At 51.0% G+C, this 269,557-nt stretch overlaps 5 protein-coding genes and 2 long non-coding RNA genes across 15 annotated transcripts; 3 read left to right on the top strand and 4 right to left on the bottom strand.

Moving 5' to 3' along the window:
* Positions 1 to 11,841: 11,841 nt before the first annotated feature.
* Positions 11,842 to 14,607, bottom strand: LOC122208493. 2 transcript variants are annotated; one of them, XR_006197255.1, is made up of 4 exons: positions 14,499 to 14,607; positions 13,725 to 14,118; positions 11,977 to 12,040; positions 11,842 to 11,878 (listed from the first exon to the last, which is right to left on the bottom strand). It is a non-coding gene; the product is annotated as an uncharacterized LOC122208493 (long non-coding RNA). The 2 variants fall into 2 exon arrangements; XR_006197256.1 differs by having other exon boundaries at positions 13,936 to 14,118.
* Positions 14,608 to 32,305: 17,698 nt separating this feature from the next.
* AP2S1 (adaptor related protein complex 2 subunit sigma 1) lies at positions 32,306 to 43,165 on the bottom strand. Its single transcript, XM_042918583.1, has 5 exons — positions 43,035 to 43,165; positions 39,287 to 39,436; positions 33,279 to 33,392; positions 32,848 to 32,907; positions 32,306 to 32,668 (listed from the first exon to the last, which is right to left on the bottom strand). The coding sequence occupies exons 1-5, from the start codon at positions 43,035 to 43,037 to the stop codon at positions 32,567 to 32,569; spliced, it is 429 nt and encodes a 142-aa protein (XP_042774517.1). The 5' UTR covers positions 43,038 to 43,165; the 3' UTR covers positions 32,306 to 32,566.
* An 11,632-nt stretch (positions 43,166 to 54,797) lies between these two features.
* On the top strand, positions 54,798 to 175,547 carry ARHGAP35 (Rho GTPase activating protein 35). Of its 2 annotated transcripts, XM_042920497.1 has the most exons (7): positions 54,803 to 54,929; positions 99,633 to 103,509; positions 115,217 to 115,361; positions 165,436 to 165,513; positions 167,126 to 167,257; positions 174,203 to 174,308; positions 175,090 to 175,547. In XM_042920497.1, exons 2-7 carry the CDS (start codon positions 99,826 to 99,828, stop codon positions 175,445 to 175,447), a joined length of 4,503 nt encoding a protein of 1,500 aa, XP_042776431.1. In that variant the 5' UTR covers positions 54,803 to 54,929; positions 99,633 to 99,825; the 3' UTR covers positions 175,448 to 175,547. The 2 variants fall into 2 exon arrangements, 1 of the variants encoding a protein (XP_042776431.1); XR_006197390.1 differs by lacking the exons at positions 165,436 to 165,513; positions 167,126 to 167,257; positions 174,203 to 174,308; positions 175,090 to 175,547 and adding an exon at positions 104,384 to 104,664 and having other exon boundaries at positions 54,798 to 54,929; positions 115,217 to 115,300.
* Positions 175,548 to 191,276: 15,729 nt separating this feature from the next.
* NPAS1 (neuronal PAS domain protein 1) lies at positions 191,277 to 205,413 on the top strand. The gene is made up of 11 exons (XM_042920186.1): positions 191,277 to 191,398; positions 191,828 to 192,063; positions 198,402 to 198,475; positions 198,729 to 198,818; positions 200,728 to 200,902; positions 202,291 to 202,406; positions 202,575 to 202,732; positions 203,182 to 203,288; positions 203,609 to 203,756; positions 204,415 to 204,509; positions 204,840 to 205,413. The coding sequence occupies exons 1-11, from the start codon at positions 191,277 to 191,279 to the stop codon at positions 205,301 to 205,303; spliced, it is 1,785 nt and encodes a 594-aa protein (XP_042776120.1). The 3' UTR covers positions 205,304 to 205,413.
* A 130-nt stretch (positions 205,414 to 205,543) lies between these two features.
* On the bottom strand, positions 205,544 to 208,121 carry TMEM160 (transmembrane protein 160). The gene is made up of 3 exons (XM_042920185.1): positions 207,896 to 208,121; positions 206,528 to 206,620; positions 205,544 to 205,885 (listed from the first exon to the last, which is right to left on the bottom strand). The coding sequence occupies exons 1-3, from the start codon at positions 208,101 to 208,103 to the stop codon at positions 205,620 to 205,622; spliced, it is 567 nt and encodes a 188-aa protein (XP_042776119.1). The 5' UTR covers positions 208,104 to 208,121; the 3' UTR covers positions 205,544 to 205,619.
* A 16,573-nt stretch (positions 208,122 to 224,694) lies between these two features.
* Positions 224,695 to 266,962, bottom strand: ZC3H4 (zinc finger CCCH-type containing 4). Of its 7 annotated transcripts, none has more exons than XM_042920925.1 (15): positions 266,881 to 266,962; positions 265,602 to 265,767; positions 248,257 to 248,476; positions 247,838 to 247,948; positions 244,228 to 244,450; positions 241,913 to 242,064; positions 241,151 to 241,247; positions 240,899 to 241,038; positions 240,229 to 240,336; positions 238,784 to 238,895; positions 238,139 to 238,248; positions 231,533 to 231,897; positions 230,992 to 231,335; positions 227,825 to 228,076; positions 224,695 to 226,633 (listed from the first exon to the last, which is right to left on the bottom strand). In XM_042920925.1, the coding sequence occupies exons 2-15, from the start codon at positions 265,760 to 265,762 to the stop codon at positions 225,114 to 225,116; spliced, it is 3,915 nt and encodes a 1,304-aa protein (XP_042776859.1). In that variant the 5' UTR covers positions 265,763 to 265,767; positions 266,881 to 266,962; the 3' UTR covers positions 224,695 to 225,113. The 7 variants fall into 7 exon arrangements, with proteins under 7 accessions (XP_042776859.1, XP_042776862.1, XP_042776865.1 ...); XM_042920928.1 differs by lacking the exon at positions 266,881 to 266,962 and adding an exon at positions 265,891 to 266,752; XM_042920931.1 differs by lacking the exon at positions 266,881 to 266,962 and adding an exon at positions 264,085 to 264,146 and having other exon boundaries at positions 265,602 to 265,656.
* Positions 254,025 to 263,044, top strand: LOC122209178. The gene is made up of 3 exons (XR_006197481.1): positions 254,025 to 254,211; positions 258,551 to 258,640; positions 262,659 to 263,044. It is a non-coding gene; the product is annotated as an uncharacterized LOC122209178 (long non-coding RNA).
* Positions 266,963 to 269,557: the final 2,595 nt, after the last annotated feature.

Raw genomic sequence — 269,557 nt, 5'->3', positions numbered from 1 at the left:
AGAAAGTGCAAGTGGTCGGCAGGTGGCTCAACCCAGCTGCGACGGCTCCGCCCTGAGTCCAGTCTTTCGTCGCCTCTCGGAGCTCAAGTTCCTCGAATGTAAAATGCAGATTAGGAAAAGCTCATCCCACCCATGATTGGCGTTAAGATTTCAATTAGATGGAGTTATTTATTCAATAATGTTAACAAGGAAAACAAATAAAACGTTCCCGGGGCGCCCGGCGGGCTCAGTGGGTGGAGCCTGCCGGCGACTCTTGATCTCCGGGTTGTAGGTTCGATCCCTACGTTGGGTGTAGACATTACCTAAAAATAAAATCTTAAAACACGGTTTTAAAATAAACATTCCCAGGGGCGCCTGGGTGGCTCAGTCGGTTAAGCGTCCGACTTCGGCTCAGGTCACGATCTCGCGGTCCGTGAGTTCGAGCCCCGCGTCGGGCTCTGGGCTGATGGCTCAGAGCCTGGAGCCTGCTTCCGATTCTGTGTTTCCCTCTCTGTCTGCCCCTCCCCCGTTCATGCTCTGTCTGTCTCTGTCTCAAAAATAATAAAATAAACATTAAAAAAGTTTTTTTAAATAAAATAAAATAAAATAAATATTCCCAGTTCAGAGCCTGACGCTTATCAATAACGGCAGTTCCCATATTAGGGTGGTAATCCGCTCACCCCTGGGTATGCAATTCGTAATTCACTCGTTGAAAATTAGAATCCACTCTAATGTGCTAATGATTTCACAAACGCTTTCACCAAATATTTCCCCCCACATTTTATTATGAGAAATGTCAAACACACAAAAAAATTGTAAAGTGTCTTGCAGTGAACATCCATATCTACAATTATTTCATCAAATTTCTCCGTCGTGTGTATTATCTATATTATAGGCATAGATGTCAGTATCTCGTCTATATTATTTCTATCCACTTATCTCCCTATCCATTCATCCATTCACTTTTTAAACTTCATTTTGCTTAATTTTGTTGTTGTTGTTGTTGTTGTGTATTTATTTTAGAGCCCTAAAAAAAATATGGTCTGGGCTCCGACCAGCCCCGGGTGCTGCTGGTGAGTTCTCCCTCCTGGTCACCACCAGCCCTAGACCCAGACCCACTTGGGAAGGAGCTTTGAGAACCGTCTTTGCGAACACATCTGCGGGATCTCAGCCAGTGGGGCCAGGCTGAGCTGAGATCTGCCCAGGCTCTGAAGCACGTGCCACCCCAGGCACGTGTGGCCTTGCGGACCTCCTACCTGTGTTTCTCAGACACTCTGCGTTCCCAAATCTTCCCTCCTCCACTGCTTTAGAAAGCCCCCACCCCCTTCTCACTCTTAACAGGCCGAAGTTATTTTCATTTAACAAACTCCTGCTCAGCTCCTGGGCTTGGCTGTGCGCGAGAAAGTGTGGGCGCTAAAGCTACCGAGGCATGGGTTCGAATCCGGCCTCCGCCACTTGCCAGCAGGTGCAAAGCCCTGAGGCGGCAGGAAGAGAGGCTTCCGCCCCATTAGAGATGCTGTCAGACGTTATCTTGTCGCCACTAATCCTCGAGACCTCAAGCTCTGGTGTTTCTGATTTGGGAGCAGATGGAGGAATGGGGTTTGCTCTGGCCCAAACCCCCTACCTGGGCAGGGAATTTGATCGCGGGTGTCTCTGACCCCAGGCTGCGCCCTCAACCCCTATGGGACACTATGGCTACCCCTGCGCGTGGCTCCTCCCGTAAGCAGAGGCATTTCTGTCGAGGGACCATCATCTGTTCTGAGCACAATGTCAGGCTCTGTGATGGATGGTGCTAGGGCCCTGTCCTGCGGGGACTCACAGGACAAGTGGGGAGACCACTCATCCCCAGAAGGTGATGACAGAGAGAGCAGGGCTGGGATGGGCAGCCCAGAAGGGATGCTTGACGCAACGTGGGGCTCGGGGAAGGCTTCCCGGAGGAGGAGACATCCCGGCTGGGATAGCAAAGAGTTGGACCAAGCCCAGGGAGAGGGTATTCCGGGCAAAGGGACCAGAACCTGCAAAGCCCCAGACTGGAGAAGAGCTCAGAATGTTCCCAGGCGTGGCCCTGACTTAGTCACTCCACCCTCTGAATGGCCCCAGTGGCTTCCCTCGGGACAAAGTCCAAATTCTCCGGCTGGGCATCTGTCTGTCCAGCGATTCATTCCCTCAGTCAGTCAACAAACCACAGCCACAGAGCAGAACACAGAAGAGCCGTCAAATAAGGCAAGACAGATGGGGACCTGGGTGGAGGGCAGGCCTCAGAAATAAATCCGGTGTCCAGAAATATTGTTGAAGAGGAAAACACGAGGGGCGAGAGAAGGCGCAGAGGACCGGGCCCCGCGCCTTCTGTGGGGGAAAACAAGTATTTCCCCGCCTCTGTCTCGAATGCACTGACGGTCTCTTGCAGGGTGTCACAGAAGCTGCCTGGAGTGGCTGCTTTCAGAGCGAAAAGCGTGGCTTTGCGGTTCAGCATGAGCGCTGGGGCTCACCCAGCTGCCAAAAGGAGACAGCAGCAGCCGCGTCTGGCCTCAGAGATCACGGAGGGACCAACCAAGGTCACGTCTACCGAGTGCTCTGGTCGGTGGCCGGCCAACTGCAGCCCTCGTGGGATTCTAAGCTGGGATGACCTCTTGAGATCAACATTTTATCTAAGGCCAAAGTGGAAAAGGGCTTTTTCCATATCTTCCCTCGGACACAGACGCCCAGGCTGGTGCTCCCCACCCAAGAAGCGTTCGGGTGTCGGGGCAACTGGGCAAACAGAGCCTGAGAGGAAGCAGGTGGGACCTGGCAGTTGAGTTTCAGGTGCGGCGGCTGCAGATGGCCAGGCGGGGGGCGGGGGGGGGGGGGGGCGGCGGGGAGGCAGGGAAGCTTCTGGCAGCCTTCCTGGTGAGCGGGGCCCTGGGGATGGAGACGTGGCCCAGGCTGGTTGGGCAACATGGGCAAGGGCCAGCCTGCGCCCAGGCCCTGCTCTTGAATTTCAAGTGTGGGGGTGCCAGATGGGGAGGCAAGATGGTGGGGAGGAGTCTCCAGGACTCAGGGGACCCTGGAACTCAAAGTTGCCCCGAACGTTCGGGAAGTACGGGGTGGGTCTGGGCCAAGAGGGGAAGGTTTGAGGGTTTGGTCCAGGATTGGCCAGTGGAGCGTCCCCACCCCTTCCCCTCCTCAGGCTTGGAGAGAAAAGTATACCAACTAGTCCCAGCCAACCTTCCTTCCCCCCCCACCCCCAAGCCTCCCACCCAGACTGGAATTTCATCATTGGAAAAGAAAAGGCCTGGGACTCTGGGAAGGAGGTGAGAGGGGCCAGGAGGACGCTGGGCGGAGGGGTGTGGCATCTGCACCGCGCACGGAGCAGGGAGGGCCTTCCTGGCCTCAGTCTGCCGCCCGCGAAATGGGTATTGCTTGGCTCCGTGAGAGGGCGGGGTATCTGACAGCTGGAGGGACCGAGTTGACTTCCGGGGGGCATCCGCCACCTCCCTCAGACCTGTGATTGGGAGCCCCCAGAGGATGCGGCCTCTGCTCCTCCCTCAGATTTGCATTCATGTGTTCGGCAAACTTTTTCTGAGAAGTTCAGTCTGGGAAGTGAGGCCAGGGACAGTTTCCTGGACGAGGGGGCATCTGAGCTGAACTGTGAAGGACGTCAGAGCTGACCGGCCAAGGAAGGAGGGACAGGGGAAGGGCAGAGGACACAGCCCGGGCAGAAAGACCTGGAAGTGAGGAATTTATGAAACTAAGAAGAGTTCCATTAAAAAAACAAAGTCTTAAAAAAAAAAGACTTTAGTCAAAATCATTCATTTAATTCGGTTTTAAAGGCAGCGGGGTCCTGCTGCGGTCACAGGGGTGGCCAAGGGGGTTCCACTCTGTCCTCAGGGAGTCTTAGTAACCACATCATGTGCTTCCGTTGCATGTTGACAGACAGATTCCCGGCCCTGAGGCGAAACAGAAGGAAGTAAAATCCTACCACAACCCCAGAAGAAGAGAACGAGAATATCAGCGGCCGGTCCTCAAGATTCTAGAATTGCACTCCTTTGATGGGAGTGCTTAGGGGTTCTTAGCACAGTCTATACATCTGTATTTTCTTTCTTTCTTTCTTTCTTTTTTTTTTTTAATGTGTTATTTATTTTTGAGAGAGCGTGAGCAGGGGAGGGGCGGGGTGGGGGGTACAGAAGATCAGAAGAAGGCTCTGTGTTGAAAGCAGAGAGCCCCATGCAGGGCTCGAACTCGTGCAACGTGAAATCCTGACCTGAGCCGAAGTCGGCCGCTCAAGGGACCGAGCCACCCGGGCGCCCCTCCAGATCTGTATTTTCCAACCTCAGATGTTAACCTACTAGGCATAAAACAGTGAGTCTCAAGCAGTCAATCAGAGCATGTGTAAAAATAATTATGGTTTCCTGGTATTTTAACTTAACTGTGGGCACGCACCTGTTCACACACATACTGTGTTGCCGATAAAATATGAATTCTGTTGTGCATCAAGTGAGGTAAATTGGACACACTTTGAAAAAATTAAAAAAAAAATTTTTTTAACGTTTATTTATTTTTGAGACAGAGACAGAGCATGAACGGGGGAGGATCAGAGAGAGGGAGACACAGAATCCAAAGCAGGCTCCAGGCCCTGAGCTGTCAGCACAGAGCCCGACGGGGGGCTCGAACTCACGGACGGCGAGATCGTGACCTGAGCCGAAGTCGGCCGCTTAACTGACTGAGCCACCCAGGTGCCCCTGAAAAAATTTTTTAATGTTTTACTTATTTTTGAGAGAGAGAGAGAGACAGAGAGTGCAAGCAGGGGAGGGGCAGAGAGAGAGGGAGACACAGAATCCGAAGCAGGCTCCAGGCTCTGAGCTGTCGGCACGGAGCCCGACGCGGGGCTCGAACCCACGAACCGTGAGATCGTGACCTGAGCCGAAGTCGGACGCTCTACCGACGGAGCCACTCAGGCGCCCCAAATCGGAAACACTTTGAAAAACACTGGTCTGCGGCCCCCTACCCAATCGTCTCCCCATCTTTTTCTCACACAAACTTCTCTTTGCTTTTAGCCAAGATTTTCTCATGCCAACCCAGGGATCCCCTGTGTCCTCCAGACCCCCAGTCTGGGTCACGTGTCCCTCCAAGCTCCTCCAGTCCCTCGAGTCTCCCATCCCAGCCCTGCCCACTCTGGATGGTCACTGTCTGGGGATAGGTCTGTCCCCTCCATTGGGCTGGAGGGTGGGGGCGTCTTCACCGCCGAGTCCCCCACATTGCCCTGCACGGGGCCAGGGCGCACAGTAGGGCCTCTGGGAATGTGGTCTGACTCTTTCAGAAACGGGAAGGAAAGGAAGGAGGCAGGACACTTGGGTACACCGGAGCCAAAAGACTCGGGGCCTTCAGGCATCCAGGCCTGCCTGGGAAGCCGCAGCCTGGGGCCCTGAGACTCGCCCAGACCTTCCCTTCCTACCTTTCTAGTTATTTATTTAAGAGCCGGCTTGTCTGGGCTGCTCTGCCCCGCCCCCGCCCAGCTGCAGGCTGTCAGGTCTCTGCGGCTTGTGGTGCAACAGTAACTCTCGGGTTTCTGGGCCTTTAAGGCCAGAGAGAGGGTGCTGCCCTCCTTACTTCTCCCCACACCCAGTTAAGGTCCTGGGAGCTGGTTCCTGGGAGCTGCCCCCTACCACCACTCCCGGGCCTGCCCTGGGACCCCACCGCTGCCTCAGAGCTTGGGTGACCTGGATGGAAAGACATTGGATGCTTTCAGGGAGTCAGGATAGGATAATGGTCAAGGGTGTGGGGTCAAGGGTACGGGGCAGCGACAGGGGCCCTCCCACTTCTTAGCTGACCTTGGGCGAGGGATTCTACCTCTGAGCCTCATGTCCTCAGCTCTGAAGCAAGATGAAAGTCGTATTTACCCCCAGGGTGGCAGGAGAATTAAATAAAACCAGGTGGCTGCAAAAGATAGGCCTTGGCCATGTGATAAGAGGTCAGTATATGGCAGATTAGTCTATCAGTATATCAGATTATTAGCTTTTCCCTTTATTTATTTTTTTTAACGTTTATTTATTTTTGAGACACAGAGAGACACAGCACGAACGGGGGAGGGGCAGAGAGAGAGGGAGACACAGAAACGGAAGCAGGCTCCAGGCTCTGAGCCATCAGCCCAGAGCCCGACGCAGGGCTCGAACTCGCGGACCGCGAGATCGTGACCTGAGCCAAAGTCGGAAGCTTAACCGACTGAGCCACCCAGGCGCCCCTAGCTTTTCCCTTTAGAGATCCCTGGTCAGACGTTCGCCAAGCCATACCCGCCTGGGGGCGGGGGGCGTCTGAGGCGAATCCAAAGGAACATGGCCTTGGGACACCTGGGTGGCTCATTTGGTTGGGCGGCCCACTTCGGCTCAGGTCATGATCTCATGACCTTGGGGGTCATGAGATCTTGGGGGCTTGGGGGGTCGAGCCCCGCGTCAGGCTCTGTGCTGACCGCTCGGAGCCTGGAGGCTGCTTCCGATTCTGTGTCTCCCTCTCTCTCTGCCCTTCCCCCCGCTCTCAAAAATAAAATAAACATTAAAAAAAAAAACAAATTAAAAAAAAAGGAACATGGCCTCGTCAGGAGCTAATTCAAAGGGTAAATGATCACGCAGCCTGTTCACGGTGACTATGTGGGTGTCATCTCTGAAGGCAGCCTGCGTGAAGGACCAGGACGTTGTGAGTCTGGAGTTTTTGTCACCTCCAGCCCCCTGAGGCTAGGGCAGCCCCTGAGTATCAAGTGCTGTCCCCACCTGTGCGGCTGGCCAGCTGGGTCCCCGGAGAAACGTCCAAAGAGCTACCGCTTTACTTTCTGAGAAGAGTGTGAGGCCAGTGACCTGGCTTTGAGGGGGGTCAGGATTTGCACTTGAGCTTGAGGTGATGGGGCATCTGAATTCATCTGAGTTCTGATTAACAGGCTCTGGGCAAAGTCCCCCCCCCCCCCCCCGCCGGGGTTGTGGGGTGGGGAGGACTGTGAAAGATGTTGCCACCTTGACCTCAAGTAATGCTCAGTTACCATTTGAGGGCCTATTAGAGACCAGTGGGTCCGATCCCCTCGTGGTACAGACAAGGAAACCGAGTCACGAAGTCCCCCAGGGCATTACTGGCCAAGCCAGAGAAGCCGTCACCGGGGATGGAGATGGGGTATCAGGCCGGGAAGAGCGGAGGGCACGAACATCCAGAATAACCAGAGAAGTCCGAGAAGGACATCAAGATACCTTCCATCCGTTTTATTTTTTTACCCCAAGGCACCAAGTTAAAAAAAAGTACTTAAAAAAAAACAAAAACAAAAACAAAAACAAAAAACGTATTTAAAAAATAAATAAATAAGGGGCGCCTGGGTGGCTCAGCCGGTTGAGCGTCTGACTTCGGCTCGGGTCACGACCTCACGGTCCATGTGTTCGAGCCCCGCATCGGGGTCTGTGCTGATGGCTCAGAGCCTGGAGCCTGCTTCCGATTCTGTGTCTCCCTCTCTCTCTGCCCCTCCCCCTGCTCACACTCTGTCTCTGTCGCTCTCAAAAATAAAGAAACATAGAATTTTTAAAATAAATATACATTTAAAAAAAATTTTGGGGGGGGGGTGAAACCGACACAACATGAAAATCAACCGTTTTCAAGCAAACAATTCAGCGCCATTCAGCACAATGGCGTTGTGCAACCACCACCTCTGTCTAGTTCCAAATCATTTTTGTCACCTCCCCCAGCCCCTGCCGAGGAAACCCGTGCCCATTAAGCAGTGACTCCCCATCCCTGCCCCCGGGTGCCAACACCAGTGATCCGCGTTCTGTTTCCGTGGATTTGCCTCTTCTGGGGATCGTTCGCACAAACGGAACCGCACAGTAGGTGGTCGCGACGGTCTGAGTGTGCGTGTCACCCCCAAGTTTATATGTAGAAACCCTCACCCCCCGCAGGGGCGCCTGGCTCAGTGGGCTCAGGTCATGACGTCACGGTCTGCGAGTTCGAGCCCGCACTTTGGGCTCTGTGCTGACAGCGTGGAGCCTGCTTGGGATTCTCCGCGTCCCTCTCTCTCTGCACCTCCCTCCTTTCTCTCTCTCTCTCTCTCTCAAAAAAAAATTTAAAAAAATTAAAAAAAAAAAAGAGGCTCCCAAAAGCATCGTCGCCCCTTCTGCCACGCGAGGCGACGAGTCTGTTACCAGAACGGGGCCCCCACCTGCCCACGCCATGCCATCAGGCACCCCGATCTCCGACTTCCAGCCTCTAGAACAGCGAGCCATAAATTTCTATCGTTGACGAGCCATCCGGTCTGCGGCATTTTGGTAAAGCAGCCCGAGCAGACCATGACAGTGAATTTGACATTGGACTTCTTTCAATTAGCAGTCCGTAGTTTGATGTAATCATTACCAACCATTGAACCCTTACCAAATCCTGGGTGCTTCCGGGACGGCACATGTCTTAACCTGTTTGAGCCTCTCAACAAGCTGCCAAAATTACCCTTATTGTGACAGTCCCGTAAACAGAGGCACAGAGAGGCGGCCGGCCCCGCCCAGGGTTCACGCAGCCGGTGAGCGGCCGCACCGAGACCTTTTTCCTTCTCCTTTTACTTTATATTCTATCGGATTATTATTCTTAGCATCTTTGGCCTTCTTACTTTTCACGCCGTGGTAAAATATACATAACCTGAGGGGCGCCTGGGTGGCTTAGTCAGTTAAGCGTCCGACTTCGGCTCAGGTTACCGATCTCACAGCTTGGGGGTTCGAGCCCCGCGTCGGGCCCCGAGCTGACCGCCTAGAGCCTGCTTCGGATTCTGCGTCTCCCCTTCTGCCCCTCCCCTGCTCACGCTCGCTCTCTCTCTCTCTCAAAAAATAAGTACACATTAAAAAAAAATTTTTTTAATATACATAACATGATGTGGACTCTTTTTTTTTTAACGTTTATTTATTTTTGAGACAGAGAGACACAGCATGAACGGGGGAGGGTCAGAGAGAGGGAGGCACAGAATCTGAAACAGGCTCCAGGCTCTGAGCTGTCAGCACAGAGCCCGACGCGGGGCTCGAACTCACAGACCGCGAGATCATGACCTGAGCCGAAGTCAGACGCTCAACCGACTGAGCCACCCAGGCGCCCCTGGACTCTTTTAATCATTCGAAAGAGTACAATCCAGTGGCGTTGAACACACTCACGGTGTGGCCATCAGCACTACCCGGTTCCAACCCGGTTTTCATCACGCCAAAGAACAGGCAGGATCCGAACGCGGGATTTCTACCTCCAGAGCCGAGGCAGGTGCTCCCCCTCAGCCTCTCGCCCGAGGAATTTCGCAAGTGGGCAGGAACTCCTCCCGTCTTGGGAGTCAGGCCCGCAGAGCGATCGGTAGCTACGGATCGTTTCCCGGGCTCCGCCAGGATCTGGGTTCTAGCACCGGGGCGGGCACACCCCACACCGGGCTCCTCTCGCTGCCGGGAACCTTGTCACCGCCTCCAGCCCCTCGCCTCCTGTGACCACGAGGGGGGACCCCTAAAGGGTGCCAGCGCGGAAGAGAACAGAACTGACGGGTCGAGATGGGCCTCGTGGCATCGTTCGAGCCCCCTGAAGCCAGCTACGCCTGAAGCCAGCCAACTGGACGACTTTTCACTCCGATGGGCCGACCCGTTTCTGATTTTGCGGGAGACGGAGGCGATAAGGATCTCGGGCCCCTGACGTGGAAAGGGACCGAAGCGATCCCGTAAGAGTCGGTCGGCTCTAGGGCTCTGGGGGTAAACTCCCGGAGAAGGGGAAGGCGGCAGAAAACAAGAGCGGGTGGGAACACGGCCCATCTCGGGGGACAGACAGCAGGTTATCAAGGTGGCTTGGAATGTGCGATTTACAAGGGGTCGTGGTCATGAGGGAGCATAACGCAGGCTGAGCGCAAAATACAAGCTAGTAGTACCCCTCCCGCCCCCAGGTGGGATCCGCGTGGTATTCTTTGGACACCCCCAGGCTCCCCGAGAACAAACGAAAGGGGTTTCAGTGCTTGCCATGGTGACCTGGGAAACTAAGGCAAATGAAGAGTTAAATCGCCTTACTGCCTCCAGCCCATTGGCACATCCTTGAAACGGGCAGAACGACCTCCTTCTAGGAGCTCAGCTGCCTCGATGAGGACACTTTGCGGGGGGACAAAAGAGAATCTTAGCTTAATATTATCCTGACCCCCCCAGGATCCCGTGAGTCCACTTGAACGTAGCAAAATGCCTTTGGAAACTTCCTTTATGTCCACTGCCCCAGGATATGTGTTGGCAATCATACTCCCAGCTGACGGCCCCTGATAGCCATCTGAAGGGTCAGACGACTGAGGTTTTACTAAACGGTAATCAATGACATTTTCCTAACCCGGCGAGCCCCTCAAAGTCCTGGAAACCTTGCTTCCGAAATACCTGAGAGACTTCCTCTATCCCTGATCCCCTCCCAACCCGAGGGGATAGAATCAGTTACCTGTCACGACCCCAGAGTAGCTCTCCCCGCCCACGGGGTCCTGTCCCCGGGCTTTAATAAAATCCCCTGTTTGCACCAAAGACGTCTTCAAGAATTCTTTCTCGGCTGTCGGATCCGAACCCCACCATCACCCCCAAAACCCCATCATCGGTGGGGTCGTGATGCAACAACCTTCCTGTCACAAGACAGAGGGACAGGCCCCAACGCTGAAGGACCGGGGCCTTGGGAGAATCAGGCAGCCAGAGCCATCCAAGAGTTTAAGCCTCAGGGGCGCCTGGGTGACAGGTAACTGTCGGTTACGCGTCCGACTTTCGGCCCAGGTCATGATCTCACGGTTCGTGAGTTCGAGCCCCGCGTCGGGCCCTGTGCTGACGGCTCAGAGCCTGGAGCCCGCTTGGGATTCTGTGTCTCCCTCTCTCTCTGCCCCTCCTCTGCTCCTGCTTTCTCTCTCTGTCTCTCTCTCTCAAAAATAAATACACATTAAAAAAAAATAGCACACAACTTTACAGGAAAAAAAGAAAAAAGAGCCTAATCTCTCTGCATTACAACGGCGAGCTGGCAAATAGTTAACCACTGGCTCTTTGGGGGAGGAAACAGCCCTGATTTGCAGGTTACCGATTTCGAATATGACCTTGTCGAAAGCGGAGATCGGAAGAAATACACAGTAGCCCCGGTTAAGCGTCCAGCTCTGGATCTCAGCTCAGGCCTTGATCTCAGGCTCGTGAGTTCAAGCCCCGGGTGGGGCTCCAGGCTGGGCGCGAAGCCTACTTAAAACAAAACCACAGACACCAATGGCCCACACGTTAGGGAGTGTTTCTACCGTGCGGACAAGAAAGACATAAATAATCTCTGGAGCAGAGATTAGCCTCCTCGTTACGGAGCGACACATGTTGACCACCGATCGTCTTTGTGTTTAATGTAATTTATTTCATCGCGAGTGCACATCATTTCATTTCCGGCAACTGGCCGAGTTTAACGACAGGCTTGCAAAATTCCCGAAAGTTTGGCAATCAGCTCTCCCAGACGGTTACGAGCCAGCCCCAGCACACCAGGGAGACATCTCCCAGATGAGAAAGAGAAAGCCAACTTTCGGACAAGTCGCTACAAGGCCGTGTCTGGGCCTCAGTCTTCTCGCCGAAGAGTGAGCCCCGCTCTTCAGCTTCGCGGCTCCTTTCCGGATGTGGAACGCTTCAGGCTCCTACCTCAGGGCCTTTGCACGTGCTGTCCCCCCGCCGCTGTTTGCACCCCTGCCCCCAGATAACCACGGATATGGGAAACAAAGGCGGAAAGAAAGGTAGATGAGATCGCATTTCCTCATAACCCCACAGCCCACTGAGAGATAGCTACTTGAGATCGAGTACTGAAGTTTATTTTGAGAAAAAGCATACTCACACAAACACGCGTGAGGGGCACAGAGAGAGGAAGAGAATCCCCCGCGTGGCGGGGGGCGGGGGGGGCTCAATCTCAGGAACCGTGAGCTCCTGACCTGAGCAGAAACCAAGAGTCGAACCCTTAAGGACCAAGCCATCCAGGGACCCCAACTCCCAACATCCGACCCACTACGTAATGTTAACATGTACTTACTTTGTCGATCTACTGTCTTCCCCACTTGGAATGTCAACTCCCTTTTCCGCTGGAGCCCCAGGGCCTAGAACGGTACCTGGCATACAGTAGGCGCTCAATACGCAAGTGTTGAATAAGTGAATATATTCTTTTTTTTTTTTTTTTTAAGGATGCTCTACGACCAACGTGGGGCTCGAACTCACAACCCCGAGATCGAGAGTCACCGGCTCCAGCGACTGAGCCAGCCAGGCGCCCCTGAATGTACCCTTACGTTTAAAAAAAAAGGGGGGGGGGCAGGATCATGTGAATTACCTCCATAGCATTTCACCAGCTGTATTTACTTACATATGATCGACTATCTCTGGGAAAAAACCCAAGAAACTGGTGGCCCCAGGCCCCCCCCCCCCCCCCCCCCCCCCCCCCCCCCCCCCCCCCCCGACCCGGAGGGGCCCCAGGGGGGAAGGGAAGGCTTTCACTGCATCCCCCTCCTGTGCTTTTAGAGATCTGTGCCTTTAATTACCTATTAACATTTTTTTCAAGTGTTCTATAAAAAGTACTGCCTCGGGCTGCTGTGGGGAACAGGGATGGAGGAGGGTGAGCGCGGGCTGTGAGGAGGCTGGGGCAGTGACCCGAGAGCGGGGACTGGACAGGGCTGCCAAGCCCTCATCGCCTGTTCCAGAAGGTCCCGCCACGGAATGTTCTGCACGAAGCCCTTAGGGGCGCTGGGAGGCGAGGCTTGTCCCTCAGACCCGGCCCTCTTGGCCTGGCCTCTGCAAGCCAGCCGCAGGGCCTCCCCAAAAGGCACTTTGGCCACCTCCGTCCCCGCACCAAAGGATCCCGATAAGACCCACCGCCTCCAACTGTCCAGGGGATCAAAGCTGCGAATCCTTGGGGCGCCCGGGTGGCTCAGTCGGTGGAGCGTCCCACTTCGGCTCGGGTCACGATCTCGCGGTGTGGGGGTTCGAGCCCCGCATCAGGCTCTGTGCCGACAGCTCAGAGCCTGGAGCCTGCTTCGGAGTCTGTGTCTCCCTCTCTCTCTGCCCCTCCCCTGCTCATGCTCTGTCTCTCTCTCTCTCCCTCTCTCTCAAAAATAAATAAACCTTTAAAACAACAACAGCAACTCTGAATCCTTCATACCCCGTCTACAAGGGCAGGAGCACCGGACTGAGTTGCACCCCCAGAGGGAGAGGTCAGCTTCCTTCCTCCACAATGATCTGACAGGCGTCAACTCTTTGTCAGGCACCCGGCCAGGGATCAGGGAGCTGGGGGGTGAAGGGAGGCCTCGGCAGACAAAAAAAAGGAGTCCGTGGAAGTAGGAACAGGGTTTTTGTTGGTTTTTTGTTTTTTTTTTTTTAAGTTAAATCCTGCAAGAATAATTGGTCTGCGATCTGACTGAGAAGGTGCCCTCCTGGTGAGGAAGTGGGGAGGGAGAAGCAGGCGGAGGGAACAGCGAGCGCAATGGCCCAGAGGCCGGGAATGAGCCCAGAGAGTTCAGGAATCAGGAAGAAGGCCAGTGCGGCCGGATTGAAGGGAACAAAGGAAAAGTGTCATCAGATGCAGCTGAAAAGACAGGTCTCCGTGGGAGTCATCGACTCTGTCAGGAGCTTGGTAGCATCCCCTCCTCCGGGAAGCCCTCCTTGGCTGCATCAGGTGCCCCCATCCCGATCCTGTTCAACCCGGGCTTGTCACTCTCTAGTCATCGGCCTGTCTCCTGCAATGCCCGGGGTAGGACTGATCACCATGGGTCCCCAGCCCTGTCCAGCACATACCTGGGTACACAGCAGTTGCTCGGTAAATGACAAGGGTGCATGGAGCAAGCTGAGGGCACAGCACAGGCCAGCAGCAGCCCCTCCCCCAGGCGGAACACGTGTGATAGTCCCCGGACACCCCCGGGGCTCCCCACGAACAAAGGAAAGGGGTTTAAGTGCCTGCCGCGGAGATGGGGGAAACTAAGGCAAATGAAGAATTACGTCCCCTTACCGCCTCCAGCCCGTTGGCACGTCCTTGACACGGGCAGAGTGCCCTCCCCCCAGGGGCTCGGCTGCCTCGATGATGACACTTCGCTGGGGGCAAAAGGGAGCCTTGGCGGTCACCTCCAAAGGCTCAGCTTCCGGGTCAGGTGGGCGGGACTAATCCAGCTCTGCTTCCTGGCGGCTGGCCGGCCTAGGAGGGAAGCGAGATGACAGAAGCCATACGGGTAATGGCAAGGGAATTTTGATTATGCTGGTTTTTCCTTCTCATTGGCTTAACACGATCCTGACCCCCCCCCCCCCCCCCCCCCCCCAGGATCCCGTGAGTCCACTTGAACGTGGAAAAAGGCCTTTGGAAACTTCCTTTATGTCCACTCCCCCAAGATACTCCCAGTTTATGGCCCCTGATATCCATCTGAAGGGTCAGACGACTGAGGTTTTACTAAGCGGTAATCAATGGCGTTTTCCTAACATAGAGAGCCCCTCAAGGTCCTGGAAACCTTGCTTCCGAAATACCTGAGAGACTTCCTCTATCCCTGATCCCCTCCCAACCCGAGGGGATAGACGAGTTACCTGTCACGACCCCAGAGTAGCTCTCCCCGCCCACGGGGTCCTGTCCCCAGGCTTTAATAAAATCCCCTGTTTGCACCAACGACGTCTTCGGGAATCCTCTCTTGGCCATCAGCTCTGGACCCCGCGCCCCCCGCCTTCACCCGGAAACTTCATCAGTAAACGCCCCGGGAGGCTGACCTTGGCTGCCTCCCCGTCTCCCCTCAGCCTTGCCTCTTCCTGACCCAGGCCTGCATTCCTGAGCGCCCCATCCGGCTCCTGCCTTCCATCCCATCCTCAAAGGCTCCTCTGGGGAGGATTCCCAACAAGGCCAGGGGCCTCTGATGGGCTGCCGTCCAAGGTCAAGGCTCTGAAGTGGTCGGATCAAACACTTCTAGGGCTGCCCTTGGGCCGGGCCAGCGTGGGGAGGCTCAGAGGAGACAGAGATTCCCAGGCGTCGGTGTTCAGGGAAGGAGAATGAAAGGCAGGGTTGAAAGGCAGGGTTGAAAGGCGGGGTCCCACCCCAGTGACAGCACGCGATTTTCAGTTGCTGACTCATTTGGGGCCAGAGGCTGAGCGAATCTTTTTTTTTTTTTTTTTTTCTTCCTTTTCTTTTTCAGTTTATTTATTTTGAGAGAGGGAGAGAGAGAACCCCAGGCAGGCTCTGCACTGTCAGTGCAGAGCTCGATGTGGGGCTCGAACTCTCCAACCACGCGATCAGACCCGAGGGCAAGCTGGACGCTTAACCGAAGGAGCCCCCCCACCCCACCCCGCGCCAGGCGCCCCATGCTGGGCTAATCTTTAAAAATAATACAATATTGGGGCGCCTGGGTGGTTCAGTCGGTTGAGCGTCCGGGTTCGGCTCAGGTCATGATCTCGCGGTCTGTGGGTTCGAGCCCCGCATCGGGCTCTGTGCTGACAGCTCGGAGCCTGGAGCCCGTTTCGGATTCTGTGTCTCCCTCTCTCTCTCTGCCCCTCCCCCGCTCTCACTCTGTATCTATCTCTCTCTCTAGCTCTCAAAAATAAAGATGTAAATAAATAAGTAAATAAAGAAATAAATAAATACGATATATGGGGCGCCTGGGGGGCTCTGTCAGTTCAGCGTCTGACTTAGGCTCAGCCCATGATCTCGCGATTCGTGGGTTCGAGCCCCGTGTGGGGCTCTGGGCTGACCGCTCGGAGCCTGGAGCCCGCTTCCGATTCTGTGGCTCCCTCTCCCTCTCTGCCCCTCCCCTGCTCGTGCTCTGTCTCTGTCTCTCTCTCTCTCTCTCGAAAGTGAAAGCATTAAAAATAAGATTTAAAAAATAATTGGGGCGCCTGGGTGGCGCAGTCGGTTAAGCGTCCGACTTCAGCCAGGTCACGATCTCGCGGTCCGTGAGTTCGAGCCCCGCGTCAGGCTCTGAGCCCCGCGTCGGGCGCTGGGCTGATGGCTCGGAGCCTGGAGCCTGTTTCTGATTCTGTGTCTCCCTCTCTCTCTCTGCCCCTCCCCCGTTCATGCTCTGGCTCTCTCTGTCCCAAAAATAAATTAAAAACGTTGGAAAAAAAAAATTAAAAAAAAAAAATAATAATACAATCTATTCACGTCAATGGGTAAGATGTAGTCAGACTGTGTAACTCAGAAGGTTCGAAAGGCCTAAAGGGAAAAGTATTCCATTTTTAGGATTTTCAAAGGAGCGGGGGGAGTACCTTTCAGGTTGGGTGCCGGCAGCTCACAATCTTTTAAACGATATCTGCTGCCCACGCAGGTCCCCTTCCCGGAGGCAACTCTTATTACCAGTTTCACTCAAAATGTTGCTCAAAGGATATTCACTAGGCGCCTACTATGCGCCAGGCACTGTCCTAAGGGCTGAGGATATAATAGAGGGGGCTGGGGAGTCCGTATTTTTTAACGTTTACTTATTTATTAAAAAATGTTTTTTAATGTTTATTTATTTTTAAGAGAGAGAGAGAGAGAGAGACTGTGAGCGGGGCAGGGGCAGAGAGAGAGGGAGTCACAGAATCCGAAGCAGGCTCCAGGCTCCGAGCGGTCAGCACAGAGCCTGACGCGGGGCTCGAACTCACGACCGTGAGATCATGACCTGAGCTGAAGTTGGACGTTTACCTGACTGAACCCCCCAGGCGCCCCTATTTATTTATTTTTGATAGAGAGAGAGAGAGAGAGAGACAGAGGCAGAGTATCCCAAGTAGACTGCACTGCCGACAGAGAGCCCGATGCGGGGCTCGAACTCGTGAACCGTGAGATCGTGACCTGAGCCGAAATCAAGAGTCAGACGCTTCGCCAACTGAGCCACCCAAGCGCTCGGATCAGTATTTTTTTTTTTTTTTTTAATAGAAAGGTCAGAGAAGATCAAACCGTTTTGAGTGCTGGTGGGGGTGAGCTAGATTCCTAGATGCCAGAGGAGAAGCGGAGGAGAGAGAGGAGCCCGGCTGGAATGTTGTCCATATCTAGGCAAAACAGGAAGGGTCCCCAGGCTCAAGGGCGGCCACAGCGTTTGCCAAAGATAGACACAACAATCTCTCCCATCCCACACGCTCTTACAGTGCGACCTCGACGTGCCTCCCACTGTGGTTTTTTTTTTAAGCGTATGTGTTTCTTTTGAGAGAGACAGAGACAGCGTGAGTGGGGGAGGGGCAGGGAGACAAGAAGAGAGAGAGAGAATCCCAAGCAGGCTCTACACTGGCAGCGCGGGGCCGACATGGGGCTCGAACTCATGAACCTTGAGATCGCGACCTGAGCCCAAACCGGGAGACGGATGCTTAACCGGCTGAGCCACCCGGGCGCCGCGCCACACACCCCCCCCCCCACTCCCGCTGAGGGTGTTTTGTGTGAGGGTACGTTCCCTCGCCCTTGACACTGGGCAAAACTTCGCGTCTACGCAGACCAGTAAAGCGAGTGGAGGTGAGGCTTCCGAGGACCAGGTATCTCCCACTTGCTTTTAGGGCACCCGCTCCTGGAACCCGGCCACTTGGCTGTGCGGATGATCAAGGAGCCCACGCCGGGAGGTCCCATAAAGGTATGGCAGCCGTCAGCCCAGCTGAGGTCCTGGCCACCAGCTGCCGGCACCAACTCCCGGACGTCGCGAAGATTCCTCCAGCTATTTCCGGCTCCCAGCAGGGAGTTGCCTCCCAGGTCTGCCACTCTAGCCGGCCGAGGCCCCAGATATCGGGGCGCAGAGACAAGCTGTCCTCGCTGTGCCTCGCTCAAATTCCTGACCTACAGAATCCATGGATGTCATAGAGGGATTTTTTGTTACGCAGCAGTAGATAACTGATACACCGAGTAGTGGGAGGAGGCAAGAGGTAGATGGGTGGGGAGGAGTCTGGGAAGGTTTTCCTCTGGTGGGTTCTCTTCTCTCAGTGATGTAGAAAGCAACGTCCCCACTGAGAGTGGGCAGAAAGGGAGGAGACGTAGGCGTCTGAACCGTCTAGGAAACAACTCGAGTCCACCGACGAATGAGTGGATAACCCAAATGTCGTAGGTCCACACAAGGGAACATTATTCGCCCTCCATCCTTCCCCGCCTCCATCAGGCTGGTGTGAACGTCCTGGCGGAGGCTTTCGAGAACTCCAGAGCATTAACAATGCCGACGAGGGGAGCATCTGCCAAGTTCTTATTAGGCCACGCTCCAGAGTCATTTTCCAGCTTCTGATTGCGATGACGAAGCCCGATTACACGGAAATCACTGACGATCACGGAGCTGGGAAAATTGCTCTGAAGCTTCCAGACCCGTCCCATTAGTCTGATTTTATTTGCACTGACAAACCACAGCTGGTGTCTCGGACCAAGAGGAAGTAGGACAACAACGTATAGGAGGGAGAGTCCCGGCAGTCTTTCTCGAAGGGTGTAATACGTACGTAAAAATAAAATACCTCAGTGGGGGGAAAAAAATGAAAGGAAGTTCTGACGAGGTGGATGAACCTTGAAACATCGCACTGAGTGAAGGAACCCAGATGCCAGAGGATAAATATTGTATGGTTCCATCCATATGAACTATCCAGAAGAGACAAGTCTGTAGAGACCGAAACAGTGGGGATAGTTGCACAGCATTGTGAATGCGTTGAATGACACTGAAGTTTACCCTTTTATTTTACTTTTTTTTTATTGTTTGTAACGTTTATTTATTCTTGAGAGACAGAGCATGAGTGGGGGCGGGGGAGAGAGAGGGAGACACGGAATCCGAAGCAGGCTCCGGGCTCTGAGCCATCAGCACAGAGCCCGATGAGCCATCAGCACAGAGCCCGATGCGGGGCTCGAACCCACGAACCGCCAGATCGTGACCCGAGCCGAAGTCGGCCACTCAACTGACTGAGCCACCCGGGCGCCCCTATTTTATTTTTTGTAACTGTTTACTTATTTATTTTGAGAGAGAGCGCACATGAGAGAGCACAAGAAGGGAGAGGGGGAGAGAGAGAGAATCCCAAGCAGGCTCTCCCCTCAGCAAGGAGCCTGACATGGGGCACCATCCCACGACCCTAGGATCCTGACTTGAGACACAATCAGGAGTCAGATACTTGGCCAACTGAGCCACCCAAGCCCTGAATCTTACACTTTTCAATGGTTAAAATGATAAAGTTTGTGTTATGCATATTTTTTCCTTTTTTTTTTTTTTTTAGGTAAGGCCTACACCCAACATGGGGCTTGAACTCACGACCCCAAGATCAAGAGTCGATGCTCGCTCTACCGACTGAGTGACCCAGGTGCCCCTATGTTATGTATCTTTTACAATCTAAAAAAACTTAGGAGTGGGGCACCTGGGTGGCTCAGTCAGTTGAGCGTCCCCCTTCAGCTCAGGTCACGATCGCCCGGTTCGTGGGTTCGAGCCCCACGTCGGGCTCTGTGATGACGGCTCGGAGCCTGGAACCCGCTTCGGATCCTGCGTCTCCCTCTCTCTCTGCCCCTCCCCCGCTCACGCTCTGTCTCTCTCTCAAAAATAAACATTAAAAAAAAATTTTTTTTTTTTAAGTTGAAATGGTGGAGGAAGTGTGTGGTTGTCGGCTGTGACAGGTGTCCCCTCTGGTCACAGGACAGAGCGGGAGGTGAAGGGTGGGCTGACGGCAAGGTCTTTCGAGGACAAGAGGTCAAGTCGCTGAGGAGCCAGCACACTGGAACGGCCATCTCCGTGCATTTGGAATTGCGGGAGAATTAGGACAGGAAGGGGTGACAGAAGCCAGGGGACCACGGGCCAGGGAGCTGGGGGTCTGCCATTGATTGTGCCACAGGGGGTGGCACCTGCTGTCCGTGTCCATGGGAACAGCCAGGCTCACATTCTGGAGGGAGAGCGTCATCATCTGTAAGCCCTTTACCGGCCTGACTCCCTCCTCCAGGAAGCCTTCCAGGGTTGTTCCGAATCTCTCCTCCCCTGCCCAATCTGGCTTCTCCTACCTTGGATCCCTGCTCTTGGGAGAAGAGGGGGAGGAGGAAGCTGGGGGTGGGGGGTGGGGGAGTGGAAGTAAGGGCGTCTGAGGTCATCAGGAAAAACATCCATAATATGTAGACCCTCCACAAATATCTATTGAGGGCCCACTATGTGAGTGGGAAGATTACCCCGGATCATCTGGGGGCATCGAATGTCATCAAGGGTCCTAATAAGGGAAAGAGGAAGGCAGGAGAGGCAGAGAGAGAGAGAGAGAGAGAGAGAGAGAGAGAGATGTGATGACAGTGGCAGAGGTAGGAGTGAGGCAAAGAGGGCCAAGGGCCAAGGGATATGGGAAGCTTCTAGAAGTTTGGAAAAAGCAAGGAAACAGACACATCCCTAGGGTCTCCAGAAGGAACACAGCTTGATTCGAGCCCGATAAGACTCATTTCAGACCTCCGGAATCGTAAGATAACAAATTTGTCTTTTTTTTTTTTTTTTTGAATTTTTTTTTTTAATGTTTATTTTTGAGAGACAGAGCTCGAGCAGGGGAGGGGCAGAGAGAGAGGGAGACACAGAATCCGAAGCGGGTTCCAGGCTCTGAGCTGTCAGCACAGAGCCCGACGTGGGGCTCGAACTCACGGACCGAGAGATCGTGACCTGAGCCGAAGTCGGACGCTTAACCCACTGAGCCACCCAGGCGGCCCCAAAGTTTGGAATTTGAAATGGGGTGTTTAGGGAAGTCCTGGGCGACAAGATGACATTTGAGCAGACCCCTGGAATTGTGGGAAGGGCATTCTAGGAAGAGGAAAGATTCTGGCAGGGGGGATGGGGGGGGGGAAGCTCAGATCATGACCAGGTTTCAAGGAGCCAATGCACTTCACAGAGTAAGTGAGGGTAACAGCGGCAGCAAATGCAATGGGGACATTAGGCAGGGTGACAGACGGCGTGGAGCCTTGTGAGACCTTGGCTTTTGCTCTGAGACGGGAGCCACCAGGGGGTTTCGAGCAGAGAAGAGATGTGATCAACTTAGGTTTTTACACGGATTGCTGCGACATCTGGGGTGGGGGGGGGACAGACAGCCAGGGCAGAAGGGAGGAAGCCAAATCTCAGTCACAAGAACTTCTGTAGCGATTGAACTCTTACCGTGACTCGTGGCTGAGATTTATTCGGGGCTGACGATGTGCCCCGCGCGGCCCTAAAAGCAATTCGGGACGCGGGCTCGTGCAATGCCTCCCACCTCTTCGACCCTGCTTGACACATGGGCAAACCAAGGCTCGAAAAGATCAAGTGGCTTGGCCAAGTTCATTCCTGATGGTTCCATCTACTGATTTATTTTTTGTTTCAAGTGTATTTATTTACCTTGAGAGAGACAGAGCATGAGCGGGGGAGGGGCCGAGAAACACGGACGAAGGACTTGAGCAGATAATTTTCGGAGCAGGAAACTGAACCAGCCGATACATATCTCAGGGGCGCCTGGGGGGCTCAGTCTTAGGTGAAGCATCCGACTTTGTCTCAGGTCATGATCTCGCCGTCCGTGGGTTCGAGCCCCGCGTCGGGCTCGGTGCTGACGGCTCGGAGCCTGGAGCCTGCTTCTGATCCTGTGTCTCCCTCTCTCTCTGCCCCTCCCCTGAGCATGCCCTTTCTCTCTCTCAAAAATAAACATTAAATTTTTTTTTTAAAGGAAGTGTTTGTTGAAAGAATGAATAAATCTCCAAAATCACAGTGTGTGTGTATGGTCTAGTGATAACAAAGGCTGTTTTCAGGATTCCAGGACAGCGCGTTATTTTATTGTTGTTTATTTAACAATTTTTTTTTTAATTTTTAATGTTTATTTATTTTTGAGAGCAAGAGAGCTTGGGCAAGCGGGGGAGGGGCAGAGAGGGAGGGAGACACAGAATCCAAACCAGGCTCCAGGCCCTGAACTGTCAGCACAGAGCCCGACGCGGGGGCTCGAACCCACCAGCCGCGAGATCATGACCTGAGCCGAAGTCGGACGCTTAACCGACCGAGCCACCCAGGCGCCCCAGATTCACGTTGCAGTTTTAAAAAACAACGCAGAGAGGGCTCCTGGGCGGCTCAGTCAGTTAAGCGTCCGACTTTGGCTCAGGCCATGAGCTCCCTCCTGTGAGTTCGAGCCCCGCCTCGGGCTCTGTGCTGACAGCTTGGAGCCCTGCTTTGGATCCTGTGTCTCCCTCTCTCTCTGCCCCTCCCCCACTCACCCCCCCTCCCCCCGCGTGTCTCTCTCTCTCTCTCTCTCTCTCTCTCTCTCTCTCAAAAACAAATAAACATTAAGAAACTAAAAATAAAAACAACACAGAGAGGGGCGCCTGGCTGGCTCGGTCACTGGAGCATCGCACTGTTGATCTTGGCGTCAGGAGTTCAAGCCCCACATCAGGCAAAGAGATTACTTTTTTAAAAATTAAATTTTAAAATTTTTAAAAAATGCTAAAGAAATAAATCAAATACAGAGAGATCCTGTGTGCCTTTTACTGAGCTTTCTCCAATGGGAACATCTTATAAAAGTGGCGTACAGCTGAGGGGCACCTGGGGGGCTCAGTTAGTTAAGCATCTGACTTCGGCTCGGGTCTTGATCTCGCGGCTTGAGTTTGAGCCCCCTTTTCAGGCTCGCTGCTGCCAGCATTGCACCCGCTTGGGATCCTCTGTCCCCCTCTCCCTCTGCCCCCTCCCCGCCCCACTCACGTGTGCTCTCTCTCTCTCAAAAGTGAATAAATGTTAAAAAAAAAAAAAACAAAAACAACTATAGTACAGTTGATTCTCTTCATTCGCGGCAGTCATGCTATGTCAAGTTGCCGCAAATGCTGAGTTAGCGAATACTGAATCACGGTGGTTGGCGGGGGGGCGGGGGGGGCGGGGGGGGGGGGGGGGGGGGCGGAGCTGGGGGCGGGGGCTGCATACAGTTAGGCTCTGGCCAGCTTCTGCTTACAACATGTTCACGAAACCATTAATATGTAACTTTGTTTTCTGTGTGTTTCTGTTTGAAAACACCTTACATAACATCCCTTGTGGATTCCTTCGCCTTGAACTCAGGCCAACAGTTCTGTAACTCACACCTGAGGGAAGTTCTTCTAACGCACGTAAACATCGTCCACGTTTTCTCCGTGAGGCATATCCCAGCCTTCTTGCGCGTGGGGACTCTGGACAGCACGACTCTTGGGGGCTGTTTTAAACAGGAAAACCACTGACAGAAAGCACAAAAATGTATAAAATGTGGCACTTAAATAGACCGTGAAAAGGACGCTTGTTTACAGCGTGGGAGCTGCAAGGGGAAGGCAGACCTGTAGCCCCGTTCAACTTCAGAATGTGTGTTGGGCAACTCAAGTTTTTTATTTATTGACTTATTTTTTTTCCATTCTGTGCATGTCTGGGAATGACCCGGAAAGTGCCGCCAGTATTGACTTTGGGGGTTTCCGTATTTGCATTCGCAAGTATGGAATCTACAAATAACAAGGATCGACTGTCCGGTATCCCAAGCAGGATGTCCCGACACTGACCGGGTCGGAATACAGATCATTCCATCACAATGTCTCCCTCACCGACCCCGCATTGTCCTGGCGTGGCCACCCCCATTTTCCCTGCTCTGACCTCCTTCTGGACCCCTGGTGACCACTAATCTGTTCTCCAGTTCGTGGGTTCGAGCCCCGCATCGGGCTCTGTGCTGATGGCTCGGAGCCTGGAGCCTGCTTCGGATTCTGGGTCTCCCTCTCTCTCTGCCCCTCCCCTGCTCGTGCTCTGTCTCTCTCTCTTTCTCTTTCAAAAATAAATAAACATTAAAAAATTAAAAAAAAAAACACCACCATACCCCTTAGCCATCACTCCCCAATCTCTCCCTCCCTCCCAGCCCCGGGTAAACAACCAGTCTATTTTCTGTCTTTATAGATTTGCTGCTTCTGCAGATTTCACATAAATGGATCATATGTTGGTCTTCTGTGTCTGGGTTTTTTTTTTTTATTTAAAAACTTTTTTATGCTTGTTTATTTTTGAGAGAGAGAGACAGAGCCCGAGTGGGGGAGGGACAGAGAGACAGGGAGACACAGCATCGGAAGCAGGCTCCAGGCTCCGAGCTGTCAGCACAGAGCCCGACGCGAGGCTCGAACTCATGAACTGTGAGATCGGGACCTGAGCCGAGGGAGGCAGAGAATCTCAAGCAGGCTCCAGGCTCCGAGCTGTCCGTCCGGAGCGGGGCTCGATCTCACGAACCGTGAGATCATGACCTGAGTCAAAATCAAGAGTCAGACGCTTAACCGACTGAGCCCCCCCCCCCCGGGCACCCCTGTCATGTCGTGGTTTTCAATGTCTGAAGATTCGGCGACACCAAGGCTGCCTGGATACCAAGGGACGTGTGGCCGCTTGAGGTGACATCTGGGATTGGCTTCCAAATAAGTCCAGGGCCCTGGGTGGGGTATGAGAGCACAGGGTTAACCCGTCCGTTGAGGATGAAAAGCAAACGTTTGAAACAACAACAAATGGAATCAGGGTGTCGAGTTATCTCGCTCGGCCTCTCACACCGGCTCGCGGGCAGCCACAGGGGAAACGATGGCCCCGACCCCAGACAGGCTCGAATCCCGGGTCTACCGCTTCCCGGGTCTGTGCGCCAGCTAAGTGACTTGGCCCTCACCTGCCCAGCAGGGGACAATCAGACCCCGTCAGAGAACCTTCAAGTTGGGGGCCGAGCGCCGAGCCTTCCTTGCAGCAAGAACTCAACAGATAGGAACTGGGTGGCCTCCAGGAGGTGACTTTGCCTCTCTGGGCCTCAGTCTCCTCACCTGTGAAATGGGATAGTCCTCTCCCCTACCTTTTGGGGCTGGGGAGAGGACTCATTTGTTCGTTCACTCATTTAATATTTCTTGAGCGTTTTCTACGCATCATTATTGAGTGTGTTTTTAAGATTTTTTTTATTAAAAAAAATTTTATGTTCATTTTTGAGAGAGAGAGAGACAGGGAGAGACAGAGCAGGAGCAGGGGAGGGACAGAGAGTGAGCGAGAACACAGAACCCGAAGCAGGCTCCAGGCTCTGAGCTGTCAGCCCAGAGCCCGACGCGGGGCTCGAACTCACAGACCGCGAGATCGTGACCTGAGCCGAAGTCAGATGCTCAACCGACTGAGCCACCCAGGCGCCCCTAAGATTCTGTTTTCAAGGAATCTCTGTGCCCAACGTGGGGCTCCAACTCGTAACCCCGAGATCAAGAGTCGCGTGCTCTCCTGAGTGAGCCAGCCGGGTGCCCCAGGGATAACTATTTTCTGTGGTGAGGTCAGGAAGGCCAGGCAGGGGGAGGTGACATTAGAGTAGAGACCTGAACGAGGTGAGAGAAGGAGCCACACAAATATCTGGGGGAACTGTGTCCCAGGCAGAGAGAATAAGTGCAAAGGCCCTGAGGCAGGACTGTGTCTGATAAGCTCAAGGAACAGCAAAGGGGCAAAAGAGGGGACAGCAGCGTCGTTAGGTCCTTCTGAGTGAGGCAAGAGCCGCAGGAGGGATTCCTATGGGATTTTTTTTTCGTTGTTTTTCTTTTTTGCAAGAGAGAGAGGGAGGCAGAGAATCCAAAGCAGGCTCCACGCTGTCAGCACCAAGCCCGACGAGGGGCTTGAACTCATGAACCGTGAGATTGTGGCCTGAGCGAGTCGGATGCTCAATCAACTGAGCCACCCGGGGGCCCCGCAGAAGGGATTCAAAGAAGCAAGTGACATCGTGCACTTCCTGCGAAAGGGTTCTGCCGTCGCGTAAGGAACCTTCTGTCCCGGTTAAGGTGACCGCCATGGCTAAGGTGAGGGACGATGGCTCTGGGACCGGGGTGGTGGCTGTGGGGGGTCAGGCTTTGGATACATTCTGAAGCTCAAACCCACAGGACTTCCTGCTGGCGGGGATGTGGGCTGTGCGATGCAGAGGTGAGTCATGAGGCCCTTCAAAGTTTCCAGCCCACATGTCTGGAAGGATGTCTGTGCCGCCCGAGAAAGTAGGCGACTCAAGCCACTGAGCATGAGCTGCACACCGGAAGTGCCTGACATGCGCTAGGGCAATTAGAGAGGATGTGGTCCGCCAAGGGCGGGCGTCACAGGGGAAGGAAAGGCACGGCTGACCCTGGCCACCCTTGACAAGACTCAGGCAAGTGCTGGGCACAGAGCCACCCTTGTCTTCCACCTCCCGTTTCCCTCTGGCCTGGGCCGGCCTCTCCCTTGCCCAGGCCGGAAAGAAAGAATTTCTCCCGTCTTTACCTTGAATTCACTCTCAGCCAGGTTGATGAAGCTTCCACCCCCTTCCGCCAGGCCCGTCTTCACCCAGGGGGCTGATAACTACAGATAGGTTACATCGCAGATGTTTGGTATACGGTGTGAGGTAGAGATCTCCCATCTCATCACCAGCCTCCTTTCCTCATCTTCCAGAACTTCCGGGGCTGTTTTCCCCTCCCTCTTTTGCACAGTTATTCATTCAGTTTTGTCTTGTTCTTTTTTTTTTTTTTTTAACTTTTTAATGTGTATTTATTTTTGAGAGAGAGAGACAGAGTGCAAGCTGGGGAGGGGCAGAGAGAGAGGGAGACGCGGAATCCGAAGCAGGCTCCGGGCCCTGAGCTGTCAGCCCAGAGCCCGATGTGGGGCTCGAACCCACCGACCGCGGGATCACGACCTGAGCCGAAGTCGGATGCTTAACCCACTGAACCACCCAGGCGCCCCTGTCTTGTTCTTATTGATTAGTCAAGAGCTCTTTATATATTACGGACACGAATCCCTCTGTCAGGTATATGGATTGCAACTATCATCCACAACTTGTGGCATATCTTTTCATTTTGTTTACAGTGTCTTTTGATGTCCAGAGGCTTTACTTTCAATGCAGTCTTTTCTAGACAGCCCCATGTGGATAACCCACATCCTTCCTCCGTGATCTGAAAGGCGACCTTCTGTCTCTTATGAAATCTCCATGAATGTGTGGGTCTGTTTCTGAGCCGTCTGTTCTTTTTTTGGTAATCTGCTTGCCTAATCTTACACAAATACCATGGTCTCTTAGTGGCTGAGGCTAAATAATGATGATCTTGATTTCTGGTTAGGCAAGCCCTCGTATTCCTTCCTGCTCAAAAGATTCTTGCCTTTTCTTGTAGCTTTGTTTTCCCACATGGATTAGTTTCCCGGGGCTGTTTTAAGAAAGGCCCACAGACCGGGTGGCTTAAACGGCAGAAGTGTATTGTCCCGTGGCCCAGGAGGTCAGAAGTGTTGCAGGATTGGTTCCTTCTGAGGGCTGGGAGCAAGAATCCGTTCTAGGCCTTTCTCCTTGGCTTGTGGGTGTCCGTCTTCTTCCCGTGTCCTCACTTGTCTTTCTTCTGAGCCCGTCTGTCCCTGGGGCCAAATTTCCCCTTCTTAGAGGACACCAGTCCTGGGGCACCTGGGTGGCTCAGTCGCTTAAGCATTAGACTTCGCCTCAGGTCACGATCTTTCAGTTCGTGGGTTCGAGCCCCGTGTCGGGCTCTGTGCTGACAGCTCGGAGCCTGGAGCCTGCTTCGGATTCTGCGTCTCCCTCTCTCTCTCTGCCCCTATGCTGCTTGTGCTCTCTCTCTCTCAAAAATAAATACATAAACATTAAAAAAAAAAATCCCCATCTCCCTGATCTCACATCCCTCCCCAGCCACTGTTTTCTTTTAGAGCAACACTTCCTCCCAGGGGTTTCTAGGGGCTTTCGTCCTGTTCTTTCCTGGGCTCTCCAGAAGCCGCTCTGATTGGTCCAGGGATCGGGCTCCACCAGCCCTGCTCTGGTCCCCGCTGACCCCACTTTACCAAATCCAGTGGCCAATTCTCTGCCCTTCTCTGATGTGACCCCTCAGCAGCTTTTCTTTGTTTTTCACTTTCTTTCTTTTAAGAATTGAGGTACATTCACACATCCTAAAATTCACCTTTTTTTACAAAAAGTTTATTTATTTATTTTGAGAGAGAGAGAGAGAGAGAGAGAGAGAGAGAGAGAGAGAGAGCCTGCACAGGAGGGGCAGAGAGAGAAGGAGAGAGAATCCCAAGCAGGCTCTGCACGGCCAGGGCGGAGCCCGATGTGGGGCTCGAACTCACGGACCGCGAGATCATGACCCGAGCCGAAGTCGGCCGCCCAACCGACTGAGCCACCCAGGCGCCCCTCCATTAGGTATTCCTAAGCGAGCCATCCTGACAGGGCCATCGTGCAGTGATCTGAACGGCACGGAAGGCACAGGTACTCTCTCCTCCTGAGCCCCCCGGTCCCCTTGATCGGATGACGCTGCGCTGGGTGGCTTTCCTTCCTATGCACTGGCCTGTCAGCCTCTCTGTTACCCTCTGATCGCTCCTCTTCCTCTTTCTCCCTCCCCCGCCCCCCACCGTGGCGACCTCAGCGACCTCGTGGCCGGCCGTCCATACCTGCAGCGTTCTAGCAACTTCCAAACGTCCTCTCCTGAGCCGCAGACCCACCAAGCACCGCTCGCGTGGACACTCGAGCGCACCAACTAGACGTGTTCTTCCCGCTGGCTTCGCGCTCCTGGAAAAGGAGGCCCCCGCGACCCCCGACGCTCGGGGCTGAAAAATCGGGAGGGATCCTTGACTTCTCTCCCAGCTGACCTCACACTGTCAGCAAGTCCTCTCTCCGCCTTCAAAACGTGTCCGGAATCCGGTGTCGCCCCCCCCCCCCTTTACTTCGGTCGCGGTGCCCCCCCGCCCTGGCCCCTGCCAGCGGCCTCTGTCGCCCAGACTCTTCCAGTCACCTTGCTGGCCTCTCGGCTCCCTGAAATCCCAGCTAGCCGTTCTCCGTCCCCCCCCCGGCTCAGCATTCGCGAGCAGCGCGGGTGGTAGGACTCCGTTTCTATGAAACGTCCAGAACGGGCAGAGTCACAGAGACCGAAAGAAGGTTGGTGGGTGGGCAGGTCTGGGGGAAGGTGGTGGCTGGATTGCGGGGTGCCAGCAATTGAGGGCACGGGTGTCTTTTGGGGGGTGATGAGGATTTTCACACGTTGAAAGCGCCTGGGTGGCTCAGTGGGTTGAGCGTCCCATCTCGGCTCGGGTCGTGATCTCAGAGTTTGTGAGTTCGAGCCCCGCGTCGGGCTCTCTGCTGTCAGCCCAGACCCCGCTTCAGATCTCCTGTTTCTCCCCACCCCCCCGTCCCTCCTCTCAAAAATAAATAAAACATTAAAAATAATAATAAATTCAGTAATAACAGTGATCGTGGTGATGTAACTCACCCCTGCAAATACCCTGAAAGCTTCTGAAGTGTACGTTTTAAGTGGGGGAATTGCATGCAGTGCGAGGTCGAGCTCAACAAAGCCGTCACCACCTTCCCCCCAAGCCCTCCCAACCACCACCAACAAACAATCCTTCCTGTGGCTCTCATCTCAACCCAGTGTCCTCACCACAGCTGGTGCAACTCGCTGCAATCTGCCGTCCCCTTCCTGTCCCACAATGCTTCTATCTTCTGAACACATCACCTCCACTCTCCCCTCTGCCCACGCTGTTCCCGCCATGCTGGCTTCCTTGCATGTTCTGCCCCAGGGCCTTTGCACCTGCTGTTCCCGCTGCTTGGGACAGTCGTCCCCTGAAATCTCCCATGGTTCACTCCCTCCCCTCTCTCACTCTCAGCTCCAGCGTCACCTCCTCCGGAGAGGCTTTCCGGACCGTCATCTCGAACAGAAATGGCATCCGCCACGCTTCTCTGCCTCCTCTCCCTGTTTTATTTGCCTCCGCTGCACTCCTCACTTTGTGACATAGCGGATACGGACTTGCTTATGTATGCATCGCCCCATCACCTTCAGGTGACCTGTCCTGCTCGCTGTGGTATCCGCCCAGGGCTAAACAGTGACTGGCACGTAGTAGGTGCCCAAGAAACAGGTGTTGAATGCACAAATTAGGGAACGCTCCCTACATCCTTCCCTCTCTGAGCCTTAGAGTCCGCGTGTTCAAAGGCCTCCTGGTCACCTTTCCTGGATGACCCAAGGTATCTCAAACCCACTCTAGTGATGGATGGTCCCCCAGCCCACCTCCCCAGATATGCCACGTCCTGGAGCCTGTGAACATGACCTTATTCAGAAAAAGGGTCTTTGCCAATGTCATTATGTTAAAAGATCGTGAGATGAGATCATGTAAATTATCCCCTTTTTCGTATTTATTGAGAGAGAGAGAGAGAGAGAGAGAGAGAGAGAATGAGCAGGAGAGGGGCAAAGACAGAGGGAGAGAGAGAGAGAATCCCAAGCAGGCTCCGCACTGTCAGTGGAGCACAAATCCCGGAATCCTGGCAACTGCGAAATCAGGACCTGAGCCAGAATCGAGATGCCCAAGTGACTGAGCCACCCAGGCTCCCCAAGATCATATAGATAATATATGATATATTAGATATATTATATATAATATAATAGATATTATCATATAGGATAATTCCTGGAGGACCCTAAATCCGGTGACCAGTGTCCCTGTAAGAGAAAGGAAAGGAGAAGGTGCAGGCAAGGAGGGAAGAGCACGTGACGATGGAGGCCGAGACTGGAGGGACGTGGTCCCTGCCCAGGGGATGTCAGGAGCCACGGGAAACTGAAAGAGGCAAGGAAGGATCCCCCCACCCTGGGGTGTCGGGGGCGGTGGGGGGCGGGCGGGGAGAGCAGGGCCCTGCTGACACCTTGATTTCAGACTTCTGGCCCCCGGAACTGTGAGGGGCTTGATTTCTCCTTTTCCGCCACCTTGCTTTGTGGTTGTAGGTTACAGCAGCTGCAGGAAACTCACACGCTCGCCATGTCCCGAGAACCGAGAACCTCAGCATATTCCTCCCACCCGCTCTTTCCCCATCCCGGGGAGGGCCTCACCTCCCACCCCCTCGACAGCCGCAGACGCTCCACCCTCACCCCTCCTCCGGTGGTCAGTCGCCAATCCCCGGCGTTTGAAGCCACCGAGTTCTTGGAAAGTCGTTACGGCAGCAGCGAGAAACTAACACGCTGTTGTAACGATTGTGTCTACAAAGTCGCCTCTGCGGGCCGGCTGCTCATTGTCCGCTTCCGCAGACGTCTCTGGTGTCTGTGACAGGGCCCGGCCCGCAGCCGGCACTTCAGGTCTGTGCAGTGAGCGTTTGCTTCCTAATGTCACGCACCCCCTCAACTTTCTCAGGATTGACTTCACCCTCAAGCAAACCCTGCGAGATAAAGTCTATTAGCGACCGCCGGGGCGCCTGGGCGACAGCTGGCTGGGTGTGCATCCGACTCTTGGTTTGGGCTCCCGTCATGATCTCACGGTTCGAGCCCCGCATCGGGCTCCCTGCTGACGGTGTGGAGCCTGCTTGGGAGTCTCTCTCTCTGCCCCTCCCCTACTCACGCGGTCTCTCTCTCAAGTAAATAAATAAACTTAAAAGACAAAACAAGGGGCGCCTGGGTGGCTCAGTCGGTTGGGCGTCCGACTTCGGCTCGGGTCCTGACCTCGCGGTCCATGAGTTCGAGCCCCGCGTCGGGCTCTGGGCTGACAGCTCAGAGCCCAGGACCTGTTTCGGATTCTGTGTCTCCCTCTCTCTCTGAGCCTCCTCTGCTCATGCTCTGTCTCTCTCTGTCTCAAAAATAAATAAGTGTTAAAAAAAAAAATTTTTTTTTTTTAAAAAAAGAAAGAAAAACAAAACAAAACTCTTATCAACCAGGATGCCTGGGCGGCTCAGTTGGTCAGGCGTCAGACTTCGGCTCAGGTCATGATTTTGCGGTTCATGAGTTCGAGCCCCACACCTGGCTCTCTGCTCTCTGCTCTCAGCACAGAGCCCGCTTTGGATCCTCTGTCTCCCTCTCTCTCTGCCCCTTCCCCGCTCGCTCACTCTTTCTCAAAAATAAACATTAAAGAGGGGCGCCTGGGTGGCGCAGTCGGTTAAGCCTCCGACTTCAGCCAGGTCACGATCTCGCGGTCCGTGAGTTCGAGCCCCGCGTCGGGCTCTGGGCTGATGGCTCGGAGCCTGGAGCCTGTTTCCGATTCTGTGTCTCCCTCTCTCTCTGCCCCTCCCCCGTTCATGCTCTGTCTCTCTCTGTCCCAAAAATAAATAAAAAACATTGAAAAAAAAAATTTAAATAAAAAAATAAACATTAAAGAAAAAAAAAAAAAGAAAGATTCTGGAGCCACCTGCCAGGGCTCAGAACCAACCCAGCTTAGCCACACTAGCTATGTGACTGCGGGCAAGTCTTTCGACCTTCCCGAGCCTCAGTGATCTCACCTGGAAAGCGGGGATACTGACAGTCCCTTCGTCATGACCTCGTGAGGATTAGGGAAGGTGACGCCTGCTGCTGTTAGATGTTGGCAGGAGTATCACTATTTCAGTGGCAAGTGCTCAGTGTCTAAACCCCTCGCCCCTCCAGGTCGGGCGGGCGGGAATGCACCCGGTGCACCCGCCTCACTCAGGCCGACGGGTGTTAGTCGACCGACCGACCGACCGACCGACGACGGATGGCGGGGCGTCCCTCGGCGCCTGCGGCTTCTAGGGCGAACAGGCGAGGGCTCAGAGACACAGGCCGGGCGGGACCACGGGTTTATTGGGAGCTCCACGCGTGCACTCACAGCGTCACACGACAAGGGCACGGTTACCCGGAAGGCGCGAGGTGGCCTCCACCCACGGCTGGGCCCGGAGGCGGTGGGGTGCAGTCTCCTTCCTGGTGGCCCCGGGCCCAGCGGGGGCCTTCCTCCCGGGCGGCTGAGGGAGGGCACCGGGGTGGCCCGGGCCTGGCAAGGGGGCGAGCAGGGAGCCGGGGGACCGGGGCGGGTGGGGGGCCTGCGCCCTCACTCCAGGGACTGGAGCATCAGCAGCTGCTTCAGCACCTTCGTCTGGCTGGTCTCGCGGATCTCGCCGGCCAGGAACATCTCGTCCACGACCGTGTAAACCTGAGCGGAGGGAGGTCGATGGGGCGGGGTGGCGGGGGGGGAGACCCCGGTGTGAGGGAGGCCTCCCCACCCCCCAACAGGTGCTGGTCCGAACCCCTGATGACAGAGAGCCAGGAAACGGACAGGGGCAGAGGCACCGGGCGGCCCGCCCTCCTCCCTCCTCCCGACCGGAAGCCCACCTTGTAGAAATTGAACACCAGGTCCAGCTCACAGACGTTGTGGAAATACTCGTTTAAGACCTGGGGGAGGAGGCAGAGATGGTTAAGAGCCGGGCAGGGAGAGACACGCAGAGAAACTGAGGAAGGGGGAGGCAGGGAGGAGGAAAGACGCGGTGACAAAGACGGTCAGAGGCAGAAAGTCAGGGGCAGGGATGATCGGAGAGCGAACGACGGCAGACATGACAGACAGACAGGCAGAGGGAGAAAGAGGAAACTGTACGGGCAGGGAGGGGCAGAGGGAGGCCCCCCCCCCCCCCCCCACCCGGTGGAGGTGGTGAGGGTCTGGGCATCCCGAGGGGAGACCAGGGGTGGTTCTGGGGGGAGTCGGGCCGGGGGCCACAGCGCCCCTACCCGCTCCCCCGCCCCCCCCCACCCCCCGCCTGCCCCTGCACCTCCACGAAGTTGTGGATGGCCTCCAGGTAGGCGAGGTTGTTGTCATTGACATCCACGCAGATGCAGAAGTAGAGGCCAGCGTAGCGTCGGTAAATTATCTTGAAGTTCCGGAACTGCAGGGCAGAGAGCCTGTCAGCGCCCAGCTGTGCCCAGGACCCAACGTGCTGGGCAGAGCGGAGCCAAAAAATTCCGTCCGTTATCCCATGCACGGTCCCTGAGGCCCTGCTCTGCGTCTGGCCCTGTGCTGGGGACACAGTGGTGACGGAGACAGGCCCGGCCCTCCCCTCGCGGGGCTCCCAAACCCACAGAGGTTCATCCACGGTCATCCCCAGCCTGGGGATCCAGGAGGGCTTCCTGGAGGGGGCGTCTGCACTGAGGTCTGCACTGGGAAAGTAGATAAAGAGATAGATACAGGGGCACCTGGGGGGCTCAGTTAAGCATCCGACTTCGGCTCAGGTCATGATCTCGTGGTGCGTGGGTTTGAGCCCCGCATTGGGCTTTGCACGGACAGTACAGAGCCTTCCTGGGATTCTCCTTCTCCTCCTCTCTACCTCTCCCCCTTTGGCATGGTGTGCTCGCTCGCTCTCTCTCTCTCTCTCAAAGTAAATAAAATTTGTTTTAAAAAAAAAAAGAGAGAGGGGCGCCTGGGTGGCTTGGTCGGTTAAGCCTCCGACTTCGGCTCAGGTCATGATCTCGCGGTCCGTGAGTTCGAGCCCCGCGTCGGGCTCTGTGCTGACAGCTCAGAGCCTGGAGCCTGTTTCAGATTCTGTGTCTCCCTCTCTCTGACCCTCCCCTGTTCATGCTCTGTCTCTCTCTGTCTCAAAAATAAATAAAACATTAAAAAAATAAAAAAATAAAATAAAAAAAGAGAGAGAGATAGATATAGATACAAATAGGCATCAGGGTTTGCTAAGCACAAGGTCTTTGGCCAATATCTGAAAAATCCCAGCTCTGGGTCTGGTGTTAGAATGTTTTGTCGCCACCTGGTGGAAACTACAAAACATTAGTCCCTGATTTTTATGCCTCTTTTTTTCCTACCCCCTCCCCCCCAGGCTCATCCTTCTGTTAATTTCTATACTTTGAGTATGTCTCCTTTCCTTTTTTTTTTTTTTTTTTTAATTTTTTTTTTCAACGTTTTTCATTTATTTTTTGGGACAGAGAGAGACAGAGCATGAACGGGGGAGGGTCAGAGAGAGGGAGACACAGAATCGGAAACAGGCTCCAGGCTCCGAGCCATCAGCCCAGAGCCCGACGCGGGGCTCGAACTCACGGACCGCGAGATCGTGACCTGGCTGAAGTCGGACGCTTAACCGACTGCGCCACCCAGGCGCCCCTTTTTTTTTTAAGTTTATTTGTTTACAGAGAGAGAGAGAGAGAGAGAGAGTGCGAGAGCCGGGGAGGGGCAGGGAGCAAGGGAGAATCCCAAGCAGGCGTGGGGCTCAATCTCAGGACCCTGACATCATGACCTGAACAGAAATCAAGAGTCGGATGCTTCACCGCTTGAGCCACCCAGGCGCCCAGCATTCTTTTTTTTCTTAAAGCTCTCCGTCTCCCACTGTCACCCTCCCGGCTTGTTCCTATGCCTCAGTTTTAAATTTGAAGGCTTCTCGGGGAAGCTGGGTGGCTCACTCAGTTGAGCGTCGACTCTTGATTTCGGCTCGGGTCATGATCTCAGGGTCCTGGGATCGAGCCCCAAGTCAGGCTCTGCACTGAGCGCCTGCTCGGAATTCTCTCTCTCCCTCTCCCTCTGCCCCTCCCCACGGGCACCTTGTGTGCTCTCTCTCTCTCTCTCTCAGGGATCCGGCCCCACACCTTCATGCCTTCTCCTGCTATATACTCTCAGATGAGTCTCTTCCCGCAGACCGGGGCAGGCCCCCTCTGAACTGCCCCCACCACGGGGCCCCCATCCCCACCCTGACCACTCCAGGCGTCACTGTCTGGGGGCAGGTCTGTCTCCTCACTGGACTGAGCTGGGGCTGTCACCGCTGTGTCCCCAGCACCACCCTGCACGGGAAGAAGGCCAAGCCCTAATCCCTGAAATCCGTGAATAGGTGACCTTACATGGCAAAAGAGATTGTGCAGGTGTGCTAAGTATCTTGAGATGGGGAGATCCGGGATTATCCCGACGGGGCCCAGAGCAATTCCACAAGGACCCTTATAAGGGAAAGAAGACGACGGGAGAGTGTGGGTGGGAGAGAGAGTTCAAGAGGCTATGCTGCCGCCTTTGAAGCTGGAGAAGGGGCCCCCCCGGGCGGAGGAACGCAGGCCGCCTCCAGAAGTGGGGGAAAGGCAAGGAAACAGACTCTCCCCGGAGCCCGCAGAGGGAACTCAGCCCCTGCTGAGCCATTGTGGACGCCCGACCTCAAGAACTGTTGAGACAACGAATCTGTGTTGTTTGGAGCCACTAAGTTTAGTAATTTGTTACCACAGGGGCGCCTGGGTGGCTCAGTCGGTTAAGTGTCCCAACTCTTGATCTCGGCTCAGGTCATGATCTCACAGTCAGTGAGTTCGAGCCGCACATCGGGCTCGGCGCTGGTGGTGTGGAGCCTGCTTGGGATTCTGTCTCTCCTCCTCACCTACCCTCCCTCGTGTGCGTGCTCGCTCTCTCGCTCTCTCTCTCTCTCAAAATAAATAAATAAACTAGAAGAAAAAAGTGATTTGTTACCACAGCAGACGGAATCTAATATAGGTGCTAAGGAATAGGCATTCATGAACCAACGAGAGGAAGAAAGTTTGGGTGGCCTGGGCCTTCTCGTTGGGTACTCATTCTTAGGTTTTCCTCTCACAAGTCCCCTCCTCCAGGAAGCCTGCCCTGATCTCAGTCTCCTGAGAGAGACAGTATTTATTGTCTCCTACCCGTGATCCTTCCCACTTCGTTGGGGGAGGGACCAATTCTCTCTCTCTCCTGAGAGAGACAGTATTTATTGTCTCCTACCCGTGATCCTTCCCACTTCGTTGGGGGAGGGACCAATTCTCTCTCTCTTTTTTTTTTAATTTTTTTTTTTAACGTTTATTTATTTTTGAGACAGAGAGAGACAGAGCATGAACGGGGGAGGGGCAGAGAGAGGGAGACACAGAATCGGAAGCAGGCTCCAGGCTCCGAGCCGTCAGCCCAGAGCCCGACGCGGGGCTCGAACTCACGGACCGTGAGATCGTGACCTGAGCTGAAGTCGGACGCTTAACCGACTGAGCCACCCAGGCGCCCCACCAATTCTCTCTTATTCCCCACTGCATTCCCTCCCCTGGGAACCCCTCCCTGACCCTCAGGCTGAGTCAGGCGCCCTCCTCCCACCCAGCTGTTCCGTCCCAGCCCTGCCCTCTCTGGGTGGTCGCGGGAGAGAGTGGGAAATAAACGCACAAGGAAACAATTCATGAATGAATGAATGAATGGCCTGCATAGGGAGGAACCGAAGATCTGGGCGTCAGGGCCCCTTGTGACCTTCTCGCCTGCCCAGCTGGCCTCACTGACCTGCTCCTGGTCCCTCAGCACTCCGAGCAGGAGGCCCACTATGCTGGCAGCAGGGGACGGGGCATCCGCCCCCTCCTTCCGTCCTGCACCTGCTGCACTGGCTCTGGCCCCGTCGCCCCGCTCCCCGCAAGGCCCCCCATCCCGTCCTCCTCCTGGAAACCCTTTTCTCTAGGCTGCTGGGACCCCCGAATCTCCTGGCTTTCCTCTGCCTCCTCACCTCCCGCCTCTAGATATGGCCTCTCTTCTCTCCTTTGTTCCCCTCTGTCGATCGTCACCCCACCCCCAACCCCGCTAAGTCCCTCGGCCTTCCTTGCCCGCAGTCTGCAGAACCTTCCAGATCACCACATCCTGCCCAAACTCCGGTTCATCACTCCGTCCTGGATTCTCCGCTGGGGTGTGAACAGACACCTCACTCCTGGCCTTCACCCTCAACCTGCTCTTTCCTGAGCTGGCCCACCTCCCTCCTCTGCTCAAAAGCCTCCCGGAGCAGCCACCGCACTCATAAGAGCTCAAGTCTTAGGAGGCCCACGAGGCCCCAGGTGATCTGTCCCCGTTATCTCTTTGACCTCATCGGCCCTCCTCCCTGCCTTACAGCACCTCAGACCCGCTAGCCTTCTTGCTATCCCAGGAATGCCCCACTAGGTTCCTGCCTCAGGGCCTTTGCTCGCTACTCCTTACTCGCTACTCCCTGGGTTGGGAGGGCTCCCTCCCTCTCACATATCATCTCCTGCCACTTCTTCAGCCCCTTCAGGTCTTGGCTCCAATGCTACCGTTTCCAGACTTCCTCCTTAAATCCCTGACACCTGCATTCCGACCCCCCGCTGTACACACGCCAGCACTTCACCTCCCACAGATGACGCTTTGGCTCCCCGGCACCTATCACCACCCGCCAGGCTCTACCTTTGTCACCAGCCTCCCTCTGACCAGAACATCAGTGCCCTCAGGGCGGAGACTTGGATCTTTCAGTTCCCGCACCCAGAACAGTGCCCGGCGGGGGCGCCTGGGTGGCTCGGTTGGTTAAGCGTCCGACTTCGGCTCAGGTCATGATCTCACAGTTCGTGAGTTCGAGCCCCGCGTTGGGCTCTCTGGTGTCAGCGCAGAGCCCGCTTCAGCTCCTCTGTCTCCCCCTCTCTCAGCCTCTCCCCTGCTCTATCTCAAAAATAATAAACATAAACGTAATAATAATAATAGTAAGGAACAGTGCCCGGCATACAGTAGGCCCCCATTAAATGTGTTGAATTTACAGGACAATCAGCCTGGCTGATGCCGTGGGAATTAAAGACACAGCCTTCCTGATTTAAAGACACCAGGCTGGTTCAGGCAGTACAGCCAGGGTCATGAGTTCAAGCCCCCTGTTGGGTATGGAGATTACTTAAAATGAACGAACGAACGAACCTGAGACATAGCAAAAAACAGCCATACAAGATCCTTGGCTGGCTCTGAATAATCAGCTACGACAATCTGGGGGACATTGAACTATTGATTGGGTATTAGAGTAAATAAGGGATTATGATTACTTTCATCAGGTCGGCTAATGATATTGTGGTAACGTAAGGAAGCATCTTTATTTTCTGAGATAATTAGGAGGGAAAAGTCATCATCTCTGTAACTTAATTTCAAACACTACAGCAAGGGATAGGTCGCTACCTTAGTCTCTACTTGTGTGTGTTTTTCTAGAGTTTTATTTCATTTTTAAGATTTTATTTTTAAGCAATCTCTACACCCAATGTGGGGCTAAACTCACAACCCTGAGATCAAGAGTCACGTGCTCCACCGACTGAACCAGCCAGGTACCTGGGCGCCCTCATTTTTATAGTAATTTTTTAAAGTAAGTTTCTTTTTAATGTTTCTTTACCTTTGAGAGAGAGAGAGCGAGCGACCACGAATGGGGGACAGGCAGAGAGAGAGGGAGATACAGAATCTGAAGCAGGCTCCAGGCTCTGAGCTGTCAGCACAGAGCCCCACGCGGGGCTCGAACCCACGACCTCTGAGATCATGACCTGAGCCAAAGTCGGACGTTTAACCATCTGGGCCACCCCAGGCGCCCCTTTATAGGAAGTTTTAAAAAGGCACGAGGAAAAAAAAAAAAATCCTTCAGCCAAAAGAAAAAGAAAAGGTAGAGGAAAGGGTGAAATATTAATACAGATGAAATCTGGATAGTTGGTGTATGAATCTTCAATCAACTTCCTTCTCACTGTATTAATCTGTATGTTCGAAAATCTTCACAACGTGGGGACCCTGGCGCCTGGTAGAGCGTGTGACTCTTGGTCTCGGGGTTGTGGGTTCGAGCCCCACATTGGGTGTAGGGATGACTTAAAACTAAAATCTTAAAAAAAAAATTTTTTTTCCCCACAATGAAAAGGTCTTTGCAAAGAAGGAAGATCGCCAGCTCAAAGCGTGTTGAGGGAATGAACGCGGGAAGAAAAAGAGGGCCCGAGGGGTTCCTGCCGGTAGGCGTCGGGCAGGAGGCTGGGCAGGAAGGACGGGTGGAGGGAAGCAGGCGAGTGTGGTAGGCATGGGGGGGCAGGGGAGCATCACCTCCACAAAGTTGGTGTGTTTGGCATCTCGGACAGTGACCACGGCGTGCACCTCCTCGATCAGCTTCTGTTTCTCGTCGTCATCGAACTGCATGTACCATTTGGCCAGGCGCGTCTTGCCCGCCCGGTTCTGGATGAGGATGAAGCGGATCTGGGGACAGCAGGAGAAAGCGGAAGTGAGCGTGGCGGGGGAGAGCGGGCTGGTCCAGGTTGCCCCGCCCCAAAGCCCCGCCCCAAAGCCCCGCCCATCCCCACGGGCCACGCCTCCTGCCGCCTGCCCTCTGGGGTCTCAACTGCTCCCCAGAGCCCGGTGGTCCCAACACCCCAAGGGAGTGACTTTTCCCACTCCCTGGCCCTGAGGCCCAGGCTCCGCTATCTGTCTGTTTGACCTTGGACAAAGGATCCGCCCCCTCAGCCTCAGACTCCCCACCGGCAAAGTAAGTTTCCTAAGAAGATCCATCTTGTCAGTGTTCGGTGGGATAGAGGTTTATAAGCTTAATTCAGGAGCCGGCACAGAGCATGCGCTCGGGAAATGTTTTGAGTTTCAGACTTCTGTGGTCTGAATCCGGGAGACCCCACTCCTTTATTTTCTTTTTCCTTACCAATTTCTTAAATTTCACCCACTTAAAAGATATGTTTCTTTCTTTTGAGAGAGAGAGAGAGAGAGAGAGCGGCACACATGAGACAGAGCTCAGAGAGAAGGAGAGAGGGAATCCCAAGCAGGTTCTGCGCTGTCAGCGTGGGGCCTGACACTAGGCCGGATTTCACCAGCTAGAGATCATAGAGTCAGAACCTTAACCGACCGCGCCACCTAAAATTCACCCATTCAAGATGTATATCGTTCCAGTGGTTTTTAGTGCATTCATATGGTTGGGCAAAAATCACTAGGCTCTAATTCCAGAATATTTTCATCACCCCAGAAAGAAACCCCCACCCGTGTAGCAGACACTTCCCCTCACTCCGGCCGCTGGCAAACAAGAACCTTTCTATCTCTATAGATTTTCCTGTTCTGGACATTGCGTGTGAATAGAATCAGAAACTATGTGGCCCTTGGCTTGCCTTCTGTCCCTTGGCGATGTTTTCAAAGCGCACCCACGTGGAGGCGTGTGTCCAGGCTTCACTTCTTTTTTTTTCAAAAAAAAAAAATTTTTTTTTTACGGGGCGCCTGGGTGGCTTAGTCGGTTAAGCGTCCGACTTCGGCTCAGGTCACGATCTCGCAGTCCGTGAGTTCGAGCCCCGCGTCGGGCTCTGGGCTGATGGCTCAGAGCCTGGAGCCTGCTTCCGACTCTGTGTCTCCCTCTCTCTCTGCCCCTCCCCCATCCATGCTCTGTCTCTCTCTGTCTCAAAAATAAATAAACATTAAAAAAATTAAAAAAAAAAAAAAAAAGAACACAGACTCTAGAGCCTGAATGAATCCTGGCACTCCTGGCTGTGTGTCCATGGGCAAGTAACTTGGCCTCTCTGGGCCTCAGTTTCTCCTTCTGTATAATGGACATAATGAGAGCACCTCCCTCATAAGATAGTCGCAAGGGTTAAGAAATGTCAGGGGCCCACCACAGTGGCTGGAACATACTAAATGTTACACAAGTGTTAGTTCTTAGTGACATTATAATTCACCATCATTTGACTTTAAGAAAACCAAGGCCCGGGGCGCCTGGGTGGCTCAGTCGGTTATGGGTCCGACTATTGATTTCAGCTTGGGTCAGGATCCCGGGGTCGTGGAACAGAGCCCCATGTCGGGCTCCGCACTGAGCGTCGAGCCTGCTTGGGGTTCTCTCTCTGTTCCTCTCTCTCAGCCCCTCCCCTGCTCGCACTCTCTCTCTCAAAATAAATAAATAAACATTAAAAAAAATTTTTTTTTTAATGTTTATTTAAACACACAGAGTGACAGCGGGGAAGAGGCAGAGAGAGGGAAACACACAGAATCAGAAACAGGCTCCAGGCTCTGAGCCTTCAGCACACAGCCCGATGCAGTGCTTGAACCCACGGACTTTGAGATCATGACCTGAGCTGAAGTCGGATGCTTAACCGACTGAGCCTACCCAGGCGCCCCAAATAAAGAGTTAAAAAATAGTAAGAAAAGAAAAGAAAACCAAGGCCCAACTTCACCCAGCTAGGAAGCCTGCCTGTAGGCCCAGTTCTGTTTGAGACAGGCATGCGTATGCCCATTTATACATGAAGAAACTGAGGCTCAGAGAAAGAAGTCTCACAGCCACAAAGCACACCTGGGAGTCGAAAGGCTTTGCTCTGGACCCCTTTACCCTGGCTGACTCTCCGGGAGCCTCTATCCGTTCATGGGAGTCCACTCTCTTTCCTAAGCCTCACTCTCCAATAGTCCCCCTTCCCCCAACCAATCAAGACAGACAGGAACAGGATATTACACTCTCCTTCCAAGAACCCCATCTGCTGAGCCAGGGAAAACCACTTCCTAGCAGGCCAGGGGTCCTGGGTACAAAGGGAAAGGGCCTGGGCCTGGCTGGGGGGAGGCTCACTAGACAGCCACAACCTGTGGCCAGAGCCAGAGATATATAGGGTATATGGGGGAGGAGAGCTAACTAAAAGAACTGAGGGAGAGGACTGCCGCTCAACCCCAAATTCCCTTACACGCCTCTTCTGTATTAGAATCTCTCCACCTCTGGGAATCTGCCCTAAGAGGTCCCTTCCCTCCTGCACCCTCACCCCTCTGATGTTCCCTCTGGATGCCCCCCAACCTTCCCTGTCTCTGAACCCCCATCCCCTGGAGCTCTTCCGTTTTGATTTCCAATTTCTGGGTTTCGATCAATCCCCTCTTTCAGGCCTCAGAAGGCCTTTTACTGAGGACATCCCTTCTCTGATGCCAAAGCCTCCTCCCCTGTTCCAAAGGTCCGTGTTGCCTCCAAGGACCCTGTTGATGGGGGAGACTCCCTCGTTCTGACACCCACCTCCATTGATCTTGTTTTCCAGCTCCCTGCCCAAAGACCCATCCTGGGGGAGGGGAGCCAAATCCAATGCCCAGTCCTTGCTCCAAAAACTCCATTCACATCTCTCACATTTGCATGTCTATCCCTACCCAAGACCCCTCTTCTTGGAAAGACCTGTTCCATTGCCCCCCAACCGTTTCTAATACCCACTCCCTACCTCCAAGCCTTCTCCTGCTTTGCAACACACTTCCCCTGACCCCATTCCCTACAGCAGCCTACTTCCCGTCTCCAGCGCCCAGGCTCTTCCCCTTGAGACTCTCTCATTCTCTTTCTCCCTCTCTCTCGTCAGCAGTACTCCTCCCGTTTCAACAGCCCCTCTCTTCCTTCAGTGTCAGTTTCCGCCTTCTAAAGACCCCTTCTGAAGCAGTCCCAGAGGTTTCCATTCTTCTCCAATTATCCTGCCACACTCCCAGAGATCCCTCCTCTTGGGTCGCCCCCTCCCCACCTCCCATTCCTTCTCCCCACCTCCGAGGTCCCGCTTCACGAATCGCCTCCGCATTTCAACCCCCCGCCCCCGCCATCTCCAATGTCTCCCGCACAGCCCTCTCCCCTTGGCACTCGGTCGCCAATGTCCTCTAGCTTCGAGACCCCCGGTGAGCTTCCGCGCCGAGAATCACCACCCAGTTGCCCCCTTCCCGGGCCTCCAATCGGCCCCAATCCCGAGAGCCCGCGCCCGGCCCAAACCATCGCACCGCGGCAGGGGACGCTTGTCAGCACCCAAGAGAGCCTCAAGCACCTGCACGCGGACCCACCCTGCGCCCGTCCCCAAGGTGGGCGCGCCCCCGTTACCATGGCGACCCCCGTCCGGACCCCAGCGGCCCCGGTCCCGCGGCTACTTGGCAGCTCCGGCTCCCGCAGCAGTCCGGGGTCCCAGGGCTAGAGCGGACTTCCGGCAGAAGAACGCGCCCGCCTTCTCGCGCACAGCCCACTGGGAACTGTAGTCTGAAGAATGCCTTCCCTGGCCAGGCTGCAAGCCTGGGAAAAGGGCTGGTCCCCCTTCCCAACATGCTGCGCGACTGTCCTTTTCCCACCCCACGGTACAGACCCCGAATGCATGCTGGGAGTTGCGGGTGATGGTCCCTTCCGAGGACTACAATTGCGTGATAGCCCGCAACGGGGAGTTGCATTCTGGGAAATGTAGTTCTGGTAGTCCTCCCTCCATCCCTATCCTCCCAAGGCGAGAAGGGCATGCTGGAAATAGTAGTTTTAAGTAAGAAATTGATCTGTGGGTCTGGGGGCAGAAAAAAAAAAAAAAAAAAAAAGGAAGGAGAAGAAGGAGAAAAAACTGCGCTGTGGGAACTCGAAATGTGACTCTGACCGCGCTCACCCAGTTCTTTTTTTGAAATATATTGCGGTTCCCTGTGGGAGATTGACAGTGGTTTAAGAGAATGATTTTGAGAGGACTGTGTGCAAATTCAGCCATTGCATTTCCTAGCTGTGTGACTTTGGGACAACAACTTCACCTCTTAGCTCAATTTCTTCATGTGTAAACAAGGAGTAATCAAGAGGTCACCTCGGCGGGGTTGTTTTACATCTTCGATAAGTTTCCAAAGCGCTTATCACAGTGTTTGATACATAGTAAGTGCTCAATAAATACTAGTTGACATCACGAATGCTCATTGTTAACGTCCACAGGATAATAGGATCTTCTTACTTCCTATCCAGAGGTACAGTTGTCTCCTTTCAGTTATCTCAAATAGGCCAAATGTTTTCCTAACTCAGCAACTTTTCCTTTGTACTTTGCTATTGCCCATGGACCTTTCCGCATTCATCCTGAGGCTGGCTCCTTTTCTTCCTTTACCTTAAACACCACTTCCACAGACCTGTGTAGAAGACCCTGCCTGCCTACAAAGGTCCTCTTCTCCCGTCACCGAAATTCTCTAGGTTTGATTTTTTTTTTTTAAGTTTACTTATTTACTTTGACAGAAAGAGAGAGGGAAAAGGGGGAAGGGCAGAGAGAGAGAGAGAGAGAGAGAGAATCCCAAGCAGGTTCCACACTGTAGTGCATGGCCTGATGTGGGGCTCGAATGCACCAACTGCAAGATCATGACCACTGAGCCACCCAGGTGCCCCTAGGTTTGATTTTTTTTAATGTTTTTTTTTTAACGTTTATTTATTTTTGAGACAGAGAGAGACAGAGCATGAACGGGGGAGGGTCAGAGAGAGGGAGACACAGAATCTGAAACAGGCTCCAGGCTCTGAGCTGTCAGCACAGAGCCCGACGCGGGACTCGAACTCACGGACCGCGAGATCATGACCTGAGCCAAAGTCGGCCGCTTAACTGAGCCACCCAGGCGCCCCTGATTTTATTTTTTAACATTTATTCATTCTTGAGAGACAGAGCACAAGCAGGGGTGCATTAGAGAGAGAGGGAGACACAGAATCCGAAGCAGGCTCCAGGTTCTGAGCTATCAGCACAGAGCCCCACGTGGGGCTCAAACTCAGGAGCCGTGAGATCGTGACCTGAGCGGAAGCCAGACGCTTAACCGACTGAGACAGCCAGGCACCCCTAAGATTTTATTTTTAAGTAATCTCCAAACCCACCCTGTGGCTCGAACTCATAACCCCAAGGTCAAGCATCGCGTGTTCCACCAACTGAACCGGCCAGGTGCCCCTCTAGGTTTCTTTTTTGTTTTGTTTTGTTTTAATGTTTATTTATTTATTCCAGCGATAGAGAGAGGGAGAGAGCAGTGGAGGGGGACTGAGAAAGAGAGGGTGTGAGAGAGAATCCCAAGCAGTCTCCATGCTCTTCTCATGGAGCCCGACAAGGGACTCGATCCCATTAACCATGAGATCAGGACCTGAGCCAAAATCAAGAGTCTGACGCTCAACCAATTGAGCCACCCTGGTGCCCCAAGTCTCATTTCTTATAGTATCAGTGGAGAGACCCTCTGACTCCCTGAACTCAGGACTGACCTCCTAAGCTCAGCAAGCTCCCAGGAGCTTCCGCCTAACTGTCAAATTCATCTTTTGGAAATTAACTAATGAGTTGCTGGACTGGGGAAAGAAACATTTGTGGATGAGATGCCTGTGCGGATGAATCAGAAAGTGCTCAACAGTGACCTCAGTTTCATTGTAATGTTAACATTCCCCCCCCCTCCAATATTCGTCACAAGCCCTCATAAGAGGAGCCTGAGTACCGTGGTTCTGGGAGTCCCTGATCTGTCCCTCCCCTCCACCCTGCTCTGTCTCTCAAAAAGAAATAAAAATATTTAAAAAAACACATATCATAGAGCAATGTAAATTCAAAACATGGTATTAGCAGACGCAACAACACATTGGCACGAAAAGGTTAGGGATCATTTCTATCTGGTGCACTGCTGTATCTCTAGGAAGGTTGGGATTGAGACAAGGTAAGCAAGGTGCCCAGGATATAAAATTAAAGAGGCACTCTTGAGTGCCTGGGTGGCTCAGTCAGTTAAGCATCCGACTCTCCATTTCAGCGGAGGTAATGGTCTCTCGGGTTCTTGAGTTCGAGCCCCACGTGGGGCTCTGCACTGGCAGCCCGGAGCCTGCCTGGGATTCTCCGTCTCCCTCTCTCTCTGCCCCTCCCCTGTTCGCACTCTCTCTCAAAAATAAATAAATTAAATAAATAAATAAATAAAACCTTAAAAAAAAAAAAAAGGCACTCACTCTTAGGTGATGACCCTGCCCTTGCAAGAGTCTGAAAGTCAGCACCTACTTGAGGTTTGTTCCCTGGACACCTTGCTTGGCTCACCTTAGTCCCAGCCTTGACGTCTAGCGCTTAGCTCAGTGCCTGACATGAGTCCGGTGTTCCAAAAACATTTGCTGGATGAATGAGTGAGTGAATGAATGAATGAATGAACGAACAGTTATCAAGAAAAACACACTGTCCCCACTCTGACGACATTCACGGTCGGGCAGGGGAAAAAGGACATTGTATCCATGAATTTTAAAATTACCTAGGAGGGGCGCCTGGGTGGCTCAGTCGGTTAAGTGTCCAACTTCAGCCCGGGTCACGATCTCGTGGTCCGTGAGTTCAAGCCCCGCGTTGGACTCTGGGCTGATGGCTCAGAGCCTGGAGCCTGTTTCAGATTCTGTGTCTCCCTCTCTCTCTGACCCTCCCCTGTTCATGCTCTGTCTCTCTCTGTCTCAAAAATAATAAATAAACGTTAAAAAAATTTTTGTTTTTAAAAAATAAAATTACCTAGGAAACAGTAAATATTATTTTATCTCACACAGTTTCTGTGGGTCAGGAGTTCGGGAGTTCAGCTGGATGATTCTGGCCTGGGGTCCCTCGTGCGGTTTGCAGGGGAACAGATTCTGTCTCTGCCTTCAGGAATCTCATGCCTGAGTGGTTTGGAGTCTAAAGGTGATATTCCAGAGACACGGAAAGAAGGAGCAATCCTAACACTTCCACTCTCGTATGGATTTTGAAATGATCCTTCCCTTTGCAAGATCATGATGGTATGCTTGCCCTAGGGAAAAACTGGAAAGAGTCAAAATATGCATCGTGAGGGGAAAAGTCAGTTAGTTTATGTGCAGCTACATAACAAAATATGAGGCAGTAGTTAAGTTGACAGAGGGGCGCCTGGGTGGCTCAGTCGGTTGCGTATCAGACGCTTGAGTTCAGCTCGGGTCATGATCCCAGGGTCATGGGATTGAGCCCCACGTGGGGCTCTGCATGGAGTTGGAGTCTGCTTAAGATTCTCTCTCTCTCTCCCTCTCCCTCTCAAATTAAAAAAAAAGAAAAAAGAAAAAAAAAAAGGAATGAGAGAAACGTGTATGCATTGACACATTGTTGGAGACACAAAGGATGTTGTGGAGAGATATCTCCACAGTGTACCATTTGATCTTAAATTCATTGTGCCAGCTTTGTGTGTAGAAAATTTTCATATCTACAAAAAAAATTGTAAAGTTACAACAACGAACTCCAATGTTTACTCGCCTGGATCCATGATTAGCTGACATCGTGCCCCATTTACTCTATGTACGTATGTATTGGAGCGATTCAAAAAAAATTTTTTTAATGTTTATTTAGTTTTGAGAGACAGAGAGAGACAAAGCGTGAGCAGGGGAGGGGCAGGGAGAGAGAGACAGAGACACAGAGTCTGAAGCAGGCTCTAGGCTCTGTGCTGACAGGTTGACAGTTTGTTCTCTGTATTTTTTTAAATTTTTTTTAACGTTTTTATTTATTTTTGAGACAGAGAGAGACAGAGCATGAAGGGAGGAGGGGCAGAGAGAGAAGGAGACACAGAATTGGAAGCAGGCTCCAGGCTCTGAGCCATCAGCCCAGAGCCCAACGCGGGGCTCGAACTCACGGACCGCGAGATCGTGACCTGAGCTGAAGTCGGATGCTTAACCGACTGCGCCACCCAGGCGCCCCTGTTCTCCGTATTTAAGAGTCTCTGCTTTTATCTTATTTTCCCTTCCTTCCCCTATGTTCAGCTGTTGTGTTTCTTGAATTCCTTATTTTATTTTATTTTATTTTATTTTATTTTATTTTATAGAGAAAGAGAGTGAACGGGGTGGGGCAGGGGAAGAAGGAGGGAGAATCTTAAGCAGGCTTCTCCCTCAATGTGGAATCCAAGGCGGGGCTCGATCCCACCACCAAGAGATCATGACCTGAGCCCAAATCAAGAGTCAGAAGCTTAAATGACTGAGCCATCCAGGCACCCCAAGACATGAACAGTTTGAAGAGTCCACTTCAGTTATATTGCAAAATGTCCCTTAATTTGGGTTTGTCTGATGTTTCCTCATGATGAGATCCAGGTTTGACATTTTGGGGCAGAAATATGACAGGAATGATCCTGTTTCTTCTCAGAGTATCCCATAAGGGGCGCGTGATGCTAGTTTGTCTCATTTGAGTTTGATCATTTGGTGAGTTTGGTCACTGGGCTAAGGTAATGTCTGCCACCATTTTTTGTTTTTTTAATAGGCTCCACGCCCAGCATGGGGTTTGAACTCATGATCCTGAGATCATCTGAGCTGAGATCAAGAGTCAGACGCTTAACGCACTGAACCACCCAGGCGCCCCCACATTTTTCTTCTTAAAAGATATTGATATATCTGATACCAAACGCATAAGCAACACAAGAAGAAAAAAAAAAGCTGAGCATCAAAATTAAAAACTTTTGTGCACCAAAAGACCCTATCAAGACAGTGAAAAGACAACCCATAGAATGGAAGTAAATATTTGCAAAGCCCCTATCTGGTAAGAGACTGATATCCAGAGTCATGTCTCCAAAGAAGAGAGACAAATGGCAAATAAGCATAGGAAAATATGCTCAACATCACTAGTCTTCAGGGAAATGCAAATGGAAACCACAGCGAGATACCACCTCACAACCATTAGGATGGCCATTATCAAAAACAAAGGAAAACAACCACCACCAAAACAGTAATGACAAGGGTTGGCAAGGATGCGGGAAAACTGGAACCCTCGCACATTGCTGGTGAGAATGTAAAATCGTGCAGCCCCTGTGGGAAACAGTTTTGCAGGTCCACAAAAAAGTTATATGTAGAATTACTACGTGATACAGCAACTTTATGTCTAAGTAGATATTCCAAATAACTGAAAAGGGGATTCACATACCTGTGCATCAATGGTCCTAGCAACATAATTCACAATAGCCCAAAATCCAAATGTCCAGTAACAGGTGAATAGATAAACAAGATGTAATATATACACTGAAACATTATTCAACCTTAAAAAGGAATGAAATCCTGATACACGCCCCCAACCAACATGGAGGAAACTTGAAACCATCATGCTGGGTGAAATAAACCAGACACAAATGGACAAATGTATGGTTTCATTTACATGAGGTACCTAGAACAGGCAAATTTATAGAGACAGAAAGTAGTTCTCTCTCTTTCTTTTAGCAGGCTTCATGCCCAGCACAGAGCCAGCCCTTGATTTCGTGGCCCTGAGATTAAGACCTGAGCTGAGATCAAGAGTTGGACGCTTAACTGACAGAGCCACCCAAGCACCCCTGTTCCAGGTACTTTTCTAAGCGATTCACTTATGGAAACCTCAAAACAACCCCGTGCAGTAGGTATTAATATTATCAACTCCATTTTAAAGATGAGGAAATTGAGGTACAGAGAAGTTGAGTAACTTGCCCAATGTCACACAGCTAGTATAAATGGTGGGGTTGAGATTCTTGTACAGGCATTCCGGCTCCAGAGTCAATGCCTCAAGCCACTATACTATGCTGCGTTCATGTAACCATGTAGAGGGATCTGGGGGAAAAAACAAAACAAAACAAACACATTTCTGGAGAGGTAAGTGGGATGGGTTTAGATTCTCCATGGAGACTGAATTTTATCTAGAGGTTTTTAAAAAATATTTCTTTATTTTTAAGGGGGGGGGAGGAGGGGAGTGCAGAGAAAAGGAGACACAGAATACAAAGCAGGCTCTGGGCTCTGAGTCATCCACACAGAGCCTGAGGCAGGTCTTGAACTCATGAACCATGAGATCAGACTTGAGCTGAAGTCTGAAGTTCAACTAACTGAGCCAGCCAGGCAGGCGCCCCTAATCTAGAGTATTTTAATTTTTTTGCAAGGACAAGAAATTCATGTAGTATTGCATAATTTTAAATAATTAAAGAAAATAATATATAACAGTGGGCAATATAATATATATTATATAACATATAATATATATTATATAACATATTATGTAACATACAATATATATTATATAACATTTAATATATCTTATATAACATAATATACATTATATAACATATAATATATATTATGTAACATATTTTGCCCATTGTTATATATTATATATATTATATGTTATATAATATATGTTATATAACATATAATATATATAATATATAACTATGGGCAAAATATTTGAACAGCACTTCACCAAAGATGCTATTCAAATGGACTTTATACCTATGAAAAGACGCCCAACCTCATAAATCACTGAGGAAGACAAATTAAGACTAAAAAGGATACGATTGAACAATCATTAGAATGGCCAAAATTAAATTAAAAAGACGGAAAAGGTGGGACAGCTGAAATTCTTACACCTGACTCCTGGGATGGTACATTCACTTTGGGGAAGGTGAGTACATGCCCGCCCTGTAACCAGCAATTTCACTTGGGGACATACCTAGCAGGAATGAATACGTATGTTTACCAAAAGACGTATTCTAGACTGTCACAGCAGCACTAACCAGAATAGCCCCAAAGTGGAAATTACCTAGATGCTCACGACAATAGAATGGCTACATACATCGTATTTCATCCACATGGTGGAATACTACGCAGCATTGAGAATGAACGATCGATAAGTACACACAGTATCCTGGAGGAATCTCACAAGGTTGATTAAAAGGGGCCACTTGTTGCATAATTCCGTTTTTATAAAGTGTAGAAACGGGCGAAACTGATCTATGGCCGTAGAAATCAGGATAAAGATTTTCCTCGTGGGAGGGAGTGACTGGAAGGGGCCACCAGGAGGCTTCTGAGAGATTGGTCACATTCTGTTTACCTGGGTGAACGTTACAGGGGTGTGTTTTCATTTTTTAACGTTTATTTATTTTTGAGAGAGAAAGAGAGCAAGCGTGAGCAGGGGAGGGGCAGAGAGAGGGAGACAGAGGTTCCAAAGCAGGTTCCGCAGTGTGATGAGCCGAGACGCGGGACTCTAACCCACCTCGAAATCAGGACCTGAGCCGGAATCAGGAGTTGGCCTCTCAACGGACTGAGCCACCCATACGCCCCACAGGGGGTGTGTTCCCTGTGAATTACTCATGGAGCTGTATGTACCCTTGTGATTTGTGGACTTCTCCGTATCTATGTTATATTTCCATTTTTGAAGTCTGTAGAAATTGAGAGGTTCTTTCATTATCCATCCTTCCACGAACCATTAAGTGCGTGACCGCTTCGTTTCAACCGCTGGCCTGGAGACGGGATCCAGCAGTGAATCCGAGCGGGGATCCGAGCATCCCCGCCTCCCGTTCCTTCCTCGTGATTGGCTGCCCCGCCGACCAATGGCGGAAGAGTTCACCGCTCTCTGTCCTCCCGGCGGCATCAGCTGGCGGCAGCTTCCACTGTTCGGTTTGTAGGAGGCGCTGTGAGCTCACTGACTTCTTGGTCGAGCGCAGACCCGGTCCCCACCCTCTGTCTGATTTTTTTCAGACTCTGAGGAATGTACAGAGAATATACGCCAGCACATTCACCTCTTTGCAAAACTCTTTAGTGGGTTTTTCTGGCTGTGTATCTCTACGAGCGGGGTCCAGAACCCCAGGCTCCGCCTGCCTCGTACCTACTCCGGCTCTCTGGCTGGTCTGAGTTCCAGTCCTCGGAGCCCTTCTGGGAGATGCTTGGGAAATCTCGGCAGCGGCCCAGGCCAGCAGTTGGTACTTCTCTCTCTGTCAGCTAATTGTTTACTCGGTTGTTTATTTATCCTGGAGCGGAGGCTAGCAGGGCAGTGAGGGGGCGGCTGCCCCCAGGGAAGCCTGCTTCCTGTGGTTGGTTTGCTAACACCGGCCCTCTGGCAAACTGGAAAGAAGAATTGCAGAGCTGGGAAGACCCTCCTTGATAGTTCAATTGTTCATTCAAGGAAAACACTGCCTGAGACGCTGCCTTGTGCTTGGACCTGTGCTGGAGACATCGACAGTGACTGAGATAGCCCTGGCCCTGCCCTCAGGGGGTTCACAGTCTGATGGAAGACAAAGACCTGTTGCCAGGCAGGGACAACCCAGGGTGGTCAGGGATTGGATGAAGGGCCCAACGGGGCTGTGAGAACCTAGAGGAAGCACCAGACCAAGCCTGCGTCTTAGGGAGAGCCTCCTGGAAGAGGGGGTCATATGAGCTAGCATCTGAAAAAGGGGTAAGAGTTAGTCCTTAGACAGGACTGTGTCTTTTCGGCCATCCCCTTTGTTTAGCATGGGATTCATTCATTTATTTATTAACTAGTATTTATTGTGGGCCATTTGCCAGACTGCAGAACTAGCCCCTGCCTTCAAAGGGCTCACACATAAAATGGTGATGCCAATACAGAACTTCAAGCCCTGGTGTAGTGCTATAAAGAAGTAATAAGTTGTAGTCATCTGATCCCCATTATCTGGGTTTGAATCTCGAGTCTGCCAATTACTAGCTGTATAACCTTCCTGGGTCTTGGTTTAGTACAACTATGACACCTACGTAAAACCTTTTATTGTGAGTAACTTGTTCTGCAAGTGTTCCGCAAGACGAGCAAACATTTCTAATTTTAACTTGATAAACGAGCGATGTCTTGCAATACGAGTGAGTAGTATGTGATACTGAATGTCACATGATCACAACTGAGCCAGTGGTTCTTGAAATTTGCTCTGATACATGCTTTGGATTACAAACATGTTTCCTGAATGAATTATGCTTGCAAACCAAGGTTTTACTGTATAACCTACTCATATTGAGGATTAGGTGGGTTCATATGTTTAATATGCTTTAGAATATCACCTAGTATAGGGTACCTGAGTGGCTCAGTCAGTTAAGCGTCCAACTCTTGGTTTAGTCACAGGTCATGATCTCACAGTTCTGTGCTGATAGTGCAGAGCCTACTTGGGATTCTCTCTCTCTGCCCTTCCCTCGCTGGTGCCCTCTCTCTCTCTCTCGATAAATTAAAAAAATGTTTAACACAATGTCACCTAGCATAAAGTACCTGTTTTCATCAAAGGATGAGTCAGACCAAATCTGGGAGGCTGCTCTGAGGAAGTGATTTTAAGCTGAGAGTCGAAGCACAAAGGTAGAATTGACAGGCTCCAAAAGACAGAGAGAAGGACATCTAGGTCCAGAGTGAACCCAGTCTTCTCTATTCTGGGTGCTCACAGTCTTTCCAAGAATGGAACGACCTGGAACATTGCATTGGGAGTTAAAAAGACGTATGAAGTAATTTGAGGTGGGGGGATCCGGTGTTCCCTCAAGTGATCTCAAAATAATTTAGGAACCAAGGTTCGCGATGACAGCCTAAAGAAAACCTGGGCCACGCACTTGACTGGCTAAACAAACTCGGAAAAACAAAACAAAATGAAAGTAATGCACATCTAAAAATCAGATTATATGCATAAAAATGCCAAGTTAAAAAAAGTCAAGGGAAACGACTCTGATCGGTAATCAAAAAAACCTTTATTTAATGGGATGTTTTAAAACTTGAGTGCATGTAATTTTATCAACGTTTGCAAAGCAGTTTTTAGTACTTAACCGATACAGCTCATTTAATTCTCTCAGCAACCCCATGAGGGAGGTACGATTATTATTCCATTTTGTAGATGAAGAGACTGAAGAAAGAAACGCAAAAATGCAATAGGAAACAGCCTTTCTTCATACATTCCGTGAACACTGACTGGATGCCCAGAACGCTCATCTTCCACGACGCGTACTTCCGGAGGGATCCCAGAGGAACCCCTCCTCGGTTCAGAAGAACTCAAGGGTTACCGCAGTGCCCCCTTCCCATCACTACTGTTACCCTCCACGGGCCGGAACTGACATTTGATTTGCAGTCATTTGCACAACGCTGACTTGGAGGTCAGGGCTGTACGCAGGAGCGTACCCTCGTCCCTCTCCCGGGCATCGGTCGAACACAGAATCCCAAGCCAATTCGTATCCACCAGCGCGTTGCCTGCAGATTTTCATCACCGCGGAGGGAAAGAGCACGCGCTCCCCGGCCCTGCCCCTTCTTCCGGAACGACAAATTGCCCGGCATGGATTGGGGTGAGGCGGGCCACGCCTCCTCGTGTTCCCCAATCAACTCCCTCGCTGGGTGTCCTCTCTGCTCCTCAGCCCCTCCCCGCTGCCCCACGTTACGTCGCCCCCTCTCTCCTCCTCCGTTATTCCAGGGGCTGAGGCTTGCGCGGCAAACCCACCTCCCCTTGCCTCCCATTGGCTGGTCAGGTCCCGCGCGAGCGGGATCGCGCCCTTCGCCCCCGCCCCCAAAGCCGGGCCATGTCTCTCCCCTCCTGCTTTCTCCACGAGCCCCCGCAAGGAGGGGATCGGCTGCTTCTGGCGCGCGCAAGGCCGCGCGCGACTCCCGCGGGCCACTCCCTCCGTCTCGCGCTAGGCAGCCCCTCCCGCGCACGCGCACTTGCCCACCCCATTCCCTCAGCCCGGTCGCAGGCTGCCTGGTGCCGTCTCGCGTCGCAGCCACCGCAGTAGCGGCATTTCTTTGGGGCGCACGCGCACTATGGCCTCCGCGCCCGTTCCCAGCCAGAGGCCGCGGTAGTGGCACTGAGCCCCACGGGTGCGTAGACGCCCTCGCCTCATCTCCTGCCTGGCGCCGGTTATCCCCTTGCGGCGCGCGCCCAGGGGCCGTTATCCTCCTGCAACGGTCCGCGTGCCACGCACGCGCAGTTGGCGAGGGGCGCGCGCGGCGGGAGCGGCGGCCGCAGGAAGGAGGCGCCGCTGCCGCCATTGCGAGGGAGGGAGGGAGCGAGCGAGGCTGGTCCGCCCTCCCCCTGGTTCCCGCCCCTCCCCCCTTCCCCTCCCCGCCCCCCCGCCCCGAGGGAGAGCCGCGGCGCGGCGGGAGGAGGAGGTGGAGGAGGCGGAGGAGGGAGCCCGCGAGGGAGGGTCCGCCCGGCCCCCCGCCGCCGGAGCCGCCGCCGCCGCCGCCGCCGCCGCCTCAGCCGCCGCTGGACGAGGAGCAGCAGAACATGGCGCCGGGGCCGCCGTCGCCTCTGCTGGGATCCTGGAGGCCGGAGCCGCGCTGAGGGCGCCCAGCTGGTGAGTGCGCGAGCTCGCGGGCCCCGGCGGCGAGGCCGGGCGCCGCCCCGCTGCGGGGTCCAAGGGGAGGCGGGGACGGCGGGGCCCGGAGCCCGCGAACAATGGAGGAGCCGGAGGGGGAGGGGAGGGAGCGGCCCCCCAGCCCCCCGGGCCCCGCCGGCCCCGCTGCTTCGCGCAGCGGCCCGGCCCACGGGGCCCGCTTGCCCTTCGGACCTGCCCCTGCTCGCCCCAGCCCTGCTGTCCCCGCGGCTGCCCCCACCTTCCGACCCATTTGGGATCTCGGTGCCTGCCTCGGCCACCCCCTCCTCACTTAAGCCACTCTTCTCCCAATTCTGCGCCTCCCCCTTCCCTTTTCCGCCCGTCAGTAGTGCCCTTCGCCCCTCCTGGACTCTGCGGTCCTCTAGCGACCCACCTCCTCAGTGACCCTTCTGCATTTCTGCATCCCTTGATTCTGGACCTTCACTTGGAGATTCGTGTCCGTCCTGCCCCTTCTTCGATTCCACTCACACCACCCTTGATCCGTTCCCTTCTTTGACCCGTCTACTGTTACCCGTCCTCTCTCGCACCCCCAGCAACTGTCCCTCTAAGACCTGCAGTTCCACCTCCTTCGAGATCCATCTGAGACCTTGTTCGTCTTGGCACTGCTGGCCCTAGGTCTTCTCCTTGGACTTAATTCCACCGCCTTGGGCCCTACTGCCCACTCGCGGAACCCCGTGCATCTCCCGGATGCCCCTTGCCTCTCCGACCCTTCCATGCCTCAGTTCAGTCCCCTGCCCCCTCTCGGACTGGGATGCACCATGCTTGCCTCTTCCCCTTCGCAGATCTGGCTCCCATTTGCCGTTCAGAGCCCCCCCCCCCCCCCCCCCGCCTTTTCCCCACTCTTCCAGACCTTTCTACCTTCCCGATCTGCCCTTTGCCCAATCTCAGATCTTGCTGTGCCCTCTTACCTGCTCGCTTTCCCTGACTCTGCCTTCCATGAAGCAGCCTCCTCCCCCTTCTGTGACCCTGCAGCTCTCATTTCTGCCATTCATTTCTCTGACCTCTCTAACTCAGCCTGTCCGCAGCCTCAGTGCTGCCCTGCAGGCCCCAGTTCTGTCCAGTGTTCTTGCGGTTTCCTTTCCACCCCACCTCCTCATTGGCACTGTTGAGCTGTCTCATTCATTCGCTCCCTCTTTCTTTGACCTGTTTCCCCTTCCGTTCTTCTCTGCTTGAGACCTGCTTCCAGCCTCCTCTTCGCTCTCAGTCCTCTCCTCTCTCCATTTTGGCCCTTCTTAGACTTGCCCTTTACCTCCCTAAATCTTTGATAACTTCTCTGATCCATCACCCCCTTTCCTTCCCATTCTGCTGCATCTCGCAGGCCTGCCCCAAATCCTTTTTGCACCTGCTCTTTCAGTTCTGCCCCATCTGCTGTAACATTTTCCTCCCAGCTCTGCCCCTTTTGGAGCTGTCCACTTGCCCCCCTATTTTTTTTTTTTTTTTTGACTCATTTTAACTTTCCTATTGCTGTTCCCCTCTTGGAGTGGTTCTCTTTAATCCTGGTCTCTCTGTAACTGCATCCCACCCGTGTTACCTCTCAATACTTAAGTTTCCACCTTACCTCCTCTTCCCCCCACCATTTTGATTCAGGCCTCGACCTCCAATCTCTCCTTTCATGTATTCTCTCTCCTTTGTCCTGCTTTTTACCTCCTTCTTGAGTTCTTCCCCCAGTTCTGCCCAGTGGTAGAGATGTCTTCTCAACCATTCTTTCTGATCATCGGCTGCCTCCCCACCCCCGGCTCCCTCTTGGAGCCATCTCAGTGGTTGGATAGATTCTCCCTCTCTTTTGATACCCGTTTCCCAATTCTGTTCTACCTTGACTTTCCTCACCTTTTCTTTCCCCTTGTGTCCTGCCAAGCGCCTTCTCTTCCCGTTTGGCTCCTATCAGGCTTGCTTTTTCCCAGCTCCCCACCCTTGACCCACCCATCCCCACTGAGTGCTCCCCGTTTCAGTCTTGTCTTCCTCTACCCTCCAGTACTCAGCTTTGGAGGGGAAGGGGCTAGGTTGGATCCAGGGTTCTCTAGACTGTGGTTTAGACCGAAGATTCACTCAGCACCCGACCCTCAGGGTTTTATCCCCAAGGATCCTGTGAGACCTGGGTAGAATAGATGGGGGGTGGTTGGCTGGTTATTGCTCTCCGGAGTCTGGGAATGTCTGCCCCGTTTCCCCTACTTCTGCCAAGGTTCGTGGTGGTGAGGGGGCAGGTCTCTTTCCATTACCCTCCCCCGGACCTTTATTTTTCTCACTCCTGTCTCACTCCCCAGCCCCTTCAGATCCCTGGGCTTTGCAGCTTTGTGTCCTTCAGAACAGGAGAGTGCAGCAGCTCACAGGTTTTTTTTGTTTTTGTTTTTTTTTTTCCTCTTACTTTCCCTTCCTCCTTCTCTGAGCTATTGTAAAGAGACAGTTGTACCCTTTCCCCACCTCCACCTCCAAGCCAGCACCCCTTGGGAGAACTTACAAGTGTGCTTTTTTGCCTCCCCCCCACCCCATGACAGTCTAATTTTTGTTTTACCTCTGGCTGGGGAAATGCTAGTTCTCAAGTTCTCCCCAGTCCCACCAGGGGTTATGGCCACATTTGGTGTTTACTGCTCTGGGGCTGCAGAAGCTGCAGTCTTGCCTTCCCTAATGGCTTCGGGTTGGCTGTGTGACCTTTGGGAGGGTGGGCTTACTTCTTTTCACCTCTGCCCCAGGAAGGCTCTGGCTTCCTGGTCTTCAAAATAATTAAGGCCTGAGTTTGGAAAGCCCGTTGCGGTTGTTTGTTGAAAGAGAGAGTGCCAAGTGTCACTCAGATTTCTGCCCTCTGGTGTTGCAGGCAGCTCCCAGCCACCGGAGCTGAATGCCTCTGGGCAGATCCGTGCTGGAGGGGGGGGCGGGGTGGGGGTGGGGGACTCAGTGGTGTACAAGGAGTCTGTGGGTGGGCCCTGACATTCCCCAAGCCTTGTGAGTGACCTGATTTGGTAGAGTGAGAAAAGAGTGCCAGGAACTGGCTGATACGATTGGATTTTTGGTCTTATTACCTGAGAAATTATTACCTTAGCTACCTTTTCTCAAGCTTTTTCTTTAGTGATCTTATGTTGGGAGTGGGGTTCAGGAAATTGACTCAGAGAAAGAGGTGTGTTTTACAGAGAAGCCATCTAACCATTTTCTGTCCTTAATTTGGGAGCGGGAACCTTTGCATGTTATGGGTTTATTTATTTTATTTCTTAAGTAAATCAAAAGCCTGATTTTTTTTTTTTTTTTTTATCCCTGTGGCCTAGGGCAATTGCATATTAAAGCAGCCATCCAGCTGTGGAGGAGCATTTACTGGAAGGACTTTTATTTCTTAACTGAGCTCTGATCAAACTTTGTTTACTTCAGCACTTATTTAGAAATAGTTCTACGAGAACACTTGAAATAAAAGAGCATTCACTGTTATCTGCAGAATTGGACTATTGACTCATCAAAAGTTAGGACATTTGTATATGATACAGTGAGGGGGGCTAGATGGTACATCCATTTGGTTCTTTAGCTTCTGACTTCTTAGGTCTTAAATTTTCTGCCAAGCAGAGTCTGGCAATTTTAATTACCTATAGCATGTGTCTTCACCATTATTGACTTGCATTTTGGTTCATCTTCCTGTTGGTTTCCATTCATTTTTTAATTTTGGCCTTGTGAATTATGATTCATTCTCTGGATTTATTTTAGAATTTGTTTTCCACGTAGGTATAAATAGTTGTTTTTTATTCTTAATGGGGAAGTGATAGCTAATTAAGAATTAAAACAACTGTGTGTGCAGCATTGCTTAAATTTGTGTTTCAGAGTTTTGACATCACTGGCAGCATAGAAAGTTTCTCCATGCCCAAACCCTAAGCTTACATAATAGGAAGAGAAGAGACAGAAGAACAAAGCTGATTTTTCTTCCTAAACTGGTAACTGATGTTACAAAGATTGTCAGATTTCTCTGATGGTAGCAGAGGCTCCAACCTCGGTGTCAGCATTTGCTTTCATGATGGAATTGGGTGCTACAGAAATCTGAGGTGGTAGCCTTGGCCTTCTGGAACAGTTAATATGCCAATTGGGAATGGGATGGGGAGCAGGAGATGGCGGTAGATGACTGTTTTCAGCCTAGTAACGCGTCTTAAGGTCTCCTGCAGTGCCTAGAAAATTCTTGTAATACTAGTCTGATCAGAGTTCTTCCCTTGCTGTTTTTCTTTTTGAACTATCCTTTTGACCATTTCCCCCTTCCCTTGCCTATTTTCTCTTTTTTTCTTGGCACGATTAAGGCCAAAACATTTAGGACAATAAAAAAAAAATCAGAAAAGTCATTCTTCTTGATACAGGTTACATGGAAGAAGTTGTCCACGTGCAGATCCTTTGGCCTGATGGTAACTTTTGGCGAAGGACAATCTGGGAGGAGCGAGGGTTTCACAGATGACTGTAAACTGTAGCCTCTCAGGTGTTTCTGTGGTCTCTTATGTGATGAGGAGACACATGAGGTCAATACAGTTGGAGATTGATGAGGTGAGAGTGTTTGTCCATCTCCCTCTAGGCTCTGCTCTCACATCTTCAGTCTGCGAGGTGGAGGGCCTTCTGAGAGGTGTGAAGCCACCTGCAGGGCCTTCCTGTGATCTGCCTTGACTGTTGTCATTCCCCACCTGGGTGTCTTAATTTACCCAGCCAGTGTGACGTTTTATCCATCATCTAGTCTAGTTGTTTAAAATTTCTTTTTCACACTATATGAAATACATAAACTTGGAGAGTCTTTGCTTGAAGAGGGAAAGCGATTAGCAGAAATCCCTTGGGTTTGGACAACACAGTTGGAAGACCCGTGCCTAGTCTAGCCTCCTCATTTACAGATGGGAAAATGAACTCGCACAGGGCATGGTGACAGGCTTCCTGTCATAATTGAAGGCGTACTGGAAATACAGGCAGCAGACCTTCTGGTCTAGGCCTTAACCTAATTAGTGGGAACCGTGAACAAATCACTTCACTTCTCTGGGCTTCACATTCCCAGTCTGAAGTGTAGTGTGCTCTCCAGCTCTGATTTTAGATTCTTGTTGTCCTGGACCACATACCAAGTTAGAGCTGGGATTGGGACTGGACTCTTGGTGCTGGTCTTAATCCCACCCCCACCTCTTTCCCTCCCCTACATCAAATCCTGTAGCCTGGAATTGGGGGGTAAGGAAGGGCCCTTTCTCTGGGAGATGCAGTAAAACGAATTGGATTGCCTTTGTCATATACTTTTTCAAACATAAACACTATCTCTTTTTCAGCCATTCATGTGAAAATTAGAGTTTATCATTTTGGGGGAGAGTGGCATCCAGATTGTATTGACTACATAACTTAAAACCGTACGCCGCTTTTAAAAGCAATATGGAATCTTTCAAGCTGAGTCATTGTTGACCTAGGCTCTCAAATAGCAATGTCTGAATAGTACTTGAATTGCTGGTATTAAGAAGTGCAAACAAATCATTCATGTTCATCTTCCTGAAAGTTTATTTTTATTTAATTTTTGATACAGTGCTTTAATGAGGCTTCATCTATGAAGAATTCTTGAAAATAACTTTCGGCATCTGGCAGTCTGATTTTCATTTATTTGCTTCTTTGGGGTTGGGAGACACCATTAAGTTGATATATTAGCAGAGAACCAGGTACTTTTCAGCCATGAGCCATCATCACAGGAAAGTAGTGTTTACTTTAGTTGAAAATAGCCAGACTTGTCTATCTCCTTCATCTTCCTTTATTGAAATGAGCGTTTTCATTTTATGAAATTTGTGGCAGTTGTGACTGTTGCATGGTGTATCTGTGGTATTTCATACCTTTTTTGTTCTTCTAGTGTCTCTGCATTATTATTGGGAAATGTTTTTTTGCTGGTCATTATGGTAATATTTGCACTTGGCAAATTTGAACAAATTGAGAGGCAGCTTCCTATGGCATAAAGAATGTTGAGTTGATAACGAAGAAACTCCGGTCCTAGCCCTGACTCTGCTGCTTACTAGCTGTGTGACTTTCGACAAATCGTTTTCACTTCTCTGGGCTAAGGTTTCTTCATTGGAAAGATGAAGGGATTGTACTCATTGGTTCCCATTCTGCTTTATTTTAGCTAATGATGCTTGATTGTTTCCTTTCTCCAGATGGTAAACTCCTTAAGGGTGGGGACCCTCCTGTATCTTTTATTTCCCATCACACCTAGCAAAATCACCTTGTACTAGTAGGCCCCCTGCTACATATATGTTGATTGAACCCAACAGGTGCCAAAGCCTTTTTGTTTTTATCTGTGCGGTAGGTGGGTGGAGAGATGTGCACCAAATATAATGGCCATTTTTAGACTTTAAACTCTCAGAGGGCATGCCCTCCTGGTCAGCATTTAATCCTCATGTATATATACATATTGTGTCATAAGTGTCTTGGCCAGAGTTACACAGCTAATAAGTCAAGAGCTATGTCTGTCTAATTTTAAAATCCGTGTTTATTTTATTAGTCTGCCTTGTGTTTCTGGGATGTAAGAATAAGCTATAGTTCATCCCCTTAAGGAATTTATAGTTGTGAACGGTTAACTCTCTATATAATAATATAAAGTGGGTGAGGGAAGCACGTGTTGAATAGACTGTTCTGATAAATTTCTGCATTTGAGAGGCAGCCCCATATTAACAGTCTTAAAGGGTTCCATATTCAGAGACTACTGAGCACACAGTAGGTTCTGTGTCACGTTACTTTGAAAAAGAATCTATAGCTCCAAGTACCAGCTTGTCATTCTAGCCAGCATGTGGAGAAAGTTGAGCGGTTGAATTCTGACCTGGATTCAAACCCGGGTATAACAAACAAAACTGTATATAAGTAAAGTAGTCCAAAGGAAAGAAGAAAGACATGTTTGGTCATGTAATGATTCCTTTAAGCTGTATTTTCTTTGGTAAGTAGGAAAGTATCTGAGTGGTTCCTGATTGACAATTTTCAAGAGAAAACACTCTACGCAACTAGAAACTTACAGATAAAACTACACCTTGCCCCTTATTTGTGTGGCACTCTCTACAAGGCTTTTTTTCAAAAACACGATTCAAAAAGTTATTAAATAATGTTGGGGTAAAAGTATGTTGGCTAGCTGCGACTAATAGCTTCCTGAAGTGTAAAAAATTAAAAAAAAAAAAGGTTGCATTGTACTTCTCCCTGTCTCCATTTAAAAGAAAGGTCAAAATCCCGGCTTCATCTATTGTAGCCTGTAGTTCTTAGGAATAAGACAAAAGAAAATGATTACCGTTAATTGCCATGGGCAATTAAAAAAGATTCTTTGTTCAGTAGCAAATTGATTGTGTACAAATGAAAGCCAGTACTGCATTAATACAAGATTATTAGATTCTCGAAATCTGCATCTTTAACTAGAGTGGCTTTCACTTCAAGGGAATTATTTCACTGGGATTAGTGTACTTGAATGGTTGGTGATAAAAGTATCACTAGGTCTTTATTTTCCAGATGTGTTAAGTTTGTAGGTAGAAGGGTGGTGGATGCTGCTTTTGTGGTACCATTTCTAATGGCCTGAAATAATTGAATACTTTTTGAATGTTGCTGCCTTCTAGGAGATTTCTTCCTCTGATTGGTCAGTCACCAGAGGAATGCAGATAAAACTTTTGGTAAATGAGGAAAAGGGAAAAAGTCCTCTCAGTGCTCAGGCAGTGAGTCTCCACTGTTGGCCTATGCCCAGCATTAGCCAACAGCCATAAAGGCTTAAAAACGGCAGCATTAGCTAAAATAGCTAGGATTTCATGTTCTGTGTGAATACAAGGAATACATATGTTTTCTTGTGTACAGATCCTCTAAATTTTTTTTTATTAAAAAAATTAAGGTACAACTTACGTGTAGACAAGTACATAAAACTTAAAGTTTACATTTCTGAATTTTCTACATATTGTCTACACAGCTTTTTCATATAATGGGGCATCATTTCCTTATCCATACACTTATTAATAAGTTGAAAATTATTTGAGAGGCATTTAAATCCTGACTTTAATATAGAAAGTGAATTGTATTGAGTGATATTTGTAACTTTTCCAAGTTTGTTGGCTGACTCTTGATTTAGGCTCAGGTCATGATCTCAGTGTTCGTGAGACTGAGCCCCACATTGGACTGCACAGACAGCACGGAGACTGCTTGGGATTCTCTCCCCCTCTCTCTGTTTGCTCCTCCCCCCCAATAAATACGTAAACATAAAAAAAGAGAGAGAGAATGGAATAATGGTGACCTGGTACAAATTACCACAAGTGACGAAAGCATTCTTTTAATAACAGATCTTCCCCATTTGTATTGTAATTCCAGAGGTTTTGGGTCTCTGTTTGCTGGGAATTAAAAGGAAATAGGTAATAGTCATTGCGATCAGGACTGTCAGACACAAAAACTGGTGTGAACTTTCTAAAAAGCATTTTGACAATGTTTTAAGTGACATAAAATCCTTGATCAACATACAGATTGTGTATGGACCAAGAAATAGAGATGAGGACCAAGATTGTACACAGAGATACTGACTCTAGTGATGTGTATAAAAAATAAACAGTAAATAAATGTTTAACCTTAGAGAAATGGTTGCTTTATGGAAAAATACGGAGTCATTTGAAAAGGATGTTTTTTGGAGAATTCTTGACATGGGAAAGTACACACAAAATAAAATTAACTATGAGAAAAAAGTGGGATATAGAACTATAAACAGTATGATCCCAGGTATTTAAAAATATATATGGGAAAACTAAAAGAAACATGCCAAAGTGCTGTTTGTATTTATCTCTGTGTTGTAGAATTTTGAGTAAAAATTTTTTTCCTACTATTTTTTAACAAAAGGATAAGGTGTTTTGTTTTTTTTTTTTGTTTACTTCCGTATGATTGTATTATGTTTGGTGTTATAAACACATGAAGGAAAAATTGAGCTGAAAACCAAGAAATTAGTCATAGTGATATCTGCTGGATTCTAGTTCCTTTGAAGGTTAAAGCAGTCACCCTTTCTTAGAATAATAATTGAATTAGTTATTAGCTGCATTAGCATTTGATAACAATATGCTTATTGTGTACCAGGAGACTGCAGAGTGTTCCCCTCAGTTCTCTGAGGTAGGTGGTATTTTATTTTGTAGCCTGGGAACTGAGGCTTTTAGAAGGGACTTGCCCAAGGTCACACAGCTAGTAGGTTCCTGAGGTAGCATGGTTCAGAGCCGTAGTTCTCACTTTATAGAGCCTGGGTGGCTCAGTCGGTTAGGTGTCTGACTTTGGCTCAGGTCATGATCTCACGGTTCATGGGTTCGAGCCCCACGTCGGGCTCTGTGTTGACAGCTCGGAGCCTGGAGCCTGCTTCAGATTCCGTGTCTCCCTCTCTCTCTGCTCCTCCCCCACTCATGCCGTCTCTCTCTCCCTATCCCTCTCCCTCTCTCTCTCTCTCTCTCTCTCCCTCTCTCCTTCTCTCAAAACTAAAATAAAACATTAAAAAAAAAAAAAGAATTGAGTGTACCCCAGAGAAGAGAACTGAAGTCTGCTTTGTGGCTGATCACATAGCTAATCCATTAGTTCTCTTTTCAGCAGGGTGTCCCCCGATGCTTGTTTTAAGAGAGAGAAGGGGCGCTTGGTGGCTCAGTCGTTTGAGCATCTGACTTTGGCTCAGCTCATGATCTCGTGGTCCATGAGTTTGAAGCCCGAGTCGGGCTCTATGCTGACAGCTCAGAGCCTGGAGCCTGCTTCGGATTCTGTGTCTCCCTCTCTCTGCCCTTCCCCTGTTCATGCTCTGTCTTTCTCTCTGCCTCAAAAATAAATAAACTTAAAAAAAATTTTTTTTAAAAAGAGAAGCCATTCATATATTATTTTCCCTTTTTCTTGGCCAAAATCAAGAATGGACATGACATTAGTTACATCTTCCCTTCTATGAACCAAAATTCTTTAAGATTTAAATAATTTAGAGCTATTAAGCAGAAGAAGGAATAAACCTATAGGTTTGTAGCTCCAGAGGATAGAGATACAGGGAAACAGGTTTTATTTTTCCTTTTTCCTTCCCATTCAACCAATATTTGGGTGTCCACGCTGTTGAGAGTACTAGTTATACAAAACATGTCTCTTCCTCCCTGCGAGAGTTTATATGCCATTTATTAAAACAAAAGCAATTCTTCCCTTACAGGTGAAACAAGGAACATCCTGTTTCTGTGCCAGAAAGTAAAATATTTAGAAGGTCAGTGGCCTGATTTTTCCTGATCTTATCTTAGAGAAGTGTGACCAGACATTTCAACACAAGAATAGGTAGACTAGGAAGATAGATTTCGTCTTATGATAAGAAAGAACTTCTTAAGAATATGGTCCAAGTTCATATTTTATCTTGAATAAGGAATAATTTGGAGATTTAAATTTTTACCTTGTTTTTATTGTTGTTAATTACTAAGACGTTTGCACACACACATTTATTTACTGGTCATTCTTTCATGAGAGAGAATACTGGAAGACCTGTGGTTCAATTGAAATGTGAGGGGGTTTACATTCAGACAGCAGGAAGAAATTGCAAAATAGGTTTGGAAGCACCACAGGAGTTTTTTTCTATTCTCCCATTTATTCTGTTAACCCACTGGGCGCATATATCCTAGAACCTGTCAGTAGGAACACAATATTTGTTGAATTAAAGGCATACATTTTATCTTATGTTTTATTTTACTTTATTAGTTTTTTTAACTTTATTTTTGAGAGGAGAGCGTACTCGAGTCAGTGCAGGGGCAGGGGGAGTCAGAGAGGGAGAGGGAGGTGAGGGGTGGGCAGAGAGAGGGAGAGAGAGAATCCCAAGCAGGTTCCATGCTGTCAGCGCAGAGCCCCACGAAGGGCTTGGTCTCATGAACCGTGAGATCATGACCTGAGTCAAAATCAAGAGTCAGACGCTTAACTGACTTGAGCCACCCAGGTGCTCCCTAAAGGTATATGTTTTAGATAGAAACCAGGAAAAAGTAGTCTCTGCCGTCTTTCAGTCCTTTCATTCTTAGGATTCCTCAAGCCACGTACAGAACCCTCTCTGCCGTCCGTTTTCATTTTGCTTCTCACCAACTTTGTTACCTTGGACAAGTCATTTATTTTCATTTCGATTCTTGTCTATAAAATGAGCCTGGGTACGTACTCTCCCTACCACAAAGGCTTTTGTGTTCTGATTCTAGATTTCTTTTGAGAACTGAATGCCAAGATGAATGTGCAAACTCTTTAAGGTTGGAAAGCCTTTCAGTTTTCTCGGGGGAATGAAAGAGAACAATTTGGTTAATTAAACTGTTCAGGTAACCGCCACGGAAGAGGGCTACAAGGGCAGCGTGCAGGCATTTTGACTCTGCAGAGCAACGAGTGCTACTGATGTGTTATCTTGTAACTTGCCCCCAGGTAGCAGTCGGTTTTCGGGTCTTATCAGTAAGTGTCTCACACATCTAAATGTTACAGGTCGTAGGCCAAATAGCAGTGGTTGAGGTCTGTTTGCTTTCACAATGTGAGGACTGTGGCCTCAGGTATTCTCACCGACACACATAGGCCTCCCTTCAAGTCCCCAGTCCCACCTCTGGCCAGCTGTGCGCCCTCAGACAAGACTCAGACTTTAGTGCCTCAGGCACCTCATCCATAAAAAGGGGAATATGGTAGTGTTTACTCCCCGAGTCACTGTGCAGTTCAAAGGGAAGCTTAAAATAAGTGCTGTGTAAATGTCATTATTAGTGTAGTGGTTCCCGGACTTGGCTCTTATAGACCAGTTGAAAATGATAGTGGGAGGGGCGCCTGAGTGCTGACTTGATCTCAGCTTGGGGCCCGATCTCACGGTTTGTGAGCTCGAACCCCACATCGGGCTCTGCGCTGACAGCATGGAGCGTGCTTGAAATTCTCTCTCCCTCTTTCTGCCTCTACCCCACTCATGTGTACGTGCTCTCTCTCTCCTCTCTCTCAAAATAAATAAACTTAAAAAAAAAGAGGAAAGTGGTGGAGGGAAGAGACATACAAATTTTGTAATTTGTAGTTTTGCCAAGGAGGGCATTAAAAAAAAAAGAATGAAAAACCTTCCTCACTATTATTTTATGAAAAATAGGATCTAGTATCAAAATAAAAGGTAGCCTTTCTCAAGGAAGTTGGCAGCCTTATATGGACATGTGTAGGCATATGTTTCTAAATCTCATTTTTACGTAGACTGGGGAAGACTTTGCCCCAGGCCAGCACCAATAACGTGTGGCTAGGTATTTAGACAGCCAGACGTAAATTCATATCCCACTTCCCCATTTATTCTGTCACCTTAAACAAGCTGTTTGACTTCCCTGAGCCTCTTCTTTAAGTTTTCTCATGTGTAAACTAAAGGTACTGGTATCTGCTTCGCTGGGTTATTGTGAGAAGCTGAGGTAAAGAATGAAATGTTTGTCGTATAGTGAATGCTAAATTGCTAGGGGTTCTCACAGGGAAGTCACATATTCGTTGGGAGCCAGTCAAGTGAAATCCACAGTGTATGCCATTGGGAAATCCAAAAAGTAAGGTAGTGTGCTTGACGGTAGAAGTCTCTTGCAAGGTATCCTTCTCTACATAATTTCCTCTCTCGTTTATTCTCTCTGCAAGTCACTGAACAAAAACCTGACTTGCATTCCCTTGCTTGAAAACCCTTAGTGCTTTTCTATTGCCTTGTAAAGTGCCTGACTTGTCACAGGCGCCTAATTAATGCCCGAATGAGGGATAGAGTAGTCTAGCTGGGCAGACCAGAGAGATTTTTGAAAAAAAAAAAATTGAACACTGATAATACTAAACCAGCATATCAGGGGTCCACAGCTAAATCCTAAAGCTAAATCCAAAGTTCTAGCAGTTGTCCCCTCCTTGGCTTTGGGCGTTGTCATAGCCCATAGGACATGGTTGGAAGGTGTCTACAAAGCTTCCTCAACCTGGAATGGACTGGGCTTTTTTTTTTTTTTTTTTAAGTTTATTTATCTGAGAGAGAGAGAGAGAGAGAGAGACCAAGACCAAGACCAAGACCAAGACCGAGAGAGACCCAAGCATCCTACATGCTCAGCGCGGAGCCCGGTACAGGGCTCAGTCTCATAACCACGAGATCATGACCTGAGCTAGTATCAAGTTGGACGCTTGACTGACTGAGCCAGCCAGGTGCCCCTGGATTGGACTTTTCAAACCGCTCCTCCTAATACAGTCAGTACAGCATCCTCCTTCCTCTGGGCTCACCCCTGGGGAAATCTGTTTCCTTTCCATCAAGTGAAGCTGGGTCCTCAGAAGCTTCTGCGATAATAGTAGCCTTTGCTTCCTTAGTCCTTTCCTACGTACCAAACATTGTTCTGTGTGCTTTATATCTTTTAACTCAAAGAATCCTCATAATAGCCCTCAGAAATAGATACTTTCCTTGTATCCATTTTATGTATGAGGAAATTGAGGCAGCACATGCTAGGTAATGTAGGAACATTCAGAGAAAAGAGGATTACCCCTCCCACCTCCCAAAGTACCAAATTGTTATACAGCTGTCTACTGGGCTGGTTTTGTATGTGTGCTCTTCTCTCTCTCTCTCTCTCTCTCTCTCTCTCTCTCTCTCTCTCTCCCCGGGGTTAATCACCTTCGATTCACATATTGACCTCGATTATTGGGAAATATTTCTCCCACTGAAAGGTATTTGGATGAGCATAGCGAATTCTTTGGTTTGTCCCCTTGATCCTTAGTTTGGCTTACCTGTTAAAGATTTCCAGAATGATCTGGCAGTTAATTCCAGTTCTGTTTTCCTTCCTCGTTTTTAGTGAGATCCTTATTGGAGTTTATCATCTGTTTTTCTCATTTTAGGTATTTTCATCTAAGTTTATTTCAGCAAAATATAAATCAAAGCCTATCACCCAATTCGTTTTTATAATGCTTCCTTAAAGTATTTTGGTTTTTGGGGAATTGCCCTGGAAATTTTGGTGTTGTATGATGCAGGGAAGGTCCGTGGCATGTGCTGTCTGCCATCAGTTGGCCTGGAATGCTCACTTTAATACCCATTTCAAATATATATTTGTCTTTCTGGAAACCTTCCCCATTCCTCCCTGTTTCCAAGGTCTGAATTAGCATCAGGGCTTCTTTGCAGATCAGCCTTGTCTAATAGAACTTTCTGTACTGTTAAGTTTCTACTTGAAATGTAGCTAGTGGGACCGAGAAACTGAATTTTAAGTCTTATTTAATTTTGATGAAACTTTCAATGGCCAGGGTATTGGGGAGTGCAGATCTACACTATACGCTCCACAAGAGAGTTTGTTTTTTTGTTTTCTTGTCTCTTCTAACTCTGGCATAGGACCATGCTCCTTGATGTATTTGATGACTGTTTGACAAATAGCCCTCAATAGCAGAAATAATAAAGGAAATATTCCTTAAATTCTGCCTTCCAGGAATAACCATTGTTAACAATTGTGTTTTACTTGTAGAAAAAATTGCCAGTTTTCATTGACATTGCAGTGATTTCTGCATAGGATTCATCCTTGATTCTAGAAATCCATTTTAAAAAAACTTTTATTTATTCGTTTATTGTTTTCTTTAAAAAAATTATTTTTTAAGTTTATTTATTTTGAGAGAGAGAGAGAGAAAGAACAAGGAGGAGAGGAATGGAGAGAGGGAGAACCCTGAGCAGGCTCTGCACTGTCAGCATAGAGCCCGATGCGGGGCTCCAACCCACAAACCGTGAGATCATGACCTGAGCTGAAATCAAGAGTCAGTTGCTCAACACACTGAGCCACCAGGCACTCCTATTTATTTAATTTTTTTAGTAATCTCTACACCCAACGTGGGACTCAAAACTCACAATCCCGGGATCAAGAGTTCGCAGGCCCTTCTGACTAAGGCAGCCAGGCGCCCCTCTAGAAATCAACATTTATCAAGGTTGTTGCAGATTTTGGAATTTTAGGAGATGGAGGCTTAGAATGCAGGTCATACATGTAACAGAAGCAAGTTATGACTAATTTTGGTCAAGTGCCTTTATAAAGATTGTTGTGACATAATGGAATTCTGTCCTAACGCTTAGAGTTCTTAGTGAAAATCTAGGAAAGAGGATGAATCATCCTTCTTTCCTCTTCCACAGCCCAGATGATTTTGCCAGCATTTTGTTTTGAGGATGAGTTGGGCGTTCAGGGGATTTTGGCTTGGCTCCTTGGGGTGGTGGGGGTATTTGGAGAAGAGAAATTAAAGGGATTTATTCCTTGCTGGCAAGATGGAAGAAGCAGAAGCGGGTCTGCTTGAATTTCTTTTCTCTTCCATAGTGGAAGCAGCACCTTAAGCCAAGTTGTTTTTGTGAACATTGTGTGTGTGTGTGTGTGAGAGCGTGCATGCATCTTTCCTGTGTAAAGATGTCATTGATTTCATTTTTTGTCAAATTTCCTTTAATTCCCTAACAGTTTTTCCTATTTCATATTACCTGTGTTGGTAACTTCCATTCTGCTTTGAAATGACGTTTTTACCTTCAGAGTGGGCTATTGATGTTGGGGGATGGATGGGAAGCGGAGAGAGAGACAGAATGCAAATGGGTGGGGCAGAGAAGGAGGTAGACACAGAATCTGTCAACCCTGAGCCCAAGCCCGATGGAGGGCTCGAACTCAAGAACCGTGAGATGACCTGAGCTGAAGTCGGACGCTTAACCGACTGAGCCACCCAGGTGCCCAAGGAAGGAATTTTTAAAAGTCTTTGAATTAAGGGGAATCGGGGAATCTTGGATTGGGTCCTGGAACAGAAAAGAGAATTAATGGAAACATGGTAAAACGCAAATGAAATCTCTGGTTTAGTTTTTTTTTACCAAAGATAATGTCTTCGTTTTGGCACAGCTGCAATGGTTATGTTAATCTTAGGGGAAGCTGGGTGAATCGAGTATGGCAGCTCTGTCATATCTGCAACTCTTCTGTAACTCTAAAGTCATTCCAAAATAAGTTGTTGTGTTTTTTGTTTGTTTGGTTTTTGTGTGTTTGTTTTGTTTCGCGTTTTTTTTAATTTATTTTGAGAGAGAGCGAGCTAGCTGGGGAGGGGTAGAGAGAAGGGGAGAGTGAAATCCCAAGAGGGCCCAGCGCCATCAGCGCAAAGCCCGGCACGGGGCTCTAACTCACCAACCATGAGATCATGACCTGAGCCAAAGCTGAGAGTTAGGAAGCTGAACCAACTGAGCCACCCAGGCGTCCCCCTCCCCTTTTTTTAAAGCCAAGAAGAGCCAGAGCATTTCAGGGTTGTGACTTCAGCAAGGGGGAAGCATACATAGATTTGGTTTATATAAGCACCCCCCGCCCCCCTCCAGGAGCTGTGCCTGTCTCTGTCCACTTCCCTCCTTACGCCCAGTGTTCCAGCCATGTTGAATGTAGCTCTTCCAGAAATCCTAGCTTCTGGGCCTTTTTCATGTACTGTTTCCTTTTATCTGGGGTGTTCTCCTGCTACCCCCATCCCAACCAAAGCAACAAAAACTTAACTAATTTATTTTAATTCTTTAGATCTGGCTTTTTTTTTTTTTTTTTTTTTTAAGTTTTAGAGCGTCTGCGCGAGCAGGGGAGAGGAGCAGCGAGAGAGAGAGGGAGACAGAGAGAATCTTAAGAGAATCCATGCTGAGCATGGAGCCCAACTTGGGGCTTGATCCCATGACCCTGAGATCACGACCCGAACTGAAATCAGGACTCAGACACTTGACTGACTGAGCCACGCAGGCGCTCTAGATCTGGCTCGGATTTTGTTTCTCTCAGAAAGCCTTCCCTGATTGACCATCAGTGGTCAGACCTTGTCTGAGTTTGCCCCTGATGTACTTACTACCGTGTGTTTGAACTGCCTGTTTTCTTTTCCTTTCTCTTTGTCCAACTACATCTTAAGCTCCTTGAAGGACTGTACTTTTCATTATTTTATCTCCCAGGCATAGAACCCAGGAATCTCAGCATCCTGGATAACTTGGGGAATGTGTCTTGAATAAATTGCTCCAGGAAGCAGGAAGCAGCAAGCAGCAAGCAGCACACCTCACACTCTCTCAGCCTCCACTGGCAGTTTCACTGAGGCCTGTAAGGAATGGTGGCTGTAGTTTGCTGTGAACCCGCGTATGTGCCATAGATGGCCAAACCCCTGCTTTCAGAGATGAGAAAGCACATTTTTTACAGGCTTATTCTTGCACATCAAGCTCGAGGGGTCCAGTTTAGGAAGGCATTTTAAAATCTTCCAGTTCTGTAGCATTATCTTTTCCTGTACTATGTGAGTTTATCTCATTTTACCATAAGAGATAATGTGCAGATTGTTGTAAGTCTGTTCTTTAGTAAACCAAATCAACAATTAATTGTCTAGAGTGTGTACAGCCCTAGGTGGAATACGTAATGCTATCTGATATGGTCCCTGCTTTTGAATTTCTTACATTCCAGTGGGAGAGAGAGAACATCCTCACCCTATAGTTTGTTATTGTGGCTTAATAACATGAATCAGGTAACAAGAGGAGTAGGGACCCTTGTGGTTTAGCAGGTGCTAAAGCCATCACCTCTGTCCTCAGTTTCCCTTGGTGTTGGTATGACCTCTGAAAAACAGTGGTTGGTGAGTTTGGATTGCCCCTAGTTAGATGTGGCTAGAGATGCAAATTCTAAGCAAAGGCGATAAACTGAGGGTCTTTGGATCCTTAAGGGGTATGGTTGGGGGAGTGTCCATAATGTTCCTAAGAGAATATGCTGCATTTTGGTTCCGTTTATTTTTTGTGGAGAGAGGATCTGTAGCTTTCGTTAAATTCTCAAAGGAATCCATGACCCAAAAAAGATTAGAACCACAGGTTTAGAGTAACGCTGAGACCCATGGCCTCATTTTGTCTTCCTTTTATTTCACCATTTTAGATTGGGCACTGCATTTGGTTTTTCTGTGATACTTGGAGGAGTCCTTGTTGCAAAAATTGTACTGTTGAATATCTGAGGGAGGATTGTGTGAAGTGTTCTCTTTTTTTGGAAGCTTGGTATTACGGCTCTTAAACTTTCATCTATTCTCTCGCTGTTTAGTAAAAACATCTTTATATTTGAAATAATAATCACTGCTTTCCTAGGTCCAGGTAACTGAGTAGTGGTCACATAAAGATGAGGATGAGCAGGTCCTGGCCCTAAATCAGCTCTTGGTGATACACAGTGTAGGTACTCCGAAATGGTAGCCAGTAGTCTCATGGGAACAGCTATCATGTTGAATCGCAGCTGTAGTCTTGGAGGATGTTCAGGGTAGGATGTACAGGACAGGAACACAGGGGAAAGAGTATTTAAATTGTATGTTTTAGTGAAATTGTACTGTTGACTTATTACCTCATTGATATGTTGCAAACCTTTGCATGTGAGGGTGTAACAGATTAGGTGCTTATGGCCATTGCCAAGCTGGGGAGGTCCAGTTGGAAACATGACAGTGACACACGTATTAACATGGAACTCTTTTGAAGACTGCTGGCACCGTTTCCCCCTGCTCTGGTCAAGAGTGTAAGGTTCTCTTTGCCTTAGGTCACTTAGCAAGCATCTATTGGACACCGAGAGGGTGTGTAATTCTGGGCTGGACCCTTGGACTTCACTGTTTACTTACTAGGAGATGGCAGTATCTTTTGATTTCTCTCAGTAATCAATATGGTGTCAAGGTCACCTCCCCTGGGAGGCAGTATAGATGGGTTTTGAAAGTCAAGATGCCAGAGTTCCAAACCCAGCTGTGCCATTTTCCAGCTGGATAGCCTTGACTCAGGTCATGGTTGACCCCTCTGAACTTCAGCTTCCTTATGTATAAAATAGGGTTAAACTATTAGCTGCCATATAGGACTTTCATATTATATACAACGTGTCCACTGCTTCGCAAAGGGCTGGTCACAGAGTAGGGCCCAATAAATGGAAGCTGTATTGTTATTAGTAAGCAATGATTACAAATCATGGAGAAATTCCCTCATTTTATTTTTTTCACTAATGATAATTACTGTGTCACTCAGAAGAAAGATAATTCTACTTATGTGAATGGGGGAATTGGGTACTCCTAATTAGTATTGGAAGGAGTAGCTGAATCTCTCTCTCTTTTTTTTTTTTTTTTTTTGGCCTGTTCCATGATTTTTGCTAGGGCAAAGGCTCTTAATCTGGGGTTCCTGAATTTTTTGTGTGTAAGTGCATTTTCTGTGGGAGAAGGTCCAAATTTTCATCATATTGTCAAAGCGATCCTTAACTGGTAAAAGATTACTTGGTTAATTGATCCATTGGGTAGGTGTAGAGCCACAGTTAATTGTCCATCATATTAAGATACTACTGAGAGAACTTTTCCAAATAAAAAGAACATAATGAAGATAGAAGTTGAATACTCAAAATCTTTTGTGTGCTTTTTTTCTTCCTTTGGCAAAGAGAAAGTGGGACCAGTAGGGAAGAAAGAGATGTCAGGAAGGAGTGAAATACTGCCTGCAGAATGACATGGCAGTTTCTTGCCCTCAGAGGTTGATTCCAGATCATCACTTGGCTTCCTCATCTGCACCACGGCTTCTGGTCACGTGTACCATTTGCTCTCTCCTGAACACCTGTTCAGGTTCTGTCAGCTCAGGTTGGTCTTCTTGCTGAGATTGTCCCTTCTCCCATAGTCTGCAGGTGCAGGTGTCCTTCCTGATCCTGCCTGTCTTAATTATGATCAGCTTCGGAGTCCTTCAGAGCACTGACATTCGTCTTTACCCTCCACGGGCACTGTCCTTTGTACAGAGTAAGCACTGCCTGTGTGCGTGATACAGGGGCATATTATTACACATAATAAAGCGTTGTGGAACTAAAATGAATACTGATGCATAAGAAGAAACTAAATGTCTGCCTGAGGGAGGAAAAGAATATAGGTTAAATTTATTGAAAACATGAAAAATGGTCAAATGCCAGTGGGAGTTTTGAGTTCTGAGAGGGTTTGGGAACCCTTTTATAGCCTCAGTGACAGCCTTGTTAGGGGGAAGAACCCACCTTGATTTAGGAACTAGGAGTGTGGGAAACAGCCAGCATTATGGCCCTGGCTGAGTCATAGTACTTCTGGACTGGGTTATCTTCTCTGCAAGGTGGATTAGACTTTTTTTTTTTTTTTTTTTTACGATTTTATTTTTTTATTATTATTTTTTAAATAATATATTTCTTTATATCCAAGTTAGTTAACATATAGTATAGTATTGGTTTCAGGAGTAAAATTTAGTGATTCATCACTTACATATATCCAGTGCTCATCCCAGCAAGTGCCCTCCTTAATGCCCATCACCCATTTAGGCCATCCCCCATCCTCCTCTCCTCCAGCAACCCTCAGTTTGTTCTCTGTTTTTAAGAGTCTCTTATGGTTGGCCTTCCTTTCTGTTTTTTGCTGTTGTTTGTTTTGTTTCTTAAATGTTTATTTTTAGAGAGAGAGAGCATGCACAAGCAGGGGAGGTGCAGAGAGAGGGGGACAGAGGATCTGAAGCAGGCTCCATGCTGATAGCAGAGAACCCAATGTAGGGCTCAAACTCATGAACTGTGAGATCATGACCTGAGCCAAAGTCAGATGTTTAACCACCCAGGCCCCCCCACCCCCGCCATCTCTGTTTTTATCTTATTTTTCCTTCCCTTCCCTTATGTTCATGTTTTGGTGCTTAAATTCCACGTATAAGTGGAATGATATTACTGATATTATAAGTAAATGACTTATTTCACTTAGGATAATACACTCTAGTTCCATGCATATTGTTGCAAAAGGAAGATTTTTTTTTTTTAATGTTTATTTTTTTTATTTTTGAGAGAAAGCCTGTAGGGAGGGGCAGAGAGAGGGAGAAAATCCCAAGCAGGCTCTGTCTGGGCTGTCAGCATAGAGCCTAATACAGGGCTTGATCCCATGATCTGTAAGATCATGACTTGAGCTGAAATCGAGAGTTGGACGCTTAACCAACTGGGCCACCCAGGTGCCCTAAGATATCATTCTTTTTTTTTTTTTTTTAATTTTTTTTTTGAAAGACAGCGTGAGTGGGGGAGGGGCAGAGAGAAGGAGACACAGAATCTGAAGCAGGCTCCAGGCTCTGAGCTGTCAGCACAGAGCCCGATACGGGGCTTGAACTCACAAACTGTGAGATCATGAGCTGAGTCGAAGTTGGACACTTAGCTGACTGAGCCACCCAGGCGCCCCTAAGATATCATTCTTTTTGATGGCTGAGTAATATTCCATTATATATATATGTGTGTGTGTGTGTGTGTGTGTGTGTGTGTGTGTGTGTGTGTACGTACACACACACACATACACCACATCTTCTTTATGTATTCATCAGCTGATGGACATCTGGGCTTTTTTCATAATTTGGCTATTGTTAACGGTGCTGCTATAAACACTGGGGTGCATGTGCCCCTTTGAATCAGCATTTTTGTATCCTTTGGGTAAATACCTAGTAGTGCAATTGCTGGGTCGTAGGGTAGTTCTAGTTAAAGATTTTATTTTTAAGTAACCTCTACACCCAACGTGATGCTCTGAACTCAACCCCGAGATCAAGAGTAATATGCTCCAGATGAGCCATCCAGGCGCCCTGGATTGGACTTTCTGAACATGTAATAGTGGTGTTGATGAGCATCTACCATGTACCAGGTACTAGGCTGGGTCCTGAGAATATAATCAGGAACAACCAGACAAGACCCTCTGCTTTTATTCTAGTGGAATGTATTGAGTGGGATGTTAGTCCCTTCACCAGCATTACAATTCTGGGATCTGGATAGTGGGCACCGGCCTCTGCTCTGGGGGTTGTTGTGAAGATTAAATGAGAAAGCACTTTGAAGATTACGAAGTACTCTTCTCTTATTTATTATGAGTACTGTCCCCACCCTGCCTTTGGCCTATAATTTAAGCAGATTAAAAATGTTTAAAATGTGTGCCAAGGTCACTGCCAGCATTTTTACATTATCTAGTCCCCAGTGAGGTCTTCGTATCATATCGTAAGTAAATTAGCCTAGGAAGATTGGGTGGAAGCTTTTTGCACCAATAGGAGTATGATCCCAGGGTTTAGGTAGATTTAGGGACTTAATTCCATCCATTATAAGTGAATCCCTTAAACAGGATTGGGATATAGATTTGTAATACCGTCTTCACTAACTGAGAATGTATTTGAGAAGAGCACATTTACTTACAAGTATTTTTGAAGTGTTTCTGTATCGGGTTTATTTCTGCCTTTCTGCTGAGTTCTTTCCATTTTTAAAAAAGATTTCAGTCTGGGGGCACCTGAGTGGCTCAGTCCATAGGGCATTGAACTCTCAATTTCGGCCCAGGTCACGATCTCATGGTTTGTGAGTTTTGAGCCCCTCATTGGGCTCCATGCTGGTGGTGCAGAGCCTGCTTGTGACTCTCTCCCCCTCTCCCTCTTTCTTTGCCTCTTCAGTGCATGCGCTCGCTCTCTCTCTCACTCACTCTATCTCTCTCTCTCAAAATAAACTTAAAAGAAGATTTCAGACTGACTCTTAAATTCTTACATACAGTTTCACATTGGCAAAGACCGCATATTGGGAAAAACCAAACTTCTCTCCTGATTTTTTTTTTTTTTTTTACCATAAATTCAGGATGCAGTTGTTTTCCAAGTGCTTCCATTTTGTGATTAGGCTTAGTATTTTTATTTTTTATAATCTTTAATCTTATTTTTTAAGTAAGCTCAACATGGGGCTTGAACTTACAACCCCACGATCAAGAGTCGCATATTCTACTGTCTGAGCCAGCCAGGCATCCCAGGGTGAATATTTTTAGATACAACTCCCTTGCCCTTAAGTTTGTCCCCAGCACCCTCAACACAAAAAGTGATGTAATTAGGATGCAATCTGTTGCCTGTGGATTTCAAGGGAAATTATTTCCACACAGCTCAGAAGCTTATGGACAAAGTCAAGCTTCCATTTATTTATTTATTTATTTGTTTATTAAAAAAAATTTTTTTTAATTTTTTGTTTATTTATTTTTGAGACAGACAGACAGTGTGAGCAGGGAAGGGGTAGAGAGAAAGGGAGACACAGAATCCAAAGTAGGCTCTAGGCTCTGAGCTGTCAGTACAGAGCCTGACATGGGGCTCAAACTCACGAACCGTGAGACCATGACCTGAGCTGAAGTTGGCCACTTAACTGACTGAGCCACCCAGGTGCCCCCTATTTATTTAAAAATTTTAAAAATATTTTTATTTATTTTTGAGAGAGAGAGAGAGAGAATGAGAGGGGGAGGGGAAGAGAGGGGGAGACACAGAATCAGAAGCAGGTTCCAGGCTCTGAGCTATTAGCACAGAGCCTGACGCAGGACTCGAACTCATGAACTGCAAATTCATGACCTGAGCTGAAGTCAGACACTTAACCGACTGAGCCACCCAGGCACCCCTCAGGCTTCCTTGTAGATTGGGCGAATTTATCAAAAATGACCTGATGAAGTGAGATTCTTACCTTGAGGTTAGAGATTTTGAGTGTGAAACAGTGATGTGAGATTTCTAAAGCAGCTTTGATCTATGAATAAAATGTTACTTCTAATTGTCTTTGAGCTGTTTTAATTTTTTCTTTGAAACTTTAAATGGAATTGACGTCGTGTACACTGTGTCCGGGTGGTTTTCACTTTGAGGGAAAGGAAAGACACGGGTCTTTTCCCATTGTCTGCTGTGTCACGTTTTACTCTGCTGTTTTGTGGGTTCTTGAGACGGAGATTAAAGAGATGGATTCTCCTACCCACGGGGTTTTAGTACAGGTGTTTTCATTTTGTACATTTGACGTTGATTTTCTTCCCGGAGCGCTTAATTTTATGATTGTCCTTAGGAGGAGCTGCCCCTCACAGGACGTATACCAACATTGCTGTCTGATCGGTATGAAAGAGGTCATTTTTCTGGAGCGTTGAAAGAGGATCTCCAGAATCACAAGGTCACATAATGACTTCCTTGGTGATTTTTCAGGTGTACTTTCTATGTGAGTAGAAATGCGTTTTTGCAGTGGGATGAGAGAAAAAACATGAAATTAAATTTAAGGGCAGAAACTTAGAACATCTCCCTTCCATGGTTTGAGAAATGAAGAAAGGCTCAAGCTAGTGTTTTCTCACAATTTAAAAATACTGAGCTCAGACAACTGAAACGATACTGATTCTCAGTGGCAAATTACACTGAAGTTTAAAGACAGCCATGTTCCATTAAGTGGCGTTTTGGAGATGGTCTTTGTGTTTAAAACTATGGCAGATGTTATGGGGCGCTGGGGTGGCTCAGTCTGTTGAGCATCCAACTCTGGCTCAGGTCATGATCTCACGGTTTGTGAGTTTGAGCCCCGCGTCGGGCTCTGTGCTGTCAGCTGGGAGCCTGGAGCCCGCTTCGGAGTCTGTGTCTCTCTCTCTGCCTCTTCACTGCTCGTTCTCTGTCTCTCTCTCTCTAAGATAAATTAAAAAACAGTGAAAACAAACAAACTATGGCAGACATTCTGTTTCTCTTGTGAGTCTTGGGTGACGTCATCATTTCCATTGAGGAGGCAGCATATTGAATCCTTCCCTACTTGGGTGAGGGGTGTAGTCTCCAGGTCTCGGCGTTCTTATCTAAGGAAGGGAGGAAATACCTGTCATTCCCAGGTGCGTTTAAGAAATTGTAAGGCAAGGTATGTAATAGTACTTTGAGCAGCATGAGGCACTCACACACATATTATTCCGGTTTTGCTTCTAGGTAGAGAGGAGCCTGCCCCCGTCACAGTGGAGAGCTCTGCTAACAGAGCAAATGGATTCTAGCAATAGGTAGCTTTGATTTTTCTTCAGGAGGCTCAACCTGCACAGCTGTTCTTGTCCATTCTGGCTTAGCAGCCGTGCAGTGTTGGGGTTCAGCCGGGTGTGCCAGCTTCAGAAGCAGGCGATAAGCGTCACATGAAGCTGGGTGGTCTAGAATGAGTTACTTTCCCTCTCTGAGCCTGTTTTCTCATCTGGAAAATGGGGGTTTAACAGTACCTGCCTCATTGGATTATTGTGAAAAATGAAATGAAAACACATGCATATAGTTTATTTGATGCTGTGCCTGGCTTGAGAGTATTTGATGGTATTTTTTTAATAGTTTTTTTTTTAAGTTTTTTATTTATTTATTAAAATTTTTTTTAGTGTTTATTTATTTTTGAGACAGAGAGAGAGCATGAACGGGGGAGGGTCAGAGAGAGAGGGAGACACAGAATCAGAAGCAGGCTCCAGGCTCTGAGCTGTCAGCACAGAGCCCGACGCGGGGCTCGAACTCACGGACCGTGAGATCATGACCTGAGCCGAAGTCGGATGCTTAACCGACTGAGCCACCCAGGCGCCCCAGTTTTTTATTTATTTTGAGAGACACAGAGAAAGAGTGTGAATGAGGGAGGGGAGAGAGAGAAGGAGAAAGATCTTCCCAAGCAGGCTCCACGCTGTCAGCATGGAGTCCATCTCAGGGCTCTATCTCGCGAACCGCAAGACCATGACCTGAGCCAAAAATCAAGTCAGACTCCTAATTGACTGAGCTCTCCAGGCGTCCCAGTATTTGCTGGTATTACTTGTACAAAAGAGAGATGACAAGGCAGGCACCTGGGTGGCTCAGTCAGTTAAGTGTCTGACTTCGGCTCGGGTCATGATCTCACGGTTCATGAGTTCGAGCCCCATGTAGGGCTCTGTGCTGACAGTTCAGAGCCTGGAGCCTGCTTTGGATTCTGTGTCTCCCTCTCTGTCTGCCCCTCCCCTGCTCGCGCTCTGTCTCTCTGTCTCTCAAAAATAAATAAATGTTTATTTTTCGAGATAGAGACAGAGCGTGAGCTGGGGAGGGGCAGAAAGAGAGGGAAACACAGAGTCTGAAGCAGGCTCCAGGCTCCCAGTCGTCAGCACAGAGCCCGACGTGGGGCTCAAACTCACAAACTTTGAGATCATGACCTGAGCCTAAGTTGGACCCCTAACTGAGCTAACTGACTGAGTCACCCAGGTGCCCGGAGATTTGTTTTCAAGTTGCTTTTAGAACTGGACTATTTGCGGGGCGCCTGGGTGGCTCAGTCGGTTAAGCGTCCGACTTCGGCTCAGGTCATGATCTCGCGGTCCGTGAGTTCGAGCCCCGCGTCGGGCTCTGTGCTGACTGCTCAGAGCCTGGAGCCTGTTTCAGATTCTGTGTCTCCCTCTCTCTCTGACCCTCCCCCGTTCATGCTCTGTCTCTCTCTGTCTCAAAAATAAACGTTAAAAAAAAAAAAAAAGAACTGGACTATTTGCTTGGCCTTCATCCCCCAATCTCCGTGAATTCCAAAGCTTTGTAACAGTCATCAGTCAGACACCACTTACCTAAGAATTACTTCCTGTGTGTGAGGTTCTGGAGAAACAGAAAGAAACACTTGGAAGGATTCTCTGTATTCCACAGAAACTCGGTTAGTCAAAGAGAGATGCAATATTGACTTCTTTTAAAAAACATACAACTAGGGGCGCCTGGGTGGCTCAGTCGATTAAGCATCTGATTTCGGCTCAGGTCATGATCTCGCGGTTCGTGAGTTTGAGCGCCACGTGGGGCTCTGTGCTGACAGCTCAGAGCCTGGAGCCTGCTTTGGATTCTGTGTCTCCCCCTCTCTCTGCCCCTCCCGTGCTCATGCTCTGTCTCTCTCTGTCTCAATAATAAATAAACGTTTAAAAAAAAAAGAATTAAAAAACATACAACGAAACTATACTATAAATGTTTGGCTAAATATACAGCTAAGCTAGCATCTTAATCTTTAGAACTCAAAAAGTACATTGTAATATACCTAAGGAGACATTTTCTAGGATTTCATTCTATGGGATTTTTAAAAATTGGTAGTCATCTTTGGCCAGTTTATATTTCATTTTCCATCTTTGTCGATGCTGCTATTTTTATTTCCTCGTCATCTGCTGTTCTATCAGTTATTGTCCAGTCAGGAAAGTGGAAACTCCACTCTAGCTGCGTCAAGCAGAGAGGGATTTAAATGCGAGAGATCCGTTCCAGAGGTGTTGGAAGGCCTGGAGGAGCAAAATGAGGAAAAGATGGTGTGTGGAGAGAAGCAAAAGGGAGACAGGGGGTCGTTACCCAAAGATGAGGAAGCTAGCTGCCTTTGGGCTGGAACCTCCGACTGGAGAGCTGCTGCCGGAGCTCTTTTGCCGCAGCTCAGCAGGAAGCCAAGAGCCAGCACCCGGCTGAGGATGCGGAGCCTGTGCCGTGTGCCGTGTGCCGTTGTCTGCAGCCCTCCACGGTTGCTTGCTGCTGCAGACAGACCAGAAGCAGGAAGAGTGTTGTCTCCCTCTTCCTGACATCCAGTCTCCCGCTTTTGGCAGAACCTACCTGGAAGCCAGCTGGGAAAGGGGTCTGGGAAATGTGGTTTGCGGGCTTTCAGTTCTGGTGATGCAGAGAAAAGCACAGAAAGCCAAGTGTGGCCGAATGAATGCTATGACTGCTTGGGGATGATGAATATGTCATAGTGGAGATGGGAAGAGGAGGCGGTATTTTAAACTGACAGCATTCAGAAAGGGGAGAGGTGTAATGGGATTCCAGATAAGGGGTCCAGCCTGTGTGGAGGTTTGGAAGCAGGAATGTACAAGGCATTTTCAGGGAACAGTTTATCTGGAGTGTGGAGTTCTTGTCGAAGGATAGTTGGAAGAGGCTGGAAAGGTAGATTGGAGTCAAATTGGGGTGGAGATGTGACAAAGACTATTAAAATTAACACGGAGCACGGTACACAGTGCTTTGGCCTGGGAGAGACCAGTGAGGAAACTGCCCTTAGTCCAGGCTTTGTGATGCAAAGGGCACGGTGAAGGCCGCGACAGTGGAGTTGGGGGGGAACAATCCATCCGATCAGCTTTTTGACTGGCCTAGCTGGCAGTGGGCTGGGGCAGGCCATTGGAGTCAATAACGAATTCTGGTTTTCTGCATCATTTGAATGTCTTGATTACTTTATATCTTTGAAGGTTCTTGCTCTTTCTTTGTATGCTTTTACCTCTTCCTGGGATGATTCCTTGGTAAGACTCATTGTTGTTATTAGGATATCTCTTTAAGTGGCACTAAATTCACTCTAATCATAAACCGTGTATTTGAAGTCTTTGTAACTTCTGCAGGCACCTTTGATAACTTGAGGTAACACTTTTATTTCTTGGGTACACCTTTCTGGCTTTTTTTCTGGTTCGTTTATTGTTTTGGTTTGGTTTGTGGGTTTTGTGGGGTTTTTTTCTTTTTTCTTTAGAAACTGATTCACTTGGGGTACCTGAGTGGCTCAGTTGGTTGAGTGTCCGACTTTGGCTCAGGTCATGATCTTGCAGTTTGTGACTTCGAGCCCCACATCAGGTTCGCGGCTGTCAGCCTGTGGGCGCAAAGCCCGCTTCAGTTTCTGTCCCCCGCTCTCCCTGACCCTCCCCTGCTTGCATTCTCTCAAAGATAAATATTAAAAAAAAAAATATATAGAAACTGATTCACTTATCCCATTTATTTAGCAGGTAATTATTGAGCCAGGCATTATGTTCAGTGCTGAGGTTGGATGGAGAGCAGAATAGATAAGACAATAGAGGGGCACCTGGGTGGCTCAGTTGGTTATGCATCCAATTTCAGCTCAGGTCATGGTCTCACGGTTGGTGAGTTCGAGCCCTGCATCGGGTTCTGCATTGACAGTGCAGAGCCTGCTTCGAATCCTCTCTCTTCCTCTCTTTCTGCCCCTCCTCAGCTGGTGTACTCTCTCTCTCAAAAATAAACATTAAGAAAAAACAAGATAAGACATTAGATCCCCATCTTGGAGTTCACAATTTAACAAGAAACATGTGAAAAGAAAACTATTATTCGTCCCTAGAGCCTTTGCAGTTAGGTTTATTCTGCCTGGAACGGTCCTTCCAGAGCCCACATTATTTAACTCCCTCACTTTTTTGTTTTCTGATTCTGTTTCCCCTTGGTAGAGTGTGAGCAAGGATCTTTGTCTCTTTTGTTCATTGCTGTATCCCCAGTGTGTAGGACAGTGCCTGGCACAATCGTAGGTAATTCATAAAAATACTTCAGTAATTTTTTGTTGAATGGTTGAATGAGAATAAATAAGTGGGGCATCCAGGGAACTGAAGGAAGGCCACAGTAGCTAGAGTCTAGTGAGAAAAAGGTACAGTGGTGGAGATGAGATCACATTTGGGGACGTATAAGAATTTGAGGTTTTAGTAGAAGGGCAGAGAGGCTCGGAGGGGTTTTAAGCAGGGGATTGACAAGATCAGAGATGTACTTCAAAAAGATAATTTGCTGTTCTACAGAGTGTGGTTTGCGGAAAGCAAGAGCAGATGTGGGAAGGAACACTTGAGGCTGTGGGCATCCAGGTGATCTAGCTTCCCTGGCAGCAGATAGATTCTCTCTCTCAGCTGTTGAGTTTGAGTGTACATTCCAGCGGTAGGGATTGATCGTTATCAGCCTGATTATAATTGTGTGCACTTAGGTTGTCATTAGCCCCCAGAGACCTACCTGTCTCCTTGAAGAACATTATTGTCCAGTGATCCTGCTGACGGATGAAAGCTGTCAAGATAGCTTGGCTCTGAGATGCCATTTAACTAGTTTCTATCTGTGTGTGCCTCCCCCGCCCTCCCCACCTGCAAGATTTAATGACCTAGTTAGAGAGAAAGTCCAGGTCTCTTGGCTACTCTCCAAATGTTCTACCACTAAAATGCTAATGTTACCTTTCTCAGAATTCTTCCGAATCATTTGCTGGCACCGTAAGTGCCAGGGTTTTTAAACTCTGATTTTGTCACTTTTCAGACTGTTTGCGCTGGTACTTTTCACTGTAGGCGCTTGAGTTGCTTTGGTAACTTGAAGAAGGCCTTTTCACTTGCCTTTGCTTTTCAAAATGGGAGTAGCCTGTGACAGGAATGTTTCTGCCTCTTGACATGTTAGTTGGCATAGTTGGAGAGGCAGCCCTTAATAAAGGTCACTTTGGAAGAATATTAGTTGGTTACTTACCATTCTTGGCATTCTTATAGAATGATACAGGTTTATGGCCTTTTTATTAAGTTCTTAAAATTGAATGGTCTTTAATTAGCAGCAAGCATATATAAAACTTAGTGACTCCAGACAACACTGGCCTTACTGTATTGGATTATAGAGCGAGGCTTGCGCTCGTAGGAATATGGGTTTTGGAGGGGGGACGGAGAAGGGGCGTGCGAAGGCTGTATTGAACACGTTCCAGCTCTGTCCGTGCCATCTGCTCATTGCAACCTTAACAGTGTGGAATGTGGACGTACAGCTTTCAAGCTCAGTTGCCTTTTGATTGCTCCTGACTAGGCTTTTAGCGCTCATGATTTAACTGGTTGAGTTGGGCTTTCTGTTCCATAGTCAATATGGAAAATGGAGTCAGTAGCCCAGTTTTTGAACTCATGTAATCGTAAGACTTGACAAGCCACGATACATAGATTGTAATTGCTGTCTTTGAAACGGCCCACTCCAGTAAGACAGTGGAGGAATATATAAATTCAAGGACTGACAAGTTAACACGAAACAACCCCACCCTTTCCAAAAAGAAGAAGAAGAAGAAGAAGAAGAAGAAGAAGAAGAAGAAGAAGAAGAAGAAGAAGAAGAAGAAAAGAAACAACAGTGAGAGAAACCCCACCTTACTGTGTACGATTCTTCACTGGGCAAAAGGGCTCAGGCAGGTGTGGATCATCTCTTCATCCAAGTGTACCCTAGAATGTCCTTGCTGGAGAAGACTGAAAGAGGGGTTGGTGTTTTGGATAGGGCACTTCGGTGCAGATAAGTTATATAAGTTTATTTACATGCTGACACCTGCACTCTTGAGGGGTTTGATTGCCAGAGGGATTGTCCTTTTAGGGACAGCAAAATGAAACCCCTTTATGGGCTCTCTTACACAGTGGCTCCTCTGGGCAGAAAGTCAAAATAGCGGATGCAGGAGCAGGGGAGCGGTCCAAGGAGTTGGGGAGATGTGTGCAGAAGTGAAGGAGCTGAGTTGAATCATGTTTGCTCATCACCAAATCTCCTCTTCCTCCTGCAGACCGTAGTAGTCACATTAGCCATGAGATGACAATTTTCATTTAAGATTTTAACATAGTCGATGCTGTGGGTAGTCAAAATCAGTCTGTTGATAAGGTTTTATAATGGTGGTGTACTTTCCTATTCCATTCTTTCTAATGTGAGTTAGAAATCAGAGTAGCTATTTGTTGTACTTTGATTTTAAGACTTTACAAAGAATGTACCTGCGATATGTTCTTAGGATCATGTGTAACCTGGAGACTGGAAGTTGAGGTCACTAGACCCTCAGTGGGTTTATGTCGGGAAGAAATAGGGCAGGCATTCTATGCGTATATAACTGAGAAGGGTATGCTGTTACCCAAAGTGAGTGTATTTTTGAGAATTTTAACTCAGACCTGGTTTCCTGAACAGCAGCCAAACACATGAGGTCAAGGTGATTTCCTCTAGTAGGACAGCTGTCATGGAAGGGTAGGCCGGACCTGTTTTCCTTCTTAAGTCTGAGGGCTGAAGTAGTGATAAGAGGTGACTCATTGATCTTCATGAAAATTACTGGCTGAGGACTTTCAAGGAATGGTGGTTGATAAGGAGGAACTAGTTACTATTCTGGTCTGTTATCTAAGGGAAAATCATGTAGCTAGCATTTTTTAGAAAATGCCATTTAGTAAGTTGCTTACATGATCACAAGTGTTTTCTTAGTTATTTTTGGACTCCCCAACAGGACGTGTTTTATAGTTTGAAATTTATCTTGAAGTAATGGGTGGTAGTTAGGTACTGTGCAGAACACGTAGCAGAACCTGGTGAAAATACACACATGGTGAAGGGCGGAGATAGTGACTGTAATACGTGGTAACTGGCCAAATGTCACTCCTTTTTGCCCCCTTTCCCTTTTGATTTTATGATCTTCATTAATCTTACCATCTCACGGCAGAGAGGGGTGTGTGGAAACCACTCTGGGGCGGGAGCTGGAGGTGGGAGAGAGGCCCTGCTTAGTTCGAGCACAGGTCTGACAGCGGCTTGTGTCCTTTCTCCTCCTCCTTCCTTTCTCCTCTCTCCTCTTCCTTTCTCCTCCTCAGCTTCCGCATCTGTTACCTGAAGGAGTTGGCTGTCAGCTTTCCCCAGCTCTGCCTTCCAGGGGCTTTTCATTTGGAGAAACAGATCCGTTCATCTAGAAGTCCTTTTAAATTTGTTAATCCCAAGAAGAATCCTAGGAATTTTTTGCAAAGTGGCCAGTTTTCTTCAGATTTTGCTTCTTATTTATCTGCCCTCTCCCTTTGGCAGACTCCCTTGACAGTGAGACACAGGGTCATTGGTTTAAGTATGGGAAGGAAATTATGGCCTTGAGCACAGTCAGAAAGAATCTGGCTCTCAGGCGCTTCCTGTGAGCCACCACTAAATTACAAAGACTGGGCCCTGACAAGGCTTTTCAAAGGGGCATCTTACACCACCACTGTGTCAGCGTTTCCATCGTGAGCAGTTGTTTTTCACAGTGCTTATTATGACCAGGTTCGAAGTGGCCTTTACACGGGAAGCATTTACCCACTGGGTGAGGGTAAAATAGCAGACAGATTTGGAGGGAGGATGAGGGTGTACGGATTGCTCTCAGAATTCCCCTTTTCGACCCAGACCTGACCACGCCATTCTTGTCCAGCATCCTGGGGCTTCCTCGGAATGAAGTCCAGACTCTCCTTAGTGTAACTGTGTCCTCCGCAGATTTGCCCCTGACCTCTCCTGCCGTCCATGTCTCAGGTAGGCGGGGACAGCACGATACAGTAGGAAGACAGGACCTGGGGGGCAAAGGAGTGGGGCATTGTCAGAGGAGGCCTGGATTCTGGACGAGTTCCATTTCTAACTGAGTTGTTTCTTTTTCCTTGATCTCAGTAGTCACTAATCGGGATGAGTTTCCTGAATGAGGGGAAGAAAAGAAGGGGTTGGGGGGATGGATCAGGAGGCTCTTTTTGACTCTCTTGTCTCTTGGCAAAATCTTGGGAATCAGACCACCAAATGTCTGATCGTTAAATGGCTTTTCAAACCATGAAGTTTTTTGAGCTTTTAAAAAAACCCATAGAGAGGGGCATCGGGGTGGCCCAGTTGGTTAAGCATCCATCTTTGGCTCAGGTCACCATCTCACGGTTTGTGAGTTTGAGCTCTGCATTGGGGCTCCATGCTGACAGTGCAGAGCCTGCTTCGGACTCTTGCTCTCCCCCTTTCTCTCTGCCATCCCCCACTCGTGCTTTCTCTGTCAAATAAATAAAAAAATTTTTTTAAAATTATTCTTAAAAAAAAAACATAGAACTTTTAAAAAGTTTGTTTTATGGGGGCGTCTGGGTGGCTCCGTCAGTTGAGTGTCCGACTTCAGCTCAGGTCATGATCTCGCGGTCCGTGGGTTCGAGCCCCGCGTCGGGCTCTGTGCTGAAGAGCTCCGAGCCTGGAGCCTGCTTCAGGTTCTTTGTCTCCCTCTCTCTCTGCTCATCCCCCACTTGCACCTCTGTCTCTCTCTCTGTCTCTCAAAGGTAAATAAACATTAAAACAAAATAAAAAAGAATTGTTTTACGTGGGATCCCAACGTATAAAACAGATCAAATTGAGTTGTTCTGTTTTAAGGCTGGAAGGTCTGATGTGCCACCCGTTCAGCCTTCTGCACAGCCCTGCAGAACTGCCGGTTACATCCAGGGCTCTCCGGGGCACTGCTTCTCAACACTCCTCGCTGGCTCCCGTGAGGATTGGAGTCACCTGTTTGACGTGATCCCGGGCGGAGGCCTCGTGTAGAAGGGGGCGAGTATTGCAGTGCTTGCTCGTGTTGGTCGAGCACAGGGTTGTGGCAGTACAGGGCCGGCTCGACCTGCGAGCCGTGTGAGGTACCCGTGCCACTTCACTTCTCTGATGGCGTGCTTTTACAGAAGTGTACAGAGAAGTGTGTAAAGCCTGCACAGTGTGAACAATTGCGAAATGACTTGCCGTGTAAGCAGCCCGAGTCAAGGAATAAAACAGAAGCTTCACTTGTACCCTTTTCCCGCCATATCCCCTTTCCTAGCCTCAAAGTAGGGACCTGAAGTACGCTTTTCAGATATTGAGGCGATAAGTACTTGAACAGGAAATAATGTTTTCCGTAATAACTTTTTGTTAATAGTGCCAACGTGTAACATCGTTTCATTCAGAAAATCCACTTTGCTTTACACGTATCAACTCAAATATTCATCCCTTCTAGAAGACAGGGATACACACCTCAATGTAGCAGGTCTTCAAATACGATTAATTGAGCTTAGGACCCAATTTTGGGCTGATTCCAGGCCCTTTTGCGTGTTTTTTCTTGCACGTGTTAATTTTTTTCATCTCTCTCAGACATCTGTTTTTAGCTTCGTTTGAAATAAGGCAAATGTGTGAGTAAATGTGGAGACCGGCAAGTAGAAAAGATGGCTATGAGTGTGGATTTTGCTGGTGTGACCCTAAGTTAGTTCTTTAATCTGTGGATCCAGATTGTTCCAAAGGAACAATTCAGATATAGAAGTTGACTCTGTTTCTTCTGTCTCTTTGTGACCCTTGTCCTTATCTTCAGTACAGGTGCTTTAGGTAAAATAAAACCATTCTTTTTTGAAAAGTTTATGCATGTGGCCTGGCTTTTATTACTTACAGTAGCCTGTTTTACGACTGACAATTTATAGAAAAATTCAAACAAGGAGTGAAGAATAATTAGAAATAATGGGCTGAAATCCTCATGTCCTCTTAGAATGCCATCAGGGGAATAGAATAACAAGGCTTACTGTTGGACTTGAAAAGAAGCTGACCTGTTTTCCCCAATTTGACAGAAATGCCTGTTTCTTCAGCACTGTCCTCTGTTGGCAAGGCACATTTGGCTGGATGGTGCCTCCATTCTCACACATTCAGAGAAACGTTTATGGAGAGGATCATTTACAAAATTTTTCTAGTTTAAAGCAAAAACAAAAACACCGGAATAGCTTAGATCGTAAGTGCTCAGAAGCAACTGCTGAAATAATAATACAGGTTTTCTTTACCATTTCAAAAAGTGTAGAATTGATCTGAAAACCAGGAAATTCAAAGGTAAGACTTGGCTGTGTTTTTGTTTCTTGGTCTCCTAAGAATCTCAGCTCACTGCATTTAATGCTAAGTAGGCTGTGATCCTAAGACTTATTGGACTGCATTGGCCTTGGTTTTGAGTTTCCTTTGGCTTGGGATATTTTTACAGCTTATCGAGAAATCCTGTTTTGTTGTTGTTGTTGTTGTTCTTGGTATAGGTAACGCAGGGAAATCCTGCTGCATCAGTGAAAAAGATTTCTCAGCCTTTGGTTTTGTCTTTGTTTATAGTTGCTTTGATCAGATAGCTTGATTAGAACTCTAGAGCTACCTGGTAGAAACCTGCTGAGGATAAAGTTTAAGGAAGTGCTTCTGCTGAAAGCAGCCCCTTTCATTCGTCAGGGGAAGTTGATTTCATCCTGTGAATAGCTTGCCTTAGAAATTTTATTTCTTTGGGACCTGCGCATAGAGTTCTACACACCTCAGAGCATGAGAACTGTGTCAGGGTGAAAAATGGGCTGGTTGGTTTCTTCAGTGCGGGCTGGCGAGGATGGTAAGATAGTGGCATAGTTTTTTTACCCTGGAATTCAGATTTGATTTGATGTGATTTTTTTTTTTTTTTTTTTTTTTTAAAGTAATCTCTACACCCAACGCGGGGCTCAAACTCAACAACCTCAACGTGATCGAGGGTCATGTGCTCTGCCGACTGAGTTAGTCAGGTGCCCCTGCCCTGGAATTTAGAGGTAACTTTCTTTACTAGGGCTTGGGGAGAAAATGAATCGAGAGGAGCAGGAAGAGACATTTGCCAAAATTACAAATGGAATGGAAGAGAATCTTTCATAGCTGCTCTTTTAAAAATTAACTTTAGGCCAGGTTGTTTTACAAACAGACATCCAAGATACCAGTGCTTTAAAACTGCTTTTGGTTTTTCTCACTGGCTCTCTGGAGAGTGCTGTCCATTGAGTTTGCATAGGGCATAGTGAGAGCTGAATGCCGGTACATATCCAGTGTCCAAGAATAGCCCGTCTGTTGCATGAGATTACATGTTTCAAGACCAGATGGTTAAACACTTAAATCAGTCTTTCCAAAGATCCAGATGACCCATTTCAGAGATTTCCTGTAGCCAGAGCCCTGGGGATGTAGTGAGATTCCGTGGTTATGAGGAAATCCTCCCTCCCACATTAAACAGAAGTAGGTGTGTGTAGCCTGTAGTAGTGGGGCAACCTCCAGTACTCTTCTGGGCAAATATTTCCTCTTTGCTGCCTTTGTAAATCTATATTTTCTGTCCCCTTCCCCATTTTATTATTTTAATTTGCGTTAAACTGAATAGAAGTAGAATTTGCCATATTCAAATGGAGTTTTCTTTCAAGTTAGGAGATCAGCTCCTTAGACTGATCAACTCCTTAGACGGTGCTAGTTTGTCAGACGAGGAGTTTAAAGTAGTAGTGTTCCCAATAATAAATAACGTTGGTGGGATCAAAGATTGTCATATTCGATTCGCACAAGTAAAAATAGTCTGTTCCTAGGCTGAGTCCTTGCTGCCCTTCTCGCTTTCTACCGCCCATGAACACTGTTCCAGTCAGTCTGTCCCAAAACGTGTCCGGTGCTTTGCCGTTTTGGTCACCATTATTCTTGCCCTTTCACGTCTTTAGAGCGCCTGGGTCATCCCTCCAAGCCCTGCCAGTCTTTTGTGTACCAATTCAAATTTCACTTCTGCTCTGACCCCTCGAGATCTGAATGAGCTCCTCTTCCTCTGGATCCCAGGAAATGGTCTGTGCCCTTTTTTGTCTTGTGGTTAAGTTTTTGTTTTTGTTTTTCTAAGTAAAATATTATATGTGAAGTAAATTAGAAGATTCTCATCAGCAAGGACAGTGCCCCATTTCTTCTTTGTTTCTTCACATTGTCTTAGCTTTCTAAACAAGCGATTTGATTGGTTCAGTTCTCAGGTCTAAAGATTAGAGACTATAGAGTAATAGAAAAATGGTTAACCCATTTGAAATATTGTGAAGGAAGGAGGAGAGACTTTAGCTGCTGTCACTGGGGCCATCAAGTGGCTACCTTTCTCTTTTATTCAGTATCGGAGGCTGTTTTGTGCTTGTTGAGTTTGATGTAGTCATTTCCTACGACACTCTTCATGTGGTAAAGAGATGAGCAGAATTAAGGGTATTGCTTCGCATTCCAGCAAAACTCAACAGAGGAAACGAAGGCTCCCTCTGTCAGTCAGGTTCATAAAGGTTGTAATTCCTATGTATAGCTGAATAACCGTGTCACATCATTTGTGCACATCTCTAACTTTAAGGTTCTGTTGGGGCGCCTGGGTGGCGCAGTCGGTTAAGCGTCCGACTTCAGCCAGGTCACGATCTCGCGGTCCGTGAGTTCGAGCCCCGCGTCAGGCTCTGGGCTGATGATGGCTCGGAGCCTGGAGCCTGTTTCTGATTCTGTGTCTCCCTCTCTCTCTGCCCCTCCCCCGTTCATGCTCTGTCTCTCTCTGTCCCAAAAATAAATAAAAAACGTTGAAAAAAAAAAATTAAGGTTCTGTAAGTTTATCTGGATTTCACAGATAATTGAATTGGTTGAATGAGGACCTTGGACTTCACTTCTCACTTTTCTTCTGTGAGTTATGTAAAGTTTTTAAAGGAAAAACAAAAACCTTCAGAGAATTCACTCTACATTTATTAATATAAAAATGGAAACCTTTGGGTTTTTATTTTTTATTTTTTTATTTTTTTTAATTTTTTTTTAACGTTTTATTTATTTTTGAGACAGAGGGAGACACAGCATGAACGGGGGAGGGGCAGAGAGAGAGGGAGACACAGAATGGGAAGCAGGCTCCAGGCTCTGAGCCATCAGCCCAGAGCCCGACGCGGGGCTCGAACTCACAGACCGTGAGATCGTGACCTGAGCCGAAGTCGGACGCCCAACCGACTGAGCCACCCAGGCGCCCCTTTTTTTTAATGAAATGTTTTTTTTTTTTTTTTAATGCTTATTTATTTTTGAGAATGAACACACACACATGAGCAGGGAAGGGGCAGTGAGAGGGGGGACAGATGATCAAAGTGGGCTCTCTGTTGACAGTAGACAGCCCAATGTGGGGCTCGAACTCATGAACCTTGAGATCATGATCTGAGCTGAAGTAGGAGGCTTAACTGACTGAGCCACCCAGGTGCCCCCCCTTTGGGTTTTTAAAGACTATCTTGTTTCTCAATCATTTTATCTTATTTTATCATGATACATATGTACTCTTTTTTTAAATAAACTTTATTTTATTTATTTTTTTATTAAAATTTTTTTAATGTTTATTTTTGAGAGAGAGAGAGCGAGAGCACAAGCGTGAGTGGGGGAGGGGCAGAGAGAAAGGGAGGCACAGAATCCAAAGCAGGCTCCGGGCTCTGAGCTGTCAGCACAGAGCCCGACGTGGGGCTCCAACTCCCCAACCACGAGATCATGACCCAAGCCAAAGCCTGACGCTTAACCCACTGAGCCACCCAGGCACTCCTGTATGTATTCCTTAATCCCTATCCCCTATTTCCCCTGTCCCCCACCCCCCACTTCCTTTCTGGTAATTTTCAGTTTGTTCTCTAGTTAGAGTCTGTTTCTTGGTTTCTCTCTCTCTTTTTTTCCCTTTGCTCTTTTGTTTCTTAAATTCCACATGAGTTGAGGTCATGTGGTGTTTGTCTTTCTCTGACTTATTTCGCTTAGCATTATAGCTCTATCCGTGTTGTTGCAAATGGAAAATTTCATTCTTTTTTATGACTAAATAATATTCCATTATGTGTTTATACCACATCTTCTTTATTCATTCATCTATTGATGGACACTTGGGCTGTTTCCATAATTTGGCTATTGTTAATAATGCTGTGATAAACATGGGGTGCATGTATCCCTTGAATTAGTGTTTTTGTGTTTTTCAGTAAGTGTCCAGTAGTGTGATTCCTAGATTATAGAGTAGTTCTATTTTTAATTTTTTGAAGAACCTCCATACTGTTTTCCACAGTAGCTATACCAGTTTGCATTCCCACTAACCGTATAAGAGGGTTTCTTTTTCTCCACATCCTTGCTAACACTGGTCTCGTGTTTTTGATTTTAGCCATTCTGACAGGTGTGAATTGATTCTCTCATTGAAAGACCATCTTGTGGGGCACCTGGGTGGCTCATTCGGTTGAATGTCTGACTTTGGCTCAGGTCATGATCTCATGGTTCATGGGTTCGAGCCCCACGTTGGGCTCTGTGCTGACAGCTCAGAGCCTGGAGCCTGCTTCAGAGTCTCTGTCTCCCTCTCTCTCTCTGCCCCTCCCCTGTTCATGTTTTGTCTCTCTCTCTCTCTCTCTCTCTCTCTCTCTCTCAAAAATAAATAATTAAAAATTTTTTCTTTTAAAAAAAGACCATCTTGTTTAAGTTTGGTGGTTCAGTAGACCATAGAGTTGTGTTTTCTTCTTACTGGAGCTTTTATATTCCATCCTTCCTGGTTCATTTGGAAAATCTGTTCCTCTAGAAAATTCTCCTTTTGGAGTCTCTCTCACAAGAAAAATGTTTTCCAGTTAGATCCCCCCTTTTGCATTTCCTCTCTCCCATAGATAAGAGTCTTGTATCTACTTAATGCAGATCTTTTAACCAGCTGCTGATGGTATTCATAGCTTTGAAAACTTATTCAGAAATTTAAGGTGGTGAGAAGTATGAGGTATTAAGGAGGTTTAGAAAATGCTCTTTGCCTTGTTAGTTACAATGCATATTTCCATTCCCTTCCTCTATTGGGATTAAGAAAAATTATAGTACCAAGTATTTTACTTCCTTTTTGCTAGCAACTCCCTATGAAATTATTTCTTTGCTTTATTATCATGTAATATTATATAATTACCGTATAATATTATAGTATTGTTAGTTTGGTGTGGTATTCTATACGTGGTTGTTTGAAACCAAATGCATCTTCAGAATTTGACTATTCTCAGAGATAGAGACAGTAGTTTTGGTTATGGGTAATAGTGGTGGATCTGTGTCTTAGGGGACATTCCAGATCACAGAGCCCAGAAACCTTTCCTCTTGGGGGTAAGACGGGAGGTGGGGGGGACGCGTGTTGATGGAGCTGTTGACAGGATGAACTTTAGCAGTCATAGTAATGCTGGATCACAGTGGCATTTCTGTGTCCTTTGAAATGTGTACTGTCTTGGGAATGTTGCCACTTCTTGCCCTAAGTTTTGTAGAGGTGGTAAAAAAGAAAACACCCCCCTACCTTCCAGTTGAGACACTGTTTGGGGAGCTGGTATAGTGGTTAAACAAGTCAAGTAAGTAACTCCGGAAGTCTGGTGGCTGGTTCTGAAAGAGCTCTCAGTTGTTTGCGTTATGTTGTAGTGCTGCATATATTTGTAACAAAAACTGAAGATGTTCCTGAAGTGTTTTACTTTTTGAAAAAAAAATTTTTCTTTAACATTTATTCATTTTTGAGATTGAGAGAGGCAGAGCATGAGCAGGAGAGGGGTAGAGAGAGACACACAGAATCTGAAGCAGGCTCCAGGCTCTGAGCTGTCAGCACAGAGCCCGATGCGGGGCTCAAACTCACAGACTGTGAGATCACGACCTGCGCTGAAGTCGGACGCCCGACCGACTGAGCCACCCAGGTGCCCCTGAAGTATTTTCCTTTTTGAAGGAGTTGACTTGTGGTGTAAAACTACTAAATATTAGGGTTTAGTTTTTCTAATACAACTAGCTGTCTAAAGCTTGAAGATAGAAGTCGTTTCAGTTTAAAGAATACTTTCTCCCCCTCTGCTGTAACTCTTCAGTTTTCAAAGGACTAATACTGGCAAATTATTAGAATGGACATTTGGATTTTGCCGTTTGAGGAGTTTGGTGGCCCGCTAAGAACACCGGTTCCTATCAGATGTAAACTAAAGATATTGCAAAGTCTCGGACATGCCCCATCTTCTACTTTCTCTTTCTTTGTGGCCTTAAGATCATTAAATTTAGTGACTCAGCTAATTTTTTTTTAATCCACCTCTTGGAAAAGTTGAACGTGTTTGTGACCAAGCACTTCGAGCTATTTCCTTTAAACCAAGTGTTTGCAGCGTTCTTAGATTTATAACAGTCTTTGTTTACCGTGTAATTCAGTCCAATTGAGGAACTAGTAAAACTGCATTATCCGGACATCAAAGACAAGGCATGTAAGAAGAGTGTGCTTCTACCGGGGAACCTATTCGATTTCTACCAAGTGGAAAGTTACCAGGTGTCCCCAAATTAACCATTCCTTTGCCAGCTGATTCTCATTGTTTGGTAGCTTTTTTAGTGTAGTCAGCAGCATTCTGGGTTTAAAATATGAGTTGCTACGTTCTTGAGAGTCGAGAGTTGTTGCTTTCTGTCTTTAGCGTCCTTCAGATAGCGGAGACGTTGACTTGCATGGGCGGCACAGAATATCATGCGCTGAAGAAACTGACCAAACAAGGTTTGGAGAATACATTTTAGCTTAGTTCAAAGTTGAGCTGCCGTCTCTATTTCTTGAGGTTCAAGAGCAGGTTTGGTGTTTTGTTTTCCTGGGATTTCTGTGAAGAGAGAGCTTATTCGACCCACTTTACAGAGAATAAGGGGGATGACTTGCCAGCTGCGTGCAGCAGTCACTCGAAGTGGGACCCCGTCACCAAGTTGCATTTCAGGATTGATCAAGTAGGTGGCCTTGAGTCCTGCCAGACTCTGGGATGGGGAATTGACGGAGAAGGGCTCTGTGATAGGAGCACCCCTGACTTACACTTTCATCAGCATTCCTATCTGAGGCTCTGTCAAACCTGAGTCTCCCGAGAGGTGGAAACAAAATTGTGTATATGTGTACTACGAGTAATAAGCAAAAGCACTGTGATTTCGTATGAATCTTTGCTATTTGGGTGTTTCAGAGGATGTGTGTAAACATCTTACGATTTTACCTAAGGAAGCAGTCGCCTGGGGAAGTGGAGGATGGGGTCCATCTTTCACATGGATGTCTGCTTATTTCTGCTGAAATCTGGACCTTGGCTTCTTTAGGAGCATGCCATTAGGTTATCTGGAGGTGATTGCTTATGATCATTGAGATTTCCGTCTTGACAATGGTCAAATCATTTTTACATACCACACGTAGGCACGTTTTGTTTCCACGGAGGGTTGGGCTTTCTCGGTTATCGAGGGAAGATAATGGATGTTTGGGAAAGGTCTGTGACCTTTTGAGGTTATCATCATAGGGGACAACTTTCCTCTCTCATTCATCAACCCCCTCTTCTTAGAATAAAGTATGATGATGTGACTTCCCGTGGCATCTCTTAGGAGAAAGGCTCACAAAAATATATTCAGGTTGTGGAGATGCTGGGTTCCTACCAGCCATGACCGAGATTCAAAAGAAAATTGTTCTCTTTATTTTATTTTAATTAATTAATTAATTTATTTATTTATTTATTTTAACGTTTATTTATTTTTGAGACAGAGGGAGACAGAGCATGAACGGGGGAGGGTCAGAGAGAGAGGGAGACACAGAATCTGAAACAGGCTCCGGGCTCCGAGCTGTCAGCACAGAGCCCGATGCGGGGCTCGAACTCACGGACCGCGAGATCGTGACCTGAGCCGAAGTCGGCCGCTTAACCGACTGAGCCACCCAGGCGCCCCTGTTCTCTTTATTTTAAACTGAGTTATCTCAGGAGACTGTTCATTTGGCTACACGTTCGGCCGTCGCGTGGTCATATTTGCACGCATGAGTAGACTGCAGTGCAGTATAAGCAGTAGTAGCCGGAAGACCATTTATGTGGAGACAGCCGAGGCCTATGTATTTGATTTCTGTTAACCAGGAGGTTGCTAAAGACATCATAAGATATTCTCATAACGTTTCATTACTTCACCTCTTCATACTTTAGGTCCTTTAAGGTGCCACTTTTCAGCCACGTTCTGTGGTTCCCCATAGCCTTCGGGAAAGACTGCAGACTCTTTGAAAGAGGTTTAATCTGATTTCTGCTTCTAATGCGTCTCACCCATCCGCTCCCCACACACACTCGAGGGGCCGTGCCTTTTTCTGCGGAGAGGAGTCTCCGTGTTTCTTTCACCTACTTCAGGTTTCTCCTGAGGTGGAACTTCCTCCAGAAAGGCCTTCCTCAATCAAAACACTGGGTGTAATATGCCCTCATAGTCATTCCCTGACTCATTCCTTCAGTAAATCTTCGTGTCAAGCACCGTGTCATAGGCTGAGGATACAGAAGTAAACGAGAAGGGGTGGACCTTGTCCTCACAAAGCTTATTCTGTTCTCGTCAAGGAAACCACCCAATATTCACACCTTTTTAAAAATGCTTTTTATTTGGAAACAATCACAAATTTATAGAAAGTTGCAAAAAAATTAAAATGGCACAAAGGAATATCTTATCCAGATTTACCTGTTGTTAACATTTTACCGCATGCGCATTCTTTCTTTCAACGTATATACGTATTTTTTTCTGGACCAGTCACACACATTATGGTCTTTTCCCCCCCAAATACTTCAGTGTGTATTTTATAAGAGTAGGCCTATTCGCTTACATGGTAGTTACCTTCCTAAATTGACATTGATCAAATACTTCTGTATAATATTCCGTTCAGAGTCCAGGGTTGTTAAATGACTTAATAATGTCCTGTATTTCCCATTCTGGTGCAGAATCCATTCTAGGTTCAAACAATTGCATTTAGTTATGATGTCTCTTTAGCTTCTCTTGATCTAGAATGTTTACATAGCCATTCTTTGTCTTTTATGACATGGATACTTTTTGAGAAGTATAGGGTGTGTACCACTTCCCCCCGCCCAACCCCCATAATAGAATCTTGCTCGTTTTTTGTTTATCCGATGTTTCCTTGTGATTCGGTTGAGGGAATACATTCTAGGTCATCACACCGCTTAGTAATGTGTCCTCGTGGGGGTACCACATCTGGAGGCCCATGATGTCCTTCCGTCCCTCTTTGGTGGTGATAATTTTCATTACCCAAAGTGTTAACCCAGGGTGCCTGGGTGGCTCAGTTGGTTAAGCGTCCGACTCGCAGTTCATTAGTTCAAGCCCCGCGTCGGATTCTGTACTGACAGCCCGGAGCCTGGGACCTGCTTCGGATTCTGTGTCTCCCTCTCTCTCTCTGTTCTTCCCCCACTTGCACTCTGTCTCTCTTTCAAAAATAAATAAAGATTAAAAAAAAAATTTAAAAACAAAGTGTTAAGCCAGTTTCTTTACTGTATAATTAGTGGTTTTTGGTACCTCTTCCCTCTGCAGCTGATAAGTAGCATATCAGGAGGCACCTCAGGTCTGTGCAGATATCCTGATTCTCATCAAAATCTTCCCCCTAGATGGGGTATCAAGGGATGATTCTTGTCTGATCCAGTAGTATGAACTCAGGTTTCTGTTTTTGGCAGTGGGTTATAATCCATTACTGTCTTTAATTATTTTGGTGCTCAAATTGTTTCAGATTTGACCAGTGGGATCCCCTTCAAGTGGGCTCCTGTGTCTGTGAGGTGCCCTGTCATTTTTTCAAGCACTTCCTTTCCTGCACAATAGGATGTTCCAGGCTCTTCTTGTACTAACTCTGCTCTAACCCTGGTATCAGCCGTGTTTCCAAGAAGCCCTCAAACTCTTGTTTTAACACTCAGCACAACTGCTTACTTGTATGTCTTCCTCTGTTAGAGGTATTGAGAGCACATAGATGTCAGTCTTCCTCTTACATCTTCACTCAGCGTGAGGCCTGGCACATTTAATGTTTAAGTATTTGTTGAACGAGAAAATTGATTTTTGCTCTAGTTCAGCGACTAAAATCAGGTTCCAAAATTATGATGCTGATGGGTTTTCTTTCTCCTCCCGCCCCCGTCTAGGAAGAAATGTTTACTACCTGGCGATGAGAAGTGGTGAAAACTGACCTCGTGCTGGTGTACAAACACTATGGGACCTGACACTTTGACCTCGTGGGCAGCCGGCCCCCACTGATAATGTGGGGAAACCATCAGGTCCACTGGAAAACACTAATCTGATCTTGGAAGTGGCCGATTGTGGCAGGATGTGTCGACGATGATGATGGCAAGAAAGCAAGATGTCCGCATTCCCACCTACAACATCAGTGTGGTGGGATTGTCTGGGACCGAGAAGGAGAAGGGCCAGTGCGGCGTTGGGAAGTCTTGCCTGTGCAACCGCTTCGTGCGCCCGAGTGCTGATGAGTTTCACTTGGACCATACCTCTGTCCTCAGCACCAGTGACTTTGGCGGGCGAGTGGTCAATAATGACCACTTTCTCTACTGGGGAGAAGTTAGCCGTTCCCTGGAGGATTGTGTGGAATGTAAGATGCACATCGTGGAGCAGACTGAGTTCATCGATGATCAGACTTTTCAACCTCATCGAAGCACGGCCCTGCAGCCCTATATCAAGAGAGCTGCTGCAACCAAGCTCGCATCAGCTGAAAAACTCATGTACTTTTGCACTGACCAGCTGGGGCTGGAGCAGGACTTTGAGCAGAAACAGATGCCGGACGGAAAGCTGCTGATTGATGGTTTTCTTCTTGGTATTGACGTTAGCAGGGGCATGAATAGGAACTTTGATGACCAGCTCAAGTTCGTGTCCAACCTCTACAATCAGCTTGCGAAAACAAAAAAGCCCATAGTGGTGGTCCTGACTAAGTGTGATGAGGGCGTTGAGCGGTACATTAGAGATGCACATACTTTTGCCTTAAGCAAAAAGAACCTCCAGGTTGTGGAGACCTCAGCAAGATCCAACGTAAACGTGGACTTGGCTTTCAGCACCTTAGTGCAACTCATTGATAAAAGTCGGGGAAAGACGAAAATCATTCCTTATTTTGAAGCTCTCAAGCAGCAGAGTCAGCAGATAGCTACAGCGAAAGACAAGTATGAGTGGCTGGTGAGTCGCATTGTGAAGAGCCACAACGAGAATTGGCCGAGTGTCAGCCGAAAGATGCAGGCCTCTCCTGAGTACCAGGACTATGTCTACCTGGAAGGTACTCAGAAAGCCAAGAAGCTGTTTCTCCAGCACATCCACCGCCTCAAGCACGAGCACATTGAGCGCAGGAGAAAGCTGTACCTCGCGGCCCTGCCGTTAGCCTTTGAAGCTCTTATACCCAGTCTAGATGAGATAGACCACCTGAGCTGCATAAAAACCAAAAAGCTCTTGGAGACCAAGCCAGAATTCCTGAAGTGGTTTGTCGTGCTCGAAGAGACACCGTGGGACGCCACCAGCCACATTGACAACATGGAGAACGAGCGGATTCCCTTTGACTTGATGGATACCGTCCCTGCCGAGCAGCTGTACGAGGCCCACTTAGAGAAGCTGCGGAACGAGAGGAAAAGAGCTGAGATGAGAAGGGCATTTAAAGAAAACCTGGAGACCTCTCCCTTCATAACTCCCGGAAAGCCTTGGGAAGAGGCCCGTAGTTTCATTATGAACGAAGATTTCTACCAGTGGCTGGAAGAATCCGTATACATGGATATTTATGGCAAACACCAAAAGCAAATTATAGACAGAGCAAAGGAAGAGTTTCAGGAGCTGCTTTTGGAATATTCAGAGTTGTTTTATGAGCTGGAGCTGGATGCTAAGCCCAGCAAGGAGAAGATGGGTGTCATTCAGGATGTTCTGGGGGAGGAACAGCGATTTAAAGCATTACAGAAGCTCCAAGCGGAGCGTGATGCCCTTATCCTGAAGCACATTCATTTTGTGTATCACCCAACCAAGGAAACGTGCCCTAGCTGCCCAGCTTGTGTGGATGCTAAGATCGAGCACTTGATTAGTTCTCGGTTTATCCGACCATCTGACCGGAATCAGAAAAATTCACTGTCTGACCCCAACATCGATAGGATCAACTTGGTTATCTTAGGCAAAGATGGCCTCGCACGTGAGTTGGCCAATGAGATTCGAGCTCTTTGTACAAATGATGATAAGTATGTGATAGATGGTAAAATGTATGAGCTTTCCCTGAGGCCGATAGAAGGGAATGTCAGGCTTCCCGTGAACTCTTTCCAAACGCCAACATTTCAGCCCCACGGCTGCCTCTGCCTTTACAATTCAAAGGAATCTCTATCCTATGTGGTGGAGAGTATAGAGAAGAGTAGAGAGTCCACACTTGGCAGGCGAGATAACCATTTAGCCCACCTTCCCCTGACGTTGATCTTAGTTAACAAGAGAGGAGACACCAGTGGAGAGACCCTGCATAGCCTAATACAACAAGGTCAGCAGATTGCTAGCAAACTTCAGTGTGTCTTTCTCGACCCTGCTTCTGCTGGCATCGGTTATGGACGCAACATTAATGAAAAGCAGATCAGTCAAGTTTTGAAGGGACTCCTGGACTCCAAGCGTAACTTAAACCTGGTCAGTTCTACTGCTAGCATCAAAGACCTGGCTGACGTTGACCTGCGAATTGTCATGTGTCTGATGTGTGGCGATCCTTTCAGTGCAGATGACATACTCTATCCTGTCCTTCAGTCCCAGACCTGTAAGTCTTCCCATTGTGGAAGCAACAACTCTGTTTTACTTGAACTACCGATCGGACTCCACAAGAAGCGCATCGAGCTGTCTGTTCTTTCGTACCATTCCTCATTTAGCATCAGAAAAAGCCGGTTGGTCCATGGGTACATTGTTTTTTATTCAGCCAAACGTAAGGCCTCCTTGGCTATGTTACGTGCCTTTCTTTGTGAAGTGCAGGATATTATCCCCATTCAGTTGGTCGCACTCACTGACGGCGCTGTAGATGTCCTGGACAATGACTTAAGTCGGGAACAGCTGACCGAAGGGGAGGAGATTGCTCAAGAGATTGACGGGAGGTTCACAAGCATCCCTTGTAGCCAACCCCAGCACAAACTTGAGATCTTCCACCCATTTTTTAAGGATGTGGTGGATAAAAAGAACATAATCGAGGCTACTCATATGTACGATAACGCTGCCGAGGCCTGTAGCACCACGGAAGAGGTGTTTAACTCCCCCCGAGCGGGCTCTCCACTCTGTAACTCCAACCTGCAGGATTCAGAAGAGGATATCGAGCCGCCTTCTTACAGCTTGTTTCGAGAAGACACGTCACTGCCCTCTCTGTCCAAAGACCATTCTAAGCTCTCTATGGAACTGGAGGGAAATGATGGGCTGTCGTTCATCATGAGCAATTTTGAGAGTAAACTGAACAACAAAGTACCTCCACCAGTCAAACCAAAGCCTCCTGTCCATTTTGAGATCACAAAGGGGGATCTGTCTTATTTAGACCAAGGCCATAGAGATGGGCAGAGGAAGTCTGTGTCTTCTAGCACCTGGCTACCTCCGGATGGGTTTGATCCTTCTGATTATGCTGAACCCATGGATGCTGTGGTCAAGCCAAGGAACGAAGAAGAAAACATATATTCAGTGCCCCATGACAGCACCCAAGGCAAAATCATCACCATTCGGAATATCAACAAAGCCCAGTCCAACGGCAGTGGCAACGGTTCCGACAGTGAAATGGACACCAGCTCTCTAGAGCGAGGCCGCAAGGTGTCCATCGTGAGCAAGCCCGTGCTGTACAGGACGAGATGCAGCCGGCTAGGGAGGTTTGCTAGTTATCGAACCAGCTTCAGTGTGGGGAGCGATGATGAGCTAGGGCCCATTCGGAAAAAAGAGGAGGATCAGGCATCTCAAGGTTATAAAGGGGACAATGCCGTCATTCCATATGAAACAGACGAAGACCCAAGGAGGAGGAATATTCTTCGCAGTCTACGGAGGAACACTAAGGTAAGACATCAGTTTAGGAATGAATCATAGGAGTGGCTTGCACAGTGTCTGGGTGAGAGCTGACTGATGATGACGATGATGATGATTTTTCAAGGACAGCTTATTCTGGTTAAAAAAAATTGGTCGGTGTGTGCATTTACTCTCTGACTTGGTGTAAAAAAGTAGGCAGTGTCTCAGATTGCTACCGCTGGCAGCTCTGGAGTAGTAAGGACCTTGGATAGACAGCCTGAGTTTGAGTTGTCTTTGTCCAGAACAAGAGTTAGGTACTTCCAAAATGAGCAGATCGTGTAGAAATTGTCGGTGTCCTGACAGGTAGCCAAGCCAGTGACGATATGCTTGCTCTTCCTTTATGTGAACACCAGAATCTAAAGTTGCATGCTTCAGTCTCTGACTGCTAGACAAACATTTCATCCATATGCCTCTTAAAAGCTCCTTTTTCCCCTCACTGACCCGTAAGGTTGCTGCATCTTAGATTAGGAAAACACTGGATGATTATTTTGTTTGCATATGCGAATGAGTGAAGGGTCTTTACGTAAGTGAAAAGTAAGAAGTAACTTGCCACTGTGAGTTATAAACCTGTCCCATATTTGTGAGATTGGAGTGCCCTCCAGCTGCATCATTTAAGTGAGTTGCTGTGACGGCTTCAGGTTTTATTTAGGGACCAAAGCAGGATGGGGAGAAGAGAAAGAAAGTAAACCGCGTGTGTTATGAGTGTCAGGCCTGCCATCAGATGGAGAGGAAACAGCAGCAGGTGAATCCTCTTTATCTTGTTTCGAATTGTGGTGTACAAAGTAGGGTGCCCTGTCCCCTTGGGCTTAAGATTTGAGACAGAAAAGGTATTTCCCAGATTTTTCTTTTTTTTCCCCCCATTTAGAGCAGAGGGAAACACTCTGTTTTTTCAGAGAAAGACATCTTGGTGAGACAGGACAATAAAAGCGTGTTATATGCTAGCCCACGACCAGCCTTGCGACATACAGAATGAGGATTTCTCTGCATTGAAAGCTTTTTCTCCTCTCCCTACCGTGAAGCAGCAGAGAACAAAGTCACTTGTCTGAAAACATTTCAGGGAACTTTGGAAGAAAGGATGCCAAAAACTTATGTTATTACAAGACGTACCAAATCAGAAGGATCTAGAGTTGACAATTCTGTTGTAAAGTAAGTACCACCTGGAGGCTAGTTCTGCAGCTCTTACTGGTTAGGAGGGCCCTTGCAGGTGGAGGAACATGGTTCCATGGCCTCACAGGGAGCGCACCTTCACTTTGTGTTCCCTCATAGCATACACAGTGGTTCCCAGTCACCATTGGCTGGAGTTTCCAGAACTTCCTCACCTGTGTAATTTTAGAAAGGGCAGGGCAGCATTGTTGTGTGTTCTGTCCTCCCCGCCCCCCCCCCCCCCCGCCCCCGGCCCACCCCGAACTGAACATTAATAAATACCATAGGCATTCTCCTATTTGATTTCCCCTTGTTTTTTCTCTTGGATTCCTTCATCTGCCTTCAGTATTTTGTCCTCCAAGGGTTAGTAATGGGCAGACCCATTGAAAACCTTTCGTATTTATGAAGTCTGAAGTTAGCCTCACCTGCCTCCCAGTATTTCCTCCAAGCTCTCCTGTTCAATGATCCTGGAATCCAAACATTTTCAACGTTTTGACTTTCTTCTCTTCCTCCTCCACTCCTGATGAAGACTGTTACCAGAATAGCTTATCTGAATGCTGGCAGTCTTAATTTGTGGGGGTGTTTGCACACCTGGGAATTAGGAAGGTGGCATAATAGCACACTGAGTTGTAACTGATCTTCTGACTTCTAACTACATTTTTAACACTTGTTGAAGATCATGCTTTTAAGACACATTCCCAAACAGACCGTGCTTTAAAGAGCGCACACGTTAGGCTCAGCCGAAGACGGCCGGGGACCCTGTTTTTAAAGAGCCCTTCCTAAACTAGAACTTCCTTACCCTGGGTTGCTGGGTCAGCATGCAAGAAGTGATTAACTTCCCGTCTTAGTTATGCGGGCCACACCTCTTCAAGTCAAATAAAAATGACACCTCTGGCCCAAGAGCCATAGCGTGCCAGAAGCCAGTTCAGGAGTATCCTTTGGAAAGTGTGAGTAAAAGGTGAAACTGTCTTTTCCTGCCTCGGAAAATGGTGCTTTGAAATGAGTGTAGTTGCTTTGTCACCCTAATCCAGAGATCAGCCTTCATTCTCTTCCCCGTTCGTTCGGGCAAACCTCCTATTAAAATTGCTGCCTTAAGAAAGCAGACTGACACTTGTCTTACTGGAAAAGCAAGATACCATAGGACAGAGAATGCCAAGCCAACCCCTACGTGGGGGATCTGGCTTCTGATTTTTATTGGCGTGACACGGCAATACAGTATTTATCTGACGTGCAGGGAGAGCCAGTCGGTCATGGAAGATACAGTTAGTACCTCCCGGGTGCCAGAATGTTAGACACCACTGGGGAAATGGCACGGATCCTTCTTGCCCAGACCGTGGCTCCCAGTGGAGGCAGCGAGACCTCCACAACTCCTGGAAATAGGTGGTGTGCCCAGGGGGCGCTGTGTGGAGCCAGAGTGGAAATCCCACCGCTGGGGGCGGTGAAGGTAGTGTAGCGTGTGTAGTGATCAGGAGCTCGGGATCGAGGGCCTAAAGCCAAATCCCGACTCCTCCGCTTCCTCACTGGGACTTGGGGCGCGTGATTCACCTGCCATATCCCTTCGGCACAAAGGGAGAACATAGTGGCACCTTCCTCATGTGGTGGTGAGAAACGGAATGAGGTTTTGCACGTGAAACACTCGGCGTACTGCATCTCGGACAGGTGTTAGGTATCGCGGTGTTATTTAACTAGACCTTGAAGAGTGGGTAGAACCGAAGAAGTGGCAGTGGCAGAGGTGAGGAACGGCTTGAAGGTGAAAATGTGCATGTCGTATTCAAGGAGAGGAGAGTGCTGGTCTGGTCTAGCCGAGGGCTTGAGGGACCAACTTCGTCCCTCCCTTTTGTGTAAGTTTTAACCCTGTGTGTTACTTGGCTGCTTTCTCAGCACTTGCCCTAGCAACAGCCCTAACAACAACAACAAAAAGCTGTGCTCTGGGTACCGATGTGATGTGGAGAAAGAGAAATTGCTCGGCTTCCCTTGGCCGATTTGCTAGATTAGCTCTTTACTGTAAAATTGGAGTTGGAGTGAGGGAATCGCTTTCATTTCTGTTAATGAAAGTGAAGACTGTAAGGCCGACTGTCATTCTGGGTCCTTTTCCCAGCTGAACCATTTAGCAACCCACCCTCATAGTGGGAGCCTTCCGCACTCAGCTGAATGAAATTGAAAATCTACGATTGCACTTCAGTGGGGCCCATGAATAGATGCTTTGTCTGTAAAGAGTTGGTGTTGCACATGGTCTCTGTCTCACAGTATCATGCGTTTGCAAAGACGAGATCAGGACCGGCAGGGTCTTATTTTAAAACCAAAAAAAAAAAAAAAAACCCCAAAAAAAGAAACCACAGGCTGGGAGTCTTGGTCCACAAAATGTGCCTTTTGGGCAAGCTCAAGTTGCTGAATTTAGTGTGTTTGACCATGGATTTAAAGACAAGACATTATTGGCTATTCACCCTTCTATCTGATGTGCTCTTATCTTTGTGTTTAAAAAAAAAAAAAGACAACAGAATGATAAAGAAAATCTTTCACTCACTGTAGCTACCACATGACAAGACAACCTATTGAAAAAGCAAACCAATTCAATCACGCATTGTTTGGTCTATAAGGCACCAAGTAACCAGTTTGACAGTTTGTGTCCCCCCCCCCCAGTGAATTGGCTTATTTCATTGGATTCAGTGAATCGGCTGGTTGTTGGGGCTTTGTGTGGACACAGCTCTCATTTTGTGAGGCCTAGAACGGAGTTAAAGTTTCTAGTGTGAATAAAAACCAGCTGGGGAATTGGACAGCTAGCTCCCCAGGGAGGGATGTTGCATTTTGACAGACAAGCTGAATGGTATGAAATATGAGCTCTTTGTAACCTGCTCGGGAAAGACTCTCAGTGTGTGCTTCAGAAAAGGCTAGGCCTACTCAATGTGCTGTGAGGCCAAATAAATACCGTAGCCTTAAAGAGGGGGGGGGGGCTACTTGACCTTGGATTTTCTGATTCCTGAAAGAATTGCATCTTTTAAGAGAAGGATTTTTGCTTCAAAGCATGTGCTCCTTCATTCATTTTGGGAAGGAAACCTCCAGTTCAGCGCACGGACGCTTAGTGAGCGGTGGTACCCCTGGCTTTGTGCTGAGGGTGCTGCGCGTGGTGGTGTGCTTATCTAGCTTACCGTCGAGGGAGGGCGGATTTTAAATATGCGCTGACAGGTATTTTGAATACTGCCACAGAGGAGCTACAGGGTGCTAAGGGATTGTAGGGCAAGGAGTTTTAACCTCAGCGAAGGTCCGGTAAAGCTCCCCAAGGCAACAGTGTGTAAATGGAGACTTACAGAGTGAGGCGGACAAAGGCAGTGAGGGTGGAGGTTTTCTGGGGAGAGCTCTTGAGAAAACAGCGTGGAACTTGGAGCTGGGGGAAAGAAAGAAAAAATAAAAAACAACACGTGGAAGAAACCTAGAGTGGTTGCTGCGGAGAGTGAAGGGGAAGCAGGCCGGGGATGGCAGGGTTGCGAATACCGTGGGGTTTCATCCTTCCCCGGAGGTACCGAACGCGTGCTGTGCGCCAGGTGCGGCACCAGCCCTTTTCCCGTTGCCGCCGCCCATGTTGGTGTAGTTTTCTAAATGGAGGAGCTGAGATTTTTGAACCCGCTCTTCTGACTTCCGCTTCCAACGGGTCGGTAGAGTCCAGCCCGCAAGAAAGATGGTAATCTTCAATAGCCAGGCACGCATTTGGACCACTCAATCAGTCTAGTAATCTGTTCATTTCAGACAAAGGACTGTGATTATTATCTAAAAAAAATCCATTTCCCTACACTACCCCCTAAGAATGGCCTGGTGCTATTTGTTTCTGGCTTCAGAGTCTAGTTGAGTGGACAAAAAAGGCGTGGGGACACTGAAATAGCGACTGGAACTTTGAGAAATTGTTTTGAGTTGGTGTCATGCGTTTTCTCAGTTTATTTTAAGCCCAAAGAACTGCTGTAGTGTGTTTTTGGTGACAAAAATAGACTATCTTTAACTATGGGCCTTAGCTTATAGCACACCTGTTCTTAAAAAAAAAAAAAAAAAAATGACAACGGGCAACCCATATCTAGTTTTCAAAGAGCAGAGAATTGCTCTGATCATCACTGAATCAACTTGTTCTCATCCACCACCTAGTGATACTGAAATGTCTTTTTAGGATCCAAATTATTTCAGCAGGAGTCAAGAATCACCTCTGCTTCCATAGAGAAAGGTCTTCTGAATGCATTTTATCCAGTATTTGAGAAGAGGCAAGCAGATATAAACTGACCTGTAACTCTGGGAAGTCCGAATTCAGTGAGTGTTGGATCAGGCAGGATGTTTGTAAAAAAAAAAACTTTCCTGGGACTAGTGGACCCTCCTTCCTAGTTAGCCCGCTGTTGCATTGGCCGTTCAGTCTGAGACAGCAGCAGGGGCTGACCCAGATTTGCCAGACTTCATGCCTTTCTAGAGCAACAGGCTGTGGTCTCGCTTGATTTGGGGCCTGTGAAGGGATGGCACATGTCTTTTCCCATCCTGGGAGAGGATTAGGGATGCTAGGAAGGCAGAGACTTTATGCTGCTTCCTTTCCCAACCCTAAAAAAGATGCCCCAAGACAGTGGGTGACCTGGCTGTAATACTAACTGGCAGCGTGAAGGAGACCAAGTCTAATAAGCGTTTGTGCTTTCATAACAGACTTTGCCAGTGAGAACAGATCCACCCTCAGGTTTCCTCTTAAACTTGGGCTTAGATTTTTTTCAGAGCCAGAAGAGGGAGCACCAGTTAACCAAGAATACATTTGGGGCACGAGTGAGTAACGTAATTGAAAAGGTTCTTTTGAAGCTCTGTTGGAAATAAGAACGAATCATTACTCATCAGAAAGCTGTAATGTTGAATACAGAATGCAAGAGGTGCTTTGGGGGAAACCTGTAGTCACGTTGTGTATGGAATCTTTTGGTTTTTGTAAGACTCCTCCCAGTTTCCCTTAATCCAGAGTCAGCCAGTACACTGCTTGGCAAACCGTGGCGAGAGGGGAGGGCCTCTCGAGGGCTTTGCTAATATCACTCTTGGGAGGGAGAACTGTTCTCATTCAGAGGGCACTATCCCTGTCCCAGAATACATTCTGTCTATGGCATTCCTCCTTTAAAAAAAAAAAAGAGAGAATCCAGCAACCTGCATTCTGTTTTTTATTTCCTTCATTAGATAGGTTACCAAGCATTTAAAAGACTGCTAGGTGGTACAGCTGTGGTGATCATATGTTCTGACTTTAAAATCTGGTTAAATAACTTGACATGTATTAAAGGTATTTTATAGAGACCAGGAGAGAATATTTGAAGTTGTCAGCTCAAAATCGCTAAATAGCTGTACCTGCTATTCCCACAGAAGATAGAATGTTCTTTATCCAGAAGGAATGGCTGAGCTCTCCATGGGAGCCGTGGGAGACTCTTTTCCTTTGTGGCTCAGTTGTTACTGAGCCTGATGTCTAGATCAGCTTTGCTTGCCAGGGATATATCTTTCTTTTACCAGTTAGATTGTAAGTTCGTTGAGGGGGATAGAGGACTTTGGTCCTGGGATTAGCCCTGCTGCTAGTTTGCTCTGTGACCTTGGGCATGATTCGTTAAAAAACAAAAATGCTAAGATCCTTACTGAGTTAAGTAGGGTAACAGTCACATGTGTACATAAATGACTGTCCTTTATCCAGTGGCCACACAGTGACATAGGGAATTCACCACCTCATCTGGTTTTTAAAAGGGAGTCTGGGACGGTAGTGCCAGTATAAGACCTTCTGAGCCTCGCCTCCTCCATCCGCGGGAAAGGAGCACAATTTAGGAGAAGAAAAACTTCTGTACATACAGAGATAGTCCTCATCTCAGCTAAACTCGAAAAAATATAAAGAAATATTGGCCCTGTGCACTATTGGAAACTGTTTTTGTTCAGGAAATTTATGGAGCGCCTACTGCATATCAGGCCCTGGAACCCACTCATCTTGCAGCCTGATAGAAAGGGCCCTTCTGTCAGTCGCTTCTCATTCTTCGCATGGCATTCGAACCTTTTTCTTGTCCCCGTGGACTCCAGAGGGACCCCCGTGGGCTTACAGATGTCTTCCTACTCCACCAGAGTTGGGAGTTTCCCTTTATGCTCTTTTCTTGTTTCGAAAGCCAAGGGGCCAGTGGGAAATTCCAACCACCGTCTCTTCGCAGTGCCGTCCTGGCAGAAACTATTGGTTCGTTTCTTTGTTTCCTTTGCCACCTGGGTATTATCAAGACTAAGAATCGGGCCTGTTTTTAAGGAAACTGAAGTAAAGAACAATGCACTGTGTTGCTCGTTCAAAAAATAGATCCATCCAAAAGCACAAGACGAAGGTGGTTCCAACTGACCCGGTCCTTGGTTTTTGTCATGGCATTTCATCATAGAGTTCACGTAGGGGCAAAAGGGGCTTTGGTGTTTATAGATCACTAGCCTCTGGAGCCTGGCTCTCTCAGTGCTGGGTGTGACTCTCTCAGAGCTTGATTTCTCACCTGTAAAATGGTGCTAATAACCCTTACCCTGAAGATGGTTGTAAGGTTTCAGGTAATTGTGCAAAGTACCTAGCAGTGGCCTGCACATGGCCACTCCAGATTAATCACTGGTTTCCATTTTTGACCCAATAAGACTCTAAACTTAGAGGCACAGATGTGTAGATTATTCTCAGGGCTTGGTCTCCTCCGGCTAGATGCTTTTTTTCAATTCAGCCTGCTCTGTGAGTGCCCTTGAAAGAAGATTGATGTTGGGATGGTGTTACTTTCTCCTCTCCAAGAGCCTGCTGCTTGGAGGGCCCCAGGGACTCCATAATGAGCGACCCACGTCTGACCGGGGACTGAGACAGCTGGCAGGCCACTCACAAGAGTGGCGTTTCCATCTGACATGTGCCCAGTAACCCTTCAGGTGCCTGATGTGGTGTTTGTCATACCGGCAATCTGGCCCACCTCTTAGTGTGTACCACAAAGTCCGATTTCCTTACTAGAAAGGTTTGGAATTCGTTGTGCAAGAATCCCCGTCCTAATTTTGTGACACCCTACAGAGCCTTCACTTACTTCTAGGAGGTGTTTTGACATTCTGTAAACCAGGGTTTGTTTAAATCTGAGAGGGAGAGTCCATGTCGTTTAGTAACGGGAGTTGATCCTGTTGTTAAAGCTTACTCTCCATTTCTGCATTTTGTAAGTTGAAGCACTGAACTCGGGTCTTGGATTCTTTGGGACGAGAGGCATAAGGGCAGTATCCAATTTAGTCCTCCATCGAATGGCAGAATCTCCTCGACAATGGTGTGGCAGAGGTATGTAGTTTGCAGCCTGTGCTTGGAATATTTATACAGAGCAGTCCCTTCCTTTTTAAAAACCTGGCGATTTTGTTTTTCAAATTTCTCTTTATATTTAAGGCCAAAATTGCCTGTGTTCTCTTCTTATCTCTTTCAACATAACCCTTTGGAATCATATAAAATAATCTCTTTCCAAGAGATAGTCCTATAGCTGTATGAAATAGCTGTCATCATGCTCCATTCCTTCCTTTTCCAGCTTAAAGATCCCTGGTATTTTATGTGAGTGGGCCTCTATTACCTTAGAAACTCTCAGATTGTCGGTGTACCCTTAATCATTTATTCAGCTATCCATTTATTCATTCTGCCTCTCCCAGGCCCTTTCAGGGAAGGGCCGTGAACCATAGTGGTTAAGAGAGCAAGTTTTTTTTTTATTTTTATTTTTTTTTATTTTTTAATATATGAAATTTACTGTCAAATTGGTTTCCATAAGAGAGCAAGTTTTGTAGTCAAAACTGACTTGGGCAAGTAACTGAATTTTTCTACGACTCCGCTTCATCTGTAAAATGGAGTTATTAACCCCACACCCTCGGAGCTGTTGTGAGTCTGGAATGAAATCATACATCTAAGGAACTTAAGCAACGGCCCAGTACGTAGTATTCAGTTGATAGATGGTAAAGTTTCTAGTTAACTTAGATTGTTAGAACACACCTCATCATCTTGTTCTGGTATTGAGAAGGTGGAGGAAGGAAGTATAAGATTAAAATTGATCGTTTACTAGAACTGTGGTTAGAAGGCTTGGTAGGGGCGTCTGGGTGTCTCAGTTGGTTAAGCGTCCGACTCTCAGTTTCAGCTCAGGTCATGATCTCATGGTTTGTGAGTTCGAGCCCCACATCGGCTCTGCGCTGACAGTGCAAAGCCTGCTTGGGATTTTGTCTGTCTGTGTCTCTCTGTCTCTCTGTCTCTCTCTCTCTCTCTCTCTCTCTCTCTCTGTCTCTGCCCCTCCCCTGCTTGTTCTCTCTCTCTCAAAATAAATGAAAATATAAAAATAAAAGTAAACTTAATTTAAGAAAAAGAAGGCCTTATGGTGATTAGAAAAAAAGTTCCATTTTTTATTCCTTAACAATTTATTTGGAAGCATCAGTTTTATTGAAGAACAATACTGTTGTCAGTTTTGACAGGGAAATTCTGCAAGACTGAGATTGATAAAAAGAATGTCGCTGAAATCCAGATGGTCTTCCTTGCATATTCAGAATCTGTAGCTAATAATTTAAACTGTATGGCATTTTTAAGGGAGAGCATCGCTTGACTCATGGTTATCCGGTTGCCACGATGTGTGACAACAGAAGCACTCACCCCTCTCTTTCCTCGAATTACTGGATGGCTACTGTGAGGCTAGGCACTGAGCCAGGTCGCCCACATTTCACCCTCAAGACCACCTTGTGAGGAGGCCCTGTCCCTGAGATGCTAATAAGTCACTTACCCAGAGTCTCAGGACTTGTCTGTCGGGATTCAGACCCAGGTCTGCTAAGATTTCAGATCTTAAATTCTTTATGTTATACTTCATATAAATAGAAGATGTCAGGGAGAGAGTCTAGATTGGTTAAATTATCTCGTGTGAAGATACATCATAAATCACTCATTTGCTTTTCCTTATTTCTTTGGTAAAAAATCTAGGTCCGAGCCTGTTTGCCTCTGGCAGGCAGTCTGGAAGGGGAAGGAACAGTGGCCACTCCCTGCAACCTGAGAGGCGGTGTGGCTGCGTTGATGAGGAGTGGGACAGGGGCAGGGGTGAGCCTCGTGGAGGCTTTGTGGTTCTTCTCTGGAACGCCAAGATCCATTCGCATGGCGGTACAGCCTTCCAGACTGACCCAGTTAGCAGGCTCTGTGTAGAGTGGATTGTCTTTGCCTTTTGGTGGTCGTTGCGGGTAATGTCAACCGGCTTAGAGATGGGCTTGTGCCTCCTTTCGTGTACGTTTTCTTCTCAGTTGTTCTTTTTCTTTGGTGCTTGTTTGCACAGGAAGTCCTCTGAGAATCTCAGACTAAACAGGAAGCGATTTGTTCCCATATAAATAGAGGTACCAGAAGGAACGAAGACGGGCGGGATGAGGAATGCGAACGGTTGACCCTGGCTAGTTAGTTGTCCCCTCCAGTGGATTTTATGCAAAGATCCCTAAATACTTTCAAGTTTATAGGTTGCGTGTATTTGTAATAAATCTGCCCTCTAATTTCATCTCGTTAACTTGGACGTGAAACCGAATTGCCGGAGCTACACCTGGGTCCATTTGCCTTGCTCCTGTTTGGTGACCCTTTTCCTTAGTAGATATTTTAACAAAAGTCCAGAATTTCAGGTGCGTTTTTGTCACTTTTAGGAAATTTACCGTTTGTTCAGAGCATTTTTTCCTCATGTGAGCTTCAAAATAAAAGGATTGAATAATTTTGGAGCAGAATATCTCAGAGAGGTCTATGAGCCTGAGCTTTGGAGACAGACCCTCCAGGGTTTGAATCCCAGCACTGTGACTTACTAGTTGTGTGACTTAGGCACGTGGGACATTTTTCCTTGATTCAACGGAATGTCGTGAGGTTTAAAAGAAGTAATATTTGGGACCTGGCTTGGTACACGGTGAGCTCTCAAGTGGTTGCCGCTGCCGCTGCTCCTGCTCCGGAGGAAGGGGGCTGCTGGGAAAGAAGAGACAAAGTATTACCTTCTTTGTCATGTTTGCTCAGTCGGTTTTACCCTTTCCTGATTCGGAAGCCGTTGAGACTTAACCCCGGGCTAATGTATGGAAGGGAATTCTCATTTGGAGCTTCCAGCCGTAGCAGAACACATGCTCTATTTCTTTTCTGGAAAGAGGAAATTACTCATTCTCCATTCCATCTTTTATCTTTTTAAAGATTTTAGCCGTCTTGAGTGTATGACATTCATTATCCATGTGGGATGTTTGGAAAACTTCCTGTTTACTCCAGGGCACCCCTGATAAAGGATGTGGATAGCCATCTCGTTGTCATTAACTCAACATGGCCTGCTTCTTCTAAACACCTTTGTGTTGATAATGCAGTCTCACACTCAGGGTGTGACTGTGTGTCAACTGGCTGGCATCTTGTGTGATATTTGGAGGCTGGAAAATACAAAATTAGTGAGATGAGCAAATGGATCTCTATCCTGCTTGGAGTCTTCCCAGCAGTTTCCACACCACTGTGAATTCCCTTCTGGAAGCTTTAGCTGATGTTTAAGTTGCATGTTGATATTCACTTTGTTTTTGTTTTATGCTTTCTTTTCTCTTTCCTGTGCAGAAACCAAAGCCCAAACCCCGGCCGTCCATCACAAAGGCAACCTGGGAGAGTAACTATTTTGGGGTGCCCTTGACAACTGTCGTGACTCCAGAGAAGCCCATCCCTGTGTTTATTGAGAGATGTATTGAGTACATTGAAGCCACAGGTAAGAGTGTTGTTACCTCAGAGCTGATCGTGGCTTTCACTGTCTACGGGCTACTTTCTGGCGAGCTGAGCCATCTGGAGACTCTGGGATCAGCTCTCCTTAAGTGTGAGATGCTTTCTGAGAAGGAGCTGAGCAGTCTGGACAGCTGTCAGACTTATGGGTCTCCATCTGCGTGTAGTTTTGCGGCTGTTGTACGGGATCCGTGAGACCTTTCCGTGCACCAGGCAGCGTGTTTTCAGGCCTGCAGCTGTGGCTGGTTAGGTGCTTTCTCTGTGCTCCCTCAGCTCCCTGTCAGAGCACCCACCCTGTTTGTCTGTGGCCTCGAAGATCTGTCAGCCGCTGGAGGGCGGGGAAAGGGGCGTGTTACCGTTGTGTCCGCAGCCCTGTCCTGGGCACAAATGGTAATAAACTTTGGCTTAATAAAACGAAGGAGTAGTCGTGACTGTTGCAGACCTTGGCCTTTGATCAGGCGCCTGGGATTCATCATTGATAGAATTTTTGCCCTGGGGTAAAAAAAGCCCAGCTAAGGTCCTTGGATATCTTCTGGTCAGGCAGCTGTATTTCACCTCCACTGACAACTTGGCGTTACTGCGAGGAACAACTGTCTTAATGTTTTCTGCATCGTTCTCGAAGTGACAAATTTGCGTCTGTATTGAAAACATTTATTTGTTCGTTAAGTGTTCTCGTAACGTGTCTCTTTGGCCTCCCTTTTGCCATTGTGTCCCTTGGTTTGGTTTTCTCCTGGATGCTCTCAGAGCTGATGGATGAGCTTTGAGGAGAAGGTAGTCTAAGCGGGTGCATGGTTAGGTCAGTTCTTGGGCATTAGCATTAGTAGTTGAGCTCGAGAATATGGGCTTAAACAATTTGAAACCAAAGTAGGGATTAGAGCCTCCCTCTGTGCTCTGATCCCGGTGTTCCCTGCAATGATGTTAAGTATTGTATGGTGTGCACAGCCCGTGGGTGCTGCAGAGAATTTCAGCAGCATCCAAGTAAGCTGCGTGACGGTGTTAATATTTACGTAGGATGTGCCAAATCAGGGAAAATAGGTTTCAAGTCGAAGCCTGCTAAAGCAGACTTCGTGGTTATTTCCGGGGTTTTCTCTGCAACACACCAGGGTTGAATCACGGTGAACACTTTGCCTAATCTAACAGCGGATCTGCAGCTTTGTTCAGTCCGTTCTGTCCCCAGAATGGGGACACTTTTGTCAGTGTCCATCTTTTTGACACGGGTCTTACAGATCAGTTTCTTTCTGGCACCTCTCCCTTGTGCAAGGGGAAAAACTGCACAAAGGTCCAATTCAGGTGATTGAGGCCTTTACATGTTGACCTGGCACTTCAGAAAGATACCCTGTGTCATTCTGGGGGAGGGGAAGGTTGCTTTCTCCTTACCTTTATTTTCAAAGTATTTTCGATTTATTGGAAAAATTACAAGTTTAAACAAATCGGAAGTTACAAAAATTCCCAGGTTCCTTCAGTGTTAGTGTTTTAGCACTTTCCCCCACACCATGCTTTCTATATAGATAACTGTCTGAAATATTTGAAAGTTTGCAGATCTGATGCAGCTTTACTTCTAACTACCTCAGTGGGTAATTCCTAAAAACATTCTCTTACGTAACCGCCGTGCGGTTATCAAAATTAGGACGTAAACATTGACCCAACGCTAACCTGTCCTCTGTTTTCATTTCATTAGTTGTCCCATTAATGTCCTTTATGGCAAAACACAAAAATATTTTGGGCCCGGGAGCTAATCCTGGACCACATGTTAGGTTTAGTCGTCGAGTCTCGAGGCTCTTTCAATCTAGAACAGTTTTTAGTCTGTTTTTCATGGCCTCAATAGTTTGAACTACAGATTAGTTATTTTGTAGGACGTTCCTCCTCAGTTTGGCGTTTTTGGGGGTTTTTTGTTTGTTTGTTTTTTGGGTGTTTTCCTCACGATTAAGTTCCTATTTGCACCTTGGGCAGAAACAGCAGGGAAGCGATGCCGTGTCCTTGTCGGTGCATCGCACCATGTGACACGTGATGTCAGTTTGACCCATCGCCGGTAACGTTCACTTGGACCCCTTGGTTAGGGTGGCGGTGTGGGCCGAGCTTCTCCACTGCAGAGCCACTCTCTCCCCATCGTTTGACTCCCTGGTTCCTTCAGCGTTGATCAGTCGGCATTCTCCTGTCAGGGGGAGCCTTCCCTTTGTAGGGGGAGCCTTTTGTGAACGGCCTCCTCAAGTGGCTCGCCTGTGGTAGAACAGGGTGCCTCAGTGTCGCCCACGTGCGCCCTAACTGGGCACAGCAGTGGTCTTGACCAACCCCTCCCGCACCTTGCTTCTCTCGCTCTTAGACTGATTCGCTTTTCTTTTTGCAATTCAAGTTTCTTTATTTTGAGAAAGAGAGAGAGCGAGCATGAGCAGGGGAGGGGCAGAGAGAGAGGGAGAGAGAGAGGATCCCAAGCAGGCTCCGCGCTGCCAGTGCCGAGCCCGACACGGGGCTCGAACCCACGAACCGCGAGATCATGATGTGAGCTGAAACCACGAGTCGGACACCTGACCAACCGAGCCACCCAGGTGCCCCCACTTTTCGATATCCGATGACAAAATTATACCTCTCCTTGCCCTTGGATTTATGAATCCTTTTGGGTATGAGGCTTTACCACCAGCCACTGCCAAGCTGCTGCTTTTCTTAAAGTTCTCTTAGACTGTGCCACTGTCCGCCCTGTCACCAAAAGGCTTGGAGCTTCAGGATCACCTCCGATCAGTTCCCAAGTCTGTCACTTCTACTTCCTCATCTCTCGGCTCTATCCTCTCTGTTTCATTTTTGCTTCCCCACCATCACCCCCCTCGTCTTGATTATATGACGGTTCCTCTACTAAAAACCTCTTTTTACTGCCTCATTGCCTGCCAGGTGCCGGCCTCAGCAGTCTTGCCTCCTCCCATGCGTGGTGCTGTTATGGTTGTCTGCCCGCCTTCCTGCCCCCCGTCTTCCTCTTTCCCTCTCTCTCTTCTTTCTTCCTTTTCTGTCCTCTGCTTTCTGTTTTATGCTACTACAGGCATTAATTTTTAACTTGTTTTACAAGGTGGGTGGCTCAGTTGGTTGAGCGTCCGGCTCTTGGTTTCGACTCAGGTCATAATCTCAAGGTTTCGTGAGTTTGAGCCTCACATCGGGCTCTGCACTGGTAGTGTGGAGCCTGCTTGGGATTCTCTCTCTCTCTCTCTCTCTCTCTCTCTCTCTCTCTCTCTCTCTCTCTCTGCCCCTCCCCTGCTTACACTGTTCCTCTCTCAAAATAAATAAACTTTAAAAAATTACTTTTGCAAGAATACAAGCAGGATTTCTTTGTATTTCGCTGCTTTGCATGGGTTCTTCATGTGGTTTGAAATGTATCCCACATTCCTCCTTGCCTCTGGAACTTGTCCTCATTCTTCAAGACTGCCCCACCCCCAGTAGCCCTTGGATGCAACCTCCCCGGTAGTTCTCAAGCATGTTTTCACTTCCTGGGAACAGGATTCTCTGCTCTCCTTGTCTTCTGAGAGCGTGGTACACAACATACATTACTGTTGATTAAATGAGTGGTCTTCAGGCTGGAATACCTTAATTCCATTGTTTTCTTCTTTGTTTTCTTTGTCCTTTTAAAGTTTGATTACATCCCCTCTTTGGCATTGGTTTGTACTTTTATAGAATTTCAGGGAAAAAAGTTAAACATGGAATCTGTGAATTTAATTTAGCATGTGTGTTTGCGGGGGGGGGGGGGGTGGGTTGTGTGTTCTTTTCCCTGGAAGGATTTTTTTCCTCTTAGTAAAATTAAAGCATGTTCATTGTAGAAATTCAACAAAAGCCAAAAACTGTGAAAAAGGATTTAAAGAGTCGTTGATCTTCCACTTCGTGAAACCACTGTTAATAGTCTGATATAGTTCCTGATAGTCTTATTTCTCTGTATGTGTGTGTCGATTTTTATTTTTACATAATTACATAATGCACATTATATTTACATATAAATATTATATTTACATATCTACATAATATGTGGTATGATAGTTCTCAAAAATTTTTTTAGCATAACTTAGATGAGGCAAAAGAGCCCTGACTTTACCAGCTTACCTACTCCTATTTTCCTGCAAGGAAAGAATTCAGTAACCAAGAGGTGGGTTGAACGACCATTTTTTGAGAATCTCTGCTTTTTATTTTTATTTTTTTAAATTTTTTTAATGTTTATTCAGGTTTTGAGAGAGAGAGAGAGAAAGAGAGACAGTGCGAACAGGAGAGGGGCAGAGAGAGAAGGAGACACAGAATCCGAAGCAGGCTCCAGGCTCTGAGCCGTCAGCACAGAGCCTGATGTGGGACTCGAACTCACGAACCATGAGATCACAACCTGAGCCGAAGTCAGATGCTCAACTAACTGAGTCACCCAGGTGCCCTGAGAATCACTTGAAAAAAAAATTTTTTTTCAAGGTTTGTTTATTTTGGGGAGAGAGACCAAGTTCTAGAGGGGGAGGTGCAGAGAGAGGGGGAGACCCAGAATCCAAAGCAGACTCCAGGGTCCCAGCTGTCAGTACAGAGCCTGACGCGGGGCTCGAACTCAGGAGCCATGAGATCACGACCTGAGCCAAAGTCGGACTCTCAACCAACTGAGCCACCCAGGTGCCCTGAGAATCACTGCTTTTTAAATCAGACATTGTTTTGTGAGTCTGTGAAGATAGGGCTTTTTTTTTTAGTGTGAAGATCTAAGTAGTTTTACTAAGTAGTTTTACTAAGTATGCACGAGCTGGGTAGCATCCCATCAAGCAAGCAGAGAGGATCTCCCTCAGAAATACAACGTTCAGTTGCCGCACGACGTTCCAGTAAAATAGATTATTTAACTATTCCCCTGTTTGGGGGCTCATGCAGCATTTTCTCCTGACGCACGTGAAGAACCAGATTCGCTGGGACAGACGTTTTGGGCTAGTGATACAGAGCTTCAGATCTGCAGTTAGGCCCGGTTTAGAATCGTTCCGCCTTACGCCCATCTGGAAACTGAGGGTGATGACAGGACCTGCCGCTCGGGCTGCCGCGAAGGTGCCGGCAGACTTGCACGGAGGCGCCGAGTGTGGCGCGTGGCCCAGGCAAGTGCTCAGTATGTGCCAGTTGTCGCCTTCGCCTCACCAGTAGTACATTTGGTTCTTCTTCCTATTGCCTGTCAGACTGTACCATAAATGTAAACATCTGTGACTTTTCTTTGCTCTCCAGCTTTTTCCCCCCTTTTTTTTAAGAGAAAGAGAGCATGAGCAGGGAAGAGGGGCAAAGGGGGAGAGAGAGAGAGAGAGAGAGAGAGAGGGAGAGAGAGAAACTCAGGCTGGATTCTGACACGGGGCTTGATCCCATGACCCTGGGATCATGACCTGAGCCAAATCAACAGTCAGATGCTTAACCGACTGAGCCACCCAGCACCCCTTTCTCCAGCTTTTAAATTGAATACAGTAAAACCCATGGAAGAGTTAAAAGAGTAGTATGATGATTCACTCAATATTGTGCCCCGTTTGCCCTTTCTTCTCCTCATTTTATTGTTAAATCATTTGAGAATAAGCTGCAGGTGCCACACATCCCTTCACTTCTAAAAAATCTCAGCTTGTATCCCTAAGCTTAAAGAGTCTCTCTGTAACTGCGTTAACGTGATCACTTTTAGGAATAATAGCATTAATTCAGTAGTATTTCACATGCATTCCATGTTTAAATTTCTTCAGTTGACTTTAAACTCTCTTCTAGCTAGGATTTTGTTCTAGGATCCAAGCCGTGTTCACAGCGCATTTGGCTATTGCTTCCTTTGCACCTTTCAGTCCAGAACAGTTCTCTTTGCCTTTTATTTTGTTTTGTTCTGAATGATGACCTTTTTTTTTTTTTTTTTAAAGTCTAGACAGTTGTCTTGTAGAACGTCCCCTCGTGTGGTGTGCTGTCTGTCTGTACCTCTCCATCATCCTCAGCCCCCTTCTGACACCACCCACGGCTGCCTCATCATTGCGGCTCCTGTCTCGGCAGAGGCCTGGGACTGATGAGATTTTGTTGAATGATTGAATGAATCACGGAGTGTGTGTGTGCCCAGGTCTGACTTATCCTGAACTTGCGCTTAGGAGAGCCTCTGCTGCCACCCCACCCGTCCATCCCATCGCTCCCTCTACTGCTCATGGTGGAAATCGTCGTATGACCCCGGTTTCAGGCAGTCACGTCTAGCTGATTGGAGACGATACTCCACATGAAACTTGTCTGCCAGGTCTGCCCGATGCAGCTCGAAGTCCAAAGGTGTCGTGTCCCTGTCTTTGTGTCTGTCTCAGACACGTTGGCACTTGGCTTGTCCTGGCACATAAAATACCGCACCATCGCTTTCAGAGGCCGTGCTTGGGAGTTCACACTCCTGCCCACCAAAGTGAGAAAGAAAGATCCAGTGAGAAACCCAGAAGGAAGCCCCTCTCCTTGCATGCCTCAGGACCCTGGTTGCTCCCCACCTGCCACCTCACGGCCAGGGTCTGGCACAGCCAGCAGTGGGGAAGTGGTGGCATGACCGTTAGGAATTGGGACAACGTGAACTGTCCCATCACCTTAATATTTTTCCTAATTACAAAAGTAACAAATTTGCTCACAGTAAAAAAAAAAAAAAAAAAAAATTTATTATAAATACAGATCTAGAACAGAGAGTGAAAGTCCCTTATAGTCTCATCTCCAGAAGCAATCTGCATTAATAGATGGGTTATGTTTTCTGCTAATACTCCCCCCACCCAAATGTTTCACAACACGAGATCGTGCGTGCGCTCTTCTGCAGCTTATTTTTTGTTTTAATTTAACACTGCATACACCTTGGGCATCGTCTTTTTAATTCCATCTCCAAGCCAGCTAACTTGCATTTTAATCTCGGACCTGAGAAGAGAGGGTGGCAAGAGTTGGGGGCAGGGTGGGGGCTGGGGTCTCGGGGAGTGTGTGAAGAGAGGCTTCGTTGGCAAGCAGCTCCGTATTCCAGGGGTGGCCCACGGCAGGTTCCTGTGGCTGCTGTGTTTCCCCCTCAGAGTCTGTGAGTAAACTGCCGAGCCCTCCTTGACACAGAGCGTAAGGCAAGGATCGCTGCCTTCTCGCCTCACAATTTGCTGCTCCTGCTGTGTGTTACCAGGACTCTGTGGGAGCTGGAGATTGCTTCTGGCTTGCACCTTTTTTTTTCCTGAGCTTTCCGACCAGTTCACTCACCCTCGTTTCATATTTCCTGAAAAACTGGAATGTGTTTGGGGTGTCTGGGTGGCTGAGTCAGTTGAACGTCTGACTTCAGCTCAGGTCATGATCTCGTGGTTTGTGGGTTCGAGTCCCGCGTCGGGCTCTGTGCTGACAGCTCAGAGTCTGGAGCCTGCTTCGGGTTCTGTGTCTCCCTCTCTCTGCCCCTCCCATGCTCGTGCTCTCTCTCTGTCTCTCGACAATAAATAAACATTAAAAATAAACAAAAGTGGAACGTGTTCAAGAAGTGGCCCGTAGGTAGAACAGCTTTCAGATTGATTTGCAGATGGTTTTAGCCCAGCCCAGCCTCAGAGACAGCCTCTGTGCTTGCTGTGCTAATAGGACGGCAGCTCGTGGTTACCTGATCAGGCCGGGAGGGGGCACGTCGCTACTGCAGCTGCTCTGGGGCCACCGCTGCCATTTGGACTGCCTTTGTATTTCTGGCTAGAACACTTCCCCCCCAGTTTTCCTCCACGTGGAAAATCGTCAGGGCAGTGGAGCCCCTGCTCCCCTTCTATAGCAGTGTGGTGCCGAGTGAGGAGAGAACATTGGCCAAGCCAACCTGAGCTCTCTGGTACGTGGCAGGGAGTAGGAATATTCAGCCCTGTCTAGAGTTTATCTCGCTGGAGTCAGGGTGGGGACTTACTTTGAGAGCCTACCCACAGTCCTGAGAATAATGTCTCAGGAGAAGTATGCTGTCTTTACACCTCACTGTGGTCGTAAAACTAAGGTTTTAAATCCCAGGTCTCCGGGCCAGTTTTGGGTCAAGGTTCTCTTCCCACAACTGGGGGAAACATCCATGTCCTGCAGCATAGAAACCCCCCGAGGGAGCTTCCAAGTGTCACTGCTCCCCGGCCTGAAGGTCTAGTCTCCTGGAGGCCGAGTGCTTCGTGCCGTGCTCATCTGGGCTCTGCGGCACGTATTCCCCAGGCCTGTGGCCTCGCTGAAGACCGCATTCTCTAGGAATGACTTCTCTGAATGATGTAACGTGTGAGACCAGACCCCCTTGCTCCCTCTGTCTGTGATCTTTAACCTTTTTCTTTTGGCAGTGGGAGGGGGCAGGGTGACAATAGCGAAAATGGTTTCCCATCTAATAATCTTTTTCTTAATTGCTTTGCTCAATTACTAAGAGGTGGCGAATTCCTGGCACCTCTGGCAAGTGCCGCAGAGGGCTGAGAAGAGAAATTGTTCCCAGGGAGAGGCGGTTTCATTTGGGCAGAGGGCCCCTCTCGTACATCTTGAATTATTATGCATTCAGACCCCACCGTATAAATAACTGGTAGGCCATGGTTTTGTTAGCGCATCTTAATTTCAGTCTGTCCCTGTGGAATGAAAAAGTCCCTGTGGTCAGGGAAGCCTGGCAGCTGTTTAAAATAATAACGCCAAAGATGGTCTGCCATCACATGAACTCTCCCCATTTTCTATTCCTGACACATTTATGGAGTGCCCGCTATGACCCGGGCATTGTCCTGGGCACTTGGCATGCGTGACCTCAGCGCACAAGAGATTGTTTTGTTACTCCAAGAACCCAGATGTGGCGGGAAGCTGGCCCTTGGGAAGGGTCAACATCTTGTATCAAGCATAGGGAGGACCCAGTGTCCATAAAGTGCAGGGTTAGCCTGGCCGGAGAGAAGGTGGCAGCCTTCACGGTCTCTTCCACTCCTGTCTCGGAAGGACTCTCACCTGGTGACAGGAACGGGGCTCTGCCTTTCAGGGCAGCACCTACCTGGACACAGTAGTGCAGCTGAAACTCCCGTGTATCTTCAAAGCCCTCTCTTGCGGGGCCTGCGGCTGAGCCACACACAGAGCCCTGGGGTTTTAGTGCCTGCCCTTAGCAGGCTGTGTCATGCAAGAGGGGCTTCCTTATTTGCCTTCTGGGGCGCTGCTCCTCGGTGGACAGCAGAATCCGGTCAGCCTTGACCTCTCCTCTCCGGTTCAGTGGGAGAATGCAGGATACAGCACCAAGTAGTTATAGAAAGATAGAAACTTCCTGATAAGTTGTTAGTAGGGTCTAAAATGCTTAGCTTACTGTCTTCTCGTTGAGGTTGGGGGCAAAGTCTGCAGATTTCATTCATTCAACAGATACTTACTGACTGTTTATATTAATGAAGCACCTACTATGCTAGGAACTGTGTTGAACTCGAGTCCCCCTCCCCCCCCCCATGATGTCCAGAGACATAAGCACACAAATGCATAATTAATTCAGGCAAGGAACATTATTGGATTTTAAAATCACTGGGGAATGAAATGAGCGACAGGACCAAGTGAGGCTGTGGAGCAGTTAGAACCCTCACACAATGCTGATGGGAATGTAAAAGGGTAGACTCCCTTTGGAAAACTCTTTGGCAGTTTATTGAAAGCTAAATGCACACTTACCATTCTACTCCTAGGTATTTGCCCGAGAGAAATGAAAACATACTCACACAAAGACCTGTACTTAACTGTTTCTAGCAGCTTTGTTCATGAGAGCCCCAAACCGGAAACCACCCAGTGTCCATCAACAGGTGAATAAACAAATTAGTCCTTCCACCCCTGGAATACTACGCAGGGGCCAAAAGGAGAGATTCTAGCCACACGTAGCAGTATGGGGGAATCTCAAAAGCATTATATGCTGAGAGAGATTCAGGCCAGACACGAAGGACGACAAATTCTGATTCCATTTCTATAAAGCTCTGTAAAATACAAACTGATCTCTCGTGACAGCGGGCAGATCAGTGGTTGCCTGGGAGCCAGGAGTGTCAAGAGGATTGATGGCAAGGGGGCATGGCAACAATTGGGGGATGATGGAACTCTTCTATTCGAAACTATCAAATGTTATGTATACTTCAAATGGATAGAGTTCATCATGTATCCATTATGCTTCGATAGTTAATTTTTAAAAACTAAAAACAAAAAAATCGCTGGAGAACAGTTCTGAAGGAACTTGATAGTTCCGTGGTCTCAAAATGTCACCCGGCACCAAGGAGATGAAGAGATCTGGGGGTCACCACCTTCACAGAGTGACCAGACCGGGTGCCCCTACTAGTGGTTCAACCAAGCATATATCTCCTTTGCTAAAACTATTTAATCTGAATCTTACCACGAAGAAACAATCAGATAAATCCAGAACGTGTTGCCTTTTAGAAGACAGCTGGCCTGGACTCAATAAAAAGGTGTCACAAAAAAGAAAAAAGTTTGAGGGCCTAACGCAACTTCTGTGTTTATAACATAAACCCCTTTCCCATTCAGATAGTCCAGTGGTGAGGCCCTAAGCTTCGGCGTCCCCCCTGGCATCCTGGCTTTTGCAGGTAGTAGCTGGCCTTCAGCTTGAACCGGCTAAGCCCTATTTTTCTGTTCCTTCACAAGTTGGGAATAAAAATAGTAGGTCTTTCACAGAGAGTTTTTGAGAACTGGATGCATTCTTGTTTGTAATGTTCTCACATAATTCCTGGTACGTAGTCATCACTCAGTTGATGTTAAGCCTTTTTTTTTTTTTTTTTTTTTTTTTTAACGTTTATTGATTTTTGAGACAGAGAGAGACAGAGCATGAACGGGGGAGGGTCAGAGAGAGGGAGACACAGAATCTGAAACAGGCTCCAGGCTCTGAGCTGTCAGCACAGAGCCCGACGCGGGGCTCGAACTCACGGACCGCGAGATCATGACCTGAGCCGAAGTCGGACGCTTAACCGACCGAGCCACCCAGGCGCCCCTGTTAAGCCATTTTTTGGTGGTGCCTGTCACCGACTTGCTGCGCTTGTAGAAATCCAAACGGGACTTCGCCCCAAAACAGTAGCGGATGAGATCGCACCGCGGTTTTTTTGGAACTTCTCATTGAAGTATAGCAACCATTAAGGAAAAGTACAGCCATCATAAGTGCAACTCGGTGAACCGTGTGCACAAACCGAACACAACTGTGCAGTCAGTTTAGGAAACAGAAGACGGGCGAATTCCCCTAGAAACCTTTTTCCAGGCATTACCACTACCCTGACTTCTAACGGTATAGAATGAGTGTGTCTGTTTTTATGCTTTAAAGTGGCCTTATACCAAATGCAGTTTGGGGCCTAGCTTTCACTCGACCATGATGTCTGCGAGATTCATCCCGTGGTTGAATCCATAAGTTCACCCATGCTCGTGTGTGGTTGGAGACCACTCTCATCGCCGTATACCCTTTATACCCTTCCGTCGCGTGAATAATCCACTATGTGTTTATTCATTCTGCTCTTCATGGACATTTGGGTACTTTCCAGTGTGGGGCTTTTATAAATAGCGCTGCTGTGAACATTCTTGTAAATGAATTTTGGTGCGTATGTGAGCACTCGTGTGCTTCAAGTATATACCCGAGAGTGAGGCAGTTTTTAATAATTAATTTTAGCGTGTTGAACATGATGGTTTAAAAGACACCAGTCCCTGAAGGGACAATCATCTGTGAGGCCGGGAACTAGAGCAGTAAGGGGTTCTCCTTACTACCTATTCACGGGTTGGTGTTTTGGATCTTTGAAGGAGTTAAGGGGCGGTTCTGGAAGGGCGCTTACGGGGACACAAAGCTGTCTCACATACTCTTTTAGCAGCTGGATCGTTCCCATTTGCAAAGCGTGCCTGGCCGGAGGAGTCTTGAATTCTTCCAGTACCTTGTGAGGTGACTTTTCTTTCCCGGGGTTCTGTCTGTGGTTTTGAGGTGAGGCTGTGGTCAGCACAGATCTTGATAACCCGGTGGGGTTTACTCGCGGTCCGTTGTAGGGGCTTTGCTCCCTGATTAGAGTTTGGTTGTTTTGTAGCACAGATAAGTAGGTGTTCTTATTGGCATCCACCAGTGAGCCTCCAAAACGAAAGGCTCAGCCCTGCGGGCGGTTTGTGAGGGGAGGAAGGGTGAGGCTTCAGAAGCAGGGGTCTCTGAGGGCGAGTGCCGAGCCCTGCAGCCACGGCTCGACGGCCGGCCGTGGCTCTCATTCAGCTTGTCTGCGTCATTCGCAGGTCAGGGGTGGCCCTCATCTCCTCTGCGCAAATGGAAGCCCTCTATAAAAATGGTCTTTGACAGATACTCAGAGCTGTGACCTTCCTCCTGATTTAGCTCATTTGCCTGGATAAACGAGCAGAGTGCTTTCTGTGTGGCAGATTTAAATTTCACCACTAATTGAGGGTAGCATCTTCAGGGAGAGACGCTCGCCATTAGAGCAGAGGCCTTTGGGAGATGGCCCGGCCACAAACACATCAGGGCAGATGAAGGCAGGAGGTGGAGATGAGGAGGGTACAGAGCGCGCTGTCGTTGGTAACCGTGCCCACCGAGAAGCCACGCGAGGGCTTGTGCCGTAGGCCGGGGCACCGCACGCACACGCCACGTACTCGTCAGGCAGGTTTTGGTAGCCCTCTGCCCCCGACTCGTCTTGCTGCCGAATAGTCTGTACAGGATGAGCCCGGAGCCAGGGTGCCTGGACTCAGATCTCCACGCTGCTGCTTGTGAACAAATGGTGAACCTCTCCGCGACTCCGTTCCTTGATTCTAAAATGGGGGTGACGGTACTTTGAATCCTTGAGGTGCTTCGGTATGTTCAGGGCCTGGTAAGAGTACCTGGCGGGTTGCGAGGGGTGATCAGCCTTGGCTGCTGCTGCTGCTTCTGGTGCCGCTCCCGTCGCCCAGGCTGCACCTTCCACTCTGGGCGGGCCCCTGCCTGACCTTGAGGGAGCCCTCCTCCGCCCGGGGCCCCTGCCGCGCCCGCGGGCCATCGTGCCCCTCACCTTTGAGGGCCGCCCAGGCGGCTCCTTCGGAGAGAGTAGCCCGGCGACTCCCTCTCCCTTCCGAGGGCGACTTAGCGCAGGGCAGGTGAGGCGTGGACTTTAGAAGCCATCACACTCCGTTTAAAATTCCAGCTCAGCTACTTCGCTGAGCCGCCTCCCGTCTCCGAGGTCCTGAGGTCCTGAGATCCGTGCTTCCTGTGTGCAGTGCAGCCGTCGGGAGTACCTACCTCGTGAGGGCTGCGAGGGCTGAATGAAATCATGCGTGTGAGCCCCTTGGCCTGGCACGTCGGAGACACAGAGCACCGGGGAGCCCCGGTTCTTTCGTGGTGAAATCTGCAGGGCTGAGCTTCCTGCTCGTCCTTAGTGTTTCGTGGGCTGGCTCGGTCTAGCTGGTCTTTCCTCACGGTCAGCCTCTTGTTCTAGGTCTCGTCCGCGCTTGCTTGGCCCGTCGTGAAGCCTTGGGAATCTCTTTTTCCACAGGGCTACTGTCACCTCCATCTTACCTCACTCTCTAGGGTAGGTGGTCCCTGCGCACTTACTCGTTCCTCTGCCTGGGTCAGAGTGCCAGCGGCCTAGGGTACCCGGAATCGTGAGGATCCTGTCCTTACGTCATTCCGTCAGCACCTGCGTATTGAACATCTCACGTACCGTGTGCCATGCACCATTCAAGGCGCCCATGACAGAGTATTGGACAAAACAGATAAAAATTCTTGCCCTCGTGCAGCAGGCGTTACAATCTAGTGGGGGAGACGGACAGGAAATAAAATATATGTAAAGAATCTTAGTGATTAGTGCTCGAGAGAATAAAAATAAAGCAGGAAAGTGGTACGTGAAATGTCTGGAGCAAGTGTTAAAATTTCAGATACGGGGGAGCTGGGGGAGGGTGGCTTTTGACGAGAGCCTGATGGAAACGAGGGCGGGAGCCGTGCCATTACCTGGGGAAGAACCTTCCAAACAGAGAAAAGAGCCAGTGTGAAATTCCCAAGACCGGAACGTTCCTGGTGAGGGCTTGGCTTTTACCGAGTGAGGTAAGAAGTCGCTGGAGGGTTTTAAGTGGAGGGACAGTGTTTGGCCTCTGCTCAGTAAAATAACTCTGGCCACTGCGTGGGGAACAGTCCTGACCCTTGGGAACTTGAGCGTGCTTGATCTCCTTGCATTTCTGTAAATCTTCCTCCATTCTGCCCTTTCTCTGGGTATGTAACCAGTCCCCTATATTGCTGGCATGGATTGACCTGGACCCTTGGTTTAGACCTGAACGGGTGGAGGGGTGTAACTCAGCACGGGGGTGGGCGGCCCCGTTAGAGCCAGACTGGGAGAATGCAAGAAACGGTAAGCAGGCGGGGCAGCTGCTGATCCTGGCTTGCCTTTCCAACCTCCTCTTTCTTCACATTTTCCCGTTTCATGCTTCCGTGTCTGCTCATCGCTGTTCTTAACCGCCCGATGTGCTGTGTACGTGCCCTCCCCCAACCCCTGCACCTGACCAATCCCCCCTCTCTCTGAAGTCTTCACACTCTAGACGTACCTCTCCTGTGTCACATTGGCCTTGCTTGAGGGTTAATAAGGCTGTAAGGGTGGGGCCCTTGATCCGGTAGGATCCTGTCCTTCTGAAAAGAGACACGAGAGAGCTCGCTCCTCGGACACCGAGTTGGCCGGCGCTGTGGTCATCTTGGACTTGCCAGCCTCCACTGAGGAAGCGTTTCTGTTGCTAAGCCCCCTCGTCTGTGGTGCTTTCTGTAGACACCGTGGCAGCCTGAGCCGATGGATACACGCGGCCAGGCGGTTTGCTAGAGGCATCGGAAGGCCTGAGACCCTCAGGGCAGGGGCCAGTTTTCTCTTGGCTTCTGCATCCCAGTGGGGCTTGGCTCTCCAGTGACCTCACTCAGGGATCTTTGTGTTCACATGACCCGAAGAGAGCAACTGGGTCAGTGAGGATGGGAATTGAGGCAACAAAGTCAGAAGGCCTAAGGCCGGTAGAAGGAGACGGGGAAGAACGCCACCTGAGAACCCTGGTCTGAAAAGATAAGCTCGCTCTTTTGTGTAGCGCCTGGCTCTCAGGCGGTTGGTTTGTTTGCAATGTAAGCCGACTGGGGTATCGGGCAATCGGATCCCACTTTTTCACACGGAGATGGTGTAAAGGCCCTGTGATCTCACCTCTGTTTGCCTTCTTTCACTCCTGGCTGGAATCCTTTGGCCGTGTAGATTTGGTGGCCTCCCAGCAGTTCGAAGAAACAAACTCACACAGTTTATCTTTTCACGTAAGCTGCAATCTGGTTGAAACAAGACCTTTCTGGTACATGGTCCAGAGCTCCTGATGACCGTAACCACGGCCAGTGTTTCCGTGGGGTGATCTGGTTTTCATGTTTCAAAAGCCACGACAGAAAACTCTTTCTTCTGTTGTGGTTGTCAGGAGCCAGATTTGGGGCTGTGGCAGCAAGAGAGTGTTTTTGTAGAAACTTAATCTAGAATGAAGTATTTCACTTCCTAGGCAGAGAGCACGTATTCCTCTGTAACCCATAAAGTGAGGGAAGGACCCCAAATCTGGGTAAAGTCAAAATTCTTCTGAGTCTTAAAAATGTAGGTTATGGATTTGTTGTCACTGTTGTTTTGATATCGCCATGACTAGATGAGGAAAAATAAGCTAAAAGTACCTGGCCGGAACTGAACTAAATGAAACAACTCTTGATTCTCAGAAAGGCCCCTTGGTTCTCAGCTGCCCTCATCCAAGTGATACCAGCTTTGGGGGAAGGGTCATGGGCAGGGCAAGTAAGTAAAGTATTTGTGAAAAGTCAGCCTAGTTGGGAAAACCTTGAAATGGGCTGAGACGTACATCATCCGTACATCATCCGATGGTGGGAATGTGGTAGCGGCACTTTTAACAACGGTCATGGTGAGAATAATGAACATTTCCGAGGTCCAGTTCTAAGCTCTTTGTAAGCGTTGTTACTTCATTTCATCCTCGCTGGGAGGGTAGAGCCCCAGAGGAGTCGGCCCTGGCCCACACACAACACACAGCTCGCCTTTCAACAGCCTCCTTGGCAGCGTTTTCGTAAGGTCGACGAGATCTTCCTAATCTGAACATCTCTGTTTCATATTTCCTGTATTTTAGGTAAGGCAGCTTTATCTTCATGCTTTTGGAAGGGAAGGACGGACGTCTGCATCATTTAAATAACATAAGCAAGATTACAGGGGAGAACCCCTTAAACCGTCCAAAAAAGAAAATGAGGTTTTGGTTTTTGGTTTTCTTTTTTACAAAACGGAAATGGCTGTATTGATGTCAGACTTTTCTTCTTGAAAGATCTAAGAAGAAAGTAAAAATGAGCCTTAATGCTGCCACTCAGTTATAAGCATCATTTAACAAGAAAGAGAATACAACAGAGCAGTCGGGAACAACCCACTGGGATCTTTCTGCTTCGGTGCCAGGCCCTGTTCTGCCACCTCCAAAGCTCTGTAACTTGGGGCACGTTACTTACTCTGTCTATGCCTCAGCTTCCTAGTCTATTAAATGGTGATGATGATAAAAACGATATCGCAATATGTCCGTATATCCAGATTTCACCAGCTATTTTTTTCCTTTTTTTTAAATTTTTTAACGTTTATTCACTTCTGAGAGACAGAGACAGAGTGCAAGTGGGAGAGGGGCAGAGAGAGAGGGAGCCACAGAATCAATCCGAAGTAGGCTCCGGGCTTTGAGCTGTGAGCACAGACCCCGATGCGGGGCTGGAACCCATGAACCACAAAATAATGACCTGAGATGAAGTCGGATGTCCCATCGGCTGAGCCCCCCAGGCACCCCTCACCAGTTATTTCTACGGATTTGACAAATACAGTACTTGTTGATCACTGTTAACATACTAATGACAGGGACACCTGGGTGGCTCACTCTGTGAAGCGTCCAACTCTTGGTTTCAGCTCAGGGCACGATCTGAGTTCTGAGCCCCGCATTGGGCTCCATGCTGGCAGTGCGGAGCCTGCCCGGGATTCTCTCTCTTTCCCCCTCTCTCTGTTCCCCCTCACCTACCCCCCACCGCCTTACCAATCGCTTGCTCTCTCTCAAACAAACAAAAAAAACCCATACTGTTGACAGATGATTTTTAACTATTTTTTTTTTCTTTTTAAGTTGACTTTGTAAGAGAGAGAGAGCAGGGGAGGGACAGAGAGGGGGAGAAGGAAAGGATCCCAAGCAGGCTCCGAGCTGTCAGCACAGAGCCCACCTGGGGCTCGAACTCACGAACCATGAGGTCATGGCCTGAGCCAAGTCGGATGCTCAACTGACTGAGCTACCCAGGTGCCCCGATTTTTAACTGTTCTTAAAGCTGACCTTCTAATACTCTTGTTCGGGTGGTACTATCCTTCATCTTTTTTGTTGTTGTTGTTTTTTAAGTCTGATTTAAACTATTAAATGCGTGGCTTGGATGATTTCTTCATCCAAGTAGGCTTTCTCAGTTGCTTCAAATTTGTGAAGTTGAGCATAGTAGCCATTTTGGTATGGTGGCAAGGTGACTGGTGCAGCCATCAGAACATCTGACTTTTAGTTCTGGGTCTGTCATTCACTCATTCAGGCAATGAGTGAGCATCTTCAGCAGTCCGAGAGTCAGTGAGTAGGACATGGTTCCTGCCCTTGGGAGTTAGGAGGTGAGAATGGGTGAAGAGATACAGGAGGGACAGGTCTGTGTTCAAAAGACTGAGACGAGACACCTGGGTGGCTCAGTGGGTCAAGCATCTGACTCTTGGTTTCGGCACAGGTCATCACGATCTCACGTTTCATGGGATTGAGCCCCACGTTGGGCTCCGCACAGTGTGGAGCCTGCTTGGGATTCTCTCTTCTTTCTCTGCTTCTGCCCGCTCACACTCTCTTTCTCTCTCAAAATAAATAAATTGGAAAAAAACAAAAAGGGAAAGACAAAAAAAAAAAAAAGACTCGGAGAACCCAGGGGAGAGAATTGGAGTCATTCCGTCTCTTTTGTCCTGGGTTTCTTCAGTGCAGAAGGGAGCCTTACCCGTGCTACATGATGGGTGATACTGGAGATCAGAAGAAAGACAAATGGAGGGGCGCCTGGCCGGCTCAGTCGGTTACAGCATGTGACCTTTGATCTCGGGGTGTTGAGTTCCAACCCGCATTGGGCGTGGAAGCTACTTAAAAAGAGAGAGACATGTTGAAATGCTCGCAGATTATAAAACTTTGCAGCTCCTCTTGTCTGGAGGTGTGTTGGTCTCAGAGAAGAAGTGAGGCCTTCATCTGTGCTTGAATAGGTATGTGCCAGGTACGGTAGCTCATCGAATCTTCACGACGGCCCTGTGAGGGAGACCCTGTAATGGTGCCGGAAAGATTGGAAGTGATCAGCAGCCACGCTTTCCCAAGTTGGGAGCTGGATTATCACAACTTTGGTCTTATTTCTTGCATATCTTGCCTTCTAAGAGGTTGTCAGTGTCATCATTACCTGCACGAGAGGGGCTCCCAGACTTTTTTATTTAAAATCACTCAGTACAGTCACTCTCAGCATTTTGGGAATAATACAGGGTTGCTTTTTCATTCTGCTGAGCGTTAAATTTTTGTAGACTATTAGACAAATCACCTGAAACTAATGTTAATCCATATGGTAACTAACTGGAATTTAAATAAAAACTTAAAAAGAAACCTATTAGACAATTATTTCATAAAAGTAACAATACTTGGGGTGCCTGGGTGGCATCCAGGTTTGGCTCAGGTCATGACCTCACAGCTCGTGGATTCGAGCCCCGCATCAGGCTCTGTGCTCTCAGCACAGAGCCTGCTTCAGATCCTCTCTGTCCCCCTCTTTCTCTGCCCCTCCGCCTCTTTCCCTCCCTCCCTCCCTCCCTCCATCTCTCTCTCTCTCTCTCTCTCTCTCTCTCTCTCTTACAAATAAAACTTTAAAAAAAATTTTTTTGAGGGGCACCTGGGTGGCTCAGTTGGTTAAGCATCTGACTTCGGCTCAGGTCATGACCCCACAGTTCGTGAGTTCAAGCCCCACATCAGGCTCTCTGCTGTTAGAGTGGAGCCCACTTTGGATCTTCTGTCTCCCTCTCTCTCTGCCCCCTCCCCCGCTCATGTGTGCACTCACACATGCTCTCTCTCTCTCTCAAAAATAAATAAACATTAAAAAAAATTAAAGTTTTTTTAAAAAAAGTGACAATACTTTATCAATCCCAAAGTAGTAGGAAAGGTGATTTCAGAATACAAGCTAGTCCACTGTTAATTTTTTTAATCCTGTGTTTGGTATGAAATGCAGAACAGCAAGCAATGAAAAAGCAACTCTCCCTCTTAGCCTTCTGCCCCAGGCCCCTTAAACTAGCTAAAGATGTAAGTTACAGGTATCTTTGTTCGTTGCTTGAGTTTATTTATAAGGTTTCTTCTGCATAGAATTTATTCCTTTGTTTTACAGCTGAATTTTCCCTTGTTTCTTTTGGCTTCTGGGCTTTTGATGTATTCAGAAAGGGTTACTCCACTCAGGATTATTTTTGAAAACCCATAATTTTTTCCTAGTATTTTGTGGTTTTTATTTTTATCTAAAATTTATTTTAGAAGATACAGCATTATTTCAGTTGTGACAGCATTGCTTGTTGCATCATCTGTCTTCCCACCACTGATTTGAAAACCACTTGTAATATATACCAAATTCTTACATTTATTGGCATGTCTTTCTGAACCCTCTCATTTCATCTCATTGATCTAGCTAGCTAGGTACTCATTCAGTCCGTGTATGTGCCAGAACTGCGTTATTTCATTTACTGTAGTTTTATAGGTAGCCACTTATGGATTTTCTTGGCTTTTCTTGCTTTTGTTTATTTTTCCATATGAACCTTAGAATCTATTTGTTTAGTTTTAAAAATAAACCTTTTGGAATCCTACTGGGATCATATTAGATCATATGTTAACTGTTGGCTATCTTTATGTTACGTCTTCCTTTGTGTTCCTCAGTCTTAAAGTTTTCTTCCTATAGTTCTTGCACGTTTTTTTCCAATATATGAAATTTATTGTCTAATTGGTTTCTATACAACACCCAGTCTTGCACATTTTTTTAAGATGAATGTTTGAAAAGGGACTAGTAGGTGGGTGTTTATGTAGATGAAGGCTTTTGATTTCTGTATATTAACTTTGTAACCAGACTCCTAACTGAACTTTTTATTGCTGGTAATAATTTTTCAAATGATTCAGTCTGCTTTACTGAAATATAATTTACATACAATAAAACACCGATTTTAAGTGTGACATTCTTGAGTTTTGACAGATGTAACATCACAATCAAGATATAGAACTTCCTGGTTTTTTTTAGGTAAATGGTTTATAACATCTCTAATTATAATTTATCTCCTTTTCTGCGTATTTATTCCTCTGATATTTTTTCCCTCTGTATTAATTACATTGATCATAGTACCTATAGTACCTCTAGGACAATTTTATTTTTATTTTTTATTTTTTTTCCAATATATGAAATTTATTGTCAAATTGGTTTCCATACAACACCCAGTGCTCATCCCAAAAGGTGCCCTCCTCAATACCCATCACCCACCCTCCCCTCCTTCCCACCCCCCATCCACCTTCAGTTTGTTCTCAGTTTTTAAGAGTCTCTTATGCTTTGGCTCTCTCCCACTCTAACCTCTTTTTTTTTTTTTTTCCCTCCCCTCCCCCATGGGTTTCTGTTAAGTTTCTCAGGATCCACGTAAGAGTGAAAACATATGGTATCTGTCTTTCTCTGTATGGCTTATTTCACTTAGCATCACACTCTCCAGTTCCATCCACGTTGCTGCAAAGGGCCATATTTCATTCTTTCTCATTGCCACGTAGTACTCCATTGTGTATATAAACCACAATTTAGGACGATTTTAAATAATACTAGTAATGGTGGATATTCTTACCTTGTTCGTTGTCGGCTTTTGGGGTCTCCTGATCAGATAGAGGCCACCAAATGTGGGGCAACCTGATCAGATGGAGGCCTGCGGCATGGGCCAGGAAAGAAGTCACAAGGCAGAACAAAGGAGATAGAAGTTTATTGACTACACTGCAAGGGAGCAGTGGGCAGGACAGCAAGGGAGAGACTCTGCCAGGCAGTGGTGGGGGGCTGTAGTTAAAGGCAGAAGCTGAGGAGGTCTGGGAACAAATGGAATTTTCCTTTTTTGGTACCTGTGTTCACGTGTAAGTAGCCCATTGATCAGCTAGGGTTTCTAGATACTTTGAGGTGCGTTGATTGATGGGCCTATCTATTTAGCCAGGGGGTGGGGGTCACCGTGGGTCCTTCTGCCTTACTCAGGTTTCCATTCAAGTTGCTTGGCTGCAGGTGGCCTCTACGATAAATTATATAGATTTTTTCATTTTGAAGAGCTTATTCATCCATCATATTTTGCCAAGAATTTTTTGGTTTTATTTTTATCAAGAGTGGAATTCAATTACATTAAATGCCCTCTGAGCTTTTATGAAGTTGCAGTCATTATAGTTTTTCTCCTTCCACCTATTTAGGAATACAGTAAATTAATAATTTTCTACTCACTGGGAGACAGTTGACTCACCAGCAGGCCAGTGATGTAATCAAAAATATCTGTGTAATGAAGCCTCTGTAAAAACCCCTAAATGATGGGATTCAGAGAACTTCCTGGTTGAGTCGTTGGGAGAGTGGTACCCTCCGAGAGGCAGGGAAGCTCCTCCTGTTTTCTGCACACCCTGGCCTGTGCTTCTCTTCCCTCTGCCTGTTCCTGATGTATGCTTTATGATAAACCAGTAGTAAGTAAAAGATGTTCCTGAGTTCTAAGAGTTGTTCAGGCAAGTTCTCAAACCTGCGGAAGGGGTTGTGGGAGCCCCCAGTTTATAAGCTGTTAGTCAGAAGTACACAGGAGGGCCCCAGATCTGTGACTGGCCTCCGAAGTGGAGGCCAGCCTTATGGGACTGAGCCCTTCACCTGTGGGGTCTGCACTGACTCCAGGTAGTTAGTGTGAGAATTGAATTGGACACCCAGCTGGTATCCGGAGAATTGGCTGGTGTGAGGAAAAACCCACATGCATTTGGTGTCGGAGGTGTTGTGAGTAAAAACAGATCACTCGGTCATACGTAGCATATTATTTTTAAACGTGCTGCTTGCTGAATGCTATTTGCTCACAGTTTTTGCATCAGTATTCATAAATGCAGTTACTCCGTGGGAGATTTTTTTTCCTTTTGAATGCTCAGAAATGTTTATTGTCTTCGTATTCAAATGGAAGTTTTACTGGATATGAAATAATTGGGTTATCCTGTCTTTTGTTGATGCCTTCATAGGCACAGTGCTGTGGCCTTCTAGTGTGGACCGTGCATGGGGGAATCTGAGGACAGCCTTTTTTTACCTGAAGCCCCCCCACCCCCCACTTTTTTTTTTTTTTTTTTTTTTAAGTTCAATAAATTTATCAGGACATACCTTGTTAATTGAAGTAAGTCACTTTTTTTCTGGAGCGTAGTGAGCCCTTTTAATTTGTAGATTTGACTTATCTTAATTTCTGTACTATGTGTCCCTTCCTGGATTTTCAGCAATGTCTTTTCCGTGTGCTTTTTTAATTTCCATAATGGAAAAATATTTCTTTCTCTCTTCTACTTCTCTGAACTCTGCCCATAAATGTTTTCTCTGCTTGTGGTCTCATCGTTTCTCAGTGCTTGTAACTCTGCTTTACACGCTGTTTCACAGGGGGAATTGCATGTTTCTTTTGTTTTTTTAATTAATGGGAATATATTTTACTTACCACATAGCAACATGTTGTGATAGATGTTCTTTGCAGTTAGTTTTTCTTGTAACTTCCCTTTTTGCTGGTAGTCTTCCTGGAGAATTTGGGCACTCTTTTTTTTTTTAAGCGAGGTAAAATTGCATAATATAAAATTTACTGTCTTGACCATTTTTAAAGGTCCCGTTCAATACGTGCTAGATCCTTTTTAAATTGTCATTCATCTTTAAATTTTTTTTTTCAACGTTTTTTATTTATTTTTGGGACAGAGAGAGACAGAGCATGAACGGGGGAGGGGCAGTGAGAGAGGGAGACACAGAATCCGGAAACAGGCTCCAGGCTCCTAGCCATCAGCCCAGAGCCTGACGCGGGGCTCGAACTCACGGACCGTGAGATCGTGACCTGGCTGAAGTCGGACGCTTAACCGACTGCGCCACCCAGGCGCCCCAAAATTGTCATTCATCTTTGAATGAGGCAATTCCTTCCTCATCTGGAAATTTGTGGACCGTTTTGGGGGGGAGAGGCTGGCTTAGCTGGAGTTTTCCTTAAATGTCTACATGTGAACGGAGCTCCTAGCCTTTCTTGCCCTGGGACGTCTGGAATCAGTGGTTGTAAGGCCCCAGGCCGTGTCTCCATTGCCCGGCCTCCCTGGTAGGACTGCTTCCTGTAGGTTTGACTTGTGCGCAGTCTTCGTGCCAGATGGGTCTGCCTCGGTTACCAGTCCCTGAGCCAGTTCCCACTGGTTGAAACAATGGATTGCTGGTTTTGCCCCCTCAGAAGGAGGAATTTACTCTTTAGAAACGGGCTTTTTGCTTTGTCCGACATCTGTAACAACAGGCTGCCTCTTTCATCGCTTTCCCACACCCTCATCTGACCTTTACAACATTTGGCGGTTCTTACTCATATATTGGGGTTTGGGGTCACACATGTCTCTAGTTTTGTCAAAGACGTGATGTTTCTGTTTCTCATTCTCCCGGTCGGTTTGTGTGATTCTCCAGCGGAGAAAGGGGATCGAGTCGTCTTTTTTCTGCCGGTTTAAAAGGAAGTACAATCTTCTAACTGAAATCAGTTGAACATTCCAAAAAACTCATTTTTTACGGTCCTTATTTTTTTTGCCTCCTGATGAGAACTTCCTCACTACCATTGGTTGGGAACTTGCTGCTTTTGTGTCATTTCAGGGTAACCTGATCTTATGGAGGGAGTGGCTTCAGGGTTTACTGAGAGGGGTGGGTTTAGACCCTTCCCGGACTTCTCTCCGTCAGCCTGGCTATTTCCGTCTTCCTCTGGTTTTATTAGCATTTCAGTTGGACTCTCTGTCCTCGAGTACACATTTCTTGTGTGTGTATCGCTCTGCTGAGAGTCTTGAGGAGGAGGTGTCTCCTCTCCTACCGGCGGCGTGCGCGGCAGGAGCAAGTGCAGACCACTCTCGTCGCCGAGACCGGAGGCGCTTTGGGAGCTCGTAGGTAACCGACCTGCCGACCCCTGTGGCTCCCTCGGGGCTTGGGGCTTCCGGTGTGGAGCGGATCACGGATCTCAGGCTCCACCGGCTGAAACAGCCAGGTGCCCTCAAGGTTTTCATTCTTTAGTCTGCGTAAAAAGAACAACGTTCTCTTTTGAGAGAAGACGCTTTTTCACCTCACTATTAATTATTATTATTATCGTTTCTGTAGCTAAATTTCTCCGGTTGGCCACGGTGTGTCAGTCAGGTCAGGCCAGGTTAAAATCTCAGTGGCTTAAAGGAGCAGACTTTTTCTTTTTTTTTTTCCTTTTTTCTCCCAGAGCAGACTTTTTCTTAGCCGTAATATTTGTCCTGGGGGCTGTGGTCTCCATTGTTCTGACTCGGGGCCCCAGATGATAGGGCAGCCACGCTCTTGAATGACGCTGGGTACAAGAGAGAAAGAAACTTGCGGAAGATCTCATTCCTGCCATTAATGCTTCGCTTTTACTCACGTGTAAGGCCTTGGTGAGACCTGGTCACGTGACTTCACCCGCCCTGGGGGCAAGGGAGCTCACTCTTCTTGTTCCCAGGAGAAGTGAATGTTGGGAGAAGCACTAAAGCTACCACAGCCACCTGTCAGTTGTGTCGGCAGAGTTGACAGATGTTCCGTTTAGAATTTCTAGTGTTTGGATTTGTACGTTTTTCTTTTAGCGTACCGGTAGAGCGGAATGTCTGTGCCCAGCTCTGCGTAGACCTTCCTGGGTGATCTTGCAGAGGGAAAGTATTCTGGACTAATCTCTTTTCTCTTTTCTGCGTGATCTTACTTAATCCCCCTCCAGTCCTATGAGGAAGAAACTAGCATTTTCCTCTTTTAATGATGAGCTGGTATTGAGGAAAATTAATTCATTTGCCCAGAAGTGGCTTAACTAATAAGTAGCAGATTCATCTCAGATGTTGATCTAATTCCAGAGCTCAAGCTCTTAATCTTATTTATTTGTATCTTAAGGTCTGAGTGTCCCCAACTTTAAAATGAGAGGCTTATTAGACTAGCTCATCTAGACAAGGGCCTCGCTGACTTAAAAATCTGCCCACCTTCCTAAAAACTAGCATAGCAGCCCTGTTGGTCTGTGCTTTGAAATGCTAGCCCTTACAAGGTTTGGCCTTTTCAGGGGCACCTGGGTGGCTCAGTCGGTTGAGCGTCCGACTTCGGCTCAGGTCACGATCGCGCAGCTCGTGAGCTCGAGCCCCGCGTCGGGCTCTGTGCTGACAGCTCAGAGCCTGGAGCTGCTTCAGATTCTGTGTCTCCCTCTCTCTCTGCCCAAATCCCCTTGCATTCTGTCTCTGTCTCTCTCAAAAATAAATAAACAATAAAAAACAAAAACAAAAAAACAAGGTTTGGCCTTTCCTAGAAACAGGAAACCAGAACCTACAACTGAGTAATTTTAAAATGGAAATCTCGATAATGGCAGAGAAACATGATTCATGGCAATACAAGTTATACTTCTCGTGCCTGACTCTAGCAGGGACCTTGGCAACCAGCCGTCGTGGTGGCTTGATCGTTTCTGGTCAGAATGTTCAGAGCCAGCATTCTTTGTGAGTGGAGAATATATGCACAGTGATAAGTTAGGTGCTTTGTTCAGCCTTCTAAATAAATCTGGCAGTTAGGAGACTGGCTTCTAAACTTGGGGCGCCTGGGTGACTCAGTCGGTTAAGTGCTCGACTCTCGATTTCAGCATAACTCGTGATCTCACGGTTCGTGAGTCAGGGTCACGGATCTCACAGATTTCACGTCGGGACTGCACTGACAGCAGGGAGCCTGCTTGGGATTCTCTCTCCCTCTCTCTCTGCCCACCCCCCCCCCCCACTTGTGCTGTCTCTCTCAAAATATTTTTTAAAATTAAAAAAAAAAAATAGGTTAAACTTAGAAATTGGGCTTTTTGCTAGGTTTACTAGCTTTCAATCTTTTTAAAGCTTTTGTTTTTGTGGTAAAATGGGTATTCCTTATTAAAAATCACCAAAGGTGCAGTGTCTAGAGATTGTGCATTTGTGTACTATTGGTGGGAATATAGATATGGCTATTAAAGAAGATAATTTGGCAGTAACTGTTAAAAATTTTAAACCCTTGGGGAGCCTGGGTGGCTTTGTCGGTTGAGCATCCGACTCTTGATTTAGGCTCAGGTCATGATCCCAGGGTCATGGGATCGAGCCCCAAGTCGGGTTCTGCACCGAGCCTGCTTAAGATTCCCTCTCTCCCCCCCTCTGCCTCCCTCCCCCACTCGTGCTCGCTTGCTGTCTCTCTAAAATAAAAATAAATAAACATTTTAAGCTCTTATGTCTTTAGTCCTAGCCATTGGCTCTTCTGGGAATTTGTCCTATGGAAATATTTGCCTCTGCCCACAAAGTTATGTACAAGGATGTCTGTTAACAGCAGAACAGTGCATCCATCCAGTGGATGGTGTTAAAATGATGAGGTTTATCTGTATGTACTAATACGGAAGTATGCCCACAATGCATTAAAAAGTGAGAAAAGCAGAATATAAAATAATGTCTGTAGTATGATCCCATTCATAAGGTAGAAGAAACCATGCGTACGTGTTTATGACATGATAAGAAAATGTCAGGGCACTTGGCTGGCTCAGTCAGAGCATGTGACTCTTGATCTCAGGGTCATGAGTTCAAGCCCCATGGTGGGGTTTAGAGATTACTTAAAAAAAAAAAAGGAGGGGCGCCTGGGTGGCGCAATCGGTTAAGCGTCCGACTTCAGCCAGGTCACGATCTCGCGGTCCGTGAGTTCGAGCCCCGCGTCAGGCTCTGGGCTGATGGCTCGGAGCCTGGAGCCTGTTTCTGATTCTGTGTCTCCCTCTCTCTCTGCCCCTCCCCTGTTCATGCTCTGTCTCTCTCTGTCCCAAAAATAAATAAAAAAACGTTGAAAAAAAAAATAAAAAAAAAAAGGAAAGAAGGAAGGAAAAGATAGGAAAGAAAAGATAGAGAAGAAAAATGTCTGGAAATGGCAAAGACTTCGGGAGTATCTCCCAGGTGGCTCTAGGAGTGGAGGGAGATTTTTGATAGAGGTAATGGTGAAAAATAAGACTTTGACTATGTACTTTATGTATAATTGCTGCATTGAATGAAAAGGAATTTAACAGTAAGTGTTAAATTATTTAAAAAATTAAACTGGATAGAATTGTTTGAAGGAAAAAAATAAAGTTGCCTTCTCATTCCTCAAAGTTACCTGCTGTTACGAGTTTGAGTCGTTCCTTCACAAAGCTTTCTTTTTCTCTGCACATACACACAATATATATAGCAGGTGCTACTTGTTTTTACACAAAGGGAGCAACACCAAACATACTGTTCTATGCCTTGCTTTTTTCCTCACTTAAAAATACATCGCTGGGCCCCTGCGTTGCTCAGTCACTTAAGCATCTGACTCTTTTTTTTTTTTTTTTTTTTTAACGTTTATTCATTTGAGAGAGACAGAGCAGGAGTGGGGAAGGGGCAGAGAGAGGGAGACACAGAATCCGAAACAGGCTCCAGGCTCTGAGCTGTCAGCACAGAGCCCGACGCGGGGCTCAAACTCACGAACCGTGAGATCATTACCTGAGCCGAACCCGGACGCTCAACCGACTGAGCCACCCAAGCACCCCAAGCATCTGATTCTTGATTTCAGCTCAGGCCATGATCTCCGGGTTGTGATATTGAGCCCCACATCGGGCTCCGTTGTGCTGGGTGTGGAGCCTGCTTAAGATTCTCTCTCCCTCCCTTTCACTTTCTCTCTCCCTCTCCCCCCTCCCTCAAAAAATAAAATACAAAAATACATTGTAGACATTTTTCCATAATGGTAGGTGTGAACTTCTACTACCTCTTCCTCTTCTTCCTCTTCCCCTTCTTCCTTCTCTTCCTCACTGCATAGTATTTCTTGGTCTGGATAGATCATAATTTATTTACTCAGTCTCCTAATGAAATACATTGTTTCTAATCTTGTGTTATAAACTGTACTCCTGTGGCTGTCTATCTGCAGGGGGGGTATATACACATATGCATACATACATGTGTGCAGATCTGTCTGAAAAATAAATACCTCAGAATGGACAGACAGGTGTGTACATTTTGTATTTTATGGATATTGCCAAAATGCTGTCCAGCGTGCCACCCACATCTGCCTTTATGCAGTATATAAAGGCAACACTGTGGTTTTACATGGTAACCCGTTAGAATGGGAAAGCGCCTTAAAAATCATCTCGTTCAGGGGCGCCTGGGTGGCTCAATCGATTAAGCGTCTGGCTTCGGCTCAGGTCATGATCTCACAATTCGTGGGTTCAAGCCCTGAGTCGGGCTCTGTGCTGACAGCTCAGAGCCTGGAGCCTGCTTTGGATTCTCTGTCTCCCCCTCTGTCTCTGCCCCACCCCTGCTTGCGTTCTGTCTCTGTCTCTCAAAAATGAATAAAGTTTAAACAAAAAAACCTTTTTTTTGTAATCATCTAGTTCAGCCCTCTGCAGTAGGGGTGACTCTCGTGAACATACTGAACAAAAGAAGCCAGAAACAAAGGAATACATACTGTACTGTATGATTCTGTTTCTGTAAAGTAGAAATCAGGGAAAATTAGCTATGCTGTTGGAAATCAGGACAGTGGTTATCCTTGGCGGGGAGTAGAGACTGGAGGAGTGCTTCCAGAATGCTGGGAATGCTCTGATTCTTTACCTGGGTGCTATTTACGTGGGTATGTTCGGTGCATGGAAACTCATCACTGTGCACTTCTCTGTAAACTTATAAATGTGGGGACACCTGGCTGGCTCAGTCAGTGGAGTGTGTGACTCTTGATCTCGGGGTGGTAAGTTCGAGCCCCACGTTGGGTGTAGAGATTACTTAAAAATAAAATCTTAAAAAAAAAAAAACAAACAAAACCTTACAAATGTGTGGTATATTTCAGCAAAGGGCTCTCTTAGGAACGCCTGCGTGGCTCAGTTGGTTGAGCGTCCAACTCTTGGTTTCAGATCAGGTCGTGATCTCGTGGCTTCGTGGGTCTGAACCCTGCGTCTGACTCTGCGCTGGCGGCATGAAACCTGTTTGGGATTCTCTCTCTCCCTCTCTCTGCCCCTCCCCCACTTGTGCAGTTTCTGTCTCTCTCAAAATAAACTTTAAAAAAAGGCTTTTTGAAGCGTCTAGTCCAACTCTTTTCATTTTACAGTTAAAACCCCACGAGTCGAAAGCTTCCCTCCCTCTGCCACCTCATGCAGCTGAGGCTTCCTGAGAGCCTTGTGCTTAAAGCCAGAGCCCTTGCCTGTCTTGCCGAGACTGGACTAGGGATGCTCTTGGCATCCAGAAGCGCTATGAATGTGTGACCGTGTCTTTCACCTTGAGGCCCTCGAAGAATAGCGGTGCATCTGAGAGTCAGCTGATGTGCCAAGAGGAGTTTCTGCTCTGACAGCCACACGCCACCGTGTTCGGGGAAAGTCCCGGCCCAGGGCCTCACACAGACCGGCCTAGGAAGGTCCGTGGACTGCCGAGAAAGTCAGAGTGCCCGTCATGCCATCCTGCCCTTCGCTCGTGATTTCTCCCACTCAGTCCTTCTTCTCACTGCGTTCCAGTCTGTACCCTCTGCTGCTGCTTCCCGGTCGTTTTTCAGGCCGGTCCCTGTTGCACATAATTGCGTCTTCAAGAAAATTACTTGCTCAGAGTAAACAGGAAACTGATTTCCCTTTTGTCCTTCACGGCCTGCTTTGAGAGGGTGGTGGATTCCAAGGAGTTGTTTGCGTGGTGTGTGGCTCCAACATGGGAGATTTTCAGCATCCAAGATTCCTTCGTTTTGCTGTGGAGATTCTATCTGGAACCCTTCTGTAAGTCAAAGCATAGCTGCAGGTTTGAACATTTCCTGTGCTCAGAAATTGTTGCTTTTGACTGGAGATGTATTCTGAACACTTGGTGCACACACTTCTGACTTTGCTACCACTGGCGGCACCTCTCTGTGGATGTCCTGTCTGGTCATGTGTTACAGATAATGGCTAATGGAGCGCCTGGGGGGCTCGGTCGGCTCAGGTCCTGACGTCACAGTTCGCGCGTTGGAGCCCCACGTTGGGCTCCGCGCTGACAGCACGGAGCCTGCTTGGGCTTCTCTCTCTCTCTGCCCCTCCCGCGCTTGTGTGTGCTCACTCGCAACATAAATAAAAGTAAACTTAAAAAAAAGAAAGAAAGAAGGCTAAATTACAAGGGCCAGCCCTCTTAATGTAAGACAGCCTCACGAGCATGGTGTGTTCCGTGTCCATACCGAGAGATTTGTGCAAACTTCAGATAACTGTATAAAGTTCAGACTGGCCTCCTCTTAAATCCCAAATACCCCTGACACATAGAGGAAGTGTTAAAGAAACCTCCTGATCTGTTCTAAAGGGACACTGGTAAATATAGTGCTGGAGGGGGGACCTTCCAGATATAATATTGAAGTAAGTCCTTATTTGGATGATATTAGCAAGTCCTTATTTTGAACCAGACGGGGCCTACTATAGGGGGGCACTCTCCCAGCTAGACAGTTCCCATGTTAGGCCTTCCTGCAGGCCCCTAACACACCTCACCTATTTCTTCCCTTCTGTTTTCCTTTACCCTCTGCCTTCTGTCCTCCCCTCTGGCCTCAGCAAATCCGTCTTTTATCAAAGGCCCAGCCTGAATCCTTCTTTCTTGTTGATTGACCATCCTGACTATATATTTTTTATGTTTGTTTATTATTTTGAGAGAGAGAGAGGAGGGGGTGGGCAGAGAGAGAAAATCCCAAGCAGGCTTCTCGCTGTCAGTGCAGCGCCCAACGTGGGACTAGATCTCACGAACCCTGACATTATGACCTGAGCCGAAATCAAGAGTCAGACACTTAATTGACTGAGCCACCCAGGCACCCCGACGATCCTTACTACCTTTAAGTGTGATTTCACTTTTCACATCTTTTCGTCGTCTCCCCAAGTTGTCACCTGAAAAGACACAACAGTGCTCTGTATTTTTGTATCCCCACTATTCGTGGAATTCAATAGAGTGTCACCCAGTAGCATTTTTGTCAGTAATGACTTATTGCTGTGATGCTCTGTTAACCAAATGCCACCATATCATCAGAGATGAGATTACTGTAAATTGAAAATTCATTTCCAACTTTTTTTTTTTGGTATACTTTTATTTATTTACTTTGAGAGAGAGAGAGTGGGGGGGCGGGGTTGGGCAGAGAAAGGGAGAGAGAGAATACCAAGCAGGCTTCATTATTAGCGTGGAGCCCAACATGGGGCTCAGTCCCACAACTGTGACATCGTGACCTGGGTCAGAATCAAGAGTTGCTCGTTCAACTGACTGAGCCACCCAGGCGCCCCTCCATTTCCAACTTATTTTGCGAACTTGAACTGTTGACATTTTGTCTTCCTTTATACCATAGGTCAGCCTCCACTGAAAAACTGTGACAGAATAATTTTCAACCTTTAACTGACTCAGCTAGCCTCTGAATTTGGGATCATGTTTGCTTGACAAGGCAGTTTTAGTTCAGCAGAGGGCTTGATATGGCTTGTTGGAGCTTAGAGGAAGATGATTTTACCCTGGGTTTTGAGGTCAATATGTGAATTCTTCCCCCCGCCATGTTTATTTATTATTTATTTTGACAGAGAGAGAGAGAGCACACACACACAAGCACAAGCAGGGAAGGGGCATACAGAGGGAGAGAGAAGAATCCCAAGGAGGCTCCACACTGTCAGCCCAGAACCCAGGGCAGGGCTCAAATCCACGAACCATGAGATCATGACCGAGCTGAAATCAAGAGTTGGATGCCCAACTGACTGAGTCACCCTGGTGCTCCCAAGGCATTTTTAATCCTGAGGAAGCCAAAGACCAGGTCTCGTTGGAGAGATGAGATGGCTCCGTGGAAGAGAACATGAACAGGGAAGAGTTTGTGGCAGTGAGTTTGCCCAGTGTCTATGAAACTGAGGTTTTAGTAGAAAGGAAGGAAGGAAGGAAGGAATTCCCTTGAGCTGGCTTGGTACATGTCCGGGGTGGTGGCCAGGCCTGTAGGAGAACTTGGATTCTGTAGCAAACAATGGATGCAGAAGAATCTTCCAGGCAAGGGAAGTGGGCTGCACAAGAGTTGGGTGTGGAAGTGAGAGGTGCTGCTGACCACAAAGTCCTGTTGCCCTAGGAATGAAGGTCAGGCTCCAGCATTTGGACTTGGCCAGGGCTTTTCACACTCCCTGTCTTGGATCCCTAGGAGTCCAAGGAAGTGCCTCTGTGTGCAGATGGGGAAGGCAAGCTACCAGGAAGGACCTTGGGTCCTTCACCCTGAAGGTTTAGTTTCAGATTTCATTTGGAGAAGGGATTTTGCCGCTCCTAAGAAAGCTTGTCAGCCCTGTCATCAGTGGGAAGGCAGGGTTTGAAGGGTTTCATCTGCAAGAATTTGCCGAACTGTGTACGCATGAGGCTGTCCGAGTCCTCTCCCTCTGTACCTTCCCACGTCAGTCACTCTGATCAATCAGTCCTGTTGTTTTTACTACCCGGGGGTCTCGAATCTGGCCCTCACCTCTGCATTTAGTCTGCCTTCCTGGTTTATGGATGTAGCTTCTCATCCTGTGTCCCTTCTCCACGCTGCTGCAGATGTTTTTCTGTAATAAATGAGATTGCATCACCTTCCCCTGTTTAAAATTCTTCAGTGGCTCAGAATAAAGTTTTAATGCTTCTTGCCAGTAGGATCCAGCCCCTGCCTGTCATTAGAGAGCTTCACCTCTGGCCCTTACTTTCATCCACAATGATAAAATGCAGCCACACAGATTAGAACTATGTGCAGTTCCTTAAGCTTTTGTGATACTTCTCACCCACACCACCTTTACTTGCTGTTTTCAAGGACTCCCCTCCTGGAGTCCTTCTCTGACCTCCCCTCTGAGCCAGGACCCCCCCACCCCACCCCACCCCACCCCACCCCATGTTCTGTAGGGCTCTGTGCAGTCCTCTATGACCAGTCAGTCACACTGAACTCCGATTGTCTTCCTTCCTCAATAGATCCTAAGTTCCTTGAGGGAAGGGACTGGGTCTTCATCATTGTATCCCGCAAACTAAGGACACAGGGCTCTAATAAATGGCTGTGAATAACCGACTGGTAGACTGGTATAGAGACATTCAAAAGACCTCTTCCCTCAAGACTTCCATTCAGTGGAAACATGGAATTGTATGCACAGAAAAGGAGAAGTAAAAAGCATACAATACTAACCTTGAGGAAGGTTGCAGCATCGGAGTGGAAACAGATTCTCTGTGTTCTTAGTGTGAGGGGTAGAGGGTGTGCTGTTAACAGTCCAAGGGATGTGTGAAACTTAAGAGGTAGGATATTGAAATAGACAAGCTTGGAAAGAAAGGGGCTGTGAATCAGCAGAGCAGGGCAAGAAAGCGAGTGAATCAGGCTGCCTGGGCTAATGGGAGATGTGGTGTCCTGAGTGGAGGTGCCAGCCATGAATATTCAAATGCATCTTTCCTGGGTTTGGGGAAGTGTCTGAAAATCATCTTAGAATTTAGGGTTCAAATTAATACAATGTGGGCGACCCTTGAAAATAAGTTAAAGAAGCTAGTCACAGGGACCACATACTTGAGGATTCCATTTATAGGAAATGTTCAGAGTAGGCAAATCTATAAAGACAGAAAGTAGACTAGTGGTTACCAGGGGCTTCAAGGAGAGAGAAATTTGGAGTAGCCGCTAACGGGTATGGAGTTTCTTTTTGGGTTGATGAAAATGTTCTAAAGTTGATTGTGATGATGGTTACTCTCTAAATTTATTTAAAAACCACTGAATTGGGGGCGTCTAGGTGGCTCAGTTGAGCATCCAACTCTTGATTTCAGCTCAGGTCGTGATCCCAGCCACTGAGCATGGAGCCTGCTTGGGATTTTCTCTCTCTCTCTCTCTCTCTCTCTCTCTCTCTCTCTCTCTGTCTCTCTCTCTCCCTCCCTCCCTCCCTCCCTCCCTCCCTCCCTCCGTCTCTCCCTCTCTCTCCCTCTCTCCCTCTCTCCCTCTCTCTCCCTCTCTCCCTCTCTCTCCCTCTCTCCCTCTCCCTCTCCCTCTCCCTCTCCCTCTCCCTCTCCCTCTCCCTCTCCCTCTCCCTCTCCCTCTCCGCTCCTCTCCCCCACTCGAACTGTCTCTCTAAATAATAAGAAGAATAACGACAACAACAACTATTGAATTGTGTACTTTCAACAGGTGCATTGTATGGTATGTGAATTGTATCTCTATAGGGCTGTTACATAATGACAACAACAATATGGGTAGAGGATAAGATGGGTAGATGTTCTGCTCTAGGTTTGTACTTAAAATTTCTCCGTTCGTAGCAGCCAGTACTCATTCAAAGGTCGGTCCTTTGAGAAGAGATCTGTCTGCCAAAGATTCTTCACTGCCTGATTTCTCTGCTGTCTCACGCACCCTGGGACTGCTCCATCGTTCAGCCATGGAACAAGCAGGGGCCGGCAGAGACAGCGACAGCGTTAGAGCCTCAGTGACTCTGAGAGAACATCTACATCTGGGCCGTTCTGAGCAGCAACAGGCAGAACAACAGAGAACACTCTCTTCAGGGGTCTAAAGACCCCGAGTTGAACCATCCCGACCTAAATAACTGCTGAATGAATCGCTTCCGTGGGTGTCCTCAGCCTCAAAGAAGCAGTAGATTTTCTTCCTCAGCCCCAGGTTTCTGAACTCATGCCATTGTTGGATCTCTCTGCTCCGTGTATTCCTGGGTTGGATTCAGCGTCTGAGATGACCTCCGTTTTTGTTTCTGTCTGTCCTCTCCACTTTCAGGAGTCCTTCTCTGAGTCCCACTCTCCCACCTGCCCAAGGCAAGTTGAGGGGTTGGCACCAGAACCAGTAGGCTCTCTGCTGCTGGTGCACAGCCCTGTACTGGTGCTGCCACTTTGCTCCTCTGTGTCCTGCGATGCTGCTACACCATAAGGAATTCCAGGGCAGGAACTGCCTCTTCTTCGCCTTCACCTGGCGTGGCCCTTCACGTGTTGTGGGCACCCGGGTGTTTATCGAAGGAGTAAGTGACTTCTTCCTCCTGTGCACGGACTTGGTTAGACGAGGGCAGAGAAGGAAATAAAGTCGCTAGATGCAAGATGAATTCCTGAGGATTGATCACTTGGAGATCTCTCACTGGCTGGAGCCCGTCATTTTTGCTTTTCTTTTTCCTTGTCCAGGTGGCTGTGTTGCACACGAGTTTTGTTTCACCTTTGAAGGCTGTAGGATGCTTCTGCCACAAGGGCTGTCTTTGTGGAGTTTGGTGAAATGTTTGTTGTTGGAGGGATTTATATTGTTAGAGCAGATAACTTGGGGAAAAGCAGATTCTCAGACCCCTGGAGTCAACTTGAGGAACTGTGCAAGCAAGTGTATTTTGTATTTAGAGGCACTTAACCTAGGGTCTGTGGATGGGCTTCTGGAGATCCGCGAACCCCTGAAAATCAGTGCGGAGGTTGTGTGTGTGTGTGTGTGTGTGTGTGTGCGCGTGCACGCATGCACACTGTGGCTAGACCGAATGTGCAGTCGTGTTCGTCAGGTGAGCAAGGTGAGGGGAGCCTCCTCCCAAAAGGTTAAAGATAGCTCTGCAGCCACGTGTTTGTGGCATACCTGCCGTATGACCCAGAGCAAGCCAGGATGACGGCACACCCTTGTCCTCAAGGAGTTTATGGTCCAATAAAAGCAAAACGACTTGGCCCTAAACCACTCAGAGCTGACGAGAGAGAGCTCTTTGAGGGCCAGGAGGTAGAGTTCCCCTACTTAAAGGGTAAGTAGTTGGGAGGTGATTGAGCCTAGCTGGAACAGTGTTCTCGTCACAGCACCGGGACAGGAGAGACCCCGTAGCTTCCCAGGGATTCCGTGTGCCCTGCTGGCCAAAGAGGGTAGATATAGTCCACCCCCGGCTTTACTCTGTGCCTGTCCCCTCCCACTGGGTCCTTCCCAAGTGAGAGTCACTCACTGGTCACGTATGCTCATGACAAACGGCAGTAAAAGTGTTTTTATGCGGTAAGGTGAGCTCCTGGCTTTATTTCCGAGGTGTCGCCTCCATATTGTAGATTGAAAAGAGACGACCATCAGGGGTCCCTGAGTTTTATCCCTCCTCATAGAGACACGGCCTAGTGCACGTCTCTATCTCTTCCTGCGTCTTCACGGTGAACATGAGAAAGCCTCCCAGTGTTAGGGAACGCTTGGATACGTGGTTCACAGTTCTTCAGAACACCCCGGCCCAGTCTTCCCTGGAACTGCCCTCCAGAAAACGCCACCAAACTCATCCATGGAAAATGGCTGCTTAGTGTTTGGAGTAAGTAATACGCATGTAATTTTCAGCTTCGTAACTGAGAGCAAATTACAGTGTCGCCCTGATGGGAGACAGCAAGACAAAAGGCCAAACTATTACTTGAGCTGATTTCCTCCAGCTGTTGGTGAACTCCCAGGTTGCTTGATCTAATTGGGAAACACTCTTTATGCCGCACAGAGCCTTGCCCAGAGAGGGGACATCTGTGGGCAGCGTGACAGGTGTGACCCTGAGCGAGTTCTTGAACGTCTAAGGCTCGGTTTCCTGGACTGTAAAATGAAGATGGAAACGGCTCCCTTGCAGGGGAGTCGTGGGTATTACGGCAGATAATGTGGGCCGAGGGCCAGTTTGGAGCTCACGTCGCCAGGGCCAGCGCTGTTTCCAGGAGTCTCATTTTGTTCTCATGGCGGCCCTCTGAGATGGGCGTGATTTCCGATTTTCTGATAAGGAAAATGAGATTCAGAAAGGGAAGGTAGGAGAGCTGGGATTCTAACCCAGAGCCATTACCCTCTTAGCTGTATTGCCCCCCCCCCCCCCCCCCCCCCCCGCCCTTTGCTAGGAATTTGAAGCCCGGAGAAGATCGTGGCCTGGCAGCTCCCGGAGCAGTGGGGTCAGGCTGGCTAATGTTGGACTCTGCTGCCTGCACCACACACCCTTCTTCCTCTCTAACCGCATCAGAGGTTTTTTATTTTCCTCCTGACATCGGATATGTGAGGTCTTTTCCAGCACCACTTCTCCAGCTCTCGGACACCAACTAGGTGTCCTACAGTTCACTTCCGACGCTGACTCCCCAGGGTTACTTACTGTAGGACTCAGCAGGTTTAAGGACTCAGTCTCGCAAGCCAGTCCTCACTTCAGACGCCATTTGCGAGTATGGAATCCCCGAGTTACCCACGCACACTTCTGTCTGACCTGCCACGAAGTCAGGGGTTCCCTCAACCTCCCCCTAGGTTCAGTAGTTCGGGCGAACGCCTCACAGAACTCTGGACGGTGCCGGACAGACCCTTACGGTTGGTTACGTGGGATGCAACTCCGGGAGAGCTGAACAGAAGAGCTGCTAGGGCATCGTACACGTGCGCTCTCTGAGTGTGCCACCTTCCCGGCACCTTGGCGTGTTCCCCAACACGGCAGCTCTCCCAGCCCTGTCGTGGAGGGGTTTTACGGAGGTGCCGTTAGTTAGGCATAGTTGATTAGGTCGTTGACTGACTGTAATTGGGCTGGATCTCCAACCCCTCTCTTACGGAGGGGGGCTGAAAGTTGTAACCCCTTTAATCAAGACGCGGTCTTTGTGGTCACCAACCCCCACTGCGAAGCTGTCTTGAAGCTGTCTAGCGCTAGAGTCACTCATCAAAAACTCAGGTATAGTTAGAAAGGGCTCGTTATGAATAACAAAAGACACTCTTATCTTTAAGGAAATTCCAAGGGTTTTAGGAGCCCTGTGCCAGGAACTGGGGACAAAGACCAACTGTGTATTTCCTATTATACGACACTGCCCCTGCCCGTCTTCCCACAGGGTGCCTAAGTTTAAGGTCTTGCCGGTGGGCTTCCTCTGCCCCTCTGAGGGCACCAGGGCCGAGGAGACAGCTGTCCTCCAAGGCTGGGAAGGAGAAGCCGGAAGGGAGCAGCCGGAAGAACCCAGCCTGGGCCAAAGTGCCCCTCCGCAGCCCGGGGAGAGCCCTGTGCTCGTGCCGCTTCTTCCCAGGTCACCGTACAAACCTCATACGCTATTAATCTCAAAGTACCACTAATCCCTTTTTAGAAGAGAGGAAACAAGTCCTGGAGTCCTTTGGGCAGAGGCCACTCACAGCCCGTCGGAATGGAAAGGACCCACGTTCCGGCTCTTTCTTCCGTGCTTCGCACTGCTGAAGCTGTGAGCTTTGCTCATCCGACTGAACAGATTCAGAATTTTACCAAGTTCTTTAACACTTGGGAAACTGCTACCCTAAAAAAGCGTCCATATTTCTATCCACGTGCATCGTAGTCATATTCTAGCGCTATCGTGGAGGAGATCTGGTGGAACTGGAGCCGTCAGATCCAGTCGGTTATTTCCCTGCCGTCAGCCCAGGTCTCTGTAGTTCTGTCTTTCAGAGAAGGCAGCTGATTTCAGTGCAGATGCTCCCATCTATCACTGTAACGGTTTAATAGGCGCAGTTACGACTTGGGTACACCAACAGGCTTTATGGAGTAATTGCCATATTTATACTGCTTTGAATTGATGATAAAGTGCTGAAATAGGTGTGTGGTTTCATCTGCTGTGATTTTTATGGGGGTTCTGTGTTCCTTAATCTCCCCACCCCCTGTGATTCTAGGTTCGCTGGCAAGTTGCTGGCCCATAACCTAAATAGTGTGAAAACAGAGGTTTTTCCACTCTTTTTGACTGCCTCTCATGTGCCCCTTTCTCACCACCCTCCTGTTTTCTGGTCACTTGTAAGTTAAACACAGGCACTTGCGTTGTAAAAATGCCCCCATGGGGCACCTGGTGGCTCAGTCAGTTAAGCGCCTGACTCTTGATTTCGGCTCAGGTCATGATCTCATGGGTTCGTGGGATCGGGCCCCACCTCAGGCTGTGTGCTGACAGTGTGGAGCCTGCTTGGGATTCTATCTGTCCCTCCCTCTCTGCCCCTTCCCTGCTCACGCTCTGAATCTCTCACTCTCAAAATAAACAAACATGTCTAAAAACTGACTTATTTAAAAAAAAAAAAAATGCTCCCTTGCCATAAAAGCAGGCAGTCGGCCCCACTTTGGCCTCTTCCAGATAAGCAGGGTTCGTGTGGCTTGTGACTCGGCGTTGCTAGCGGATTTCCTCAGGACCCAGTGCCCTGATCTGCGCAGCGCGCCCTGGCAGGCCGCCTGGACAGCCCGGCAGCCAGAGAGAAGTAAAGCTTGTTTCACAGAGTAATCCTGCCCTTCCGTCCAAGCCAGAAATAGTCTGGGTGGAAGCCCAGATCCCCGAGACCGTTCCGACAGACCTGCCTGGCCTGGCCGTTCCGGTCGTGCCTCCCCTCTCGGCAGCGGTGAGCTCCGTCAGGCAGGCCGCTCCCCCTTAGCGAGCGGCCCGGACACACGCCGCGTTTGCTCCCACAGTCGGTTCTGCGGGCCGCCCGCAAGAGCCTCTCCGCCCCCGCCTGTGCCCCTGAACTGTTGCCTGAGGGGAGCTCTGTGGCCCTCGCCCTCGCTCTCGGTCCCTGTCTGTCCTTCGTGCCTACGCGTGTGCGTGTGGGAAGGGGTGCAGCCCACTGTGGGGGATCCCAGCCAAAGCCAGACTCTGGCCCCTCTCTGTAAAAGTGAACAACCAGGGGCGCCTGGGTGGCTCAGTCGGTGAAGCGTCCGACTTGGGCTCGGATCGTGATCTCACGGTTCATGGGTTCGAGCCCCGCGTCGGGCTCTGTGCAGACACGCTCGGTGTCTGGAGCCTGCTTCCGATTCTGTGTCTTCCTCTCTCTCTGCCTTCCCCTGTTCGTGCTGTGTGTCTGTCTCTCTTGAAAATAAAAGAAAACATTTTAAAAATTTAAAAAAAAAAAAAAAAAAATGAACAACCCAGATCGGAAAGCCACACACAGAGCAGCAGGTGACTAACCCCCGGGAGATGATAAATGAATTTATGAAGTCCCCGTGACCTCTGCAGGGACTAGTGGAGATGGGGAGCGCAGACCCTCACCCGGTGCATAAAGGAAGGTAGGGGTTGGACACAGTTGTTCATGAAACATCTTTTCCATGCTGGCCAGGCCGGAGGCTTTCTCTTTCCCACATTCCACGGGCCGGGAAGGCCTGCCAGTACGCCTGGAGGCCCGAGGCTGTCCGCTTCCTCCGTCTCTTCGACCAGAGAAACTGCACATTCAGTGTCAGGCACTTACTTCTCTTTCCCTCCATTCTGGGCCTAGTTGCTGAATGCCTTCTTCCGGTATGAGCGGCTCTGCCGAGTCCGGGTACCTAGACGGGTAATCAGAAAACCCTCCCTGCTCCCATGGCCTACTGGGGGGCCGGCACGCAGCAGATAACCTCTCGGCTGCGCGGGGACTTTCCGGCTCGCCGGTGCCCCGTAAGAACGTGCAGAGCGAGTGGGGTGTGGGGATTGAGCACAGGCTCCGGGGCCAGACTGCCTGGGTTCGAGTGCACCCCTGCCGTTCGTCTGCCGCATGGCTCGGTCTGTCCCGCTGTAAAATGGGCACCATAACAATGATAGTCTACAGCTCCCGGGTTGTTACGAGGCCTTGCTGAGACGGGGCACGTAAAGTGCTTATCCCTGAGCCTGGCCCGTCGTGGAAGCACCGCGTCAATGGAAGCACTTACCGTAACACTCTTAATTTAGATCTGGGGGTCGGGGGAGTCCTCTCTGAGAGAGCGACGTTTAGCCAGCCAGAAGCAATGGGGGGAAAGGTAGAAGTAACAACCTGCAAGAAGGCCTTGCGGAGAAGGATCCGGTGCTTCCAAGCCAACACGATGGGGGGCTGGGGGGCTGGGGAGCAGGCTCGGGCGGTGACGCAGGCCACCCCACGCCACGTGCGGTATTGTGTCCTAGACGCAGAGCGGAAGGATTGCCGGCCGGTGGGGGCTACAACCCCCTTTTCTGCCTGAGGATTATAGGCCTCTCACCTATGAAGAGTGCTCGTCTTAGTGAGGAAAGGGAAACCGGGAAAGGAAGGACACCGGGCTGTGATTGGTGACATCTTTGTCCCTTTCATGGTTCATTGGGAATCAGGAACCTGAAAGAAGTTAACCTCTGCCCTCATTAATGCTTGGGAGGAATCTGCCCGTGACCTCAAGGGGCCGCTCTCCTTGGGGGCCTATTGGAAAGGAAGTTGGCATTATATGCATGGGGCTGGGGCTGGCAGTGACACACTACCTCTGCGCTGGTTGGAGCTGTGTCTTTGTCGGTAGCGCTTTGTTTAGCCAGTGAGACCCCTCACCGTGGTGGCCCCAGCTCGCCTCAGAGCCACACTGCCGTCACCCCTGTGCCACTGGGCTTGTGCGTGTGCCGACAGAGCCACACCCGGAGCCCGAAGGATGCTCGAATTCTTGGCAGAAGGGTCTCCCAGCTGCTCCCGGCTTGGAACGTTGGTTGCTGCTTTGCTGGGTACGGTTTGCTCAGCTCGACTGTGGGTCGCACTCTCCTCTCCCCTCCATCCCGGGCTGCCCAGAACAGGCAGCATCAGCTCTAGGCTGACCTGAAGTTCACTTTGTCGGCGTGGTTTCTCAAACCCATCTTTCGGGGTCTGCATTTTCTTGAAAATCAGGAGAAAAATACAGGGCCCCTTGTTTGGCTCAGAGCAGAGTCCAGAAGCCCTCTTTCACAGTTAAATGCAGTAAATACATGGGGAGCTTATAAAGGATCAGCCAGATGCTAGAGCCATATGATGCCCCAGACCTGGTGTGATATTTTCATCTCTTTCCCCCAGATCTCTTCTCTCCCTTCCTCCTCAGCCTTGAGATTTATGACATGACTGTGTGTACGTACAATAGAGTTGGAAATTTATAAAGCCACAGTGCCTACTTGTGGGGCTAACACCCGGTCAAGCAGTCATAATAGAGTGTTAGTGGCATTCTGTCATGGGGAGAGAGGAGGTCTGGCATTGCCAGAAACAGATCTTGATTGACGAGGGAATTACCGAGGGAAGACAGCTAACAAAGGGGCGCTGGCGGGGCCAGAGTGACCCTAGTGTTCGATTAATAGAAGAGCCAGAAAATCATTCCGAGCACATCCAAAACAGGAAGGCAACGGGGAGATCTGGCGGGGACTCTTTCGTGTCATCAATAGTAGAACTGCATCGTAGGAATAAAGCAAGGACCCTTCCCATTGGCTGCTTTTTATGTGGCGAGGAGGTGGCATTTTTTCTGTGGCGCTTCCTCCTCACCCTCCAAGTGACAGATGAGAACACGGAGCGGGGTGTGAATGAAGAGATGAACGCGTAGGACTACGCAGGGGATGGAAAGTTCTCAGAGCCCATAGTGGATCGATCTGGCATTGGCAGGATGTAACCTCCATACCACATTCAAGGGAGAAGGGACCGGGGATTAGCGTTGCAGATAGTAGACCCCTTGCACAGTAATCGGAGACGGAGCCTGAGCGAGCTGGTTCAGATCCTGCCCCCACCACTGACCCAGCTCCGTGGCTTTGGGCAAATGGCTCGGCCTCACCAAGCCTCCATTTGCTATCTGTAAAATGGGAATAAGACCAATATTTACCTTAAAGAATTAGTGGGCGGATCCACTATGATAATTCTAGTGAAGAGCTGAGAAAACTGCCGGGTACATAGTAAGCACTCAGCAAAAGTTACCTGTCATCGTTTTCTTACTGCCATTGGCCTTCCAGCGTGCCAGCCATTCGTATTCCCCCCTTGCACGTGTGTAATCTCAGTATTTGCGACGTCTCGACCAGAGTCCTTAATAAACAACCCTGTTTTTGACAAAGTAGCCGAAGCTCCGAGAGGTGAGTGATCTGTCCCCAGTCACCCTGCCAGCTGTGAGGCAGAGCCAGGATCAGAATCACGGTCACTTTGGTGTCGAAGCCCAGGCGTCTTTTAAAATATTTTTCTGCAGACTGGCTGGTTTGGGCTCAGCCCTCAGAACAGGCCCTGCCTCTAGGCGCCACTGCCGTCGAGGCTTGTGAAGGGTGTAGAGCAAGGAGGGGGACAACAGCAGCCGTTAAACTGCTCTTCCTCACAGCAGCGAAGGTGGGCGTGCATCCGTTCCATGGTCAGGTGAGCCGCAGCGAGGGTCAGGATTCGAGCCCGTGTCTCCCGGACAACAAAAGTCAGGTGCCCCTCCACTTGCCGGCTTGCTTTCCACTCAGATCATCCGGGTAACAGCTACTGCCTTAACCCCAAGGTCTCCCGAAAGGCACACCACTAGGCCACGGCGGGGGAGCTGTTCTGTCTGTTGTGCGGAGAAGGAAAGCCAGGGGGCCGGGACCCCACAGCTAGCAGGTCGCTTCTGCTCTTGACCTCCGTGTTCCACCGCCCCCAGCCCTTTCGTCTTCCTCCAAGGTGGGGGTGCTGCGGTGTGACCCTCAGAAGGAAAGACCACGTGTGCTGCTGGCCTGCGGCCCCAACGGAGGGCATCTTCCTCCTCCCCAGAGGTTGGCCCTCTTCAAGACCGTTTAGATTTTATGGTCGAGGGAGTTGCCTTCTCTGCCGAGTTCCCAGCGCCCCTCTGGGCTTGTAATTTAGCCCACCTGTGACTTCTTAGTCTTAGATGCATGGACGAGAAGAGTACTCTGTTAGATGGGTTTTCAGCCCCCAGAAAAGTCAACAAAAGTTATTTCATAGTTAAGGCCTGTCTCGTGTGGGCCACTTAGAGCACCGGCGGCACCAATTAAGTTTTTTCTAAAGGACTGAAGTGCTGAGTTTCTATACCTAAATATAGAACGTGAAAAATAAACAAGTCAGAATTTATCTTAGAAGAGGAATTGATTTGTTGCTAGAAAGGAAACTTGGGAGGAACGGAGTCCTGGTGTGAATGAGCATAGGCAAAGCCTGACGTGGGCCGACTGCGGAAAGCCTCCTGGCCACGAACGCTGGTGCTGAGAAGTGGTGCTTGGGATCCAAGAACATAAACTCGTTTGGACATTTCGGAAAATCAGACACGTGCCCTGGCAGGAGGTGATTCGCCCCCCTCGGTTTCCAAGCTCCCAGTGTCCCTAGTGCTCCGGGTGCCAGGGAGGAGCCGGGGTCAGCAGCCACTCTGACGGGGAAATCAAGGGTGAAATCTGCTAGTTCTCGGGCCCATGGGGCGTGCCTCCTGGCTGGCATGGGCGGGCCATCTAGCCTTCTTAGGTCATCAGAGGAGTTTTGAGGAAGACCACACCTGAAAGGCTCTGGAAAGGCACTTAACTGCCATGTAGGGGCTTGGTAAATATTCAGCGAAAGAAAGAATAAGGCCCTTTTGCCTTTCTCTTTACTATTTTTTAACATTTTTATGAAAGTCATACATGGCTGTGGGTAAAGTTTAATACATTAAAGGCTTGCTCACGTTACGAAAAAGCAGCGGTTTAATACTTTTGAAAATGCTTTGTTTCCAAAGTATCCAGTATTTATTTTGCCTTGTACATATTGCCTCCCAGTTTTATTGAAACGTCGAATTTAGGAGTCTGAGATCTTCAAGGTCTGGGTCATCTTCTACAGTAGCGGTTATCAAAATGGATGGTTGCCCGACCAGCAGCGTCCGCACTGTCCGGAAATGTGCTAGAGATCCACGTTCCGGATCCCGCTCCGGGGTGATGTTGTCGGAATCTCTGCGGCAGAGCCCAGGCGCCTGTATTGCAGCCAGCCTTCCCAGGGGTTCTGACGCGTGCTCAGTTTGCAGAACTGGTGATTTAGAACAGGGTAAAAGAACGCAGACTCTAAAAGTCAGGTGGGGTTGAGGTCACAGCCCAGCAGCTCTCTGACCTTGCCCGTCTTACTTTACCTCTTAGTCTCTGCATTCCCGACTGTACGATGGGATTGGTAATAATCTCTCTGAAGAGGCTGTTGTGAGAACTAACGTAAAAATGCACAGCAAGCGCTTGGCATCGTGCACCTCACACGTAGTAAGCATCCAGTGGGCGCTTTGGTATTGTTGTTGTTAGCTATCTTCCTAGACCAGGTGGTAATATTTTTAAACAGAAACCCTTGACAAATGGCTGTCCGGTGAAGAGGGAGCTCAGAAGCTCTGGCCCAGGCCAGCGAATGTCAGCTGTAGGTATTAGATTGTTATTTCATATATTGAGAGAACGTTTCCCTTCCTGCAGTTTCCATTCTTAGTCGTAGCCCTGTTCTCCAGAGCAGTTGGACAAGACTGTTCACGTAGCAGTTGTTGAGGTATTTGAAGAGAGTGACCTTGGCCATTCTGAACTTTCCCTTGTTCTTTTCCCAAAAATTAGCTTTAATGGAGAAGATATCTGAAGGGCTTTTTCAGATAGGACTTTTTTAAAAGGAAAGAAAAAGGACTGTAGGTGAGGCCCTGCTTTGCTAGCGGGTCTTTGGAGATTTCTGGTGTGCGGAGACGCCTCAGAGTTGAGGTTGAAGCTTCTCAAGCAGACTTGCGGGCGTGGAATGGATGTGTCATCGGGGCACCGCTGGCAAGGGCTTTGCTTCCTGCTGGCAGGCCTGAGCCACAGGCGCCCCCCACCCCCCCCAGGAGTGTTTCTGTGTGGGTCCCGGGAGGCGCAGCCCGGGGAAGCCGGTCCTGCTGTGTCAGGGGCCGTGGTTCTCAGCTGTATCGCTAGCCCTGGGCTCTGTTTCGGTAGCGGCCTTTGTGGTGTTTGCAGTCTGTTCTGAGCTTTTGTTTTTATTTAATTGATGTCTGATTAGTAGCTGTGAAAAATTGTAGTGGCCAAGCAGATGATACCTTTCCTAAATTATGCTGTGGCGTTGTGTAGGGCAGCGGCAGAATTGCTATTTTAAAATGGCATTTCGTAAAATAAACACGTGTCCCGATTACAGGAAATACTAAGTTGATGATGCATTGACGCTGCGGAGCTGGCCTTGCGCTTGTAAATGCCTCCACTCTCGTGATCGTCCATCTAGTGAGGTTTCAGCAGGCCCACGCCTCGGATAGTTTCCAGAGAGCTGATTTGCAGCTTGTTTTCTGCCCTCCGGCGCTGGGGCAGGTGGCCACAAGGAGACAGCGCAGAGGACTTCTCTCCACGCTGGAGGTCAGAGTGGCCAGAAGATGGTGAATGGCCTGAGGCTGTCAGGATCTTCCGCAGTTCCTACAGGGCCTGTCCACACCTGGGGCTCAGACCAGGGCATTGCCACATTCTTGAGGGACTTTTAAGGCCCTGCCGTTTGTGCCGTTGTTTCCTGTGTGCTGGAGGGAGCTGATATTCAGATAAAGGGAAGAGTATGTAGAAAGTAGGTTGTATTTTCAGCCTATAGGAGGTGAAGCCTTGTGCCTGCTGACACATAACACAGGGCTTGCCAAAACGTTAAAGTGTGGATGATTGTGTGTGTGTGTGTGTGTGTGTGTGTGTGTGTGTCTGTGTGTCTGTGTGTCTGTGTGTCTGTGTGTCGTATGTGTGGTTACCTGGGATGTGAAATAGGTAAAAAGTTTAAATATGTCTGAGACGCTTTGGAAAAGTCACTAAGAAGAAAAGAGACCATTGGAAATTTACTAGGTCCATCCCTGACTCTGACCTTTGGGGGTTGGCAGCATTAGGGGATGTGCCATCTCAAAAGCGACCCAGAATGGTGAGGACCAATGGACTTCACTCAAGTGTGGCCTATCTTCTGCGGGGAAGACTGTGGTCTGGACCCCAACCTGTTGGATAGATGCCAGACATCTTCCGGAACAGCACTGAGGCAGAAGGGTGACAGAGGCCCTGGACTTGGGCTTCTTATCATCTGTGCAGTTTGGGGCGAGGATTTCACCTTTTAGAATCTTCCTTTTCTCATCTGTGTTGTCACTGTCCAGCAGCTCCTACCATAAGGGCTGGAGGGTTCAGGGGCGTCATCGTTTATTGAGTGAGTGAGTGAGTGAGTGAGTGAGTAGGTGGATGTGGTGGGGAGGCACCCGGCTCAGTGCACAACATAGAGACACTCCAGAAACGTCAGTGCCGAAAGGGAGGCAGCGAGCAAGGTTGCCGAGCGGGGTTCGTCTGGGGCCTCAGGTTTGGAAAGTGTACATACTTCTCCCTCCCCACAAATGCAGTGAGGGCAGCTCCTTTGTAGCCAGGCATTGCAAGGTAGGGTGTCCCGTTAACCCCCTTTTCTCTGGGGTGAAAGGCCTATGTGCAATTAACAGCTTTTAAGCCAGAGAATTGTTGACTCTTGCTTCGATGTTCTTTAGAGTTCACCTGCTACTGTTGTGGGGCCCCAGAAATAGGCTGCTGCTTTTATCTTGCCTGATGGGTGCCTCTCCAGAGGCAGTAATTACGGTCATAACTGACATTGAGACACTTGGCTCTCAGGAGCTCACTAATTGACTTCCGGGCCTGGTCCCGTCTCCACTGCCCACACTGCCTTCTGGTGTTGGCTCCGGGGCACATCCTCAGGGCCCCTTCAGCTAGCCAGGGTTGCTCGAAACCGTAGTCTTCAGGAGGGGCCAGGCTTGGTTTAGCCATGAGATCCCACTCTGCTCTTCACTGTGACTTCCTCGTCCTTTAGAACTGTGGTCTCAGGGGCACAGCCGTGGCCTCTCCTTCCCTGAGATGAGGACAGTGGAGGCAGTAGCCAGGGCCTGGACTCCACTTTAACCTGAGCGGTGCTTCCTGTGCCGAGGGGTTGAGAGCTGAAGGGTGGGGTGAGTCAGTCTCTCACCTGATCCTTTGTGTTCTTCTGTATTACTTAACTACATTTTAAGATTTTTTTTCCTTACCTAACGCCGTATATACTAAATCAGTTATAAAAGGATCACAGAGCTAAGTGGAAAAAAAAAAAAATTATAAAAGAACAAGAAAGAAATAGAGAGTACCTGCTCTAAAAATAGGAAAAGCTGTTCAAAGGTAAAAACAAAGGGAGACATCCGGGCGCCTGGGTGGCTCAGTCAGTTGAGTGTCGGTTGACTCTTGGTCTCAGTTCAGGTCATGATCTCTCAGTTCGTGAGATAGAGCACCTCATCAGGCTCTCTGAACTGATAGCACAGAGCCTGCCTGGGATTCTCTCTCTCTCTCTCTCTCTCCCTCTCTCTGCTCCTCCACTGCTCGGGCTGTCTCTCTCAAAATAAACAAACTTTTAAAAAAATGTCTAAAGACAAAGGAAGACTGATAAAGAAACAGACTGGTCCTGAAAACCTAAAAATTTTAAATTACATACCTCAAAAAATTCATTATACATATTTAGAAGACACATAACAAAAAGGGGGAATGTTGTAACATTAACATAGTTCCTTACTATTCAGAGGCCTCTTTCAAGTACACAGTGAGAGGGACCACTCGTAAAAAATGAACAAGAATGACAAGAACAGGGGCGCCTGGGTGGCTCAGTCGGTTAAGCGTCCGACTTTGGCTCAGGTCATGATCTCACAGTTTGTGGGTTCAAGCCCCACGTCGGGCTCTGTTTTGACAGCTCAGAGCCCGGAGCCTGTTTCGGATTCTGTCTCTCCCTCTCTCTCTGCCCTTCCCCTGCTCATGCTGTCATGCCCAATCTCTCCCCTCCTCCCCCACTCTCTCTCTCTCCCCCCCACCTCTCAAAAATAAATAAACATTTTTTAAAAATTAGGGACACTTGGGTGGCTCAGTCGGTTGAGCTTCCGACTTCAGCTCAGGTCATGATCTCACAGTTTATGAGTTCGAGCCCTGTGTCGGGCTCTGTGCTGACAGCTTAGAGCCTGGAGCATTCTTTGGATTCTGTGTCTCCTTCTCTCTCTGCTCGCGCACACGCTCTGTCTCTCTCTCTCTCTCTCTCTCTCTCTCTCTCAAAGATAAATATTAAAAAAATGTTTTTTAATTAAAAAAAAGAATGACAAGAACATGAATAGGAAATTCACAAAGTAAGAAACACACATTGCCAAGAATCTGTTAAACTTACTAGCTTTCCAGAAAACAGAAGAAACATAATTGTGGGGTATTTAAACAGAAAAAAAAACCTCAGGAAAAACTAAATGATTAACAATAGGACTGTTTTTAAAGTTACTGTATACTTTGATGTCTTTAAAAGCATGTTGTAAAGAATAGTTAATGATTAGAATAAGCTCACAACATAACTTTGTAAGTGAGAAGGTCAGGTTAAAACACAGCATTATCTCCCATTTAAAAAAAAAAATTAAAATTAAAACTCAAGGGGCACCTGGCTGGCTCAGTCGGTAGAATAAGGAACTCTTATTCTCGGGGTTGTGAGTTCAAGCGCCACGTTGGGCAAGGAGCCTACTTTAAAAGAAAATTAAGGGGGTGCCTGGGTGGCTCAGTTGGTTAAGCGTCCGACTTTGGCTCAGGTCCTGATCTCACAGTCTGTGAGTTCGAGCTCCACGTCAGGCTCTGTGCTGACGGCTCAGAGCCTGGAGCCTGTTTCAGCTTCTGTGTCTCCCTCTCTCTTTGACCTTCCCCCGTTCATGCTCTGTCTCAAAAATAAATAAACGTTAAAAAAATTAAAAAAAGAAAAGAAAAAGAAAAAGAAAAGAAAATTAAGGGGCACCTGGGTGGCTCAGTCGTTTGAGCACCCAACTTCGGCTCAGGTCACGATCTCACAGTTCGTGAGTTTGAGTCCCACATCTGGCTCGCTGCTGTCAGTGCAGAGCCTGCCTTGGCTCCTCTGTCCCCCTCTTTCTGCCCCTCCCCTGCTCGTGCTCTCCCAAAAATAAATATTTTTAAAAGTTTTTAATTAGGGGCGTCTGGGTGTCTCAGTCGGTTGAGCGTCCGACTTCGGCTCAGGTCATGATCTTGCGGTCTGTGGGTTCGAGCCCCGCGTCGGGCTCTGTGCTGACAGCTTGGAGCCTGGAGCCTGCTTCCCATCCTGTGTCTCCCTCTCTGCCTGACCCTGCCCTGTTCATGCTCTGTCTCTCTTTGTCTCGAAAGTAAATAAACACTAAAAAAAAATTGTTTTGAAGTTTTTAATTAAAGTACAAGAATATACATCAAAATGTGGACAAAAATTATCTTTAGCTGAGGCATTTCTCTATTATTTTAATTTTTACAAAAAATATTTTTAAATATTGAAGTAAAAACGAAAATGGGGGAAGTGGGTTGAAGCATCTAGGAAAGTCTGTGCTTCGCCCTCTTCCTCCCCCGTGTGGGCTCCTCACGGAATCGCCCCGTCTTTGCTCAAGTCCAGTCCTGCTCATTCTCTGCACTCCCTGCTCCTAAGATACCTGTTTGTTTCTCCTCAGGACTGAGCACAGAAGGGATCTACCGGGTCAGCGGGAATAAGTCGGAGATGGAGAGTCTGCAGAGACAGTTTGATCAAGGTGAGGCCACAGCCTGGCTGAGCATCGGAGGCTCGAGCCGGTCAGGGCGGACGGGACGGCCAAATTGCCGGGGTGTCCTGCCGCGCACAGCCCCGGAGCCAAGAGGTGCTGGCTCTTGGTGACTGGTGACTGAGAAAGAGAAAGCATTTGGCCCCAGTTAGCCTTCCCTCCGAGGTCACACTGCCACTCGGAGGGGAGGGGAACGAGCCCTGCCGCCAGACAGAAGCATTCCCCGCGCCGAACCCGAGTCAGCCCGCTGCTTCCCCGTGTCACCGTCCACTGACCGTATTCCAGGTCACCTCTCGAGGTGCCTTGCTTCTCTCACCCTGGGAAGGGCGACGTGTGCCTCCGTCACCTCTCAAGGGCCTTGCTTCCCTTGCCCTGGGCCCCCGGGGCGTAATTGCAGGCACATAATCTGAAGTTGGGTTGCAGCAATAGTCCCGTTTTTCCAACCCCAGGAATACCCTCAGCTATGACTCCCCTCCTCGCAGAGTCCCTGCACGAGAGAGACAAAGCGAGGGAACGTTTATGATCAGCTGAGCGTTGGGACCCAGACTCCCAAAGCTGAAGTCTCATGAGTTAGACTGGCTCTTGGCCGGGACTCCTGTCTCCAAAGCTGGGTCTCAGAGGTCTGAAGCCAGAGAGCTAAACTCTAAGTCTTAGAACTGAGCACACTGTGGGCTGAGAAGTCACACCCACTGGTGCCAGAAGCAAACGAGCCAAAGCAATGAAACTTCTCAGATGTCACCAGCCAGAGAGGAAAGTAAGCTGAGGATCAGAGTAGGGTCCAACCCAGCGTGTGGCTGGGCCTGAGGAGACCAAGCCAGATTCTGAAGCCAGGCAGCCCGTGTGGGCGTGTGGGACAGAGCAGCGGCCAGGGGCAGGCCCCCAACCCCGCCACGGCCAGCCGGTTAGCCAGCAGTGCGGGGAGGGCACGCACTAAGGAATCTTGCAGGATGGGAGGCCTGACGTCAGCACGAGGGTAGAGCCACATACTCCTTACGTACATGTATATATGCAAGAATCTGTTAATGGTTTCTACCGCCCCAAATGGAAATAGCTAGTGTCTAACAGTAGATGATTTCTTGTAAATCGGGAATGTAATAAAGCATTTAAAGAAAAGTGAAGGCACAGAGGTCATTGGTTTCATAAGCTGGGAGGGGCAGAGGGAGAAAGAGACTCTGCTCACCCTGCCACCTTAAGGAATAAGGATGGAGTTGAGATTATTGGTAACATTCTGTAACCCACCGTGAAAAGTGAGCCAACCTTTTAGGAAAGTCCTTTGATTTTCCAAGGGGGTGGGGGGCGGGGGGGTGTAAGGAAAAGGCAGGACAGAAGGAGGGGGTGAAGCTGCTTTATTCAAAGGATGACCTTGGAAGGAGGCATTGGGTGTTCAGCCTCTGCCTGCGAATCTCACAGCTTTTTTTTTTTTTAGCAGGGAATGCCACCTCCTGTTCAGTCTTTGATAATCCTGAGTCCCTGCCCAGGCTCCAGGCCAGCCCTGGGCAGCATCCCAGGGTCTTCGAGGTTTCTCTGCCTTTCTCCAAGCACTGAGTTTTCCTTTTGCTTCTTTCCAGCTTAGACTGACCTCACTCTCCCAACTTCCTTTCAGACCACAACCTGGATTTGGCAGAGAAAGACTTTACAGTGAATACCGTGGCTGGTGCCATGAAGAGCTTTTTCTCAGAGCTGCCAGACCCCCTGGTCCCGTACAACATGCAGATTGATCTGGTGGAGGCACACAGTGAGTACTGGTAACCCAGCCCGGCTCGTGGGCCCAGGCAGCACTCCAGGCTGACTGTGTTTGTTGAACTAAGGGAGAGGAGCTGAGCATCAGTAGAATGAGTCCTGTGCTCAGGGAACAGACACTCTGGCTCTTAGAGCTGAGGTTGGAAGGATATAAGGACAGGGAACTAACTAAGGATGATGCCGTAGGGGCTTGTAGATCAGCCCCCACCCCTCCCACCCCCGCCTTTGTAGACCAGAGATGCTTTTCTAAGCATTCTAGCAAAATCGTTGCAGGTTCCCCCAAAACTCCGTGACTTACTAGCCTGGTTTTGTAGCAGACTTGGGTCAAACCTGCTCCTATGCTTGTTCAAAGTGTAAGCGTGGTCGACACAATGTTCCCCGACCCTTAGTTTCCCTACAACACTGTCCCCGCTCCTATTTATGAAATATTAGGAGAGACCTCGAGGCAGGGCGGTAAGAGACCTGTTAAAGGGGGCGGGTATTTCTTTTCCCCTCTGCTTGCCCATCCCTCTTACAAGGAAGTTAGCATGTAGTCTGGGGCCAGCCCACCTCTGGGGGGAAAGGGATGGTTCCAGTTGCCCTGACCAGATGATCAATGGCCGGGGGGGTGGCAGGTCAGCACCTCTGGTTTTTTGTTTGTTGTTGTTGGTTTTAATTTTTTTAATGTTTATTTATATTTGAGAGAGAGAGAGTGAGAGCGAGCAAGCGGGGGAGGGGCAAAGGGAGGGAGACAGAATCCAAAGCAGGCTCCAGGCCCTGAGCACAGAGCCCTACACGGGGCTGCAACTCACAAGCCATGAGATCATGACTTGAATAGAAGCCGGATGCTTAACCGACTGAGCCGCCGGGTGCCCCAGCACCTCTGGTTTTAATGGCGACCTTTGTGAGCCATCCTGCCCGCCCTGCCAGCTGTTTCCACCCTGACCTGCTTCTCTCAGGAGGCATCTGTCCACCCGATTGGGAGCCTTCCCTCCGGGCAGCCTTTCCCGGACTTTGTGTAGTACCACAGCTTCCCACCTTGTGGCACTTTTTACCTTTTTTAGTCAGAGGCATCCTTCCTGCTGTGCAGCTCTGGTGGGCCGGGACCCCCAGAAGGAGCCATCGCTGCGCAGCTGCAGAAGGGAGTGTCTTGGCCGGTGACCATGGAGGTGGGGAAGAGGAAAAGGAGCCACAGGACTTTAGTCTCATCTCATCAGTGCCCAACTCAGAAGAGGGAGTTTCAAGCAAGCATGGTTTACTCACAAGGCTGGTGGTGTAGGCAGAAATTTGGGGGCAGTCGCAAATCAGGGTTTTAAGTCTTAGGTCACAGATTCTTAGTGGCTTCAGGAAATGGACGTGCCGACAAAAGCCCACCCCTGAAATGTGAGGGTGCCCAGGTCAGAACCTGGCTGCTGCCAGAACTGCGGGACCCCTGGGGTCACCTTTCCATGGTCTACGTACTCCGCGGTGCTGACTTTCACAACCTGGGTGCCACCTTTGCCTTGCTTTATCCTCATGGTCTCGGTGGATTGAAATCTCTCACGGCTCCTGATCTTATCCAAGCCCATCACGGATGGGGCGGGAGCGCATGGTTCTGGGGCTGTCGTAGGGTTGCCGGGCCTTCTTTCCCACCTGCTTTCTCTGGATAGGAGTCCGGGTTTCTCCAAGATGAGTTGGGTGGGGACAGGTGCCAGCTTCTGCTCTGATCCTGCTGTCCAAAGACTCCTCCAGCAGGCTCCAGGCTGGCCCAGATGTGAACCACATAGGAAATCTCTATGTGGAGCCAGCTTTCTCTCCACCTAAGCTTGTCTCTTGGCGGAAGTTGGGGAGAAAAGGTGTGGGCTGGTACTCCCCTCCTGGAGCCGGTCGATTCCTGTCAGCATTTGTCTTGACTTGGCGCCATCTAGAGGCTTGTAGAGTCCTGGCACCCGACAGAATCCCATTGTCTCTGCAGGAACTGCTAACATAGCATCTTTTTGTTTTTGGAGGGGTGGGGGGGGGCAGGAGAGGGAGGTGTTATTGATAGAGAATCAGCTGCCCTTCCTACAGCAGCTTCCCTAGTCTCCACTGCTGAGAAAGGGAGCCCCTTGCTGCGGCAGCCTGGAAAAGGGTGGAGATTTCTGCTTCCTCTTCCCATTGTGTGTTTCCTGTGCCCGAGCCAGTCAGCTGGGGTTCCGTTGTCTTGAACCTGGGGGCAGGAGGGTGGAGAGGATCTCGCTGACATGGCACCTTTCAAGGCCACAGCAGTTGAGTGAAGGTGGGCTGTGTATGTCCTGGGGTGGCTTTAACCAGGGGCACCAAGTAGGCAGTACCAGTGTTAGTGTTAAGGGACATTATGAAACGAAGATTCTCGAGCCCAAAAGTAGCTATTCCCAGCCTGGCTGGGTTTCCATGGCAACATCAACTTGACCAGCTCTTCCCACTTAATACCTAAGAGCTGTTGTGTCTGTGTGTTCAGGGCTTGAGAATGGTTTCAGATTCCATCACAACAAATATCAAGGTCACTATCAAATTGTTTTGTTAGCTGCAGAATTTCACAATATTGAACATTGCTGAAAATGTGTGCACAAATAGAGGTTTTTGTGATTATTTACCATTTATCTTCCTACCACACTCAAGGTGATGTGTGGGTGATTCAGAAACGAGTGACAGTAGCATCCGTCACCCACACTGCTGGGGAGTGGCACGCTGGGGCTTGACCTTCCATGCAGAGACGTCGTCCCTGCCCTGCCAGGGTGCATACGTTAGTTACCTGCCAGACAGAATGAAGCCAGCTGAGCTGGAAGGGTAGAAAATGCAGGGTGGAGGGCTTTGTGGAAGAGATGGCACCTGAGCTGTGGCTTCAGGGAGGACCAGGATTTCAGGAGGCAGAGAAAAGGGCTTTGGGTTCCCTGTTCATCTCACACGCACACCTCATCCTGGCCCTCGCCAAATATTGTCATTCGTTCTTGCCCCACGTCTTCCCCTCCTCCTCTTATGACACCGCCAGCCTCACCACCACCTATTTAGAGCCCCTCCGGTCCAGCCAGTCCTGTCCTAGGTCCTTTATGCCAGAGGGACCTAAAGCTAGCTCTGTCTTGGTCCAGAAGTTCTGAGCCTAAGGACCTTTGGCTCCGGGGCCTCATTAGCCCCGTAACTACTTGTAAAGCTCCATTTGTGCAGTTTAGTGTACAGAGAAGACCAGCAGCTTCCATCAGATTGTCAAAGGGATGTGGGACCCAAGTGGTTCAGGGCACTGGCTCCCGTCTTACCATTCCCACTGGGAGACGGGGTGCCTTACAGCTAGAGGTGGTAAACATCCTGGGATCGTGCCTCCTCTTGTCTGTCGAGTTAGCTGCTTAAGGTCACAGGGGTGTTCCTCGCTCACATCCTGGCACGTACCAGGCCCTGTGTGGGACAGGGACAAATGGCAGTAGACAGAGGAGTGTGTAGTCCCTGCCTCGGTCTGGCGGGGTAGGAGGCATGGAACAGGTTACTGCAGGGTCACGCCTCCCGGAGAGAGATACCCGGAATCTTCCATTCCAAGCCCGGCGGAGTGAAATCTTGGCCTTGGACTCGTTTTGTACCTGAGAGAGAGGTAGAGGGTGCATGCTGTACGTGCCTGCATGCTTCACTGAGAGGGTGCTGTGACCTTGAGCCACTTTTTTCCTCTTCTGGTGGTGCAGGTGTGCGAGATGGTCGAAGGCCATCAGATTTTCCTCCAGGCGCTGTGTGGGGCGGCAGCAGGTCCAAGCCTAGAGCCTGTCTGATGGCCTGGGGTGACGTGGGCAGCAGGGTGGCACGGCCAAGGCAGGAGCTGTGTGTGGGATCGAGATCCCTGACAGCAATTTGTGTGACCTTGGGCCCGTATTCTTACTTCTCTGAGCCTTAGTTTCTCTGTATACTGTGAGGGGTGTGGCGAGCTAACCTCTAGGCTGTGGCCTCTGGCTGTCCCCTTCTCTTCCTCCCGAGTTCTTAGGGTATGTATTAGTTCTAAATTGGTTCTAAATCGCCTGGTCTGTGTAAAAATTTTGCCTTGGTTCAGCTGGCCTGAAAATGCCTCTTCTGAACCCGTGTTGCCGTCTCCATCAGCTGAGACCTCATTTCACAAGTATGACATGTTAGCTGGGGGGGTCCTTGCCCTGTAGAGGGCCCCTCCCCACCCGAGTCGTCCTTCAAAGAGGATCTGAAGCCGGAGAGCGCTGCGGCCTGGCAGAAGGCAGGGGACCCGGAGCAGACGTGGGGGAGACGGAGCCTGTGCCCGGCCGCCCTCCCCCCACCGGTCTTACGTCCTTGGCGCTGCCTCTTGGCCTCGCCCCAGCCAGCGCGTAGGGTGAGCCTAGTGCGGTGAGGGCTGCACAGACAGCCGCTCCGAAGCTGCCCCGCTAGCACTCTGGCCTGTGCAGAGGAAGAAATCACTGGCGTCCCGAGCACCGGGAAGAAGATTCGCTTGCTTGAGGGGGGAGGTGAGCGAGATGAAGTCAGAAGGTGGTCAGCAAGATGGGTCGTGTTTTTCGTGAGACAGACAACAGAGGGCCGGGCCCTGCACCGAGAGGCTTCCTGTTGTCTCCTTGACGTCCTTGCTCCTCCCGCCAAACCCTGTGCTCCCCAGCACTCGTGAGCACCTGCACCCTGAAGCTGGCTGGAGAAAGGGAGGGGAAGCATGAGTAGGGGGGACCATCTAGGTCTTCGTTGGGCACCTTGCTGCCGCACCACGTGGCATTCCTGAGAAAGGGGCGTGAGTTACTATCGAGGCAGCCTGATACCCCCACCTCTGCCTCCCCCCCCTCCTCCCCCCCCCCTCCTCCCAAGGAAGACCGAGGGAGCCAGCATCCCTGTGGCACCATGGATGGGAAGGAGAAGACCGGCACCTGTCACTCCAGCCCCGCTTCCTGCCTGTAGTCAGGATGGCAGAGACCCGCTTTTGGGTGAAGGCGCCCTAGGGGTCAAGTGCCTGATGAAAACACACAGCTGCGTTTGTGCCGCACCGGCGCCCAGCAGACACCTGGGCCGGGCTTGCATCTGTAAGGGGGCGCGATCGCTTTTTTATGAAGTGAGATTCTGAGCCCTGCCTGTGCTTCTCAGGTGTCAGGACGATCGCGCATCCTCCCTAGAGCAGTGTACTATTTTTAAGTAAACTTTTTGCTGAAGTTTAACAGTAAAAAGTATTTGAAATTCAAGGCCGGAGACAAAGCGTGCTCTCAAGGTGGAACCCTTAAAATAAATCTTAGGCGCAGAGCAGTGAAGGTGATAGTGACCCCACCCAGTTCGCTCCCTTGGCTTTTCAATCATTTTCTAACAGACAGACGCTATCAAAACACTGTTGTTATCAAGTCCCAATCTTGAGTCCTAAAACTCCCCAGTTTCATGACCGTGAGCCTACCGGCAAAAGCTCTGGGTCGCTCCGGCCCTGCCTGTCTCTGTGGCCTCCCTTCCCGCTGCTTCCTGACACTCGGACCGCTTCCAGATGCTTACTGTGTGTGTGCTGTTCCTTTCACAGTATGGCATCACCATCCCCAGCCCCTTTTACAGACAAGGGCCTGACACTCACATGTGTCACTCACCCAAGATCCCACAGCTGGCGGGTGTCAGGGACAGAATTTGTGCCCAAGACCGTGTGGGTTGGGTTTGGCTCTGTCCCACCGCACGGCCCTGGCCCCCTGCCCCTTGCCACCCCCCCCACCGTTCGTGCACCACCTGTCCTTCCTCGCCCAGCTCGAGCCAGGCTCCTCCTGTGCTTCCCCAAACCATGACCCTCTAGGGGCAATGCCTACCGCAGAGGTTCTTAACTTGGAGGCCACAGGCTTCCTAAGGAATGTGATGGGTTTGGGCGAGTCCATGAACTCCAGAGGTCGTAGACAGGGTTGTACATGGCCTATCTGGGGAGAGGTTCTGGAACTCACATCCAGCCCAAAGGAGTCTGTGCCCCCAAACCAGTCGGGAACCATCGTATTTTTTTAGCGATCCCCCCATTCATCCACCCCCATAAGTATGGGATAGCTGTTATCTCTTCCTGGGCCCTACTCTAGTTTTTCTGAGTGCTAGAGATCACCTTCAGTTCTAAGAAGTAGCCACAGGGGGATCTTTCCATGCTCGAAGAAATCTGTCTAGGCTGGCTCTCCTAGCCAAGATAAGCCGGGCGTATTCAGGGAAGGGAGGTGGGATCCCAGGAAACACGATATCCACAGCCAGTCAGTGATGATTGAGTCCCAGCTCTGTCACCTCTCTGGGTATGAGATTCCTTATCCCTCAATAGGGCGACAAGCCCCTTCCTCGTAGGACAGCAAAGACTTGCTGAACCAGGCCTGGTGTGGATAAGCCCTTACTCGAGTTAGCTTGTTTTCACACTCCCACCACATTAGGATTCCATGATGGGCAAAGTGTGGGTGGTGGTGGGGGAAAGGGGTGCATAGGCCCTTTGATGAACTGCATGAGAATTCCCCCACTGTTTCCATCGGCTCCTCCGATAGGGGGATGTGTAGAGGGTCCTTGTGTCTCTAGGGAAAGGACAGAGCCCTGGTCTTGTGACAGACTCCCTCCCTAGACAGTCTGTGGGCGTGGGTGGGTGGCAGTGCTCACCCGTCTGCTCAGGAAGCACGCGGGCTTTCTGCACCGGGATTCCTGTCTCCGGGGGCAACCGGATGAGCGAAGAATGGTGTTCTGTATGGGGAGTCTGTGTGGATCGTTGAGTCTCGGGTGGTGGGGGGGCCAGGAAGCCCCGGGCGCACAGTGCTCCCCTTCAGCAGGGGCCTGGGACCCCGAGGTGGGCCCGGTTGCTGGGTCGGTGCCACCGCCAGGTGTGCCCGCTGTGGGCACAGACTTTTGGGGGGAAGAGTGGGGCTGACCTGGTGTAAGAGCCCTGGGCCACCCCTAGGCGGCCCCCAGCCCACCAGTCTCACCACCCGCCCAGGACTGCCATCTCTCGAGCCCGCAACACCCACCAGCTGTGGCCATGGAAGTCTTTGGTTTTCTCTTTCCTCAGAAATCAATGACCGGGAGCAGAAGTTACATGCCCTTAAGGAAGTACTCAAGAAATTTCCAAAGGAAAACCACGAAGTCTTCAAATACGTCATCTCTCACCTGAACAAGTAGGTGGCCGGGCTTGCCCTCGGGTCTTCCCTCCATCTGAAATGGCTAGTCAGGGGCCGGGCCGGTGAGCAGCAGCGTGACGCAGAGCAAGGCCCTGTCCTCAGCCTGGCAGTGATAGGGCTGCCGTCTCCCTCCTCAGTAGGCCACGTCTGGCTCACCAGGGGCATCCTGGGGTCTCGACTCCTCCTCCCATGTCCGTCCTGCTTCTGTCTGAGAGGCCCGTGTGGCCTCGGGCATGCCCAGGGTCCTCCGCGGTATGTGACAGAACACTGCCAAGGTACGTGTGCTGTGAAGAAGCTCGAACTCGTCGAGTACGTGCAGGAGTGTGGGCAGGAAGCCTGGAACTGTTTCCGGATTTATGTACAGACAGAGTAGGTTGGTTTTCCAGGCAAACCTGTTCTTCTCTCGCCAGAGTGGTGTTTGATGGGGTTCCTACTCCCTCTCGGTGCAGCCAGAGCAGTGTCACGCACTTTGAGGCCCGGGCGATTGTCCCTGAGGCAAGACCTCAGAGTCACTCCTCGGGGGCTGGCCCTGTGGCGACACCGAAGCAGAGGACCAGCCCTAGAGGGTCTCCGACCTCGACTTCCAGGCCAGGCCCGGGAGAGCTGTGCTCGGGCCTTTTCTCTGTTCAGGCTGTAGACGGGCAGGCGGGCAGAGCGGTCTGGGGTGTCAGTGAGCACGAGCACACATGGGACAGGGCAGGGTCCCTGCTGGCAGAGAGCCTCATCTGGAGCCCCCTGCCCTGTGGAGCCCTGACCGTGAGTTTGGTGTCACCCACAGAGTCAGCCACAACAACAAGGTGAATCTCATGACCAGTGAGAACCTCTCCATCTGCTTCTGGCCCACCTTGATGAGACCCGACTTCAGCACCATGGACGCCCTCACGGCCACGCGGACCTACCAGACAATCATCGAGCTCTTCATCCAGCAGTGCCCCTTCTTCTTCCACAATCGGCCCATCAGTGAGCCTCCCGGTGCCACGCCCAGCTCCCCCTCCGCCGTGGCTTCCACCGTCCCCTTCCTCACCTCCACACCTGGCACGAGCCAGCCGTCACCCCCCCAGTCGCCTCCACCCACGCCCCAGTCTCCCATGCAGGCCCTGCTCCCCTCCCAGCTGCAAGCCGAACACACGCTGTGAGCCACCGAGGCCTGGGGCCAAAGGTGACCTTCTCTCTTCCGCGGGGTGGCATGCGGCCTTGAACAAAACCAGGTCCACTGGGGTAGGAGTGGGGAGAGTGTCCCCTCTCCCCTGTTACCTTCTCAAGACCTCAGCGGTAGCACCAGCCCCAGTCCACACCTTGTGCTGGGCCATCAGGCTCCCCGAGCCCAGCGCTGCAGACCCCGGAGCCGGCCGTAGGCAGCAGCCAGAGGGCGCCCTGCTCTCTGACTTGGACCTTCTTGAGGACTGAACTGGCCAGGCAGTGGCCCCCGTGACCCTCTACACGCTCCCTGCTCCCCAGACCGCTTACCCCGCCTGCCCGCGCACAGCGGCCTCAGGGCATCGTTCACCGCTTGGACAGAGCCCCGGCCTCTGCCAGTGGAAGCAGGTTCCGAGATTTGGGCTGCCCCGGGGCGGGGTCGGCGGTCCCTGCAGAAAACAATTCCCGTCCGTTTTGTCCACCTCTTTCCACCTTCCGCGTCTGCACTTCCACCCCCGTCAGGGTGGCGCCTGTCCGGTGGCGGCCTCGGGAATGCGCGGGCCGCGGCTCTGTCAACCCAAGGTACCGTGCTGAGGGTGTACCCCCTGCAGGTCAGAACCGGGGGAGGGCGGCTGTGTGCCCGGACCAAGAGCGTGGGACTCCCCTCCACTTGCGCACGCCCCCTCCCTCTTCACAGGATCTGGCCTACGTTCCCTTTAAAACAAGGGAACGCTGGAAGAAAAACGGAAAACCCCTCCCATAACTCACGAAAGAAAAAGGAAGAAAATCCAGACCTCGAGACTGAGCTCTCCTCTCACCTCTCGGAGAGGCAAACGGGGGGCGGGTGGCCCTTGCCTTGGTAAAAGCGAAGCAGGGATGCCCAGGGGTGGCTGCCAGGAAAGCTGTTGGGGTCCCACTGATACCCTGTCAGCACATCCCCTTTTCCCAAGAAGACAGTTTAAGCCCTTGGTGGGAGAGCTTGGGAGACCAGCCTGGATCCTGGTCTGCTTTGGAACACACTACAGTGCTGTGGAAACACTATTCTGTGCGGGTGTGTGTGTGTGTGTGTGTGTGTGTGTGTGTGTGTGTCCCTGTTAGGGTGGCGCTGGGGGCATCTGGGGCTTGGTTTAGTCATCCTCATCCCGGGCCCCCGAACACCACCAACCCAGTGCTGAGGGCACTTCATGGGAAGTGGGTGACATACGGGGAAGTGTGGTCCGGGTTCCTGCACAGGGCCTGGGGGAGCAGAAGTCACAGAAGCAGTCGGACTCATGAGGAGGGTGCCGGGCCTGCCCGTCACTACAAGCCCCGTGGCTTTCCCCGGCCCTTCCTGGGAAATGGCCTTCCCCTCAGCCTCTGTGCCCTTCCCACCTTCCCACCTTCCCACCGGGAACCCTTCGAGTGCCCGCCCCTGTCTCTCCAGTGCAGCGGCCGTGCTGAGGCTGCTACAGATACTGGCTGCCCTCCACTCCTCGTGGCTGGGCCGTGGCCTCTGCAGCGGGGGAGCCTGGCACAAAGGTGCCCCGGGCCCAGGTCGTGGGGTTCGGGGCCCTGCGTGCCACACGGCCTCCGGGCCTCTTTGCACTTTAAGAAGCAACGCCTGTGGTGGGTTCCCCGATGCCCTGGGTCCCCTCAGCCGGTGGCCTGACAAAAAGCTGCCTCGGTCTGGCCCCAAAAACTCCCTGTTGGCCGGGGCGGCGGGGGGGCGTCTGCGCTCGCCGACTGCTCCCTCTGGATAAGCTGGATACCTTACTGTTCAGAGTTCTCGTACGGCAACATAAGGTGCTTGGAAAATACTACCCCGCAAGTTTTACCGCCTCTTTTTAACACTAGTCAAAAAGAAACCCAAGGTACATGAATGTTTGACATAAATGCTGGATGAGGGCTCTCTTTCCTGGCCGATCTGCACCTGAGGCTTTAGGCCCGGGTTGGCTTGTGGGTGACTGTGGTGGCAGACCCGTGGCTCTGGCTCTCCAGCTCCCTCCACTCTGAGTCCCGGGCAGGCGAGGAAATGACTCCACAGAATTAATCTCGGCCTTTTTCTAGATCATGCCCACCTGTCCACGCCCCCCCCCCCCCTCCCCAAGGCAGCCCTTCAAGGTATTGGGTGGGCGTGGCCTGGGACCACCTTCCCTCCTGTGGACGGGGACAAAAGTAGCCTGATTCCCACCCACTGCCTGTTTCCTCGGCCGCCCAGTTTGTGCTGGTGCACCAGGCCAGGTGCCCCACGCCACCACCTGCCGCCTCGGCTGTGCACCGGGGACTCCACAAGCCCCCAAGTTCCCCTCATTCTTGAGACTAACAGATGTGTAGATGGTGACTTTTCGGGGGGTGGGGCGGGGGGCGCGCTGGGAGGAGGAATACTTGCTTTGTGCTCTTGCCTTCCCCCTCCCCCTCCCCCTCCCCTTCCCCAGAGTAGCAGGAGCCGGCCTTCCCCAGGGCAGCCTCTGGGCCGACGGTGCCCCCTGGCAGCCAGCTCAGGGAGCCCCTTCGTGTGCCTGCCCTGTGCCCTGCCGGGGCTTTAAAAGGTGTGGGGGGCGGAGCTGGTGGCCCGTGCCCCACAAGAGCCACAGCGCACAGGAAATGCCAGGGACCGAGCTTCCAGTTTTCTGCTGCTCCAGACCGACTCGGACTAGGGGGTGTTTGTCTTGTCACTCTGGGTTGGCGTTGCCACTAGTGGTAGTTCTGGGCCCTGGGCTTCCCCCCTCCGGTCGGGGGTGAGCACCCAGACCAAATGGGCACTTGGGTAGGACCCAGAAGGGCAAGTCTGGGCCCATGTCAGGCCGTGCTGCTTTAGATGGGTCGCTCCCCACCCTTCCGGTGCATGCGGTGCGGTCAGCTCTGAAGTGTTTTCACAAATGATTCTCGTGCGAGGTGCGCCACGGCTCCGGAACCGAGGGCAGGACAGGCATTAATGAGCCTTGGCCGGAATGGGTGAGCAGGTCAGCAGAGGTATGGGACTTGCTTCCCGCCCGACAGCTAAATAGCGGTTTGCCCGGGAGCGCTCTGCCTGGCCCGCGTTTGACATCCACAAGAATGTGGTTGCGGTGATATTCGGTGGAAATGAACAGCCCTTGGTTGTGAGCGGAAGGCTCCTTCTAGAAGGCTCTGACAACTGAGGAAGGGGTCGCGGCGTGGCTTGCGAATTCGCCCCGAATTCTTGGCCGTGTTGTGTTGGGGATCACACACGGCACATTATTCCTGCTCTCTGTTGAGTCGTTCTTCCCGTCACTTGACGTGCTGGAGTGCCGAGAGAGACTCCGTACGGTTTCCTGTGTCTACACCTACCGCCACCCTGCTCTTCCTGCTGCCGGGTGTGATCCTTCCCGCCGAACGTGTTGGTCTTTGCCAGGTGGGCAGAGGGGGACGTCCTAGGAGCAGCGCGCCTCCGCCCCGGGCCCCTGGTCTCGGGAGGGAGGCCTGGAGGGCGTTCCAGCCTCGGCCCCGAAACTTGAAAACCACACTGGGTAGAAGCCCCTCTCCCTCTGTGCCCCCTCCCGCTCCTGCGAGGACAGCCACACTGCCGCGGGGTTCCCGAGAAAGGAGCGGACGCCGGCTCGCTGCCGCCCGCCGAGGGCTCTGCCCACCGTTGCTTCTCCAAGAGAAGGAAGCCCCAGGGCGGCTTTCTGGGGGCCGGGCTCCACATTCCTGTGCGGCGGGCACGGTGTGCCCTGGGGGCCGGGACAGCGGGCGCCGCACTCGCTCCCGGGCCCTGCCCACTCGGCGGACGGTGGACGAGGAGCCGCCCTCCTGTTGCTTGGCAGGTTCGAGCCACTCGTTTGCGCTTAGGTGAAAGGACCGACCGAGTCGAGTCCGGGACCGCTGGCCCCGGAGAGGGGGCGGCATGGGGGGAGGGCCGCCGGACTGGCCCCCGAGTCGGGAGGCGGGAGCCACGTCCGCTCGCCGCCCTGGGCCAGCGCCCGCGGCAGTGATGTTCCACTTTCATGTAGTCAAGACAGGGCGTAAGTTATTGTTTGCATAAAAGAGAATCCTGTTCCCTGTGTACATTAAAAAAAAAAAAAAAAAAGGCAATGTCTCTGAATTGTATGGGAATAAAACTTGTTTGAAAATTTGGAATAGTGCTGCTGCCAGCTTATTTTTCTGGTACTTGTATTTTCACATGTTAAATGATCTTTATATATGTTGAATTAACAAATATTTTGAGTTTCCTGAGGGAAAAAAAGCATATTAATGGTATTGAAATGTGTTAGTAGTCTGGCCGTGTGCCCAAATTTCTGTTTTGCAGCAAAAGTGGAGAACTGTATGTAAAGAAAGTATAACAATTATTTCTTTGTATTTTAGGGGCTTTAACCAGGACATCATCCTCTAGTTGGTGTTAGGAATGTTTGCTTAATTTCCAGACCCCCTTTTTTTTTTTTTTTTTTTAAACACGTTGTGGGTTTTTGAGGCTCCAACCCGATTAGTGCATGGTCAGCCGTCAATCAAGGCTGAAGCATCTCTGACTGAGGTGGTTTTGTTTGGTTTTGTTTTTTAAAATCATGTATTTGCTACAAAGTAATGTATTCGTCTCAATGGGAATGGTGTACAAACTGAAAAGGCCTTATGTGATATGTATCATAGTTAATAAATCAATCTTGTAAAAAACCAAACCTGAGAGACATGAAGGCGGCCCCTCCTGCCGGGCCCAGAGCACCTTCCCCCCCTCCCCTGCAGGGCACAAGGGTCCCAGAGCACCTTCCCCCCCTCCCCTGCAGGGCACAAGGGTCCCAGAGCACCTTCCCCCCCCTCCCCTGCAGGGCACAAGGGTCCCAGAGCACCTTCCCCCCCTCCCCTGCAGGGCACAAGGGTCCCTGAGCACCTCCCCCCCGCCCCTGCAGGGGACAAGGGTCCCTGAGCACCCCCCTCTCCCCCCTCCCATAGGGGATAAGGGTCCCAGAGCACCTCCCCCATTCCCCCCACAGGGCACAAGAGTCCCTGAGCACCTCCCCCCACACACAGGGCACAAGGGTCCCAGAGCACCTCCTCCCCTCCCCCTGCAGGGCACAAAGATCCCAGAGCACCTCCCCCCCCAACCCCCGCAGGGGACAAGGGTCCCTGAGCACCTCCCCCCACACAGGGCACAAGGGTCCCAGAACACCTTCCCCCCCTCCCCTGCAGGGCACAAGGATCCCTGAGCACCTCCCCCTCCCCTCCCCCCTGCAGGGCACAAGGGTCCCAGAGCACCCCCAGGAGAAGACCTTCTTGCTGGGGGTGCTGCTGGGAGTTGACTTCCTGGGCAGCCCTGGAGTGTTAGCCTCTGTTAACCGCCCACGTTCTGGACAGTGCTCCTCCCACAGGAGCCTCAGTCACCCAGATCTGGCTACTCTGCCCCCTCCCCTTCTAGGCTCCCTAGGTCCACTCGCAGCCATGACCTTCCTGTCCCTACTGCCTCCGTTCCAGCACAGGCCCAAAGTCCAGCTCACCTGGCCTCTGACGACAATCCCAAGCCCTAAGTGGCCCCCCTGCCCTCAGTGTTGCCCCTTCTAATCCTTCATTCCCCAAAGTTAATCCAGAAGGAGACCTATGGCAGGAGTGGAAACCAGTCCCCATACAAGCCCCCTCCCCTTCCTGTGCCTGCGGTAGATGTGGCTTGTTGACCACGGCACCCACGGAGCTCGAGCCCAGCAGGCCTTGAGAGGCAGCCGCTGGCGATCAACAGAGCTGGCACTGGAGAGGCCACCTGCTCGCACGGGCTTCTGGCCGGGCTGTCACTCAGATGCTGTGACATCCATGCTGGAGCCCCTCGCACTGGATTCAGCCTGCCTCTCCCACACTCCTCCCAGCAGCTCACCGGCGTCAGTCAAAATCACGCACGTCCCCGAATGTTGTGGCTGCTTCCCGCACCCAGGTCTTTGCTTGTGCTGTCCCCTTTGCCTGGAACTCCTTCTGTCCACGTGCCCCCACACCTCAGCGATATCCTCACCTGACCCCTCAAAGCTGGTCGCGGTCTAGAAATGCTTCCCTGACCCTTTCACACAGTGACTCTCCCAACGGCTATTCTTTGCCTGCTCTGGGAACTTCTGTAACTCCCCGTAAATGCCTGAGCATTTGTCCTCGTTTAAAACAAAATTCTCTACAGTATACAGTTGGCACTCAATGGTGCGCTGGCATAAACCTGTCTATAGCCCTCCACGTTCAGGTTGTACCTATATACTTGCACCTCTCAGCTGCCACCCACCCGACTGGAGGGCTTTGGGGAGCAGGGCCTGTGACTCCCCCCCCCACATGTCCTCGCGAGCTGCCCTGAACACGGTGATCCGTTTGGAGATGGCAGTGGTCTCAACCTCGCCCTTGACTTGATTCTCCATCTATTAAGCCGACCTCTCCCACGTGACTCTCCAGCTCTGCTCCCAGCACCGCACTCACCCACCCGCCCGTGACACTGTACTTGGCGACTCCACTTGTGGCATACCCACAGCCAAACCCCTGACCCTTTCTCCTAAGCTGTCCATCTCCTACAAGCCAGATACCCTGGAGGCCTCTGCGTGTCCTTCTCCCTTTCCCGTCGACCCGGACCACCTCCACGGTCCGTGGCACCTTCCACATAGCTGTCCGGCCTGGCCACTTTCCTCCACGCCCCCTGCCACCGTCCTGTTTCAATCTCACCTAGGTGTCTGTCCCGGCCCCTTCCCTGGCCTTCCATCCCACCCCCTCCCTTCCACCTCCTCAGGCAGCCAGAGGGAGCTTTCCAAAACAGATCTGGCCCTGCTACTCCTCCCTCGACCCCTTCCAGGGCTCCCCAGATCCCTTAGAGGAGAGCCCCAGCATTTCAGCCTGCCCACCTCTGGGGGGACCTTCCCTTCCCCCTGCGTTCCAGCCTTCAGACTCCCAGGGGACCCGCCCCCCTCAGGCCGTCTGCAGGGCTGCTCCCTCCCGGAACACTGTCCTCCCCTCCTGGCCACCCCTCCTCGCTAACACCCTCCTCCTCAACCACCGACTTGCTCAGCAAAGCCCTCTGTGACCCCAGACCAGGACGCACCCATTTGCTTTCAAGGAAAGACAAGCTCTCGTCTTTAAGAGCATTCTTCTCAGTTTGTTACTCATTCAAATTGTTATTTGCCACTTAACACACTCTTCCTGAGCATCCACTCTGTACCAGGCCCCCGAGACACAACTGGGAACCGACATCTAGTGAAACCCACAGTAAACAGGCAAAGAAATGAATGTGTGCCACAATGTCAATCAAGCACAGATAAGGAGCTAAGGATGTGGATTTGGGGCCGCAGGGATGCTTTTGAGGGTGGTCAGGAGGACCTCTTGGAGGAGGTGACGTTGCAGCAGAGCAAGTGAGTGAGGCACTCGCCTCGGGTACAAAAGGGATACAAAGACTCCGGGATCAAGATAAAAAAAAAAAAAAAAAAAATGTACCCAGGCGGTGTCTTTTTTTTTTTTTTTTTAAGTGCAAAAAAAAAAAAAAAATCGGTGTTCACAATTTTAGATAAAACCGGATCGATAACGGTGTTGAACCATACCGAATGAAGCCTGAAGCCAGCGGAGAAATCCTAAGACGGCCTGGGGTCGGCAGGGAAATGGTGGTGGGTAGACAGGAGCGGGGACGGCCAAGTGGAGAGAGAAGGCCGGACCGGACGACTCCAGGGCTGACACTGATTATCCTCCGTGCCACCCCCACCCCCACTACCCTGCGACACCCAGCAGCCGGAGTCTGTTCCCCAAAAAGCACATCCTAGGCGCTCCCGAGCCCCCGCCGGCGAGTGCGGCGATGCTCCCCGCGGCCACCAGGGGTCAGCAGAACGCCGCCTGCCCGGCCGAGCAGGACCGCGTGGGAAGCCGGGTTGGTGGCGATCTAAGGAAAGGGAGTCGAGGATTACGGGGACCAGTGGGGACCGGGGCGGGGGCGGGTTCTGAGAAATGGGGCTGGCAGCGGCCCAAGAGCAGACTGAGAAGCACGGGGACGAGCTACTGCTCCTGTTGTTTCTTCCACCCACCCATCCATTTCTTCCTTCAGTCGCATCCAGGCCACACGGGGCTACAAGCTCGTCCCCAGGGCGCTGTCGCGTGGTGAGGCTAGGTTGGATTTGCAGGAGTTCAGGGGAAGGAGAAGAAAGTGGGGACTGGAGAGATCGCTCCATCCCGCCCTCCCCCTTCCCCTCCCCCCCCCCCATGGGATTACAGAGCACACAGTGGATGTAAATGTTAGCAAGGTGAAGAATCCTAACAAAAGCTAATGACACTTACAAGGTATCAGGCCTTGTTTGAGTCTTTTTTTTTTTTTTTTTTTTTTACTCTATCAACTCAGTTTTCCCACAAACTCCAGGACGTTATCATTATGCCCATTTTCCAGATGAGGAAACCGAGGCACAAAAGGGCCAAGTGATTTGTCTGACGTCTCAAGCGAGTGAGAGGGAGCTAAGGTTTGAAGAAGCCCGGCCATCTGACTTCCAAATGACCAGGCTGGCTGTCGGCACAGGGCCCAACGCGGGGCTTGATCCCACGGAACTGTGAGATCGTGACCTGAGCAGAAACCAAGAGTCAGACGCTTCACTGACTGAGCCTCCCCGGCGTCCCTCCTCCTCTGTCTCTTACGAGGACACTGGTCACTAAGGTTAGGGCCCACCCAGACGATCCAGGATGATCTCCCCTCGAGATCCTTAATTTAATTACATCTGCAAAGACCCTTTTACCAATAAGGTCAAATAAGATCACTTTCGTAAAGTCTCCAGGGTTAAGACGTGGACATATCTTTCTGGGGGGAGGGGGGCCACGACTCAACCCCCCTTCAACTCTTCTCCATATTATTATTATTATTATTATTATTATTATTGCTGCCACTGGTATAATTCTTACTACCTTGAAGGGCCGTTCAGTTCGGGGCTAGAACCAAGTGAGAGACCCCGATGTGGAAAAGTCCGCAGAACACAGAAGGCAGTGACAGTGAGGGGTGGGTGCCTAATAATTGCACAAGCCATCTTATTGTGGCCCCACACCCACCCCCCCACCACCCCCCCCCCCGCTGCCTCCCCAGCGAGTGCGCAGGCTCTTGTCCCCTCTTGGGGGGGGGGGGTGGGGATCTGCAGCATCGTGGAGAGAAAAGCCCTTCCTCTCTGGAAGGAGCACCCTTGGACCGGAGGAGGCATCCCCACTGGCCGGTGGCCTTGCCTAGTGTCCCTCAGGGGCAGAGGACGAGCCCAGCGCGATGCTGACTGTCCCTCTGTGCGCCCTGCTGTGACAAGCCTCCGGCTCTGTTCCATCGAGGTTCGTTTTCTTTCTGCACCTGTGGACAGGTGGCAGGTGGCAGGGTAACCCTCGCCATCCTCTTTGAGATTAGAGTTCCTCCCTGACACCTTGGGTGGCCTGAAGGAGACAACATGGGGCCGGGAGATGGGAGCCACAGCGGGGTGAGGCAGAAAGCATCCGGGAGGACAGTCAAGTGTCAAGCTGGGTGATATTTAGATGTGGGGCCATTTATGGAGTGGGTGGGGGGGGGTGTTTTCTCTCACTCCCAACTTCTTCTTGCTAATAATTGTCAGCGCTTGACCAGCCGACGTGACATCGTGTATGCGCGTGTGCCCTCACCCTCTCTTCTGTCCTCTAGCGCTTAGCTCCATCTGACGGGTTTTTCTTGTTTTGTCTGTTGTCCGACACCCCCACTAAGACGGGCGCTCAGGTGACAGGAACCTCTGCCTGTCCCTTCCCTGCTGGATCCCTAGAGCGTCCGGTATACCGTCGGTACTCAATAAATGTTTCTGGCTAGACGGATCAAAAACAAAAGCGTGACAACTCTGGGGCCAAACTGGGCTGCCCAGGTGTCATCCATGGATGACCCCTCGTCATCCATTTAATGGGCTTTATAATATATATGTTTTAATATTTATTCATTTTTGAGAGAGAGCGCGGGGGGAGGGGGGAGACACAGAATCCCAAACAGGCTCCAGAATCTGAGTTGTCAGCACACAGCCCAACTCGGGGCTCGAACCCACGAACGGTGAGACCATGACCTGAGCCGAAGTCGGCCGCTTAACCGACTGAGCCAGCCAGGCGCCCCTAAAATATTTTCACTCTTAGAACTGAACACGACATCATCCTCTCAAGGAGAACGTTCCTGGGGTGCTGCATCCCACTAGCACCCCAGGGCCAGGGCAGACATCTCCCTGATGACCTAGGTCTCCCAATCCTTGGCCTTGGACAAGGCCTGGCTCTAAGTCCCCTCTGGGTACCTGTTGGCGCACTGAGGACCCAATGCAGAAGGGAGGCGGATCAGACAGGAAGTAGGACTTCCTGAGAAGTGAAAGAGGGGGGGGGGGTCTCCAGAACAAGACGGCTCAGGGGGGTGGAGGGGGGTTTCATCCGCTGCTGGGACGTTGCCCCCTCGCGAGCTCAGACCCAGCACCTGCTCCTCTGGCCGCCCCTGCCCCCCATCTCATTCAGGGCGGCCCTGCCTCCCGGCCTCTCCTGCCCACACCCCTGCGTCCGCGTGTCTCCTCCCCCCCTCGCACCGGGTCTCCGGCAGGGCCCGCTGTCACCTCCTGTCTGGACTTTTCCAGTCTCTTCCTCAGCTGCCCCCCACCCCCACCCCGCTTCTGCTCTCGCTCATGACATTTCTTTTCCCACTCAGCAGCCAAGATGTCTTTAGAAATGAGGAATTCGACCAGGCCCCGCCCCTGCCCCACACCCCCCCCCCCATCACTTCTCATCTCCGTGGAGACAACACCAAACCCCTCCCCCGAAGCCCCTGCCCATTGACTCCCCCCCCCCCACCCCGCCCCTTGTGCCTGCCTCCCCCCAGTCCCGCAGGGACCTTCTCTGTCTGGGTCACCGACGTCTCCCAGCCCCTAGCACATACTAGGTACTCCCCCATTTTTTAGGATCGAGCAGTTTGTTCATGTTTGTTCATATGTTCTCATTAAATGCATACGTGGTCCAAAAAAGTAATTAAAATAATCCCGAAGGCTGTACGACGCAGAATAAATCTCCCCTTGCCGACCAGGTTGCCTGAAAAAAAGAACCCGTTTCCTGAAATCTCACTAAATCTGGAGACAATCCACTTTTTTTTTTTTTTTTTTTTTTTGGAAGTCCGTCCACACCCAAAGAAAGATGGCTTGTTACCTCTTTGCTTATTTATGTTTTTATGAGACAGAGGGGGCGCAAGTGTGCCAGGGGCAGAGAGAGAAAGAGAGAGCGAGAAAGGACTCGCCCAAAGCAGAGCCGGGCTCAGGCTCGCCTGACGTGGGGCGCGAACTCACGAACCGTGAGACCATGACCTGAGCGAGAAATCAGGAGTCAGTCGCTTCGCCAACTGAGCCGGCCCGGCGCCTCGCGCTTGACCCTGTTGAAATGGTTTTCAGCTCGCTGGCATTGTGGGACCAGCGCTTCCTATGTCTTATCGTAAATTACATCCTACAAACAAAAGATCCCACGAAACACCTCTGCCTGGTTGTTTGTAGGGATAATAACTAAGCGGTTATCGGGGGCCCACCCCCTGGTCCCCCGACCCTCCCCGGCCAACCACATCCTCTCCCTCTGGAGTCGTTGGAGACTCAACGACCTCACCACGTTCATCCTTCTCTCTCTCTTTCCCTAAGTTTGTGTGTGTATTTCTTTATTTATTTTAATTTTTTTTAATGTTTATTTTTAAGAGAGAGAGAGAGAGAGTCAGAGCACAAGCCGGGGAGGAGCAGAGGGAGAGGTGGGGGGAGTCACAGATACCAAAGCAGGCTCCAGGCTCAGAGCTGTCGGCACAGAGCCCGACGCGGGGCTCGAACTCACAAGCCGAGAGATCATGACCTGAGCAGAGGTCCGCCGCTTAACCGGCTGAGCCACCCAGGTGCCCCAGAATGAGAATGCTTTTTAAGTTTGTTTATGTATTTTGAGCGGCGGGGAGGGGCAGAGAGAGAGGAAAGAGAATCCCAAGCCCACCCTGTGCTGTCCATGCAGAGTCTGATGCAGGGCTTGAACTCATGAACCACAACACAAGATAGGACCGGAGCTAAAGTCAAGAGTCGGGTGCTCAACCAGCTGAGCCACCCAGGCACCCCGGAAGAATAAGGATGTTTAAGTAGAAGTCACTGGAACACACACACACACCCCACTCTCAGTGCGCACCAAAATCCTTGTTCCTCTCCTTGATTTCCCCCCGGTGACAGGGAGCTCACTATCTACCAAGGGGACATGCTATTTTTCCCCATTTCTCCCTTCCCCCTCAGGCCCCAGGTGCTAACTGCTCCCTGCTCTGCCGGCCCTGGGTGCCGCACCAGCCCTCCTGGATGTCCCCAAACCTTGGTCAAGAGCCCTTGGCGAAAAGCTCAGTTCCCAGCTGGAGGGTCCCCGCCGGCTACACACCCCAGCCCAGACCCTCTCGGTGTTTCTTCCCACCCCTGGCTTCGGAGCTGCAGAAGAATGCGGGTAACCACAGGGCAGCCCACCCATTTCACAGACGGGAAACTGAGACCCCTAGTGGTGTGCATACGAGTCTCCCGGCGACTCTGTGAGGAGTGTGGAGGTAAAGGATTTGGGGTACCTCCTTAGGAAAGACCAAAGAGCTTTCTTTTTGCTTTAGCAGCCACACCAGACAGTAAAACTGAGAATCTTTTTTTTTTTTTAAAGGCAACATTCATTTTTAAACAGCAGTAATAAATCTATTACAGGTTAACATTAATAACGTTTTTAAAATGTATGTTCCCATACAAAACCTGTTAGCGAGAAGAATGTCATTATCGCACACTTTTGCAGAGTTCTGTCAAGTCCGGCATCACGGAAGACAGCCGGACCCTCAAGGCCGCTCCTGCGTGGAGCCTATCGCGATATCACATGCCATGCAGCTTCTGGAAAACTCCACTGGGCACCAGTGCCAGAACGAAGCGAAAAAGGCAGAAAAACAACTCGGTATGCAAATCTGACCTAGAGAAGGTCTCAGGAACCAGTGGCCAGGTGACGCTTTGAGAACGGCCGGATGAACTTCTGTAACGCTTTCCGCCACGCTATGAGGTGTGTACCAGATGGAAATTTACCTCGTTTTACAAAGAAAAAAAAACGGGGGCCCAGAGAGGTGAAGCTCCTTGCCCAGTGTCACACAGCAGTAAGTGGCAGACCTGGGGTTTGAACCTGAGCAATCAGGCCCTTAACCTTGACAAGATCTGTGTGTACGTAATCATAGATCAATTGCATAGCATGAGTGCTCCTCTCAAGGCCTGTCATGGCACTTCCCCGGGCCACACAGCCAGGAAGTGGTGACAGTGGTGATCGGGAGATAGGAGCCACTGATCTGGGCTTGAATCCCTACCCTGACGCCCTATCAAGTCTCGCTGGGGATAAACGGGAAAATATTATTGGCTGAGAGACCAACATAATCAGGCTGTGTGGTCTCTCTCTGCCTCAGTTTCCCAAGCTGTAAAATAGGTTTAGCAATAGAGCCCCGCTCAGAACTTTCCTATGGAGAAAAGAATCCGCAGAACGTAAGTGATCCCTGGCTGTTAATTGGTGATTGTGAACAGGTTGAAAAGTGTTCCCATCAGGGAGGCCTGGCTGGCTCAGTTGGTAAAAGCATGTGATTCTTGATCGTGTGGTCATCACCTTGGGCATAAAGCTTACTTTAAAAACAAAAACAGGGTTCCCACCAGCTAGTGCACAGGACTGTTCGGAGGTGTGTGCCTCAGTGTCTCCATCTGTCCAACAGAGACAGGCCCATGCTCTCTGTGAGGCCCCGCCTGCCTGGCTCTCCTAAGACTCCATTGCATTGGTGGCCTTGGGGTCTCCTAGGAGCGGTTAAGCTCCCGGAGCCCCTCATGCCAGGCCGCTGAAGAGGCTTGGGAGGGACAGAGGTGGACAAGGCCTGGCTTGGATGCCTGGATCCCCGTTCTCCGTGGGAGGCGCTACAATCCCTGAGTTCTTATTTATGATCTGATAGGAAGCTCGGATGTTGGGGTTCCCGTCCCTGTGATAGGGGGAGGATGTCAGATCCCGGGATCCTGATTTCTGAAGTTCTGCGGATACCTGGGTCCCAGTGCGTGAGAGAGCGTAGGTCCAGACCCCAAAGCCTGGCCTTATGAGATGGGGGGCCCTCGGAGGGCGGGGTCCTCTTCTTATGGGGAAGGGATACTAACATCCTGAAATTCTCTCCTGGGAAAGGAGGGTCTCGAACACCTGGCTTCGCGTCCCTGGCGCGGGTACTGAAGGTTAAGTCTTCCGTCTACAGGGGGCTTGGGTGCACGGTACCCGCCGTGTCCCAGAGGGGCTGCTGGAGCCCGGGGTTCTCTTGGACGACTAAGGTGCCAGCTCCTCCCGGTGGAGTCTGGAGACTCCGGGGTTCCCCTGTCGGGGCAGGGAAGCTCCGACTCCGAGGTTCTCATTCCGGTGGGAGGGGGGCCGGACCCCCGAAGCTGCCGTGGGGGGAGAGGACTCGGACGCCAGGGCAGCTCGGGAGTCCCTGGCTGGGAACCCCCTACCCTGGCAAAGGCCGGAGAGGCTGGCGTTGGGCGGGACCGAAGGGGCGGAGACTAGGTGGGCGGGGCTCCGCAGACGCCGCCCCCGCCTGCCAGCGCGGTCCGCGCGTCTCCAAGTCTGCGAGGCCGCGGTGGGCGCCGAGAACCGAGCGCCACCGCACGCGCGCCCCGCCGAGCCCGGCCTGCCCCGGGGTCTATGGGGCCACCCCTCTGCGCCGCCCGGCCGGCCCCACGCCGCGCCCGGAGCCTGCCCTGCGGCCAGGTAAGGGGGCTGTGGGTCCTGCGGGTCGGGGACGCCTGGAGGCTGGCAGGAGGGGACAGGGAACTCCTGGGTCCTGCAGAAATAGGGGGGCCGGAACTCCAGCGTCCTGGGGGCTAGGGTGTCAGGACGCCCGTATCCTGAGGTTGGGGGAAGGGGCACACGGATGTTTGGGTCCTGGAGAAATAGGGGGCTGGGTACCTGGACACCAAGGTCTAGGGCATCTGGACACCTGGTTGGAGAGGCTTGGGGGCGGCCTGGATCCTGGGGGCAGGGTGGGGGAGGGAATCCTTCATGCCTAGTCCTGGAGGAATGAAGACCTGAGTGAACACGTTCCTGGTTCTGGAGGATCTGGATCCCGGGACACCTGGGCCCCGAGTGTCGGGTCCATCCTGCGGGCGTCCTCTGGCTGATGCTCTGGCCACTGCGTCGGGGGCTGTGGCTCGCACGCCCGGGTCTTCGGAAAGGAAGTTGCGGTTGCGGAGATCTGGCGGCCGGGACAGATGGCCCCACCCCAAGGGGCTTGGGTGGGGGGGGTGGTCCCTGGGCCGGGCATGGGGTGGGGTCCCTTGCCCTCTCCCTCCCCCCCTTACCTCCTTAGCCCAGCCTGGGAAATGGGCGCCCCGCGGATGCGAGCGCTCGGACTCGTGGGATGGGCTAGGAGAGCGGATCCCCGGAACAGAGGGCTCCGGGGGCAGGAGCCGGGCGCGCCTGGGCCCCGGCGAGGCGCCTGCCCCCCGCCCGCCCGGCTTGGGCATGCTTGGCACGCAGCGCGCGGGCCGGTCGGATCCGTATGCGCGCCGCGTGCGCCTATTGGTATGCGGGAGCCGGCCCGGCGCGGGCGTGAGGCGGCCGCGCTGGCGGGCGGCGCGGGGGAGGCGGCGGCGGCGGCGGCGGCGGCGGCGGCGGCGGGGCACGTCCTCGCCCCGAGCTTCGCCCGGGGCCGGGCAGGGTGAGAGAGCGGCGGGCTCCGTCCCGGGGCCTCCGGGGAGGAGAAACTGAGGCACCATCCGGCCCCAGCTCCTTGCTGGGACCCCGAGCCCCTCACGGACCTCAGTTTCCCCAGCAGGTCCCCGGGGTACCCCCGCAGGCACCGAGCGCTGCCTTCCCGCGGCAGGAGACGCGGGTCTCGAGGCTGCCCTGAGCCCGCCCCCCCCCCCCCCCCCCGCGGAGATGGCGACCCCCTACCCCAGCAGTGGCGGCGGAGGCGAGGTCAAGTGCGGGGGAGGTCGTGGCCGCAGCGTCCCGTGGGACTTTCTGCCTGGGCTAGTGGTCAAGGCCCCGCCCGGACCCTGGTGAGCAAAGCCCCGCCCCCCGGGCCGTGGCCCCGCCCCCAAGGGCGTCCTGGGAGAATTCACACTCGGCTTTCCGCCCCGCCCTCCGGAGCTAGAATTTCTTACCCCGGGAAGCTCAACCTTTGTTCTACAAACAACCCCCACCACGTTCTGTCCCTACCCCCCCTTCCTCAGACTTCATCCCCAACGTTCTCATTTCTCCCCTCTGCCTCCTCCCTCCCCCCGCCCCAGAACTGATTTACACCCCGGGGTTCTGTCCCCACGGCCGGGTGCAGCATCCACACGCGGGTTCCGCCCCCACCTCCAGTGTCGAACCCACTTCCCACGCCCCGACCCCGTTCCGAGGCCCCGAGGGCAGGGCTCCCCCAGGCCGCGGACCCCTTGAGCGCCGGGGGCCCCGCTGACGCCCCCTCCGCGCCGCCCGCCCAGCCTGCAGGCGCAGCGCAAGGAGAAGTCCCGTAACGCGGCGCGCTCGCGGCGCGGAAAGGAGAACCTGGAGTTCTTCGAGCTGGCCAAGCTGCTCCCGCTGCCCGGAGCCATCTCGAGCCAGCTGGACAAGGCGTCCATCGTGCGCCTCAGCGTCACCTACCTCCGCCTGCGCCGCTTCGCCGCCCTCGGGGCGCCGCCCTGGGGACTGCGGGCCGCGGGGCCCCCGGCCGGCCTCGGTGAGTGCGCGTGCGCAGGGGACAGGGGCCGGGGGGGGGGGGGGGGCGGCAAGTGGGAACGTGAAGGGCCCACCAGCTTTTGCCCAGTCCCTTCTTGGCCGAGAGGGAGCACGAGGTTTGGAATCAACCAGACCCTCTGTGTGTCCCTATCAGGTGGCCTCTAGTCTCCGAGCCTCCGTTTATTCATCTGTTAAATGGGCACACGAGGTAGGGATGAGTTCATGAATTTTGGCCACCAGGGATCAGACCACTAGTAAATGCTATTATTTTTATTAGGGAAGATGAATCATTTTCACAAAGGAGGCCCGCAGCTCCGGGGGCGGGACAGAGGGGGCCCAGCCTGGGCCTCCTATCCACTCATGGGCAAGAAACCCCCTCACTCAGCCTTGAGCACAAGGACTCTGGAGTCAGAATTCCCAGTTTGGGAAAGCGGGAGGGAGACAGTATAATGTGGCAGGTAAGACGGAGAGAGCTTCAGAAAGACTCTCCTGGGTCCCTGCCCACCCTCCCCCCCCCCCCATCCCGGCCACTCCCCGGCGTTGTGACCCTGGGCAGGTCGCCTTACCTCTCTGTGCCTCGTCTGTGAAATGGGAATCCTGATGAAGGTCGGCACACAGACACCCGGAGAGCCGAGAAGGAAGCCAGGTGATGTGTGCCAAGACCCTGGATATATTTGGCACAGCCTGGGCAATGCGTATGTAGCGACCCTTCGTGCCACTGGTTACCTTGCGGAACCTTAAGCACCTACTGTGTGGCCGCTACTGTGCTGAGTCCTCAGGAGCCAGCAGGAAACAAACTTGAGAAAAGTCCTGCCCAGGCTGACATCCCAGTAGCCAAGACCCAATAATGAAATGAACAAAGAAATGCAATCTATCATCTGTAAAAATGCAGAATTAGGTAAAGGACAGATACAGATACACAGATATCGACTTTTATTAGAACTCAATTTTTTTAATGTTTATTTTTGAGAGAGAGGAAGACAGAGTGTGAGTGGGGGAGGAGCAGAGAGAGAGGGAGACACAGAATCCGAAGCAGGCTCCGGGCTCCGAGCGGTCAGCACAGAGCCCCACGCGGGGCTCGAACTCACGGACCGCGAGATGGTGACCTGAGCCGAAGTGCGCCGCGTAACCGACGGAGCCCCCCAGGCGCCTCTAGAATTCAACTTTATTGCTGATGGATGCATAGCAGTGTTATGTTACTGTTATTGCTTGTTTTATGTATTACTGCTTCACTCAACTACAAGACAGTGAATCCTGTAAATCTGAGGTGGCAGGTGACAGCGACCGGGCACCCCAGGCGACGGGGCCCCCCCAGAAGAACGGGTGTCCTTAGGGTGAGGTTGGAGGGGCTCCAGTTCCCCTCCTGCCCCCGGTCCCAGGGGAGGAGGTGGGGGGGGGGGGAGAGAAAATAGCATTGATTAAGCTCGCAATAAATCACCATTTAAATTTAAATAATCCGGCTTCCCAGGCGGTAATTAGGCGAATTGACTGGCGCCCAGAGAATGCGGCATTAGCGCGGCTGATTACTGTCATTACCGCGAACAACATGTGCGCCGGCGGGGGGATAAACATCTTGTCTATTGTCCCGAACGCCGGGAGAGAAAGGAAGGGAGGGGGTGTTGAGATAGTCCCTCCGGCGTCCAGCTCCCCCCCCCACCCCCCCCACCACCACCACCTCCCGCTGCCCGGATGGGCACTTGAAGGGGACAGGAGCCCGCTGAGGACACAGCACCGAGGGGGCAGACCGTAGACTCCGTGGAGGCCCCCCTCCTGTACTCCTGGGGAGCACCTCCCTCCCCCTCCCCCCGGCCCGTATGGGACGTACTGCGTGGACTCCCTCCCGGATCCCCCAAAGCAGGCATTTGGAGGCATCTCCTGCCTCCCAGGGGCCCCAACAAGGGGTCAAGCGCCTGTTTCCGTAGTTCACACGGGGAAACTGAGGACAGGGTCTTAGCTAGTCAGAGAGCAAAGCCATGTGTCTCCCATTCGGTGGCTTCCTCAATAATAATGATAAAAACATACGCCTGTCAGACCATGTTGAGCACTATAGACAAATAACTCGCCAATTTTTTTTTTTTTTTTTTTTTAAACTCACTGAACCCCGGGGCGCCTGGGTGGCTCAGTCAGTTAAGCGGCCGACTTCCGCCCAGGTCATGATCTCACAGTGTGTGAGTTCGAGCCCCACGTCGGGCTCTGGGCTGACAGCTCAGAGCCTGGAGCCTGCTTCGGATTCTGTGTCTCCGTCTGTGTCTGCCCCTTCCCTGCTCACGCTCTCTCTCTGTCTCTCTCTCAGAAGTAAAGAAACATTAAAAAAAAAAGTGTTTTAATCCTCTCACAAACACTAGGAGGAGAGCGGTGTTGATTCCCATTTTATAGAAGTGGAAAAGTGAGCCCCAGAGAGGGGAAGCCGTTCACCCATCGGTCAAGCCTGGGCCCGGCTGAGATCCAAACTGTTTTCAGAGTGCGCGTCCTCAGCCTCCAGACCTGGCATGGTCATAGGTCTCCGGGGATCTTGCGGGTCTCGGCCTGTCTCTGGGCCTCCCTCTGTGTCTGTAAAACAGCACAACAGATGCGGAAGCCTAGCCCTGGACCTGCACGTCCGGGGAGGGGACAGCCTGGATCTTAGATCAGTGGTCGTCATTCATTCAGCATCATCGAACACTTCTCGGTGCCAGGCCCTGTTCTAGGGACAGGACAAAGTCCCTGACCTCAAGGGTGGGCCTACCAGCCCTTCGTGGTGTGCCCACTGTCCCTCACCTCTCTGATCTCATTTTTCTGCCCCTCTCACCTCTTCAAACCCCCACACACACTACCACACACACACACACACACACACACACACACACACACAGTGACTATCTCGCTATTCCTCAGAGAAACATGTTCCTACCCCAGGGCCTTTGCACTTGCTGTGCCCTCCCTCAGGAGCTCCCTTCCTTCCAAAAGTCAGCTCTTCAGGGAGGCCTGCCCTGACCACTCTGTTAAAACTGACAACACCCTTGTCCCCCAGCGCTCTCTTGTCTTCCTTTCCTGCCTTCTTTCTTTCCAAAGCACTTATTGTCTATTGTGTCTCTCCCCCATGACGCCGTGTTCCCCGAGCCTGGGACAGCTCCTGGGGCGCAGTAAGGGCTCCCTAAGTATTTGTTGGGTGGCCATGGAACAGAGTGAGGGGAGGAGGGTTGACATCTTAATTCACAGGTCAGGCCCAGCCTCACTCTGAGGAAGTGACCTTTGAGCTGAGACTGGAAGGAGGTGAGGAAGCAAGCCGTGAGAGAAGCTGGAAGGAAAGCAGTCTGGACTGCGGGAATATGTGCAAAGGCCCTGAGGCAGGCAGGAATCCGCTTACTGGCTGCAGGGCACAATGAGGCCAAGTAGTCAGAGAGAAGTAAGTAGTTGAGGCAGAGAGTAGACAGCCGGAACCAGGTCCTGCAGGGCCTCGTGGGCTTTGGTGAGGACTTTGGCTGTTAGCCCAAGTGGGACGGGAGCCAGAGGTGGAAGCAGGGAGTCCAGTGAGGACGCGAGTGCAATGGTCCAGGCTCCTGCCTGGTGGGGCAGCTAGACCAGGGCGGGGGCCGTGGGGTGAGGGGTGGTGGGAATCAGGAGAGGGATGTGCTGAAAACAGCCGTGGGTGGGAGAAAGAGATAGGTCAGGGCCAACGGCAAGGAATTACCTGGAAAGGTAGAGGTGCCCCCAAGTTATCCACCGTACCTGGTAAGAATAAGGGCAGGACTCGGGAATTTGGTCCCTACCGTGTGCCTGGCTGTGTGTTGTTCACACGCACGAACCCATTCACGCTCTAGCATGGGACCCGGTTTACAATTGAGGCTGAGGAAGGTGCCCCGTCTGGCCCGCGGGGCCTGCCCCTCCTGGGAGCAGGGTTTCCCTCTCTGGACTTCATCCCCACCACCTGGTCTGGGAATCTCTCTGGGCAATTGAGAATAGGAGGTGATCAGACCCCTGGGAGTCCCCTTCTCCCCTGGGTCCCTCGGTCCCAGCTCTGTGATGACACCTAGGACAGTTTTTCTTCTCCAGCGGGCAGTCAGGCTCCAATAAAAAGCGCAGCGAATGTTTGTTGAGTGAGTGAGTGATGGTTGGGGGTTGGGCGCGAGCAGGGGGCAGATCTGGGAGCAGTAAAGAGCCACCTGCCGAATTTGGGGGACAGAGGAGCTGAGGCATTTGCCTGGAGAGGCCGGAACGCAGAGGAAGGAGTCTGGAGTTGGGTTTGGGGAGGGAGGGGGGGCTGGGGGTAATAGGACGCATCAGTCAGCGAAGGGGACCGACCCCAAAGCTCCCGTCCCAACGGGGGAACAGCAAGCCCTCCCCCTGCGCACCCCCCTCATCCGACGTGCCCATTAATGCTGTTAATTGCAGCCGTTCAGTCTGACCTGGGCTGATCCTGTGAGCGGGAAAATGAAGGAATTAGCAAAAATGACAGGGGAAAATTGCGACAATTAGCAGGCAGCATTGTTCCTGCCTGTCACCCGGCTGGTTCGCGCTGCATCTCGGGGGAGGGGTCCCCATCAGCACCCCCCCCTCCATTTATTGTTCCTGGTGCTCCAGCCAGGGGTGGGAAAAGGGTGCGAACAGCGGGGAGGTGCTCCCTGGGAGGAGGCGTGGCTTAGATGTTTTGTGGGGGGGGCTGAGTCCTGATGGGGGCGCCCGGGGCGGGGCTTGGCCGCCTGGTGTTTTGAGGGTCTGGAAATAACAATAGCAATGACACTATTAATACTAATCCTGGCTCTGTGTTTGGGAGCACCTGAGGTGTGCCTGGCGGGTGCGGGGCCCTTTCTGTTCCTTATGCTGAGTGCTCAACCAGCCTGTGAGGTCCGCGCTCTTTGCAAATCCACTTGACAGAGGAGGAAACTGAGGCACAGAGAGGTGAAGGGACTGGTCCCAGGGCACACAGCCAGGGAGGGCCTGCCCTGGGGCTGGGCACCAGACCAGGACCCTTAGGCCTGCAGGAGCCAGCCACTTGCCCACCCTCAAGGTCACGGAGTCCCCTGGCTCCCTGATCTGGACATAGAGCCCCTTGGGAGGTGTTTCTCTGCAGGGTCAGGGAGAGGGACCTGCGTGGGAACAGCCTCCATCCACCCCCGCCCCCCAACCCTCTGCCCTCCTCTCTGCTCCAGACTGTGGGGGCTGGGGCGCTCTTTAGCCTTTGTCCCATTTGACATGACCTCCTGTCACTGTCTTTCCCTGTATTTCTCCTGGACATCTCCTTTCTTTTCTCTCCACCTCTTTTTTTTTTTTTTAATTTTTTTTTTATTTTGAGAGAGAGAGAGAGCCAGAGAGAGGGAGACACAGAATCGGAAGCAGGCTCCAGGCTCCGAGCTGAGCTGTCAGCACAGAGCCCGATGCGGGGCTCGAACCCATAAACCGTGAGATCATGACCTGAGCCGAAGTCAGAAGTCAGATGCTTAACCTACTGAGTCACCCAGGCGCGCCAAGATTTTAATTTTTTTAAGTTTATTTATTTTGAGAGAAAGAATGAGCATGCACATGACTGGGGGAAGGGCAGAGAGAGAAGGAGAGAGAGAATCCTAAGCAGGCTCTGAGCTGTCAGCGCAGAGCCTGATGTAGGGCTCGAACCCGCGACCCATGAGATGAAGCCCTGAGCCGAAGTCAGATGCTTAACCAACTGAGCCACCCAGGTGCCCCTAGTTCCAGAACATTTTCACTGCCTCCTGAAAAAGCCCTGCCCACATCGGCAGACACTCCCATCCCCCCTCCCTCCCGTCAGCCCCTGGGCAACCACTAATCTACTTCCTGTCTCCGTAGATTTGGCCTGTTCCCCGGACAGTTCATAGAAATGGAATCACACAGTGTGTGGCCTCTTGGGTCTTGAGTAATGTTTTCACTTTTTTTTTTTTTTCAAGTATGTTCCACACCCCACGTGGGACCCGGACCCCGACCCCGAGATCAAATGTCTTGCTCCTCCGACTGAGCCAGCCAGGCGCCCCTGGATTTTTTAGTTTCTTGCGTGTTGTGTATCTGCCTCTGGCCTGGGAGGGGAGAACCAGGCCGCCCCAGTCACCTCGGTGGCCCTAGGACAGGGCCTGCCGCACAGTTGGTGCTCAGGGAGTTTCTGCCTGGATTGGATGGATGGACAAACGGACGGACGGACCCCTGTCTGCATCCTCTGGTGTCTCTCTCTGTCTCTGTGTGTCTCAGCCCACTTCTGCCCCTTCCACCCTTCCCCCCAGCCCAGGTTTCTCCCCGACAGGGCCCGGGGTCCCCAGTACCCCAAGGTGGCTGTGGGACCGGGAAGAGAGCGGGATTTGTAGCCTGGCTCGAATGGGGCCCAACAGGCCCCGGCCTCACCCCTCCCTTTGTCCCCAGCCCCCAGCCACAGGGGCCCCGTGGCGCTGGTCTCCGAAGTCTTCGAGCAGCACCTGGGAGGACACATCTTGCAGGTGAGGCCCCTTCCCTGCCTGCTGCTCATTGCTGCCACCTGGCGGCCACCTCTGGCGAGCAGCACCCTTTTCTCCAGCATCCATCCCAGCGAGGGCCCCCTTTCCGAGGGCCACCCGATCCCCTTCCCCTCCCCACCCCTCGATTAATCCATCCTAGGTGGAGATCCAGCTTTTAGAATCTCTTGCCACTTGCCTGCTGGACAGACAGATGCCCAGCGCTCCTCTCTCCGCCCCCTATTTCTCCCCACTCTAGTCCCTGGATGGCTTCGTGTTTGCCTTGAACCAGGAAGGGAAATTCCTCTACATTTCAGAGACCGTCTCCATTTATCTGGGTCTCTCACAGGTAAGGGGCCCGCAGCGGGCTGCCTGGACTGGCCTGCCCACCATCTCCCTTGCTGGCCCCTGCATGCCCTTCCTCTCTCCTGGCCTCACCATCCCAGCCGGAAAAGTGGGCTGCATCGGTGGTTCCCAAAGTGCACCCCTGGGAACCCCACGTGGCTCCTCCTTACAGGCAAGAGGGGGGGGCTATTAAAGTAGCAGGTCAATTCGAAGACGGCAAATTAGCAGAAAGGTCAGTTTCCCCATGAGTGTTTGCCAAATGCGCCACATTTACCAAAACTTGCTTTTTTTTTTTTTTTTTTGTTTTTTTCCTCCACAATTGTAAAGAATTACAGCGATTTGCATCGTAAGGGCTTGGGTTTTGCCAACTTTGGAAGATTTTCTGTAGCGTTTTCGTGAACTGGCTTGCTTTTTCTATCTCAGCCAGCTGTTTCTGCCCCAGCTCCTGCAGCTGGCACTGAAAGGTAAAAGGCAGGGGAGGGGGCGCCTGGGTGGCTCAGTCGGGTAAGTGTCCGACTTCGGCTCAGGTCATGATCTCACAGTCTGAGTTCAAGTCCCGCGTGGGGCTCTGTGCTGACATCTCAGAGCCTGGAGCCTGCTTTGGAGTCTGTGTCTCCCTCTCTCTTCCCTCTCAAAAATTATATATATATATATACATATATATATACATATATATATATATATACATATATATATATATGTATATATGTATATATATATATCAGAAACGGAAACGGACTCCCAATCCTGGGGGGCCTGGCTCCTTGTGGCCTTCCTACTACCAATACATTCAGTACAAATCACTGTCCTCTGTTATCACTATTACAAAGGTTTTGGCAAATGGTAAATTTAGAAAATTCAATGCTAGGTATTTGGCCTTTGTGAGCACCTTTGCAGTGAGTTGTTGGAGATATGTGGAGGAGGAAGACCCTGGAGGTAGGGGCATGTGGACAAGGGGAAGGGAGGGAGGGAGAAGTGGAGGAAAAGCTGGAAGCTGGTGCAGGGAAGGGTTTAATGAGGAGGAGTTCAGAGGGATGAGGGACAGAGGGGAGCCTGGGACCCCAAGCCCAGGGGCAGTGGGAGCTCTGAGAGGTTTCTGAGAGGAGGCGGGCCATGGTCAGGTGAGGAATTTAGCAAGGGTGTTTGGGGACTGAAGGCCAGAGCACCAGGGAGGACCCTGGGGCAGGAAGACAGCACAGAAAAGTTGGGGGCCTGGACTAGGGGAGGTGAGGAGAGAAGGGGAGAACTGCTCTGAGAGTTTGGGGTGAATTCAGTGTGAAAGTCTGATTAAAAAGTTATTGGTTTTTTTTTTAATGTTTATTTATTTTGAGAGAGAAAAAGAGAGAGCAGGGGAGGGGCAGAGAGGAAGGGAGAGAGAAACTCAAGCAGGCTCCTCGCTATCAGTGAAGAACCCGATGTGGGTCTCTAACGCAGGAACCTGTGTGAGATAAGGACCTGAGCCGAAATCGAGTGGAATGCTTAACCAACTGAGCCACCCAGACGCCTCAAAAAGTTCTAACTCTTTAAAGAGTTCGAGAAACATTCCACTGCTTGCATCCTGATTGCCATTGCTGCGGGGACATCCTGTGATTCATTTCAGGGCACGGTTTTTTGCTGTGAGTGGGTGGGAGTTGGGTAAATGGAGGCTACGACAACCCAGTACACAGCTTCTTAATAGGGTAAGCAGGTGCAGAAAATCCTTAACCATCGCCGGGTTTGAAGTGGGAAGGCATAAGAAGAGCCTAAAAGTTTGTATTCTTCTTTTTAAAAGGTTAAAAAGCAATCGTCATAAAAACACGAGACTGGCGTGAAGCACGCCTGCAACCTAGGCGAGCGAGCCGGAGGCCGAAGGCCGGGCGAGTGGCTGCGCGCGCATCTTACCCGCCCTCTGCCGTCCCCTCTTTCGCCGGCAGGTGGAGCTGACGGGTAGCAGCGTCTTCGACTACGTCCATCCCGGGGACCACTCGGAAGTGCTAGAGCAACTGGGGCTCCGGGCCCGGCCTCCCGGGCCCCCCACGCCGCCCTCCGTCCCCTCCTCCTCCTCCTCCTCCTCGTCTTCTTCCTCGCTTGCAGATACTCCTGAGATCGGTAATTCCAGGGGCCCCAAAGTCACGCGGCCTCAAGGGTGTAGGGCTCGTTGTTACAAAACCCACTCTCCTTCGAGTTGCGCAAAGTTTTGCAAAATGCACCAGAGTCTGAACCAAGGCAACGCGACTTGGCTCCCGAAAGTTGCCTAAGGCTGCCTGGCTCCCCCAGAGTCGAGCTTTAGAAAGACCCCTCTTGCCACTGCTTGTGGGTGACAGATGGGACCAGGCTTTGGTAATGATAAAGCCCGGGCTTCACGGGCTTTCCCCATGCTGCGCCTTTAACTGCGTGATTGGAATCCTAATCACCACCCCACAAGCGGGGAACTATCAAGCTGTCTTCATTTTGCAGAGGTGGAAACTGAGGCACAGCGCAGAGAGGTTAAGTTAATTGGCCCGGGTCACACAGCTGTACGTGGTTGATCTGGACCGCAGCCCGGGTTTGTCTGGCTCCTGCATCTGTGTTTCTAGTCCTTCCCTGCAGTGGAAAATTCCAGTCCATGTTAGAGAAGGAGGGTGTTGGGAGATTACCCTGGAAGTTTCTTTTAGCTCTGAGATGTGGGGGGACTAGGAGGTTAACTTTCCCGTCAGGAGGATTTTCTTCTGTTGGGTTTGCTTAACAGCAAAAATATCTGAGCTATCATCAGGGCCTGCACGCTTGGGAGAGATGTTTGTGGGTCCACTGGGGAAGGTGATTAGGTTTGCATCAAAGATTGAGATTGGCGGTGAGCAGTTACAAGAATGTATCACGGGATTTATAGACTAATCTGTATTTGTGAGTCTTACTTGTTTCTTATACCCAGAGCCCCTGCTCCGGGCTGGGGAGGGCTGGGGACACAGTGATGACAGCATCCCCAGCCCTACCCTCCCCGTGCTCACAGTCTGGGTGTGGGCAGACCGGCCAGTCCCTAGAGAATGATACTCCAAAGTGGTCGGGGCTGGGGTGGGAGACCCCAGAGGGATGGCTGACCCAGCCGGGGGGGGGGGGTCAGGGAGGGCTTCCTGGAGGAGGAGCTGTCTACCCTGAGACCTGGAGGCTGAGGCTAGAGATGGTGTCAGCGGGAGGCAGTTCTTGCGGAAGTTTTAGGCCAAGGTGAGGAGCTGAGCTTTCTCCCAAGGGTCCTAGGGAGCCATGGCAGTTTCAGGGCAGGGAGGGGCCGGGGTCATATCTGAGCTTTAGAAGAGACCCGTGCAGCTGTAGCTCAGAGGGGAGGTTAGTCTGCGACTTCAGTGAGGTTGTGTAACCCTCAGGCTGTGGCCTTGACCTTGTCTGGCTAGATGGGCGGGGCGGGGCGGGGCGGGGCGGGGGGGGGGGGGGGGGGGGCAGGGACGGCCTGTGTGTGTGTGTTTCTCCTTCAGGACCTCCTAACCTTCCTTCACTCTCCACCCCAGAGGCCAGCCCCGCCGAGGTGCCTCACTTCTCCCGGGCCCAGGAGCGTTCCTTCTTCATCCGCATGAAATCTACCCTCACCAAGCGGGGGCTGCACGTCAAGGCCTCGGGGTACAAGGTGAGGGTCAGCTCTCTGGCCCCGGCTGCTGACTCCTGGGTCTCCTCTCCTGCGGGGGACGGTGGGGGGGTGGCTCACACATTCCTGCCAGCTCTGTCCTTGTGCCCCGGCACCGGCGGGGTGGTGGCCTCGCCAGGCCTCTCCTCCAAGCCCGCCTGTCGCCCACAGGTCATCCACGTCACCGGGCGCCTTCGGGCCCGCTCCCTGGGCCTGGTGGCTCTGGGCCACACGTTGCCCCCAGCCCCACTGGCTGAGCTGCCACTACACGGACACATGATCGTCTTCCGCCTCAGCCTGGGTCTCACCATCCTTGCTTGTGAGAGCAGGTACCGGGGTCGGGGGGCCGAGGCGGGAGGATGGGGCCACACGGGGGAGCCAGGGCTGCGGGCAGGCGGGGGGGGGGGGGCTCTGGGGAGCCAGGGGGACACAAGAGCAGCGAGGGAGGAGGTCCTGGAAGGAGGGGGCCGGGGCGGGGCCTTTGGGGGTGGGGCGGGTTGCGCCCTGCACCACGCGGTGGGGAAAATTAAATCGCGAAATAGCCCCCACGCTCCGAGTGCCTTTGGGGGGCCCGGGGCCACCCCCCAAGGCCCACAGCCACTCCAGGCGGGACGCTGTTATGACACCACCATTGTACCGAGGGTTAAACTGAGGCCCAGAGCGCTCCAGAGCAAGATTTCGGAGCTGGGGCTTCCAGAACCGACCCTGCCTCTTTGCCCCCAACCCTGTTGTCTCAGAGCCCTTCTCACCGCCTCTCTCTGTCGCCTCCTGTGCTCAGAGTCAGCGACCACATGGACCTGGGGCCCTCAGAGCTCGTGGGCCGCAGCTGCTACCAGTTTGTCCACGGCCAGGACGCAGCCAGGATCCGCCAAAGCCACCTGGACCGTGAGAACCCCTGTCTGCCGGCACCCCAGGCCTGAGTCCACAACCCCCCCCGCCCCGCTGTGCCCTGCACCCCGGACAACAGCTCACACGTGGGGTGGGAGGAAAGGGGCCGTGGGGTCTCTCGGGCCCACCCTTAAAAATCCAGAAGGCCCCCCAGCCAGGTTAGCCTTCAGTCCTTCTGACTCTGTCTCTCTCCGTCCCCCCCCCCCCATCTCCTCCCTGCCGCCACCCTTTCTGCCCCTGTCTCCCTCTCTCACCCCCGCCTTCCTGTCCACCTGTCTCTCTGCAACTGTCTCACCCCGTCCCTGCGCTGGGCCCAGTGCTGGACAAGGGTCAGGTGATGACCGGTTACTACCGTTGGCTGCAGCGAGCCGGGGGCTTTGTGTGGCTGCAGTCCGTGGCCACCGTGGCCGTGAGCGGGAAGAGCCCCGGGGAGCGCCACGTGCTGTGGGTCAGCTACGTGCTCAGGTGAGGGCTGTCCCCGGCCGGCCTCACCGGGAAGGGGGCTTGGGGTGGAGGCTCTTCAGGGAGGGCTTCTCGAAGAGGACAAGAACCCAGAGGGGCCTGAAAACAGGAAGGGGAAAGGGGACAGTGAGAGGAGAGGCTTGGAGGTGGCGAGACCTTACCTGCAGGGGGGCGGCTTTGAAGTGGCCTCAGCCCAGGCAGAGGGTCTGGATTTGATTCCGGGGCACTGGGGAGCCACGGCAGGCTTCAAGGCTGGAGAGGGTCACAGTCAAATCTGCTTTGTGGAAAGACCCCTCTGGCTGCCTCGAAATGAGAGTTCTGAGGGACGCACAACGGAGGCTGGGAGCCCAGGGAGGAGGTGGGGGCAAGTCCCGGAAATGCCAGGCAATGCTGGTGGAGGAGGGGAAGAGCCGTCTGCTGCCACCCACGTCTCTGGCTTTGCTGGGCCTGGATTTGGGCCCCTAAGAGGAACAGGGGCTGAAAGGAAGATGCTGGGGACATTTAGTTGGGGGCAGGGGGGCACAGGCTGCCCGGGTCTGGCCTCGGATGACAGGGCTGTGGGGCTAGAAGTCAGCTTGGAGCCTGGGGGGGGGGGGGGGGTCCAGTGATGAGCCCTAAGTACCATGGGGTGGGGGCTCTACCCCACCTGTGTTGTCCCCAGCCAAGCCGAGGGTGGCCAGACCCCTCTGGACGCCTTCCAGCTTCCAGCCAGCGTGGCCTGTGAGGACGTGTCCAGCCCAGAGCCAGAACCCACAGGTGAGCCCCACCGCCCACCCCCCAGCACCCCAGCCCCCGGGGGAAGCTCCCAGGGGCCTCTGGGACCTGCGCTCTCCAGTCCGGAAGCCACCAGCCACGAGTGGTGACTTACGTTCAATTAAAAATGAACGGTTCAGTTTCTCAGTCACACCCGCCACATTTCGAGGGCCCCGTAGCCTCACGTGGCCAGTGGCTAATGCAGTTGGACCATAAGGATACGGAACGTCATCGGGGAAAGTTCTGTTGGACAACACAGGTCTAGACCACAGATGGGAAGACTGAGGGCTGGGGACGCGCACCCGCAGTGCCCTTTGTATCTCCCTCTTCCAGAGCCAGAGCCTCCGGTGGAAGGGAAGCAGGCTGCCCCCCTAGACAAGGATGAGCCCCCTCGGACCCGGGGCAAACGCATCAAAGTGGAGCCTGGCCCGGGGGAGACCAAAGACCCGGAGGACAGCGCGGAGGAGGAGCCGTCCAGCCACCCGGCCCTGCCGAGGCCCGAGTTTACTTCCGTCATCCGGGCAGGGGCCCTGAAGCAGGACCTGGTGCGGCCCTGGGGCCTGGGGCCTCCTGGAGACCCCCCACCGTCCCTCCTCCACGCGGGCTTCCTGCCCCCTGTCGTGCGGGGCCTGTGCACGCCCGGCACCATCCGCTACGGCCCTGCGGAGCTGGGTCTCATGTACCCGCACCTGCAGAGGCTGGGCCCGGGGCCCGGCCTCCCCGAGGCCTTCTATCCCACCCTGGGCCTGTCGTACCCGGGGCCCGCGGGCACCAGGGTGCAGCGGAAGGGTGACTGAGGACTGGAGAGCGGCCTCCAGAGCCGGACCCTGAAGGAGGGGCGGGGCCTTGAGGGCGCAGGGGCGGGGCTCACGGCCCCGATGGCCCTCCCTGAGAATTAAACACCTTCTCCCCCTCCGTGGCTCAGTCTCTGGGGGCCTTGGGGCCCCTCGCTCCTTTTCTTTCTCCTTGGTTACCTCCACCTGCTTTTACGGATTCCCATGCCCGCCCTTCCCAGTCGCAGGAACCGCCACTCAGAATGTGGACAAGGGTCAGGTTTTAATGTCCCGGTCCTCGGGCCGTCCAGCGCCCGGCCATTCCCCGTGGCCCAGCTGTTCACTCCGGTGGCGGCCGGCCGGCTTCGTCGGGGCCTTCGGCGGTGGCGGTCCCATCGTCCTCGGGCACCAGTTCCACATCCAGCTCCAGCTGACCCATGTAGAGACCGACGGCACAAGCCCAGAGCAGGCCCACGGCCAGCACGGCCCCCACGCCCGCCGCTGCGCCCCCCAGCGACAGTTGCATGGGTCCCCGCAGTGCAGCCAGGCCCACCACGTAGGAGGCACCGCCCCACACGACGCACAGGCCGCCCAGCAGGAAGAAGCCTGTGCGAGAGGGCAGGAGGCCACGGTCAAGGAGAGGCAGGGCCTGAGCTCCCGGGCTGGCACTGCAGTGGGGTGGATGGAGAAGCCGGGGTGGGGAGGGGGTTCTGGGATTCAGATGACTCCGGGGACCGAGGCGGGTCAGGGGACCAAGGTGGAGTTAGAGAATGAGGCAAACTCAAAAGCAGGGTAGGCGTCAAGAGTAGTACAGAGCCAAGGTCAGGGACATGAGGAGGTAGCGGTATCCGAGGAGGTGTCCCGGATGGGGAGGTGGGGTTCAGGACCAGAGGCGGAGTGGGGAGCTGGTCTGAGAGCAAAGACAGGGATGGAGTGGCAGGGCCAGTCTGGGGCTGGGCCAGCGTGAAGGGCTAAGACGCGACCGTCATCTTTGTGGGACAGTCAGATCGGAGGGGACAAGGACCCACAGCCACCCCGTGGGCCACCCACTCGGGTGATCCAGTGGCCACAAAGTAGGGGCGGGTGGATGTAAGGTCAACAGTCACACGTGAAAATGAGGTGGCTTCTGGTGGGGGAGGAAAGAGTGGGTGGCGGTGGGACAGGGCAGGGAAGAATCTACACCCACGGGGGAGGTTAGGGTTCTGCCCTCACTCCCTGGTTGGGGCGAGAGTGGGGGTCTGCACTCACCGTAGGCAGCTTCCCGACCCATGTCACTCTGCATGAAGGAGATGACCCCAATGCCTGATGCCAGGAGGCCATTGCGGAACCAGGAGAGGAAGGCTGGAGGAAGGGGTGAATGGGGAGGGGAAAGAAATCAGCATCAGCCTGTCAGCCCAGACAGTGTTATCCCATTGCACCCCAAATCCCCACCCGGTCCTGACGGCCCTCCACTTAACCTTAACCCCCGCCAAACTGTAGCTTCCATCCATCTGAGCCCTCTCCCCAAACTCTGCAGCACCAAAGATTCAACATAGCCTGCAGAATCTGCAGGAGAATCTAGGAACCAAAATTGCCGATCTTATTTAATATATTTTTTTAACGTTTATTTATTTCTGAGACAGAGAAAGAGCATCAACGGGGGAGGGTCAGAGAGAGAGGGAGACACAGAATCCGAAGCAAGCTCCAGGCTCTGAGCTGTCAGCACAGAGCCGGACGCGGGGCTCGAACTCGCAGACCGCGAGATCATGACCTGAGCCAAAGTGGGCCGCTTAACCGACTGAGCCACCCAGGCGCCCCCAAAATTGCTGAACTTAAATATGAGGACAGGAAGATCCCGAGGGGTCATCTTGGTCAACACCCCTCCTCTCCCCATACATGTGTGTATCCCCCTCCCGCCTCCCCGCTCTGGGACAAACTTCTGCACTTCAGGCCTCTCTCCAGCCTCCCCCTTCAGGGAGCCTCAAACGCCAATCATCTGCTTCCGCGTGTGAACTTCCTTGCTGTTATTCACATCCACTCAAATCCCCTGTGTGGCGCTAACCGGCTGGTCCGGGTTACAAACCCCACACCCACTCCCCATCCACTATCGACACGTGAGGCCCCTCCCCCTGCAGCCTGGATCACCTGGCCCTCCAATCAGCCCAGAGCTTTTCTTTTATTGGTTGTTCCTTCCTCCAATCCGGAACTCGCCCCCTCTTCTGATGGGATCCACGCTCCCGCCTAATGCAGAGTGGTCGCCTCTTGGATCTGAACTGGGTCCTCCAAGGCGGACCCCTCCAGTAGGCAACACCCCCGCCCTTCACCCTCTTCGGATGCCTCTCTCGCCCAGGCAGTGCAATTTTATAATTGCTGCCTGTCCTACCCCGACCAACCTTTCCAATCCCCAGTGCGTCCCACTAGCCGGACACCGTCCCATCCGCAAGCACTTCTATGCGGACAGACTGCGCTCTTGCAGCAAGCGCTTCCCTGCGCTTTTACGGAAGCCCTTCTCGCTCCGGAGTCCCAGCCCTGTTTCCAGCAGAAGCTCCACCCCCTTCCCCCACTCGCGCGCGCCGACAGCTCGGCTATCCGGGCCCCCCTGTCCCGTCGGGGCCGACCCCAGCCCCAGCCTCAGACCTGTTTCATGCGCCTTCCGGAGGAGCCAGGCGTCCGCACGGTCCAGCTCGGACACGGGGGGCGGCGAAGCCCCGGCGCGGGGGCCGTGGCCGGGGGCGAAGGACCCTCGGGCGCCCCCGCTCCGGGGCCGCGGAGGCGGCAGCAGCGCCCCCCGGAAGCGGAGCCGGGCCAGTCGGGCGGCCCGAGCCCACCACCAGCCGCCTCCCATGGTTCCCACTACGGCCGCCGCTCACCGCCCCGCCCCCACGGGCTCCCGTAGGCTGAAGCCCACGTCATTCAGGCGTGGCGGCTCACCCATTGGCTTCGAGAGCGCCACTCAGGGCTGGCGCCCACGGTCCATTGGTCGAAATAGCGGTGATTCCTCCTCTGTCATCTGTGCCGGTACTGCGCGTCCCACCTCGCTTCTGCTGCTGGACTACGAATCCCAGCGATCATTGCGCCCATAGAAGGCCGGTCTTCAGAAGGCGGAGGCCCGATGTCTGCCGGGACTTGTAGTTTATGTTAATAACTTTAATTCTAATAGCCAATCAACAAAAACAAAACAAAGCTGGGGTACTTCATGCAGAACCTTTGCAACATCTGGAATAGCCCGGAGGAGAAAGTAAACCTCAACCTATTAATCCCACTGATGAGCAGTTACTGCTATCGGTTGTACTCTTGCCCTGTCTTTTTTCTAGGCAAATGTCAAGTGAGATGCCCTTTGACACATTAACTTTTTTCATAGAAGTCGTGAACATGATGGCATTGAATACTTTTCATAATTTTTATATTAAAAATATGACTGGGGTGCCTGGTTAAGCCGCCGATTCTTGATTTCCACTCAGGTGGTGATCCCAGGGTGGTTTGATCGAGACCCGCCACCGGCTCCACGTGAGCGTGGAGCCTGCTCAGGGTTCTTTTTCTCTCGCCCCACCACCCCCGCCTCCCTCCCTCCCTCCGCCCCTCTCCCCCACTTTTGCAATCTCTCTCAAATTAAAAATAAATAAATAATTGGGTACCTGGGTGGCTCAGTCGGTTGAGCGACCGACTCCCCGATTAGGCTCAGGTCATAAGCTGTTTTGTGAGTTCGAGCCCCACGTCAGGCTCTGTGCTCCCCTGCTCCTGCTGTCTCTCTCTTAAAATAAATAAACTTTAGAAACAAAAATAGGGGTGCTTGGGTGGCTCAGTCAGTTGGGCTTCCGACTTGGGCTCAGGTCATGATCTCCCCGTTAGTGAGTTTGAGCCCCAACGGGCTCTGTGCTGGCAGCTCAGAGCCTGGAGCTTGCTTTGAGTTCTGTGTCTCCCTCTTTCTCTGCCTCTCCTCCGCTTGCGCTCTCTCTCTCTCAAAAATAAATAAACATTTAAAAAAATCTTAAAAATATAAATAAATAAAAATTAATTTATTTTGGACATGGTACAAGAAACAAAACATACCGAAGGATCTAATGGAAAGTAACCCCATGCCCCAGGCAACCATCCCCCTCTTCTGTTCCACAGCGTGAAGTTTAATGGTTCGTACTGATGCATTACAGGTTGGTACCACAGGTGATCCCCATCTGTAGGGTGTTTCCAATTTTCCTTGATATAAACCATTGTGGTTTCCTTTTAGGTCTAAACTTAGGTCTGAGTCTGGACAGACATGATCCCACCGGCAAATCTCAGCAGCCAGCTTCTGCCTCTGGGTCCACACATGGCTTTATGCCCCCCCTTACTACACTGTGTGGTAATGATCTCTATACTGATCTGTGTCTGCCAACAGGCTTCACAGCTTTCAGTGGACTGGGTCCTTGATGGATGTATCTCCTATGCCCTCAACCCAGTATAAGTAGGGAACTTGGTAAATAATAATAGCAAACATTTATCAATGACTTTGCCTGTGCCAAGAATTGTGCTAGGCATAGCCTGTGCGTAATGTTATTTAATTCTCACTGTAACCCTAGGAGTTAAGAATTAGAATAGGGGCACCTGGCTGACTCAGTCAGTGGAGTGTAGGACTCTTGATCTCGGGGCTGTGGGTTCGAGCCCCATGTTAGGTGTAGAGATTACTTAAAAATAAAATCTCGGGACGCCTGGGAGTTCAGTCGGATAAGCCGTGGACTCTTCATTTTGGCTCAGGTCATGATCTCACAGTTTGTGGGTTCGAGCCCCGAGTTGGGCTCTGCACTGACAGTGCAGAGCCTGCTTGGGATTCTCTCTCTCTTCCTCTCTCTCTGCCCCTCCCATGATCTCTCTCTCTCTCAAAATAAGTAAATAAATATTTTTTAAAAGATACATTAAAAGATAATATCTTAAGGAGTACCTGGATGGCTGAGACAGTTTTAAGCATCCTCCCCAGCATGTCATGATCTCATGGTTCGTGGGTTCGAGCTCCACATCGAGCTGTGGAGTCTGCTTGAGATTCTCTCTCTTAAAATAAACTTTAAAAAATACATAAACTAAAATCTTAAAAAGAATCAGAGGGGCGCCTGGGTGGCTCAGTTGGTTAAGCGACCGACTTTGGCTCAGGTCATGATCTCGCAGTTTCTGAGTTCGAGCCCCGCGTCGGGCTCTGTGCTGACTGCTCAGAGCCTGGAGCCTGTTTCAGATTCTGTGTCTCCCCCTCTCTCTACCCCTCCCCTGCTCACATTACGTGTCTCTCTGTCTCTCAATAATAAATAAATATTTTTAAAAGTTTAAAAAAAAGAATTGGAATATTCCCTCTTTTATAGAAGGAATAAAATGAGGCTCAGAAAACTGAGGTAATAAAAGCTGGTGTTTACTGAGCACTAACTCTGATTAAATCCTCAACATAATCCTCTGTGATATATACCATTATTATACGCATTTTACAGAGAAGGGAGATAGAGCGGTTACCTTATCCTAAATCACATAGCTAATTAGATAAGTCCAATGCTACATTACTAGCCCCAGTGCCATGCAGCTTATACTCATTTGATCTTTCATTCATTCATCAATTATTTACTCAGCACTCACTCCCTGACAGTTATGCTACACATTTGGTACAAATCAGTAAACAAAACAGACAAAATTTGGGGCACCTGGCTGGCTCAATCAGGGGAGCACGTAACTCTTGATCTCATCATTGCGAATTTGAGCCCCACCTCGAGTGGAAAGATTACTTAAAATCTGTCAAAAAGGGGGAAAAAGGGGGGGCGGTCACCGGGGTGGCTCAGTCAGTGGACTGTCCAACTCTTGATTTTCGCTCAGGTCATGATCTCACAGTTGACGGGTTTGAGGCCCGCATCTGTCTCTCTGCATTGACCGTGCAGAGCGTGCTTGAAATGATCTCTCCCTCTCCCTCTATCCAACTCGTGCTCTCTCTCTCAAAAAACAAATAACCTTAAAAAACAAAAACAGACAACATTCTCTGCCCTGAACTTTCTCAATCTGATCAAAGACATCTACAAAAAACTCACAACCAGCACCATTGTTAGTGGTGAAATATTGACTGCTTTTCCCCTAAAATTGGAAACGAAGCCAGGACTTTCATTTTCCCCATTTCTAATCAACATTGTATGGGAGGTCCTCACTAGTGCAATAGGCAAAATAAATAGATAGAAGGGCATCGACATAAGATAGAAGAATTGAAACTGTTGATATTTGCACATGTGATTGCTTATGTGGAAAATTCCAAAAAATCAAAATAACTACTAAAACTAATAAGTGAATTTAGCAAGATTTCAGGGTACAGGATCAATATACAAAAATCAATTTTATGTTTATATACTAGGAGGAAACAGTTGCAAAATGATACTAAAAATAAGTGCCTGGGGCCCCCTGCCTGGATGGCTTAGTTGGTAGAGCCTGCAACTCTTAATCTCGGGGTCGTGAGTTCAAGCCCGACGTTGGGTGCGGAGCCTACTTTAAAAAAATTTTTTTTTAATGTGTTTTTTTTAAAAGTTCGTTTACAATAGTATCAAACCCCAAAATACCTTCAGAAGTATTTTAACAAAACACATGCGAGATTTCTACACTGAAAACTACAAAATACTGTTGAGGTACATTAAAGATCTAAATAAATGGAGATATATACCATGTTCATGGATTGGAAAGCTCCTTGCTCTCATGGAGCTTCCGTTCTAGAGATATAGGCAGAAAATAAGCAATAAACATGCTAAGTAAGTACATTCTAGGGAAAGCCCAGGAGACTAGAGGAGCCAGAGAGGGCACCTAACCCAGCCTAGTTGAAACCTGAACTCTGACTAGGCATGGACCAGATAAACCATGATCAGAGCCTTGCAGAAAGAATCTGGGGCCCAGAAAAATTACACTGAGTGTAGGACACTGAACATAAACAATCATTTACCATCACGAGATGGTTTCCTTTCCTTCCTTGGGCAGCCGTCACAATTATATTTTCTAAGATGCCCTACAATGTGTAGAGATCGTTTGAATCCACAAAAGCAGCTCTCTGACCACCTTAACCCCAACCAGAGCAAGAGGACCTTCCGAGGTTACCCCCTTCAGTTCCTGGGTCACCTGTAACTCCTGACACTGTGCAGTAGAAAGCCATAGAGCATTTATGCAGGGGACATATGACGTTCAACTGATCTGTTAACACTTCCACCTCCCTGCGAAGGCTGGGTTGTAGCAGGGAGAGATAAGAAACTTGCAAGAGGACAGGAGATCCTGCCAATAGCTATCAATTTCTCTCCATTTCTTTCCTACTTCAAACCCTTGCTATCTTTCGCCTGGACAGCTGAAACCAGCCCACTTACTGGTCTCCAGAATGCCCTCAGGGTACATTCTCCACTTAGTAGTTCAGCAAATATTTATTGAGTATCTACGATGTACCAAGTTCTGCTTAAAACCCTGAGGATATAGCAGTGAACAAGACAGAAAAATGATGTGTCCCAGCCCCTATGGACATGGCAGCACTGGGAAAGGGAGACCGAGGAAGGATTAATATATTTTCAGGAAGGTAAATCCATCCAGAATATAAATCTAGGTGGTGAGGTAGAGAATGACAAGAGCATATGGCAGCGAGCTTCTAAGATGACCTCAGCCATCACAGTTTGTGTTGTCTCATCCCATATTCTAAAGACATACATCAGATCACGCTACCCCCACCCCCACCCCCACCCCCGCCCCAGCTCAGGAGTGCTCTGTGTGGCCAGTGGAATACTGTGGAAGTGACAGAGTGTGACTTCCAAGGCTGGGTCATAAAAGACATTGTCACTTCCACCTTTCTCTGTGGGAAGCCAGCTGCCGCATCGTGAGGACATACAAACAGCCTGGTGAAGAGGCCAGTAGCCAGCACCAGCTTGCCGGCCACGTGAGCGAATTTCCTTGGAAGGTTCTCCAGTCCCCGTCAAGCCCTTGGGGGACCACAGCCCTGACCAGAACCTCATGAGAAATCCCAAGCCAGAACCTAGCAGCTAAGCTGCTCCTGTGGGTACTTCCTGATATACAGAAACTAAACGCAATAATACGTGTTTATTATTTTAAGCTTCTGAGTGTTGAGGATGTGACATATGAGTGCAATATGAGTGACAAAGAGTTATCGATGAGGTGAGGAGGAGGAGGAGTACTCCAAGCACAGGGGATAGATAGCAAGTGCAAAGGCCCTGAGGCTGGAGTGTGCTTGATGTGCTGGAAGAATGGCCAGGGCGCCCCGCGTGGTTGGAGCAAAATGAACAAGGGGAGAGGAGAGGAGAGGAGAGGAAGTCAAAGCCAGATGGAGAGTCAGGTTGTTGGTGTCCCGTGGGCCACAGTGAAGGGTTCCTCTTTAATTTTAAGTGTGATGGGATTTGGGGAGATTTTGAGCTGAGGGGTAGCATGAACTGACATATATGTCTTTAGCGTATGTTTAAGTATTTATTTTGAAAGAGAGAAAGGACTGAGCAGGGGAGGGGCAGAGAGAGAGAGAGAGAGAGAGAAAATCCCAAGCAGGCTCTGTTCTGTCAACGCAGAGCCCAACACAGGGCTTGAACTCACAGACCATGAGATCATGGCATGAGCCGAGATCAAGAGTCCGACATTTAACTGACTGAGCCACCCAAGCATCCCAGAGAGGATGTTTTAAATGAGCAGCTAGTGATGTGTCTCTAGCTGAAACCCATCCGTACGTAGCTCTCCATCACCCTCTGGAACCTCGTCTACGAGACCTGATCTTTATCTCCCAGTGAGAAGAGCTTAGATTTTATGGAGGGGGAGGCGAGTTGGGAGCTCCGGAGGGGGTTGAACTTGGGAGGGAGTTCAACTGGGCTGTAACAGCCTGCCTGCTGGCAATGAATGCTAAGCATTAAATGGGATTAAGTGGAACTGAAAATATTGGAGACACATTTTTCACATTCTTGGCTGGTGAAATGGTTTAGGCTGATGAGAAGGGAAAGAGAAATGAATGCCAGAAAGGGTCGGGGCAGAGAAAACAAATCCTCCTTAAAGAGACAGATCGTGATGTTGGCCAGCTGCCTCTGCACTTGTAATTTGATCAGTGGTTCTAATGCACGAACTGTCCGGGAGCTTTAAAGACACGTTAACGCTCCAGCCTCATCCCAGACCAACGCAGCCCTATCTGCGGATGGGAGGCAGGAAGCGGGCATTGGTATTCTTTTACAGGATATATACCTACTCACCACGAAAAGGAAATGAAAATTATGTGACATAATGGGGGTGTTAGCTAACGGTACAGTGGTAATCCTATTGAAATACTATATATAAGTGTGTGTGTATGTGTGTGTATACATATACACATGTATATATGCAATCAGTGAGCATCAAAGCAACATGTTGTATCTTAAACTTACGCAATGTTTTATGTCAATTACATCTCAATAAATTAAAAAAACATTTTTTAAAGTTTACTTCTTTTGAGAGAGAGAGGCAGAGAGAGAGAGAGAGACAGAAAGAGCAAGCAGGGGAGGGGCAGAGAGAGAAGGAGAGAGAGAATCGCAAGCAGGCTCTGCACCATCAGCATGGAACCTGATGTGGGGCTCAATCTCACGAACTATGAGATCATGACCTGAGCCAAAATCCAGAGTCGGACGCTCAACTGACTGAGTCACCCAGGCGCCCCCGCGCCCCCCTCCCAATTTTTAAATATATTTTTATCAACAGCTGACCTGGGGGGTGCTTGGGTGGCTCAGTTGGTTTTGTGTCCAACTCTTGATCTCAACTCAGGTCATGATCTCACGGTTCATGGGATCGGATCGAATCGTGATCCCATGGTTTCTGTCTCTCCCTAGCTCTCTGCCCACCCCCCACCTCCCCTCCCCTCCCCACCCCACTCACAAGTGCACTCTCTCTCAAAATGAATAAACTTTGGTTCCCCGGGGGCTCAGTTGCCTGAGCGTCTGACTTCAGCTCAGGTCGTGATCTCACGGTTTGTGAGTTCGAGCTCTGCATCGGGTTTTCTGCTGACAGCACAGAGCCTGGAGCCTGCTTCGGATCCTCCGTTCCCTCTCTCTCTGCCCCTCCCTATCTCTCTCTCGCGCTCTCTCTCTCTTTCTCAAAAGTAAATGCACATTTAAAATAATAATAATAATAAATAAGCTTTAAAAAGAAAAAAGAGCTGACCTGATGTCAGGCCCCGTTCCAACCACTGTGGCCACAACAATGAACCAGAGACAAAGGATCGGCTTTTGTGGCAGGACTTTTGAGCGTGTGTTGAGGGATCACAAGGCAGGTCATGTGACCCACAAACCAAGCATTTTATTCAGGTTGCTCTCTAAGTCCTGCGACACAACTGTAACATTTCCTCTGACCAGGTGCTCACCGTTACCCTCTGTCTCCCCTTCGACCAACCCTTAGGCTACTCTCCCCCGGCCCCCGCTGGCCTCGAACCTCAGTTCTCCAAGTGCTAACTGAGCTCGGAAATGTGGGACATGTCCCTTTGCCAGCATCTCCCGAGACCCGCTGACCACAGAAGGACACGTTTCCTGTCAAACCACACTGGTGACTTATTTCCTCTCTCCGACCCAACTTCCCCAACTGCCAACCCAGCTCACCATAGAGAAGCAATGCCCTTTCCTCTTTGACCTGGAGACACTTGCAGAGACCTCTTGAGGTCAGAACAGCCTCCTCACTGTAATGGTCTTTTTTTTTTTTTTTTTTTTGAAGATTTTATTTTTAAGTAATCTCTACACCCATCGTGGGGCTCGAACTCACGACCCTGAGATCGACAGTCACCGGCTCTTCCGACAGAGCCCCTGTTCTGGACATGTTGGGGGGGCGGGTACCTTGTGTGTCTGGCTTCCTCTTTCTTTTTTTAATTAATATAAATAAACTTCTTTTATTAAATTTGTTTTTAATGTTTATTTATTTTTGAGACAATGTAAGAGACAGAGTGCAAGTGGCGAAGGGGCAGACAGAGGGAGACACAGAATCTGAAGGAGGTTCCAGGCTCTGAGCTGTCAGCACAGAGCCCGACGCGGGGCTCGAACCCACAAACCGCGAGATCATGACCCGAGCCGAAGTCGGACGTTTAACTGACTGAACCACCCACGAGCCCCTGTCTGGCTTCTTTCAGTTAACTTAATGTTTTCACTTTTTTTGTCTTTTTGTAGGAGATGAATTTTCTTTATTCACTGATCTGTGATAATCTTGCAAGAAAAGCTTATTATACCATTCGGTAGTTCATAAGCCGTTGGGTAACTCAACTCTATTAAAATGTTTTTCTCTCACCCCACTTTACCCCCATTCTATGTGAAGTCATGCTTTACCTTCATATTTCTTACTGGCTATTATTATTTTAAAAATTTTTTTTAGTGTTTATTCATTATTTTTGAGAGACAGAGACAGAGCGTGAGCAGGGGAGGGGCAGAGAGAGAGAGAGACAGAATCAGAAGCAGGCTCCAGGCTCCGAGCTGTCAACACAGAGCCCAACGCAGGGCTCGAACTCACAGACCCGAGATCATGACCTGAGCTGAGTTTGGACGCTCAACCGACGAAGCCACCCAGGCGCCCCCAAAATTTTTAATGTTTATTTATTTTTGAGAGAGAGAGAGCATGAGCAGGGTAGAGGGAGGGAGAGAGGGGGACAGAGGATCCCAAGCCGACTTCGTGCTGATAGCAGTGAGCCCGATGCGGGACTCGAACCAACGAACTGTGAGATCATGCGCTGAGCCGAAGTCAGATGGTTAACCAACTGAGCTCCCAGGCGCCCCAATGCATCTGTTTTCTTTCTTTCTTTCTTTCTTTCTTTCTTTCTTTCTTTCTTTCTTTCTTTCTTTCTTTCTTTCTTTCTTTCTTTCCTTCCTTCCTCCTTCCTTCCTTTCTTCCTTCCTTCCTCTTTCTTTCTTTCTGAAGGAGACAGAGTGTGAGTGGGGGACGGGCAGAGAGAGAGACACACACACACCCAGAATCCGAATCAGGCTCCAAGCTCTGAGCTGTCAGCACAGAGCCCAACATGGGGCTCGAATTCACAAACTGCAAGATCGTGACCTGAGCCGAAGTCGGCCGCTCAACTGACTGAGCCACCCAGGTGCCCCAAATGCACCTGTTTTCAATATTTGGGGGTTTGGTGGGAAGCATGGCCTGAAAGCCAGCTGCTCCCCTTGGCTTGGGGCCTCTTCCTTGAACCACTCCAAACTTTGCTTCCTAGTTAACCTCTCTGATCTCCTGCCTCCTTTTTTTTTTTTTTTTTTTTTTTTTAAGTAAATCTATTTATTTTGAGAGAGAGAAATAGCTGGGGAGGGGCAGAGAGAGAGAGAGAGAAAAAAAGAGAGTGCAAGCAGGGGAAGGGCAGAGAAAGGCAGGGGTACAAAGGATCCAGAGCAGCCTCCGTGCTGACAGCAGAAAGCCCTTTGGGGGACTTGAACTCACAAACCACAAGATCATGACCTGGGCCGCAGTCAGATACTTAACCAGCTAAGCCACCCAGGTGCCCCCCTCCTGCCTCGTATTCATTGAGGGTCCCTGTGATGACATCAGGCCCACCCAGATAATGCAGGATTGTCTCCCCATCTCATGACCCTTACTTAATCCCACCAGCAAATTTCCTTTTGCCATATAACGTAGCGTTCTCGGGTTCCAGGAATTAGGGGCGCATTAAAGGCTTTTACAAGAGGGAGGCCGGAGGACCAGTTAATAGTGGGAGATGTGACAACAGGAGCAAGAGGTCAGAGGGACATAAGGAAGGGGCCAGGAGCCAAGCACTGCAGGAGGATTCTAGAAGCTGGAGAAGGCAAAGAAATGAATTCTCCCCTGAACCCTCCAGGAAGAACACGACCCTGCTTAACACATTGATTTTAGACTTCTGATTTTCAGGACTATAACAGGATACATTTGCATTATTTTTAAGCCCCTTAAGTTTGTGATAATTTGTTACGGTAGCAAACACAGTTACCAAGCCTGACCATGAATACAAGTTGCCAGGAGGCGGGAAGTCTGGAGAGGAAAGCAAATTGGTAATTGTGATCACTTTAAGAGCTGGGAAGTCCAGTGCTGTATGTAGGATTTAGGGCTGTGCTGTCCCACATGGCAGCCACTGGGCACATGGGCCTATTTATTTATTTAGAGAGAGTCCGTGAACGGTGGTGGGGTCGGGGGGCAGAGGAAGAGAGAGAGAATCTTTTTTTTTTTTTTTTTTTTTAATTTTTTTTAGAGAGAGAGAATCTTAAGCAGACTCCATGCTGAGCCTGGAGCCCCATACAGGGCTTGATCCCCAGGACTCTGGGATCATGACCTGAGCTGAAATCAACAGTTGGACACTCAAGTGAGCCATCCAGGTGCCCCTTATTTATTTTTTTAACTTCACACTCAGCGCAGAGCCCAATGCATGGGGCTTGAACTCACAATCTTTTTTTTTTTTCTTATTAAAAAAATTTTTTTGATGTTTATTTTTGGGACAGAGCATGAGCAAGGGAGGGGCAGAGAGAGAGGGAGACACAGAGCCCTTGGCAGCCTCCAGGATCCAAGCTGTCAGCACAGAGCCTGATCCGGGGCTCAAACTCACGAACCGTGAGATCATATCCTGAGCTAAAGTCAGATCTTAAATGACCGAGCCACCCAGGCACCCTTGAACTCACAATCTTGAGATCTAGAGTCAGTCACTTAACCAACAGAGCCACCCAGGCACCCCTACATGGCCTATTTACGTATAAATTCACATTAACCAAAAATTAAAATCCAGTACCTGGGCTTAAGTGCTCAGTGTCTCTACATGGGCCCAGCGGCTGCCTTCCTGGACAGCAAGGAGAGAGTCCATTTCCATCCCTGCAGAACATTCTAATTAATGGGCAGTGCGGGTTGAGAGAATAGGGCACAGCGAATGTGTCAGAGTGTGTAAAGTTACAAGACAAACCTGAAAGTAAGGAAGAGGGGAGGGAGCAGGAAGTCGATAAAAAAAACACCTAAAGCTGACACAGTTAAAGAGAAACAGAGTAACCACCAGAAGAAATAAGAAGGAATGCTTAAAAGATTTTGCCTTTCAAATCATCTTTTGGAGGGATATGGTGGAATGGGGCAGGGTGGGTGCGACGGATTGAATTGTGTCCTCTCAAAAGTTCATCTGTTGAAGCCCTAACCTTTAGTGTGGCTGCATTTGGAGAGGGGACCTTTAAGGAGGTAATTAATTACGTTTAAATGAGGGGATAGGGTGGGGCCCTGACCCAGGAGGACTAGCTCCTGAGCGCTTTCTGGCTCTCTCCACCCGGATCCCCCGGAGAACGCCATCCCCAGCCCCACCCCACTCACTCATTGGCTGGAGCGGCCTGTCGGGGCGTGGCCTCCATGCAAATGTCGCGGTGAATTTCAGGTGCTGGGGCTTTGGGTGAGCGACGCTCCTGGGCAATGGAAGACACCTTCTCCAGGCCACCATACTTCCTCAGCTGGCTACTGTAGCCCGTGGCAGGACCCCTGCAGGCAAGGGGGATGCCTGGGAGAACCTGGGAGGGCTGGTGTGGAGGCATTAGCGCTGGTCTCCAAGCAGCTCCAGTTGTCCATCTTCCGGCCCCACAGCAGAATAGCACCTCCCGATACCCCTGGAAGTTTGGCTGGAACCCGCTTTAGCCCATGAAACACAACAGATGTGAAGTCCATGGCTTTGGGAAAGAAGCAGTTAAGGGCTGGGGGCGGGGGGGGGGGGGGTGCTATCCTCCGCCTTTCCTCACCAAGTGGTCTCAGGGGCGGAGCCTCAGCGCGGGTCCCTTCCTCAGTGGCTATGATGAGCAGAGCTTCCGGCCCGACCCACGAATGAGCCACTGCGATTTGGGAGTTTGTGTTTCTGTAGCATAACCTTGCCCATCCTTACTTACACAACTGATACACTCCCCATCTTAAACAGTTGTTTCTATACTAGTCTTAACAGATCCTCACCGGGGAACCTGGGTGGCTCAGTCGGTGAAGCATCTGGTCCTTGATTTCAGCTCAGGTCCTGACCTAACAGTTTGTGAGTTCAAGTCCCTGCCCTGTCAGGCTCTGCGTTTGGGATTCTCTGTCTCTCTTTCTCGTTCTACCTCTCTCTTTGCCCCTCCCTCACTCAAGCACACTCTTCCTCTCAATATAAATAAACATTAAAAAAAAAGTAATCCTAGGGGCACCTGGGTGGCTCAGTCGGTTAAGCATCCGGCTTCGGCTCAGGTCATGATCTCGCAGTCTGTGAGTTCGAGCCCCGCGTCGGGCTCTGTGCTGACAGCTCAGGGCCTGGAGCCTGTTTCAGATTCTGTGTCTCCCTCTCTCTCTGTCCCTACCCTGCTCTCGCTGTCTCTCTCTCACTCTCAAAAATAAACATTAAAAAAAAAAAAAGGACTGTGAATATTGAACTCTGTGTTCTGATGTCTGCAAGTTTTTTTTTTTTTTTTTTAAATTTTTTTTTTCAATGTTTTTTATTTATTTTTGGGACAGAGAGAGACAGAGCATGAACGGGGGAGGGGCAGAGAGAGAGGGAGACACAGAATCGGAAACAGGCTCCAGGCTCCAGGCTCCGAGCCATCAGCCCAGAGCCCGACGCGGGGCTCGAACTCACGGAGCGCGAGATCGTGACCTGGCTGAAGTCGGACGCTTAACCGACTGCGCCACCCAGGCGCCCCTGCAAGTTGTTTTGAAATGCATCCAAATATGATGGATGGGTGGAGAGGGGGATGGGCAGATGGCTGAACTGGGATAAAGCGTGTATGGTACCATGTTCACACCTGTGGAATCTAGGCCGTGGGCGGGGTCAGGTGCCTGAGGACAACCTCGAATGGTTGCCGGTCCTAATGCCCCAGGAATTGGGTGAAAGTGGAAGGCTCTTGACACAGCTCTTGGCCTCAGTCACCAGCCGGTGCCCAATGGCACTTCTGTCCTCAGGCTCCATTTCTTCCTCCAACAGTGATACTCAGGGCTTCATGCACGTCTGGAGATGCCACCCGTTCCTGCAGCTCTCCTGACCAGCTCTGTCTGCGACCACAGCTGCTTTCGGCCAGTTCCCAGACCACGTCCTCCTCTGAGGTGCCATCTCTGCCTTCCACTGGGCTGACCAGACATCTTCTCTGATCCCTCGCGGTCACCCACCACGTGTGACTGTGACCGACCCCTATCTACCCCCCCCCGCCCCAAGTCTCAAGTCTATTGGCTCCCCAGCTGCCTGCTCCCGTTGCTTTGTCATCCCGGCAGGCTCGCCCTAGCCAATCCCTTTCCTACGCCCGCGAGAAAGAAGGTTCTAGGCTCCGGTCTGCATGACCCAGTCACTACCTTACTTGAACACAGACTCTCCAGATTCTCTCCCTGTGTCTGCAGCACCGCCTTCGAGGGTCTCCAGGACCTGCCAACGTGACCCAGGCACCAGCTCCCTTCCCCTTGCAGGGCCCTGCCCCAGGCCGGTGGGTCGCCTCAGCAGGAGCCCAGGGTCGCCGACAGGATCTGATGCACCACGGGTGCGTGCCCATGCCTGACTGCTGGCTGTATTGTCACTGTAACCATCAACCCCTGTGCCTCCCCCCCACCTTACAGAGCCTTGCGGGCTCAGCCTCAGGATGCTGGATCTTTGTCGTTGTTAACGACTAAACACGAGACTTCTGTTCTCCTCTTCCCTGGGACCAACACAGGACGGGGCGCACAATCTGATCCTGGCTGACAAGACCGGACAGGAAGGGTCCTGAGGGACTTCCAGAACTCTTCCCTTGCTCCTGAGAAGGTACAGAAGAATTCCTTCCCTGCTTCCACACTTGGCTGAGGCGAAGGCTGTCGGGCGCTCTAGCCATCTTGCGATCACGAGGGGGTGACCAACAGTCTGAAAACCGGTCAGGACCTGTGTGAATTCACAACTCACTCCAAGCTGACCAACCCTGAACTGCCCTGTTGACCTTCCAGAAACGCTGGACTCCTGGCTGTTGAAGCCAAGGGGAGTTGGGAACTTTTGAGTTGCCGGTGAAATCAACCTTACTCAATAACGGATGAATTGGAAGAAATTCAAAGATCGCATCCTGAGGTTGTGACATGAACTTAAGAGCTGAGCAGCCTAGACCCGCAAGCAGTGGAAGGGCTCCACCCTCCTGACCTCATCACCTCCCAAAGGCCTCACACCTTCTAATACCATGGCATCGGGTGGGGGTGGGGGTGGGAAAACAGGGGTCAACATATGAATTGTGAGGAGACGGACGCATTTAGTCTGTGCCGGTCAGGGCTCCCGTTTTGCCGCAGCCCCAGGAGCCAGCCCGGGGGTCTTGCCAAGGTCACACTGGCCCCTTCCGTGGGCTGGACGGGGGCAGGGCCGTGCAGCTCACCGCTGTATCTCTGAATGCAGGGACTGGCCCAAAGCAGGGGTTCGGGAACCGTGGGAGGCAGGTGCCAACCACTAAGGAAAGCAGAGGCGGTTCGGAGGCCCCGATGCCATGAGGTCGTCACGAATGTCACCCTGGGGGCCGGCCGCCACGAGAACCGATCCAGGTTTTCTCATTCCCGGGGTGGGGGATGGTGGGAGCGGCACAGAGAGGCGAGACCGCAGGGTTTTTAAAATAACTGCATCCTTTAATGGCAGTAATACAATTATTGGATTAAGAGACCACAGGAGAAAGGGCAGGTGACATTTCTGGAAGACAGAGAAGGAGTACAAAAAGGGAGCTGGGACAGTCATGCGATGATCATTGTAAAAATACAGTACGTTATATACATATTTGCACCATCAACTTTCAACTCTGAAGTAATATTTACACTTTTGTTACAATCCTGGTTAGAGAACATTTTGTTTTTAAAAGCTTGGCCTGATGGCAAATGAAAATTTTGGGGGGAATTCATAGTCCCGTGAGGTTCTTAGGCTGAATATTCCTAGAGGAGGGTTCCAGCTTCTATTTCATCCACAGATTTCGGTTTTAAAAAAGTATTTAATTTTGCTTTTACAAAAGAAAATTCTCAAAGGAGGGAGAGAGAGAGAAGGAAAACAAAAAACAAAAAACCCACGGCCACACTGTGTATCTTTACTTATTTTACAAACATCAAGGGCTGCAGCCCTTTGCTTCAAGGCCAACACCGGTGGCTGAAGAAAAATCTCACTAATGATTGTTTAAAAACCACAAAACGAAATAGACAGAGACGAACCAAACCAACCTGATCACGGCGCACTGACCCTGCGGGCTGCCTCTTCCCACCCGTGCTTCTGGCCCCAAACTGGACAGTTTTTCTTCCGGGGGAGAGGGGTTTGGTACAGGAGCCTCATTCACCTCCCACCCCAAGGAGGTGGGAGGGGAACCCTCTGGCTGGATCACCAGTTTTCTTCATTATTAGCAAGAAAGAGATGGGGGCCTTTAGCAAGGCAGTTGGGGTGATGGGACAAGAGCAAGGCAAGAGATGGCCAGCACCTGCTTATGCACAGGTAGGAAGGACCCCGGAGCCATGGGCCGGCCTCCCCAGGTCCCATCCACAGGGTGAGCCTTTTCTGGAGCTCTGTGGATGAGGCTGGACCTCAGCCAGGGGCCTGGGGCAGGTGGGGGGGGAGTCCAGTGCAGATGTCTCTGCTCTCATCCCGGCTCAGCCGGAGGAGGGGAGCAGGATGCAGGCTTCTGGTCCCACGCCCTCCACCTGCAAGCGGGGGTCCTGCCGGTTCTCTCCTAGAGAAGGCCCAGCGGCCCCCCACCCTGCCCTGGCTAGTCTCCTGCCCTTTCCTCAAGCCCCCCAAATCCAACACTGTGACATACCTCTGAACCCGTGCACCTGTCAGCTGGGAAGAGAAACACACTAAAACCACGGGCCCTACATCAGACGCGGTGGGAGGAGGTTCAAAGCAAGCGGAGAACAGAAACACTTTGCAAGAACCCCCCGGGGCTCCTGTCGGGAGCCTGGCGGAGCGGCCATGCCACGGATCCTTGAGCTGTCCCCAGAGGGGCGGGGGCCGGCACACTGGGTGCTCTGGCTCCGGGGGACCAGGAAAGACCCCGGCCTGAGGGGAGGACGGCGTGGCCGCGACGGGACAAAACGAGAGCTAATACTGACAGAAAACACGCGGTCTGCGGAGGCTGCCTCCTGGAGGCAGCCTTTGGGGGATGCCGCCCCACACCAGCCCTGCCGTCTCCAGGTTCGTCTCTCACCCTGGAGTCTTCTGATGTGGGCGGAGGGCACAGGTCTGAGGACGAACTCTGGACGGAGGGCAGCAGGGAAGCCGGTGTGCGAATCCACAGGAGACGGGAGCAGAGATGGCTGTGCCTCTCCCAGCTCAGACAGCTTCCAAGGGCTCTCTGCCTTTCTTTCAAACTCTTTCCTTCCTCGGGCCCCTGAAGCGGGTCGTCGGGGCCGGCCCGCTGCAGAGGGGATGGGGATTCTAGAAATGCCTGGACCTGCTTCGACGCAGGGTCTGCCCACGGTCTCGGCTTCATCTCTCCTCGCTCACACGGGGTGAGCAGCGTTCAGCGCCTTCTCACACCTACTGTTCCCTTTGTCCTCGGGTGTGGGCTGGCGGGGGGGGGGGGGGGGTTGGGGAGGAGGAGGGGCCCAGCTTTGCCTAGAAAACCCACTGGACCTCCAGCCACCAGACTGGGGCTCCAGCCTTCAGAGAGTCCCTGATAACTGAGCCTGGCCAGACGAAGGGCCCGCTGGGGCTGAGGCCCCGGGGACTTCCAACTGTTCACGTGCACAAGTAGGTTTCCTTGGCGGGAGCCTGGGAGCCCCGCAGCACTGACCAGAACTGACGGAAAATGGTTATATACAATTTATATGTTGCAAAGAAAGTACTATTAAAAAAGAAAGAGAGAAAAGGGGAGGGAGAGAAAAAAAAGGGGGGGGAACCACCCAGAGCCCCCCTCCCCCCAAGTTCCCAACTCTGGTTGCTACCCTTAAATATTGCCCTGGGAAGGGTGGGGTGCGGGGAGCGCTTGACTCCAGCTTAACACTACTGGCAAAAGGGGGAGGCAGTGGGGTCAAAGCCTTTAAAAACATCTTTCAGGGACCCCGCGTCCTGCTCGCCCTCGCGGGCTGGGCTGTTGCCAGCAAATGGGCTTCCAGAGCCCGTCTTGGGCGTCTGTTTCACAGTCCCAAAGAGGGTGGGCACGGGCAGGTTGTGCACGCCAGGCTGGGGCGGGGCGCCCTCTGGTGGCGGGGCACCCGGTGTGGCGGTGGGGGCCGCGGAGGCCTTGGGCCGGGGGCGGTTGTAACTGTTGTATCGGTCTGTGGCTGTGGCAGTGCCCCCGTCTGCACCGGGCTTCCCGGACTCAGGCTGTTCCAGGGCGGACTTGCGGACGAACGGGGGCTCCTTGGCCTTGGCGGCCGAGCTCTTGCCATTGCCCTCAGGGCCTTTGGGCTGGGTGCCCGCGTCGGCGGCTGGCTCCGCAGTTTTGCCACCTGCGTTGGGAGTCCTGGGGTCGTAGAGGCTGATGCCACTCAGCACGCTGCTCTGCCCACTCCCGCTGCCCTGGCCCAGCCCGCCGGCAGCCAGCACTCGGGGGTCATAGGGGGCGGTGGCTGGTGGGGAGGACTCCCCGCTGGGGCTGGCGGCTGGAGAGGGTGCTTCGGCGGGGCCGGGCTTGGCAGCCCGGGAGGAGGCAGCAGAGTCCGCTGGTTTCTGGAGCCGAGGGTCGGTAGGTGCCTTCCGCACCCGGGGGTCACTGGGCTTGTCGCTGGAGCCAGGGGCCGCCGAGGGGCCGGTGGCATTAACAGTCTTAAGGATGCGAGAGAGGAGCTCGAAGTCGGGCAGGTTGGAGCCGGACGCGCCGGGGTCTGTGGAGGTGCCCAGGCGCTGTCGGGGGTTGGGAGGTCCCGTGGCGGCGCCACGGTGCAGCCTGGGATCCAGGGTGGGCATGGACTGCAGGGCTGCGGGGACGGGGGGCACCGCGTCCTGCTTGGGGATGGGCAGGGGGATCAGGTCCTCAGGATTCCAGAGCACAGTGCGGGCGAAGCTCGGCTTGCTCAGGGTCACGTCCTTCTTGATGTGGCTGAACTGCTGCAGCTGTGACCGTGGGTCCCGCAACGGGGGCCCGGGGAGAGGGTCCAGGGGAATGGTCATGGCCTTCTCCCGCAGGGCCCGCTCCCCTTCCTCCTCTTCTGCGGGGGGTGGTCCAGACCCTTTGGAGCCGCTGGGGCCTGCAGGGCTGGAATGAAGGCCGCCTTCGGGCTTTGGGTTGGGCAGGGAGCGAGCCAGCCGAGGGTCGGAGGGCCCCACGTCTCCTGGGCCAGACCCGCTGGAAGCCTCGGCATGGCGGGTGAGTCTGGGGTCCCGGCTGAGGCGAGGGTCGGCCAGCCGGCCTCCCGTGGGGTGTCCTTTCTGGAGGCGGGGATCCCCCAGCCCGCTGTTGCTCAGGTCCCCGACGGAAGCCTGGGGTCTGCTGGACGTCTGCTGTCTCAGGGTCTTAAGAATGGAGGTGACGCTGCTCCCGCCCTCATCCTCATCACTTGAGTACCAGTTTCCGGTGTCACCTGAGCAAGAACAGAGGTACAGGAAGATGAGCGGCCACCGCCACTGCCACCAGTCCGCAGACCCACAGCGGCCCGCTGGGTGAATGGCTCCTCTGCCTCTGACCTCTCAGAACCTCAGTTTCTCCTTTCCTAAAAACCCCTCCCTCTGCGGGCTGCTACGAACAGCCACGAAACTCAGGTGGGCCGAGCACCAAGCCCGGGAGATCACTGGCTACTGTTTCTGGATCCTTCCCCATGTGCTCTATCTTCTTAATTCTCATGACCACCCAGAAGGCAGTGTTACTATCACGCCCATTTGACAGACGAGAAAGCGGAGGCATGGACGGTACCTTGAGATCGAGGGCAGAGCAAGGACTGAGCTCAGGATCCCAGCCCGGGGCTCCGACACCTCGTCCTCACCTGCCATGGGCTCAGGTCCCAGCATGGCAGGCCCTGCTCTGGGCGCCTGGGAGCACCTAGCACTGACTCCGCTCTTTCTGCGCTCGGGGCTCACAGACACTGGCCCCCAGGCCCCTCGAAGCGTTACCATATCCCCGCGAAGGGCAGTCACCGGCTGATAAGAGACGGGGCCAGGTGGGCGGACTCAGAAATTGGCCCAAGTCCAACCTTCTAGGCAGGTGAAACCGGAGCCACCGAGGGAGGGCGTGGCCCCCTCTTCCCACTGTCCCCACCTGCTCCCAGGCTCCAGCTCCTGGTTCTAGACACCATTTGTCCGCCCCATTTCCTCCTGGGCTGGATGCCATCAGATCCGCTGTGTGGCACCAAGTGACCTGGCAGCTGGGACTGTGCTTATTACTGGTTTATGTCAGCAACTGGCTGTCATCTGCTGACTTCCTGAGAGCACGGTCTAGGGAAAGGAGAGCGGTGAGCCTCCTCTCTGAGGGCTCAGAAGGGAAATCCTGTTGGCTGCTGTCTCCTCCAGGGACCAGCCCACCTCCCTCCTCAAGGGGATCAGGGTCTCTCTCGACCCCCGAGATACAGAAAGGCAGCCCTGACTTCCAGTTTCCTCAGGGACATGCAACGCAGCAGCTCCAGCCCGGCTCCACGGCCCCGGGCAGGGGTCCTCTCTGGCCACAAGCTCCTTTCCGACGCAGAACCCGGCTAGGCCTTCCCCACCTCTCCACGGCACAGTGGCCTGGGGGGGGCCCGTGCCTGTCAGGGGAAGCCCCTGCCCCTGGGGAGGACACGTGCCTTCCTCATTCTCCCGGTCCTGCTTGCTGCTCTCAGCCAGCCTCCTCGCTCTCTCCTCCTCCTCCTGCTGCTTCTGCTGGATCCTCAGGTACAGGGCCCTCTGGGCTGAGGGCAGGAAGTCGGGGACACCGGCGCCCGGCTTCGGCCGGCCTGGGGGCCCTCCCTCAGAGAAGCTGTCGGGCTCCAGAGGGTGCTCGGGGAAGAGGTGCTCCCCAGGCTCCCCCGGCAGCTCTTCGTAGTGCCCGTAGTCCTCTGTGGCAGGGAAGAACCGAGGGCTCGTGTCGGGAAGGGCCTTGTGGCACCAGCTCCAACCCACCTGCGCGCCCTTAACTGGAGAACCCCCACCCCCTGATGGCAATGGGTGACGACGTACAGCCCGTCCCTTCCTACCCTCCCCAGGAGGGTCCCCACAGAAGGCCCAACAGCAGGGGACAGAGCAGCCAACGGGGGGGGGGGGGGTCTCCCCACCCAGGATGCAGCCACCGAAAAATGGGGTTCACAGCACGATTTAGTGATGTGGGCGGGCAAATGCTCATGAAGTGAAAACAAGACGCAACGTCGTACAGATGTTTACAAAATGCAACGAAAAGGCTTTGCAGACAGACAGAAAACAGTCCTCTGGGAGCGAGACTCGGGAGAGAGGGGCCCCCACGTGCTTCTGATCTGTTCTAATGACCGGTGAGGGGCATTCGGTTTATGGTTTCTTTTTTCCTCTTTTTTTAAGTTTTATTTATAAGCTCCACCCCCGACGCGAGGCTTGAACTCACAACTCCAAGATCAAGAGTCACGCGCTCTTGCGACTACACCAGCCGTGCGCCCTCTTTTTATGATTTCTTTGTGATAATCAGAAAAGAGAAACACTGCATCTCGTAGAGAGCTCGTAATATGAGCTCGGCCACGGTGACCAAAGACTTGGAAATAAAAGGAAATAACTGAAATGTTGCTATGGCCACATGTCAATCCAGAGGCTCACGGGTGATTCCTCCTTCTCCCTCCCTCCTTTACGGGGTCCTGAACTCTGCAAATGCTCACGAGCGCGCGGTTGCATTTAAGGGCGGGGGGCGGGGGGGTGTGTCTCTCTCACATGGCATCTAGGAGGCACAGGGCTGGAGGGTCAGGGTCTGCCTTCACTCCTGAAGGGCAGGCAGGGGCCTGTTGCACGTGGGGACTGTGTGTGCATGCGTGCGTGTGTGCAGACAGAGAACGTCTAGTCAGCGCTGCCCCACGCGTAGAACGTTCTGCAATGACGAAATATTCCGTATCTGCACAGTGCGACCTGGCTACTACTATCCTCCACGGGGCTACTGAGCATCTGAAATGTGGCCAGTGCTACCAAGAGGGTAATCTGTAACTTAATAGAAACTAAAAGGCTTAACACGATTTGTAAATATTTCATACACAAAGCACATGAAGGAAAAAGCGAAAGGCCACCCTCTTCTAGCCCCTGAACTTCGTGGGCAAACCTGCACTATGGGGCCGGAGCCTAGCGCGGTGCCGGGCACACGCCGTGAACAACAGTCCCAGTCGCCCCTGCACAGAACAAACTACTCGTCGGCCGTACGACTGAATATAGTAACCACCACTGGGCGGGCACAATTCAAACGCATAGATTTCCAGATATGGAAATAGGGGCGAATTACTTTAGAGGCACCTCCTGTGAACAGCTCGCCAGACTCGGTTTTCCTCCGCGCCCAGGCCTTTTTCCGTGCACATTCTACACGTTTACGAAAGGAGGAGGGGCCCGTGGGAACCACGGCACCTCCCTCACACAGCCTGCCTTTCTCACTCCCGCTTCCCAAGCTCCCGCTCCTTGCCGCAAACACTGCTCCGTGGCTCTGAGCACCACCGAGACGCCGGAGGCTGACACGACCCCCAGCCTGGTGGTCTCCCTGATGCCCCGCGAAGTTTCCCCATGGCTGTCAAATGGGCATCTCTTGCTTGACAGGGCGGCTGAAGTGATCTCTTGTGGGTGCTCAGCGCCCACAACTCGGCTCTCTCCAGCAGGACGTTCCGGCATCAGGGACGGCGTGAGCATCCGCCCAGGTGACCCTGCCTCGAGGCCGGCGTCCCCATTTGCTCCTTCCTGTCTTATAACACGTGCACGAGGAGGAATGGAGGCCCCACGGCGTTTTCTCCAAACTCGCTACTTCCTGCCCTGTCACGGCCAGCTCTGCCCAGGACAACTCCGTAGCATTCCAGAAACTTCCCTGATTCCGCTCCAACCCCTACTATCCACCCCCTCGAATGCCTCTGCCTACACCCTACCATTCTTCCAATGAGGCCACCTCACCGGGGCCGTCGGAGTCCCCACGCTGGGACTTCTGTCCCTTCCCTTTCCCAAGTTACACGGCTGCCCTTACTTTTCTCAACCGAGCCGATGGACCGGGGTCTCTGCCCCTTGGCCTCTTCCCCTTCACATCCCAACTCACACTCCCTTCTCAGAGAGGCCTCTGCTGGCCATCCCCACGCGGCACAGCCACTCCCAACCTGCCTCTGCCCCGACCGTCTGCCACAAGCTCTCCGTTTTACTTTTTCGAGAAACGATCTCTGCTGAAATGAGCGTATGTGTTTATTTACACGTCTCCTGTCTGCTTCCCTGAACTAAAATGCAGCTGAGGCAAGGCCTACGGCTGCCCTGCTTGCTCTGACCCCAGGCCTGGCGGCAGTGGGCACATCCCAGCCTTCCCGAAGGCGGCATGTGACCTCCTAGGGATGCAGCGCCATGGGCCGGCCAGCACCCTGTCAGACACTGAAGCTGTTACCAGGACGCATTCTTGTTTCAGCCAGGAGGGAAGGAAAGACGGAAGGAAGACGGTCGGTCGATAGGACACCAGCAGCTCCAAGCCAAGGGCCGTCCGGAAGGAGCCCACCCTGGAGAAGGCGCTTTGGCCTCAAAGCCCAGTGCCACCCCGCACCCGCCCCTCGGGCTTCCAGGCAGAGCAAGCGACCATCAAGTAAACCAGACTCATCACGTCACAGGACTCCCTTCAGCCTCAACGGGGTGGTGAATCCCGTCACTGAAAACGTTCAACCACTCACGGGACAGAGATGGAGTCGGATTCATGCTTCCAAAGACTCGGACCAAGGAGGAAAGCCAAGTCCCCGATGACACTCCCCTGTGCGAGCCGCAGCGGCCCCTCCCAGCCCCCGCCCGGCCCCCCGCGCACCTGCGTCCCCGATGAGTCCGGGCTCCGTCTCCATGCCCTCCTGCTGCTGGTAAAAGTTCTCATAGAAGTTCTGAGATGGCGGGATGGGGGGCATCATTCCAGAGTGTGGGGAGTCTCCAGGACCATAGGGCATCATTGGGGGGCCACCGGGGCCCATTGGCGGGCCAGGGTTCATGCCAGGACCCATCGGCATGTCGGGGTGCATGTCGGGGTGCATATCAGGGTGCATGTCCGGGTGCATGTCGGGATGCATGTCGGGATGCATTGGGCCCCCCATTGGCCCCGGGGGGCCCATGTTGGGCCCGGGGCCCATTGGCCCCGGGGGTCCTCCGGGTCCAGGGAACCTAGGAGGAAGAAATGCACCTGTGAGGGGCTGCAAAGCATGCATGGTAGCCATGCCCTCGAGGAGACACGGTGACATCTGTGAGGCTGGTCACGGAGGGCTCCAGACCAGGCTCGCAGTGAGACCCCCGGCACAGAGGAGCCTGGCTGAGGCCAGACCAGCCCCACCAGACGGAATCTGGGGCCCTGGGGCACTCACCTCACACCCAGCTTCTCAGCCAACTGTCCTGTGGGCCGCACCACGATCTCAAACAAGGAGGGGATCTTCTTGTTGTACATGTCCTGCTGCTGCTGCAGCTGCTGTGGGGACAGCGGCTCGTGCACGGGCATGGGCATCTGGGGGGGCCCGGGAGGCGGAGGGGGAGGCGGGGGCGGGGGCGGGGGGCCGCCCTGCATGGGCCTGCCGTTGGGAGAGGTCGGGGCCGGGGGGCCGGGGGGCCGAGGAGGGGTGGGCAGGAGGCCCACACCAGGGGGCGGTTTGGGCAGGGGGTTGATGCCCTGCTTCTTCAGTTCCTCCACTTCCTTCTCGTCCTCAGCGCCCGCCTCTGCGTCATCAGCCAACATCTGCCGGTGAGAACAAAGCGGGGGGGGGGGATAGACCGGGATGAGGTAGGGACCAGGCCTCCCACGCGGGAAGCTGAACTTTCTGAGAACCCTAAAACACAAGGACCCCGCGGCCATCATGCCATGAGGCACGGAAGTCATCATCCCACACCACTGCCGCCTCTGCTCTGTGACCAGCTGGGGGCAGGGAAGGGGGCAGACACTCCTGTTTGCACCAAGACACCTGTTTTTCTCCCCTTAAACTGTACAATTCAATGGCATTAAGTAGTCATGAGGATGTACAACCACCACCTCTATCTGGTTCCGGAACTTCCCCATCATCCCAAAAGGAGGGCCCATACCTATTAGCAGTCACTCCCCTTCCCCCTCGTCCGGGCCCCAGCAACCACTAATCTGCTTGCCATGTCTATGACCTGCCTATTCTGGAGAGTTCATTAAAGCATACACCGCACGGCCTTTTGCGATTGGCTTCTCTCGCTCAACACGTTTGCCAGGTTCAGGGTGCCTGGGTGGCTGTCGGTTGATGGTCAGACTTCAGCTCAGGTCATGATCTCAGGGTTCAGGAGTTCGAGCCCCACGTCAGACTCACTGCTGTCAGCGCAGAGCCTGCTTCGGATCCTCTGTCCCCGCCTCCCCCACCCCTCCCCCGTTTGCGCTCTCTCAAAGATAAATAAAACATTTAAAAAAATGTCAGGTTTACCCCACATTGTAGCACGTGTCACCTACTTTATACCTAATACCCTATTGTCCCGTGCCCAAACTGTGTATACAAACGATGTGCTTTCTGCCGAAACACACCCTTTCCTTCTGGGATTCTGGAATTTTGGTACACGCCAGGCAGAGGCGCCACCCTGAGCACTGAGTCTCTTGGGCATCCCTGGTATAGAACATTCCACAAGTGCCGTCACAACCTGAGGATTAAGCACGGCCCTTGTGACTCCACGGGGCAAGGACTCTTGGACGCTCACGCCTGGTTTCTCCAGCCTTGGCCCACTGTGGCTACGTGTTTGGTCCTGGGACCGCCCCCGCCCCCCACCCCCACCAGGAAACGACTGAACCTGGGCCCGGGCCACCTTACGGACCTCAGCACAGATGCCTTCGTGGATCCTAACATGGGGCTCAGAGATGCTTCAGCAGCTAGCAGCTAGCATCCCAGCCCCAGCACCGCTCAAGACCGCCCCCCCCCACCCCGCTCCTCCCTCCCCCGCAGCGATGGCGGGAGCATGGGTGGTGGGAGCAGGGTCTCCAGGTGCGTGTCAGGCCGGTCTCGGCTCTTCTCTCTCCTGTCAGGAATGGTACCTGCACCCGGGGACAGCAGGGTCTAGGAGGAACGTGGCTTCAAGGGTGCCGGAATACTCGAACAACCAATCTACAGAAAACATCTGTCCCTTAGAGCCCCAGTACTCGAGGCGTGGTTTGAGCGTGCACGAGCAGCACAGGGCGACCTGCTGAACCGGAACCGCATCTTAACAGGTGCCTGGGACGGTGTGGGCGACCCTGCCCCGAACCAGCAGTGCCTTTCGGCGGCGAGGCAGGCCCCGGCCCTGCATGCTTCACCGCCCTGACGCTCGGTCCACTTCCCGCCCGGTGTACTGGCCCCTGGGCCCCCTCTGCTTCTCGAGAAGAGAAGCTGCCTGTGCTGTGTCCCCTGCTCAGCATGTGCCTCTCACTCTTTTCTTCCTACCACTCACCTCGGGACCAGCACAGGGTCGCCTCACCCAGGCTCCCGTGAATGGCAGCCTGTCTGCAGAGCCTCTGGGCTCCCTGTACATTCCCTCCACTTCCGCGATCCCGGCGCATCATCAGGATCTGCCCGATGACCGGATCCCGTCTCCTCGCCACCATGTCCCCCAGGGCCCGGGACGGTGCCCGGCAGAAGCTAGGCACGGACGCACATTTGTTGGATAAATGAGCAAGGAAAACAGACAAAGGCACCTCCCCCTGCGTTCCCTGGGCTCCAGAGAACAGCCGGTTAACATCAGGACCACGGAGGATGGGAGGGGGGAGGGGTGGGGGGCGCGTGGGGGGATGAGAGAGTGAAGGCCTTGGCCACCCCGACCCCGCTCTTTGACGTCCCTCTCCAGTGGGTCTCCCCGGCACCCTGCCTCCACCCCCCCTCCCTGGCTCCAAGGCCCTGCCCGCCCCGAAGCCTTCAGTCAGTGCCAGCGCGGGGCTGGGGAGACTCCTCCATCTGGAGAGCACACTTCATCCCACGTGCCTTCTCCACTGGCCACAAGCGTGGCTCTCTGAGTGAGGGACCCCCCTCTACTTCCTGAGCCCCGAGCCACGATCTGGGGTCTCTCTCCTCCACGCTGTTCCCAAGCTACTGCCCGGACCTCCCAAGCGGCCCACCCACCCGCCCTCTGTCCTGGGCCCCGCTGCCTCTGGCCAGGACTCCGCCCCAGCCTCCCACCTGGTCTCTGGTCTCCCTCCCACCATCCCCTGCACACTGACCCAGCACGCATCAATCACGAAGCTAGGTCCTTCCGTCAGCGGCAACTCGATGCCCTCAGGCAGAAGGCAGAACCTAACAAGGTTATACCTCATTAACCAGGAACAACCTTGACCTCAGCTTCCTCCCCTCCCGTGGAGGGGGCGGCAAGCTCTGGCCACCGGAGGGGTCACGCTCCCTTGGCCTCCCGAGCTCACGCCCAGACGCCCCATCGTTCCCTCCTTGCAAGCGCTGCCTCCTCTGCCCCACGGCTGCTCTTCCTTTGGGTCGCCTCCTGCCACCAGCCTCTGATGGCCTCTGGAGACCAGACATGCCTGTCGCGTGCGCTTCTCTGTACCACTTAACAGTCGGGAACACCCGGCCAGCGTCCCTTCCTCCATTAGACCACGGGCTCTGGAGACCGAGCCTGTGTGGCATCTTCACTGGCGTCTGCCGGCGCCGGCCCAGCACCCCGCATGCGCCGGGCGCCACTCGGGACCAGCAGCGTCTCGGCCACCAGGGCCTCCGTCTCCTGCCCCACGCCAGGCGGGAGTCTCCCGTCCCAGCCTACTGGCCAGCTGGAGGACGCGGCCCCCCCGCTGCAGGACTCAGCTCCCCTCACCCCTCGCCAGACCCCAGCTCCACGCCTAGACCAGCTCCCTGCGCTCGTCTCTCTACCCTCCGTCTCCCACCCTGAGCCATGCACGTCGCTGCGAAAGCAGGCGCCGAACCACATCAGAGGGCAGGACGGTGACACGTAAAACACATTAAAACCACGTTCCCACCAGGAAAGCCGAACCCAAACCGTACAGCCCTTGCTCAGAGACGCCGAGAGGGACACGTCTGTTCCAGACCTCCTGCGCGTCCCCTCTGGGCCTCTCCGCCTGCAAAGACCAGCACTCCCAGGACCTTCCCATCAGACGAGACACACCAGGGCCCTCCCCTACCAGGATGGATCCTGACCGAGGCCAAGAGTTTCCGAAAGTTCAGAGCAGCCTCTTAGCGGCAAAGGGCACGCACACCCACAGACACGCAAAGGTATGTGAGCCAAGGCTCATCAAGGCAAAGAAATCAGCTTGTGTCGGTAGGTTGGCTAGAAAATTCTTAAGTTTCTGCCCCACGCTAGAAACAATCCAAATCTTCTTCGGTTGATAACTAGACAAATTTAAGACCACCCATTACAACGGACTCGTACTCACCAACAAACAGCAATGAACTACCCTCAACAACTATTCTTAACAGATGCACTACGCCTGGTGGAAAAAAGCAGATTCAAGAGGTTATGCACACACGTACGTGTGTTTAAAAGCTCTACACTGGATACGCCTATTCAGAGAACATTCTCGAAAACACAAACTATAGGGACAGAAAACAGAGCAGTGATGCCAAAGGCTGGAAAATGGAGAAGCACGGAGTCTACAGGGGCAGGGTTTTGGGGGCAACGGAAGACTGAATTTCCTCAATCTACATTTTGGGATGGCTACGTGACTCTGTGTTTGTCAGAACTCATAGAACTTTACACTAAACGGGAGGAATTTTACTGGATACAAACCATAGCTTGCCAAACCTGACTATAAAAAAACAGAGCGTGAGGAAGGACTTCAGGGTAAAGGACCAAAACGTGAGCAACTTACTCCCGAATGGTTCAAGGAGGAAAAAAAACAAACAAACGTGCACACACATGTATAAAATAAAGACAGGAGCAAATGGGGCAGAATGTTGCTAACAGACGATCTGGGCGGAGGAGCGAGCATGCTTCCAAATGTGGGACGGATGGCTGGGAACACATGTGTCTAGACGGACAGAAAGGTGTCTGCGACGTGGGAAAACAGAGCTGAAGGAAGGAAGGAAAGAAAAAGAGCGCAGGCATTTCAGGGGAGGCCGGCCAAGGCCCAGGCATAACTGGCACCACGGTGTGGACCCAGGGGCCGCCCAGAAGCTCCAGGCCCCAGCCCTGGCCAACAAGCTGCAGCTGTCTGGGCAAGAAGGAATGGCCGATGCCTTCATCTGGGTTAACCGGGTCCTGAAAATTCATCTTGAGTTTTACTTTCTGACTACCCAAATTTGACTCTGGTATGGTTTTTCCACCATCTTTTTTTTAAAGTTTATTTATTTTGAGAGAGAGAGAGAGAGAGAAGGAGAAAGAATGAATGGGGGAGAGAGGGAGAGAGTGAATCCCAAGCAGGCTCTGCAGTGTCAGCACAGAGCTCAAAGTGGGGCTCGATCCCACAACCCGTTGAGATCGTGGCCCGAGGCTGAAATCAAGCGTTGGAAGCTCCACCGACAGAGCCACCCAAGTGTCCGTCAACACTCATTTTTAACCCACTGAGACTTAGTTTTTAGATTGGGGAGGATACTGACGCTTTCAAAACGTTTGTAACGGGGAGCTGAAATGTACCATCTTGGTTTGCTTTGGGTTTTTACTAGGGCGTTTAGAGCTGGGCTGTGCAAGGCGATGGTCACTGGCCACATGTGGCTACTGAGGCTTGAAATGCAGCTGGTGCAAACGGAGAGGGGCTCTAAGGAGAAGATAAGCGCCAGATTCCAAAGACACGATAGCAACAAGAACGATAATGCGAAACGTCTTACGTTTTTCGCTATCACTTGCTGAAACGGTATTCTGAACACAGACATACCAAGTTAAATAAGACAAACTGCCTGAAATTAGCTTTTCTAGGTTTCCTTCTACTTTAACGTAGCTTCCAGAAAATGCGAAAGGACACCGGTGGCTCGGCTGCGTTCCTACTTGGACCGCACTGGTTTAGAGCACCAGCTCTGAACCTCCAGCAGGGGGCAGGCCTCGGCAAGTCACTGTTCAGTTCTTCTTGTGAGAGGAAGCCACTGCTTACCCTGCTCCCTACCCTGTCAGAGAAACAGACTCTAGACAAGCTGCTCATTACGAAACCCTATTCCTAGGATACTAGATTTCCCAGAGGGCCTGGTCAGGGGAGAGTTTTTCCCACGGCACTGCCCGTGAGCGCTGGGGTGCTTCCCTGCTCTGCTCGTGCAGTGCTCACCCTTGACCCCTCAGGCAGACCTGGATCCCACCAGAAACAGGGCGGTACTGATGGACTCCAGAAGCTGCCTCATGTGCTACTCAGACTCGATCCTTTCCATCCTCAAAAAACCGGCCAAAGCTCTCAAACCGGCTGTGAACTAGAAGGCACGAGAGCCGTCGTCTGAAAGGACCTGTGTTCTCCCTCACCCGTTTCCTTGGTGCGTTAGGAAGCCCAAGACAGGAACCTGGGCCCCCCAGAGTCCTCATGACTCATCGGGCAGAACAACAGATACTAGGATGAGTCTCAAACATCGCCTGGCTGGGGAGGAAGGCCTGGCACAGCATGGGAGAAGCCGCTCTCTCCCGAGAACCTCCAATTACCCTGCACTTTGTCGGCTGCGTAACGGAATCCTTAAGCCTTAGGAGGAAGCATCTGACGTTTCCATCAAAATACAACCCACCCAAGTTTCACTCTCCTCCTTGTGCATCATGGGCTGTCTCTAAAAGATGGCTAAGCAACGCAAAGTGTGTTTGCAAGCAACGTTCCTTTCACACCACTGGCCCCCCCCCCCTTTGCTGCCCCGCCACGAAAACCCGCCCTGGCTGGAGAGAAGATACACGCGAGAGCACCTCAGTTCTCCCCGCAGAGAAAACAGCCCCCGTTCCCTCCCTCAGACGGCCCAGCTCCAGATCAAGGCAAGTGGGAATTCTGGTCCCGCACAGAAGCCAGATGGACGCGCCAGGTCAAGGGGAGGCGCACCTCCTGGTTCCCCTGGAGGCAGCTGTGGCCCCACGTTACCCCCAAACGTTACCTTATCCAAGAGCTCTCTCGTCTCCTCGGTCAGGGGGTCGTGGGAGAACATGCAGTCGTCCCCGTTGATGCAGTTCCCCGTCGTGTGGTACAACTTACATGGGAAATCACGTTCACGGGCACGTTAAGGCAAACTCATCGTGTCACAGAACCCACCCGAGCGCGGAATCCAGCCCCTTCTGTTTTGGAGATGGGGAAACGGACACCCAGAGAGGTGAAGTGACCCGCTCGGGGGCTGCATGACGTGCTCGCGGCAGACCCAACAAGAGCCCGTTTTCTCAGGACCCTCCCTCCAGAGGGCTTCCTGCCCGCACCACGCTGGCCTCGGGGCCGCGTCCGCAGGTCCTGACTCCCCAGGAATGATTCAGGTCGAGGATTTGCCCAAGGCCACACGGCCAACTGGGGAAGTCTCAGGAAGGGAACAGACAAGGGCGCTACAAACGGCCTTGAGGGTACCCGCAAAGAGAGCGGACGCGTGAGTGGTTAGTTCACTCATCTGCAGGACAGGGACGGCAGCTCTGCCACGCGACAGACCGCGAGGGGTCGCCCGGAGAGGCGGACGCAGCGCAGGCCAGCCACCGTCACCGGGGAGGACGGGGGAGGTCCTGCACTCTGCGGCAGGTCACGCGTGAGAGCCAAAGGATATCGTGCATGTAGGGGCAGTTCTCGGCTCTGGCACAAAAGCCGGTGATGTAAAATTTGCACAGCTCGCGCTTCTTTGGTAGCTCGATGTCGTGGCTAAAATTACAGTGGTCTCCCTGGAAGAGAGGCGGGAAAAGGTAAGGGGGTGCCACGCTAAGCCCTCGCCGACGCCCACCTGCAACGGGAAGTCCTCCTCTGTCACCGCTGAAGCATGGAGGAACCAATGGCAGGGACACATTCCCCCCCCCCCCCCACCCCCAACAGGGCAGGGAGGGCTCACAACGTGGCTTCTCACCACCTTGAAAGTTGGCTCGGGCCCTGCCTCCCCGCCCCATGTCCCCGTTCATCCAGGCTCCGCTCCGCTGCCCCGCACCGCTTCGTTCTTACTCTCCCTCTCCCTCCCTGCAGCCACTATTTTTCACCATTTGCTGCATGACGGCCACGCTTCTTCCTTCCTAACGCAACCTCCGCTTTGTTTGGGAAGAACGTGCCCGGCTACACATTCTCCAGGCTCGTGTGGAGACATCGTGTGGCCGATGAAATAATAAGCCAACGTCCCCGAGGGAGGACAATACTGCTTCAATTAAAAGAAAAATCAAACCCCTTCACCCATCTTTCCTCTCAGCCCTTAGATGGGACGCCCGGAGCCACAGCAGCCGTTGTGGGACCAGCAAAGATGGCAGATGTTCTTAAAAGGAGGAAGGAGCTTGAGTTCCCCAGGGTGCCACTGACCAGGGCACCAACGTCCCTCACCTCAGAGGAACAACGTCTGAGCGTTCAAGCTAGCGGGGCTTGATTTTCCATTATCCACAGACACACTCAGAACACAACACCCGGGTGAACGAAATACAGAAACTGTCCTATGGCTGTTTCCCCTTACTCTCAGGAGTGGCTACTCATTTTTCGTTAAATGTATTACAAGCTTCTAAAAATAACATGAATCGAAACCGTAACGCAGAGCGTTTTTCACACGTGTACGCATTTGTTCGTATTTGTTCAAAACGCGCAGTTTTTTCTAAGACTTATCATGCAGCACGCCATTTCCTGGGCACACGTGTGCCGTTGTCTGTCCACCGCCATCGCACTCGAATACAAGGCTGGCGGCACTCACACTGGGTGACACCCTCAGAGCTCTGCGGTCATCGGCCCACCTTCTGGTATTGAACTCTGCTGTGAAATTCAAGGCTGGCCTGCTTCACCCCACCTGCCTTTTTGTCCAGAGGTCGTAACAAATTCCCTTTCCAACGCCAAAGTCCAGTAACTTCCCCAGAGCACGTGACATCTTTGCAAGAGCGTCTTCCCCAGCATCTCTTGTAGGCGATCACTTCCACCCTCACCCGGCCACCGCCCCCAATTAGCGTGGCTTCTAGAACATTCCCGGAGGCCTGAGCATCCTCCGTGAGGTGGCTGCCTTGCTCCGGCAGCCAGGCACTGTAACTGGCCCCTTACCCACGTACAGCGCCCCTCCACGAAGTATTTGCAGATGACTTTGCCCTTCTTGTCGGACTGCTGGTGGGGCTTGTCGTGGTCGCTCCTCCGGTAGCTCCCGCCACCGTCCTGTCAGGAACACAGAGCGTGAGCATAAAGGGGAGTGAAAAGGAAGGGTTGGGGGGCCAACGCAGGCCGGGGGAGGCGGGTTCCGAGGGAGTGACAGAAGTCGGCCGGCGGGCACGAGCATTCCCTCGACAGAAGCGTCTTCTCGCAACGAGAGCAGTGTCATGGCCGTGCGGGGCGGGAGCCCCAAGGCAGGGGGCGCGCTGGCGCGGACAGGAGAAGTTCTGCCACTCGGAGCTGCGGGCGACCGAAGGGCACCCCACAGCTGTGCAGGAACGCATCCACCTCCCAGAGGGCAAACTCTCCAGGCTGCCTGGACGGGTCACCTAGAACCTTCCACACCTCAGAGATGCAGGTGCTACAGAGATGTGGTTTTAAGAACAGAGGGTCTCACCAGCAGCACACCCACCACGAGAGTTGACGAGAGCTCATCCGTCCCACGGAGAAGAGCGGACGGGAGCAGGAGGATGAACAGGCCTCAGAGGCCAACTTGTTCAAGAAAAGGAAAAGTCCGAGAAGGGGGCCTCGGCTGAGTATCTCAGATCCGAATGAAGGGTCAACTCACGCCCATGTCCTCGTCATAGAAGTCTTCGTCGTCATTCATTCCGCCCTTGCTCATCCCTCCTCGGCTGCCACCTCGGCCGCGACCCCGGCCCATCCCTTTCCCTCGACCTCGGGAACCCCGGCCACGGCCTCGATTTAACCCTGCAGGGGAGAGAGATGGCGTTCACCTGCTGCCTCTCCCCAGGATCCCGGTCCGGCAGCAGCTGCCGGAAGGAGCCCCGCCGACCCGTCACCTCCTGGGCCCCCTGCCCACCTCGTCCTCGGCCATCTTTGGACCGGCGGTACTGGCTCAGTTCCTTGGAGTACTCGTCATAGTCCTCATCTCCCATCGGCTCCTCACTTTCTCCATACTAGGGTTCCAGAAAGGAGGAGAGAAGCAGGTGGCGTGCGGGGAACAATGAGCACTGTCCCCAACCGTGCTCTCTGTCCCCTTACGCCTTTTTATTTGGCTGAACGCCGGATTCAGAAGGGCAGATGACCCACCCAAGGCCACCTGCTCATGCCCCCTTACGTGCGACAGCCTAAGGCGGAGGGGGGTGTCTAACCTCTGGTACTGTCTTCACCCCTACAACTCCTCTCCCCTCCCCCCAGGTAAATCCCACAGGGCTCCTCCTACACAAGACCGCTGTGGCTGTAACAACGGACCGCCAGGGAAAGGTCTCGGGCAGGGATAGAACAGTGAATGTGGAAGCTGTGTGCGTGTGTGTGTAGGGGGGCGTGAATAAACAAGCACCTGACTGCAAAGGCATCAAACATTTCCAGAAGGCACTCAGGAAACTTGTCTCCAGGGATGGGAACTAAGCTGCCGGGGGCAGCAGTAGCGGGGAGAGGTTTTCACAGCTTTGGTACCTTTCCAATTTTGAACCACGTGAAGGTTTCCTCTATTCCGAGATAAGAAACGAATGTGGAAACACGGAGAACCGCCACCCGATGCTTTCCTTCCACTGTTTCCAAGGTTTCCCCCAAAAGCGCCCACCAGCCCCCCACTTTCCCGCGGGACTGGAGGAGAGCTTACTTCCATCTCTTCCTCGTAGAAGTCTTCTTCGTCCTCCGGGTGGTCTCCCACGGAGCCCCTGCCCCTTCCACGGCTGCCCCTGCCCATGCCTCGGCCTCGAGATCCTCCGCGGCTGCCTCGGCCCCGGTAGCCCCTGCCACGGCCTCGGCTGCCTGCAGGGCGATTCAGATGGTGAGCAGATGCCCCCAGCAAGAGAGAAGTCAGCCCGTTTTCCACCCCGAGGTCGGTCATTTCCTCCTCCTCCGGTCATTTCCTCCTCCTCCCCAAGCCTTCCTAGCAGCTCCAGGCAGAAGGTCCCGTGGTTCCCAGCCCAGGTCCCCTCGGCATTCTGGATGTGCACCTGCTACGGGCACTCACTGCACAGCCACAAGGGCATCTGTGCGTTGAAAGCTGCACTCACTGTCCAGCTACTTGTGGCTACGGAGTCCCCGTGACACGACCAAACTAAGAGATGCTGCAAGGGTGAAACACACACCGGATTTACAGAATAGCATTTAAAAAAAAAGAAAAGAAAAGAAAAGAAAAAGAGCGGGGGTGCCTGGGTGGCTTAGTCGGTTGAGGACCTGACTCTTGGTTTTGGCTCAGGTCATGATTTTGAGATTCATGGCTTCAAGCTGTCAGTGTGGAGCCTGCTTGGGATTCTCTCTCCCACACACCCCCCCCCCCCGCCCCGCCCCTCCCCTGCTCACACACACAATTTCTCTTTCTTTCAAAATAAGTAAACACTAGGGCACGTGGGTGGCTCAGCCGGTTAAGCATTGGACTTCGGCTCAGGTCATGATCTCATGATCTCACGGTTCGTGAGTTCAAGCCCTGCGTCGGGCTCTGTGCTGACAACTAGGAGCCTAGAGCCTGCTTCAGATTCTGTGTCTCCCTCTCTCTTTGTCCCTACCCTGCTCACGCTCTGTCTCTCAAAAATAAATAAATGTAAAAAAAAATTTTTTTTTTAAATAAGTAAACATTAACAAAAAAATACAATTGCAGTAAACATTAAAAAAAAGAGAGAGAGAGAAAACAGAGAGAGAGAAAGGCATAACATAAAATACCACATCTATCTGTTTGGATAATGTGTTAAAGTAAGATTTGGAGTATATGAGGTAGATAAAATAAACCGTTAAAATTAATCTCATCTGGGGCGCCTGGGTGGCTGAGTCGGCTGAGCATCCAACTTCGGCTCAGGTCATGATCTCGCGGTTCATGAGTTCAAGCCCCGCATCAGGCTCTGTGCCGACAGCTCACAGCCTGAAGCCTGCTTCAGATTGTATCCCCCGCCGCCCCCTCTCCACCCCATCCCTGCTTGTGCTCTTTCAAAAATGGATGAACATAAAAAAAATTTTAAATTAATCTCATCTGTTTCCTTTTATTTTTTTAATGGGACTGCCAGAAAATTCTAAATTCTACGGTGACTTGTGTTATATATTTTTTCTTTTTAAATGTTTTAATCATCTTTTGAGAGAGAGAGACAGCGCGCACACACGAGTGGGGTGGGGTAGAGAGAGAGGGAGACACAGAATGTGAAGCAGGCTCCAGGCTGTGAGCACAGATCCCAATGCAGGGCTCGCATTCATGGACCATGAAATCGTGACCTGAGCCAAACTTGGACACTTAACTGACTGAGCCACCCAGGTGTCCCACACTGTATTTCTATCGGACGGCACTGGTCTAGAATCTCCCCAAAGAGCAGGGCTTGTCCAGGGAGGTGTCCAGGGAAGACTTGCCAAGAAAATGAATGAGCAGCCACTCTAACAATAAGCTGGGCCTTAGTCAGGGCTAAGTACTGCTGAGCTATAAGGTCCCAGGAACCCTTGTGGGTTGCAAAAGCTCGCAGGCAGGAGCCAGTTCTAGAAGGTCTCCGGTGCTCCGCCCTCCCTCACCTCCTAACTGCCACAGTTCAAGGTTCAGAGGCTGCACACCTTGTTGGGTGATAGGAGCTGGGAGGAGTGGGGAGGAGGCCGGGGCAGCCAGCTGTCCGTTACCCTGGCCTGTATCTGACAAGCTGTCCCTTCTCTCGCTCCTCACAGCTGAGCAGGAAGTGAATGAAGAAAACAACCCTCAGCCGCGAGGGCGTCTCCCCGCCTCCCGCCAGCCTGGCTGCGTCCCAAGCACAGGCCTAGCACTGGGGCTTCTTCTCAGGGCCCTGTGTGTGCAGCCCCCGCCCTTCCCCTGTACTCACCCCTGCACCGAAACCACTGCCGGTCTCTCCTCCCGCACCGGAGGCTCGGCAGCACTGGGCCCCTCACTGCACCCCGAGCCCCCGCCGCGGATCTGCTCGGACCCCCTCCCCCCCCTCCCCCCCAGAGGCGGCAGGGCCTCACCTCGGCCCCGGCCGCTGCCCTCCTTCGCGCGCCGGTACTGGTTCAGCTCTTTGGTGAAGTCATCATAGTCCTCCTTGCCCATATCCTCCTCCTCGTCGCCCTCGTACTCCCCGTACTGCTCGTTCTCGTAGTCTTCGTACATGCCGTAGCCTTTGCTGTCCATCTTGGAGTAGGCCTTCTTGGGCAGGGACGTGGTGTGCGACGGGGGGTACTGCTGGTGGGACTGATGGAGAGAGGGCGTGAGGCGGCCCCGGGGCCCTGGGCCCGGACTGCCGAGATCCCCGCTGTTCCCTTAACTGATGCACTGTCTGGGGGCCTCTGCCACCCCGGCGGCGACACACCAGCCCCCAGCACTCGGGGCACTGGTTCCCAGACGAGCGAGAGCTGGGCGGTGGGCTCAGACGTTTCTGTTCTTCAGAAAGAGCCACGGCTTGAAAGAAAATTTAGAAACACGGACCCCACGATCCCTGAAGAACTGGGGAGGGAGAGAAAGGGCTATTGCCCAGGGATATGCAATCTCATTTGGGGAGGAGGCCTGGTAGGCAACAGGGGTGCGCCTTTTTATGTATTTACTTTGAGAGCCAGAGCAAGTGGGGGAGGAGCAGAGGGAGAAAATCCCAAGGCAGGCTCTGTGCTGTCAGCACAGAGCCCGACATGAGGCTCAAACTCACAAAACTGAAATCATGACCTGAGCTGAAATCAAAGAGTCTGCCGCTGAACCGACTGAGCCACCAAGATGCCCGCATCTATCTATCTATCTATCCATCTATTTATTTATAGGGGACGCCGTCTAGGGGATGCCGTCTAGGGACGCCGGGGTGGCTCAGTCGGTTCAACGGCAGACTTCGGCTTGTGAGTTCCAGCCCCACATCAGGCTCTGCTGTCGACACAGAGCCCACTTCAGGTCCTCTGTCTCCCTTTTTCTCTGCCCCCCTCCCCCTGCTCTCTCAAAAATGAATATTTAAAAAATAATAATAAGTAAGTAAATAAGTAAATAAATAAAAGTAATCTCTACACCCAACATGGGGCTCGAACTTAACCTGGAGATCAAGAGTCGCACGCTCCACCCACAGGGCCAGCCAGGCACCCCCAAGAGGGGTGCTCCTTGGTCAACATTTTCTTGGGGCCTTGGAATTCAATTAATAATCTACTTGGCAACCAAACTAGAAAGCTATTAAATGATGTTTTCCAAACTGTGTTAGTGCAAAGAGATACCGGATGAAGTTAGAGACAGACACACACAGACAGACAGACAGACACACACACACACAAATGGAAAGCACCAAGATGTCCTTTAAATTTTTTTTTTTTTTTTCAACGGTTTTTATTTATTTTTGGGACAGAGAGAGACAGAGCATGAACGGGGGAGGGGCAGAGAGAGAGGGAGACACAGAATCGGAAACAGGCTCCAGGCTCTGAGCCATCAGCCCAGAGCCCGACGCGGGGCTCGAACTCACGGACCGCGAGATCGTGACCTGGCTGAAGTCGGACGCTTAACCGACTGCGCCACCCAGGCGCCCCCAAGATGTCCTTTAGTAAACAAATAAACAAACTGGGGTCCATCCAGACAATGGAGTATTATTCACTGGTTAAAAGAGATGAACCACGGGGCTACGGAAAGACATGGGAAAACCACAAACACATACTGTTAAGTAAAAGAAACTGATCCGAAAAAATTATACGCTGTAGGAGTCCAGCTCTCTGACATTCTGGAAAAGGCAACACAACAGAGACAGAAAAAGACTGTGGGTTGCCAGAGGCTCAGGGAGGAGGGAGGGGGTAAGGCACAGGGGATTTTTAGGGAACTGAAACTATTTTATATGATAGTGTATGGTGAATACATAACATGAGCATTTGTCGAAAGCAAAAGAACTGTAAAACACAGAGGAGGGAACCTTAGTATAACCATAAGCTTTGATTAATAGCCATGCATCAATACTGGCTCATCAATTACAACAAATGTACCATAATAAGGTAAAGCGTTAACAGGAGAGGGACACGTGGGTGGCTCAGGTTAAGCTTCCGACTTCAGCTCAGGTCATGATCTCACAACTCGTGAGTTCAAGTCCCGCATCGATCGAGCTCTGTGCTGGCAGCTCAGGGCCTGAAGCCTGCTTCAGATTCTGTGTCTCCCTCCCTCTCCACCCCCCCCCCCCCCACATTCATGCTCTGTCTCTCTCTCTCTCTCTCAAAAATAAATAAACATTGGGGCGCCTGGGTGGCTCAGTCGGTTGAGCGTCCGACTTCGACTCAGGTCACGATCTCGCAGTCCGTGAATTCGAGCCCCGCGTCGGGCTCTGGGCTGATGGCTCGGAGCCTGGAGCCTGCTTCCGATTCTGTGTCTCCCTCTCTCTCTGCCCCTCCCCCGTTCATGCTCTGTCTCTGTCTCAAAAATAAATAAACGTTAAAAAAAAAATTTTTAAAAAAGAAGTAAATAAACCTTTAAGACATCTGCTCAATTTTCTACAAACCTAAAACTATTCTAAGAAACAATCTATATTAATTTAAAAGACCCACACTCGTGGGGCGCCTGAGTGGCTCAGTCGGTTAAGTATCCAATTCTTGAGCTCAAACTCAGGTCTTGATCTCAGGGTCATGAGTTCAAGCCCCACGTTGGGCTCCGTGCTGGGTGTGAAGCCTACGTAAACAAGTAATTTAAAAAAATAAAAAATCCACACTCGTTATGAGAAAATACAGAACGTTAAGTATATAGACACATAGGACTACATTAGCAGACCTTAAAATCCCTCAATCCCAGATGCCTGGCTGGCTCAGTGAGTGGCACGTGTGACTCTCGATCTCGGGGTTGTTGAGTTCGATCCCCATGGGGGGGTAGAGATTACTTAAATATAAAATCTTAAAAAAAAAAAAAAAAAAAGCCTCAAACTCTAGTTCCTAATCGAAGCTGTGGTGTGCCCTCCATTTCTTGCCTCAGGTTGCAAGTCTGAATCTCTGCTAGCATGTCAACGTCAAGTATAACATTATACGATTGAATTATTCGTTAGGACAGATGATGCTGAGTCATGGGACACAGGGATGTATTTTAGAGCTACTAACTTTAAAAGCATTTTTCATCAAAACTTGAAAATCTACATCAATTTTTCTTACCGATTTTGCTGGGGAGAAAAAACAGTACAGAAACCAAACAAATAATTTAAATGCCCGTTTAAGCTCCGTGTTATAAGATAAACATCTGACTTCTGACTCTACGGCCCTTGAGATAATTTGCTCCAATTTTCCACAACAGGTCATTTCTCAATGGTGGACAACGGTCAGCTACACCAAGGATAAATCAGCAGATTTCTGGGGGACGGGGACGTCCTGAGTCCTGCCAAGGCCATGGGAAGAAGAGGGAAGTCTTAGGATGGCTAATGGAGATCAGCCACTGACTGGGCTCGAACCCCAGCTCCTACGCTACACGGCTGCCACCTAGCTGGTTTCCCAGCTCTGTTTTCCTCACCTGTAAAACGGGGATAAAAACAGTATCTCATCTTGCAGGCTTAAAACCCACGTAACACGCGGTGCAAGAATGCCCAGCAGGCAGCAAGTGCTTAGCAAACAAGGGCGGCTTACCCGGCTCCGCGGGGGCCCCTGCGAGGCAGATACTCACCGGTGCATACGGGGGGCTGTACTCTCTGTACTTGCGGTGCCCCTTCTCGCTGGGGCTGAAATCCGAGTCATCTGAAAAGTCCGAGAAGTCATCACTGGAAGAAGCGTGGCGCTGCAGTGGCAGAAGAAACGGACTTAGTGATTCTGCTGCGGGCAGTGTCAGCTCAGGGACAGACGCTGCCGGAATGTGCCGGAAGGGCCCAGCGCTCCCTGCCAAACACCTCACCTAAGGGCATTTAGTGGCAACGGAGCATGAGCCACTGACTCTTTAAAGAAAAATAAAACTGTTTATCCAATTTGGGGAAGGAATAAGCACCACTATTACGCGTGCCCTCTGGCCTCCGAGGCGAGCTCGGCCCCCGGGGCTCCGCTCCGGCCCGGTGCACGCAGCCCGGCCCCGGGGCACCCTCCCAGACCTACTTTGTGCTTGGATTTCCTCCTCTTCTTCGACCTCCTCTTCTCCTTCTCCCTCTCTTTCTTCCGCTTCCGCTTCAGTCTCCGGTGAGACTTCTCCTCGTCCGAATCGCTATGGTGCTTCTCCCCCTTTTCCTTCCGGCTCCTCTCGGGCCCTCCGGAGGTGTCCTGGGTCTCCTCGGCCCCATCATCCTCCAGTTCACCTTCTTCCAACTCACCATCTTCCCTATAAACCAATCCCAAAGCCAATATGAAGCCGGGGTGTGAGACGGGACGTCCAAGGGCTGCGGGGTGGCCCCGGTGGACAGGAAGAGAGCGAGGCCTTCCTCGGGAGGACTGGGGGCCGCTGCCTCTCGGCCCCCCTCCCCAAGGACTGCGCCCGCTCTCGTGTAACCTGGCTGGGGGACAGCGGGTGGGGGCCCGACACCGCTGGGTTTTCAAGGTGCAGCCACTGATACGGGGACCACCCTAAGTCAGTATTTCTCAGAGTGCTCCAAGGACCTCGAATTCTAAAGAAGAAAAGCGACAAGGTTCTGTGGTCAAATGAGGGGAGGAAATCCCCACCCTGGGGCATCACAGTGCTTAATGCTCTAATGGAAGTTCCCAGAGGTCTTACCGTCCAGAAGCCTGCGCAGCCCTGCTTTAAGAGCATTTCCAGGACTTACTTGACCAGAGAGGCTGCTGTCTCTCAGGGAACACGGATTAGCATCCGTCCCAGAGTGCAGTGGTGCACAGCGGCCTGAGGTCACGGGCTTGGTCCTAGTCCTATGGATGTGTCCTGTGAGCTGAGGGTGGTGGCTGTGCACAGTGGGGACAGGGCCGTGGTTCTAAACCAGAGGCGGCCCCCGGTCTCCTGGACCCGACCCACAAGCAGGCTCGGGCTGTGCCCGAGGACACAATGTATTTCACCAAAGCCCCGTAAGAACTACCAGCGACAAGCTCTGGTCTCCAGAGGTCTGACCCACAGCCTGGGCTGCACAGCTCTGGGCTGGGGAGCCGGGGGGCAACCAAGCAGGTGAATAAAGGGGAAGGGGTGAGCGAAGGGTCCCAGGCCCCAAACCCCTCCTGATGTCCCCTCCTAACAACTGTCGGGGTGGGGTCCCCCGCACTCCACTGCTGCCGACCCCCGGTATCCCTTCTGGCTCCCCTTCCTACAGATTTCCTGGTTTTGTCACTGCCCCCACATCACCCCCATCCCTAGTGCTTTCAAAAATAAAAGCACTCTCCCAACATGACAGTTGCTGCCCACAGAACATTCTAAATATCTACAGGGTGGGGAGGAGGGAAGGGGATAAATAGGGTTAAGAAGGAAAGCAACTGGAAAAAGAATCTAGTTTTTGGCCAAACCCACAGAGACAGTTCTCACAAGTACAGGAGTTGGTTTAAAAAATAAAAATAGGGGCGCCCGGGTGGCTCAGTCGGTTAAGCGGCCGACTTCGGCTCAGGTCATGATCTCGCAGTCCGTGAGTTCGAGCCCCGCATCAGGCTCTGTGCTGACAGCTCAGAGCCTGGAGCCTGTTTCAGATTCTGTGTCTCCCTCTCTCTGACCCTCCCCCGTTCACGCTTTGTCTCTCTCTGTCTCAAAAATAAATAAACGTTAAAAAAAAATTAAAAAACAAAAACAAAACTATTTCATTAAAATAAATAAATAAAAATAAAAATAAAATAAATTCCGCAAATCTTTTTTAAAAGCTCCCACCGTTCCTCATGCATGACCATGGAAGAGCGTGTGTGAGAAGAGAAAAAATTCCTTTCTTCTCCATTAAAACTAGGACCCCAGAAGAGAACGAAGAGAACATAAACAGGGGCGTAATGAACCCAGGATCCGAAAGGCTAACCGTGAAAGGATCTAATCCAGGCAGAAAAGACCTTGCTGCCCAGACGGGCCCGGGGTCAGAGTGGGAACAAGCCCGCCCCCAGAGCCCCCGCAGGTTCTACGGGGCTTTGTAGACAAACACCACACTGGTGATGCTCCCAGAGTCCTTCACGTCCTTTCACTCACGCAACCCCCTTTGTCCGCCCCGGGTGGCGCTGCTCCCCAAATGTCAAGGAGCCTCTCTTAACTCTCATTCCCCATTCAAAGCGGTCAGGTCAGCTTAAAACCCAAGCGGCCCCAACCCCACGGACAGCCCGGCGGAGGTCAAGGGCAGCTCTCTCACACACAACGCGGGACACAAAATTTGTTCAGATGTTTCAAAGGAAACAAGTCAGGGAGGTGACCGACGACGTGCGTCTCCGGTTGTCTCCTTGCAAATCGCCAGGGTGGGGGGTGGGGGGAAGCCCCGCAGAAAGATGCAGAGTAAAGCGGGGAGGAGCCGGCATTCCTGACAAGTGAGGCACCTTCCGGCTTGGGCTTGGGTGCGGCCCACGGAACGGGGTGTGGGACGAAGCTGCCTCGGCTGGAGTGGCCTTGCCCACAGTAAAAGTGCCACCCGACTGGGGAAACTGGTTTCGGCGGGCTCCCTGCTGCCTGGAACGACGGCCCACGCCAGGGTGTGGTTCCCGCAGCAAACAGGACGCATGTCCCTCCCTGCTGGGAACACCGTGGGCAGACCAGCTCGCCACACCTCAGGAGAAACACAGGGAGACAGACAGACAGACAGACAAAATGGAGCTGAGGAAGGCCCAGAGACAAACCGAGAATGGCGGGGACGGAGGCCCATACTCCATGAAGAAAAGCTAAAAAGCACATCACTCTTAACCAACAGTCTGGAAAGGAAAAAGCTCAGAGGGACATGTTGGAAAAGGGGCCAGAATCTCAGGGCAGGTGGGGACGGAGGGGACACAGGAAGACAAGAAGTGCCCGGGCTCCCAGACGCCCTGATGAAAGAAAATAAGGCTCCCAGAGCCAAAGACCCTCATGGAGCCAAAAGAAGCCTATCAGAGTGGAAGGGATGGCAAGACGCTCTGAACGCTCTCCTCCCAGGCAGGTGGATCTCAAAGGGAGGACAGGTGATGGGACTTGTCAAGGGCAGACATTCCAGACACTCCCTTACCTCCGCCCACAGCATGACAGGGCAGGCCAAGGTCTTGCCCAGGGTCAGGGTCAGGCTCCATCCCCGTCCCGCACCCACAAGCCAGCTTGCTTGAATACGTGGGCCGGGTCTACACCTAACACCTGGGGGCTGGCTACAAAGACCACCCGCGCGACTCCAAAGTCCTCACCACCATCAAGAAAGATTCCTAGGGGACACTTGGGTGGCTCCTTCGGTTAAGTGTCCAACTTCATCTCATGGTTTGGGAGTTCAAGCCCAGCATCGGGCTCTGTGCTGACAGCACAGAGACTGCTTGGGATTCTCTCTCTCCCTCTCTCTGCCCTTCCCCCACTCGTACACATACTCTCTCAAAATAAATAAACTTAAAAAAAAAAAAAAAAAAAAAAAAGGAATGATTCCCGAAGAAAGCCCTTTCATGCCGAAGGACTTCCCAAAGCAAGGAAGCACAGTGTTCAAATCCACCCTCCAAAGACTTTCAGCCAAAGCGGGGCTCTGCATTACCTGTATGAACACCTCCGGGGTATCTGGGCTCAGTGAGAATCTACCCCGCAACTTTTTACTAAATGGGTCACGAATACTTAGAACTTTGTTTCTTTACACGGACTTGGGGAAAACTGACAAACAGTATTTAAAAACCAGAAACAAAGAACCTGCTGGCGACTTACGAAGGGAAAATGGGAGACTGGAAGGGACACCAGGCCGGTGACCCTCCAGTGCCCACTGTGCGTCCTCAGTGCCATCTGGCCATGCTGTGCTCTCAAACTTCTCGGAGCCCTGGGCTAACCTCTGGTCACCTGAGGGGGTGCCCTCTGGTAACACAGGAAATTCCCAGCTTAACTGCTGTATGAACACGGGGTCTGTCTTCCTTATAAGGGGAAAGAACAAAAACCAAGAAAAGCGAACCAGCCGGGGCAGGGGCAGAAATCCCCGGGGACCACTGACGCCGGCACAAAAGCAGGCTCCAGGAACGGCAGCCAGGCTTCAGTGGTGCCACCTCACAGACTGCCAGCAAAGCCCATGTCAGAGTGGGATTAAATACCGAGGGAGCTTGCCTAATAGACTGTGACATAATCCCTCAAGAAAAGTGGGGGAAGCCCCACTGCGCTAATCATTTCAATCTAGACCTGCCAAGCCCTCTTGAGACCAGTAAGCAGGAGAAAGCCTGAGGCGTCAGCCTGAGCAGGGACGACCTTATTCCCAGAGCCCGGACTGGCAATGTCCCAGGATGGCCGCGCCAGGGTCGGCCCGCCGGGGCCATCGGGGACAGGCAACCGACCAAGCTGGGGGACTGACTTGGAACGGGTGTCCAGGAGGGAACGGGAAGAAGCCACCGGCTTGCCGAGGGTCAGATCTGTCTCGTGCCTCCCGCACTAGGCTTCCAGGGCATTTAAATTCCCACTCACAGAGCCGGGGACAGCCAGCTCCTCCCTCTCGGGTCAAAGACTAGATCTGGGTGCCCATTCTAAGGAATGCCTATTTGGCCACTCCACAGGGCACAGGAGCGTGCCGAATTCAACACACACCACGGGCTTGGCAAAAACAGCACTCAGTCAAGCAATCCCAGGGCTTCAAAGTAGGCTGGCGGGGTGGGGCACGGGGCCGCTTTCTGCAGGCCAAGTGACCAACCACCAGCTCCGCTTCTCACGCTCTTGGTACGCGTGACTTAGCGCCTTGGTTTTCTCACCTGTGGAATGGGGTGGCTGTAGTACCTACCAGGGTGGTTAAGGTTAAATGAGATTAACGTGGATAAAGCCCTTGACGTGAGAAAGGCACAAAGTACCAGACAAAAAGCAGCTACCAGATTTAAGGATAACCCCTAAACTGGCCGGGGTGCTCATCAGGAAGCACTTTCTGTACAGAGAAGCTTCAGCCAACTCCCCTCGGGGGTCGCTGCTGACCGCTGGCCAACAAGTTCCCGCTACACTTGGCCGGACCGAGTGCGCGCTACCCTCTCCCGACAAACCCTGCTGACAAAACTGACAAATCAACACGTCCCCTTCCTCTGCTCTAATCCAGCTGGTAAGAGGAAGTAACCGAGTGGGTGACCAGGAGGGAAAGGCACAGGGAGAGCTGAGCCCCAGGAAGAAGGGACAAAGGCCCCTTAAAAACAACAAAGCTTCCCGACATGGAAATTCTCTGGACAAGAGAGCTGGAAGGAAACTGAAAGGGGCCCGGGTTTGTGGATCGATCTGGTTTGCAAAAAAAGAGAATGGGGTGGGGGCAAAAAAACCAAAAGGTGGACACTCATGGGAGCAGTGGCTGTTACCTGAAGATCATGAGAGCCCTTGACAAGAGGCGGCTAGGTTAATGTGAAGGTCAGGGTTATGACCATTAACTGCCCAAACGCTCAACAAATTGCCTGGGTAGGCTCGGAATGACCCATTAACTAGGGACAAAACTACAAAAATTACGGGGAGGCTCTGCCTCTTCAAATGGTTAACGACAGGCCCAACTGCCGAAGTCCCCAAATCCGACCGTGTGGGACAGTTGTTTACTGGGAGCGAAGGCACAGAGGCTTCCCCTCGCTTTCCGACGAGGTGAAGGAGCCTCGGGGGGGTGGGGGGCACCTCACTGAGGGATTTTCAGAGGCAGGAAATTCTTGAAATAAACCTCTGGGCCTCGCACATGGTTTTCAGTGTCCTTACTACCTAGGTTTATCGACCAGAACTCAAGAGCAAATGGGCTCTATGTCTCCCTTCCCCTCAACATTCTCACGTGGTGTCACAACAGACTGTGACATCGCACCACCTCCACGGTAACGTGCCCACGTGACAGACGACACCCCACCCGAGCAGCCAAGCGCAAACCAACCATGGGACACGAGAAGCCCGATCATCAGCACCCCGAACCCCTCACTTCAACGTGAGCAGAAGAGCCGGTCCGGTGCTGAGACCCGGATGGGAACGCACCTACAGCCAGAAGTCAATTTCTCCAATGGAAATGGAGAAATCTGCACTTGGAATGGGTATTTGAAATATTAAGTAGTTATTGTCAATTTTGTTACATAGGATTATAGCTTTGCGGTTACGTTAAAAAAAAAAAAAAAATCGTTGGGGCACCTCGGTGGCTCAGTCAGCTAAGCACCAGACTCTTGATCTCAGCTCAGGTCTTGATTTCAGGGTCTTGAGTTCAAGCCCTGTGTTGCGCTCCGCACTGAGCGTGAAGCCTACTTTACAATAAATAAAGAAATAAGTAAATAAATGTAATAATTTTTAAAAATCTTCAAGTTACAGATATACACTAAAGAATCTGCAGGTCAAATGACGTGAAATCTGGGATCTGCTTTAAAATACACAAGGCAGGGGCGCCTGGGTGGCTCAGTCAGTTACGCATCTGACTTCAGCTCAGGTCATATCTTGTGGTTCATGGGTTCAAGCCCCACGTCAGGATCTGTGCTGACAGCTCAGAGCCTAGAGTCTGCTTTGGATTCTGTGTCTCCCTCTCTCTCTGCCCCTCCCCCACCTGCACGCACACGTGCTCTCTCTCTCTCTCTCAAAAATAAACAAACATCAAAAAAAATACGCAAGGCAGATGGGGGATGTAGTGAGATGAACCAAAATTGGCAAAATGTAGATAACTGTGAAACCAGGTGATGTGTAGATGATGGCTTTTCTCTTCTAACGAAAATGCTAGAAAATTTCTGTAAGTTAAAGAAAAAAAGATGCCCTGAGTGGGGACCGCCTCAACAAGTTGAGGAGAGGTTATCGAGGAAGGCAGAGAGCTGGAGTCTGGGGTTGGGGAGGAGGGCCCTGATTTCCTCAACGACAAAACCTGCCAGGATACCTCAGCGTCTTACACACCGAAAGCAGCGAGAAGTATTCGTGACAAACATCCTGCAGCAGCCGACTTCCAATGCCAGGCACCAGACTGCTGAGTTCACATCCACTCATCTCTCACTGAAACGCGGTAGCAGACCCACGTTGGTCGTGAGTCACGGGTACCCCCATTTCACAGAGGCTCAGGGAGGAGAAGATATTTGCCTACAAGGTCACAGCACAGAGCAAAACTGGAACGAGTCCTGGATTCTCTGACTCCGGGCCCAACTCTCAACCTCGAGCCTGGAGAATTAGAAATCATCTGGAAGAGAATAATTAGCTCAACGGGCCAACCGCCAAAACCCCTCCCCGAAATTTATAACGGCGCTGGCAAAAAGAAGACAGATGTACAGAAAACCGACCAAAGGAAACAGCATTCCAAGAAACACCAAAGCGAGGTATTAAGATATTGGGCGAGGTCTGTGTCCGGGTTTCAACTGTGAGGTGAAGACAGAAGCAGAACCTGTGAGAAGGACCGAATCCTCTTGGGAAGAATTTCCTGAGACCATGGTCAATCACGTGCTTAGCACTACCCCGGCCCAGAACAAATGCCTAGGAGGAAAAACTATCCTTAAGCAAAGACACGAGGCAAATACAGTCCTTCCAAGATCCAATAAAGGGAAATGAGACGTTCAAAAATCTCACCAAAGACTTTTGCACAGAAAGGCCCAAAGAATCCTGGAAAAACCCCAAGGAAAGGGTCTTCTCCCCAGATGGACAGAGAGCAACGGGAATCATTCCAAGGGAAGGAAATTCCAAAGCCGTGCAACACCAGCAGGAACACTTCATCCCGGGGTGTGCGGCATCCACGCCAGGGTTTGTCCAAGCACACAAACCCCTCAGGCAGAGCGTTTCTGCAGAGCTTCAAACAAGCTGATCGAGAAAAAACCTGGCCTACTTACTAGAGTCTCACAGAGTCCGGTGTCATTTCCTTCGCCTGAACAGCTACTTTTTCACTCCCACTCACTCTGAACGCTGCTCCTGGTTTTTTTTAGTGTTTATTTATTTATTTAGAGAGCGAGAAAGCCAGCACTCGAGAGTGGGGGGGGGGGGGGGTGTGGAGGGAAGGGGGAGAGACAGACAGACAGACAGACACCCCCAAGCAGGTTCCGTGCTATCAGTGCACAGCCCAGGCTCGAACCCACGAACCTCTACATCGCAACCTGAGCCGAAATCGAAAGCTAGATGCTTAGCCGACTGAGCCACCGGGCACCTCACAGCTCCTGTTCTTGGTAAAGGCATCCATCTGACCCCAGTTCCTCCTGTCAGATGAACCTCTGAAGTCTGTTTCTCAGCAACAGAGTTTCTTAACCACCTTCTCATGCCAACCAAGGCTTCAGACAGCTGGAAGGATGCTGGTTCTCATCCAAGGAGGACCAATTTCTATTATTCCAGAAAGGAAAATCAAATCACTCAACTTGTGAACCAAGCCTCTTGCTCGTCTGGAATCTTTTCAGAGGAAATAGGTTTGGTTCCATTCAACATACATTCAACTAAGACAAAGAATATATTAACATTTTCGTCTTAAAAGAAAACCTAGCCTAGGATTACTAGGATTTCTTGTTCATACACCACCAAAGAATTTCCTTAAGAACTGCACGTATCTGGGGGTGCCTGGGTGGCGCAGTCAGGCAAGCGTCTGACTTTTGGTTTCGGCCCGAGTCATGATCTCACGGTTTGTGAGTCTGAGCCCCACATGGGGCTCTGTGCCTGCTTGAGATTCTCTCTCAAAATAAATGAATAAACTTAAAAAAAAGAAGAAGAAAAAAAAACAACTGCAATTATCTGTATTCAACTCTTTGCTAACTTCCAGTCAACTGTGGGCTCCTGGAGGACAGAGAAGAGGCTGGCGGTCACCTGAGTTTCCAAGGGTCCAGCACAGGGTCAGGTTCAGACTGGGGGCAGCACTTGTGACATGTTCTACACAAACCCAGCATCGGCCTCAGCTCTCCATACCCTCTTGCTCAGTTTCGTCAACACAGACACGGGACTATTTTCACAGGCAATAACGTGGGTTACCTAAAACTCCAATGAGGTAATCGAGGGGTCGTCTTTAATCAAAAACTCATTCACCGAGTGTCTATCAAGGGCTTCCTGATAGGCCAGAGAGCGACAAAAGCCCGTACGTGATGCATCAACCGACGTGAAAGGGGCCACCAGTCAGCACCCCCCAGGGATGCGGCCCACCTCCCTTGGCAAGAAGCTACGGTTCCCGGGACTGCTCTGGCTTTCCATGCAATGGCAGGGCCTGAAATCCCAAGGAAACCTAAGCCCTGGTGTCTGTTAGGAAAATGAGGAGGGCAACAACCCAAGCCACCTGCAATGGACATTTAGCCAAGTGACACTCACGTCTGGGCCCAGCTCCCTTGGGTTGGGCCCTAACAGGGACGTGTTAGCTGCAATCCACTTCCCCGCTGGCTTCAAGAAATCTCCCGTTACTTCCGATGAATGAAAATCTCTTGGACTTAAAGGTTCAAAAGCCCAAGCTGGGGCCTCTACATGCACTGGAAGGAGTGAAACAACGGGCCAGGTCATGGAGGGTCCCCATTCTCTGAGGCCAACTTTTTTTTTTAAATTTTTTTTTTAACGTTTATTTATTTTTGAGACAGAGAGAGACAGAGCATGAACGGGGGAGGGTCAGAGAGAGAGGGAGACACAGAATCTGAAACGGGCTCCGGGCTCTGAGCTGTCAGCACAGAGCCCGACGCGGGGCTCGAACTCCCGGACCGTGAGATCATGACCTGAGCCGAAGTCGGACGCTTAACCGACGGAGCCACCCAGGCGCCCCCCCCCCCTTTTTTTTTTAAAGTATTCTCTACATTCAAAGTAGGGATGGAATTCATCACCCTGAGATCAAGAGCTGCACGCTCTACTGACAGCCAGCCAGGCGTCTGTGGGGCCAACTTTTAAGGGAATACCTACACTTCCCTTCCACTCTCTCCCACCACCTCTGCCACAACAAAGATAACGATGGCTCCTGTGCAGGTAGGGACCAGCCACCTTCTTCTTTAAGGGCCCAAAATGTGGGGGTGCCTGGCTGGCTCAGCCAGAAGAGCATACAACTCTTGATCTTGGGGTCACTGAGTTCAAGCCCCACGTCCGAGGTAGAGATTACCTAAATTAAAAAAAAAATTTTTTTTAAAGGGCCCAAGAATAAATACCGTAGGCTTTGCAGGCCGTACAGTTCTCTGTACCTTTATGGCAACTCTGAGGTTTAGTGCAAAAGCAGCACTGACCTTATAAATTAATGGCCGTGGCTATGTTCCAATAAAACTTTACTTAGGGGGGAGAAAAAAAATAAGCCAAGCGGGCAGGCTTGGATCTTGTAGAGCCACAGACTGTCCACCCGTCCTCCCAGCAGTAGCTTTTCAGCTTTGACCTTGACCCACATCTCCTTTATGTGTTTCTCTGAAGTTTTACAAAGTGGCTCTTAAACTCCACTGTACTCTGCTTTTTCTACCGTTTCATTCCTTTGTTTTTCAAATGCAGGAGACAAATCAATAAATGGGACTTCATATCCTGCTAATGGCTGCACACTGCGGTTTGAAAACATCGTATAGGCCCCACGACAGCATATAGGTACGGGATTTGGGCCCGGGGTTCTACCTCTGCCTCCACACCCAGCTCTGTGACCTTGGACAAGTGACATCATTTGTTTCAAATTCTCAGCACAGGCCTGGGGCGAGCTAGCACATGGGAAGCACTCAGCAGGAACCAGGGAGGTAATCTTTGACCTTCACACGAGGCACTGTCACACATTTGGGGAGACTAGCAGTCAATGACTCATAGGTCACATACAGTCGGCCTGACCCCACGTCCACGCGGTCCACCACTCCCCACCATCCCTCTACCAGAAGAGGATCAAGACACGTTTAAAGGGAACAAACGGAATCCACGCAGTACTAAGCTTTAAACTTCCAGGAATTTATGGTTTCTGGGGACCATCGGACAGAGACAACAGGGACAAAGGAACCAGGTGCTCAGTTGACTGACAGATCCACCTGGGATCTAACCACTCAGCCTAACCTCGCAATTCATTTTTAAGGCACCCCCTTTGCAGTTGGGTCTCCAGAGCTGCCACAGCAGCAACCCCTATGGTGGCCAGAAGCTGCAGGTGTCAGACATGGGAAGGAAATTTGAGGCCGGGCAAAGGTAGGAACAAGCTTAGCTCAAATCTAAATAAAGTCCTCCAGAGAGAAGAGCTCCTTGCACACCCTGAAAACTTTTCTGCTCCAAGCAAAGCACGGTACGGGCCTGACTGCTGAATGAACAAAAACCTTTACTGACTCAGCCAAACTCCCAAGGGGCGAGGAGAATCTTGGGAGCTGGGACGGGCCTTGCTCGTCTGTCAGAGATTCTAGAGGGGGTAAAGGACTTGCTTGAGGTGACGAGACCAGTCAGCAGCGGGTTGGGGTGCTCCGGCCCCACTTTCTCAGTTCTCAGGAGGCCCACTGAGGTGGCAGGAAGGCTCAAACCCTAATCGCCAAAGAAAAACGCAGGCAGGACGTCAGCATAAGCTCAAGCCGCCGAGACCGTCCCAGCATCTATAACAAGGACCTTGAGCAAGCCAGAAAGGCCTTAAGATGGCTTCCACTTAGCTTCAACCCCAATCTGCTGCTCAAAATTAAATAAGCTGGCCAGGAACCTAAAGGGCGAAGAGAAACGGACTTGCCTCAAAAACACAGTTGCTCTGGGGCGCCTGGGTGGCTCAGTCGGTTAAGCGTCTGACTCCAGCTCGGGTCATGATCTCACAGTTTGGGAGTTCGAACCCCGCATCGGGCTCTGTGCTGACAGCTTAGAGCCTGGAGCCTGCTTCGGATTCTGTGTCTCCCCCTCTCTCTGTTCCTCCCCCGCTTATGCTCTCTCTCTCTCTCTCCTCCAAAAATAAATAAAAACATTTAAAAGAAACAAAAAAACCACAGATGTTCGTTCTTCCACTTACATACCAGGCTATACATTCGATTTAGAATTTTTCTGCAGCAGAGACAGCAAGAAGATAAAGAAACCAAGATTTGCCAAATGCTAGGCATCGTGTGGGTGTCCGGTACATGCCCGCTTGACCGCAATGACCCTGAGAAAAGAGCATTAGCCTCAGTGCCCACTGCAGGGATGGCCAAGCCTGGACACAATCTTATCTGCTTCCAGAGCCCACACTGTTCCTTCCTATCCCGTAGCCACCTCCAATGTTCAAAAGATGTCAACACTTGCCTTACACACAGGGAGCTGAGTCACCAATTCACACAGATACAAATTCACCAAAAAAAAAAAAAAAAATACACAAGGAGGGGGGGAAAAAAAAAAAAAAAAGGAGAGAGATTCTCCATCCTGAGCAATTTGGCCAAGAGAAGCAAACTATGCTCCCGGTAGATATCCAGTATGGGAACAAAAAAGCATTCTATCGGAATGACGATTGTGGGATGCAACTAAGTCCACACCAACCGAGGGGGCCACGTCTTCAAACTGCCATCAACTGATCAAGTCAGAAATTTTAAAACTGCCCGTGTAATCTCCTTTCGTTACAAAGCCCCCCCCCCAAAAAAAAAAGAAAAAGAAAAAAACCCTGTGCAGCCTTTCCAGGCTGCCATCTTCATTAACTATCAAAACTAGAACAGTTCCGCGGCAAAGACGAGGCCGATACATTTGGAGAGCCAAGTCCGTGAGCGAAACCTGGCTCCAAACACACAGCCCCGGTTTTACCTTAACCGAAAGCACATCATAAGCCACCCGAACAGGCAGCTTGCTCCTCTCTTTCCATTAGGTGTTAATTATGAAACCGGCCTCGAATCATTTATTCTGATTCCTGCCTCCGATGAGCCGACTGCGCTTACACAGATGCCTGAATCGACCTATTAAATACCAACTACCAGGAACCTCAGAGACCGGCCTCTTTTCTCCTATTGTGTTAGGGGCTATGTTGCCAAGGTAAAGGCAAGCACCTTGCCTGCTTAGAAACTCAGCCATTTCACTTACTATTTGCTCCGAATTATTGTCACTCAACTTCCCACCCTGGGTCAGCACCAGTCACTCTGGTTCCAGCACATTCTGTCCACAGGGACCAAAACTGGGTTCTCCGGAATATGGTTTGACCTAAAGCTATCCCCGGAGGCCTGGGAATAATTAGCGACTTTCACCATCCAGGTATTTGCGGTAACTGGATCTGGCTTCTACGAGATGGTCCTCGGGCCTCAATAGCCACGACGACGTTAACAGAAGGGAACAATGGGTAAGGCAACAGGGAGACATCCATTCCTCCCCTATCAGGGAAGGGAAAAGACTGAAAAGAGCGGAGCTGGAGGAATTATTAACGGATAAATTACAGGGCACCTGGGTGGCTCAGTCCGTTGAGCATCTGACTCTGGCTCATGGTCATGATCTCACGGCTCACGGGTTGGAGCCCGTATTGGGCTCTCTGCTGTCGGCACAGAGCCTGCTTCGGATCCTCTGTCCTCCACTCTCTCTGTACCTGCCCTGCTCGCACACTCTCTCTCTCAAAAATAAATAGAACGTTAAAATAAATAAATAAATAAATAAATAATAAAGGACAAATTACTAAACCAGCTTAATATGAAACTGTCTGCATTCAACTGGCTGGAAACAAACTCAGAGTCGACCATTCATCTCTAGCTTGCCAGGGAGTCAACAGCTGGGAAAGCCTTCAGTTCCACAGGCGCAAAGCAGTTTCCACTTGGGATGAGCCTTCCTGGCTGAGCAAAAGCCATAGGAGTGTCTTTGCTGTACTGACAAATCCTGGCTTGTCAACAACTCAAAAACTTGAGCAAATCGAAACCCTATCTGGGAGACAGGACAGACCGGGAATGAGAAAAGCCCTTTTGGGGAATCGTCTTTTTCTTCTGCAGAACATATTTAAGAATAAAAAATAAAGGGGTTTCATGAGCAGAATACCCGTATTTTCATGGCTACAATTGGTTGTACTTCTACTGGGAGATTTGTATTTGGTTTCAGATTAAACCTCTCCCCAGAGAATATAACAATTTTAAAGATTGCAAGCGTCTAAGAGTTGCTGTTAAATCAGGGATTCTGAGTGACACCCTTTTTCTTTTTTTGCAACATCCATTAATTTGAATTTTAACTAGTATTGGTACATCAGTTTGGGGGGGTTAAAAAAAAAAAAGGCAGTACTGTGACATTTCAAAAACAAAGACTATGGAAATACAGTTTGACATAATTACTGGGGCTTCTTGGTTTTCATGGATGAGATTCCTTCAAGAACGGGGGAAAAAAAACAAAACAAAACCAAACCGAACCCTTGTGTTGCTACGCCTGAGTCCTTTTTAAGTGTTTGGGGAGATACTTTTGAATTCACTGAATGATTGCTACAATGTTCACTTACAAAAGAAATCCCATTTCCTTAACATTTCAAGTCAAGTTAAACAAGCATCCTTCTACAACTCAGTTGCCCTCGAAACTTGGAAAGTTTTCGTCTGTGAGCAGCCAGTTGCTGAATCTGGCTCCTGGAGAAGGAATTTCACCAAGGATGGAAAACTTCAAATAAAGGCAGTTCATTTTCAGCTGACCCTGCGCACTGGAGAGAGTGTGTTCAGTTCGTGCTTGAGACTTTTTTTTTTTTTTTTTGCAGGATATTGTACAGTGTGGACACTTCTTCCTCCCACAACTGATTTTACATACCTAACATCACCACTTCACAGCAGTTACGTTGTGAGTACTTTGAGAGGAAGACTAAGACAAATGGCCCACTGAACTGCAGTTACCTTTTCCTTATCCCAACGTAAGTGAACGTTTTTTTCCCCCTAAGAATGGAAAAAAAAAAAAAAAAAAAAAAAGGTAAACAGGACCTTTCAGAGGGGAAAAGGGCCGTGTGTTAAAAAGTTTTCTCGACCAAAGTACATCAGGGACCAAAACTGGGGCCAAGAGGGAAAATGGAACTTCAACGTGTTTTGTCTTTTAACGGAACTTATGCTTGTAAAACACATCGGAAGTACAAGTGTTTGGTTCTGCAAGTCATTTCTGTTGCCGTTTTTTTCCTTGTATGTGTAGGAGAGGGAGGACTGGGGGCCGGAGGAAGTGTTCTCTCCACCATGACTGGGCATGTAACACGTTTGCATCAACTTTTCACGGTCAGGCATGTGCTTTCGAACAAAGGGAACAACAGTGGAGACGGGGAGAGGAGACTGGGGGTTGACACTTTACAGATTTGGTGCTTAAACAGTACTTTACAAATGACTTGCTTAATTTAAACGTCCATCACCATAAGAGACATTGGAGTAAAATGAGAAAATTGGATCTACTTGAACCACAATCTTTGGGGGAGGGGGGAGGGGCGGGGGGAGGGAGGGAGCACATTAACTCAAATACAGGGATCATAAACCAAATTCAGTTTTAACCTCGTCTCCTAGAAATGGACCTCTGAAGTGTCCACTTTCTTCAAAGATGAAGGCTGGAGACAAAGCAATGGACCGACAGGGAGAGAGGGATACCAAGGGCTTGAAAACATATGGGCCTTTTACATAAGTTTTTGTCATGTTACAGTAACGCTCTTTTTTTTTTTTTTTTTTTGACAAAACTGTGTACGACAAATTAAAAAAAAATTAAAGATCGAAAGGATGTGCAAGTCTAAAAGGGCTCAAAACTGGGTTAGAATCCTGATTCGAACATATCAATTCACTCAAGCATCACTTTGGTCTAAAGGCAGGAGGAAGGCAGGCAGGAAAGGGACAAAAAGAGGGAGATAATTGAATTACTCAATAAAAGAGGCTACTTACCATCCCAACCCATTGTAAGACATACACTTCTGACATAAGAGAACTCCTTAGAGGTCGAATAAAGCGTGTAAGCACCTTTGAGTAATGCACCTGCCCCCCAGAGGGGGCCCGGAAGCCCAACGTGGGCTTAGCGCACAGACCTTTGCTAATCTGTTTATTTCCTTGAACTGGAGTCAGGCTGCGATGGGCTGCAATTCCCAGGACGATACATTTAATTAGAACAAAACAGAAAACAAAAACAAAAACAAAAAACCAAAAAAAAATTTTTTTTTAAAAGCTCACCAAACTGCTGCACTTGTGTCTCTGAATGTGGGTGGCATTTCTTTTAAAAGGCAAAGTATGGTCTGTGAAGGAGAAAGGGAAAAGGGGAGGTGGCAGTGGGGAGAAGGGGCCGTGGTGCCTGGCAAGGAAGCCCTCGCTAAGACCCCAATCTAGGGGAGGGTCCTCCCGCGACTCCCCAGCCCGGGCTGCTATGGGGCAGCCATCTGTCCAGCTCGATCTTTTCCCCTCCCCACCCCCACTCCTTCTCAGGCTGCCTTTCCTGCCGCTTGAAAACCTCCTTCCATTTCCCAATCCACTCTCTAGACACCTCTTCCCCTGCCCCGCCAGGAAAGGGAGGGCAAACCCTGCACCCCAACCCTCTGCTGGAGCAGGGGAAACAGGGGCCCCAACCTCGCTCTAAAACGCGCCAGGCTGGCTGGCCCCTTTATCACCCTCCAGAGAAGGGCGTGGGGCAAACCCATTTCGCACTTCATAAAAGGGGAAGGGGGGCACTCCCTTTCACCCCCTGCAAAAGCACAAAATTAAAAAAAGAAAAAAAAAAAACAAACCTCGTTTTCTCCCCCGGAAGGGATGGCGCCCCATTTTAGCCCGAAAGAGGAGGGAACCCCATGAGAAAGAAGAGACCAACTTCCTCTCCCCTCCAAGGCAGGGTAAAGCAAACCTCACCCCCCCACCCCCCTCGCCAAAAACGCATCACCTACCTACGAAAAACGAGAGGACCCCTGCCTTCAAGGAAAAACACGGGGAGGGGGCTTCTCCCCGCAAAAGAGAAAGGGGCTTCCATCGAAGGAATTAGAGATTCCCCCCCCCAACCAAATTTGCCCTCTAGGTAATAGCTAGGAAATCCCTCCCGCCAAAAAAAAAGTGCGAGAGCCCCCACCCAAAGGACGCCCCCCCCACTAAAAGGATGGAGCTAGAACTGAACGAACCCCCACTTTCTGCCTAAACTAGGGTACCTCTCCAAGTAGGGCAGGGCACACCTCCCCCAGGAGAAAGGATACTGCCAGGGGCTGGAAACCCCCAACTCCCAAATCCCTAAGAGCGGGGTTACTACTCGAGATCCCCCCCCCCAAAAAGGGTCCGGGAGCCCCTCCCCCATCCCCTTCCCCGAAGCCAGGCGACGGGCAGGCGGGCCCATGGCTGCCAGCTCCGGGCGCTGGGGCAGCCAGGACCCCCGTGGGCCTCCGCAGCCCCCCCCACAGCGCCCCCTCCCCAGGGCGGGCGGGCGGGCGCGGGGGTCCGGGGGGCGCCTCCTCACCTTCCCCTCAGCATGGCGCCCAAAAAAGACAGAGCGAGAGCGAGGGAGAGCGGGCGAGCGCCGCGAGGGGGGGGAAACGCATGAGGCCAGGAGAGAAAGCAAGCGAGAAAGAGCGAGCGAGCGAGAGACACCCACCGACCCCGCCCTTCCTCCTCCTCCTCCTCCTCCGCGGCCCGGCCCAACATGGCGGCCGCCCCCCTTCCTCCTCCTCCTCTTCCTCCCCCCGGGGACGCTGCCCCGGCCGGGCCGGGGGCCTGACCTGTCGTCAGGGAGCGGGAGGCGGTGGTGGAGGAGGTGCGGGGTGGCCGGGCAGGCGTCGGGGGAACACGGAGGAGGCGAAGGCGTTGATGGCGGCGGCGGCGATGGCGGCTGCGGCGACTCTGATGGTGGCGGCGGGGGGGTCCCGGGCGCGGCCTCCATAGTTCCTTTGGGGGGGAGGGGATGTTAATGCACGAAAAAGGACTGCTTGGGCGTGGCGGGAGGGGCACACTTCAGCTCTGAGGGCTCCTGATAGGAATGGGTATATAGTTTTTCGGTTTCGGAATCACCTCTGCGCCGACCTCCGCGTAGGCCGCGCGGCCTAGGCCTCGGCGGGCCGCTCGCCGCCTTTCTCCGCAGCCCGCCCCTGGGGTCACTCGCTCACGGGCGCGGGGCCCTCATCGGGGCGAGAGCCCCCACACACACCTCCCCCGCGGGCCCGGAGGTGGGGGACCCGGGAGACACGGACACTGGTGGGTGGTTGGGTGTAATTAGCGCGGGCCGCGCGCGATGGAGCAAGCGAGGGGGGAGGGGAGAAGAGGAGAGCGAGCGAGGGGGGTTAAAAAAAAGGATTTTAGGGAGGGAGGAAACGGGCCGCGGAGACGGGCCGACTGTCTTGTCTGTCTGCCCGCCCTAGGTGCCCCGGCTGCTCGGCCCCCGCCGCAGTCAGAAATTCACACAAAATGGCGGCCCGGCCTGGAGGAGCCGAGAGGCTGAGGCGGGAGGAAGGGCGAGGTGGGAGGGGGAACTAGGAGGCGGAGGCGGAGGCCGCGTCACGTGGAGGAGAGGGGCACAGGCCTTCTCCCGAAGGCCGGCGGAAAGAGCCGAAGGGAGGGAGTGAGGTCGAGGCAAGGCGGAAAAAGCCGAAGGCAGAGGAGCGAGAGACGGAAAAAGCCGAGGTTGGTGATGGGGGTGTGGCTAGAGAATGGATGGAAAGTCGCGGGAGCCGGAGATAGCCGAAGCGGGACCAGGACCGGGGGGAGGGGGAGGGGGGCGGGGAAGGCAAGGAACTGCGATGATCCGGAAGGAGCCGAAGGCGGTGTCGGAGGCGGGTGGCAGGAGGCGGAACTAGCCGAAAGAGGAATTTAGACGGGAAAGGCTGAAGGGCGGGGCTCGGGAGGCGATTAACAGAGCAAAAGGCTGGGAAATGCACCCGAGCGCAAGCGGCAAGAACCGAAAATTACCAGCTTGAGGGAAGGCGGGAAGAGACTAAAGTTTTAGGTGGAAGAATGCGAGGGAAAGAATTCGAGCTACGGAAAGAAAAAAAAAAAAAAAATAACCGAAAGCTGGAGGCCGGGTGCCGTGAGTTGTAGGTTTCCGGAGAAGGGGAGGATGGAGCCGAACAGGTCCGGAGCTGACGTCATTAGAAACCTCGGTCAGTGACGTCTCCCTGGGGCGGTGCGAGAGGGGCGGGCCTTGGTACTGCCTCCGGGAAGTTTAAGAGCTTGGAGCGTAGGTTATCGGGAAGGCTCAAGATAAATGTTACACGTGGGAGCGGCTGACCGGGTTCAAACGGTGTGCAAACGACCGACAACCTTTTGATCCTCAAAACTCCGCTGGGAGTAACTACTATTCTCATTTAACGGATGCAGACGATCCTGGCGTCTAAATAGTTGTCTCAGGAACGTAATATCAGCCGTAAAGAGCGCCTCAAGAATTTTAGTCCGTGTGGGGCATTCCGTTGCCTACTGCAAAAATTCGTTGAGGCCGGTTTATATCCAAGGATCTTTGTTCTGTGCTTTTATGAGCTCCTTGTACAGTGTCAAGCTCTGTGATGGTCGATGGGAACAGTTTCTAGCTTCCTGGAGCTTAAAAACCGATAATGCCCCAGGGGAAAGGAACCGGAAGTTAGAAGAGAGCCTCTATTAAATGAGGTGTTAAAGGGGGCGCCCAGGACAGGGTTGTTTAAGTGGAGATGGGAAGGAGAAGAGAAAGTTCCAAGCCAAGGAAAAGCTTATTTCAGAGCCTGACGAGGTATGGACCATTTAGGTTGCGGGGACAGAAAGAAAACCAGTGCAGCATGAAAGATAAATCTGGAGGTAAAGGCGCCAAATTACTTCTTGGTCTATTAATCCTACCATGAAAGAAGAAAAAAAAAAATGCCCGCAAACTAGTCTGGGACATACGCTCTTTGTGAGTAATTTATAACAATCTCCTTCAGTGAAGTAATTAGCTTTCTTGATAAAAAAGATTTAAGCCATTTCGAGTGAATTTTGATGGTTATGAAATTTGTTCTGAGGAACTACTGCCTGCCAATCAAGACTCCTAATCTTCGTCTTTCCTTTCTTATGTTCTGGATCTAGTTTTATTTACTTTCTGGATCTAGCCTCTAGTTTAATGATAGTTATTTAACCATTCACTTCTCCCCTAAAATGTCCATACCAAGAATACATTTCTAATTCACCTACAAGAGACTTTTTTTTTCTTTGCATGCATCATTGCAATAAAATGTTGGCACGCGCTTTTAACAAAGTTGTCCGAAAGGTTTCTTTAACACAAGACTGGTAGAGCAGGATTATGAGAATGGAAAGAAAAATACTGTGAATTGTCTTTCCCCTTCTGTGCCTTGTTTTCTGAACCCCATGTATTCTAGGGATGGATGAAACCACACTGGTTAAGACTAGACCACACGGTGGTCTGTCCTTTCAAGCTGTGGTCTCCAGCTGGCCATCTCTGAAGCTTCAGCAGGCCATTCCAGAATTCTAGAGGGCTGTCTGCTTTTAGGTAATGAGAAAAATGAAAAGATCAACAAGTCTCATGAGGCAGGAAGGTTTCTCCATGCCTTTTCAGAGTCTTACTAGACCACTGTCTAACATTGCCTACCAAGCCCTTCTGACATTTTTTTTTTTTAAGTTTATTTATTTTGAGAGACAGAGCGCAAGCAGGGGAGGGGCAAAGAAAGAGGGAGAAACCCAAGCAGGCTCCACACTGTCATCACAGAGCCCATGCAGGACTCCAGCTCATGAAACCATGAGATCATGACCTGAGCCGAAATCAAGAGTCCGATGCTTAACTGACTGAGCCACCCAGGCGCCCCCGCCCTAACATTCTAAATGTCACTTTGACTTAACTATGTAATTGTTGATTGGGGTCTAGACTCTGAGAAGTTACGGAAGATTCTCAAGTTTCAAAGGATTTTTGGTCTGGTAGGAAAGACGACCTTGAATGGTATTAATTTTGTAGCAAACTTTCCAACCTAATTCCTGCATTTGTTTTTATACATACACATTTCTCATCTCCAACTTGAACCAGCTCAATTTTTCTGCTGGTTCGCTCATTAATGAGTTAAATTCATTCCTGTTCTTTTTTTTTTTTTTTTTTTTTATGTTTTAGTTTTGAGAGGAAGTGCGCGCATGTGCGCTTGAATGGGGGAGGGCCAGAGAGAGAGAGAGGATAGGAAGTCGGCTCCATGCTGACAGCAGTGAGTTGATATGAGGCTTGAACTCACAAACCATGAGATCGTGACCTGAGCTGAAGTCGGATGCTCAATGGACAGAGCGACGAGCGACCCAGACGCCCCTTGTTCATTCATATTCTTTAATATCCTTTGTAACAAACCAGTAGTCTAGTAGGTAGACTATTTTCCTGACTTCTGTGAGCCACTGTAGCAAATTAATGAAAACAGAGAAAGGGGTTGTGGCAACATCTGATTTATACCCAGTCAATCAGAAGTGCTTCCAATTTGAGGCTGAAGCTGGGGGTGGGCAATCTTGTGGGAATGAGCTCTTAACCAACGGGGTCTCATGCTAACTCCGGGTAGATAGTATCAGAACGGAATTGAACTTCAGCTGGTATCCCCCCAGTTGCAGAACCGCTTGGTGTGGGAAAGCCTCCAGCATTTGGCGACCAGAGTAGAGAAGTATAGAATGTTAGAGTAGAGGAGAAACACAGGATCTCCCTTAGAATCCCTTTGGAAAATGGCTTGGCGATATCAACTCCCGCTGAAAGGAAGCTTAC

The sequence above is a fragment of the Panthera leo genome, chromosome E2 (assembly GCF_018350215.1).
Source record: "Panthera leo isolate Ple1 chromosome E2, P.leo_Ple1_pat1.1, whole genome shotgun sequence".
Classification (NCBI taxonomy): domain Eukaryota; kingdom Metazoa; phylum Chordata; class Mammalia; order Carnivora; family Felidae; genus Panthera; species Panthera leo.
This window is presented reverse-complemented; position numbering and strand designations above follow the sequence as displayed.

Bases quoted from the DNA above. Each gene is read 5' to 3' on its own strand.
- ARHGAP35 (XM_042920497.1), top strand. From the start codon at position 99,826: ATGATGATGGCAAGAAAGCAAGATGTCCGCATTCCCACCTACAACATC. The intron at 165,514-167,125 runs GTGAGGCCACAG...ACTTCCTTTCAG, and splicing joins GCAGAGACAGTTTGATCAAG to ACCACAACCTGGATTTGGCA. The intron at 167,258-174,202 runs GTGAGTACTGGT...CTCTTTCCTCAG, and splicing joins TGATCTGGTGGAGGCACACA to AAATCAATGACCGGGAGCAG.
- TMEM160 (XM_042920185.1), bottom strand. From the start codon at position 208,103: ATGGGAGGCGGCTGGTGGTGGGCTCGGGCCGCCCGACTGGCCCGGCTC. The intron at 206,621-207,895 runs GTCTGAGGCTGG...CCCTTCCTCCAG, and splicing joins CCGGAAGGCGCATGAAACAG to CCTTCCTCTCCTGGTTCCGC. The intron at 205,886-206,527 runs GTGAGTGCAGAC...CCTCTCGCACAG, and splicing joins GGGTCGGGAAGCTGCCTACG to GCTTCTTCCTGCTGGGCGGC.
- ZC3H4 (XM_042920925.1), bottom strand. From the start codon at position 265,762: ATGGAGGCCGCGCCCGGGACCCCCCCGCCGCCACCATCAGAGTCGCCG. The intron at 248,477-265,601 runs GTCAGGCCCCCG...ATTGGTTTATAG, and splicing joins CTCCCGCTCCCTGACGACAG to GGAAGATGGTGAGTTGGAAG. The intron at 241,248-241,912 runs GTAAGCTCTCCT...CTGGAACCCTAG, and splicing joins TCTACGAGGAAGAGATGGAA to TATGGAGAAAGTGAGGAGCC.
- NPAS1 (XM_042920186.1), top strand. From the start codon at position 191,277: ATGGCGACCCCCTACCCCAGCAGTGGCGGCGGAGGCGAGGTCAAGTGC. The intron at 202,407-202,574 runs GTGAGGGTCAGC...TGTCGCCCACAG, and splicing joins TCAAGGCCTCGGGGTACAAG to GTCATCCACGTCACCGGGCG. The intron at 202,733-203,181 runs GTACCGGGGTCG...TCCTGTGCTCAG, and splicing joins ATCCTTGCTTGTGAGAGCAG to AGTCAGCGACCACATGGACC.
- AP2S1 (XM_042918583.1), bottom strand. The intron at 33,393-39,286 runs GTGATGCTCCCC...TCTGCCCTGCAG, and splicing joins AACACACCAACTTTGTGGAG to TTCCGGAACTTCAAGATAAT. The intron at 32,908-33,278 runs GTGCAGGGGCAG...CTCCTCCCCCAG, and splicing joins CCATCCACAACTTCGTGGAG to GTCTTAAACGAGTATTTCCA.